The 254,650-nt window shown below is 37.6% G+C and overlaps 4 protein-coding genes, 1 long non-coding RNA gene and 1 other non-coding gene across 12 annotated transcripts; 5 read left to right on the forward strand and 1 right to left on the reverse strand.

The window, feature by feature from the left end:
* The first annotated feature begins 9,705 nt into the window (after window positions 1-9,705).
* On the forward strand, window positions 9,706-63,216 carry BLACAT1 (BLACAT1 overlapping LEMD1 locus). 2 transcript variants are annotated; one of them, XM_087929416.1, is made up of 5 exons: window positions 9,706-9,968; window positions 36,852-37,035; window positions 59,682-59,895; window positions 60,366-62,113; window positions 62,508-63,216. In XM_087929416.1, the coding sequence occupies exon 3, from the start codon at window positions 59,693-59,695 to the stop codon at window positions 59,822-59,824; it is 132 nt and encodes a 43-aa protein (XP_087785542.1). In that variant the 5' UTR covers window positions 9,706-9,968; window positions 36,852-37,035; window positions 59,682-59,692; the 3' UTR covers window positions 59,825-59,895; window positions 60,366-62,113; window positions 62,508-63,216. The 2 variants fall into 2 exon arrangements, with proteins under 2 accessions (XP_087785542.1, XP_087785541.1); XM_087929415.1 differs by lacking the exon at window positions 9,706-9,968 and adding an exon at window positions 33,838-34,040.
* A 13,694-nt stretch (window positions 63,217-76,910) lies between these two features.
* On the forward strand, window positions 76,911-101,019 carry LEMD1 (LEM domain containing 1). Of its 2 annotated transcripts, none has more exons than XM_026715618.2 (8): window positions 76,911-76,959; window positions 86,173-86,346; window positions 87,605-87,724; window positions 88,339-88,412; window positions 92,593-92,679; window positions 93,411-93,506; window positions 99,789-99,847; window positions 100,707-101,019. In XM_026715618.2, the coding sequence occupies exons 2-8, from the start codon at window positions 86,190-86,192 to the stop codon at window positions 100,909-100,911; spliced, it is 798 nt and encodes a 265-aa protein (XP_026571403.2). In that variant the 5' UTR covers window positions 76,911-76,959; window positions 86,173-86,189; the 3' UTR covers window positions 100,912-101,019. The 2 variants fall into 2 exon arrangements, with proteins under 2 accessions (XP_026571403.2, XP_026571401.2); XM_026715616.2 differs by lacking the exon at window positions 76,911-76,959 and adding an exon at window positions 77,430-77,555.
* Window positions 77,206-77,277, forward strand: TRNAW-CCA (transfer RNA tryptophan (anticodon CCA)). Its single transcript has one exon. It is a non-coding gene; the product is annotated as a tRNA-Trp (tRNA).
* An 8,762-nt stretch (window positions 101,020-109,781) lies between the features above and the next one.
* Window positions 109,782-131,708, forward strand: KLHDC8A (kelch domain containing 8A). Of its 4 annotated transcripts, XR_015742816.1 has the most exons (8): window positions 113,834-114,135; window positions 119,282-119,337; window positions 119,862-120,277; window positions 121,366-121,530; window positions 124,373-124,588; window positions 126,640-126,741; window positions 128,109-129,749; window positions 129,781-131,708. XR_015742816.1 is itself a non-coding variant. In XM_087929417.1 (7 exons), the coding sequence occupies exons 3-7, from the start codon at window positions 119,902-119,904 to the stop codon at window positions 128,300-128,302; spliced, it is 1,053 nt and encodes a 350-aa protein (XP_087785543.1). In that variant the 5' UTR covers window positions 109,782-110,028; window positions 119,282-119,337; window positions 119,862-119,901; the 3' UTR covers window positions 128,303-131,708. The 4 variants fall into 4 exon arrangements, 3 of the variants coding, with proteins under 3 accessions (XP_087785543.1, XP_087785545.1, XP_026571394.1); XM_087929417.1 differs by lacking the exon at window positions 113,834-114,135 and adding an exon at window positions 109,782-110,028 and having other exon boundaries at window positions 128,109-131,708; XM_087929419.1 differs by lacking the exon at window positions 113,834-114,135 and adding an exon at window positions 113,141-113,305 and having other exon boundaries at window positions 128,109-131,708.
* A 15,079-nt stretch (window positions 131,709-146,787) lies between these two features.
* On the reverse strand, window positions 146,788-173,459 carry LOC148126094 (uncharacterized). 2 transcript variants are annotated; one of them, XR_015742817.1, is made up of 3 exons: window positions 173,239-173,459; window positions 152,104-152,284; window positions 146,788-148,861 (listed from the first exon to the last, which is right to left on the reverse strand). It is a non-coding gene; the product is annotated as an uncharacterized LOC148126094 (long non-coding RNA). The 2 variants fall into 2 exon arrangements; XR_015742818.1 differs by lacking the exon at window positions 152,104-152,284 and adding an exon at window positions 164,865-165,002 and having other exon boundaries at window positions 147,411-148,861; window positions 173,239-173,457.
* Window positions 173,460-173,497: 38 nt separating this feature from the next.
* NUAK2 (NUAK family kinase 2) lies at window positions 173,498-192,920 on the forward strand. Its single transcript, XM_026715605.2, has 7 exons — window positions 173,498-173,834; window positions 182,147-182,267; window positions 183,816-183,967; window positions 185,879-185,944; window positions 187,139-187,258; window positions 187,652-187,784; window positions 189,689-192,920. The coding sequence occupies exons 1-7, from the start codon at window positions 173,628-173,630 to the stop codon at window positions 190,825-190,827; spliced, it is 1,938 nt and encodes a 645-aa protein (XP_026571390.1). The 5' UTR covers window positions 173,498-173,627; the 3' UTR covers window positions 190,828-192,920.
* The last annotated feature ends 61,730 nt before the right edge of the window (window positions 192,921-254,650 follow it).

The following is a 254,650-nucleotide window of genomic DNA, read 5'->3' on the forward strand; positions in this document are numbered from 1 at the left end:
ATATTTAGATGTTTCAAACAAGAACATGTGTTAGTCTGCGGGGAGTCCTAATAACTCGAGAGTTTCAAGATTCCAAAATCCGAGCAACGTCAATTTATTAGGCTGCATATTAAATGTGTTATTTATGCAAACCAGACAATACATTAGCATACCTATGTTTCTGTAATTTCCTGTCAGCTGGAGGGAATCTGCCCTGTTTTTCACTCATGAATACCCTTGGAATTGCAAAATTTCGATAGGAGAAAGTAGGAAGCCCACTCTCACTCTCAGTTTCTCACTTTCCAAAATATATATTTGTATGTCTGCCTGTTTTTTCTTAAAGATGGGAGAATGACAGCTATCTAGGTTCATGTGGTACTTCATAATGATGCACAATGCCTATAGCAATAACTGCTTCTGTACAAAGACTGCAGAATGAGCCAAGTGCATTTGAACCCACGAAAAGGAATCATTTTCAGATAACTTGAAAATTGGGCTAATTTGGTATTTCTAATGTGCCTATAACCTGGGGTACTTTCCCTTTGTTAGGAGAATCTGACAGGACTGAATTGTGAATTTCATAAGTATAGGAGTATGAATATGAGCAGAAGTATGTTAGATGTAAATTTTTAAAAACTATTTTGCCAGTTCCTGAAGAAGTAAAAATGATATAGGCTAAAAAGCACCTTGCATAATTCTGCACCATTGGAAGGCAATATTTCAAAATACCCTACCCAGGATAGATCTTTGTCAAACTACAGCCAAAACATATTGCTGTGAGAGAGTGTGTTTGTAAGTATGTAGGGAGAGTTAAGTGCAAATAGGAGCTGAGGCCCCTTCCCTGTGAACAGTTCCAGTCAGGTGGGGGCTACTCACTAAAGCATGACAGGCAGCATGCAGGCCGCAAGGGGATATTGATTACTTTTACAGTGTAAATTGACACAGACTATTTGGATGATGTAATGAAGACAGATGATTCTGGTCTCTTCTCAGCTCAGCCTGGAGGAGGGGATGGAAAAGTGGTGGAGAGAGAGATGCATCATCAATCAGATCCTGAAGATGCACTCCATAGCTTTTCCCACCTTTGATCTTCCACCCAATCTCTTTTTCACATCCCATTTCCTCAGGCTCTTTTGTTCACACATCTTGGCTATTCTGTACCTGCCCTTTCCAACTTCCTTTGCTGCAGTGGCTCATTTTCACAGAAATAAGCTAGCCTCCATATTTGACCTACCTCCATCAATGCAACAGGGCTTGCTCATTTCATTCTCATTACTATTTCCTGTCAGGGTTAGGGTTTTTTTTTTCCACTGAGCCAGGGAAAACAATGGGTTTTAAGAAATGAACAACCGAAATAACAAGCCTGTGGGATGAATGGATGAGACCACACAGATCTGAATGTAGATTGACCTTTGTGCTATCTTTGATGATTTCCAGTTTTCATGGATTTTTAATTTATTATGAGATTTTTATCCTGCCTTTATTGTTGGCCAACTCCATGTGGTATAAAAGCTCATATCTTCTATTTTCCCTACAGCAGGGGTTTCAAACTTGTGGCCTGTGGATCAGATGCATCATGTGCTGGCCACGCCCATGCCTGGTTTTAGTAAAGGAGAACAAAGTGATGATGCTATGATGCTGTCAGTTGACACCTCTGCCCTACAGCTACAATGCTGTGAGGTGAGTTGGGTAAGAGAAAGAGTGATTGGCCCAAAGTTACTCAACCTCTGTTCATATTAGACCTCATATTCTCCTGTTTTCTAGCCAGTACCTTTGTCACTACTCCAGAATGACTCTTTTTACTTTTACTTTGTTTTTTACTTCTTTATCCATGACCAGAATTGTATCTTGAAAGTGTCATTTGGGAATTTGTGTGTATTGTATACATATAAATAGAGCAACCCATTTCAAATAATGAATGCTGAATAGATTGTAATGACTGGAGATTGAGATTCAGGAGTGCCAGATATGTTTTTCCCCCAATACATCTTTCAATCTGCCTTTTTCCATGCATAGGAAGAAAACGTATGATCCCAACGTGGTCCTTTTGAGCCTGCAGGTGTATTTCTCTATGCAAGGAAAAAGTGGCTGCTATTTTCTCAGTGTACCATTTCTCAGAGATGACCATGTTTGGCTTTCCTAAGAACGTTGTATCTTTATCTTTACACGTGGTTGGTTTGTTTGTTTTTGTCAGAAGCATCACAATTAAAATAATGCATCCTATATGACAACATTTAAAATATAAAATACAAGACTAAAATATGTACACACGTGGTAGCAATATGTAAAGGAGTATTTAACATCTGGATAGTCCTGACATGCGCCCCCAAGGCTTTCCTCCAGTATCAGTATGGTCCCTCAGGAGACACTATTTCTTATCCTTGATGCAAATTGATGATCTGTCTGAGGAGAAAATTCTTGCCTATAGTAGTTATATGTGACAGAGGGGTCTAGACAGATCTGTTTTGAAGGGTAGCCACCAAGAAGGCCTCTTCTACAACTACTCCAGATGGATGTTAGATGTTTGGAGACATACATGGGAGCCCCTCCCCGATTAATGAGGTTCATACTGTAGAAGAAATAGCTCAAGTAAAAGAAAAATTCAGGAAAGAAGTGAGAACATCTCCCCAGGGATTATTGTATGGAGTGGTGTTCTGAACTTATCTCCCACCTAGATGCAGAATCATTATAGTTAAATGGCCTTATATATTAATCAATTAAGACAGTTTCCTACATGGTGTTGAAAATTATCCTATAGTTCAGGGGTCTCCAACCCTAGTAACTTTAAGCCTGGTGGATTTCAACTCCCAGAATTCTGGGAGTTGAAATCCACCAGGCTTAAAGTTACCAAGGTTGGAGACCCCTGCTATAGTTCTCTCCTTTAGCCGGGGTTAGGTGTGGAAGAGAGACTAGAAGCTCTGCTTTTTACCAATTGGGGCACTATTTCTGGGCCATCTGTGGGTCTGCGTCCTAATTCTCTGTTCAGATTGTTGTAGATTGGAGTTTATCAGAAGGTCTTTTAATGCACTGAAATAGAATTTGCAACAGTTGTTGTTGTTGTAATGTATTATAAAACTTGCGTGGATAGAGATCCTAGCAGGACAAAATAACTACTCCACACAGAGACCAGCAACTTTAAGAATCATGACTACGTCCATAGCTGTAAAAGCTTGGAACTCTGGATGGGGTTGGGATAAGTTTGAGGAAGGCTCGTCTACAGAATGAGAAGTAATACCCTTAGCAATACTGTTTTAATTTCTCTTAAATCAATGTAGGGATTGAAAGAACTGAACCAAGGGGGTAGCAGTTCTGTAGCCAACATAATGTAGAAGAGACAAAACATCCTGAAATTAGATTTCAGGAGCTGTAATTAAATTAATATTTTGGCTAGCCATAGGAGGCTTGCACATTCCTAATAGCAGTTCTACCGCAGAAGTCTCATTAGGAAATCCACAATTATTTTTGGAAAGAAAAGGAAGAGCAGAAAGATTCCCTCTCTTTCCTGACTGAGAGACATTGCCCTAACATCATGTTATGCAGGTAAGTGGATGAATATTTTTGAAGTCAGGTACTGGTGTTCCGGTGCCATAATATGGTATGTGTTGTAACTATATTTACTTATGTATGTATTTACTGGATTTATATCATCCCTTGTGTTCTCTTTAAAGGTTGAGAAAGACCTAGATAAATTTTGATTTATCTACTGCGGATCCTTGATATAAAGTGAAGTGGCATTTTATTCATGTGATGAATTACATTAATATGAAAAAAAGAGTTCTAAAAGGAAGGAAACATAATATGTTCCCAGAATGCAGCCACTATATGAAGGTTTTCTTAGGAGCCTATTTCTTGTTCCACAAGCAGGATGATCCCATAACTGCGATGGTCAATTTAATGCAGAGTTCTGAAATCAGATGGTTGGACATTTCTCCAAAGTAAACTTGCTTCAGCTAGAGTGCTCTATATTCATCAATTGCTTCCAATCTGATTGCTCATTCTGAATTTTCGCAGTATTTCCATCTAAATGGTGAATTTAAATTTACATCACGTATGCTTGTGAATGATGCTTTTGAAAATACCATCATCTTGTAAGTGTTGCTTTGAAGTTCACAGATATGGTGGGTTTTTTGGCTCATTAGTCTTTACAGCATTTGTGAATCTCTAATCTGGCATACTTGAATAGTTAATCCTTGCATGTAGAATTGGGAACATGAAGGATGCTTTCGGATAGGTAAGCTTCTAGTGCTACCAATCAAAAGACAGTGTGCAGTATTCCATCTTTGCTTCTTTAACTGGTTTTTTTTGTAGCACAGAAAGAATAAAGATGGAAAAAACTGGCGGGGGGAACCAAACCATTCGAAGGTCAGACGTGACCTCTGATCTTCTCATAAAATTTTGTGAATGTAAGTCTGGTGGCCCAGCTATTGATGGGAACTTTATGGCTGAAGAACAGGTCAAAGTGCTTCAAACAATTAAACAAATTAAATACTTAGGATGCAGGATGTTTTAGTGTGTTTGATTAAATTCAGGTTCTATTTAGTACTTGCGTTGTGAACTAATTATTCAGCTCTACCCTTACCCTAATTATACTCTACTAATATGTCTAACTAAGCAGACAGGTGTAGGTGCATACACAATGATACCTTTTGGTGTATACCAAGAAATATATAACAAAAGGAAAGTTAGTTGCAGGGCACCTAATAGAAAACATAAAATATGTCAATTGGGATAAAAGTACAAATAACATCCCTTTTTTTGCTAATCATGCATTATTTTGTTGGTACCTGTAATTCAGATCACAATGCATTATAACACAATCTTTTTCTTTCAATTTGTGGACATGCAGAAATTTGGGGGGGAAGACTTCTCTAGTAACAATTATGATAAATTACAAGCAGCCAGTTGTATTTCCTTGCTCCCAACAATCTGGGTCCTCATTTTACCGACCTCGGAAGGATGGAAGGCTGTATCAACCTTAAGCTGAGAGAGAGGGGGAGGGAGAAAAAGAGAGAAAGAGAGTGGGGACAAGAGAGGGAGAGAGAGAGTGGGGGAAACCCAGAAAAAAATTGTAAAGTAGCCTGCTCCGGAATTGCAATAGAGTTATGTTAATCACTGGGTGAGTGAAGAGAAATGTAATAGGAACTAGAAACATGCCACTACTAAAAAGCTATACTGTACATATGTCATGAATGTAAATCCAGCTAGAATGATCCAAAGGATGCTTTGGACCATGATGTTAATAAAGAGCAAGAGAAGGGAACTATGCATAGACATTTATTCCAACAATGATCATCCTCTCATATATCTCTGGCAAGCTCACAAGCAAAACTTCAGAGCAACCATCATGCCTTATTCTTCTTCTTGTAGCTTATCTAGGCACCAAGAGTCCATAGAGCCATAATGGCAGAGGGTTGGGTTTGTTTGTTTGTTTTGTATCTCTTGGCTGTCATTTAGTGGTTGTCTGGATTGTTACAAGTAGATCTGGTACCCATGAGCAATATCAAACTTCCTAGTATTAACTGAAGAAATCTGGATTTCCTAGAATGATATTTTACAAAGCAATAATGCTTCTGGAACATTTGGCAATATAAAACCATTGATTTTGTAACATCTCATCTTTGAGTGGGCTTATTTTCTATTTGTAATGGAACATTGTTACATTAGTTCCTTTCCAAGGGGTGCTAAAACTCTCTTCATTCCCTATAAACCGAGTACTGTCACAATATAACTTTATGGTGAGTTCCATTAGCATTAAATCTATGAAAAATACAACATACATTGACAATAGGTAGTGACAGAAATATTTCCTGACAATTTCTATTTGATTTTCCAGCTAATTAGCGTAGTTAAGCAGTAATTTTGTGCTCACTTGTGTGGGAGCAAGCCTCAGTGAGACATAGTTTTGAATAATTCTATGTGTATGAAAAATATGGATGTGAATGGAATGTTGTGACCCTTTTCACTTGTGGACTTAATCATGCAGACCTGACAACTTTCCTCCAAACTCGTAGCCCATGAAGTAGGTGTAACAATGGTGCTTGGCTCCTACTCTGTAAAAGCTAGCCAACAAAAAAAGCCTCCATTAAAACCAGGGGTGGTATTCAATTTTTTTAACAACCGGTTCTGTGGGCGTGGCTAAGTTGGTGGGCGTGGTTTGGTGGTCATGTTATTGTCTGGGTGTTGCCAACTCAATATCATTCACATCAAGGCATGCATCTCCACACCTGGCCTCTCATAACAATGGGGATGTTGCAACAGTCGTAAGTGTGAAAAATGGTCATAAGTCACTTTTTTCAGTGCCATTGTAACTTTGAATGGTCACCAGTTTTAGACCAAAACTCAAAAAGGGTATATAAACTCACGTTTGAATGTCAATCTTTCTAGCTAGCCAAGAAGCCTTGCTGAATGTCACTCATCTTGGTTCCTTGTCATTAAAAGCTTCTTTCTGACAGCTCAGCTTCATTATTCAATTATTTCTTCAAAGTGCTAACTCCAACAGGGGAGTATTTCCTCCCAACAGCAGTGTAAAAAGCTTAAAACAATCCTTCCCCTTTAAGAAAGCACCATCAAAGAAAAAAACTCCTTTGGAGAGAGTAAGTCTAGGCATACTACCAAGAATGCAAGAAGGGTGGAAAACAAAACAAAAGGAGGTTTCTTCCAACAAGAACTTCTCTGAACTGCTTAGAAAGTTAACAACTGGTTCTAGTAAATAGGTGAGAACCTGTAGAATCCCACCCCTAATTAAAACCAATGCAAGCCTTTCCCTCCTCCCTCAAACATAATTAACTATAACACAGAGTAATTTAGGGATGAGGAGGGGGAAGAAGCCCCAGTAGAGAAAAGAATGGTTAAACCTTACTTCCACAGGTGCTGTGATTCTCCTCAACAAATCCAATCAAGCCAGAAAAACATCTCTAAATACTTCAGAGAAGATGGGATGTCAAGTCCAGAATGATGATCCTATAACCATTCCCTTTGTATAGTGATAAGGTTGAATAAAATGCACTGCTTACATTCATGGGTGGGCTACTTGGGATCCACGGGGGTTTGGGAGAGCCCCTACCTAAGATTCTGTGCAGTTAGGAGGACCCTCAAATCCCACTCCTGGCTGGCCCCGCCCATCCTGCCCCTCCCCTCCCAGGAATCCCCACACAGCCCATTTTGGATGCAGGTAAGTGCAGGATGCGTGTGGAGGCTCAGGGAGGGCAAAAAACGGGCCTCCCGAAAGTTCGGGAAGGCTGGAAATGGGCCTGTTTCTGACTTCCAGAGAGCCTTCAGAACTCGGGGAGGCTGTTTTTGCTCTCCCAGAGTCTTGAGGAAAGCCTCCTGAGGGGCAGGCAAAAATGCCGTGGTGCAGGGGGCCGACTAAGCCATGCTCACCATGGCCATGCCCACCCAGCAACCAGGAAGAGAACTGGTTGCTAAAATTTTTGAAGCCCACCCCTGCTTTCATTGGGCACTCTTTATTGTAGGGGGGGGGGGGTGCACATAAGTGTAGCTCTCCCCAGGCAATGTTCTGTGAAAGTTGGCAGCTGATAAGGTGATGCCCTGTTACCTACTCAACCACTGTCTCACCCATCAGAGCAGGTGATGGTCTGTGCATACTAGTCCTGCAGTCCACTGGGAATTTCTTTGGGGTACATTCTGCCCCTTAGATTATGCTCAGAGGCCCAGAAAGGTAGATTGCCAGAATATGTAAATGTGCAGTTGTGCCTGGGTTCAAATAAATACAAATACAGTTTTCCGTTGGGTCTCCTGACCTAAGAAGCAGAGATACCAAGATGACGTCCTGGTGGCTCTAATACTATAGATAATAATCCTCATATATTATTTGAAAACTGAAAAGAAAGTTTGTGAGTGTGCAATGAGTGTGTGAATGGACCTGTACAATTGGAAAATGAGAAGATGGAGATTTCTGTACAGAAGAGGTCATGTGGTTTTCAATTCTTGGAAGAGAGGCTTTGTCTCCGCCCAGTGTCAGGCATGCAAATCCTACAAAGTTACTTCAAAGGATCTTATCCTTGATTGGAGTTTCTATAGAATTTTAGTAGCCTCTATTGCAAGGCATACATTTAATCATTATGGACGGGACATCCTTTGGAGAGGGCTAGAGCTAGTTTGACTACAGTTATCCAGAGGTGATATTCAGCAGATTCTGACCAGTTCTAGAGAACTGGTAGTGGAAATTTTGCGTAGTTTGGAGAACCGGCAAATACTACCTCTGACTGGCCCCGCCCCATCTATTCTCTGCCTCCTGAATCCCAACTGATCAGCTTCTTTTGTTGCCTTGAACAGGAGAACAGAGCTGGAAAGCAGGTTAGTGGGGTGTGGGGGAAATGGATTTTGCAGTAACCTTCCCCCTGGAGTAGGGTGGGAATGGAGATTTTACAGTATCCTTCCCCTGCCATGCCCACCAAGCCATGCCAAACCCACCAAGCCTCACCCACAGAACCAGTAGTAATGAGTAGTAGGAGTGAGCCAGGGGTAGGATTCAACCGGCATTACTACCGGTTCGGTATTTGCGTTTTGCTGCACATGCGTGCACTACACCATTAGCTGAACCATCGGGACAGCTGATAAGCACTCTGGGCGGGTGCGCAGAATTTCAAAAAGCACTTTCCCCCTGCTTTTTCAACTTCAGCTGTGCCGCGTAAAGCAGCTGAAGTTGAAAAAGCAGGAAATAAAGGTCAGGTAAGAGCCCAGGTGGGCATGTGGGTCAAACAACAGCCGAAATAGAACCAGTTCTGTGTCTGCTGCTTTTCAGAGCTACCGGTTCTATAGAGCTGGACAGAACCGGTAGCATCCCACCCCTGGAGTGAGCATCCTTTTAGAGGAAGGAATTAAAATAGCAAAATGTTTCTTAGTGCCAATTTATTTTACTGGAAAAATGTAAATTGGGCACTGGGATTTGCTCACAAAGGTGACTCTATCGCAATGTTAATGTTTCTAAAATGGAACCCTGAAAAAGATCCTAAATAGGAGTCCTTTTTAAATTCATATCTAAAATATTTTTTTAAAAAAAATAAGACGACCAAATGTTGCATAAAGCTTCCACATATAAGCAGGCTTCCGATGCCTTTTAAACAGCAGCCTATAAATGTAATTGTTATCTCAGAAAGAGCCCTCACAGGGACAATGCAAAAGCATAAAAATACAGAGGGAGGGACTCTGATGAACAATGGATGGCTAAATATATACAGGAATTGCCTGGCTTTGAGAGACAGAATTATTATTTGTGATGTCTTTGCTTCGAATCCAAAAATGGAGAATGGTAACATAAAAATACTCTTAAAACAATATTTCCTCTTTTAAAACCTGGTCTCAGTTAGAGAGACAGACACCCAAAGAATACAGCCTATTCACCAGAGAAGGAGAGACTGCAAATTAATTTGAAGCTTTTTTTTTTCACTTTAGAATTAATTAGGTTCTTAATTGAGGCTTCTCACTGGGTAATAATGCCCAAATCTCTGAGCCTGCCTAAGCAGAAGGTAACAGTGTGGGCCTGTGTGGTGAATGTAAAAACCTCATCATCATAACACCATTGATGCAGAAGTCTTTGCTGGGCCAATGAGAAGAGAGCAACGGATGGAGAATAATTTATTCCGTAACCTCACTTTCAGGTTGCAAAGCTCTCCTCCATTGCTTATGTAGTAGGGGGAGGCCTCTTCTTATACACCCATCCTGCCACTACCCTCCTCCTTTCTTTCTTTCTCTCTCTCTCTTTTTCTTACACACACACACACACACACACACTACACAATTCTCTCACAATTAGGAATATATCTATTCAGCACTGCTATTATTTGCAGCCTTTCTGTCCCCGGGTCCTCTTTCTTTGCTTGTAAGCTATTTCCTGTGTGAAGCTGGGCTCTTTTGCACTCAGCCGTTTGTTTAGTTGCTTTTGTGTAATTGCTGTCCAAAAACCCAGATCTGCTGAAGTCTTGAAATTAAAGCACCAGGGAAGAAGTCATATAAAGGAGGAGGAAAAAGTAAGACAGCATTCTTCTTATTCTTTGTTTAAAGTCTTGGAGGATGAATGAGAGCGTGAGTGGCATTTTTTTTATGCAGATCTGTGAGGGTGCACTGTGGATATATGTTACATACCTATCCTCTTTTGTTTGTACATGTGTATACATTCCTCTTTATTCCCCTTTTCAGTAATTAATCAAATGTTTATTGGTAGGTGACATTTACAGACCTCTGTATGTTAGAAATGCTGTGTTTCTTTAGGCTTGGCAAGCAATGTTTTCATATAAGTAGATCCCCATAGCCAGTGCTTTGATAGCAAGGTGAGATTTATTGTCAAAGAAAAGTCATGTAAGTGCCTGTGATGACAAAATAGCTGCATATGGATAGCATTTTAAACACACCCCTATCTACAGGATAGAGACAGCAGCAAAAAGAGGTACATTTGCACACTCAATTCTACTTCATTTTTACCCTTTAGACTTTATTTAGATTTGATTTAATTATAAGATAGCAGTTTATTGATATATGGAAATATTTGTGTATAATGAGATCTTTTTCTGTCTCCCGTGATATGTTACTATTGTTCATTGTGATCTGCATCCTAAATAAGAGTTTATTAGATATGTCAATAGAGGTGTACATATGAATGGACTGCTGAAATTAACACAAGCCCTTTGTTTAATAAACTTTCAATTGTTTTTGCACTCTTCCCATATCTTTATATGTGTGTTTGTGTGTGTGTGTGTGTGTGTTGTTGATACATATCTTACTGTTCTTCTACTGCATAATAATGTTACATGATTTTATACTCATTTCTTAGAAGTTCTTAAGAAATCAATGCGTTTACTTCAGACTGAGGTGTGACTATGGAAGCAGTCCAACCAGACTTAAGTCCTCAGTTATTGTCAACTGCCATCTGTGTGTATCAGTATGAGCCTTTGTGTTTTCTAATGCCATATGCTGTATGCAACACACAAGTGATACTTATGGCTGTCTATATATTTGTGATCAGATAAAAAGTTCCTTAATCTGATGCAGTCAAGTACTTCTCCTTGACTGCCGACAAGAGAAAAACACACTGTTCATGATTAAATCTCTTCTCAGGATTGTGAACAGCAGGATAAAGGTGGTAGGTGCTTTGTTTTTATTTTTTAAAAATGAGTATTGCTGGATTTGCAGTCAATGGGTCAGACGGAGTGATGGCTAGCTCACAATTTGACACTGTTGCATTGTTACTTTTGTTAGAACAAACTGTAATCTTAAAGAAAGTTGTTTTGACAAAACCTAATTAACAGAGATATCTTGGGAATGTTAGTCATTTTTCAAAAGGGTAAAAACCATGATTTATATCATTTGCTTAGTGCCATGTCTCTAAGAATTGTATATAAGCATACACCCTAGTGTTTCCAATAATTGAACAGAGTCATCAGTCTGGGACAAAGAGAACGGATGAAAGAGTTTCATTAAGTCCCAGTGTTAAGGAAAAAGACACAATGAGATGAATAATACTTTTTCTCTTCCACAGGGAAGGTCTCAAAAAGAAACAATGAGAGAAGGGACAGAGAAAATAAGATAGAGAATCCATAGTCATAATGACATCTCCATAGTGCAGCTGTTAAGGGCTTGAGGAACACAATTCCACATTTGGAAATACATTACTATTAATTTGAATGATTGGGAGTAAAAAAAAAGATATACTAAGATACTGTCTTTTGCTTTAATTTAAGTTCATGTCGCCAAACCTTCTACAACATTCCCATTAAGGATATGGCATTCTAGTTTATAGTCTTGCCCCTGTTATCTGTTCTGGAACTAAGGTGGAGAAACCCCACCCGCCTCCTCTGCAGTGTATGTCACCATGTAAAAACTTAGTTGGGGAGATCCTAACACCTTGATGAATATAATATCACTATACCAGAAAGAAGTCTGCACTTCCTTTGTTTCTGCCTTAATTTTTTTTCAATAAAGAAAAGCTTTTGGTTGCTATAAAGTGAAGATAGTTTTGGTGGATCTGGATGAGGGGAATTTTATTACTCCATGAGAATATTTTCTTTCTGGTCATTGCTGGGGTAAAAAGTATTTAATGTGATTTTCTCACCACATCCAACTTATGATACAAATGACCTTAAATGATTTGTTCTTATGCTCTGAAACTAAGGTTAGCTGTATAGATCATCAGAATGAGCCTAACCATAGTATGGAATCAAATGTTCAGAAATGAAAAGGTAGCTTTGCTGATGCCAAAATTGTCTCATTGGTACAAATGCGAAACAGAAAATGATCTTCGATGCTTCTTTTCTAAAGCTACTTTCTGTTGAGCAATCATTTCAGATCCTTTGGGATTCACTACCCATAATCCCCTAGCCAGTTATGAAAGTTGAGAGTTAAGTCCAATTCATCTGCAGCACACCAGATTAAGAAAGGCTGGTTTAGAACAAAGAAGTTTTTTGATAATCAGCCAGCAACACCAAATGAGCGTGTTCAAAATATTTCCTGTTTTTATCATGAAGAAATATATGTTTAAAGTAGTTTCTGCACCATATTATAATAATCTTTCTTACTGGTACTAAGGTATAGATGAAGTCTCTGAACATGTTCTATGTAAGGGCAAATTAGCCTGACTCATCCAGACAGCTACTGAAGTAAATAAGCAATAGCATAGTTGCCTGCAGCAATTTTACTGAAGACAGTGTATTAGAGAAGTAGAATCCCCCACTCTGTAATGGAAGGTCTTTGATTTTAGGGGCTTTATTATAAAATTGAATCCTGTAGAAGAAGAAGAAGAAGAAGAAGAAGAAGAAGAAGAAGAAGAAGAAGAAGAAGAAGAAGAAGAAGAAGAAGAAGAAGGAGTATTAGGAAATTTCAATCATTTCAGCAAATGTAATTACATTTCCTTAATGACTTGTGAAACTTTAACACAGCATATAACCTAATTAAAAGCAATCCAGTAAATAATAACTCTAGTTTTTGTATCTCTCTCTCTCTCTCTCTCTCTCTCTCTCTCTCTCTCTCTCTCTCTCTCTCTCTCTCTCTTTTGGTGTGACAGGGAGGATAGCACTTCTTTTTATCTAATGAAGTACAGCACAATTCTCATCCTCCCCTGGTTGTAAAATGAGAGAACATAAGGCAACTCTGTTGTGAGAGGTCAGAAAGGCAAAATACAGACTTGATTTTCCACTCAGTCCACTCCTCAGTGAAACAAGTGCCCACTTGTTACCTTTCTGTTGCATACAGTCCAGAGATATTCTCTTAAGAGCCACCTTCTGTACTTGCAACATTGATTGCATTCTATTTTCTCTATCAGGAGATACAGTGATTGTCTCAAATGTATCATTTGTTATTGTGATTGTCATGTGCAATGCCTTATAACCATCAATCTATTCTTGTCTACAAGGTGAATCATGATGACCAGCCCAGTTCTCCTCATTGGCCCAATCTACACATTTATATTTGTGATAAGAGAAGCTCCTTTATTCTGTGATCCTATAACATTGTAGATTGCAGACACAATGCTTATTGTGGTTCATAAGAAGAAGCAGCAAGAAGAATGGCCATGTGCCTTATTTTATAGATAGCAACAACTGTATTTGAAAGCACCCATTTGAGATCTGGCTTAAATAACAAAAGACCCCTTGGAAGGGGAGGGAGGGTTGAAGTTACTTATCAACAGCTAGTAGCTAAAAGCTGATTGAATAAAAACACAAGTTGTACTAGATCATAATTTTATCCTCAGTACATATATTTATATAAATCTGCATCAATAGATAGAAATTAAGATAAGTAAATATTAGCAAATATTAGCATACATTAGCATTTATTTTTAGCTTGCAATCAGAATTTAAAACAGGGACAGGAATTGCCTAAAGATAGAAGAGTCTATTTAGGAGATGAAAGGATGCAAAAACCAACTACTAATCACATACTAATGAATTTGATTTGAGGTTTGCATAATCTATGGACCAGATATTTTTATTTGTAAATGATTGTTTCACATGTATACTGATAGTTTCTGCACTGAAGACAAATTCCTTGTGTGTCTAATCACACTTGGCCAAATAAAGTTCTCTTCCCTTCCCTTCCCTTCCCTTCCCTTCCCTTCCCTTCCCTTCCCTTCTCTTCTCTTCTTTAGTGTAATTTGGAAACCTAGTTGCAGATTCATCTCCTGAAGCAAACTAAATTAATAACTGAACTTTTTGAACTCTTGGGCTATTTATGTAGCAGCTTAGATCAAACAAGTGATATGTTAGGACACTCCTTTATCTACAGACTAGTTTCTTCTGCACTTTTGAGGTTCTTTCTTAGATATAAAAATGGTTAAAAAAATTCATGTTGAGCTGGAACTCCTGCTGATTACATAGGCATGGCCTTGTTTTTTCTTGGAAAAATTAGAGAATAGATTTGCCAAAGTTTTCTACTACATCCCCCGCCCCCCCCAGTTTTTCCAGTAAAAATTTCCTAGGTTTTTCTGGTGATTTTCTATCAAAATATTAATGAAGACTTAGCTTTTGAAAGATCAGCCAAGGGTGGGCATTTTCAGGAAAAGAAAAGGGGAGCAATGTGATGATGCAATTAACATCAGTTAAAGAATCCTCATCACTTGTGTTATGATGCCATGATAAACACAACCTCCTTGTGTCTTTTTATGGATGTCCATGAAGCCAATGTCTCTGTTCCCATTGGAGTTGAGCATCTTTTAGATACATTCTCAGTTTATATTCTCAACCCACTAGCCTGATTGTGTGAATTGTTCTCTAATCTATCTCCTATATCTTTCTGAGCACTTAATAGATGTACCTAAGCTTCTGCTACTCATGGCTTTTAGCCTTTTTTTTTTTTACATGAGTACTATCTCTATAATTATTTCCCATCTATTGGGGCGATAGGGATTGATGGTAGCTAAACATTTTTCTTTTTTCCCTCTACCCCCAGGCACACATAGCATCTCTGCTTCTTAGGGGAATTGCTACTTTAAACAGCAGTAATTGAAAAGGACAGGGAAGCTAAGGAGCCCAGTAAATGTTGAAATGGAGCAAAATGGAACCAATCTAATGTCACTGGGTCTTGCATTCCAGAAGCTGCCTTGACTAATTATTCTCTAACTAGTGTCAACAAAATGCCAGCAAGCAGATGGAATACTCAGGGAATTTCATAGGAGATTCTACTATTTCCCCTTCTCCTTTTCTTGCCTTTAATTTCTTTTCCTTCTTCCCAAAAATTCATTTTAAAGGATAAATAGTCTTGGTGTAGAGAGCATTTATCAATATGGATATGATGGTGATGGAAGTTCATATATTTCCCTGTTTAGATGAGTTTTGCTTTAGAGCTGGGAGATTTTTCCTTTGACTTACTCAATGTAGTTTTGAAATAATTCTAGATGGACCAATACTTTCTAACATTCATGGTCCATTCTACTGTGAGCATCAAGCCAAATCTAAAAACACAAAGGAGTTTTAGAAGCTTGGCATTCAGATAAATCAGCCATCAATAGATACATAAAGATAAACCATATTTACACACCATTCAAAAGAGACAATAGAAAGCTAAGAAAGAAACAAGAAGACCAGAACACTTCCTTTTCAGCAACCAGAAACCAGATTAGCTGGGATTAACACTAGAAGAACTATCAAGCAATAGACAATATTCTAATCAAGGAACTACCAAGAAGAAAACCAAACCTCCACCCAAACTGGAAGGGCTACTGTGTATAAACAGGGAGCAAACTGCACCCTCACTTACTCTGATGATGTTACCTAGTTGGGTAATGAAATATTGGCAAGCAAATAACCAAAGTCAGAAAACACCAAAGATTCTACAGTTCAATCCTGAGTTATATATATTTTCTTCTATTGGAACTATCTACTTAAATTGATTAAATTCTGATGCAAGGTCTTCTTTGCAACAAACAGCCTACCTTTCCAACATGCAGTATGAACGAATTGAAGCACCTCCAAAGACATCGGCAACAGTTGGTCTTCATAACTTACTGATATTAAGAATTTAAGCATGGTACACATACAACAATGTAGCAATATTTCCATCTTTTGTACTTAATAGATATTAAGTTAATTATATTGTTTCAACCAATTATTTTATTACAGATATATCCAGACAATGTAAAAATAGTAGTGCAATAACTGGCCTCTTTTTACATTTTTGACATGTCTAACTTTTTTGTTAGACTCAGGAGGAATCTTCCCCTCTTCCTTTTGCAGGAATTGGATTAGCACCACAATAATAGTTCATGAAAGCATTCCTTGTAACTGGGGGTAGGAGAAATGTGAAAACATTTGATCAAATAAATTCAGCTACCTGGAAGAGGTAAGGGAAAAACTCTCCTATAGACTAAGAGAAAGTTGCCATTCTTTAATTTGTGTATTACTCAACACAATGGATGAAGAAGCAGAATAGTTCTTCTTCTAGCCTTGCAGATAAATGTAAATGTTAATAGGCTATTTCCTAGTTCTGCTTGTTTGTTTCTTGCCAGCTAAAATACTTACCCTAAGCAGGCTAGTAAAAATATTTTCTATCAGGAAGAAGAATCACAAGAGTTGGAGAGCACTTTTGAGACCATCCAGTCCTGCTTAACTCTTAATTGAGTATGGGTGGGCCAAACTGTTCTTTGCCAATGTCTTGCATTTCCACACTAAATATAACTGGAGGGGTTTTCTTTTGACTTTAGTATGATTTTATCTTTATCTTTAGTACAATTGTGTGAGTCAGTTTAGGCTAACTCACTTAGTCAAAGTTTATCCAGAATGATTCTACAACAAAAAATCAGGACTCTGATAGCACCTTTTCAGACTTATACATTTTATTAAAGACATAAATTTTCATCAGCTTGGATTTCCTCAGTCATAGTTGATTAATCAAGGATTCTTATGAAGTGGATATGTAGTCCTTTACTAGAAATGAAGTATATAGATATCTAAAACATTCGTAGGATAGACTGACAATGGAATTTCTGCAGATCAAGTGAATTAATTTGTTTCAATATCTTACTGCTTTTCCTGTCTTTTTACTCTGTGTTTATTTCTTAATATTTCCCTTATTAACAGCCATAATATAATACCAATTCTAAAGTGTTTATAATTTATTTTGTCTGAGTTGCAGACTGTCCCCATTCCTGGAAAAGCTCTCACCTAACAATTGGTCTAGATAATTAGATTACCAAATACTGTATATGTAGACACATTTGAATATATTTTAGAAAAGTCTAGTTAAGGAGTTTCCCTCTACTCAGGGATTTGGGCTATGTAGAAACTGCTACTGCACACCACAGAAAGGAATAGAGATACAAAGATTTTCTTCATCTTTACAAAAAGATGTGAATTTGAGGGGCATGGCAAGATTGTGCTGACATAAGGGTGAGATTAACCTCAATGACTTCTGCTTCTTATTCTTGCATTCAGTGAATTAAGAATTATTTTGTTTGAAAAGAGCTACAATTTTTTTTATTTGATTTGTCAATTGTTTACAAGATAATAAGTATAAGTGTATACATAGTTATGAATACATGAAATGGGTACATATAAGAAAAATAAAATAAAAATAAAAGAAACAATAGGACAGGGACGGTAGGCACGTTGGTGCGCTTATGCACGCCCCCTAGAGACCTCTTAGGAAAGGGGTGAGGTCAATAGTAGACAGTCTAAGGTTAAAGTTTTTGGGGTTTGGAGAAGAAACTACAGAGTTGGGTAGAGTATTCCAGACATTGATCACTCTGTTGCTGAAGTCGTATTTCCTGCAATCAAGCTTGGTGCGGTTAACCTTGAGTTTGTATCTGTTGTGTGCTCTTGTGGTGTTATGGTTGAAGCTGAAGTATTCATTGACAGGTAGGACATTGCAATGTATGATTTTATATACCATGCTTAAATCAGACCGAAGACGGCGTAATTCAAGGTTTTCTAGTTCTAGAATTTCAAGTCTGGAGGCATAAGGTATTCTACAACGAGTAGAGGAGTGGAGAACTCTTCTTGTGAAATATTTCTGGACTTTCCCAATTGTGCTAATATCAGATACGTAATGTGAGTTCCAGACTGATGAGCTGTATTCGAGTATTGGTCTAGCAAATGTTTTTTATGCTCTAGTTAGTAGTGTGATATTACCAGAGAAAAAGCTACGTAAGATTAGGTTAACAACTCTTAATGCCTTTTTGGCTATGTAGTTGCAGTGGGCTCTAGCACTTAGATCATTAGAGGTGAGTATTCCAAGGTCCTTTACAGAGCTTGGATCATCAACAAGATCTTGACTATTCAGCTTGTATTTTACTTTCGGATTTTTTTTGCCAATATGTAAGACAGAGCATTTATTTGTTGAGATTTGAAGTTGCCATTTGTTTGACCATTCTGATACATAGTCAAGATCTTTTTGAAGGGTAGCAGTATTGTCTGTGGTATTGAACAGCTTTACATCATCAGCGAAAAGAACGCAGTTGCTCTTAATATGATCACAGAGGTCATTTATGTAGAGTATGAAGAGAGTTGGTCCTAGAACATTGCCTTGGGGAACACCACTATTGACAGGTACAGAATTTGATAGGACGCTCCCAATTTTGACCATTTGTTGTCTGTTTGACAGAAATGCTTCTATCCAGTTATGCAGTTGTCCAGAGATACCATAGGATTTTATTTTTAGTAGTAGTTTGTCATGTACCACTGAATCAAAGGCTTTACAGAAGTCTATGTAGATTGCATCTATTGTTTTGCCCTGATCAAGTTGTGTAGTCCATATGTTTTTGCAGTGTAAGAGTTGCAGATTACAGGATAGTTTTTTTCTGAAACCAAATTGTTTATTGGAGAGTAGGTTGTTTGTCTCTAAGTGGAGGATCATGGATTGGTTAATACTTGATTCCATGACTTTACAGGTGACGCAGCATAAGGAGATTGGTCTGTAATTTTCAACTAGGCTAGGGTCTCCCTTTTTGAAGATGGGGATGACTGTGGCTTGTGACCATAGGTTAGGCAAGGAACTGGTCCTGAAAGATTTTTCAAAGATTATGCTTAGAGGTTTGGCTATGGCAGTGGATAGCTTTTTAAAGAAATAGGCACATATTCCATCCGGTCCAATAGATAGAGATGGTTTTAGATTGCGAAGTGCTTTTTCAACATTGTCTTCTGTAAAATCGATATGTATTAGATCATTGTAGTTATCTGTGGTTCGGCTAGGAAATACTGGGCATGATCCATTGCTGTTTATAAATACTGAGCCAAAAATGTGTTAAAGATGTTGGCTTTAATGGTGTCGTCGTTGCAGTCTTTACCATTAGGTCCTATCAGGGGTGGGATGGACCTTGAATCTTTTAGTTTGTTGTTTACAAAATTGTAAAAAGCACTGGTGGAATTGGTGCTTAGAAGGTTTTCCTCTTGTTTAATATGATAATTGGTGCATTCGGTCTTTATCTGGTGGCATAAATTTTTGTATCGGCTTTTGAAATTGGCAACGTGACCAGATTTGTTTTTCTGCCAGAGTGATCTCTTTTTGGATTGAAGTTTCCTTATTGTTATGGGCAATCTGTTTTTTGTTTTGTTTTGGGAGTTGTTGTTGGTACATATAGTTTGATGACTCTTTTGACTTCAAGTAAAAATATGTTGTAATGGTCTTCAACAGTATTGCATCCAGTGAATAGAGATTGCCAATCAAGGGATGAGAGATCGTTGTTTATAAGATCATAGTTGCCTTTTTTGAAGTTATAATTGGGGATTACGTCATTGTGGTGGTTTTTGTGTGGACGTATGTTGAGACAAAAGTCAATCATATTGTGGTCACTGCTGGAAAAGGGTTCTTTAGTTTGTATTCCGTAAATTAAATTCAAACTATTGCAGAAGATGAGATCGAGGCAGTTGTTTAGTCTATAGTTGTTGGTTACTAGTTGTTCCAGTCCCAGATTTGTAACAGCATTGTAAAAGGTTGCGTGTATGGTTTCAGTTGTACATTCATTTAGGGTCCAGTCAATATGAGGCAGATTGAAATCACCAAGAAAGATAAAAGGGTATGGGCAGGATGCTGCCCATATTAGTAGTGTATTTAGCTTGTTTACATGTTTGATGTCATAATCAGGTGCTCTGTAACATAGTAAGAATCGAATTGTGATATTTAAGGATAGTTCACAGATAATGGTCTCAGGAAGAGCAAGCTCCTGGGTAACTTGGATATTTTTTAGATGTAAGGACTTTTTATAGAAGATAGCAACACCACCTCCTCTACGAATTTCACAATCTGATTGGTAAACACGATAGTCTCTTACTGTGGTAATGGAGTCAGGGAGAGATGCGTTGAGCCATGTTTCACAGACAAATATAATGTCGAATTTAGCCATATTTAGTAGGAGGAAAAATTCAGGTATTTTATTTACAAGGCTTCTTGCATTGAGTAGCTTGCATTTAATTTTGTATCTCTCTCTCTTATTTTTATGTGACCTAAAGGTGGAGAAGAAATATGGTGTACATTCCTTAGAGGACATGAATAAGAAATCTAGAAAAATTCTGTAAGTGAAAATTTTGCACCCAGTGTTATGATGCAAGACTATTTTTTCCCCTTGCTTTTACCCATGTGACCCTGAAAAATCACTAGACATTGCCTGAAAAATTCTCATTAGTTTATCAGGCACTCTGGAGTTTACAAAAATTATTCTTTATCAATATGATATAAGAATGAAGGCCGGATTGACCTTCCCACCACAGCTGAAATAAAAAGCTCCCAAGGTCTGAAATAATGTATTGTCTCTTCCTAAAATTACTCCTGCTTAGGTATAAAAAAGAGGTCTCTCATTTTTTTAATCTTTCTGAATGATACGTGTATATGCATGTGCATTTCTATACATTAGGAAAAGTTATCCAATTTATTCCTTGTGCATCAAAGATAAAGATGCCCTCAAGTCAGTCTCATTTCTTGATAATTCCATCCATGAAAATATCTTGGCAGGGTTTGCTACTGTTTCCTTCTGAAATGTTTTTTCCACACTTACGTGCAATTATGTGCAGTATAACAGCTATACGGAGGCAATGTGGTATAGTTGCTGAGATGTGTTTATTGTTTGTTTAGAGCTGCTTTGACTCAGTTTCTCCAGTGAGCTCTTATCCCACTACCCATCTGAGCTTCAACAAAATGAGATGATGTGGTCCTTTAGATCAGGGGACTCCAACCTTGGCAACTTTAAGCAAGCTGGCTGAGGAATTCTAGGCGTTGAAGTCCACAAGTCTTAAAGTTGACAAGGTTAGAGTCTCCTGCTTTAGATCATCTACCAGGGATGTGAAACTAGTGGCCCACGGGCCGGATGCGTCATGCACAGGTCACTCCCACCCCAGCTCCACGAAGGGAAAAAACATTGTGAAACATCACGTGACAGCAATGTGATGCCACGAGTTTGACACCCGTGATCTACCCTAACTTCATGTATCAATTTTCCTGACTGGAAATTTGGAGAACTGTCGTCCTAAAACAACAGGCTGGCTGGTTTAAATGAAAGCCCAAAATCTGGACACTTGCTTGAAATTCACATCCTAATCTCAATAGTCTCAAAAAATCAATCCAAACCTATTCTTGAAGATAAAACAAGTTGACAGGCTTTAAAAGTTAATGTATTGATGCTTCACGGTTAGCAATAGCAACCCTGCCCCAGAGAAAAGGAAGTAGGCATAGGGAGCCTTTAATCTTGGAGGGAAACAGCATGGTGTAAGGAATGAAGTGTCAACCCTTGTAGATTACTAAATCACAGAATCTACTAAATAAATTAACATAGTTAGCCTGAGAAAGTTCATATTTCCACACCAAAAGACTGAATTATCCTGGACCAGCTTTAATCTAATCCATTTATCACTATTCATAAAGATAAAGAGTGGGATTAAAGATAAAAAGGCCACCTGGAACCTTTAGAAAAAAAGTGAGAGATAACAGTTGTGCAAAATAAACAGCATTTCTCTCCTCAGAGGCAACTTTGGGACTAATAGCAATAGCACTTAGACTTATATACCTCTTCATAGTGCTTTTACAGCCTTCTCTAAGCGGTTTTACAGAGTCAGCATATTTCCCCCAACAATCTGGCTCCTCACTTTACTGACTTCAGAAGGATGGAAGGCTGATCAACCTTGAGCCTGGTGAGATTCAAACTGCCAAATTGAAGGCAGACGGCAGTCAGCAAAAGTAGCCTGTAGTACTGCACTCTAACCACTGAGCCACCACAGCTCTTTGTGGATAACCACCTCCTTTTCTCCACATCTCAAATAGGTACTATGTTGCAAGTCACTCCTGATAACGCTAGTATCATGTATATTGTTTCTGTGAATGGCACAGCCAGTGTTTCTATTTGGTGACAATTGCTCTACGCTTAGAACATCTGCTCTTAGATGACCCACTAGTTGATTGCAGAGAGCACTAATCAAAGGAGGGATTCTTTTGTTGAACAAATATTGTACGAGGCAGCCTTCTGACTTCCTACTCCTCTCTATTTTGGAGGAGCCGAAAATCTTTAATAGCTCACTGTTGTCATTCTGGGCATTTGAATCCATTACTCATCAGAGCTCTTTTGTGCCGTTCCTGCAGATCTAGGTGAATTCCCCAAAGGTATTGCATTTCCTAACTCGCAGCCTAGATTTAATTACAGCCGGTGCTGCAGGAGATGAAATGTCCAAGAGACAAAGCAGTGCTAAAAGACATAGGCATATCCTGATAGGCTGGATCCGTTCCTCCTCCTTCTGCTTTCAGCCAGCAAGAAACATGACAGTTCACTTTAGGTCTTAAAGTCAAAGATGGCATAGATTGAACAAAATAAGCTGGATGGGGTACCAGTTTGGGGGAGACGTGGATCAGTAACAACAAATGTACACCAATACTTTTCATAGCTATATTAATCCCTTGCAAAAGAAAGTTAAAACAAGCAACCAACAAGCTAGGAAGCATTTTGTTGTTGCCTATTGGACAAAATGGGCAGGAATACATATCTAAGCAGTGCTGACCATTTAACTTCAGAGGAAAAAAATGGCTTTTGAATACTTTTCCAAGGAAAATAATACTGGATAAAATTCTGAAGAGTGGGGATTGGGAGTCTCTGGCATTTGTGTTTAGGTAAGAAGAACCAAAAAGTCCTTGAGCAGGTTCCTATTTTCAGAAGCAGAATTCATTGTCTACTTAGCTTTCTATACTTTGGTTAAACCCCAAGGACCTGTGTGCATGTGAGGGTCAAAAAAGTGAAGATGATGGACACAATGGTGCAATTGAAGTTCGGCCTGTTAGGTAAAACAATCAAAGCTCTGATTCCACCATCTGGCTACCATTTTGACTTTTGGAGTTGACACCTCCATCAAAGGGCATCATAATGGACTTCATGGCCTCTTGGGCTTTTTCAGAGAGATTAGCCAGGAGTATTCAGGTATCAGGACAGCTGTGCCATAAAAACTCCTACATCATTCTCTCTGCCACTTCAAATAACGATGGAAGCTGAAAGATACCACCCAAATAAGTGAAATGCAAAGGGATTTCTAAAGCTCACTGTGCATGAGACAGAAAAGCAGTTACCTTTCTTGAAGAGAAAAGGTTTGAAGAAATTGGAATACAGTTTTTGGCACAGGATTGGTGTATATAGACAAGAAAAGGAACAGAAGACAGTAAACATCAGAGTCAGAGAATTGAAATGTGAACTGGAGACTGGAGTTTCACACAAACATAGCTCAGAACCATATTGCATACTGGGACAGAACAGCAATGGGACATTATAGCTGAATCAATGCTTTAGACTGGAGATAAGAGAAATCCATATTTAAATACATGTTAAATGTTAAAGCCATTCCAATATATCCTTCTTTATATTTATTCCATCAACATTTCACTTCATCTTTGCAGCTTTGTTTTGCTCTGCTCAGCAAAGTTCTTCTGGGCTAAAATGGGAGTGATGTGGTATTTTCTCCTATACCCCACTCCATTTTTCTTTGTTGAGGTAGCCTTAGTAAGGCCGTTGAATTTTTTCATTATCATTGCCAAAACTGACAGCATCAGTTAATATTTTTATAAATATTAAAATACATTATAATAGGGTTTTTTGCGGGGGAATGAAAGGACCTAAAGCCCCTGCCTCAGCCACATATGCCACATATGCAATACAGCTCAGTTTATTTGATTGCCTCCACTTTCCAAGGGTGTATTAGCTGCACTCACTAATGTTGAATTGTCATGACAGAAGAACAGCTTCATTGCAAGGCTTCTATGCTGGAGAGGGGAGGTTTCTGTATTTCATACAGCTGGGATGATGAGCCTTTGTTTGGCCACTTGCCTGAACCTGCCCTGTAGCAAATAGTTAAACACTGTGGGGCAAACACATGCCCCCCGCATCCTTTATCAAAGGGTGTGATATTGTGGTCCCAAAGCGCTGAAATAGTAACACCGTCAGTGAGTATTCCAAGTTTAGAAACACATCTTTGAGGCATGCCTAATTAAAATTAGAATAAATTAACACAGAGTGGCCCAGGTCCCCAGATGCAATACATTAGGTGAGATGCATCTAATTTACACTGGGTTGTTTGTGCCCGGTTTAAGATGGATTGAGTCCTCTTTTATCTCAGACTATGAATGATAATTTTACACTGGTTATCGGGATTCACACGAACTTCCTTTACTTGGTCAACAAATCCCAGGGGATTTGGCATATGTTATTTTGTCCGTTGTTTATACAAGGCTTTTGAAGAGCCAGAGGATTTGGGAGGGAAAATCTCATGGCAAGAGATAAGATGAGTCCATCTACTCAATCAAAGACCATCAAGTCCACCATTCTGTCCCTGGAGGTGCTGAAGGCAGACTTGAGAGCAGGGATAGACTTACTGCTTCTGTACTTGGGGTAATCCATAGCTCTCCTAACACTGGATAACCTTACCAGCACTGCATTACGATGTCTATAACCTTCAGTGAAGAATGTTGCAGTGAGTTGATTTGGTGTTACAGTAATAATGAAGAAAATGTGGACAATTGATGTGGCAATACCAGGAAGTAGAGTATAAGACAAAGGATTGGAGATCACAAAATATCAAGATCTGAAAAGCAAAATTGAAAGATTAAACCTTAAACTGGCCATGTGGTCTTTGTGGTTATTGGCACACTGGGTATCATGCAAAAAAATCTTGGGTAGCACTTAGAAAATCTGTACATTGACAAAATGTATATCTGTCAGTTGTAAAAGGATGCACTGCTTGGATCTGAACATATACATTATGACATCCTTGGTGCTATAAAGACCAACACCCACCAAAGAACTTGTAGTTATTTATCATTTTTGTATACATAATAATAATACAAATAATGTATTACGTGTATCTGAAATCTAGATATAACTCTTTATGAGCTATTGACATAATACGATTCTTTTGTTTTTGGTGCACATGACTTTGAACTTTTTTGCTGCAAGACATCCTATGTAGCCATAACAGGCAGCCAGCGAGAGAATCTTTGGATCAGTTGTTCCTAACTGATCCTTGGCCAAAGGGGGGATGGCTCTACGCCTTGCATCGGCAAACTCATGGAATCAAATATGCCTGTGACAAAATGTGGAAACAGAATGTGATGGATTTATGAATGCAAAATGAATACAGAGTGAAAACAAAACAATTGTGCAAAGGTATGTTTGAGCAGGAAAACTTTGGATAAAGGGAGCTCTGTATGGATATGGCTCAGATTTGGTTTAACCCTTTAGTCAGTTGAATACCAATTGGACCAGTCACATTTTCTCCTCAGTTATTGCAAGGATAAAACAACAAATTGCATTTTTGTTAAACATAGTAAGTTTGTTTTATAAAAGCAGCCACTTTGTTTTATTGTTGCTATCATTAATGTGTCACCTTTCTAGGTGATTATTTTAGCTATCATAGCATGAACACTACAGAAATACCCAACACCTGTTTATTCTCTATCTTCATTAATAAATAGTTTTAAAAGATGTATTCTACATAATCTTTATTTCCAGGAATATTCTCTGGACCCCAATGAAACCTAAACATTTTCTTAGAAAGTAAATGAGTATCTGCAGCCTGATGTGCCTACCAACCTGGAAAAAGGCAAGGCTAAACAGAGTAGCAGAAAGTATCCTGGGGAAATGAGGCTAGATGCTATGGCAGGAAGCATTCTGATAAATTTCTCTAGTTATTTAACCATTTGGTGACAGCATCCCCAATATATTATTCAAATTGGGGACCCATCTTTTAAAATACATATCTCCCAAGGAGGGTATAGTAGTACTTACAGTATATCACAGAAGTGAGTACACTTACTGTATATTTAATGTAAATATATTCAATGACACATTTTGTAGGCTAAGTTTATTTTTATTCGTGCTTGGAGATTCAGAGAGATGTCTAGAGTAATCTGTAGTCAATTTCTGGAATAAAATATCAAGGCCAAGTTCTCACTAGATCCGCCAATGACCAGGCCCAAAATATTTTGGGCACAAAGTAAACAAATATCTAGCTCCCTGGAGAAGAGAAGAGAATGTTGGGAAAGATGAAAAGAAAGAGAAGAGCATGGCCAATAGCAAGATGGATGGACTCATCATCATTACAGTGGTGATGAGCACATTGTTAGGAAACCTGAAAGACCAGGTTAAGGACATGGAGAAAATCTATGTAGTTATCTATAGTTAATAATGACTTAGTGGCATATAATCAATCAGTCAATCAATCAATCAATCAATCAATGTAAGCTTTAAAGTAAAACACACACTTACACACAGAGAGAGACAGAGAATAATACAATAGCAAATCTTTCACATTTTTTGCTAAGAAAGCTACAGTACATGGACAAGTCTACATTGTCATCAGAAGTCAAACTTACTCAAGGGAGATGTTACCTTTTAAATGTTTCTACTAGAGGAAGAGTTGCAACAGTTTGAATAGAGTACAGGCTTTAAATGCAGAACCCCTTTATGTTTCATATTCAGAATCTCCAAGTAGACTAGGAAAGTTTAAAACTTGAAGAATTGCTGCCTGTAAAGTAAATCATGATGACTAGGAAGGGTCGAGGATCTCACCTGGTATAAAGCAGGTTTTTGTGTAGACATTTAGCTTACTGAGGCTGATATTTTACACCCACTTTCTCAGCTAGGTTGAATGCCATAGAAATAGAAGCATCCCATGAAGCTAAAAAATCCTAGTTATTGAGCAAGCCTCACAGAACTTTCTAGATTCCCTTGCCTGTCTATATTTTTGGGGAATTTCGTGAATTAAATGACAGTTTGGTATAGTGGTTAAGTCACCAGACTGAAAACATGAGTTTTAGTCCTGCCTTAAGCATAAAGCCAACAGGATGACCTTGAGCCAGTCATTCTCTTTCAGTCCTAGGAAGAATGCAATGGAAAACCATTCCAAATGGCAAGGACTTGTCCAAGCACATGGCAGGATCATTACCGATTCAAAGACACACAAACACAAATGAATTAGACTGTGATTCTGATAATGATGGGAGACTTTAATGCCTTATTAGTGTCTAATTTCTGAGATACCAGGAATGAAACCATCTCTGAAGCTATACCCTCCAGTGCAGCAACGTCTCTCCCTACGAGCAGAAAATGAGCTGCTTGCATGGAAGGTTTTTTTTGAGGAGAGGAATGTAGAGAGGAATCATCTTTCATGCTTTCAGGCACTGGAAAACAAGTTACACAGCTAAACAGTAGTTAGTATCAAAATGTTCTTCTGTCGGAATACCAAAAAGATGGTGGCGGGAATAAGAGTGGGAGCCTCTGATTACGGTAAGAACTAAACATAGTTTCACGTTGGTCATATTGCCAAGAGTTACCTTCCCTCATCTGTGATGTTCCACTCCCCCACTCACCCCATGGAAACTGTAACAAGCATCTCATCAGAAAGTCAAGAATGTGTGTAGTCATGGGAAACAATGAGCTCTCAGAGGGGGACAGGGCTAAGCAAAGAATAGCCTGTCTGTCCCATCGGAGGGCCTGCTCTGCCATCTCTCAGCTCCTTGGAGACCAGACATAACTGTGGTATGAAAACACCTGAAAGGGCAGTTAATGACAGTAAAGCTGAGCTGGGGGAAGAGAGCGGCAGCTGTGGACTGAATTAACTAACACCTAGCAAATATTTGGGGTGTCCGAGACGTTATCTTCTCCTCCCAGCTCTTGATTTTTAGAAAGTGGAAGTCTACAGTTCCAGCTGTTACCGAGAAGAATTGCTGGAAGATCTCTGCATTTATGCCATGTCTTTGAGATAAAGGGTATTTTCAAGCCTAAAATAATCTGGAAATGTGCCATTCCACTTTCAAAGCTTCCTTTATTATGTCTATGCGTTGGTCTTTTAAGGGAGGAGGGGGAAAGGTTAGCTGGTAGATATCATTACAAAACACACTAAAAGCTTCAAAGGCTTCTGATAATTTTTAAAAAAATATTATTTTCCCCCAGGATTCCGATATTGCAATCCTACAAAAACTTCTGATAATTTAAAAATCTGGATATAACCATTTATTTAAAATTAATAAACATCTACCAGCACAAACCCTGGCATCAATATTAGAGTAACTATATAAAATGCTCATTACAATTCACTGAAATTATTTAAAAGCTCTGCAGGAAAGCTTTACTTGACAGCTTTCCTGAATGTCAAGAGAGAAAGACCATGTAAATCTTTGGGAGTAAATATTTTTAAAGCAGAAATATTTTTAAAGCAAAAATTAATCTTATAAATGTAAGACCAAATTTTTTTGCAATGTGTAAAACAAGATAAATGCTATGCCACATACTTTTCTAAAAGCGAAAATAATTTGGGAGTGGGGATTTTCATAAGAAGTAACATATTTGATTCATCCTAATAGCAAAGTACAATCCCAGAATTGAAACAATCAAAATAGTAAATTATATTAAATTATCATAGCAAATTGTAAAATTGCAGAGTAGTCAATTCTCTTATTTTTTATGTTACTCTTACATTATTGAAACAATTTTACCAAGAGTTGTAAACCAAAATTGATCTAGCATAATTAAAATCTCCTGTGGTGATCCAGCAAGACCTTTGAGTACACTTTGGGGTGGATATTCAGAACATTCATAAGGACTTTTGTACTCCTTTCATTTTATTCACACACATATTAGGAGGAAAGAATGGAAATCACATTTTTTAAAAGAAAGTGCTATAGCTCTTCAGACATGGATTTTATTTTGTTTTTTAAATTGGACAACACACTTTTTCCATCAGGTCCAGTGCCATTTTCTGCCAAATAGTTCTGCTTGAGTTTTGGTGCTGATATTTTGATTAGAGATATACAGGCTCTCTGGTTCATCCTGAAAATGAATCAAGCTTTTTAAATGCTGGAGATGAATGCTTGCAGAAAAGCCTTGAAGTGTTTTAAGCATTCAGCTAAAACACACATCAAAAGCCTAATATCTATCTGTCTTCCTCCTTCATTTTCCCTAGTCTACTTTAATTAAAAGGAAATAGCAATAACCATTTTCTTCAACATAAAAGTCTACAAGCTACTAATGGCACTTACTGACCAAAGGATCATAGAGTTTGGAGTAGACCAATGCTTCAACAAGAGCTCTGCCATAGTGATGGGAGACTTTGGTCAGTTACTACTAGTTGTTCCTTCCCTGAAGTATTTTTATCCTGGATAGATGTGGCAGAAATGGCAGAATAAAGATATAAAAGTCTAAGCTAGACTAAATTCTATGGAAGTTTGATTATGAGATAGGATCAGGTAGAGTTTCTTCTTGAGTTATCATATTATGAAGATCTGGTCTTCTTTTGGTTCTATTTCAAGGTAGGGGGTATCTATTATGGCAGAGTGCTACAAGTTAGTTTTGTAGAAAGAGCCATATGAAAGGAAAGAAGGGAGAAGTAGATGTATCTTGGTTAAATTTCTCACTCTACGGAGCTCCAAAGTATGTTCCGTACTTTGGCTTCTTCTCCAGTTTTCCAACTTTTCCAAATATAAAATACCGTGCAGAAGTATCCATTGTCTAGGGCTGTCATCAGAGACACCTTTATCTGATACCATGTAGTAGTCATTTGTTGGTCAAGAGTGAATCAAGTCTAGTCCATTAAGAAAAGCTAATTCTACTCTTGTTCAATGACCATTGCCTATTAGCCAGTCCACTTGCAGTTATGCATTAGCTATCATGCCCAGTGATGGGAAGATAACCCTTTAAAATTGAAAGCAGCATTTTACAGATCTATTAACACTTGACTGGTTTTACTACCCATTTTCTCTTTTTCAAACAAGCTCAGTGTTTTCTTCCCTCTGAGCATTAAGACTGGAGAAACCCAATGAAGCTAAAAAGCTCTGTTGGTTTTAGTAGGCTTCCTTTGACTTACAGTAGAGGTGAATGGAAAGATTGGTCAATGATGCCATTTTAAGACAAATAAATGAATATCCTAGGTTGATAGGCAGACATGCTGAATTTGACAATTGTTCTTCCATAGCAAGCTTGGCATAGAGAAAATGATTTCTTTTTAATGCCTATGGGGGTGAGGTGGGAATAGACAGATTGAATTTTATACAAATGCCAACAATTTAACTGGCCTTTCTTCTTTTTTCCTCCTAGTTTTGAAAAAAATGCTAAAATTATTTTTGCACTATTTTAAAAAATAGTGCTGTAATTCAAATATAATGCTTTTTTAAAAAAGCAATTAATCTACATGTAAAACAAATGGTTCATTGGTTTCTTGTAAATCCAGGCAAAGTTGGAGAAAATTGTAGGCAAGAAAATTCCTTGAGAATGTTTCATTATACGTCTTTGCAGTAAAATATCCTGGTTATTGCTATGTTCAGGTTTCTGCATTAATTAAAACCAGAGGATTCTGGGTGAAACTTGAGAACATGCCTCACTGAACTTCATAGAGCCTGCTTCTGAGAAAGTATCTGGGGTTACACTACATGTGTTGTAAGCATTGCTGTCGTGGAGGTTCTGCATTTCACATTTATTTAAGAGTCTGTTTTACCCTACTGAACCATGAAGCATTACGCAGGCAGGCAGGCAAGCAGGCAGGCAGGCAGGCAGGCAGGCAGTGGAATGGTGAAAGCTAACTTTGATCTATGAGGTTCATGGAAAACAGTTTGATCCAGCTATTCACAGAATTTGGTATTAAGGCTATAACCCAGATACATGCCCTTTATTTTTAAATCAGCAGTCCCTCAAAATGAGTTTAGATTTATTAATGCTACACATTGCAGCAGCTGTTCTTGACCTCATCAAATTACCTGTTTTTTCTTGTCTCCTGTTATTACTCTTCTTCTACTCTACTGTATTCTACAAAAGAAGGCTTGAGCACATTCATTGTATCCAGTAGGATGTAATAGTACATTACAGAGCAATTCTGCATAGGATTACTTTGAAGTAAGTCACCAATGAGTAGGATTTATATCCATGTAAGTCTCCATAGGATTGGAGTGTGGGTCCCTTATCATAGAAGTAGGGAAAGTACAGATACTTTGGAATTATGCCTTCAATTGTTTTGATAACCAATTCTAATGATAAGTTATAACTAAGGAAATCCTTAGTTTTTCTTTTGAGAGTAATTCATTAATTATCTCTACTCTGAAAATGCCCTAATTCATTTAGTACAACTGTTTTATGTCTGGTAAGGTGGTGAGCTTTGAAATATTCTGACTCTTTAACATAATTCAGTTGGAATAGGAATCACATTTGTGCAAATATTATCTTATGAATATAAGATCTATTGAGCTCAGCATTGGTTGCTATAAGAGTGAACCTATTTTTACAAGCAATGGTGTAAAGCCTGATGTTCTCCATATGCTCTGGACTATAACTGCTCCCATTCCAACAACAAGTTTTATTCTTGTATGTTTCAGTATAAATGTTTACATATTTATGAATTTGTAAATCATTTATTTTACTTCTGATGTTTATTGTTACCTTTCATCCTATTGGATAGGAAGATACAGTAACCATAAAAATAGCTAAAATATTACAGGTTCCTTCCTATTAGGTAGAAGTGAGGATGTTGTGGAAATACTAATTGGTGTATATAAAGTGGATTTTTGCATTATATTTTACTAATCTGAAAAACACTGACTTTATGATTTTTTTTAAAAAAATACACTTGATCATATATAAAACCAAAGACAGAAATTCATATTTTACAATTCATATTTTAATATGTCATGAGTATGTGGATTTGTCTTTTATTTTAGTAATTCTCATTTAAACAGAGTTTGGAGAAATTTGCAGCTTACCAAATGATGAGTGGAAGGAACCATGGTGAAAAAACAAGAACACGATTTCTATATATCAAGGGAATATAGGTATTGAAAAAAAAATAGGTGTGTCTCTCTGTGTATATTATATATATATTAGAGAGGAAAGGAAGCTAGAGTATGTGCAATTGAAATTACCTGCTCTAATAAAAGATCAAACATAATTCATTTCCAGACAGTACACAGATAACTAGAAAGTTATCTTCTAGTCTCCCAGTTAAGTCCATCTTTTCTTTTGACCATGCTGTTTGGGAGTTACAGACTTTACAATTTGGTGGGCAATAGATTGTGAAGGCTAAATTTTAAAAACCAGTAAGGCTAATACTAGTGCATCAAGCTCTGGCAGCAGTGATGAGGAAATGAAGGGAGGCTCAGCAGTTATTAGACATGCCAAGATGCAACCATTTCATTTGACCATTGAGCTCAAGGTAGTCAAATAGGAAAAGCAGTCTTGAGAATGTAGTTTACAATTTTTAAGAGCTGTAGATACTGAGATTTCATAGCCACTTTATTCTAACTCTCAGTTCTTGTTTTGCACCCTGTAAACAAGATAAATGTCCTTAAAATTATGATCCATCAATAGAAAGTACAGATGTATTTTGGATTACAGATGAAGTTATTTTGGTTACTCTGCAGATCAAAGCTTATATGGTGTTTATTACTAGGAGACATTTCTGATGGCTTTAGTAGCTGGTTCCCAATTTGCAAAGTGGGCCCTAGGACTCTTTCTTCATAAGCCTGTTGTCCGGAGAGCTCATCCACACAGCACAGAATATGCCCCTCCTAGCTTCTTGAGATAAAGGAAACCATAGCAGAGGAACTGCACAAGGCAGGAGTTAAAAAGCACGTTCAGTACCAGAAGATCTAGGCATCCAGTCAAATATTTCTTTTGTTTGCCCCTTGTCCAGCTGCCAGTAAAGCCCTTTTGGAGAAAAAGAAAAGCATCTACTGACTTCAATGTTCTCAGGATGCTAAGCCTGGACTGAATGGATTTTGTAAGGTGCTTAGTCACAGCAAGAGAGGGGAAAAGCTCATAATAGAAGAGGGCTCTAAGGCATAGCAGAATATTGATGCTGTCACTTCAATGGTTGGACGACTGATAAAAGGCAAGGATAAGTGTCTGAATCTCATCCCCGAGAATATCAAGGCTGGGAAGGCGCTGGGTTTGGGGTAAGGGGGAGCCAAGTGCAATCAGAGGCTCAAATGCAGAGAAGGAAGCAGCTGTGACCAGACAGGGATGGGTGAGCCCTTTCTGCTGTTTCTTAGCTTAGGGAAAACTTTCCAAAACGGGAGGAGGAGATTTCTCCCCAGGTTCTTGGCTTCAAGAGCTTAGCAGGAGGGACATGACTAATACACATCCCACTGGGGGAGTTAGATCAAAGGTACTGAAGTAGATACAAGGGGTTTCTGCTTCACAGGATCTGGTTAAATACAGCCTTTGTTACTAAGGGCCTCCAGAGTCAGGAATGGAGAAATACCTGATCTCTTCCTGGTTCTTTCTCTCCCCACTACACTGCTCCAACCAAGGGCTTTGATGCAGAATCAGCTCAAGTATGAAACACAACAGTAGCTGCTTGGCTACTTCTGGAAGGGAGGGGCAGGGGGATGGCAGGAAAGGGAGGGGTCAGGGGCTTCAAAAATGAGCCAAGTTTGATTAGATACTACTCACATTTCTAAAGCTAGGAGTGGTAGAATGGGAAGCAGCATCATACACAGGGCTTGCCACCAGCTGGATTCCTTTGGTGTTTACCAGGCAAGCAAAAGAATCTTTACTCTTTGATAGAAGCCGGTGTGTACAGCTGCAGTGGTGCTTGCAGCTGCTGTTCTTAAGGCCTGCATTCAAGCCACTCATCGTGGTGTACAGTAGTTTCTGAGGCCAGGAGGTTTACCTGCTGAAGGTGAGGTCATCTGTCTTGGGTGGGTTGACCTAGACTAGAGTTTTAGTGTTAAACTTAACTTCCATCTGTTTGCAGCTCTTATTAAGAATGTTGCACAGTATGCTAAGAATGAATTAGTAATGATAGCAGGCAGAGAAGGGGTTCTAATTGTCACCTTGGAGGGAGCATGTTTGAGATTACTCAGGATAATTGGGCTTTGATTTGATGAAGCCACACTTACTTTGTGTTCCAAATTGCTTTGTAATCTTTTTGTGTGTCTTGCTATATTCTCTCTGCATGTGGTACATAAAAATCTGATTGCAGTTATTTTGCTAATTCACCTGGAGTACAACATTATAGCATTCCATAAATAATTTTAAGACTTTTTTTAAAAAAATGAATTTATATTGTAGCTTAAGCTTGTAATCATCACATATTATTTACTTGAGAGCGAGACATTCCAAACTTGATGAAACTTGCATCTTGGTAAACTATACACAAGATTGTACTCTGTGACTGGATGTATTATTCTAATGTGCTAATGATAAGAAAGACAAAGATTTAATACATGCTCTAAGTCAATGTGGCAATTTCGTTTGATTCAGAGGTGTAGGAAATAGAAAAACTTCTACTTGTAGATAACTAAGTAGTAGGAAAAATAAATATGTTCATATCTCACTTTGAAATTATTTGGTTAGTATTTAATGTTGCTAACTAAATAAATACTAACTAAAGAATTCCAAAGTGAAATATGTACATATTTACTTTGCTACTTAGTAGATCAGTGAGTCTCAAACTGTGATCCACTAACCATTGAGGTTGACTAGAACTGACCTTACATGCATTGCCAATCATGTAAGTCAGATGGCCAGGCCACTTGTTGCTCATCACCCCATCCATGGTCATTGCCACTCAGCTGGTTTGCAAAGAACTATCGGTGGTGAAATATTGAAGTGTATAAGGAGGCAATATAAGCAATAGCAGAAGTACTAAAATTCAGGAGATTGACAATAATGAACAGGAATGACCACAAATTATTTGCTAACTAGGATCTTGCCTAGCTACTCCAAAAATAAAAACCTAAATAGGGAATATGATAATGGATTTTTTTTAAAAAATGGATTTCAGTCAGTGGGAAAGCCACTTGCATGTAATCATATAATATGGAGAGGTTTCTTTTGGACAAGTTTTTGAGTATTTTTATTTATTTATTAAACTTCTATGCTGTCCATCTTGCCAAGGTGATTCTAGGTGGTGTACAATCATTTAATAAAAATATCATATAAAGCACTAATCAATAGATAAAGATGATAAATTTAAATTTTAGTTAAAATTCAGTTGATCGTGATGAAGAGGAAAGAAGCAAAATGTTTCCGGGGAAATAGGGAAGTTCGTCTAAATAGCAAGTGTGTATGAAGAATGATTTGAATTATGGCATGGGGGATATAAAATAATTGAGGTGGTAAATGTTTATGTTTGGATTCATTTTTTATAATTTTAAATATTAAAAAGCCTTTTCAAATGGAAAGAAGAAGGCATATATAAATGCAACTACTATTTGCCAAAAAAGAAAAAGAACTCCCATGCTCTTAAAAACAAATTTACAGAAAGGAGATATTTGATCAATTGGGGTAGTTTGTGACATTTTCTGAATGTTTATCCAAAATGTTTGAGGAACACAATTCTAGATTTTTGCTATGTAGAAGGACAGCTTGCATGTTTCAGAACAGGGTTCCTTAGGGAGCAGCTGGGCATAAAATACTGTCAAATATCACCATGGATAAAGTTTTTATCACTGGAGAGGCTTGGCAGCTTTTGTGATTTATGTTGAACAGTTCTTGATACAAGTCTTAGATTTTTGTGACACACCATTTCATTTTTTCTTCCTTTTTGTCCAACCATGATTCAGAATCCTATCATTTTAGAATGAACAGGACATTGCGGGGAAAAGAGAAAACAGTATTCATTCTTTATAACTTTATGATTATAAAGTTCTTCCATGTATACAGTACTAGAAATGTTGAAGAAAGAAGTTTGGGCTAGAATTCTTGATCTCTGCTCAAGACAAAGAGAGAAAGAAATCTCAAATGTAGTGTAGATGGATTATTTATTTATTGCAGTACTTCAGTATACAAAGTATATAGCTGATTATCTCAAATAGATTACTTTGGGCAGCTTACAACTGCTAAAAACCAAACGAATCCAAACCAAACCTAAAAGAATGCAATATAAAAATATATTAAATCATATTAAAAATGTATATGCCTCATTCAGAAATAAAAGAAGTAATGTATCTTCCAAAGTCTTCATCTACAAAATAGCATTACTAAAAAGGAAACTCATGTTGAAGAAAGTCTTCTATTTAAGCATATGTGTCTCCTTCAAAAAAAGAAAAAAAATCAGCAAATAATAGTAATAAAATGATAAAACTGAATATTGCAATTTAGACAGTGACCAAATTTAGTAATATTCATATTACATAAAAGCATGGTATATCTCATTATCGTATAACCTATTCATGAGCAATTTCAAGATCTCCACTGTTCCTTCTTTTAAAGTAGACAGCCTTCCAAAACAAAGAGGCCTTCAGATATTTTTCTTGGAAAGTCTTTTAAATGGAGGACTCCTGTTCTCTGTAAAATAAAATATGTTTTATAAGCAAATCCTTGTACATATATACCTGCCTATTTGCCTACATAGCAAATATAAAATTGTTTATGTCACCTAAATAGAGCATAGCTCAATTTTTTTTAGCAATATGGAAGTTGCAATTTTAATATGAAATATTTTGCTTATTTACTGAATTTATATCTTTTTTTTTTTCTTGAAAAGTTTAAGATGGAGTGCAACAGAATCTCCCTAATTTCAATGAAAATCCCGTGAGGTAGATTGAATTGAAATATAAGCACTTCCCCAAAAATCCTTCAGTGAGTTGTGTGATCACCTGGAAATTAGTACCTGGCTCTTCCTCTTCAATACTTTAAGCTCTACTCTGCAACATTACAGCAACACAGCTGTAAGTACATACTTTTTACTGTACTTGTACAGCAAAGCATGTATTTTTCTAGTCTTTGTAAATACAGACAATAATAGCAACAAAAATAAAGTATACATTAAAGTTGGGCAACAGATTTTAATCCCACTTTATGGCTGAATCCTTGGCTTGGAAAATAGCTCACCCTATTTTTTATGTTGCTTCGTAGATTGTAGTTTATCACAACTTTTTCAATATTAGAGCACACTTTATGCTAATGGGAGCTCTACCTTTATATCATCTAGTGCAGGAACAGTGAAAACATGTAACACACAAGAAGTTGTGGTTATTTTTCAAGATTCCTTTGAATTAAGCTTGATTTCTGGTGACTATATAAACATGCTCATGTTGTTTTCTTGGCAGCAGAGTGGAAGAGAATTGCCACTCATTATTTTCAGAACATGTTTCTGACTTATCAAAATAGCTTACAACTCTTTTTTTTTTTTTGCTTTGGCAGAAAATTAGATAATTATGTGGGGATGAGAAATCGTTTTAAGTTCATAGAAATCAGTGCAAGGATCTTCATCTTTATACTCCTTCACAATCTTAAAATTAATGGCCACAAACATTTTGCTTTGTGAATAAAACTTACAATAAAATGAGGGTATTATAATGGGATGAAGCATGTTACACTTATAGACATCAATCTGGAGTGGGTTTCAGGTCACACGGACCTTGGACCATAGAAACTGCTTATTCGGTTCCAGGAAGTGAGGGGAACACTGCTCAGAAGGTTAAAAGGCAAGAAGATAGACCATACACAGGACAATACTTTTAATTATTTACACAGCTCAAAAAAGCAGCTCACAATAAGTAATGAATTATTTGCAGGAGGGATAAATGAACAAGAAAAGAAACCTAAAGTTTTTTTAAAAAGTACGCAAACCCTATTATATTTAAACGAAAGATTAGGAAAGAAAGAGAAAGAAAGAAACAGAATCAGAAAGAAGAAAGGAGCATGGGATAAACAAACTAAACTGAAGAGGAATCAATGGACTGTGGTGATGAAAATGATGAAAGGAAGAAAATCAAGAAAATTGCTCGCAAAAGCAGAACACAGCCATACATTCATGCTCCTGCACTAGAGATTTTCTTGGATGATATTGAGACATGGTTGCAAGTATGGGTATCTCTGTGGTAAGTGGCATGGCATGTATGTCATGACATTATCCCGCAAATGTCAGATGTTACATCATTTGCACAATGTCATCATGAAACATGACGTCTAGCTGACTCCTAATGAGTGAATGTACATAAATCTCTCTCTCTCTACTCTCTACAATTTGTCATAGCCCAAAGGCTACAATTGGTCCAATTTATTACAAGGGTCACTTTGATTTGAGGACAAATTTATCAAGCTGTTAGTCTAATCTCTTGATTTTCACCAAGTTATTATGTGAGCAAGAACACAAAGAAGTGTCGAGCATGTCCCCACCCCCACATACCGTATCTTGTTGGGTGCCATTGGTGGCATGCTGAATACCCCAAACTATGTATCAGCATTCTGTGGAAGCTTTTGCACAGAAGAGAAGACAACTTTGATATCCTGGCTTTCTCTTGAGGGACTTAAAACCCACCCCAAATCTCCTATTCTACTGACATTTGTGTTTCATGTTGAATTTGAGTGCAGTCTTGGAATGTAACTCTCTTAGAATTATGAGGAAAGGAATATTCTGAAAAATTATGGACTGCATAACTGACTTGAGAGGCTTTTCAGAATATAATATCCACAGGGAATGTATGGCCATAAAAGCTCATGCTGAAAAACAAGAAACATCTCTAACAATGCTTCTAATGGTAAGCACAATCAAACAATTTCATCTGCTAATGCAAGCAAACAACCGATCAATGTTTTATAAGAGAAATCGTTTTGTGCTGTGAGTACTTATAGAATATTAAACAATTTTTGTATTGTACCTCAAGTTACTCTGTTCAATTATTGGTGGTCCTTGACTTACGATCACATTTGGGACCAAAGTTGTTAAGTGATTACACCTGATTTTATGACTTTTTCTTTCATAGTTGTTAAATGACTCACTGGAGTTAAATGACTCACACAATCATTAAGCAAATATAGCATCCCCCATTGAGTTTGCTTTGACTTGTTGGAAGCCAACTGGTACGGTTACAAATGTCGACCCCAGGACACTACATATAGTCCTCAACTTACGATCACAACTGAGCCAAAAATTTATGTTGTTAAATGAGAAATTTGTTAAGTGAGCTTTGCCCCACTTTATGACTGTTCTCACCACATTCATTAAGTGAATTACTGCAGTTCTTAACTTAGTAACATGGTTGTTAATTTCCCCATTGACTTTGCTTGTCAAAAGGTCACAAAAGGGGATCACATGAGTCTGGGATACTAACTCCGTCATAAAGGTGAATCAATTGTTAAGCATCTGAATGTAAATCATGTGACTATGGGAATGCTGCAATGGTCATAAGTGTGAAAAATGGTCATAAGTCACCTTTTTCACTGCAATATAATACTGTAGACAGAGAAGTGGTGGTGACTGAGCAAAGTACATATATGACAGCTTTGTGGATGTAAAGTTCTGTAAATTCATGTGTTGAAGGAACTGGGGACACATAGCTCTTCAAAAGTTACTCGATGACAGCTCCCATTATTTCTGACTTATTGGACTGTTCTGATTCTTTGGATTTGTGGTGTGATAGAATGGTTCATATGAACTTGATTAGATTTTGCAGATTATTTATTGTACCCCTTTCTAATTAAATTTGTATTTATTTATTACAGTTATTTATACTTGCCTTTCAAGATGACAATCCTCCCAACATGATTGATGAACTATATTAATAATATATATAAGCAAACATACAATATATTAATAATATATATAAGCAAACAAGAATACTGCTTAAAAGCAAACTTCCTTTCTTCCTACAGGTTTGCTAGTGGTAATATCTCAGTGTGGGAGAAGAAAAATATCCAGCTTTTAGATACGCAGGTATCTAATTTAGATACTGTGCTTTTCAAGATGTAAATCCTTTTTCTTTTGGAAGGGAATTAATGCTTAGATTTCTAGAAATCGCATATTAGGCTAGTAGTCCTTTAGACCCAAGTCAAGCTTCTGAATCCATACTCTAGGATGCTGCTTTCACTGCTTGAAAAGCACATGTTTCTGGGGTTTTTATACAACATTTTCAAAAGTCTAATCCGAAAAGTGGTGAATATAGGGAAGATGCCTCCTATATCATCTGTTCACCTCCTGTCTTGCTAAGTTAGTAAATAAACACTCTTGTTGAGCAAGCATGAGTCAGAGCAATATTTGTAGAGCGAGAGAAGGAAAGGCAGAGGGCCAACTCTTCAGCTGCGCAAACGGATGTAAATTCATTGATTTTCACTGGCGCTGGACAGATTTAGTCCACAAATTCCATCTTGAGCACAAGGTGCAGACACATTCGTTAAAGAGCAGGAAGTGTTCCCATCTGTATGAAGGAGCACTGGGGAGATTTTGTTCTTCTCTAATTAAAGCATTTTCCTTATTCCAAAAGCCCTTATTTCTTTTTGAATTCTCCTTGAGAAGCTTGTTTGAAAAGGCAGCTAAGAAGAGAGACCATCCACTTGAAATACAGGAGGGAGAACTATACACTCAATACAATTCTCTTTATCCCTTTTGTATAGGAGTTACAAAAAAAGTTTTGTTTTGCACACCTTTTAGAGCTCTGCATGCCGGCATTCATTTGTTTCAGACTATTTTCATGAGTAATGCTTTAATCAGGTCTCACATTTCTTGCATTTGTAAACGGAATGAAAACCTACATTGACCAGAAATGTACAGTTAAGGTTTTACTCTCTCCTTTCTGTCTTGCATTACATTCACAGATGACACACATCAGAAGAAAAGGTACTGTAACATATTTGTGGAAACAGTTCTTAATTGTGTGTGTCTAGTATTCAAAACTTTTTAAATGGGCACGACGCACAGTGCCAAGAGATGTTTCAAATCCATGATTCTCAGGAAGGACTGGAAAATAATACATTATAGAAAGAGAATCAAATGGCTTCTCTTTGACAGGCAATTACCTTTCCACTTTGTGCAGGAAATTGCCAGATGCATGCTTTCAGCTATGCCTCAGCATGCATGGCCAGAGTGTTGTACAAAAGAAAACTATGGTTTGGGGTATGATTGCTACCTGTGGAAAATGTCCTAGGTCTTGTTTGATTTACCATGTAATGTTAATGTAGATCAGTTTGTAAATATTCAAACTGAATTGGGCCCTAACACCTAATATCTGCAGTGCTGTGTAGACAATTGCTCCTGGCTTTTGTCAACTTGTCATTCAATACTTCAGTTTTTGGCTTTTCCAGATTCCCAGTACACTGTATAGCTTTTACAGGTTTATGATCATTTGTTTTCATTTCATGACAAGAGTTTTCAAGAAATGTTTATGGGCACTGAAATGGTTGTATTCAACAAATGATATATTTTCTTTATCTGCAGATGCATCAGATAGAAACTTAAATGCATAGAGTACATTGTGCTTTGAAGGTACCATTTTTACAGGGATGACTTCAGTGGATTTCCATGGCAGTCTAACAGTGAAATAGGATTTCAGGGTTCTGCCCCGGACATTTGCACAACATGATCTTGGTTAAGTTTCAGATGGCGTTCAGAAGAACAGAGAATGCATCTTTATTTTTGGAACTTCTCAAAATTTTATTTTGCCCTGTTTTTTGCTGCCAGCCTGCTTTGCTGAACCCTTTAATTAAAGCCACAAGGACTAAAGGTTTTTGCACGGTCTGTGGATTATGCAGTGTATGACTCAATGATTTGCTCAATCAGTCGAAAGTGGCACAATTGTGATCTGTATGGCATTTATCTGTCCTTGTTCCAAGACATGCCTTCCTGTAGGAAACAGGACGGGGCCACTAAAGGCTTATTTCCCAGTGAGTACAAACAGGCGCAAAGTAAATTGCATTAGATATGAGCCCAGACTGTGCTGGAAACAATCAACGTAGGTGAGTTACTAATGAGATGACCAGTCAAGAGAAAATTTCCAGGAAAACTTCCATGGCACAGATTTGGTTAAGGTGGCCTCAGTTTGAAAGATTTATTTTCATTCCTTTTCTATTTTCCAGAAGCTTTCAGCTTACCTTTCTTAAATCCTCTGCTGTGGTCTATGGCTTTTTATTCCTATGTGATTACTTTTTATAATTCATGTAGGGCTAAAAGCCATGGGTTACACAAAGGAATAATCCACTCTCTTGGGTACCTCCAGCAAAGCTGTGTGAAATACAGATTCCTGAACTCTTTCCTCCTCCTTTAAAAAAAGAAACCATCCACATTTATTTCAGATGACTGTGACAGACCCACTCAGCAAGAGAATGTACAGAAGACTAGAACTAATTTCTTTTCTTTTTCTGAGCTGCTTCTCTCCATTCAGAGATGAAAGAAAGACTACTTCAAAGGTGCAAGGTGCAGTTTAATACATGTGAGATGTTTCCCAAAAGAAAGAAAAAGGCACTGCCTTTCAAATATAGGTTCCAAACCTTCCCTTACTTAGAAGATCCCCATAATAAATGCTTTAAACAGAATACAGGGTCATTTCCATAAAAGACCCAGTGAAATAGCTAATGAACCATGGAGAGAACAGCTAGCCACAATTACAAGCTCTTCTTCATAAGTTTAGAAGTGTTGAGGTGAGTTGAGATATTTATTTGGGAACATAATGTGCAAAACCTGAGGAGGTTGGTGTAGAATAAGATTACTTATCTATTTTTGTAACTGTTTCTTTGAAATTCAGGAGTAAGCAGGTGATAATGTTTATCTCTGCATTGCACAAAAAATATCACCGTGGCTCTGCCTACACAACATATGGTTGGTTATCCATAGTTAGTGTATTCATAACCTACTCAATTTTCTGGATTTATATTATACCTTGCCTGAAGCCTACACTATCCACAAAGACGGAGTTTGCAGAACATTTTTGCTAAGATGTTACTGTCTGGTATGTAGCTATATTTGTTAAGTGAACATAGCCATGAGAGCCATAATGTTTAGCTGCTTCATGCCATAACAAATTAATAGTCATCATATTTCTGAGTAGGATATCTGAGATTTCCTTCTATCAAGAGTGCCCCAGAAAGGCTCTCTGAGTTCCTTCAACAGACGCTGTCTTTCTGAGAGCCATTGCCAACTGCAAAGGTCATACCACACACCTGCTTTTCTGATTGTACTTGCTTGCAGTGGTGAATGAGTGGGACTTGGATGGCCAGTGCATAATTAACTAGCAATAATAGGAATGGGGTGGAGGGGATAAAGAACCCATTTAACCAGCTTCTTTATTGCAAACCAAAATGTTTTCTTCTGCTGGGAAAGTAATGAGCAAAATCCCATTTGCCTTTAGCCCAGTCTGAATTGGAACAAAACCCCTATGGAATGTGCAGTCCTGTTTTCACTGTTCCATCTTACCATCAATTGTATCCCTTAATGATCAGGGCAGCTGCACCAGGGGCCCAGGAGCCTTTGAAGGCCAGACTTTTAAATGGTCAGCATTGCTAATAAGGATTGAGGAACCTTTCTTCTCAAACACTGGTCTTTCCTGTATGGTACCTGCTCAGATTTGTTTCTCTCTGATTTCTGAGTACATCTGAAAGAGCCACCGGTGTTGTCTGCTGATTTATTTTATTTTTTTAAAAAAGAAAAGAACCATGGGGACAGCTGTGTAATACCTCTTAGGATCAACCAAGTGTTCACAGAGCTCAGGGAACAAGCTTTTGAATTATATAGAATTCCTTTGTTAGCTAGAATTTTCCAAAAAAAAAAAAAAAACCTGAGAGAGAGAGAAAGAAAAAAAAGTAGAATATGGTAATATATAGGAATATACATATTGAGCTTGCTGTATAGTTGTAAATCTCCAGATTGCTATGTGGCTAAGTGGGACTTGCACGCTAATTAAAGAACTGTGCTGGAAGTTGGATGAAATTCTTAGGTCACAACAGGAGTATGCATCCTTTTTAGGTGAGCCTTTTTTATTTTTGAATAGCTTGCTGAAGTGTTTCAATCATATAAGTGGAGAGCAGGACAAATAAATTGGGAAGCAAGTCAGAGTAAAAATGTAACATCATTAATAGAATTTTGAATTCTATTAATATAAAATATATAGTTAATAAAATTGGTGTCCACCCACGCTGTGCAATGCTTTGGATGTGATTTGTAAGAGGTTCTTTAGAATATACAAGAGCATAGAAGCAGCTCATATGTCTGACACATTAGAGCAGCTACATCTACTGAGGAGCTGTGTTTACATCCCTACACACGCTTCCATACTAAATCCGAAGGCTTGGATGGTCTGTGTGTTTAATAATGTCCTCTTGCTATTTGTTTAAAATGTGCAGCCTAAAATGTAACTTTCTCTCTCTGTGTGTGTGTGTGTGTGTGTGTGTGTGTGTGCGTGCGTGCGCGTGCGCGTGCAGGACTCTGGGTTGCTGAATGTGGCTCGAGGTGTTCTTTAAAGTTATATAGAAGGGTGCTGAGATTAAAGTTACCAGGAAGCCTGGTGGTTATAACAGCAGCACAGATTAGCAGATAAAATCTCTCATACAAGAGATCAAGATAAGAATTGCCAGCTATTAATAATATTCAAAAATACCAGTGGTAAATAAAGAAGGACCTCAGGATCTCCTCTTCATGGATACAAATTCTAGCAGCTGAATGTAGTCTTAAGCAGGACTCAAGATACCTTACAAAATAGAAAACAGAAGAAACAATCTGGTAATCTTTTTATTAATAAAATCAAAAGATACATTGTAGTAGGGACTGAATACTGAGGCAATAGAAGCCAAATGAACAGATTTAATTAGTGGGTAGAGGACTAGAATGCTTTTCCGCCTTACAGAGACAATTCCATCTTTGAGATCACATAAATGGTAAAAAGTCTGGATAGCATATTTTTAATACCACATAATTGTAATGATTCCTCAGGTAATCTAATAGACAGGGACAATTTGTCTCTTTATTTAATTAAATATTAAGCATCCAACATCCTTTATTTATATTCCAGACACAGGAGACTGGCTTAGTCTGTCTTCAGAAACTAGATACGATTGGACTTGGTTAATCCATCGATAGGAAACTAATAGGGCATACTGGGGCTATTAGACTAGACTAGGAAATTGAACAGCAATCTCTGTTGACAAGAATATTGCATAAATATTTCATACTAATTATATATAACTGAAGGTGTACCCATTAATTGGTTTATAACGCTTCAATATGTTTTCGAAATATTCTTGTCTCTTTCAATTTCTTATACTATTGATCTGGGGTTTTTTAAGCAACAGAGGTAAAAAGAAAATAAGTTTTCAACCATCTATGTTTCTGCAAATCATTCGACCGCAAGACAGATGCTGTAAGAGAATGTTCATTTTCTAGGACACTAACAGAATGCTGGATAAATTAGCACTGGAATGGCTTATAGAGAGAAAAATATGGGGCCCTGAATGGATCCCATCTATGACTCTGTTAAAGTCTAGCCAACTGAATTGCTCTAGATTCCCAGGTTTCTCTGCTTTCTATCTTCTGTAATTTGAGTACTGGTTTAGCATTCTTGCACATTCTCATTCATTTGCTCCCTCTCTTCTTGGCAATCAAATGAAATCCAAGTCCTTTTACAGCAGAGGTTTATACCTGATCATTTAGAAATGAATTCCATAACGTTCTGCATGGACTATATTTTTAGTAAGAGAATTGCAGTCTTTATCTGTTCTGCTGCTCTTCTAACAAGCAGATATCCTCAATTTTACATGGATGTGTCTTTGTATATATTCACTGCACTGATTATGGATTTATTACAAAGTATCAGTAGCACAATGCATCCAAGTATTGTAAAATCTATCTTTATATTTCGTCAAGAGATAAAGGTTCCTCAGGAGACATTTAACTTTGAGTAACTAATCCATTGAGGCACTGAAAATATCTGTAGGCTGATTGTTGAAGGGAGAAAATCTGAGCTGCTTTTGGGCTAATTGCAAATTTTACAAAGCAAATTATTAATGAAAGATAGAATGCAGAAAAGAAAGGCAAAGAGCTTTCACAATATAGGTTTCATGAGAGAATGAGATAAATAAAAGTTCATGTAAATATTAGATACTATAAGTGAAAGTTTTCTGGAGGAAGGTGTGTCTAATTGGGAAGAATTGATAAATAGGAACATATTGCAAAATTTTGTCACAATTTGGTGCAGGTTTTTATTTGCTGTTAAAGGTACAAGTGTCCTGTTTCCCTTGCTATTTAATCACTGCAGTGAAACACTTCTGAGCTTGCAGGATATGTTGGATGACAAACTAGCCAACCATATTTTAGCCTCACATATTGTGCAAATCCAGCTCATGGGTTAGTTTATGATTCCTTGTTATATAAACAAAGATTTATTTATTTTATGAAAATTATTTGCTGCCCATCTCTTATCCAATGACAATTAAGTTTTGAAAAACAACTTACTTGTCCATAGTAAGTCACCCATGCAAATACTGAACTTAGCACAAATGTAGCCTTCTGTTAAAATAATTGTACTTTTTTGCATAATATCAGCCATAGACTACTAGAGTAAATTGATGCATATTTTTTTTATAAGTTACTGTGTCAACCCACAGAATAATCTGCATATATTGAGTCACATATTGGCCAACTTCATCTTATCATTGTATGAAGCCAACTGATCTGAGAAGCACATCAAGGTTTGTCTCCATTGGGCTGGCATCCAATAATGGTGCTGGCTATTCACTAAGTTATTCACTAATGATAGTCATTCTCTAGATAGATATTAAACGCTATCTGCCTGTTACAAATTTGTCAGAATTGCTTGTATGCTAGCCTTCATTTGGAAAGCCCTGACATTTCTTTTTACACATTTGGCAAACAGGTGTGTATATAGCTAGAGTGTTCATTACAAATTATTTGTCTCTGCCTCTTTTTGGCAAGAAAGCTCTGGTGGTGTTGAACCATAGAAAAACCCTTTTTCTTTCTGATAGAAAATGGCTTATTAAGTAACAGGCTACCCCACTGGTGCTGACTCAGGCAGAAACTAATGAACACCCTGGCTGGCCATTTGAAATTTATTGCACCTATTAATTACAACCATTAGATGCAGCCAGTGAAATTTTTATAATGAGGACCCTTGCGACTTTGCTTTCCTAGCAGCAAATTAACTGTGTATATGAAGGCTGAGGAGGGGAGAGAGGGTTAGAATCAATGGCATCAGCATACTTTACAGAAGCAATGTTTTAATTAGTGGTTCTCTGCAAACACTGCAGCCTGAAACTCCAGCTGAATATGCATCATTATTTCCCATTAAAGAGACAATGCTTCCCTTTACTAATTGACTTTATTTCCTTTTAAGGTTTTTTTTTAAAAGCAGAAGTTGAATACTTTATGTCTAGGTTTGAATATATTGGGTAAGGGGGATTGTTGTTAATGAAATTCAGAGTTGATAATTAAAATAGAAGTTAAAAATGGGGATAAAACAAAAGGGAAAGTACCTCTATCTGTCTCACATTAGCACTCCACCTTTATTTGGAGGTGCTCAAAGTAGTATCATATGTTGCAATGATTTCATACTTAATAAACCTGTGGGATAAACTTCAACTGAGTGAAAATATATCTTTATTGGTCATGGAATATAAATTGAATCCTAAATAACAGTTAGTGCCCAAGTTACCAATTATTTTCATGGTGATTCTGGAATCAGTTAACGGCCAATCTGACCTCTAATTCAGTACTGGATAGCCATGATCTACCAGCTGGATGCTAAAGTCTAAGAGATTCCCATTCCGGTTGCAAAGTTCCCTAAAGATTTCCAGCAAGCTAAGAGAGTATGAGCGTGACAATATTTTCAGCAAAATTATACAAATCCAACTTCTGCTCTAAGAACACGTTTTGCCACACCACTGTCCATTTCTACTTATTAGCGATCCATGATATTTGCCTTTTCCCCTGCCTTTGCTCCTTGCTGCACTGCCCAACTGCAGATTGTGGCAGCACCTAACTCATCTTGATTGAGCTTAAAAAGATAAATGGTATCACATATGGTTAATATTTGAATGGCAAACCAGAGCTGTAGGCTAACATCCTGGAAGTAGGCAGTGGTAAAACCACTTTGATATTCTTGCCAAGAAATGTAAATGGTCATATCTGTCATTAAATGTCAGGTTTGGTTTGAAGGAAACTTTACCTGCCACAGTAGAAGAAAGGTGTATAGTTATCTAGATACTTACACTTACAAGTTACACCTTTGCAATTCGTTTCTTTTTCATCAAGTCACCCTAAGTTCAAGGACTATTTTATTTATTACATTTCTATGCTACCTATCTCATTGTTACAGCAACTCTGTATGGCTTATGTTAAAAAAGGTAAAAAGATACTAGAATATAACTAAAATTAGTAAAAATTTAATAGAAGAGATTGAATAGAGAATCTAAAAACCAAGATGGGCAACCTGGTCAGCCACCACCACCATAGGAGCCCCCTGTCAGGGCTGCAGGCCAAGTGACAGAGCCTAGTTTCCAGACTCTTCCAGGAGCTGAGGAGTGTGGAGGCAGACCTCACCTCAGATGGAAAAATATTCCAGAGAAACGGACACAGCAGAAAAGAAATATTTAATTAACTATTGACTATGTTATGTGTACCTTATCTTTGCAGTACCCTTTTCAGAAACTAGTCACGATACACCTTTATTAATAAACACCGTCTTAACACTTAGAAAGGGCTGTACCTCTGTACTGCATTGCTTACTGAAGACTCCAGGTTCAATTTTTCCATCTCCAAGTAATATTGGAAAAGTCTCCAGTCTGAAATCCTGGATTGTTACTACCAGTCAGTGCAGACAACCCTGAACTAGATAGATCACAGGTCTGATTTGCTGTAACGCTTTTCTTATATTTCTCTTTAATGCACTGAGACAATTTCATAATTTTCTCTTATCATTATGTAAACATATTAAAAGATCTTTGTTATGTTAAATGGCATCCAGACATGTGGATATATCTATTCATTGTACAGGACATAAATGGGATACCCTTGTCGCAAAATACCAAATTCAATCATTTCAGTGAGGGATCGATTTCATCTGATTTGATGGAAGGACGCTTGTATTACAAGCATTCGAGAGATGCAAATCATCCCAAGATCAAGATTTTTCATGATAGCAGCAACAAAATGCTTAAATATGTGATGACTTTATGATCACTACCTATTTTTTTAGAATGTAGGTTAGAATGATGTCAGTTGTTTACAGAAAGATAATGGCTATCAAAACCATATTCCAGGACCAGAATTCACCCGTAATATTTTGCAAATATTAGTTAATCATCTGCATACATGGATACTATTAAGAAGTAGAAATAAGTCCTTTAGTAATGATGGCTGTGCTTGATATGAGGGCTGAGGGCCACATTACTCATAATGGCAATACTGATTTTAGTGGGGATTTGAGGAGGGTTGTTTGGTAGTGGTTTTTATGTAACTTTAAGATGACCGGTATAGTTTTCACTTGTTTCCTGTTAAAAATGGGAAAAGATTCCAATTGCTTTAAGCCATGATACTGCATATAGCCACAATCATTCCAATTATATTTAAGTATGGTTTATATATCCAACTTTTGTGTCAGAAGTCAAAATAAGAATGCAAAAACTGCCCATCCTTTGTCCCTGCTTTAATGTGTTCTTTTTGCTCCAGTTTCTCACAAAGGGTTTTAACAAATTGGATCCCTTCCTTTCCTCATTGCTGACTGAATGTGTGAAAAGAGTAAAGATTTCCAATTTCAGCAGCAGGGCTTAACTGTTAGGAAGAGCAAAAACCTGGCGAAATCGGTAATTGTTGGTCTAAGGAATTGGTCTGTCCAGCTGGTTCAGAAAGACATTTATTAGGGCTCAGGAAAAGTGACATTATTAAAGTGAGCATGCTGATTTCAGACAGCTCCCAATTCATCACTCTGACAGTGACAAACACAGCCTGAGGTTAAGCAAATGACTACAGAGAATTCTTTGGCTTTACATTTTTAATATTCACTGTGTTTTCTTGGCTGCAGAGAGTCCTATTCAAAGGATCTTCTTCCTTGAATAGAAAGGGCAAAGCAGGGCCATGAAACATGCTTGGATTTTGCAAATCAAGTAGGGCCTCTGTCATTCCCCTCACTCTAGTTCATTTATCTTGCACCTGAATGGAAAGCGGAGGGTCAATTTTTAAAGGCTCCATGTTACAAGCTTTCCTAAATACACTAATAACTCCCTAATGGAATTGGGACTTCTGTCACTCAGACCACCCAGGTCTCCAGGCAAACAAATGGTTTCTGGTACTTTTGAATTCTCCTCAATGCTCCCCTCCTCCATTTCTATTCTCAGGGAGTCTAATACTGCAGTACACAAAGTGCCTTGTCTCTGCTACCATCCTCCTCTCAATGGTAACATGATGTACTGTCAATGGAGCTATCCTTGAAAACAGTTGAGAAGCAAAATTGATAACACAATTTTGTCAATATGCATAGGATCAGAGGCTATCATGAATTTGTAGCAACTGGAGCCTGTGATGCTCTATGAGCTTTCCTGTTTATTTGTAGATATTTCATTTACCTGACTATGTAACATCATCAGTACTAGCTCTGATAAAGTTCGTACTGATGTTACCTAATTAGTTAATTAAAGCAAGCAAAACAGATGAGCTCTGAGAATACCTCAGAATCCACAGTTCAACTCTGAGCTATGTATTCTCTTCTGTTCTAGCACCTATACTCATTATAATTGCACATCCAAATATAATTCTAAATACATGTTTCTTTTGAATTTAAATGCTTTAAATGTCCTACCTATAGCCACTAGTTTGAAAGATCGGCTTAGTTCTTTCACTGCGTTATAGCCTGCTTCTTCCCAGAGCTTAGGTAGATAACCTTGCCTTCTCTGATCATTTTTGTCCTGAGTTATCAGTGAATAGCTGAAGAGAGGTCAAAGGGACTATTTAGGCCCTTGAGTATAATCCTTCTCCAGTTTATGTTTATCCAGCCTCCCTTTTTACTATTGAAATTTTCTTTACCATTAATAGGTTGAGATTAATAAACCAATGAAGGTTTGAACCAATGTTTTCCTAGTCCACCATTAATTACATAACAAAGATCTTTTTATCTACATCTTTTTATCATAGTACCTCAAATCCTCACTTAATACATACAAAATCCAGAACCCATTAATCCCGTGTAACTGAAATTTTAAGAATCTTCATTCTAGCTTTATTAGCAAAATTTTGGCTGTTGCAGCATTGCCACAATTAACCACCATCACATGACTGTGATTTCTGATGCTCCCTGCCAATGTCTCACAAACAAAATCAATGGGGAAGCCAGCAGGGAGTCAGAAATTACTCCTACTGCCTCTGCTTTTTTGCTTTCCCATGGTCATTCAGCTTCTCTGTTTAGATAAGGAAATATCTCTGAAAGGATGACCCAACAGATCATGGCTTGTCTAATACCTTTATTCTTGAATGAAGGCAAATATATGTGTCCCAGGATAATGTCGCAGGATCACATCTGGGTTGATCACTGGGACAAGAGGTTTAGTTTTCTGAGCCCTTGGACTCATGCTGGAGCCCATCTCAATTAGTGGAAGCAGATTGAATACTGTCAGCACCTCTCCAGGAACTAGAACATGGGCTCCAGCACATGGCACAGGACCTCTGGTCCCAGTGACTGACCCAAATTGGAACAACTCCTTCTGTATTTTGTTCTTTATTCTTTACTTTAAGAACCAGCAATTAAGGATCAAACTAAAGGCTCACCCAGTACAGAATTCTGTTTCTGTAATGGCCACTGTATGTCTCTGGGAAGCCAACAAGCAAAAGACAAAGGGAATGCCATACCTTCCACTCAAGCTCCTCAGTTTTTATGTTTTGGCGATTTTTGCTTTGATTCTTAAACTTTGGGTACATATGTTTCTAGAAAAAGAAGAGAGACATGTTTATAATAAATACATGTTTGGCAATGATAGAACTGCATTTCAAATTACAACCAGTCATCTAGAATTGGCAACCAGATTAAGGGCAGATTATCATGTTTATATATACCATCTAATAATAGTTATCTGGCTGACTTATCATAAGAATCATTAAAATTATTATACTTCAAGTATAAGTCACTAAAAATTAACAACAAAGGCATTAACAACAAAGTTTTAAAATTAAGAGAGGATAAGATATTTACAGGGGGAGACAGCAAACAAATAATACATGAATCAAGACATTGTTGTACAAGTAACAGAACGTATGTGATGGACTTCGTGATGAAAATTACACAATCACATCAAAACAAACATGTCAACATTTGAAATCATTGCTGCTTGGAAAAGATATTTATTTTGTTCCTAATGCCTATTTAATATATTTAGATATGATAAGTAGGAACTTATCACTTAAAAAGTTCTCACTTAGATATTCACTTACTGAACCTCATTTAGAAATATCATCTGGAATGACATATCTCTCAACTGTATGATTCATACAGTAAATTACACTAAGATATTATTTTCTCAGCTACAATTTGTTAAGTAAATCACTGTCAAAAACATATATTGTAATACAGATCACAATGGCTGAATTTATACAACCAGATTATGTATGAACAGTTGCAGTGTATCAATCCAGCCAAAGTTCTCAGTGAATATATATGGAATTCTGACATTCAGTAATAAAATAGGAGATACAAAAACCCAACCGTAGAATCCGTATGATTTGGCTAGTTTCCCAACAAGGTAAAATAAAGTTTCATAATGAAACATGGTAATACATGTAGAATATGAAATTAGTCATAGGCATATCAGTAAGACAAATGCAAAATGGGAAGCCTTCTTAATAAAATATCAACTACATATTCTTCTCTGTCAAAGGATTTAAATATCTGTATCATTTTAAATATCTGTATCTGTTATTAGGTATTGACTGAATGTGCATAAGATCACTGCAGCCTACTTCAGGTCTCTTACTTCTTAGAGACTTGGTTGCTATAAGATACTAGGTTAGAAAAAGTTGTACTACTAAATGGCAGGAAGGAAATGGAATCAAAGCAGAAGGTCCTTTTAGGGAACAACACAGGTAGTTCCATTTTACCCACTAAGCTGCTATCCATCCAGCTTATTCTTGACATATCTGACTTATTGACTGAAATCTCTTTGTGCCTTGCCAGGATTTCACATAGAATTTCTCCTTGTCTGGAAGTGCACAGATCTGAAGCTGGGAACTTCTGCAAGCAGAGCCTATGATGCTGCTGTACCACAACTCTTCCTTTTTCCATCCCATTGTAAAACATTACTTATTATATAGAAGCATCAGTAGACCAGTAAACAAAACAATTCATATTTTGTTGATTTACTTAATAGTAGTTATTCTTTTTTTGATTTACTTAATAGTAGTTATTCTTCAACCTTCTTCTGAATGTTTGATTAGCTAACTTTTATTTAACAAGAAACGTTAGCATAAGAAAATAAGGAGAAGAGCAAAAGTCAGATTATATAGTGTAACATTCTCAATTTGTGCAGAGACTCATGTATACAAATGCACATAATATACTTACAAGCTCCTAGGAATGGATATTTACACATTTATATTGAAAGTCTTATAGTTCATATTTAGCTATAATCTGCTTCTCAACAAACTCTACCCATAGGTTCCTCTTTTATATAGACTAGCAGACTACCAGTGCAGCTCTGAATGTGTCTGAATCACCATATAGCTGCATGTTTAGCCCTACAGATGGCAATTTAACTTCCTTATTTTTTGATGGTTGTGAGGCTCTGGGAATGTGTGTATAGTTCATGCATTTTGGATCCTCTCTCTTGCTTGAAAGCTTATGCTTTTAATTAAATTTGTTAGATGGAAAAACTGTTAAGACAGAGTGACCTTTTGCCCAATCGACTAACATGATACTCATCTTACAATGCTGTATCATAGGATTCCACAATCTGAGAACAGAGTCGGTGTGCATGTTTTCTTCTAAACTTAACAGCAAGTTGAGCATCTATTCTGAAAACTTTATTTAAATCTACATTGTTTTAAAATCTTCCATTTGGAACTGGGCCAACACCATCCAGCTGGCTTTCATGCCTAAGGGAGGCCTACAGTCCCAGTCTCTTCCTTTTTAAAAAAGTACCTGTTATTCCAGTGATACATCATTCTGCTGTAGTGAGTTGTGATCTCAGTCTCATGTTGTAGAAATGGGGTATCAAAAAGTTATTATTGTGATTGTGACAGTGCGATCAAACCTCCACTCACTTTTTGCATGCAATATACCTAAAAAGGGTGGGGCTTTGATCCCATGATCACAGCCACCATCTTGAATTTTTTGAAACTTCCCTAAGGATGCCCCTGAATGGATAGTTATGACTGGGTGGATGTATGGAGCAGTAAGAAAGCCTTACATGCTCTATATCAAACTCTTGTGCTGATATTTTTCTACCCTGATCCTTGATGCTGGTATTCTAATCCTAATTGGTGGCAGCAAAATTGTAGGTGAGTAAGAAATGAGCTCATCTTGTAGCTGCCAAACCAACCTTTCAAAAGCTTCATTTGACTGATCTTTGCTCTCTTTCAGCTGCTACATCCAGAAAACCTTTTTTCTATTCGCAGAATAAAAGTGGCAGAGAGATGCAGTAAGATGAGGATTGTCTGTTTGACAAACCTTGCAGACAGGAAGCCTCATTAAACAGCCTCTTGCCATTGTTCTGTGCATTTCAAAGGAAATATCTAGACTTTATTTAAAGCAGGAGCCCAGCAGACAGGTATACAGAGAAATCTGTCAAATAAAGCTGATGGGGGAAGGGTAGTGAGAGGCTGCAGCTGCAGCCATGAATTAAAAGGGCTGGGCTTATCTGTATTGGGACTGCTTTGTGCTGAAGGCAGACTCCTTCTCTGGAAAGACAAGGTCAGGCTGAAGCAGAGAGGATAAAAGTAGTGTCGGTTGGTTCCCAGGTTACTGGATGGAAGGGATGCAATTGTCACTGCTGTGTGGAACGGACTGATCTAAGGTGCTGAAGGGCTCTTTAATTAATGCTGAGCGGTTGTGTTTGAAGCTAGAAGGTCAGTCAAATATTCCCGGTAACCTTGGATGGCTTAATCATGCCCTCAGTACTAGCAGAGCTATTGAAAAGCAACCATCTCAAACAGGATTTTGGCTTTTGCTGCCTCTTTTTTTCTTCTTAATCTGGCTGAGGTAATTCACAGATGTCGAATGCTCCACTTAGGTGGGGGCAGTTTTGGCAGGGATGCAGTCAAGCCATTTAGGCTTGGTATGTTTGGTTTTGCTTCACAACCTTTGTGTGAGCCAAAGAATTATTAGGCCTCTGCTAAATGCTCTGTGACCCTAACAACCAGTTTTGGCTCTATACTTATTTTTAAAACATAAATAAATAAAAATAACTAAAGCTCATTAAGCAGAGGGATTGCTGAGCAACAGTTCACATTGCCTTGTGTTATACCTTGATATTAGACTTGAGGCTAATATTTCTCTGGAGACCAGTAAAAGATCCTGGCCTGCCTGAAGCAAAGAAAGTCCCTTCTCAGCTGCCCAGTTTGGCTGCTGATTGTTCCTTCAGTACTGGTGATAAGCAGTGTAAGACATCTTCTACTGCACCCCTGAGTATCAGATCATCTTAGATGGTCAGAACAGGCCATAGAGCAATTCTATTTTCCTACCTCTGCTGCCACTCTGCCTGGTACTGTTTTTCTGTCCATTCAGACAGACTCGACAAAGCAGTCCACCTGCCCCAAAGGAAGATCACAGATGATCCTCATCAGGTCTGGGCCGTAATAATAGTATGTTTCTTTTTTTTGTTCTTTCTTTTTATGCTTTGTCCTTTGTTCTTTTCTTGTCCCAAAGGTGTTTTTCAAAAAGGAATTAGACTTTGGTTTTTTTTTTCTCCCTTGAAAGTGTTTTGCTTCTCATCTAAGAAGCATCTTCTTCAGAAGAAGAACCAAACTGAAGAAGCTTTTTGGATAAGAAGCAAACATTTTCAAGAAACATGTCAGAAAATTTCTCCTTAGTTCTAGGTTTCTTCTTTCCTTGATTAATTTCCATTCATTGCTTCTTGTCTAGCTTTCAGGTACTTTGGAGAATAGGTTGACCTGTCTTCTTTGTGGCAGCTGTTCAACAATTGGAAAACTGCTCTCAGGTCACCCCTAGTCTAATCTTTTCACTAGATTAGACATACCCAATTTCTACAACCATTCTTCATGTTTTAGCCTCTAGCCCCTAATTATCTTTGTTGCTCTTCTCTGCACTCTTTCTAGATCACTATATTTTTATATTGTGGCCACTAAAACTGAATGCAAGTATACTCTTATCAAGGCATTATAAAGTGGTTCTAACATTTCACATGATCTTGATGCTATCCTTCTGTAATTGCAGCCTAGGACTATGTTAGCTTTTTTGGTGGCTGCAGCACACTACTGGCTCATATTTAAGTGGCTGTCCACTAAGACTCCTAGATCTCTCTTGCAATTACTGCTATTGAGCCAAGTTCTACCTATTCTATACCTGTGCATTTGTTTTTCCTTGCCTAAATGTAAAACCTTACTTTCCTCACAACTGAATTCCATTTTATTAGATAGAGCCCGTTGTTCAAGTCTGTCGAGATGCTTCTGTATATTGAGACTATCTTCTGAGGTGTTGGCTATTAGTAGACAACCTCTTTGCTTAGGGGTTATACTTGGGGTGGGGTAATCCTGGTTTTGCCCTATTTGGGAATTCACTAAGAACATATAAGACTGTACTTTATTATCAGCCCAAATAAATCTACTATGGGGTGGAGGCATTCTTGCTGAAGTTAAAGAGCATAATTTACCATACTGTTGCTATATGCTTTATTGATAAATATATGTTTTTCTCTTTTCAATTCAAGCCCAAAGCCACCTAGCCAGTTTCCATGCCTAAGGAAGGGTTAGAACCAGAGTCTCCCCAACACCAATCTATCATCTTAATTACTACCCCATGTTAGCTCTCACACATCTCTGTATATATAAGTTCCAAAATCTATTATTTGAGTTCCATATGTTTAGGAAACCTGGCTACTTAATATGTGAAAACCAAGAGTAGATTAATAGGGTAGGCTATGTTAGGATTGTTGCTGAGGATAGTGCATATGTGACTGACTTGTGTCCCAGCATAGTTTGAGTTTTTGTCTGCTCTTTTTAATAGAACTTCTTTCCTTTGTTTGAAGAAGGATCCCTTATCAAGTGTCTTAAAGCAATGCTGGCTTAGGGAATTCTGAAAGTGGAAGCCCACATCTTAGAATTGCCAAGGTTGAAAAATATTGCTCTAGAAGAGATATCTTCTCTTCCCACCTTTGATTCAATGAAATGGAAATGCAAGATTTTAACAGTTCTGCTCTGTGTCATGTGAAGTGTTCAATTACACTAACTCCAACAGATTTTGAGGTTATTGAGTAACCCATTCAAAAATTTCTAAAATTTGGGTGCATGAAGGGCAGAATTTATAAAAGCAGCATACAGTTATAATTGAGTGATTCAAACTAAATCTCATCGTAACTCATTCACTTTGTATAAAGATAACAATTGCTGTGCTGGATCTCTGATCAAAGACCACTGGTAATGCTATCACTAAATATAATTTTATTCTTTTCTGCTTTTTACTTCGTAAAGGGCTTTGGCTTGAAAAGTGATACTAAAATATTTTAAGTAAAATATTGCACTGCTAATCATCACAATGGATAATTAACTACAGAGTTCTTTAATACTAATATTCAGCACAGTGTACTATCTTTCAGATCTTTAAGTGTTTTTTATATTATATATTATTCTACTTTTTGGAGAGGTGCTGGTTGTACTCACTCTGCTTGCACTAATTGAGATTAAGTTTGGGGCAATATTGTGTAAGCAGTCACATGGTGATGCAGGATTCTAAATTCAGAACATCATAGCCAAAATTGCTTGGATGTCTGCAAAGTAAAGATAATCACTGCATTACAGAGAAAATAGTCCTCATAAGGAAGATTCAAAAGTATGACATGAGTATTACCATTAGCCTATTATCTCTACAATCTCCTAATCAGAATTTATTGAATAGAGAAGATTGCTTATTAAAGGTTTCTTTCCAAAATACTGCTTAATTGAAGGGGAGAATCTGTCCCCCACCCAGGAAATGCTAATGCACTAAGTTTTTGTGTTCATGTTTAATCTTATAATATTTCAAAGGTAATAAAACATATGTGCTATTCCTATTCCTTACTGAGTCATTGGTAGACGTTCTTGGGATGCTCTACCAGCCACCAGCATATTGATTCTTAGGTTTTTATGTTTTTAACACTAACAATGAAATGTACTTTGTGCTCACTGTGAGACTCAAGTGTACAACTCTAAGGCTAACTACAACAAATTACATTATGGCTTAGTGTATTGAGTAAATATATCAAGTGTGGCTTGTAAAATGTGATTTATGGTATATTTTATTACATAAATCCAGCCAACAAATCATGGTTAAACAAGATATGGGTGAGCAAAATGTGTAATTTCAGCTAGCCAGGTTAATGATATAAGGGAAATGAATACTTACTGTACACAAGTTATATTGAGAACCAGAAATATGTAAAAATGAGACAAAGAAGTAGTGGAAAAGTTTAAGATTACAATTACTGAGTAGAAAAAAGGTGGAAGTCACAATTATATGTTTATTCTTTAAAAAAAAACATTATTGCTTCTCTATTTCTTATTTTCCATGCTTGCTCTTGTTTGTTTTATATATTTTATTAAATTAAAAATTATAATAAAAGAGAGAGTTAGAAATTTATGAAGGCTTTTATAGCAGCCACAAGAAGATAATATATGAGTCACTGGACACTGACTCATTGATAACATGGCATGATAGAGATGGGACTAAATAATGTAGCTTCTAATTCCTAGTATGACATACAGAATAGAATGAACTGTGTTTTTTAAAGTTACATTTTTACAATAATAGTATAGTTTTGAAATTAAGTTGCTGGTTGATGGGGAGGGAGAAATAAATCAAAAAGAGAGGAAGATGGCTTCTTACGTTTGAGCACCGAGTGATGTAACAGCAGCTTGTCTTGTTTCAGAACATATTCTTGTCATTATTAGTTTGTTTTTGCCTCCTGTGGGGACAAAATTGTTTTTCCAATCCTATTTTTGGTTGAATAAAATTCAAAGAAAGTATAACAGCCAATGAACCCTGAAAACAGATTTAGTTATGATTCATGTAATAGTGACTTCCCTTAAAATGTAATTTGTGAATTAATTACCTTTTAAAAAGTTAATTCAAGGGTATAATATCCTTCATATTTATATAAGGAGTAAGTTATATTAAAGTAATAGCTATTTTCAAATCTCATCTCACCTAAACAATATTACTGGAAATTTCAGGGAATGAATCTGGGATTCTCTATGTGTAAAACGTATTCTGCCCACAGACTAAGGTCTCACTCCAGATGCAAAAATGTCAGATGCAAAAAACAAAATCCATTTAAAATAGAATGTTTGTAGTTTCCTATCTGACTAGCAACCGGAAATATTGATCCAAATTTACAGCAAGAGATGTCTTGTTTGATAGAGGGGAAACATCCCAATCCTTTCTCTCTTTTATCTTACTCGGTATAGATTTCCTTTGGATGCTTCTGTCCCCTTGCCTGTTCTGGAGGATGCCCCAATTCACCTTTGCTTGCTTCTGTGGGCTCCATGGCTTCTGCAAAGTGAAGGGGAAACATGAAGAGTCCAGTTCTGAGCGAGAAACTGCTGTTTGAAAAAAGAAGGCTTTCCTTTTCGGGGTTCACTTAAATGTGAATTGGAAAAACATGCTTACTGCAATCACTTGGTATGTTGTTATTGCCCCTTTCTTTGAGGCTTTCTTTCATGGCTTGTTCACCCTTTGGGCTGTTTGTGTCAATGGGTTGGATAGGCAGAAAAAATATTAGTGTGACTGCATAATTTTTTAAAGAGTATCGCTTTATAGATTTAGAAATGTCAATGAACTGATGAGCCAAATAAATAAATAAATAATAAATAAATAATATGTATCCCACTGCATGACTCTCTGTGTGAGTGTGTGCGCGCAAGAGTAATTGGGCTTTGGGTTTTCTACGGAAAAGCTACCCTCCCTCTTTTGGGTCTCCCATGGAGCTTGATGGATTAGCATAGGAAGGTACACCGATAGGAAGAGATGAACCTGCTATGAATGATAGCCTTTTGTATCAGCATCAGGAAAGGGAAGAAAAGAATGTGTGTGAAAGATATTAATCTGCTTTATTACATTTATTTTTCTCTCCTTGTTTTTCTTCTCTACAGATTATGGAGGTGGAGGAAAAATTACTCAATACAAAGGACAAGCATTACAAAGGAACATCCAAAATCTATCTGGGGAAATGACCATTCTACAGTTTCCTAGTTTGAATTATGTTGACCTCTAGAGACTCTAGATATTGATGATTTTTTAACAATTCAATTAATTTATTGAGATACACCAGCCATTCCTAAACTGGAATGTGTTATAAGTATTGGACAACAAGCCAGCTGAGTAACTTTGGGCCAATCACTCTCTTTCAGCCCAAACCACCTCATAGGGTGGTTGTTGTTATAGGGAAAATAGGAGGAGGAAAGAGTATTTAAATATGCCTTAGGTTACCTACAAAGTAGTAAAGGTGAGATAAAAGTCAAACAAACAACAAACAAGGAAACTCCCTTTCTGGTTGGGACTCTGTGGAATGAAGCAGGTTAAAGCAAACTACTGTATAGATTTGTTTAGCTCTTTTGCTAGAGAAGAGCCTTTGACAGAATCAGGCTGTTTTCTTAATTTGGTTTAAACCAAACACACAATATTGCTCACATTTAGAATAATAAAGATGGAATAGATCATTTAGGCTATCTAATTGCCTTCCCTGATATAATCAAATATATTTGAGGTATGGTTAAGAAGAAAGGACTGCCTTAGATTATAAGCAAATCCATTTAAGGCTTGTTTGACAATATTCATATGTTTGTACTGGGTCATTTTAATGACAGTTTTGGCAAACATTTTGATATATAAAATCTGGTAGATGCTCCTTTCACGATCTAAACATGTTCAGCTCATTTCAGTCACTGAATGCAATCAAGAAAGATAAGCTAGTAGTTTTCATTAGAATTAAAATACTATGCAATTCCTCTTATGTGTAAACTATAAATACACTGAACTTCAGCCAATGATAAGTTAATTGTAGGTTTGGATCCATATTTCTCTTTAAAAATGCTGCTTTTGTATTACTTAAAGCATTTTTCTCAAGTCATAGCACAACTGGATGAAAAGGAAGCAAAACCCCCCTCTATTTTTGTAAAGTAAGGAAGGAAAGTAGAAATCAGTCCATTTGTTTTTTAGCAGAAATGAATGAAGAAACATGCAGTTAAGGTATGGGAACAGTTGTCTGTGGGGAGTAGAACCACATTTATGGCATAGTCCTATTTTCTCCATTGCTTGCCATGCATTTCTTGTTGCAGAATCATTTTCTGTCAGTAAAGTAAGCACCTTTTCTTAGGGCTTTTTGAACTTTACAAAGCAGGTAGAAACCCCACTGAATAGAGCTATGTAATACGCATTTCTATATATTTAACTTTGGGGCTATATAGTGGCAAACCTCTTACCGGTATTGATAAATATAATCTGAAATTTTTATTTTGTTGGGACATTCCAAAATAGTTTCCTAGGAGGCAGAACTTAGGAAAGATTTATATTACTTGAATCTATAACTTCAGCTGGTGCAAAATGTGGCAGCATGAGCAGTTATGCGTTCAGGTAGAATACACGCTCCACCTCTGCTTTGGGAGTTCCATTGGTTAATAGTGTTGTTCCAGATCCAATTCAAGATGCTGGTGTTGATCTTTAAAGCCCTTCATGGCATATGACCAGGTTTTTGGAGGGACCGCCTCTTCTGGATTTCATTTGCCTGCCCCAACAGATCCAGCAAGGGAGGTCTCATATGATTTCCATCAGCTAAAGAGCTACATTTGGCAGGTCCTGGCTGTGAGCCTTTGCTGAGGTGTGGAATCTTCTACCTCCTGAGGTAAGTTTAGCTTCATCATTAGAGCTTCCAATGATCCCTTAAAACCTGGTTATGCCAGCAATCCTGGGAAGCCCAAAGGATGGGTGGACTTATGTGGTGGCTTTATTATTAACACTACTTTGTACATTTATTTTTATAGTTTTTAATTTTTATAAGTGGTCTTAACTTAGTATTTATTCATTACTTTTTACCTTTATTGTACACTTCCCAAAGTCACTTTTGGTAAGATATGCAGCTATAAAAATTGGATAAAAAGATATACTATATAAATGTAGGTCTGCTTTGGAGTAAGAATGTGATCAAGTATTTAATTTGCAGAACACTAGCTAGCTACAAGACAGGAATATTTATGACAGAGCTATCTAATTTTTTGTTTGCTTGTTTGTTTTGACAGAGTTGTTTCTGCCAAAAAAAATGTATTGCATTCTTTTAACAAGTTTCTGTGGCTTGATGGAAGTATAGAAGACATGCACAAAGTATGGAAATTAAGACAAGAAAGAAAAGCCATTCAAATTCCTTGTTGCAAACTCTTCTTGAAGATTACACAATGAAAACTATATGAAATTACATGTGACCTTCTCCCTAGTATTCAATATTCTGTTTGCATGACTAATGCAGGAATTTTGAGCTGTGAACCGGAATGAAGTTAATCCAATAATTCTAGTATTTCCAACTTTGTAATTTAAAAATTAATATATATCACACTTATTATAACTTGTATAATTACTGAATTCCACATTTATTCTAGATAGAAAAGATCATTTAACAAAATAATTACCACAGATACATTTGTGGTTTTATTTTTAGGTTTTTGTTTTTTGTTTTGCAATGAAGGTGATATATTACTATAAGAAAAAATATTTCTGCTTAGTAAATATTTCTGGGTTAGTAGTTATCATTTTTGGGGAGAAATGTGTTAAATTGGAATTTAAATGTTTTAATTATATGAGTACTCAGGATGTTGCTCTCAAAACACAAAAATCAAGGAATCATCTATTTTTTGCCGTAATTGTACTGACAAACAACACCATTTAAAATGAAGTGCCTGGGTGGTCAGTTACTATACAAAGTTATTAAAAATTCAAGCTTTCAAAAAAAAAAAAGATTAACATTTACCTGAACATTCAAACTATAACAAATTTTCAATTCTCAAATATTGGAAATTATAAGTTTTTGCTAATACATTGAATAAAATTACATTATCAGGGTTTTTTGTTAATACAAAATAAGACAGCCAAATCTTGCAATACTATAGAAACCAATAGACCTTATATATGCAGTATGCAAAATTATATGCTGTAATGTTTTTACATTTGTAGTTTATGAAATTATTGATAATATAAATCTATTGAATGTATATGCAGTTAGTTTGCACAATGAAGTGTATGGGTAACTAAATGATATACTTATATAGAGACATTACTAATTATTTAATCTATTAACTATTGGTAAATTTTCTAGTTATTTATATATAGCTATAACGTAGTTTAAATTTCACCTGAATTATGCTGATGGTTAGGAATTATGCTAATTATGCTGATGGTTAGGAATTTCATGTTGATTTCAAGATCTGCTATGTCCCCAGAAATAAATAAATGTAACATAGAAATGGCCCCAAGGGGTGTTTGTGCATGTGTGTCTCTGTGTGTGTCTGCGTGTCTGCGTGTGTGTGCGCGTGCAAGCAGGGGTGTTTGTGTGTGTGTATATATATATATATATATACATATATATATATATATGCACGCAGGGGTGTGTGTGTACATATATATACACACACACAAACATGCACACACACACACACACATGCACACAAACATGCACACACATATGTGCACATATAGAGCATGCACATATAACATGCACATATAACATGCCCATTTAGAGCATGCAGGACAAAGTAGTTGTTCTCAGGGAAAGAAATGAGACATATGTTGAAATGCTTTTTTGTCAACCACATGAAAGCAAGCTCTTTCCCCCTCCTGCCTCCCCTTTGAGAAGCTGCTCAGTATGTTTATATACGTTCTATATAATTTCTATACCTCTAACCACATCTTTCTTGTGGGAACAAGAATATTGGCAGCTTTGAAGATAACAGTGATATTGTAGGTATTTGGGACTGAAGATAATACACAAAAAGTAAATGTCACTAAGCACAACTTTAAATCCATTCTTTTTCATACGTAAGTTAAATACATATTTTGTGTCTAGTTTTCATCAATGACCTTTCCAGAAATGTGCCTCCTAGCATTTGCTAGATGAGGGGCTAATTATAATGGTTCATATTTTCTGCTACTGCAATTTAAGAATGCTGTAAATAATTGTTAAATTTGAAGTTGTGTCACATAGGTGTTGCTATTCATTCTGCTGTAGATGAGATACCAAGATTCCATATGTAAACATTTTCAGGGGCTTTTGGATTAATTGACTACGCTGAGCAATTGTCATATGCAATGGTTGTTAGAATTCTTGGAACATTTCACAGTGGTTATTTATTTGTTCAACTTACGTGCCACCCATTTTTCCTAGAGGCGATTCTAGATGGCCTACAGTCATTAAAAATCAATGAAAACATTAAAACAATAACATTAGTTTAAAATTGACAAAGATGAGGAGGAAGGGGAGAAAAATACACATGGGGGATGGGGATGGAATCTTATCAACTCCATTAACTACCTGAATAATAGGACCTTGGGTCCTAGGCCAGTTGACAGAACTAGGTCTTCAGGCCCATTTGGAAGGCCAATTTGCTTTCTAAATCTGCTGGCATAGGTGGGGCAGGCCAATCCCATTGGGGCGAGATGGTTCCTCAGATAGCTTGGACGTGCTATGAATGGCTTTAAAGGTGATAACCAATACCTTGAATTGGACCTGGAAGCAAACTGACAATCAATGTAGCTTGTGAAACCGCGGTGTAGCATAGGCCACCCTATGCCTGCTGTCTGTACAGCTGCTTTCTGTGCCAGCTGAAGCTTCTGAATACTCTTCAAGGATAACACCATGTAAACTGTGTTGCAATAGTCCAAGCATGAGATGACTAGGACTTGAGTGACTGAGTTCAGAGACTCCCAGTCCAGGAAAAGCACACAAAGTTGTGCAAAGACTCTCCTAGCCATGACTTCCACCTGCTCTTCGAGTAGTAATCAAAGGTTAAGAAGAACACCCAAATGGTGCACTGGGTCTGTATGGGGCAGGGCAACCCCATCCAGAATTAAAGATGTTAAAGTCCTGACTCCCAAAGTTCCATGCAGTCAAAGCCACTTGATCTTACCAGGATTCAGCTAAAGTTGAGTTTCATCAGCATACTGATGATACCTCATCCTGTGGTGGTGAATGGTCTCATCCAGCAGTTTCATGTAGGTGTTAAAAAGAGTGGAGAGAGTACTGAGCCCTGGGGCACACCATAAGTGGCCATGGACTGGACCTCTCACTTCCAAGGCAGGTTCCAATACTGATCAGAGTAAGGAGCCAAATACTGTCAGCGGGGCCCAAATCCTGCAGCCAGCCCAAAAGGATACCATGGTCAATGGTACTGAAGGCCTCTGAGAGGTCAAGGAGAATAAGGATGGATGCACTACTCCCATCTTGCTTTCACCAGAGACAAGAAGGGCGACCAATGCTGTTTCTTCAATGCTGTATTTCCTAGATATAAAACAAAATGTTAGATGTTAGTAAAGATAATGAATATCTAATATATATATAAATACAGATATACTTTGTAAATAACAAAAATAGGCAAATTAAACCTATGCAGGGCATCAGAAAGAGAAAAGAAAGCAGCTCAGAGTTACATTGCTTAGAATTTGGTATTTTTGCTAGCAACTCATCTGTTTCTGAAATCTGTTTTCTGACAAAATCAATGAGGATTGGCAAAAGCTCTGCATTAATATATCAGCTGCCTCAATCAATCAATAGTAACTGTCATTCATTTTCACCTGCTCAGTCCTGTTATGCCTCTTTTTAAAACAAATTTTGAAACCACTGGGACCAAATTATAACAACTAGCAAGAAAGGAGTCATTAGTTTATGTCAGGATACATTTCTACATCAGGGAGAAAGAAGCTTTAGCACAGCTTCCTCCAATAAATGTCAAGATCTTATAAATCCCAAACCAAATCTTACGAAACCATCCAGATTTGGTTTCATAAGAAAATCTAAGATGCAATGGCACATGAAAACAGTTGGCAAGTATACTCATTATTCAAAATATTCCTGGCATCTCATCTTGCTTAATCTAATCAGAATTTCTAGCTCTTAACAATAAAAACAAAGCAACAGCTTCATTGGATCTGAAGGCTGAAAGAGAATAATATATTTCTGATAAAAGTTCCACTTTTCCTCTTCTTCCTTTTTGCTCTCTAGATTCCATCATGGATTTAGAAGTGGAGAAATTCCTCAGGAATCTTCTGGTCTTATTAGCCATAGAAACCAGCAGTTTTTACATATTTGCATGATAAATTGCTTTTTTTACAATGGATTATCAGGACAATTTAGTTTTAAACCATCTATATAAATTGTATCTTATATTACTAAGAAGATAAGAATGTGTGTGTGTATGTGTGTGTGTGTGTGTGTGTGTGTGTGTATGTATATGTATGTATGTATGTATGTATGTATGTATGTGTGTGTATATATATATATATATATATATATATATATATATATATATATATATATATATAATCTTGAAGTTAGAACCTCCTATATAGATTATTCACATGCTATTAAATACCCTTTCAGAGAAATAACAAGGATAATTTTTAGTACAGACTCTTTGTAGTTTTGGAATACGCTTTCAAGTATAGTAGTCGTGGTCATGTTTTCTTAATATACAATATTTATACTTTCTTTTAAAATCAGCTGTACAAAAAGGATGAAGTATTATGATAAATGAATGCTATTGTGAATATAACTGTAAACAATAAAGAAAATGGTTAATAGCATATTTATTTTATGGGATTCTGATTTTATCTCCTAAGGTTTTTATAAAATAAAATACATTCACAAATTTATATGGGTAATATCCCTTTATGTTTCTCTCTCTTTATCAAGTGACGATAAAGACAAATATAGCTGTAATGTAGAATTCTTCTCTAAACATTTTTCAAAATTCTTAGAATTGGAGATTTTGATATATTTAGCAATGAATGTAACAAATTTTTATTAGAGTCTTTTACAATAGAGCCTCAGGGTAAAATAATTGTAACATACATGATATATAAGTGGTAGTTATTTCGAACCTATCTGGAACTCTTGATTATTTAAATTCACTACATTGAGGAGCCAGGATTTCGAATTTCTCTATAAATAATACTTTTATTTATGTAATACCCATTTCCAAGATATTTCAAAAGGTTTGATTGGTTGGTTATGATTCCAATAACATTTCTATAAGCTAACTAATTCTGCATTGCATAGTATACAGTATTTGAAAGTTCAAAGGGTAATATGACCTTTAAAAAATCATTGGAATTTTATACACTGAAAAAAATATGCTAAACAAGCTATATGGAAAATTGCATATACTGTAAATTACAACTGGATTTTTTTTTGTTGGTTTAAGATGTTTTTGCTGTTCATCAAGCAGCTTCCATAGTCTGAACAAGTTTGTTAGGTGGAGATGTACCAACTCCTCCTGTCCCAATCTGAGGATTTCTTTCTCTAGAACCCTGAGGTTGGTGCAGGAGGAGTTGGTACATTCCAATGACTCTCTACCTAACAAACTTGCTCAGACTATGGAAGCTACTTGGATGATCAGTGAAACATCTCAAACCAATAAGAAAATTAGCCCAGTTGCCATGATGCAATTTTCCAGACAACTCTTGCTTGGATGACTGAGAATCTTCATTGACATAAACAAACTGTACTTTATGAATTATGTGTAAAACTATGCACATACAAAATAAGAGTCTTGGTGTGTATTATAATGATTTTGTCACTGCACATGGCAGACAGCTTAGTTGAGATAAATACAAGAAATGCCATTTATTTATTTGTATCTTATATTTCTAAGAAGATTTTGATATTCGCTTGAATATGTTCTACACAGCCTAGCATTTCATAACACAAGTATAGCAAACCATCTTGCCATCAGATCAGTAAAACTCTTACAGTCAGCTGACAGTTATTTTGGAGTTACAAACTTGTAAGGACATGGAGCCTAAAGATTTTTGCTGTAACAAGGTGTCTTACAAGGTTGCATTATAAATTATAGATGCTTATCATGTTTGCATCTTTCACTGAAATGGTTGCCTATTGATTGGTCTTCTTGCTGATTAATTCCCTTATCTCTTTGGTGCTTCTCTTGGAACCAGCTAAATTGCCTGACTTGACTTTTTTGCTCTCTGTATGTTCTAAAATCTATGCTCTTGAAATAAACACTTTCTTGCTCTAACTGTGAAAGCATGCTTAGGAGAGCAGATATGGTAATTGCTGTAATAAACAAACTTTATTATTACATCTCTTCTCAGTTCACAAATTATATCTGCCTCCTTGGTGCTGTTCTTTTTCCCCCTTTTTATTGCTGAAACTGATGAACTGAAATATTGGCCACATTCCTAAGCTTGAACAATAGCATAAAGAAGTGATTGGAACACAAAGATAATGCTTGCTGGGTACAATCAGAAATATAATGTAGAAGGATAATTAAAATGAAAGGCAAATTAGATCACTGTGGGATAACTCAGTTGTTCGCTTTCCTTAATATTATTCTATGTAAAGAAAACAACACCGCATTAGTAAGATCATGGTCATGCTTTTGAGTAAAAATTTGGGCCTGTTTGCACAACATTAAAAACAGAAATGACTTAAAAATTCAAAAAATTCTATTCATGGCAACTAGCTACATAGACAAGTGTGCTGTCTATGTGATAGTAATTGTAAAATATTAAATGGATTACATTCCCATCACAAATTATTTATATTTACAGTTTGGGTAAGTTGCTGGTCTTAGCTCTAAATATAAATATTCAGGTAACAGAGACAGCCAGAAATGCTTTTGCAGAGTTACAAGTAGTATACAGATTATGCCCATTCTTAGAGATGATTGAACATACTTCATGACTTGAATATTTACTATCTCCCCTTAGCCATCAAATTGTATGTGTCTTCTGTATGTATATCATTATATAAATTTATTTAATCACATAGAATTCTCTCTGAGGTATTCTAAAGCCACAACAATCTAGATAAATGTTTGTCAGCCTCAGTAGCTTTACAATATGTGAACTTTAACACTCAGAATTCCACAGCATTATGAGAGTTGAAATCTGTTCATTTTAAATTGCTGAGAAACACTAGGCTAGATTACTTCAACCTGGGCTGGCTGTAGGGAAAATATTGCTTCCTTATTAAAATACTATACTATTTCTATTATTTTATTATTTAAACATGTTTAAGCTACTTATCACTGAAATGATTCCTACAAATAAAAATAAAAAATGAAATAATAAGTAATTATTAATACTAAATTTTAGATTAATCAACACTAATTAAAAAGCACTCACTCTTTATGCAAGGAAAAAACCTAGAAAAGAAATAGATATTAAACAAATATCTGGAAACAGCATATTAGGGATTCATGCATAGTAAAGAGAAAAATGAAAAAAGCCTGTGATTCACTGTCATGTGATTATTTGTAAAAAATCTCCCCTAATAATCTTAATTGTCTAATAGGTTTGTATAGAGATTTATTAACCACCAAACCTGTCAGGATGTATCTGAGTGGTTTGAAATTCTCTCAGAAATCTGGTGGTTTAGTGATTGTCAAAATGACATAAAATCTCTTCATAATAACAGTGAGAAATAAACTGGAAAATGAACTTTATAATGGCAATAATTAAAAGCATTCTCAAATGTGAAATTCACTGAAAGTTATGATTTCAGAAGTGTTACGGTCTACAACAAGCTGTAGACAAAACTTTTAGGCCCAAACACCCGCTGATGCCTAACAGTTTCTGTCCCACCTGACTTCTTTTTGAAAACATCTAATTAAAATAAATAAATAAGCAAATAGGAAGCCAACATGTTGCAAAGAAAAGCTCTAGAATGATCTTAATTTCTAAAAAAAATCTGGGCTATAAAAATCATTCAGGCATAATTGGAAATTAAAATAAAATATTAACCAATGTTTCTTTGGTGTGGGGTCCCCACCTGCACCTGTATCCCTTTCAATGGGCTAGGATGATAGAGAACTTGTCTTGCAGAAATACTGAGAAGGGCAGAAAATATTCTTATCAAGTTGCCTTTTAGTGTACATTCATGATCACCAGCAGGAAGTCACTCTATGAATGAGCAAGTCCTCTTTGGCAAACTTCTAAAGGTATTCCACAATAAGGTTAAAAACATCATGCATTTTCATACACTTCTCTCTTCCAAAATCTCAAGACCTTTTCTTAAAGTTGAAAAAAGATTAATCATTGATATGTTTCTTTTTCTTTCAATGTCAGGAGCAATCCTGGGTACTATCCAATAGAAGCACACAACTAGGTAGAGTGCAATTTAATTATGTGGAATTCACTCCCACCTTAAAATTCAGGCTATGAAAACATCATGATTTAAATATTTAATCAGTATCTTATGTGTAATATTGCCTTCATATGTGATGTAATTAATCTATTTTTAATGGTCAACAAGTGTTAATAGTCAAGTCAACCAGGCTTTCTTTGTTGTAAAACATTATCTCCATTGTACCTGTCACAATGACTTATATTTAGCTGCCAAGAAAAATACCTTTTCTAGTGCTCATAGGAGCATCCAATATATAGTTATATCATAGGATCATCCAAAATGTAGTCATATTATAGGATAGTCCAAAATAAATTGAATTCATTTTAAATTATTTTAAAATGCAAGATGCTTACCTGAATGCCAAATACAGGGATATGCCATAGAAACGATGTGAACAGTTTTATGCTCATATAAATGATGTGAAGAGTTTTGCGAAGCCCTTTACATACTGTATGGACTTAGTCTCTTGGGAATTCCCCCCTCCTGAATAAAGATATAATTCTCATTACAGAGAAGGCTCAGATCCTGCAGGGATTAGTGGTACACCTGGAAGCTGTCCTCAACCAACTCTTAGCTATTAATGATGAGGTTGGTTGACAGGGTTTCTCAGGTCAACATAAACACCATGGATGACCCCTAGTAGCAGCTGAAGTCATGGTAACTGTCAGCCAGCTCCCCAATGGAAAAGTTCCAGGGCAGGCACCTTACCAGAAGAGATACACAAATTAAGTGCCATGTATTTATACAGTTCTATACAAAGTCAGTACCCATGTATTTTTAGAGAAACCCACAGGTCAAGCAAGGATCCATCAGGAAATTAAAGATGTATACAATGCATTGTATACATCTACCAGAGGAAGGGCAATTGTCAAGTATGTGACAATCACTGAGGAATCTCACTGTTCTCCATCACAGAAAAAAATCTTGGAAGAGTTTTGGTAAACAATCTGGTCACTCATCTGGAGATGCACCTGTCTCCACAGGGTTGTGGTACTTAGTACCCTTCTGTACACCTGTGAAATGTGGACTGCATCAAAGATGTGCAATATATTCTAACCATTTCCATCCTGGTTTTTAAAGAATATTAGGCATCAGATCACTAGATAGAGTACCCAAACACCGAAGTTCTCTTTAGACCAAATCTACAACGAATCCAAACACTGCTAATAAGAGCTGCCTTAAGAAAGTTCAAAACATTCTCAAAGATCCATCTCATCCTGGTCACCCTATTTTTGAACTATTACCATCTGGCAGACGGTACAGGATAATAAAAACAAAGACAAAAAGGCTGAGAAACAGCTTCTATCCCAGGGCAGTAACTCCATTGAATTCTACTGTATACTGCAATATTAATGCGATATCAGGGGTTTTCAGTTCAATGTGTGGAGTGTGAGGGATGTGTGTGTTTATTTTCATAGTCATAAATTGTACACTGAAGATGGTATTTAATTTTGTTGTACAAGGTGCAATGACAATAAAGTAAACTAAACACAGACAGGTTGGGCATCCGGATGCTGGACAAACATGTACCTAAGCAGCTCCTTTTTACATTTACACTAGACAGAAGAATAAATGTTACAAAGATACATTAAAGGCTTCATTGAGGTTACTTGACATAGAGACTATGTTAATATGAGATTGGAGGCTAAACTGTATGATGAACAGTTGCAGGAACTGGGAATGTCTAATCTAACAAAGAAAAGGACTAGGAGTGACATGATAGCAGTCTTCCAATGTTTGAGGGGTTGTCACAGAGAGGAAGGGGTCAACCTATTCTCCAGAGCACCTGAGGGCAAGACAAGAGATAACACAAGGAAGCTTATCAAAGATAAATCCAACCTAGAATTAAGGAGAAATTTCCTGTCAGTGAGAACAAATAATCAGCTTGTCTGCAGAAATGATGGGTGCTCCATCCGTGGAGCTTTTTCAGAAGTGATTGCTCCAGAATGGTATACAGTCTCCTGATTGAGAAGAATATTGGACTAGAAAACCTCCAAGGTCCCTTCCAACTCTGTTATTCTCTCTGGAAACAGTAATTATGAGATGGATTTTGGAGTCTTAGTAGACAACCAGTTAAATACGAACCAGCAGTGTTTGGTAGCAGCCAAAAAAAGCCAACACAATCCTAAGTTGCATTAATAGAGGGACACAATCAAGATCAAGTGAGGTACTAATACCACTCTATAAAGCCTTAATAAGACCACACCTAGAATACTGCATCCAGTTTTGGTCACCACATTATAAAAAAGATGTCGAGACTAGAAAAAATGCAGAGAAGAGCAACCAGGATGATTAGGGGACTGGAGACTAAACCATATGAAGAATGGTGTGAACAAGGAGAGATTTAACCTGGAAATAAGGAGAAACTTTCTGACAGTGAGAACAATCAACCAATGGAACACCTTGCCCTCATAAGTTGTGGGAGCGCCATCCCTTGAGACTTTCAAGAAGAGATTGGACTGTCATCTGTCAGAAATGGTGTAAGGTCTCCCACTTAGGCGGGGAGTTGGACTAGATGGCCTACAAGGTCCCTTCCAACACTGATTATCTACTAAGTTATATCTATTAAGGGAATCAGGGCCCTTTTCTCCCCTTTAACCCCCATAACTCACATTGCTCCCTTCTCCGTTCTTCCCTGCGTGCCCTAGGATAAGAGGAAGTGGTCCTGGGTCTTCTTCTGAAGGCCCAGCCGGACTGTGCCCTTCCCCAGTTTCTTCCATAGCCATTGGAGCCACACTCCCACTCCCTGTCAGCTGCTCAACCTCCCCCTTGGAATCAGATTCTAACAGGGGCATGACAACGGTTACAGGAACTGGGCGTGGCTAGTCTAGTGAAGAGAAGGACCAGGGAGACATGATAGCAGTGTACCAATATTTGAGAGGAGGGGGTCAAGCTATTTTCCAAGGCACCCAAAGGCCAGACAAGGAATAATTACTGGAAACTGATCAAGGAGAGATTCAACCTAGAAATAAGGAGAAATTTTCTGACAGAGAGAACATCAACCAGTGGAATAGCTTGTCTTCGGGAGTTGTGGGAGCTTCATCACTGGAGGCTTTCAAGAAGAGATCGGACTGCCATTTGTCAGAAATGTATGGTCTCCTGCTTGGGCAGGGGGTTGGACAGGTCCCTTCCAACTCTGTTAATCTGAAATATTTATATTTAACAGTTTATAACTTTTAATGTTGTAAGCTGCCCCAGAGTTGTCTCAAGGAGAGTTGGGTGGCAAAAAAAATGTAACAAATAAAATTCGACCAACTGAGAAATCCTGGTGCAGAATTACTCTACCAGGTGGGACCTCATCCATAAGGGATGTCAAGTTGACAAAGTAAGACTGTGGAAGCACAACATAAGCATGAGTTGCACACGTCTAGAGCCATCAATGCAACAACCACAGTGTTTGCCCAAAATGTGCCAGGACATTCCCTGCTCAAATTGGCTGATCAGTCATTTTCAGACATACCCCATTTAGTTTTAATACAACTAGAGGTGTTGAAGTCCACACTGGACAACACAACAATTTATCTAAACTTTTAATAGTCAAAATAGCTCCATTTATTCTGGGATCAGCAAACCGCCCTCAATTTAAAAATAACTATTTTCGCAGGTTTAGTGCAGACATATGAAAAACATGATTAGCTAGTCTCTTTTTGCATTCCCCACTGCCTGGAATAGCTTGGAGACAGATCCGGCAAGGAAAAAAGGACCAGACAGTGCCATCTGCAGGATATTTTCTTCTTTATACAGAAAGCAGCTGCTGGTGGTGGTGCATCATTTGGAAACTTGTTACATTTCCTGAATGAAATTTTCATTTCTTGATACATGTTAGAGATGATCCCCACGTAGGTGAAAATAAATGTGGCAGGATTTCAAATATGTCCGAAATTAAGGTGTGAACTTTGCTGAGAAAAAATACAGCAGACATTTCATTTGGCACATACACAGAGCTGATTAATACCTGTAGAGTGTATTGCTATTGCTCTTACAACAATTGCTCCAAGGACTGTAGAACAGATTGAGTTCTCCCTCTGAGGTTGGGGACTGATGACAATGATGAAGAAGTTGTAGCAGAGTGTGTTCCTCGATGCCTCTCAAATACTCATCCACCTACCTACTGAAGATGACACTGGTATTCATTTTTTCAGAGGCACAATGCTTTCAATGGATATGTGTGTGTGTGTGTGTGTGTGTGTGTATGTATGTCACGGGACTGTGAATTGTGTTGTGTTTTGCCATTTTCCATTGGATATGCTGAATTAGTTTATTGACCATGAGATTTGCTTAACATCTGCCATATTTTTAAGAAGACTCAGTGACTTACTTTATGACCCTTATAAAATAGCCACAAAACTGAGTCAAGTCATGTGGTGACCTGCTTAATAACCAAACTTCCAATTGTGGTTAACTGTAAGTGGGGAATACCTGTCTATGGTTTCTTCAGTAGCTCATATCTCATAACATTAACTTTAGTTCCTGAAAAATTCCATTGCAAGAACTATTAATCTTTAAGATGACAGAAGATGCTTTATTGCTTCAATGCAATCTCTACTGAAATCAGCAGAATTCATTTGAAGCCTAATTAAATGTGCATATATGCCTTGGCTCATGTTCCAAGTTTTACCTATGCTACTGGCTGTTGCATTTCAAGAGTAGCAATTTGGTGACCCTTTTATATCCATCTTTGTTTTATTCCATCATTATCTCCTGGTGCCTTCTACATGCCATGTGTTACACATGTTCCATTGATCATTAAGCGAGTCCCTTCTTGACCACATCAGCAATGACATAGTCTGGCAGCAGACAACCATTACACCAATAACAGAATAAAAGCAGGAAGAATGCTTTTAGTGGTATTGTCACATCCTACAAGCAGCCACTCACACTATTGTTTGCACTGCCTACTGTTTTAACACTGGTGGCAAATGCCTGCATAGAAGATGCAAAGGTGATAGAATACAACTGACATGGGCATGAAGATCATCCTGTTGGACCTGGTTGCTATATTTGATTGTGTGAAATGACATTTGTTGATCCAAAAAGCAGACCCTTCATCTATGGGAAAATGCTAGGAAGAAGAAGCCTCTTTGCTGGTTTAAAAATTAGACCAGAATATCTGGAAGCAGCAGACAGGACAAGGCTGCATCCTTTTGTCTTATTACATTTATCTCTTTCCTATCAAAATGACAATCCTCCCAAAGGATTCATCATATCATACAACCAACCAAACAAAAATACATTATTTTTTAACAGGGTCATTGAGGGTAACAATCCTATGGAATGGAAAGGAAGGAGCACAAATTACAAGATTTATGTGGAAGTTGTTATCTTCCTTCCTCTCTCTTCAAAATGCTCTTGCCTAATGAAGATTATAAAATTGGAGGGAAGCATCTAGTTTGCTTTTATTGAACTGTAACAAACCAAAGTAGGCTCATGTAGTATTGCCATTAGTCTATAGCAAGGGTCTTCAAACTTGGCAACAAAGGCATAGTTTAATAATGAACTAAAATGCTTATCCGAAAATACGAATAGGAATTCATGTGCTGGATATGAACTGCATGTTATGTCCAGTACATTTAGTGGATACATATCCATCATGGCATTTTCTTTTGCAGTAAGTAATGTAAATGAGCTCTTTTTGTTGAAGAGCAAAAAAAAAAAAAAATCTTATATCTATGTGGTTGCTAAGAGTTGATAATGTTTTGATGGCACATAATCAAATCAATTTCCAGATAGATTCCAATCCCCCTTGATCCATACTCTGCTGGCTAGGGTAGATGCAACCTAAAATCCAGCAATCTGTGGGTCACAGATTTTCTTATTTTATTTATATCCCATCTTTACTATTTTGTATAAACATCAAGGCAGCAAACTTATCTAATATTCCCTCCTCCTATTTCCCCACAACAACCCTGTGAGGTGAATTAAGCTGGAAGTGGAGCCTTCTTTGTCAACAGCATGCCACAATTTGGCGAAAGACACTTATACTTCAAGCAGTTGACCACAAGGACTGTTACCTATTACTATTACCATAATAAACCCGGTAGAAGAATTTGGAGGGGAGGATGGTAGAACAAGCTAGGTATGATGTCCTGAAGGAATGCGACTTTATTGTTGCACTGAAAATTGTTTATAACCTCCTTTTCGAAGTCTGAACCTTAACGCACCTCTCTAAACTTCTAGGGATCCTGAATAAAAACAAAAAGATGTCTCCCGTCTCCCACTCTGCAGCGGCAAATGGTAGCGCCCACCATTACTTCTCTTACCTCACTTTTTTTTCCCAGCGGGAGGCGTGGCCTGCCCGTTGATTGACTGGGTAGTGTCCGACAACGGACTAAGAGTTGGGGGTGAGTGGCATATTCAGGGATTATTTCTGTACCCTCAGAATGGATAAAGCGAAGTTAAACTTGTAGTTTACCTTTTCACAGAGTAAATTCAGTGGTAGAAATAAAGGGAAAACAAAGTATCTTTAATGGTATTTAAATGTGGAACAACGCAGGCGCATGCGTGGAGAAAGGAAACAAACAAATAAAAAAAAAAACCCGGACCAGCCGATCAGTCTCTTGGATGTTTGCTTCCAGCTTGAGCCGCAAGACCTCGTGGCGCAACGGTAGCGCGTCTGACTCCAGATCAGAAGGCTGCGTGTTCGAATCACGTCGGGGTCATGGCATCCCTTTCTAAAAAAGGGATTTGTTTTACCCTAAATACAGGCGGTATCACTTTTCCCGGTGCTCGTAGGTTCTCTCGGGTCGTTTGTGGATTGCAACAAGGGGAAGAACGCTAACACGTGGGAAGGACTGAAGTCAAGAAATACGTAATAAAGGTGTTGTTGGGGTCACCGGGAGGCGGCTCATTGTCCCGATAAAGCACGATGAATGTAATTGAAATAATGGAAAATAGAAGATCAAACGGGAAATCCTGGAAGGAAAAATAAACAAATAAGGTACAGTTGCCCCTCTTCAAAAAGGAGGACAAAGGAGGCGAAATCTTAATAAAATAGAGCAGGAAAATGCACACGTTTACTGTTGAAGGCCGTTTATAAGTATTTTGAAAGATTACAGTAGTTTGGTGAATGTTCTCCAGGAGCACAATGAAAAAAGCACTTTAACTTTAAATCTATTGTGATTAGGGTTGTTCTGAAGAAAACTTTTAATAGTAAAACAGGTGGCAGAGTGGGAAGTGGGTAAGAAAATTAAATAACAGTCTATCTGTTAATGGTTAATAAAATGAAACCCAATGACCCTGAGCAGTTTAAAGGCTTCCCACATTAGAGGATGTAGGGATAGTTTGGGGAGCCAATAAATCCTTCAGTTGCCACATTAACAAACCAGGGAAAACTGGGAATTAATCCCATGGTCTGCTAGGCAATAGTCCAGCAAATCAGGAGCGCCTTAATCTGACACCCCATTGCCCTGAGGATGCCCTCCAAAAAAGTGTTCACGCATCTTAAATAATCTTAAAGCAATATTGAGTATAAAAGAAAAAAAAAAAATAAATGCAGTGTATTCCACTGAAATGAAATATAAGTCTTGTTGGTTCTTAATAGTTTATGTGCATCTTTACAAAACTGTTTACCAGTATTGGATATATATTGAATTAACACAGCTGAGCATTTCTGTGGCTATTATGCATGGCAACATCTGACTTCTATATGACACGTAGAGACTTATAGATTCCCATGTTAGGCTTCCACTACAGTTTGAGTCAGATAAAAACACTGAAAATCATTTTTAAAATCAGTAAGCAAAAACAGTATTACATTTCAGATTAAATAATATTGTGAGTTTCCAGCATTTCAATCAAAGTTCTCTAAAATTTCATCATAAAATCATAGTATAAAATTTTGGCACCACAATCTAAGGCGTGCAAGTTGGTGGTGTGGCTTGTCAACTGATAACAGTGAATTTCGGTCTGTCCCCTGACTGTTTTTTACCACCTCCTCCCATAGATCACCAGTTTCTTGGGGAGGCGGGAATGAATGGAAGACTAAACTGAACCCAGAACATCTGACTTGCAAATGACAGGGGTGTCCCTTTCAAAGATGTGATTGATATACATGGGGATGTTTCAGAAAATGTTATGGGTAAGAAAGAAAAAGTGAGATGTGATTACCAATTTTGGTAGCAATGTGTCACATCCAACTGTCAGGTATATTATAGTTTCCATGTGTGATTCCTCCAGTGTAAATTGTGTACTGTATCTTTTCCTTTAGAATTTGGATTTTTTTCCCTGTTTTTAACTGCCAATGAAATATGCCACTTTATTTGATGTCTGTGTTTTTGTGAATGTTCACAGAGCTGACAAAATGAAATTCAACATAGAAAAAAGTAAAGTCCTACATGTAGGCAAGAAAAACCAAAAGTACACATATAAACTGGGTGAAGCCAGGCTCAATAGCAGTAACTGTGAGAGGGATCTTGGGAGTCCTAGTGGATAATCAATTAAATATGAGTCATCAGTGTGCGGCAGCAGCCCAAAAAGCCAATGCAATCCTAGGCTGCATTAACAGAAGGATTGAATCAAGATCATGTAGTACTGTAATACTGCTCTATAAAGCCTTAGTAAGGCCACAGCTAGCATACTGCATCCAGTTTTGGTCACCACACTATAAAAAAGATGTTGAGACTCTAGAAAGAGTGCAGAGAAGATCAACTAAAATGATTAAGGGCCTGGAGGCTAAAACATATGAAGAACGGTTACAAGAACATGGCTAGTCTAGTGAAGAGAAGGACCAGAGGTGAAATAATAGCAGTTTCCAACTTTTAAGGGGCTGTCACAGAAAACAGGGGGACAAGACAACCTATTTTCCAAAGCACCAATGGCCAAATAAGAAACAATGAATGGAAACTGATCAAGGAGAAATTTAACCTAGAAATAAGGAGAAATTTCCTGAAAGAACAATTAACCAATGGAACAACTTGCCCTCATCACTGGAGGCTTTTTAGAAGAGACTGAACAGGGGACGGAGCTGGCGTCCCAGCGGTTGGACAGGCGATCTTGATTCTCCAAGATCACCATTGATATCTCAGCTGCTGGTCGGTCCCCATGGACCTAAACCATCCCATAGAGACGGTGATTGACAAGGGCATGTCCTGTTGATCCCAGGAACATCGCAAAGTTCCTGGTTGATCCAGGAAAAGCCCTTTTTGCCAGCAGCGAAGATGCAGCCTTCCAAGCTGCTGAAGCTGGGACAGCTCCGGAACGGAAGAGACTGGAAGAAAGTGTGTCAGCTTGGTGAGATGAACTTTTACTTATTATTTCTTGGAGAGAACACCTTGAAAAAATGAAAGTGGACTAAAAGTGAAGAGGAAAGAGATTAATTGTCAAAGTGAAAGTTTTGTTCTTTTCCCCCCTCCCTTTTTATTGGAATTTTGAATTTGGCAAAGCTGTTTTACTTTAAGCTGGACTGGTACTTTTTAATCTTTTTATTTCTGTTTGTATTTCTCTTTTTTTAACAATCCTTTTGAAAATTATTTTTTGATTAAGACTCTTCTGCTTGACTTAAGATTTATTTTTCTGCCTCTTAAAAGGGGGGTGGTGGTGGAGATTTTACTTTTTTTTTTCTTTTAGTTCCTGGTTGTAGATTGAGGAGGGGCAAGTGAAAGTGAAGGAAAGTAAGTAGCACTGCCACCCAAAGGCTTGGATACATTGTTTCTTTTTTCTCTCACTAGTTTGTGTTACAATCAAGGACTCTGAGCTGTGTATTGGAAAAGATAGAGATGAGCATGGCAGTTTGTTTATTCAGGTACTCATTTCTGAACAGATAGCTGGAGTTTGGAGTTGAAGTTGAAAGAAAGAAGATTGAAGTGACCTTGAAAAACTCTGAGTTGACTTATCAAAGAGCCTTGGATATTTGGCGGCAGAGGCTTGTTTTATATTAGAATTGCTTTTTACCTTTTGCCTCCCTTTCTACCCCCCACCACCACCACCACTAGTTGGCCTTTTTTTTTCTCTTTAATTGGATTTTGTCTTTTTAAACCAGGAATTACAATGTAAACCTTTTATTTTGGCTTCCTTTTTGTTTATTAAGAGGAACATATAGAATATTTTTCTTTTTGCCTTTTTATTTTTTACATCTACCATTGCAAATAATTGGATTAAGGTATACAAGTGTCTGAAGAGTTTCTTTTTCCTTTTTTCCTTTGGAGTGGCAACTGTTTGCCTTCATTTTTTTCCTTTTTCCTCTTTCTTTTCTTTTTTCTTTTCTCTCTCTCTTTCTTTACAGATAAGCATTACAAGATGAGTAGAAAGACAACAGCCCCAGCTTCTTCGATACCAACTCCCTCACTATCTGGAGGACAATGATCTATACAGACACTATTACAACAGGAAAAAGAGAAAGAGAAAGAGAAAGAGAAGGAAGTGACATTACAGATGATCATGCAAGGAATTCAGAAAATTGAGCAAAAAATTGAAAAGACAGATGAAAAAAGTGGAAAATATTCAACAGATGATGATGAAATATGAAGTCAGATTTTAAAATATTGAAGAAGATATACAAAGAGATAAGACAATTGGAGACATTGATATTCAATTGAGTGATGTTGAGAAGGGCAGATGTGAACCATTAGGATGGGAAATAGATAAATCAGAATTTGATCTAAGATGTCAAAATATAGAAGGAAAAGGTGAAAACCTTGCTGAAATATTGGCAGAAGTACTGGAAATAACCAAAGAAAAGATGATGGATGGGATGGATGAAGTGTTTCGTGTCTATACAAGATATGCAACAAGGAACAGTCTACCAAGAAAAGTTCACATTAGATTTACTAAGAAGGTTATTAAGACATAGATACTCCAGGTAGTGAGAGATAAAACACTAAAATATAAAGACAAAGAAATTGTGGTGCTGAAACAGATACCAAGAAGAGTAAGAGAGATGAGAAAAGAATATTTATTCTTGACTAAGGAGTTACTTAAAAGAGGAGTAAACTATAGATGGTTGATGCCAGAAGGCCTTTTGTTCACTTGGCAGGAACAAAGACACAGAATTGACACAGTTGGAAAAGCTGAGCTATTCTACTTAGAATACTTTAGAGAAAAGGAGGAAGAAGAAAGAAAAGAGTCACCAACTGAATTCCAAGAGGAGTGTATAGCAGTAATTGAAAAAGAAAAAGAAGGTGCAGTAGGTGGTGAGCCCAGAGAACAACGAGAATTGAGATCTACTAGGGCAATAAAACCCTCTTATAAAGCTTAATATGGATGAAAGAAAACTGATTACGATTAACATAAATGGACTTAATTCGGCTATTAAAAGAAGGAAAGTATTTCACAAATTAGATAAATTAAAATTAGATATAATCTGCTTACAAGAGGTATATATTAAAAAGCAACATGAATATATACTAAAACAAGGAAAATTAGGGAAATTATTTACATTGCTGGCACAATCGAAAAAAAGAAGTATGGCATATATTAAAGAAACAATTTTGGCAGAACTAATTTATACAGATGATGATGGAAGGATTTTGATGGTGGAGATAATGGATAACAGCATTAAAACACCTTTAATTGCAATTTATGCCCCAAATGATAAACAAGAAGAATTCTATAGGAAATTACATACAAAAATAATTGATTTGGACTATGTTAATATCTTTATGATGGGTGATTTTAATGGAATAATTAATGACCTGGACTTATTGGACTATAAAACACAGAAAACAACAAACAAAGTTAGAAAGATACTACCAAAATCATTCCTTCGAATAACAGAAGAATTTAATTTAAAAGATGCATGGAGAGAGAGAAATGCGGAAAGTAAGCAATATACTTCCTATTCAAAAAGACACACATCCTGGTCTAGAATAGATATGATATGGATATCAGCAGAATTATTGACTAATGTACGACAGATTGAAATAGAAACAAGCACATGGGCAGATCATAATCCAGTATCAGTTATTTGGAAGGGATACAAGAGGAGATCTAGATGGACTCTAAATAATATGATTCTGAAAGAAAAAGACTTTAAACAGAAAATAGAGAACTTGTTTTCTTCTTCAAAGAAAATAGAAAAGAGGATACATCTTTACAGAATCTCTGGAACACGATGAAGGCCTACACAAGAGGCTTGATAATAGATTATACTAGGAGAAGAAACAGAAAACAGAAAAAGACATTTAAGACATTAGAGGATGACTATAAAAGACTGGAAAAAGACTTACAGAAGTCCCCACAAAAAAATAAAATGGATATAATTAAACATAACATGGGACTAATGGAAAAAGAGGAATTAGCACAAAAAATTAAAAGTGCAAAACAGAATTACTTTGAAGATACAAATAAACCAGGCAGATGGCTAGCTTATAAATTGAGAAAGGAAAGAGAAGCAAGAAGAATTAGCCAACTGATAAATAAAGAAGGACAGGTATGTTATGGAAATGATGAGAAGAAAAAATTTATACAAGATTACTATGGAAAACTATACTTTCAAGAGAATATTCAAGAAAAAAAATCAAGCAATATCTTCAGAAAGCGAACTTACCTCAGATACCCAAAAATATTGAAACAATGTTAGAAGGAAGTATAACAATGATGGAACTAACAGAAGCCTTAAAAAAACAGAATACTGGGAAAGTTCCAAGTCCAAATGGGTTGCCAGCGGAATTCTATAAGACTTTTCAGGAAATATTGAATTTTCATCTTCTAGAAGTTATGAATGAAGTTATGTTAAAGAAAAGGATACCAAAAACATGGTTGGAAGCATACATTACACTTATACCGAAGGAAGGTACAGACCTGCAGCAAGTTAAAAATTATAGACCTATATCTTTATTGAACTCAGACTATAAAATATTTGCTTCAATTTTGGCAGAAAGACTAAAAAGATACTTATATAATTTTATTCATACTGATCAAAATGGATTTCTGCCAAAGAGACAAATCAAAGACAACGTGAGAATCATTTTGGATACTCTGGAATATTATGAAGCACGTCCCGAGAAGCAAATGGCCTTGATGTTTTTAGATGCTCAAAAAGCCTTTGACAATGTAAGTTGGCAATTTATTTTCCTGCAACTGATACAAATGGGCTTTGGTAAGAAATGTATCCAAGCCATTGAAACAATATATCATGAACAATCTGCAAAGGTGATGGTGAATGGAGAATTAACAGAATCCATAGATATAAGAAAAGGGACAAGGCAAGGCTGTGCATTATTGCCTCTGCTGTTTATGTTAACATTGGAAATGTTGAACAGGAATATCAGAGAAGAAAAAGAAATAAAAGGAATGAAAATTGCAAGCTTTTGCAGATGATCTGGTATTTATATTAGAAGACCCAATGGAAACAACACCCAAATTAATAGAAAAAATAGAAGAATATGGAAAAGTAGTGGCTTTGAGAATAAATAAAAACCAAACAAAGACATTAACAAAGAATATGTTAATGAGACAAAAGAAAGAGTTGGAAGAAACTTTAAAAATACAGGTCATGAACAAGGTTAAATACTTAGGGATTTATATTACACAAGGATGCAGTACCCTGAAGGAAGAAAACTATGTTAAACTCAAACAGCAGATTGTGACAGACTTGATGAAATGGGGAAAGTTGCAACTATCATTGATTGGGAGAATATCCACAATTAAGATGAATATATTGCCTAGAGTTTTATATCTATTCCAGAAGTTATTCCTATTTGATTAGGAAAGTAATTCCTACTCAATTAGGGAAAGAGTTTTTTGAAGATTTAAATAGAATTGTGTTGAAATGTATTTGGCAGGGTAAAAAAGCAAGAATAAAATTAAAGCTGTTACAAGATGCAAGAATAAGAGGATTTGCTTTGCCCAGTTGGGAGCTGTATTACCAGGCGACAAGTTTGATGTGGGTAAAGGAATGGATAACGCTAAGGAACAGTAGATTACTGACTTTAGAAGGTCATGACTTGCTGCTGGGATGGCATGCCTTTCTCTGGTATAAGGGAACTAAAACACGGGTATTTTAGAAGACATATTCGTGAGGCACTGTTTTTGAGTTGGGAGAAGATTAAAAGACAATATTACTTAAAAATTCCAACATGGATATCAACGATTGAAGCTTTTTCTTATCCAATAATATATAAAAAGGAATAAACAGTTAGATATGGGGAGTTATTGAATGAAAAGAGTGAATTTAAATCTATGCAAACGTTGCAAGAACAAGGTGTAAAAATGAATTGGTTTTCTTATTTGCAAATACAATCTAGGTTTGATAAAGACTCCAAGGCAGAAGGTATTTATGATAAGTTGACTGACTTAGATAAAATTTTGATGGGTACTGATGAAAAGGTAATTTAAAAACTTTATGGACATCTATTAGAATTTAAATTGGAGGAGGAGCAAGTTAAACAATGATTGCTTAGGGGAAAAAAATTGGATATGGGTTTGATTTGGAAAAATGGCAAAAATTGTGGTCTCAAAATTATAAAATGACAATTCAACTGCATATAAAAAAAATTCGTATAATTTGTATAAGATGTTTTACAGGTGGCACCTACCCCCGACAAGACTTGTGAGAATGTTTAAGAATAAATCGGATAAATGCTGGAAATGTCATCAGATACCTGGTTCATATTACCATATGTGGTGGACATGTTCAGATGCAAAGAAATATTGGACTAAAATCCACACGGTTGGAAAAAATGATAAAACAACATATAGATTTTAAACCAGAGATCTTTTTATTGGGAGTCATACCAGACATATACAATAAAGAACTGAAATATTTGATTGTAAATGTTTTAACAGTGGCTAGAATTGTATTTGCGAAGAACTGGAAAAATGACAAAATACCTATGTAGGAGGAAGTTATCAAAAAAATTATGGACTGCTGAAATGAGTAAACTGACATTTGAAATTAGATAACAAGAAGATAAGCAATTTTATATGATACGGGATTTGTTTTATCAATGGCTGGATAAAAAGGCATGGTAATATAATAGACTAGATAATTTTGTGCTAGAAATCTAATAGATTGATATAAAACATAATATAGATATATATAACCACTGGTTGAAAGTATAACATAAATTTTAAGATAAAACTTGGAACATCTCATATAAAATGATGGAATAAATAGTTTGGTCATGGATGATTAATAACTGATAAATAAATAAACATATACAATGTGAAGACTGATATAAATTGTGAGAAAATAACTACAAAAGTATAGCACAAAAGATACATAACCAACTGACATACTGTATGTATATAAAATGGAAGAGGATTTTATGTTTTTATGTTTTTGTATGTGCATGTTTGTGTTTAAAAATAAACTTTATTTTTAAAAAAAGAGACTGAACAGCCACTTATCAGAAATGCTTGAGTAGGGGTTGGACTAGATGACCTACAAAGCCCTTCCAACTCTCTTATTCTAAGTCATTCTGATCAACATTGTAATACTGTAGTGTTCATTTGATAATACTAATACATCATTTTGAAATCATTTCAAAATTGACAGGAATCCAGGTGCATTAGTTAAGTAATATGTGTTTATTAAATACAAGAGCAATTAATGAATATTTTTTTCAAAGCATTGAAAGAAAACAAATTCTTAACCAGAATTATGCTTTCTTTCGTAGGCCCACTATTTGGAGACATGGAGAATGTTACTGTAGATGTGCTTATAAAAAACAAGGAACAAGACACAGAAGGAGGACAAAGTGTGAAAGAAGAAGTTGATATTAAAAGTCTGACTGACACTGAACTATGGAAACAGCTTTGCTCATATGGAGTTAACCCTGGGCCAATATTACGTATGTATCAGATGCATGATGATCTTGGGAGATATAAAAGAAAGCTGACTCACTACTTACTACTATAACAAAGAGTTGGTATTTCTACTAGCATTTCCCCACCATTACCACCGCTGCTTAACTTGCAGGAAATGGTTCTTTAAACACATCCAGCTTTGAGGAAAGCTCATTTTGATAAGGGAATGGAAATGCATCTGCTTGGCTATTCCTACTTTTTTGTGACTATATGACACAACAGCAGAAGCAGAATGTGTTTATACTTTAATTTACATTCAGGTATATATTCTGTCTTATCTTGTGGGCTCTGACTATTCTTCTGCATTCTTCGCTTCAAATTTTTCAAATCATGAATGTTGTTTAATTTACTCTTAGTTAAAAAATAAGGACTTTTAGGTCCAAACTAGGCATTCTGAAATGATAAGCATTTACTAAATCCCTAGATTTGTAATATGGTAGTACTTTTTCTGTTCTTCAATCAGAAGGATTCTGTTCTTCTACTAATATTTTTCAGCATTTTTATGATGAATGATTTAGCTGAAGGGTAGAATGAATCCTTATTCAGTTTCCACATGACATTACACAGGAAACACTTCAAAGAGAGGAGTACAATTCAAAATGGATATAAAAGTAGCAAAAAGAGATTGTTTCTCATTTTTTGTATTGTTTCTGAATTTAGGTAAAAACAAATTGCATAATTGCAGGATGAGAGGCACCTGGATTAGTGGAGATAGATGTGAATAGCATTTCAAAGTTGACTAGCTTTTGACAGGCCTTTTATAAGGGTATTATAGATAAATTGGATTCAGTCAATACATGTCATCAGATATAGTGAGATAAGTCCAGTGGATATTTGAAGTTGATGGTTATTTAGCCTACAGAAGAGACAACCAAGGTGGGAACATGATAGTATTCTTCAAGTATTTGAAGAATGCTTAACATAGCAGGTATACTATAATGCTGGACTTGGCACACAGAGATTCAGGTTCAAATTCCCAGTCAGTCATGTAATAACACAGTAGGCAGTTTTAAAATAGGCATTCTCTTTCATCCCAACTTATCTCATAGGATTGTAGGAATAAAATATGGCCTCACATATAAACTGCCTTGAGCTTCCAGAGAAGAAAGTGACGTATAAGTGTGAGACACCCTCTATGATTATCAGATGCTTTGAATATTTAAAATTTGCATTCAGTTATATAATATAAAATAGATTTTAAAAAAATCACAGCAAAGAATCCAGTTGGTTTATTTGTTTTAGCTTCCACAAGAACTGTTTATGAAAACAAGCTTCAGCAATTGATGACGCAATGCCCAGGAGCAGCAGCTGGAGAGAAGAGCCGAAAGGTGGATTGTGAAAGGGAAAATGTTGGAGCAAAAGGTAATGGCTAATGATCATTCGTTGAATGGAATGTTGCTCACTCTGTGTATGAATATAATGATTACTTAGTCTTTGCTACTATCAACAGATAAAATTAACATTAATTGGCTTTATTCATGTCTAGAGTAAGGTAATTTAAGGCCCATTGATTTCAGAGAATATAGCGAGTGAATTATTTTGTACAGCAAACAATTTATGTCTGATGCATAAAGTAGCATGCTTATTGACATTGCTTTGTTCACATCCAAGAAACTTTTTTCAAAAAAATAAAAATAAAAAACAAATCACCATGTGAAACCCTATAATCTTATATTTCAGCTGGAAGCTCTTTTCATAGAAATGCATGGTCCAGTTGCAGGGCAGAATTAATCATACAGATAATATTTGAACAAACGTTAGGAGACGGTCCAATTCTCACTGTGTCTGGAGTAGTCTATTTCGTGAAATGTCAAAATTAATGGCTTTCTTTCACATATAACTGTGAATTATGATCCAAATTTATGCAAATGAATCCTAGCTAATATTGATCAGTTTTAAATATAATGACAAATAAACAAAGCTGCTTCTGAAATAGATAACGGGAGAATTGCTGAAAAGATCTTATTCTACCCTAGTACCACCTGCAGAAGTCGCTCTTCAGAACAGCAACTTCAGAGTATCAGCAGAATGTGCCTGTAGTTCTGATAATGTAAGTTACACCAGTCATGGAAATCTTGTGTCTACAGATAAATGCAAGCAATTACAGGTGAATATAAACTGATGTACTTTGTGTCAGACTGCTGACAAGTGAAGCAATTACTTCATTCACATAATTAGAAAGTATTTCAGTGGATTCTGTTAATGCATTAGGGCCTCAGGAGAACTGGAGCAAAATAGACTATAGTATTCAGGTATTAAAGAATGAGCCAATTTTATAAGATAAAAATGCATCTCAGAAGGAATTATTACTGGAAAAGTGGAAAAACTCCATATATGTTAAAGAAATTAGGGAAAAAAAACAAGCAAAACTATCTTCCACTGTATCATTTTATGCTCTGTTTAAGAAATGCTAATCATGTATGTTAAATGTTGATAGATCCACAGTCTTCTCACTATCTTGTTTCAGTCCCAATAGACCTTTTGTTTTTTCCTTTTGATTCTAGCTCCAGGTTTAGTGGTTTTGCAAACTCATCCCCAGACAATATTCATAGTACTGTACCATTTCCAGACAACTTAATGGTTTAACTGGTCCCTGAGGATTTCTATATAAGTCCTCTCAAGCTTGTGATGTTATAGACTAATAAGGAGATATTCTTTCAGGAGTATTCCAAATAGTTCGTGAGGTGAAAAAATGCTTTGCTTTCAAGTTCGTAAATTCTTTTCCCCTTTCTCTTCTTCCTCCACCTCCATTCTTGGGGCTCACCAGGAGTGGGATTCAGTTTTTTTAATAACCGGTTCTGTGGGCATGGCTTAGTTGGTGGGCATGGCTTGGTAGTCATGTGACTGGGTGGGTGTGGCCAGCTCAACATCACTCATGCCAAGGGGCACTTCTCCTCTCCTGGCCTCTCATGACAGTGGGGATGCAGCAACGGTCATAAGAGTGAACAATGGTCATAAGTCACTTTTTTCAGTGCCATTGTAACTTTGAATGGTCACTAAATGAACTGTTGTAAGCCAAGGATTACCTATACAAAAATACAAAAATATTCTTTGCTTGCAAAAAGCTGCCCTAAATACCAATCATTAGATTAAAAATACCTGCAAGCCAGAGTTACAAATCAGGCAGGGTGCCAGAGCACCTTGAGGAATTAAAATAGTTAAAATGCAATGATAACTATCAGCAGCCAACTCTTGCTCATAAAGTGAAACGCTTTAGCAGAGAGGTCATTTAAGCTCTCCAGAAAGAGCACACCCGGGAGAAGCAATCCTTAGAACCATTTGCACCACTTAAAGATACCAGCTGGTCTCACTCATCTCACAAGATATCCTAAGGAAATCATCCAGATTTAAAGAAAGATCAAATGCCCCTACAAAGACAGTAAAAAAAATCAGTGCCAAGCTTGCATCCTGCCTCTTGGAAGTATACCCCCAAAGGACAGTGCCAGATTAGTACTAAAGCAGTGAGGAAAATCCCCTCACCAGATAGAAAAAGAAACCATAAGGCAGGAAAAAATTCAAACACAATACAAATAATTAAATTACAACAGTAGCTGTTGTTTGTTGAAGCTGAATAGGGAGAACTATCCCATCAATAAACACAGAATTAACCTTCACCAAAAACCAGTTTTAGACCAAAACTCAGAAAGAGTATGTAAACTCATGTTTGAATGTCAATCCTTCTATAGCTAGTCAAGAAGCCTTGCTGAATGTCACTCATCTTGGTTCCCTGTAACTAAAAGCTTTGCTTCATGATTCAGTTATTTCTTCAAAGTGCTGATTGTCCAGGGAAGTATTTCCTCCCAACAGCAGTGTAAAAATCTTAAAACAACCCTTCCCCTTTAAGAAAGCCTCAGAAACTCCGGAGACAGGAAGTCTAGGAGTTCTGGCAAGAATGTAATAAGGGTGGAAAAAAACAAAAGGAGATTGCTTCTAACTACTGGTTCTCCGAACTGCTTAGAAAGTTAACAAATGGTTCTAATAGAACTGGACAGAACCGGTAGAATCCCACCCCTGGGGCTCACTTTCCAATCAAATGACCACAGTTTGAGTGGGTTGCATCAGACCACACTGAGGATACAGTACTGAGCTGCCCCAGTTTAAATTGTAACAATTGCTCCAACACAGGAGACATCTAGATAGACCAGTGTTTCTCAACCTTGGTGAATTTAAGTTATGCGGATTTCAACTCCCAGAATTCCCTAGTCAGTACTGGGAATAATCTGGGAATTGAAGTCCACATATCTTAAAGTTGCCAAGATTTAAAAACACCGCTCTACAGCAGTACTGTAGCATTTTGGAAACTACTGTGATGTCTGCTTGTTGACTTGGTCTACCTCGAAGGGATGACAGCATTCCAACTGATCAACAAATGAGCTGTATTGTGGGAATATTATTTTGGTCTTTCTGTTTCCCTGGCTAATTGTGAGAAAGACACTTTAAGTCTTTTCTTTCCCCGTGGATCCTTTCCACAGATCCTTTGCGTTTCTCCTTTCCATCTACAATTGCTACAGCTCACACAGAATGCAACTGCAGCTCTGGCATAAGCTGCACTGGTTGCCAGTCTCCTTCTAGGTCGAATTCAAGGTGTTGGTTATCACCTTTAAAACCCTTTATAGTATAAGTACAGGATATCTCAGGAACTGTCTCACTTCAATGGGATTGGATCTCTCATTCTGGTAGAAGGAGTGTACTGTGGACCCCATTGGTCTAGGAACTCCAGCTGGCAGGGTCCAGGAAAAGGGGCTTTTCTGCTTGACTCCCACCCTCTAGAACAGGGGTAGGGAAACTTGGCTCTTTTATCACTTATGGACTTCAACTCCCAGAATTCCTGAGTGAGCCATAAAAGGTTCCCCATGCCCGGCCTCCTGGTTTTTCAGTTGTGTGGGAAATCAATTTTTGATTTGAATGGGACTATTTAATATATGTCCTACGTTTGTATATTAAACAGTCCCATTCAAGTCAAAAATTGATTTCCCTACAACTGAAAAACCAGGAGGCCAGGGATAGGGAAACTTTTATGGCTCACTCAGGAATTCTGGGAGTTGAAGTCCATAAGTGATAAAAGAGCCAAGTTTCCCTACCCCTGCTCTAGAACATCATTCCCTTCAAGCTGAGGTCCATCCCCACCTTTTTGACTTTCTGTAAGAGCTTCAAGATGTGGCTCTGCCAACTGGCCTGGAGCCTCAATGGGGAGGTCTTCAATGGGTTAAATAGAAGATTTCATCTCTACCCCATAGTATTCTGCTTTTTTTGCATTTATTTATTGGATTTTTATCCAGCGTTATTATTTTAACTTATTTAATTTCTGCTTATTTAATGTCTAGTGTTTTTATGATGTTTGTAAACCGCCCAGAATCTCTTGACAACAGGATGTGAGGAATATAAACTAAAGAAATAAATCCCAATTTTCTCAAGATTAGAAAATAAATGAAGACTTTTTGCTAAGGAAACGGAGGCTTCATTCTTATCCATCCAGCAGGAGGAACCTGAAAGTTTGTGCACATAATTTCTAATTCAACAATTAGCTCTGCATGTGATCTTTAGCACCAAAAGATTGTTTTGTTCTTGCTATTAACTGGCAAATAAATTCCTTCTTAACAATGATAGGGATCACTTCAGGAGAATAACCTGCCCCAGAGAATCATCTATCTTGAGCATTGAATGGTAGCTGTCTGATTTCATGTTTTCAGCCATTACATTACACCTATCAGAATCTAGACCAATGCAGGCTTTGGGAAAAGTGTTGAACTTTAACAATTTATTCTTGTGACTTCAGCCCATATCAAATGTGTTAGCGCACAAGAGTCCAAACTGTATCCCTTAGAGGCCATAAAAAAGAAGCTATTTATCTGTAATGGATGCTTTTTAAGTGAACGTTGTAGATCACTTTTTAAAGCCCCTCCTTTATAGCGAAAACAAAGAAATGTTTCATCTTCCAAGAATTACTCCTATGTCTAAATAAGTGGGGAATGAGGGAGGTAGAGCATGGTCCATCTCTCAAAATGTGCTCTTAAGACATCCTTCTTTGGGGTTGTAGCACTAAATATACTTTTTGAATTGTGTGGGTAAGCATAGAACCCTTGTGTGCGACTGTATTAGTTAAAATTACTAGTTAAACACATGATTTTTATAGCCTGCTGACATTTAAAAACTTGTACTGTCCTATCACCATACACCTTATACAAGTCTTACCTTTTGCAACCTCAGTTATGCTTTCTCTTCTACCTTAGAAAGAACCTTTAGATGAAATAACAGAACGCCAGAAGAAACTCTTGTCTCCTGATTCTGAGCACAGTTTAGCCAAAATAGTAGCAGAAGTAAGTACTGTAACTGCTTGTTCAGGTTCCCAATAATGTAATGTGTCTTCTGATACATACCTTACCATCTGTGCCATTTTTTCCAAAAACTGAGAAGCTAGTGTATTTAAAAGAAACTGCCACCCTCAAGTAGAATTTTATTTCCAGTAGTGCCAAAAGAAACCAAGTTGACTCCGAATGAATTTTGCGATGGGAGAAAGTGGGTGGCTTGGTACTTTATTTGGAAGATATCAAACTAACAGAAAACAATCGAACAAAAATGAGCTGGCCCTATCTAGAATGGCAGTGATTTTGTGAAATGGTCCATAATATGCACTCAAAATCCCAGAAAGTGCCTCGGCAGTGCTTCAAAGTCAAAGATAAAAAGACTTTTGGGTGAGTATAGGGCATTTACATTGTACTTGTTGGCAACCACTTAAAGCAGCAAGGGCCTTATAGGTAGCACAGTTGCCTTCTACAGCAGTGGCAGCGGTGGCAGCACGATCCCAGGAAAATACGTATATGTTTAATTTAAAGCCTTGCCGGCAGGTCCTGTGTGAGGGCCTTTGCATCTGCTAAAGCCCCTTTGTTTCCTTCAAATTGAAAAGTCAAATGGCCCTAGTGTTTTTTAAAGCAGGTAAATTTTAATTTGACATGCAGTTGTATTCCCAATATTTCTGAAATTTGATCAGAGACCATGGAAGTACCCTATAGATATGTTTCTTCATTACTAACAACTTGTCCATTAACAGCTCCAAGAGATATTACCAGAAGGTAAAATGGCATCACATCGGTCACAAGGATTAAGGAAGAAAGTTGGCAATAGCTCTGAGACGAGCAAACAAAAGGTACCTTTTGAACACTCTGAAACACAAACTGTTTTTATTAAACATATAATTTGTTAAGGTAGAATTTTGGAACAAAACATAAAAGAAATTATTATTTAGGAATAGCACATAGCTCTAAACAGGTCAAATTATACGTTTCTCTTGGAAATGGCCCAGTTGCTAGAACTTTCTTTGAACTCAACTAGACCAAAACTAAAAAAAATCCTACATCAGCAGGAATGTAACATTCAGATCAAAAGAAGTTAAGGGTACTACTTATCTGATTTATTCACACTTGTCTTGGCATATGATAGCCAATTGTAGCTCCCTGAAATTGAAGATTTTGGACAAAAAAAATGGCATTGAGGAGGCATCATTAAAGTACTTCGTTTTTGAATTACATATAATCTGGGCTACTTTCAGATGGGAGGTTCACTATTCTTTTTCCATCTGAAGCATCCTTAGAGTACTGTCCAGGCTTGCAGTGCAGTAGAAGATATTCTGGACTGTGGGGGAGGAAGCCAACCGGGTTCCCAAAGAGCAAACACAGACAAAGGCAGCAGCCCCCACCTTTTAAGGTTTAATAACAAATTCTGTTCTGAAGGCTGCTTTTCATTAATTAGCTCCGACAAGAAAAAGCCTTGCTAAGTTGTTTGTCAAGGCTGCCAAAAACCCAGAGATAAGAACTAATTTACAAAATTCTTTAAACACAAACTAAGGTATCCATCCACCAGTTGAATTTAAGAGCTTCTTTGCTTTCTGCAAAGAATGCGTTTTCAAACCTGGCTTTTATCCTCTTCAGGGAGGGACCATTACCTTGCAGCCTTACTCCCGAGTCGCCTGTGCTGCTGTAATTGTTCTTTCCTCCGAGTAACCCTTTGTGCACATGCACTTGGCACAGGCTCCTCCGGAACCTCCTCGTCACTGCTGCCAACCTCCGCAATCTCTGAAGGCAGCAGTCCACTCCCTGATGGTCCTGGCCCCTCATCAGAGTCATTGCTCTCCTCAGCCATCTGCACCTCCTGCCAGCTAACCACAACAGAATGACTGCATCTTTTTCCCATTCCCACTCTTCAGAAACACACTATATTGCAATAAGCTGCTCAGATCCAGGTCTATACACCAGTCTTGACAGTGTTTATTTTCCAACTGCCTTTTTCTTTTTCATCACTACTCAAAATATTTTCATACACTTTATCATAAAGATGAGTCTTACAAAGAGCTCTAAAGGTGCTTCAAAACAGAAGGCTCCTGATGCTACTTGTTAAGAAGCTTCTCCATCTCACTTGTGGGGAAAACTATAGAAATGTGGAGAAAACAAAAGACGATTACAAATAGAAGATCACAATACCTACAAACAATTTTCACAAGACAGAGAAACCAGGGATGGGATGCAACTGGTTCTGTGACCGCACGCGCATGCAGCATTCAATAAACACCAATTTGAACCTCTCCAGCTCACCTTCTAGCCTTCCCTGGTAAGTAGAACAGCTGAGGCGTGGTAATCCACTTTGCCGCATGAATCAGCTGAGCTGCAAAAGAAGGAAGTGTAAGACAGGATAGCCCAGGGGCAGGTAGGTAGGGCCAACTTACCGTCATTCATGAGGGTTCACTAAAATGGGTCCAAATCTGCAGCAGCCCACTACTAAGAGAAACCATGTGCTAAGAACTTCTGGAAGCCCTCTTAAACCCTAAATTCTTTTTTAAGCTTACAGGAATGACATAGCTAAGAAAACTTTACAAACCATTCAAACTATTTATGGGTCCCTGATTTTCCTCTATGTTAAACCCATTTATTGTATTGCACTCCTTTCTTCAACAAGGAATTAATAATATTCTAGATGCCTTAAATGTGTTTAAAACAGAGTAAGCCACAGGGAGCTAACCTTTTTAGTTATTCTCTAACATCACTTTAAGTGCTTCATTGTTTTTCCCCCCTGACCTCTTTCTTCTTATAAAAAAGGATAAAAATAGTAACATTGCTGAAGGCTTTATTGGCACAAGAGACTTTAGATCATAAGGAATAAGGATGGCTTTCTTTGAAAAGCATTTTCACTTGAAGAAAGCTTTAAAATATGAGATAAAAGTAATCCTTCTTAATGTAGTTGATAATTTCTGAACTATTAGGCAGAAATGTTTTTTAATACATTTTTCTCTATTGGCTTTTGTAACCATGGATAATGATAAAAGATAAAACCCTGGATGATTAATTCCAACCCACTCCCTCCAAAAAGTGAAAAACTGTGGTTGTATCTAAAGACTTTTGTTCTTTTTATGGTTTCCTTTTTCTATCAGGGAGAAATATGCAGCATGCTTATTTTATAGTGTTAATATAGCATCCTTGAAGATTTTTGATGTCTTTGTAGGAGAGTCTTTTTGTGGGTTGTTGCAGATTAATAGTAAATTGGTTGAAAAGTTTGTACACACAATGACGAATCTGCAGACAGTCAATTCTGTAACTACATTGAGTTAGATCCCAAAGCAGAACAACTCTTATCATGCTGGCTGGGGAATTCTGGGAGTTGAAATCCAGGCATCATGCCAAGGTTGAAAAGATAAACAATAGCAGCTCTCCTAGTAATTTTCTTTCATCAGCCACCAAGGTATTCTAGGCAATCTCTTTGAGGCCTTCATTTCATTGTTTATTTTCTTTTCATGCCTGAGGGCTGCAGTTGGTGTTCATCAAGATTGGCATTTCTATTATGTTATTTGAGGGTAGACAAGTATGTATTTCAAAGCTCAAGCTAGAATTTGGAAAGCTTAGTGAGACAAAATACACTGCTCAAAAAATAAAGGGAACACAAAAATAAGACATCCTAGATCTGAATTAATGAAATATTCTTATTAAATACTTTGTTCATTACATAGTTGAATGTGCTGACAACAAAATCACACAAAAATTATCAATGGAAATCAAATTTAGCAACCCAAGGAGGTCTGGATTTGGAGTTACACTCAAAATTAAAGTGGAAAAAAACACTACAGGCTGATCCAACTTTGATGTAATGTCCTTAAAACAAGTCAAAATGAGGCTCAGTAGTGTGTGTGGCCTCCACGTGCCTGTATGACCTCCCTACAATGCCTGGGCATGCTCCTGATGAGGTGGTGGATGGTTTCCTGAGGGATCTCCTCCCACACCTGGACTAAAGCATCCCCCAACTCCTGGACAGTCTGTGGTGCAACGTGGCGTTGGTGGATGGAGCAAGATGTCCCAGATCTGATGTCCCAGATGTGCTCAATTGGATTCAGGTCTGGGGAACAGGTGGGCCAGTCTATAGCATCAATGCCTTTGTCTTGCAAGGAACTGCTGACACATTCCAGTCACATGAAGTCTAGCATTGTCATGCATTAGGAGGAACCCAGGGCCAACCGCACTAGCATATGGTCTCACAAGGGGTCTGAGGATCTCATCTCGGTACCGAATGGCAGTCAGGCTACCTCTGGACCACATGGAGGGCTGTGTGGCCTCCTAAAGAAGTGCCACCCCACACCATTACTGACCCACTGCCAAACCGGTCATGCTGGAGGATGTTGCAGGCAGCAGAACATTCTCCATGGCGTCTCCAGACCCCGTCATGTCTGTCACATGTGCTCAGTATGAACCTGCTTTCATCTGTGAAGAGCACAGGGTGCCAGTGGCGAATTTGCCAATCTTGGTGTTCTCTGGCAAATGCCAAACGTCCTGCACGGTGTTGGGCTGTAAGCACAACCCCCACCTGTGGACATTGGGCCCTCATACCACCCTCATGGAGTCTCTTTCTGACCGTTTGAGCAGTCACATGCACATTTGTGGCCCGCCGGAGGTCATTTTGCAGGGCTCTGGCAGTGCTCCTCCTATTCCTCCTTGCACAAAGGCAGAGGTAGCAGTCCTGATGCTGGGTTGTTGCCCTCCCACGTCTCCTGATGTACTGGCCTGTCTCCTGCTAGTGCCTCCATGCTCTGGACACCATGCTGACAGACACAGCAAACCTTGCCACAGCTCGCATTGATGTGCCATCCTGGATGAGCTGCACTACCTGAGCCACTTGTGTGGGTTGTAGACTCCGTCTCATGCTACCACTAGAGTGAAAGCACCGCCAGCATTCAAAAGTGACCAAACCATCAGCCAGAAAGCATAGGAACTGAGATGTGGTCTGTGGTCACCACCTGCAGAACCACTCCTTTATTGGGGATGTCTTGCTAACTGCCTGTGCTTTCCACCTGTTGTCTATTCCAATTACACAACAACATGTGAAATTGATTGTCAATCAGTGTTGCTACCTAAGTGGACAGTTTGATTTCACAGAAGTGTGACTGACTTGGAGTTACATTGTGTTGTTTAAGTGTTCCCTTTATTTTTTTGAGCAGTGTAGTATACTGAGAACAAGGTACTCAAGAGCAGGAAGAAAAACATGCATCCAGTAATGAGACAAGATTTAGCTCTGAATCTACATCTAAGGACAAACATTAGATAGTGAGTAAGAGATAGGTCCTTGCTTAAGATGAAAGCAATATATTTCCTCCCAGGGAGCAATATCAGATTTGAAAAGTATAGTGAATTCGTCAGTTGGAATAATGGGTGTTAATCAAGAACTGCATTTTATTGACTGGATATATATTTTGCCTTATCCATGGCAGCTAAGGAACTTTCCTTTCATTCATCTCACAATAATAATCCACTTTGGTAAGTTGGACACTGGGAGGGATTCATCCAAAGTCAATGAATAAGCTCTGTTGTAAATGAGTCTTCCCAATGATGGTCTTGTATTGCCACAGTCTTGGTACTGGGCTTCAAATCATTTTTAGAATATATATTTATTGCCTTTGGTATGTTGGACATGCTTTTTTTTAAAAAGAGGATTATACATCTAAGGTTAATTTATTAGGCAGTTAGCTTCATCAATAAGTTTTGGTTTTCTCTATTACTTTTCTGCATTTTTTACAAATTACTTCATTTTCCCATGGCTTTCTGGCACATGATTAATAAACTGGAGGACAATAAGATTGAGTAATTTTGGACAATCCCTCAATGTACTGCACATATGTATTTTTAAAAATATATATTTTTGTAGTGCCAGGCAAGCAATCAGACTGCTTGACATCATAAAAACCAATCAACATTAAAAATAATTAATAAAACCAAGATGAATACCATAATCATATATCTAAGGATATTTACCTCTTTAGTATGGCTGTATTATTATTATCCTTCTCATCTTTTCTACTATCTTCTCCTTTTGGTAGCTTATGATTATATTACTTTGTTGTTTGTATGTATACGGAGAGCTTTTACACCAGAAACAAATTCCTTGGGTATCCTATCACATTTGGCCAATAAATTTATTCTATTCTATTCTATTCTATTCTATTCTATTCTATTCTATTCTATTCTATTCTATTCTATTCTATTCCTATTCTTATTCCATTCCCCATTCCATTCTCCATTCCATTCTCCATTCCATTCTAATACAAAGGCATTAAAATACTATGTTGACTATTCATTCCTCAGATGCTCCTGGCATGGTCTTAAATAGTTTGCCAAAGGATACAATGGGGATGCTAGCCAGACTTTCGCAGAAGAAATGCTTTATAGGTTAACAGAAGGATTTTGAATTGTACCCAGAAACCTGTTGACCAGCATTGCAGCAACCCTAGAACAAGTATTGCTTAACTATGATGATTTTGATTTGCCTGTCTGTAACTTGTTATATTTTGTACTCATTTCAATTTCTGAGAGTTCTTTAAAGGCTGCCCCATATGAAGCACATTGCTGTAATACAAACTGGTAGTGGTAGATGTATGAGTCTCAACAGCTTTCCCTACAAAGGAAAAGTATGATCATTTCCCAGAATTATCGGATCAAATAATGGCTTTTTGAAGAGAAGATGCATCATTTCTTCTTTCAAGTCCAGTGAAAACACATCTCTCTCAGTGAAGAAAACTGTTTCCCAGATCAGAATTGTCATAATCTCCCACTCTCCAAAATAGCCAGGAGAGTCATGGATTATACCCTGAGAGATCAGATTGGCCCCAATCCTGCTGGCTTTTTGTAAGCATCTGAAAATGTGGTTTTACCATCCATCATGGGAACCTGGAAGTAGAGTGGAATCTATATTGAGTGTGGTTGATCTATGTAAGAATATCCTGGCTATGGATTTTATTGTATGGTTTTTATAGTTGTTTATGTTCTGATTGTTCTCAAATTGTGTTGAAGGAATTGTCAGCTCCCTCAAAGAAGATAGTTCCTCTAGTTTACAAGAAAAAGAATGTGCATTTCATGTTTTTATAATCCCATCAATTCATAAATCCATCATTCTTTTTCAGAAAAGTGATAAACTGCACATTGATTATGGTCATCCCGATGCAAACACCGTAGGAACTAGGTAAAGTTCTTGAGAATTATCTTATCAGTGGAGAAAGCCCAAGAAGTTTTTCAATGTCTTTCCAAGTGTCCTCAGCCATAATGAAGAAAAACTGGTGCTTATTAGGCAACCCCTCCCAAACCCAATATGCAAAAGGTCATAATGAAGAAAAACTAGTGCTTATTAGGCAATCCCTCCCAACAAACTATTTTACTGAAACAAGAACATGATTTCCACAGAAATCAGCTGTAGTTAGTTGCTCTGAAAAGTTGAATATATTAAAAACAATTTGTCTAGTTGGTGATTACAAGCTTCCATATGAATTAAAAGAGAGTGTTAAGAAAAGCTTCAAGGAGTGAATTTATAATACTTTAAACTAAAAGTGAATAAGATAGTGGGAATGACTTTCCAATGAGAAAAAGGCAAATGTAGCTATCGGACAGTTGAGATATTCAATGCTTCAGCAATTAGCTTAACAAAGCAATTGCTAGAAAAAAGGCCATAAATGCTGTTAAAAATAGGACCCAAAACTGTCACTTTGCATGATTTTTTTTCTTTTGTTGTATAGGAGTTCCTGTCACTAACTTGTACCTGTTTATACAAGCCTCATTAAAATTCTGCGGCTCCAGTTTCTTTGTATTATGTGCTGTTATGTTAATTTTCAACCCATTGTGAATTACTGAAATATTAGTTATTTGTATTCTTTCGTAAACATGTTCTGATTTGCAACAGCCGAAGTTCTCTAATATGCCTGTTTTCCAAGTTAGGCAAATACTGACCTAGTCAGACACTACATATCTCAAATAGAAAAATATTAGCATTTTTTCCTTTTGGATTTTAGAAGTATAATCAGCTAATATACTGCCTTTTGTGTTTGTAGTTCTCGAAGAAGAACATTAAGAGAGACTCCTCCTTCACTTAAGAAATGTCCTGAAAACAAACCACAGAAAACATGTGAAAAACCAGCTGAAGTACTTATGCCAATGCGGATAAAGATCGCTGTGTTTTGTGTCTGTGTTTTCCTTCTCTTTGCGTATGTAGCTATGGAAACCAGTCCATTCACAACCTTCTTTAGCAGAAAATGAGTGCGACCCTTCTTGAGAGTTGGGTGGAAGACCAAGGAAGGCAATTTGGTTAGTTGTTTAGGAACAAGTGATTTCAGTAGCTCATTAAACAGCAATTGGGATAATCCAGTTTGTGTGTGTGTGTATTTTAAAGCATTTTTAAAAAATGTTTCTTTAAACTATAAAATGGGGCAGCATTTGATTCTTTACTATTCCTGCCTTAACTGCATAATTTGCAGGGAGATTCTTAATTAGTTTTATGAAAGCATCTCATCTGGTATTTTGTCCCTATTTTAATTTAGAAAGTGAACTGCAGAAATTAAAGAAGACATGCTGAGGTTCTTCTAAGCCCGTGATGGCGAACCTATGGCACACGTGCCACAGGTGGCATGCAGAACCATTTGTGCCGGCACGCGAACCACAGGCAAACTTACTTCATTGCACATGCGAGTACCTCACAACTGATTTTTGTCTGGTTTGAGGCCTTTTTTGGCTTTCCAGAGGCTTGAAAAAAGCCTCTGCAGGCCGAATAGGCCCATTTCGTTACTTCCTGTAATACTGGGAGTGACGAAATGGGCCTATTCGTCCTGTAGAGGCTTTTTTCAAGTCTCTAGAAGGCTGAAAAAGGCCTCAAACCAGACAAAAATCAGCTGTGAGGTGCATTGCAGGTAAGGGGGGGGACTGCGCATACATGCGCAAGGGACAGGGGGCACGCATTGCCTTCTGGGTGCTGGCACATGAGCACCAGTGCACACACAATTTATGGCACAGGAGCCTAAAAAGGTTAGCTACCACTGTTCTAAGCAGTTTCCTTTATTGTTCCTTGCCTATAGACAAATATTTCCAAATTAAAGCAGACAACTTGCACCATTAAATACATACTCTGAGAACTCCTAAGAAGGAATCCTCTAAACTCTCTTCCTCCACACATACTACTGGTATCTAAACCTCGCTGTCTTTTGGTCCTCTCGAATGCACTCCCTCCCTCCTGTAAATCCAGACTACATTCCACTACATGAACGATTCTCTTAGTAGTTTCTCCCTTCCCCCATCCTTATCTGTAATATATGAAGAGTCTTCTTGTCCTCCAGTGCAGAGAGCTGTCAAAAAAGGTCACTATTGCAACCAACCAACCAGTTGTCCATCACTCTCTAATGTGTGTGTCATGTAAAAAGGCGGCAGAGATCCAATTGTGTGGTTGGGGCTGACATATTGCCCATTTAGGATGCTCTAGGTTACTCTGCTAGAGAACTGAGGTTTGGTCCAATAAGCTTCAATTAGCTCAATAACAATAGCACTTCCCACTTCACAGTGCTTTACAGCCCTGTCTAAGGAGTTTACAGAGTCAGCATATTGCCCCAACAATCTGGGTCCTCATTTTACCGACCTCAGAAGGCTGGAAACCTGAGTCAACCTTGAACTGATCAGCTGACAGTTGGCAAAATTAGTCGGCAATACTGCATTTTCGCCACTGTGGCACCACAGCTCTTCAAGCTCAAGCAAGAGTATTTTTCACTTTGCATAGGATAAGGGTGCTGGCTACTTCTGGCTGGATCTGAAAGCAAGAAGCCTCCTAGGATAACTCAGAGGGACAAAAACTTACTCTATGAGAAAGCTTTCTTAAGGCTTGTAGGCATTGCTTTATTCACCAAGCTCAACACAGAGTAAGCTTTATTGCTTGCTTGTTTTGTGATTAGTATTCTAAATTTGGAATAAGGATTTAATTTCAGAAAAGTTACTTGTACTATGGTGATATTATCCATTATGATCTCAGATTTTTATCTTGAATACATGAAAAGTGTATTCATAATTGCCTACCAGCTTTACAAACTTATACCTAAGCTTTTTAAAACTACTTTTTTAAATTAAAAACATTACCCTAAGGTTCAATTCATCTTTATTTTAATTGGTAGAAGAAATTGAAATACAAAGTTGAGCATTTGCAACTGCAATAACTTGGTTTTGACAATCACAGGAGCTCATAGATGAGAAGAGCTGAAAAGTTACTCTCTGAAAATGTATTTCCTATAAGTGCCAGGCTCTTTGTGCAATTTCTACAGTATCTAATGAGGTGCTTTATTATGCTTCTCTCCTCCCATCTTTCTAAATTGCACACCTTGTGGTTTTATTCTGTAGCAATAGAAGCACAAGCAGCAATCTAGCTGTCATAGATTTCCAATGAATACTTCCTATGATTACCTCTTGACATAAGATTTAGTGAGAAGGAGAGACTGTTTGACACATCTTCATGTATCCATACAAATGATGATGTACTATTGCACTGTGATAATGTACATATAAGAACAGAGAAAATATAAATGAATTGAAGTCTAATTTTTATTTATTCATCAAAGACCTAGGTAGGTACAACAAAACTGTACAATAGTTAATATATTAAAACACGAAAAAAAAATTAAAAATCTAAATGGCTAAGAAGAAGAGCAGATGTTAATAACAATGGATCTCATCTTTACCTCACCAGTGTCCTGGAGCCCCAGCCCTAATGGCATAACTAGTTTTTGAGGGACTTCCAGAAAATCAATAGGGATGGAGCCAGCCTCATTTTTGTAGAATAGAGTAGGTTACCAGGGAGTAACTAAGTAGAGCACCCCAATGTAGGAATGGGTGCAACTGGTGCATACTTCAAAGTTGTGCAAAGGCCCTCAAAGCCATGACTGCTACCTACTCATGAAGCAGGAGTTGTGAATCTAGAAGGACTTCTAAGTCTTTTAAGATTTTAAGGCAGCAAAGTCCACATTTTGGACAGACGGGACCACTGGTTTGAAAGAGAGGGTTAAAGAGACCATATATGTCAAAATTGAACAGTTCTCTCTCAACAGAAGAGGAGGGATATGACATCATCTATCTTCAGTCTTCAACATAGTCCTTTCAGCAGTTCCAAGAAGGCTCCACACCCATTTGCACCACTCAGGTGACTCTGATGCTACAAATAAACCTCCCTGTGGCCTCAATGACTTTCTAAAAGAATGCATATGACCAGTTTTCTGCAAGGAATATAAATCCTTCCATTCCCCAGCATCCAGTCAGAGCTGAAGAAGCTTCTTGGATGAGAAGTGACACATCTTCAAAGAAAAACAAGATGGTTCAGTTACCTCTTGAAAAAGCACCTTTGAGACAACCATGACTTGAATGACTGAGAGACTCCATAGACATCTCATGTAGATGTTGAATAGGAATGGAGACAGCACCAAAGCCTTCAACCTACAAATGAAGGGCCAAGGATGACCTCCTCCCCCCGTAACCACCGATAGAAAACCAAAAAAGAAGGCGCTTCCGCCCCCCTCTTCTTTCTTTTTCTCTGCTGTAAATGAAAGTGTCTGGTTCTCTGTCTAACTTAATGACTTCAACTGCCAGTTCAGTAATGACCAAAACCAAAACAGCCTAGAACTATTTCTTTTATGTAGCTGCTTAGAATGTCCAATATGTTTCACAGCCTTATTGTAATAACCACAATGGCTCTGTAAGGTAAAACCTGGCTCTGCCAGTCAGCTTGGGGCTGCAGTGGGAGCACACTCTGGTTGATTGAATGAGAGAGAAAAACCTATTCCCATATGGTCTGCACTCTTGGTTTTTAATCTTTATTTAATTGTTGTTAGTTTAAATGTTTCTAATGCTTTTATATTTATGCTTTAATGCCATTGTAAGCTGCTTGGGGTGATTCTGGATAGTGAGATAGGTGGTATATACACTGAATTAATAAATTAATAAGTCCACTTAACCTCTTATTACTAATAACGATAAAAAAGAATGGCATCAAAAATATGTGTACATGATTGCATTTTGGACACTTGGCAACTGGCATGCATTTCTGGCTATTTGTAGCATCCTAAGACCACCTGATTGTCAATGGTTTTTTGCTGGTTTCTGGTGTTTACTTCCAGTTTCTGATTTTTAAAAAAATGCCCATTGGATAAAATGGATTTGCTTAACTACCATGGTGTTCACTTAATAGTCATGGTGTTTGCTCAAAAATATCATAAAACCTCAGGAGACTCTCTAGCATCACTACCGAATTTTAAATGGGTGGGCGGGCATGCTACCAGTCAAACCTTTAGACTGGATTGCACAGCTTGTCACTGTTAACTTTTTAATTCATACATGAGGCCTGTGTGCATGGTCCAGAAACTTTCTTGAAAATAAAAATAATACGGAGGCTGGAAGCTTTGCTGCACACCAACATTCTGTTTACAATTCTTTTTTCCTTTCAATTTGAAACCATATTTTAAAAAGAGGGAGAGTTGGGACAAGGAGTCTGGCAGATGCAAAATATATATGCTGGAGTATTGTTTTGCATACAAGCTAGTTTATGCTATTACGATCACTAACTTTTGACCATACAGATTGTATGTTAGAAGTCAACTATGCTATTAACCCAGTATGATCTCTGGGGAGGGAATATGCAATGTACAACATGCAATTTATGTTTAATTTAAAAATCCAATAAATTCTTTTGCTCCTATTCCCATGGAAACAAATGCTGGTCTTTAAAAAAAAAAATCACAACCCTTTCATTTTTGCACATGGCAAACCCCAGATATTCAGCATAGCTGTAATTTAGCTGTATTTTCACCAATCTGTGAGTTTCTGACAGAGGCGCGCACGCACACACATACACACATATATACCACGTTGCGCAAGAGCTAGTTGCGAAAACCGCAGAGCCTCTTTTGTTCAGCCAATGCATCACATCCCTGTCTCACAGTGAAGCATAAGCTTTCTGTGAGAGCTTCACAGCAGCTGGAGACAATGAAATCTGCCTTCTTAGCTACATGCAACTATCCTGATCGTATTTCAGCTTAATAAGCTGTCATTCAAACATTTCCCTGCCACACACAGTGCACTCTTTCTCTGTCCCTTTTTTCCATTAATAATCTGACTCTTAAATCTTTGGGTTGGAGGTGTTTCCATGGCACTAACTGTTATCCATCCCTACACAAAGCTTCTCCTTTTCCACACCCAGCTACCAGTGAAGGCAAAGGAGGCTCACTTCTGCGTGTCCGTGTTATCTGTTGAAAAGGACCAGCTACCCAAAGTCATTTTCTTTTTTCCCCCTTCCTTTGTGTCAAGTGTCTAATATTATACCGGCATGGCTCTTAAGTGACAGCTCTTGTTTGTCAGTGCCGAGCCAGGCAACGAGAAAACATCAGTCCTGCACTACACACCTTGGATTTTTGTATCGTGACTGAGATGATTGTCTTCCCCCGTGATTCAGCCTTTTATTTGTCCTCATTTTTCCCTCATTTATATTTTGAGCTCTTTCTCTTCATGCTAAGGTAAGCTCATTTAAATAAATTGTTAAGGACCTATTGCCCTCAATTTCAATGGCAATAACATTTAATGATATGTTTTACCTGAAATGTGATAGTTGCTTATAAAGGCAAGGACTAGAATAATCTTTAGCATCGATTCAAACATAGATTTTTTTTTCAAGCAAGGTTCTATGCAAGTTTCTCCCACTTGTGTGGCCTAAATTTCAAGATGCTGCATAATTGGACATTGGGGTCTGACTTCTTTAGGATAGAATGTGATTAAGCAGCTTTCTAATTTTTACAGACCCGGCACAATAAATAAAATGCAATTTAAGGAAGCCATTATGATGCCCTTACTAAGAGTTTCTTTTTATTTTCCATTTCTATGTTTATGTCCATTGTGGGTACCTAGAAATAAGGTTAGACCATTTATACACAATTATAGAAATTTCTTATAGATGAATGCCTAACCATTTCGTTCTGACAATGAGCAAATTCATCACAGAAATTTATTGAAAAGATGCTGGAGCTCATTCCTGTCTGTTAGATCATTCTGTTAGATGTTGAACTATGATGTGTACTTTTATATATGCACATAGGATAAATCAAATTTATACTGTGCATGCTAAATATAATGGAAATACAAATACACTGATATATACCTCCTGATAAATGTTGAACTGTAAAATGGAGGATCTATTAATGCTAATGTGTTCTCTCATCCCCTTTTTTCCTATCAGGGTTCTATGAGGAATAAAGGTTAAAGTCCTGGATTCTATCAATTGTTGGAATTCTAGAGTGGACTCATATAAGGCAAGCTCACTTTTACATCCTGATAGCAATTTAGTGAAACAATTGTTCACGCTACTTAGTAATATGCAAAGCCCTTGTATGACTAATATATTATTTTAAATTGAACACATGTGGAGACTTCAGCAATTTGACATTATCCCTTTTGAAAGCATTTCTATTTGTTGTCCTGTGTTACCCAGCTCACTGGAAACAGTGGTGATTGGTAATGAATTGTTTCTCAGTCATGTGCGTTTCATTGGTGATATCAATACCATTTTAAGGAAAGGAGAACATAAAAGAGAGACCTTATAGTTTTACGAAGTTGTTAAAGCAATACTGTTGCCTGTCTTACAGGGTTAAATACTCATACCCGAGTACTGGATTCAGACTAAAAGAAGAGTTCTGAGTTTCTGAAAGCTTAACATAGAGCCAAAGGATTCTCAAAACAGTATTTTAAATAGATCTTGGTATAGCTTGCAGGAGCTGTCCAGCAGTTCTGTGGTTGCTCTGAAATTGTTCAAAAAAGCCATGTGAAAGTTAAATAGAAACGTTTCTATCACTAACTTAAGATTTCAGTCTTCACTGCCATTTTTATGAATTTTATATAATAGCTACTGATGTTTAATCCAGTTGACTGTTACCTTGGCTGGGGTAGGAGAGATCTAATGTGAACATAGCCTTTGTATTTTCAAAGTCTTCAGTTACAGTGTCAATGTGATAGGCTAAAGCAGGGATCTCCAACCTTGGCAACTTTAAGACTTGTGGACTTCAACTCCCAGAATTCTGGGAGTTGAAGTCCACAAGTCTTAAAGTTGCCAAGGTTGGAGACCCCTAGGCTAAAGCACTCTGGAGTTCACTATATTGTGGGCAATACAATTATTTGCACCAATACCCCTGAATAAGCCTTTGTAGAACAACAGCCTAAGAACACATAGATTTTTGTTGTGTTTTCTATTCCATAATTTTATATTTGCAAATGGGGCTTTAATTAGTATTTTAGTGTTTTAACTTAGATTAGTTCCCAAACATTTCATATATATGCTGTGGGGGAGGGGAACTGGGCCTCACGAGTGGCAGACTGGCACACGTTTGCACATGCAGCCCTTGCACAAGCGGCCAGCCAGCATGCACATGCACAGCTCAACTTACATGAATGTCGGGTTGGTGCACATGCACACGATGGCCTGCCGCTCGCGCAATTTAAGCTGTGTACACTGATGCATGCACACTCTGGCCAGCCACTTGCATGGCCCAATTCCAAATAAACCATGGCCTAGTGGTGAGCTGTGTCCCAGGGGTTGGGGACCTCTGTTTTAAACAGAGATTAGACTATGATTGTGGTGCTGAGACAAAATTATTTCAGTAGCATAGCTATAAATGAAAAATTTCCATTCATCAGTGCATTTCCTTCACCTGTTCAAAGCTGTTACTATAGTTCTACTCCTAGACCCAAAATCCTGTCTGTAAGGAGTTTCACCAACTCTCTAACCGCTATTTGCCTCCCTGAGTTAATGTTTATATCTCCCTCAAGGTAATTCTTTTAAGCAAAAATTTCCTGTGAGCCAGTGTGGCACTTTTTATGCAGTCATGTTTTATATCTGTCACTTAGGAAATGAACAAACTAGTTATGCTTTTTGCACATGTATGTTCCAATTTGGAATAGGTAGGTAATTCTTGATGTCAAAATCAAAGCAAAACATTTCTTCTCAGCTTTATACTGTTGAAACCATAGTTCAGTCTCCAATGCCTGGCATATCATCCTTTTTGAAATGCTACTTTAGAGAATTTAAAGAAAGCTGTTCTTATCTAGCGATGTAATATGTATGATAAAATTTATATGATAACATTGCTATATATATATTCTTATAAAAAGATAAGCTAGACTGGTATCCTGCCATAAGCCATTTAGATCTTAGCGTAGAGGTTAGAATTTTGTTTAAGCAAAAAACCAATATTGATATAAAAGAGAAATCAACTTCTCTAAAACTCCAGTTACAAATCTAAAGTATCCAATGACAAATTTCATAAGTAGATGATCTATAGCCCATAGATTACATGTGATCCTCAAATGCCTCTCTCACAGTCTACTCTGAGTGCCCAGACTGATGATCTCACTATTGATGATTAAACAGCTAAAGAGGGAAAATTAAAATCTGAGACAGCATCTGCCTGACTTCTCAAACAGCAATGTTAAAATTGCCAGGAAGACTATTCACACTCATGCCCAATAGCTTATGAATAATAACAGGTATTGAAAAAGTGAATTGCACATAATACTCTGAATATATTTTGTAAAATATAAGTGATCATTTTCCCATTAACTTTCATCATCTAACTTTTTTGTGAACAATTGAAATTAGTCCTACGAAATCAATCACTTATTGGGCATACATTTTTATTTGGATTCTTCTTGTGAGTACTTCACAATTCCTACCTGCAATCTAGCATTGTGGAAAAGGGTAGAATTGACATACTGGGGAGAGACATGCATTATGCAGTCCCCATTTTTACACTCAAAGATGAAGGTAAGAATGTAGCAAATACATGCCTGCTTTTTAACAATCATAACACCAGGGGGCTCCTGGGTGTTCTTTGTCAATTAATCAGGTTCAGCTGTCATAAAATTGCTTTTCCCAAGGAAGCATGTTTAGGTAATCTGTATCTATCAAAATGCTTCATGAAAAGCACCAATCAAGTATTTGATCATTAAAGAGTATTACTTTTCTCTTTAAAAAAAGAAAGAAAAAGGATTATTCAACTATTGTAATAACATTCTCTGAAATATAAGAGCCAATTTCTCATTTGTTAAACTCTTGATTTTACAGACCTTGATTCCACAAAATCTGGATGTAATGAATTTCAGGGAATATCAGATTTTACCTCAAACAAGAGACCAAGTCTGTGGTTTGATGAGGCAATCAGTACAACATTTGCTTCTCCTAAACTGTGGCCATGTATCTGCATATGCTTCATTTTAAAGTGAAGACTTAACTAAAGCCAGATGCTTTCTTCAAGTTAATAGGTTGTCCAATATCATCATCAATGAAACCAGTACCTCCTCAACAAATAGCTAAAGGTAAGGTTTTTTTTTCATGGATGCACAGGTTTTGCAGCTAAAAAAAGTCCAATTTGCAATTGAATTGACATTTGGAATTAATGGACATTCAATTCCCTGGCTATTCAATTGAGGATTTACTATATTTATAGTATGAGAACTACCGATTCTTCAGATTAATGGAAGACAAAAGAAGCCTCCTGTGTTTTTTAACTAATTCACATTCAATTTGATTTTTCAAAATAGCTTTAAAAAAAGTATTGCAGTAGAGAAGCAAGTAATTGAAATTCTTGTGGATAGAAAGTCATGTACGGTATTTGCATTATATACAGTACCTACACTGACAAGTGTGTATCTCGTTGTCCTGTCCTTCCTTATACAATCATCTCTCCAGTGATATGTAGCCTCCCAGGCTTCCCATCTAAATCTTTATAGAAAACTCCAGAATGAAACTTTCTCCATTGCCTTTTGAGTAGCAGTACCTGTGTCATCAATAAAGGAGAGTCAGCTGGAGTAATATGTTTCTACTCACATATTTCAAAATGCTATTTGTGCTCAGAAGGATAATCTGCTGCAGTCAGCTCACCATGACCAACCTGCCACAGCCAACTCACCACAGGACAACCCTCTGTGGGACAAGAGTTGCATTAATATCAAAGAAATAATGGAATAGAACCATTAAAGAAAGGATGCAAAAGGAGGGACAGAATGAAATATGAATGGCAAAAATTAAAATCATTTTCATTTATTTTAAATAAATAGAATTGTCAAATTGTCCTGCAATGAGTTGTCTTGCAACTAGTTGGCTGTGGCGAGTTGGCCACAGCAAGTTGTCCCATTCCTAGCCCAGATGCTGTGGGTAATTGTAACTCTGAGAATTGTAATTTAGCGACACTTGGAGGGCCACAAATGTCCAGCTCTCATTTAAATGCATAATTTGATGCATGAGTTAAGCTTACTTAGTAGAAATAGATTCTACTAATAGCAGTGAACAGATTGCATACAGTATATATAATGCAGAACATGTATACAGGTAATCATCACTTAATGTCCCTAATTGGGACTGGCAAACCTATTGCTAACTGACAGACTTGTAAAGCAAAAAATTATGACTATGCTGATTTACAACAGCAGTTCCAGCAGATCTGGTTACAGTCATTAACTGAATACCACAAGTCATTATGTGCAATATAACACATATGTGACTTTCAACCTCCTGCTAGCTTTCCCACTGACTTTGGTTGTCAGAAGCCTGCCAGGAAGGTAAAAAAATGGTGATTGATACGTGCTGTGACTATTATAAGTTCTAAGCACCAAAAATCACAAACACATGATTACAAGGACATATATAATATGTCCATATCTTTGATGGTTGGTTGTCAATCTGTTTTTTCAGTGTTATAATTTTGAATGGATGTTAAATAAATGGTCATTTAATGAGAACTGCCTGTATAGGATGAAATCTAAAAATTCCAGTTACCAATTGGCTAAAAAAATATTTGCACTGGGACACTAATGCCTGGTAATTACCAGATATTCCATCCATTGCAACTATTAATCTCTTACAGAAATTAAATATTCGAGTTCCATTTTTTTTAAAAAAATACATGAAAATGGTTCTAGGATGAAAATATAGGATAGCACAAAAGATAATTCTATCTTTTATCAATGCATATGTGCAGATCATTATGTGAGACTGCCTACTGTCTTCAGGAACATATTTTGAATACTGCCACTGTACATTTCATTTTTATAACATTATTTATGATAGAGAAAACAATTATTATTAATGCCATAGCACCAAATATAGCTCTTCGAACTTGGTTATCCATAACTTGCTCTACATCTATTTTTAGCCAAAGACCAAGAGCCTATAGTTTGCTCCATCTTGGCAATTAAGAATCTAACTTTATGATAAGACTTCATTATGGTCTGAGAGCAATGGTGGGATTCAAATAATTTAACAACTGGTTCACCCAGGGTCAGGGTGGCTGTTGTGGGAGGCGTGGACTGACCTGACCCTGGGCAAACTGGTTGTTAAATTACCCCTGCCCCATCAATGTGGATCCTGGGCACTGCACTGCAATGGAGAAATGGGAAATGGAGCAGCTGGCAAGAAGGATGGAAGAGGAGCAGAGAGAAGAAACAGGAAAAGTAGCCCTCTCCTTCCCTTGCGTCAGCCATTCTGTTGCCCGTTTCTCCATTGCAGCACAGTTCAGCACCCAGGATCCACTTGATGGCAGGTGGAGAAATTTAACAACCTGCTCCCCCAAACTGGTGTGACCGGCTGAATCCCACCACTGTCTGAAAGTCTTGCTGGGATGGCTCAAAGGTGTAGAAGAGCCATTCCTCTTAGCATATTAAAGAAATGAAAGAGAACCAGGCAGTCCCCAGGTTGCAACTTTTAGCATACTTTTTCAGGGATCAAAAAATCATGAACTAGGAAAAGAGATGTGGAAGGTAGGTCAGGCAATGCAATAGATTCTCAACCAGTCCTTGAGTATTGAAGATTTGTCCTGAAATGAATACAAATTCCAGCTCCTTTGCAATGGTGGTTTATTCACTAGCTCAGCAAACAACAAATACTCTTCTCTGACAAGAAAGGCTAAAATCCAGGCAAGGTTAGAGTTGGGTTTGAGTTTGCTCCCTATCCTTTTATTACCATTATCATGAAACACACCCCACCACACCCAGGACTATATGCAATTCTAATTCTGGCCACGCCTAACCCATTATCCCTAAATGCTATTAATTCTATAACATGTCTACATCCCTACCCTATTCCGACCCACACTAACTGATCCCCACCTGGTGCCACCTTCACCATGTTTTAACCTAAGGCTTAATTATCACTTATATGTGCCCCAACCCCCTTTAACAATATGCACCACATCAATACATGAAAAGAGCCATTTCCAGCAGCCCAGCACTTGTTTCAGAATCCATCCTCCATCCCTGCAGTTGTTTCAGAATCCATCCTCCATCCCTGCAGTTGTTGCAGAATCCATCCTCAGCTCTGCTGAGTCATTCCAAAGCCATCTGCTAGCACACAAGCAGAAATACAGATCCAGCAGCAGCAGAGATAAGGTGACATGGTCAGCTGATTTGCTGTGAGGCATATTAGGAGTTGACAGGCTTCCGAGTGAACTTGGAGCTTGACATAGGTCTAGTGAGAGTTTGAGAGAAAACTTCCCACTATGATCCAGTCTGTCACTTTTGCACTGCTTAGTATGAAAGTGTAAAAGAGGAAAGAAAGGAAAGGAAGAGATGAAGAATTATAGTACTAGGGGAGCCTCAGGTGAGCTAAGCATTTGTGGTGACCCTGAAAAGTGATTGAAAGGGGCATTTTGGTCACTTCTTGGCAGGCACTGATTAACATGACCAGATAAAGAACTATAGAGCAAAATGGAAGATTACTTGCTCAGAGATATAACTGTGTTTTAGATCTCATATTGTAGATGCTATGTTCTAATAAATCATGCTTTGGGTCCTGGAATATCTGTAACACATTGAGTAATAGTTTCTGTGTAATTTGAATGTACAGTTATAGAACACCACCAGTATAATACATTTTAATCATGGGAACTGATTGAATTGTATACAAGTAATTGGTCTAAGCTGCTATTATTGTTGTAACTGGATTTGTACATATTTATTCTAAGGCTGAACAGAACAGAACTTTGAAAGCTCTTCGCGATTTTGTTCATCAGCATTTCTTCCATTTTCACCCAACCCTGCCTTGCATTCCAAATGGAGTACCCCTCCTCCCTGCAATTTGCCACGCAAGAGCCTGCTGGAAAACTTCCTGTGCACGCATGGGAGCCATAAAAGGCTTATTCTGGCTCTTGTAATTCAGTGGTGGTTTTTTTTCCCCCTTCTCGCTTGCTCCTTCCCTCCCTCTTCTTTAGTTGATTCTAGCTTAGGAACTGAGAAAATACAGGTCATCTTAGTCATTGGGAATACTTTTGCATACGAGTATATTCCAGAGCAAAACTAAAGGGCTCGATTTATTCAGCTGGGGAATTCTTTTCTGCACTTTTTCTTCTACCAGCATATAATCTGCATCACTTTTGGATTTACTTCCCACTTATTAAGGACTGCAGCCTCCAGGGAAAACTGAGCACAGATGTGAGTAACCATCCATAAATGCAGTTGGAGGGATTAAGGGGGCAAATGAGAGAATGACAGAGAGATTTTGGAGTTCAACTTGCTATCTTTTCCTTTTGTGAAAGGTCTCATTTCACAAGAATATATAACAGCTGGCTCTTCATTATAGAGAAAAAAGGCTTTTTGGAAGCAACAAACACAAACTCCCTACTGTTATTTTTGCTTTTTTTTCTGTCTCTCTTTTTCTTTCCATGTGGAGCATCTTTTTTTGGTGCATAACTTTCATGAGATCTTAGATTAATTTAATCATAGAGGTTATCAGTGATTCATCTAATATTCCTCAGTAGTTTCTGAGAAGAAAAAATATGACTCAGTTTGGCAAGCAGTATCCTTGATTTGTCAAAAGTAATTCTGTAATTTTAAACGTTCAGGAATATAGATATGCATGCTATAACTAAGGAAATTACATTTAAGCAGGCGAAGCTGAGTTTACACACCAAGAGAGGTGTGCACTGGATATGCAGTTGGGATGCAGTATCTTATTTTTTGCTACCCAGGGTGAATTTTCTCTAAGGGCAATTTCCAGCAAAGCACAATTCTTGCAGGAAGTGTCACTGCGGTGGTTTCAAGAGATGTGAGAGAAAGAGGCAGAAAACACCAGGCTAGAAATGTTATTGGTGGTCATGAAGGGGGAAAAAAAAGCCAATATTTCTCACAGAAGGAATTGCATCTCTAAGATATTCAAATAAACTATAGGAAGAATTAAATAATCTGATCATATTCGGTATTGAAAGAACAGCAAAATAGGAATAAATGATTCCTAGCGATGGAATCAGATCTGATTGGAAATGGCAGTTGACAGCCAAATCTTATGAGCCTGTGCCTGGCTCATAAGATTTGGCTTCAGATACAAGATAGATTGACCTGAACTGCCATACTATACTGAATATTTTTCTAACTGGCAAGAGCTATCTTTATACCTGGTATTTTAAAACTAAATATAGTTTATGATCTTTTGCATGCAGAATATGTACTTAAATACATTGTTCTATGGTTACTTACTTCCCCATATGTTTACACGACAAAGGAGTTATACTAGAGTGAGATAATATTATATAGTGTGGATAGGTAAATCCTTATGCAAAAGAATAAATGGTAAACAAGTTAGCACCACAAGCAATACCTAAGAGGCAAGCAGGAGAAAATGTCAACCTTCCCATGACATTCTGCTTCAGCCCTTTTTTTAAAAAAAAAAAAGTCAAATTGGAGAAAAGCTGAGTTGTAACTTACCAAGTGTTTAATTCTGTCATTTGAGGCTTCAACCTAGAGACTTATTTTTAATACCACTGTAGGTGTTAATTAATTCAGCAGTGAAAGGTTCCTTATAAATGCACTGTGAATGATCACTGGGTTTGGTTTTTACAGTACAAAATAATGCACTATTTTAAAGTTAATTTTTCCTCTTGTTTTCACTGCCATTATTTTGTTTTCCTTTTATAAATTAAAAAGGAAACTGAGTTTGATTTCAAGTGATTTCATGGATGTATTGATGTATTGATTGACACAATACATCCACCACATCATGGGAACATTTTTGGAATGAATTTTTCCCTACCCTTTAGCTCTGCCCCACATCTAAGTACTAATCTAGCCAAACAATCCCACTAAAGCCAAAGTTGGCTTGTTTAAACCTTTGATCTAATAACAAACACATTGTTATTAACACTTTGTTATTTGATTTTTTTCATTAAGAACAAATGAATTTGATAACTGAACTGGCCTTCTTCCCTAGCCATTTTTTTCCGATTTGGATTGAAAATCCCGATTATTGCATTACAGGCAAATGTATACAGCAAGGGAAAAAAGCCCCACTAATATTTCTAAGTTTAAAACATTGACCATCAAATTCGTATGTATGTATGAATTCATATATATGTATGAATGTATGTACACATAGTCAACCCCTTTAATATCGGCCTTTGCTCTATTCTAGGTTACTCTCTGACTTAATGGTATGTTACTCACGGATTTAATATATTCTAGGTGCTTCTAGGTGCTTGGTTAAGAATGTGAACAAAGCCCTGGATCTTGCTGGCCATTGGGAGGATACTTTGCAGGAAATGCATGGTTAGGAGAGAAGGTTACACATATTCTAGTACTTAAAACTAAGATAATTTGGATCTAGTTAATATTTGGATGGGGAACCCTGGGGAATTTGAGTGCTATTGTTTTACCAGGAAGTTTTTTTAAAAAAATCTCAGAAGAAAATGTTCATAAATTACTTCAATAATGTTGTCAGAAATGATATGGATGTGCCCAAGTGTTAGGGCGTTCCTACTCTGGAGGTTTTAAGATGCGATCGGAGAACCACTTGTTTGAAATGGTATAGCGTTCCTGATTGAGTAGGGGGAGGGACTGGAAGTGCTTTTATATACAGAAAGTATTCAGACTCCCTTAACTTTTGTCAATTTTGTTGTCCTGCAACCTGATTCTACAGATGTTGAAATTCATTTTTTTCTCACTAATCTACACCCATACTGACAATGTGAAAACGGAAGTTTATATCTATAAAGTATGCTGTTAATCTACTCACTTACATTCTAGTTTGCCACATTATCTTTTTTGGAGATGGGAAGAAGGAGAGATGATCTTCCATATGTTGTAAACAATAACCCTAACAATCCCTGCCAACATTGCCAACAAGTTCTTCAGTGTTAATGCATCTTTACTTATTAATTAGTAACCTATGGCTGATGCACATAACTGCTGGAAAACCGGCAATTTATAATAGTCCACCAAGTAAGAATTTACAGAGTCTCCAAATTTGTCTATGGGTACAAATGTGGGCAGGCTTCCATGAAGTCAGACATGCTAATTTATAAAAAAAAATTGTATGCATACTCTAGTATAATTCTTACCTATCAATAATATATAAGCAACTTGGATCAACCTTCAAAGTATTTTTGGAAAAGGCCTTGGAAAAATCTATCTTAAAACATTTTACAAAATCTATCATAAAAACATTTTACATTTAACATGTTACATTTCTATGCCATTTATGGTATTTTCATCAGTTTGCCACTGGCTATCAGTTAAGGATGTTTTGAGTCCTAAAATACTGCATGGCTTAGAACTGGGATTAGAACCCAGTATAAGAGAGATATTTGGAAGAGGCAGCAGTGAGGAAAATATGTGTTTTTATTAATTATATTTTAGGAATTGTCATTTGAAAAGTGATAATATATACAATGTTGTTATACATCTATATTTGTGAGTGTTCTTGAAGATTTTTTCAGGAGGAAGAGGTAGAATAAAAATTCAGAAATCAAATAAGCCAAGCCAAATAGCAGATGATGATATCAACAAAGCCTAATTAATTTATCTATGGATTTTATTTAAATGTTTAGTTATAGATTTTAACATATTAAAATTGTCAAGGTCCCACAGACCAATCGAAATGAATTTTCTTATCAGAAGAAGTTAATATTTAGTAATGCCATCTATTCTATTTGTAAGAAGGATCTCTTCTCCATGTGTGACTATGGTATTGTAGTTAGCAGTATGGTAAATGTCCATTTAAACTGAATAATTGATATTTGCATCAATTTACATAATTTGCATAATGTTGTATTTCACACTATCTGGTTGGCAGAAATTGTTACCTAAATACCATCAATTGTTTGAACTGCTTTGGAAACAACAGGCTTGGTGTGTTATTTGGGGGTGAAATTTCCACTGACATTTTATCCATTGCATCTGAAACGTGCCAAATAGGAGTTTGTAAAATTGAGCTTTTATTGTATAGTAACTGATTTTAAAAAGCAAACAAATGAATCAAGAATGTCATTGTTTTTCTCCCAATCTTATATATACTCTATAAAGAGAATATTACTGCTTAAGACCAGATTTCTGTCCAAGTTGTTAAATCCATTTTAAATAGACAGTTCATCCTAAAACAAGGTCAGATGAGTATTTGGAGCCAAAAGGCACATTAGTTGACACAATAGCACTTGTTGAGATCATATTATGAAAATTCTTGAAAAATGATTGCCTTGGTGGGTGTGGCTAATAGGAAAACACCCTTTTATTGGAAAGTAGTTTGGTTACACTACTATAAATTAAAATGAATTATTCTATTCGTCCTGCAGTTAGTTTTACAGTAATACAACATCCCCTTTGCAAAAAACAAACCAACAAACCAAACAGGAGTAGACTAATTCATTTGTTAGCGTCAACAAAAGCAACCAGTATCAAGCACATAACAATTTATCTTCTCATTTTTGAAAACATGAAAAGTCTGGTGCTTTTTTATAAACCATTGTGTGATCTTTGGATACAGAGCAATATATAAGCTGGGCCAATGCTTATTCTGGTATAAACCAATCTACTTCATTTAATGAAATGAGCTTTGGTTCCAGAGTGTATGGAATAATAAATGTGCTATCTAAGAGGCTGGGGATTAGATATTATTGCCATAGACTAACAAGGCTGTCTTTTTAAAAATACCTCACTGCCATCCTTGTTTTTCCATGATCTATTTAAATTTCTGTTCTAGAGCTTACTCGTTTTTTCTGGATTACATGTATGAAGCTTTTCCTTTATCTTGCCTGCAAGAACAGTTGCATGCCAACTTGGTGGGAACCTCAGTAACACACATGCATTTGCTGATATCTTTAAAGCCACTTAATTTCTTCCATCCCAAAGAAAAAGAAATAGTTTCTGGGAAATAAAGCATTTAGCCTGAGCCTGCTTATGCTCACACGGGGACATTGGAGCAGCTGCTGCTAGCTGTAAGCATAAGCAGCTGGGTCCATTTCTCCCTAACCTCATTTACATATTTGTCAGCTGTTCAGAGCAAGACAGGAAAAATAATCCCTTTGCTTGTCATAGGAGTTTGCAATTTTGACTGTGTCCTAATTAGTGCTCCTGTTTCCTGGTGCTCACAGCTCAGGGCTGTGCTGCATGAGGCAGCCACAATTTATAGGAGATGAAGTAGGTATGAGTGAGCTAGGAAGATAGGAAAAAGGGGCTTCGAAGGACGGGCCCAAGAAAGAAGCAAAGTTGGCTGGAGGGAAATCTTCAAAGCTGGATAGAGGCTCTCTGATCTGCGTGGAATTTTGGGCGTGCAAGAACAAAAGAAATAAATTTAACTTATCTTATTATTTAGGATCAATAACCAGCAGACAAAGAAATGGAGGATTAACTGAGAAGACCCAATAAAAGGTATGAGAGTTATTTGTGTATCTACAGAGCAAAGGAGACAACCTCCTTTTGATTTTAAGACTTCCAGATCCCACAATCAGCATCATACCCAGAGCCAGAGGTTATAGGAGCTGTGGTCTAACATTAGTATTTGATGGGCCCTAGGCTATAGAACCAGTTTGGTGTAGTGGTTAAAGCATTGGCTAGAAATTGGGAGACTAGCTCTACCTTGGGTACAAAGCCAGTGATGTGACCTTGAATCAGTCACTTGTCTGAGCTCTAGGAAGGAGACAATAGCCAACCACTTCTGAAAACAACTTGCCAAGAAAGCTGTTTTTGCCAAGACAGTTTTCTAGGGAGTCTCCAAGAAATGGATATGATTAAATAGAGAGAGAGAGATAAAGAAGCTAGAGATGGTAGAAAAGTCATAGAAAAGTTAGCTGTAGGACAGAGAGATGCATCCATGAAATTCTCAAGCCACTTGAAATCTGCATCCCTGTGTTTGAACATCTTGTTTGCTGAAACTTTCTTATGTTTTGTTGCAGTATACATGGATTACTAAGCAGATGTTTCTCTGTCCCTGAGATGGATGTGCCAAGCATCAAGGACTTTCAGTGGAAAACCCTAGCACCTTTGCCCAGTCCAAGAGTCTATTCTTCCCTGGTAGAGGCTGGTGGACAGGTGTTTGCCATTGGGGGCTGTGATGACAATGGTGTGCCAATGGACAGCTTTGAAGTGTATTCCCCAGAAGCAAACCAATGGAATTCTCTGCCTCCAATGCCTACAGCCAGGGCTGGGGTAGCAGTAGCTACACTGGGCAAGAGGATAATGGTGATTGGAGGTGTGGGAGCCCATCAGATGCCTTTGAAGATTGTGGAGATGTACAACATAGATGAGGGCAAGTGGAAGAAAAGAAACTCTTTGAGAGAAGCCTCAATGGGCATTTCTGTGTCAGTAAAAGGCAAGAAACTTTTTAAAAAATAAAGTGTGTAGTAGAAACAATTTTAACTTTGAAGGCAGTCCCCTGTCCTTGGATATTTTTCTGTTTGTAATTGGCTTTTTTCACATGCAGAGCCCTAGTCTAGTCAGCAAGAAGCTATCAACTTCTTTTATGCAGTCAGTATTCTTTGATTTTGACCCTTTCACCTGAATTGTTGGAATAACCATCAACAAATTGCTCTGGTTGTGTTTATGTGGTTTTCAACCATCTGGCCTAAAACTCACTGTGAATCCTGTCTTGTAATTGGAGTATGGTCTGACCTTTTCTTCTTTTTCTTTTTAAACACACAGCCAGGCAGTTCTGTATTCCTGCCAAATATGGAAGAAGTTGTTTATTCTGTTTGGTTTGGTGAAGTTTTTATAGCTCCCAGAGGACAGATAAATCAGTGCTTTCTAGAGCATGTGACAAGCTGAAGGTTTTTGCAAAGCATGGAGCGCCAAAGTCATTCAGTAGGAATTTATATAGGAAGGTGAATGTGTGCAGTCGAGCGTCAATCTTTTTTCCCTTCAGTATTTTTATCTTCACATTACAACCTGCTTTTGAATGCTTGAATCATTTTAGGTGACTATTTGCAATGAAAAGTATCAAATTGCTGTTATGAAGTAGAAAGCCAGAAGCTTCATTTTACCTGAACAAGTGTTTACCTGCTTAAATGGGAGGTTGACTGCAGGAGAGGAACAGCTCAGAGAAAGAAGCATTTGTTGGAATTTAGCCAAGCGCAATGAATACTCATTTATCATATTGCTATGCATGTGAACAACTCTTATTAGATGGACTAAAGTCATAAATAAATTTATAGCAGAACTTGATGGAAGTTTTTACCCTTAAAGTCCGGCTATATGATCTGTGGAACATGATAAAATGATAACAATGAATGTCTTTCCATTCAGGGATTATTGTGATTTTACATTTAAAATGCATGATTTATAACTCAGGTATATTTCTGCCTGATAACTTTGTTCTTAAATCTCCACATATACAATGGGGTAAACTCTTCTGAAACTCTAACACCAATTTCATATTTTGTTTCCTTTTTTCTTTCTTTCTAGACTACCGAATCTATGCAGCTGGTGGAATGGGAGCAGATCTACGTCCTCACAATTATATGCAACATTATGATATGCTTAAAGACATTTGGGTGTCCTTGGCAACCATGCCTACACCCAGGTATGCTGCCACCTCCTTTCTGCGGGGTACCAAGATCTATGTTCTGGGTAAGATTACACCTCAAAATATATTCCCATTTTGCAGCTAACTCTAACCCAAATTTGTCTCCAAATGCATAGTTCAAGAACCTGTTTCTTCTTTCTCAGACAGCTGCTTAAAATATACAGTGCTGGAAATGTCCTTTGAGTAAATAATGTCTGAGCAGTAACTATCAGGTTTTCACTGAAGCCATGGGTCCATGGCTGCATCTCTCCATCACAATGGAAAGAAATAGTATTTACATAAATGTCATTTTTCCTGTGCAATATTGTGAGATTAAGGAGCAACAACCCACAAATAGGTTCTTGGAAAAAAATACTGAAGTGACATTTCAAAATCATCAGTCACAAAGAAAACAAGAAACTCTTGTGAATAGTGTATCCACCAGTTTCAATCACTGTTGGTGACATCTGTGGCAGAATATTTGTTATGTCCCCCAAAAGGTAAAAAGTATAGAACCAATTATTAATCTTGTTTCTGCTCTTTAACTACTTTCACTACTTATGTAAGATCAAGATTACTATGTTCTTCGGTTCTACCAACCTCAAGAGGAGTTGGAAAGACTTAATTTTTTCACACAGTGTTCAGCTAATATAGGGTTTGCTGTCACATGTTCAGATTTAAACTACCTGTGACCAAACTTCCTGTAACCAAATTACCTGGAGGACCACAGTGGTCCTCCAGGTAATTCCAACACAACTGTCCTTCATTCATTAGCTAAAGTCAGTTTGCTGCCTCTGCCCTACCTTCCTGGGGTCACAAATTAGTCAGGAAGTCGGAGCTTTCACATTATCTAAGTCCCTCTCCCCTCTTCATCACCAATTAGCAACTTTCTTATGGCAGGGTATTTCAGGATTGTTGTTTCTATCAAGAAATCTCTTGAAGGTCAGATATTTTGCTTGCTGGATAGTAGCTAGCATTATAGAGTGAAAAGGACATACAGAGAGAAAAACCTTTGCAAGAAAGAATTCCCGAGTCTAGTACTTGAAATATAATCTTTATTTAGGAAATAACATGGTGATAAGAAACTCTGAGTTACTTTAGTCTTTCTTCAGCTAAAATACTGTCGATTGCTCTTGTCCATTATGGAGTGGTAGCAAATCAGATGAACAATACAGGTCAGAGACAGTATAGAAAGAAGGCAAAACTGAGAGCAAAGTGATGGAAACCTGAGAATAGCAGTTAAGAAGATGTCAAAGCACTTTAGGCAAGGAAATGAAAGTCCCCCTTCATTCTCACTACATCTATTGCCCCGAGGGTCAATCACTTTATCAATACAGAAGGTTGGTACACACAAAATTGAATTTGAACATTGATAATATAGCTAATAAATAGCATTAGGAGACTGCAGTATCTCCCCAATATACCTGTTTTCTATAAAGTTTAAATCAAACGGAGATAAGATCTGAATAGAATGAAATAATAAAAGTCATTTCTATTTTGATCTACTGTGGCTGTTCTCATTCTAAGAGAGAGAGAAAAAATATGTTCTAAAGCTTCCAAAGTTGGGCCACGATATTTTGTGCCCAGCATGGAACAGGAAACCTATCACTGTCCTCATAAGTCATGATTCATAATACTCATCTCTGTCTCATGGCTTTTGATGAGTAAGTAAGTTGTCTTCTTAAGTAATAGAAGCAAATGTTGTCAATTTCTTATACACTTCAGTATAGTCTTAAAATGAGAGTAAATTCTGTTCACATCTACACCAGAGCTAACACGCTGTACTGAGTACTGAGGCATGAGTAGATAAGTGCTGGCTGGGGAAATCTGGGACTTGGTCCACACCTCTTAAAGTTATCCAGTTTGAAAATGGGCAGACAATAGTTATCAAGCTTCCTGCAAGGGGAGAGCAAGAATGATAGGAGAGGAAGTGAGTTAAAAAATTATTTTTACTTAAAGTAATTACATAAACAGAACTTGCAGTAAAGAGCTCTTGTGACTTTCCTTTGTTCATTCTTCCTGCAGCTGGTAATCATGCTTAATCTTTCTTGGATGTTTTTAAAGCAGATGTATTTTCTACAAATCTCAAGATCTCCCAGATGTGCTGACAGCTCCCTCTCATTTCTTACTTTTTATTGCTCCCTTTTGGCTCCAGTTCTGTGTTGAGGGAGTGATTATCCATCATGCCTTGATAATCAGTTTAGTTAAGGACAACTGTAAATATAAAAGTATAACACCACCACTAGCAAAAAAAAAAAAACATCCCAACAGATCAAAAAATAAAATTGGTACATTATCAAAGATTAAAATGTTGCTAATCAAAATATACTATTGTATAAAATGGACAGATAGGTGGAAGCTACCATGACATGCTTAATGATCATAACTGCAACCTTGAAGAAAATATACAATCCTTTTGAAGCGTAATTGATAGGACATCAATGGGATAAATTTATTATCCTACAACATCACATACTTCATGCCAAATATACAGTCAGGGGTTTGTCTGATTTATGAACTTAAAGAATAACAGTTCTAAGAATAATCATAATGATCAGTTGTGTCATGCGATGTTAGCTTTATAACTGAAATGTTGAAGAGTAGCAGAAAAATCTGTTCAGCTGAATGACTATCCAGAGAGAATTGCATAATGAGGCGTAATTTCCCCCCAAAAATATTTCATCGGTAGTCGGATCTTGTTATTTTCTAATAGGATGATGAATAAAAGGACATAAACTGAGTTGGTTTTTCAGTAGCCCAGAGAATCCTTTTCTCCTCACTTCCGATAGCATTTCCTCACCTGATTTTCCTCAGTTCCCATTCCCTGCTGCTTTCAGAATGATGAAAAAATATTGGTATGAAGCCAAACTGATCTTTCAATACAGTATCTGCTTTTCTGTACTGAAGGTGGAAGGCAGTCCAAGTATGCTGTGAATGCCTTTGAAGTCTTTGATATTGAGACCAGATCTTGGACCAAATTCCCCAACATTCCCAGCAAAAGGGCTTTCTCCACCTTTGTTTGCACAGAGAACAATATCTTTAGCCTTGGGGGATTGCGGCAGGGCAGATTGTACCGTCAGCCCAAGTTCATGAAAAATGTGGATGTCTTTGACATTGAGCAAGGTGAGTTCTTCTGTGATTGCCCTCCAAATTCCAATGTAGCTACGGGGAGAACAAACTTTTGATGACACACTTTTTATAACTAATAAAATGATGTCTCTGTTTCATTGTGGTTTGCTATGTATATTCAGCAATACAGTTTGGGAAGATTTTGAAAGCATAGCAAGTGGTTGTATGAACCTAATGAACTTAAGTTGCTTATCCAAGCCTTATAATGGGGTGTACAATGTGTATTCCCTGGTTTGCATTTAACCTCTACAAAGTTTGGGATCTGTCCTATTTATCCTAAATAAGTTACTGCCCAATTGCCATTATTAAATTGTTACATCGAACTAGGTAGATTGGAAAATTACTAAATACATGAAGAATAGCTATATGAAATGTACAGTATTTATCATTAATATGAATTTACTTAGAATAAAATGTACTTTCATTCTGATTCTACCTACTTATCCTTAGCAAAACACACAAAAGTAAAAAGCAGCCCATGCCCCAAAATGTTATGTATCTCTGATGTAATAAAGGAATTAATCTATGTAATATAATGGTAAAAACTCTGGATTGCAGCTTTTGATTTTACAATCCAAGTTGAATCAAGTTGTATACTGATCCCTAAATATTTGAGAAGCCCATCTAAATTACGTTTTCAAACCAAGTGTTCTCCAGGTGCCAGAAAACTCATTGTTCCAATTGTACTGCCAATTGTTGCTAAATTTATATTAAGCTTTAAAGTTCATATGTAAAACCTTTATGTGAAATTCATAAATCCAGAAGTCAGTTTTAACTTAATGGAGGAGATGAGTCGGCGGAGAAATGAAGCAATTTATCATCTTACTGTGAACAGTAACTACACACCAGAGAGAGGGCCCCACATATTATTGAGTTAATGGAGGGTTGCAGCCTTTTATGAGATTCTCTTGAACTTCAGATTGTCATGCTTTTCTAATGCCATGGGCTTCAAATTTGCCGAAACCTAGGAAGAGTTGTATGTGGAATGTTAACTTTTATATGTTAATGAACGTTAATATTTTAGAGCTCTGCATGGAATTTTACTGGGAATTGGATAAGGAGATGTAACTTATTTGGTTTGCCTGTTGTTAAGAAAAAGGGGCAGTGTGATGGCTCAATGATTAAGATGTTGGGTTTGTTGGCTGGAAAGCCAGCAGACCAGGTTCAAAAACTGAGCATCACATGACAGGGTGAGCTCCTGTCCTTGCCCCAGCTCCTGCCAACCCAGCAGTTTCAAAGCATGTAAACGCAAGTAGATAAATAGGTACCATTTTGGTAGGAAAGTAAAAGCACTATGATGTCATGCTGGCCACATGACTGCAGAAATGTCTTTGGACAATGCTGGCTCAATGGCCTTGAAACAGAGATGTGCACTGCCCCACATAGTCGGCAACTAGTGGAGTATAACCTGCAATGACTTCTTTACCTTTTTTTTAATTGCCAAGAGATGGTTATGAGATGAAGAGTTTTATATTTATTAAGAGAAGATGAGATTATGAAATTTTTTTATATTTGTTGTGATGAGGGGGGGAAGCTGCTTTTTTAAAGGGAAGGGTTTTTTTACTTTTTGCCTTCTTACATTTTTTCTTTCTTTTCTTTTTCTAGTTTGCATTATGTTTTGTTGTGGTTTCTAAACCGTTTATTAAAATTATTATTAAAAAAAAGAAACCCAGGATAAGTTGCATATTGGTTCTCCCCATTCCTCAGCAAACTAGTATCTTTACTCAGGCCTGCCTCAAAGAAGTAGAATTTCTCCAGTAATAGTATATATTCAGTGGAGTTGATAATTTTCCCAGAAAGCAATGTCCATATATGTATATCATTGAATTCTGCAGAAGTTATAACAGCAAAGGGAGGGAATATGACTGAAGGACTTGGTGATCATGTCTGTACCAACCACTAAAACAAGTATAAGTGGGGAGGGAAATACAAACACGCAGAATATATCAGTGGGGGGGGGAATCTATTGAGTTATAGACCTCTGACATGCTATTAGCTATGAAAAAAGTCAAGATCATTTAATAATGAATCAGGTTAATTTTCAGGGGGCTGGATGAAGATTGATCGCTCATTTTTTCTGAAGAAACGACGGGCAGATTTTGTTTCTGGCTATTTAAAAGGAAGAATTGTTGTTGCAGGAGGATTAGGTAAGGATTTCCCCCCCCCCCCCATTCCTTCAAAGTGAATTCCAGTTTGAATTACATTTTCCTGAAACAGTTACTTCCAGTTTTCTTTATATTGTGAAAATAGGCCTGTCCATGAGTCTACCTCAAAATGTCTCCAATAAGTCCTGCTCTTATTAATGACCCTCTGCCCATTCCATGTCTATGGAGCCAATAGGGAAACAGTTAGTCTGGAAACACATAAAGCTTTACTATCATGGATCCCCTGGGTTCCTTTCTAAGCATGAACTCAGGTAATGATCTCTGAGTAGAAAGTCACAAACTTCAGATAAATATGTTCAAGGCATATAATAAATATGTCCAGATGATGGACTAGAAAAAAAAAAGATTATTATAGGTAAGGTTGAAGGAAATAGAAAAAGAAAGATGGATGGAATTTCCTTAGAAGAGTGCCTTTGTATTATTATAAAACTCCAGGTGTCAAGCATATCTTTACAATTACCAGGAAACTTGACTTAGTAATGCTGAACTAAAATCCAGTACAGCTAAAATATTCATACTGACAAAATAAACTGAAAAAGTATATTGTATAAAAGTATAAAAATATATTTTTATTGTGTGAAGTTGGGAGCCTGGGAAGAGAGATATACAAGATTTAAAATAGGACAATTAGAAATAGTTAAAATGAAGAAAAAATAAATCAACACAAATCTTTATAAGCTTACACTATGGACAGCTATGGTAGCCAAAATATCTGAAGAAATGTTTAAATTCACAATTATTTGTGCAGCTGTGAATACGATACAGTACAAATCAAACCAATTTCTTCTCTAAAGTGAGAGAGACAAATCTATATTCAGGGATAAGAAGTGTGTGTGTTTGTGTGCTTGTATTTATATCAAAGCAGGGGGATGAAATCACCTTTTTCTGAAACTATTCTCTGCACTCAACATGGCATGTAATCAATTCTGTTTTCTGTCAAGGAGAATAACAGCACTAGAAATCCAGCTGATTTAACTTGTTTTCAGTATTTTGTTAAAGTCAATTAGTTAAGAAACAGCAATAATCTCTCCAAAAATTACAGTTCCTACAACAGTTTTTTTCAAGTTTGGGAACCTGAAGATGTGTGAACTTCAGCTCACAGGATTCCCGAGACAGGCTCAACTATGCTGGCTGAGGAATTCTGGGAGCTGAAATCCATACATCTTAAAGTTTCCAAGCATATATCCTAAAGGATATATTTGCCCCAAATATGCATACATAAGTACACACACAAACACATATACATTTATATCCTTTTTAAAATCAGTGATCAGTAGAATGTTTATTAGTTGGCTTTGGAATTCGGTGAGTTTTTTAAACCATCTGTAATCATATTTTTCTCTAACCAGGAAACCAGCCAACCGTTCTAGAATCTGCTGAGGCCTTTCATCCTGGAAAGAATAAATGGGAAAGTTTGCCATCGATGCCTACTCCACGGTGTGCTTGCTCCTCCATTGTGATTAAAAACTGCCTTCTTGCAGTAGGTGGAGTGAATCAGGGTTTGAGTGACACAGTAGAAGCATTATGTGTCTCTGATTCCTAGCTGGCATGTCATTGGATGCTCACCATTCACAGTGATCTACAGACCAAGAAATAGCTCTGCAACCTTTAAAGCTGGGCCAGTGTCTTCAGTATGTGAAGAGTTGACACTTTTCCTTCACCATCTCTTGCACTGCCTTGCTTTTCTCTAATTCCTTTCATAGTGTCCTTTGGAGGCAACAAATTCTCCATGTAGCTGCACAATTTTGTGGTTCTGTCAGCTGGCAGAAACTCTTTCCTAGGATGATATCATTTCTGCAAACATTATAGAGCATCACTGACTCATGAGTTTATAGGGTACTTCCACTGTCAACTCTGAATGGCTGAAAATCAGGCCAGTTCTGTAATGGAGCAGTCAAGATTCCTAGCCTAACAAGAAGTTTTGTCTAAGGATGAGGAAGCATATCATCTAGGACTGTGAAAAGATTTTGCCTTCCTCTGAAATATCATGTACTAGTAACAGCCACTGAACAAAATCATTAAGATTCTGTGCTTTTCCAAGTACTTTTTGAAGAGTAACAATGGAAACAAGGGAATCTCGCAGAGCTACGGAACAGTGTGCCCCGGCATTCCTGAGCTCTTAAATTCTGCCATTATGATAACGAATTTAATGTTTTTCTGTGGGGAAAAACTTGAAGAATTCATAGTTTTCAAAATTCCCTACTGTGATATTGGACATACAGGGATTCAAAGCATCTTGCATGAATGTCTTCCAATCATGCAGCTTATGATAGTGAAGTCACCTCGATTTTTGTGAGAGCAACAAACATATTAGCAGTATATTCTATCCTTAGAATAGCAGGTTGTTTTGTCCAAGGGTCTGAAAACAAAAGGTTATAGGTTAAGAATCAATTTCAGAAGAAGAATCCCTCTGTCCCAGGAACCAAGGTATTTCTCCCTTCCATGAGTCAGTCTTTCCTTCCTTCCTTCCTTCCTTCCTTCCTTCCTTCCTTCCTTCCTTCCTTCCTTCCTTCCTTCCTTCCTTCCTTCCTTCCTTCCTTCCTCTTTATGTGTGCATATCTCTACCTTTCACATATTCATCAACTTCACTGTTGGTTCCATCCAGGGCACATGAAGTGTGGTTGAGTTTAATATAATTGATGTCTGAGTAGCAGAGAAGTTATGGACTTGGCTCATGCCCCTTTTCACATGTCTCATGGCAACAGTAACACTTGAGTGAAGTCTTGCCTGTCTTTTTTGTTTAAATCTGTTTCATATATTGTTTATCTTACTTAACCTGGAGGGTGAAATTGTCAGTTTGATTATTGATCAGTTCTGGTTACTTATTCAAAAGCAGCACAATTAAAATCTATGTTCATATTGTAACTTGAATAATTCCTATGAGCAGACAGTGTTCTGTTCTTATACAGAGAAAAGATAGAGCCTGAAGAATACTATTCTTAGCATTGATTTGGCAACTATAGAGCAATCATACACACATACGCTAAGGGGTTTTCTGCACTGCAGCCTTAAGCTGCTTAGCTCTTCTGTACATGCTATCTGGAAATGAAAGTTTAAGAAATCTATTTCCAAATTTCAACCTTTCATCCTCTTTGGTTTATAATGATGACCAGGTTTCTTATTTGGATTGTCGTTACCACTGACCCTGATTGGTGGATTCCTACTTTCTTTATCCCTTCTCCCCCACCCCCAGTTCTAGGAACATACTGCAAATTGCTTTCCTTATTGTGAGCAACAGAATTTGAGATTATGTAGTTTTGTGTGAGCCCCGCACCTTCATTTGACTCCTCCTTACTTTCCCATCTGGTACAGCCACCACTTAAAAAGAAAACATATTTTTTGTCATTCCTGCTTCACTTGGTTGCAAGGGAAAACTGGCAGAACTGTTGTCAAATTCACCTGATTAAACAAGAGGAAAAAATGTCACATTTTACCATTCTGCCTGTGAACTAGTAAAACAAATGAAATGAAGAAAAGAAACAGAAGTTTACCATTCTGGTCCTATAGGAGAGGGCAGGAGAGTCAGCAGCCCAGAACAAAACGATACTGAGAGGAAAGAGCATTCCTACCACAGTGCATGGTAGTTGTGTGGAGTGGGCAGGTTTAAGCACATTGAAATCCAGAGTGCAGTTGAACAACATGACACAAGTCAGAAAACACTACTTTTAAGTATTGAGAATGAGACTGTACATTCCTGCTCTGAAGAAACAGGCAGTGGCTTATATTCGTGTTGGGAAAACCTGTATTCTTCTGCAAAGTTGTCTCAGTCACTGCTCCCATTGTGTGACCTGTAAAGAAATCTTAAAGTCATATTTCTAACCCCACAGCGAAGCTTTGGATGAGTTGATACAGTCACTAGGGACTAGCATGACTCAAAGAGAGATTTTGTCTTTTTAACAGGTGTGCATATTGCCCTGGAAGGATGTCCCATCCTCAGATAAGTAAACATGAAGACAGAAATATCAGCATCTTTCAGCCAGCTTTTTTTGGACCTCCTTGGAACACTGGCTTTTTAATTATGATTAGGTAGCTTGGTAGTACTATTTTGCTTTTTGAATTTCATAGGATTTTTAAAAATTCTACATATCAACACAGCTCTCTCCATAGTGGTGCTCTGGAAAGCTCAGTTTCCATCAGGTAACTAAATCAGCTAGACAGTAAAAACAGATGACAACAAAATAGAAAGCACACAGGAATGAAAACAGCAAGCAAAAATTCTTGCATGACATCAGTACTTGTGAAGAGAGTAAGGTTATGAAAAAAGAAAAGATATTTGGCATCAAAAACATAATTGGGATGCTAGGTTAATTTGTCTTAGAAGAACATTCCAACTGAGGGACATAATAGTTGAAAAGCCATAGTGTCTCCATTTATCTCATTTTTACCTCCATTTATCTCATTTCCAGAAATGAGGGGCTTTCAGAAGAGATTATCTTTGTGCCCAGACTGGCTCACTTACCACTCACGTGGGATGATATAATCCTTCAAATACTTGGGTTTGAAGCAATGCAGGTTGCTAAAAATAAGGACCCAGTTTTGAATACTCTGGACTGAAAGCATGATTTTCAAGATTTATGTATTGTTTTGAATGTATGCCCCACATTCTGTTATGGCAACAAAGCAGAAACCTTGGAAAGCACTATTTCCATTAGGTAACTAAATTAACCATTCTAACAATTACCAATTAGCTGCACTGCATATACAAAGCAATTCAGTGGCATAATGTCATCATCCAGGAGACTTCAATTATGTCTGGCTAGTATAAGTGGTCTGTGCTGTTTTTTTGACCCAAGATACTTTCCAGGCATATCATATAAAATTTGCAAATTAGTGAAACATGAGAGCACATCATAATTATTTAAAAATGTGGAAGTTGGTCTTTTTTTGTGTGTGTAACAAAGATGTTCTTTCACAGAGTGTACAGGAAATAAAACTAAATTAAAAGAAAACACATCACAGTCTCACTCTGTTCCAGCAAAACTGGCTTGATTTTATGTGCAAAATTAAATATAAGGTTCAATTTGTTCCTACTGGAATAAATGGGCTTTACTTACTTTTTCAGGTTTGTGTTCAGAGTATAAAGAGGTCACCAGAATTATCCAAAGCACTGAAAGCAAACATGAAAACGAGTGCCCTTTAGTCGGGCTAATTTAAGGGAGATATCCATGCGTTTCACTTTGCAACATCATTGAAGTGAATTGCCACTACCACCTTCTACCTTCTTTCAGCTTCTCAGACTGCTTTAATTTGAAAGTCCTTGATGATTGCCTATCCTAACGCTGCCTTAGACTCAAAGCCCAGAGAGAATTATCAAAGTGCTGCTATATAAGAATAAGCACAGCTTACATCTTTTTAAAAAATCCATTTCTTCTTCTAATTGTAATGCTATCAGAATACCTCTTCTAATTTTCTTATGCAACAGTAGTTGGTCTTATTGCAATTGCACATATAGAAGACGCTCAGCTTGACATAGTTGCAATCTCAGCCTGGATTTAGCAAAACATTGGGAACGAAAGAAGACACAAGAAATTGCATGGCAGCTTTAATATAGTATAAACTTGCTGTTTTGGGACTGCAGCTGGTTTTATTCTTCTTTCAAACTGGCAAGAGCTGTAACAAGAACTCAGGATGCAGTACACAAAGGCAGACTTTCCTCTGGCAAGTGGGTGGAACCATCTGTGATAATCTTCTGCCCATAAAGAGCTGGCAGCATCAGCAGATGACGCAAATACAAGCAAGGAAGCCTCTGAACAGTCTCTTTCCTGCTGGGAATCTTTTGCAACCCACACATCAGAGGAGAGTTAAAAAGATGGATATCCTTAGCTTAAAGAAATATTAAAGGCTGTTAGCACACAAACACATCAGCAGACAAAGTCCATCTGACAACATTTCCAGGCTAGGAATTGCTCTGTGATCATTTTCCAGGTTTTAATTGACAGTGATTTCCATTTATAGCATTCCCATATTTTCCAATGGTTGTCCATCTTTTTTCCCCATACAAAAATCCATTACACAGGAAAGGGCAGAATAATTTTATTTATTTATTTATTTATTTATTTATTTTATTTGGTTTGTCAATTGCTTACAAGATAATAGGTATAAGTAAAAACATAGTTATGAATACATGGATACATATAAGAAAAATAAACAATAGGACAGGGACAGTAGGCACGTTGGTGCGCTTATGCACGCCCCCTACAGACGTCTTAGGAAAGGGGTGAGGTCAATAGTAGAAAGTCTAAGGTTAAAGTTTTTGGGGTTTGGGGAAGAAGCCACAGAGTCAGGTAGAGTATTCCAGACATTGATCACTCTGTTGATGAAGTCGTATTTCCTGCAATCAAGTTTGGTGTGGTTAACCTTGAGTTTGTATCTATTGTTTACTCTTGTATTGTTATGGTTGAAGCTGAAGTATTCATTGACAGGTAGGACATTGCAATGTATGATTTTATATACTATACTTAGATCAGACCGAAGGCAGCGTAGTTCTAGGTTTTCTAAGTCTAGAATTTCAAGTCTGGTGGCATAAGGTATTCTGCAACGAGTAGAGGAGTGGAGAACTCTTCTTGTGAAATATTTCGGGACTTTCTCAACTGTGTTAATATCAGATACGTAATGTGGGTTCCAGACTGATGAGCTGTATTCGAGTATTGGTCTAGCAAATGTTTTGTATGCTCTAGTTAATAGTAATATTACCAGAGAAAAAGCTACGTAAGATTAGGTTAACAACTCTTAATGCCTTTTTGGCTATGTAGTTACAGTGGGCTCTAGCACTTAGATCATTAGATATGAGTATTCCAAGGTCCTTGACAGAGTCTGGATCATCAACAAGGTCTTAACTATTCAAGGTTTTGACTATTCAGAGGTCTTTTTTTTTTTTAAACAAGTTTTATTGATTTTTCAAGACAAACAAACATATATAACCTCCTTTCCAAGAACTACCCATAAACTTCAACAAGACAAACAAAGCATTATTCTTTAAAACATGGTTCCACATTATCACACTTGAAGCAAAACATTGGAGAAAAAAAAAAAACCTCCTTAGTTATCATTTATACATATCTTTTCCCAATTTCTCTCCCTTTAATTTCATTTCTCCAAGATTTTATTAATTTAGAATCAAACATAATCCACACACTAAACATAAAACATAAAACTTCTTTGAAAAGTGACTTGGCCCCAGGTTACATCTTTTTGACAGACCTAAATCAAATTCATGCCCACCTTATATACCCTTCATATCTTATTAACCATTTTGTATTTTCTATATAACTTCTCCCATCTTTTCACTCTCTTAATTATATTTTATTTATTTCATCTTATTTCAAAGTCATTATACTTATGTCTTTTGTCCGTTCTTTAGTAAACATCTATGTATCTCTTCCTTTAACCAAAAATTTCCCTGTAATCGCTTTTGAAGTATGACGCCTTCTCCTAAAATAAAACTTAAAATAATACATAATTTCCATTCTGATTCTGCTTAGTACCTTCTACATATTAAATCTTAAAATGAAAGAATAACAAACTTATAGTATAATTAAATATATAATTTCTATTCTAATTCTAGTTCTAATAAGTACATTGTTTTAGAATAGAAAAATAAAATACTAAAGTTATAATAATATTAAAACACTAACAAATTAAACTTTAACTAAGCATTAATCATTTAACAGATCTCCTAATATTTAATCAAATATCAACATCCATCATTATTAAACATTAATATTTCATTAAATATTCCAATAAACTGTTCCAAATACAAATACTGCAATACTATCTTATGCACTCTTGCAGAATCTTCTTTAATTATAAGCTATCTATCATCCTTCATCTCTAAAGAAAAACTTTTTAAAAAAATCTTGTCCTAACCCGTGGCTTTTTTTTTTTTTTCCCTCCCTTTCTTCTCCAATCTGGTCTTTTTGCCCCCTCCTCTCCTCTCCCCCTTTTTAAGTTTCCTCTCTGTTGTAATTCTCTTTGAATTGCTTTCTAACACTGTACCTTCTTTTCATCCTATTTTTCTTTTTCTTGGTTGTTTTATTAAATCTTAAATTCTCCTTTTCCCTTCCTTCCTTCCCATTTTCTTTCTTAATCAAACTTTTTAGTCCATTAAAGATGGCTTCTTCCTTTTCTTCTTCTTCTTCTCCTTCTCCTTCCTCCAGTGTTTGCTGGTACGTAGAAACCGCCATTTCTAAAAAATGGAAGGCAGCTCCCAAAGAATCCTTGCCACTTTGTTGTCTTTCTTTTAATTTTTCATATTCCATTTTCAGTTCATCAACCGGTGGTACCATTATAAGTTTTTTTTTTAAAAAAACAACAACAACAACAACCCAGATGCTTTCAATCTTGAAGTAATTTCCAAATGTCAGAGTTATCAAACAATCCAAACAAGCAAAACTTTTTCCTCTTCTTCTCTTTACAGTTTTTTCTCCAGAGGCAAAATCCCAGATATATTTTAAAAGCCGTATTTCCATTAATTAATGGTCTTGTAATCTTCAAGGCGTCTCCTCCAGCAAAGTTTAGAAAAAAATTTTTTTTTTTTTTTTTAGTCCTCCCTTCCCACTTATAACAAAGAGCTTATTTTTACCTTTAGAGAGCAGGTTTTTCTGTGCTCCTTTGCTTTCTCCGTAGGGAGGGTAGTGAGCTTTCCTTCAGCACTTTCGCCGATGTTACAAATTCTTTTGGAAACAAATGTATCAATCCAAAGTCAGGTTTCAGGGTGTTTTAAAAGTAACATCATGTCCTGGTTTAGCCAAGAAAACTTCTCCTTCTAAGTCTTCCTCCTGCACAAACTTGTCCGGTTGAAGAATCCTTCATGGCTGCCGAGACAGCCGCTCATCCGTCTCGGAAAAAGGAGTCTAGCCGGCTGGGGGGGGGTGCGTGTCCCCAGACCCCTGCTCAGATCTCCTCTGTCTTCCGCTGCCCCTTCAGGGTAGCGACAACCCCAAATCCAGTTGGATCGGGGTACCTTGACGCGAGCACAGCAGGGACCCGCAGAGAAGCGGATTCCTGCCGTCGCGAAGCCTTACAACCCGGAAGTCACTATTCAGAGGTCTTTTTGAAGGGTAGCAGTATTATCTGTGGTGTTGAATAGCTTTACATCGTCAGTGAAAAGAACGCAGTTGCTCTTAATATCACAGAGGTCATTTATGTAGAGTATGAAGAGAGTTGGTCCTAGAACGCTCACTGCCTTGGGGGACAACACCGTTGACAGGTACAATAATGTATATAATAGTAGTAGTAGTAATAATAATAACAATAACAATAACAACAACAACAACAACAATAATGGTGCAATGTTCTTTGTACTTGTATTCCAGAAGCTATCTAGAAGTGCTGCAGATGCTATGTGTTTCTTGTGGCAAGCATACAGATGTTGGGAAATCCAGTGGTGGAAATTCTCAGTGGCTCAATTAGCTTATGTCTTATTAGGAGACATAGCTGAATCAACATAAAATGTTTCTTATAAGCACAACTGTATCAATGTGTATGTAGTAACCATAAAGAAGAAATGAAACAAAAATCTTCAGATATCTAGGAAACAACAGATTAAAATAAAATTTGAACTGGTGAAAGTAGGAAAAACAACAATTTTTAAAATTATTTTCATATAGGTGAAAGATTTTAGAAGGCTTCAATACAAGGCCGTATCTGATCCCTTTTAAGACTTCTATAAGACCAATCATATTTTCCTATGTTAACATCCATCTTTTTAGAATATAGGTCCATACAACATATTTGAAGTCATATTAATCAAATGTATACAATTTCATAGAAAACAGCACACACTAATCCCTTCTCCAACATCAAAGGCTCTGGTATAAACATTCTTTCTGAAATTTTCTTCTGATAGTCCAACACTGATATATTCAGTGATCTAATTGCAAGGTGGATAATTGTGGATAACTGTGAGAACAGATTTAGGGAGGATATAATAAATGAAAGAATGCTTAGATGACAACAGCATGAGTTGCAAAGATGATTGGAAAACAAAGGGATCAGTTGTGAATAGCATCAATGAAATTCAGAATGAAATGAAACAATATAGATTTTGATGAATTGTGGGTCAAAACACCAAGCACCCTAAATAGTACTAGAGCCCTGCTAAGCAGACCTTTCTTATTCTATTTCAAGCAAAAGTAACTATACATCAAGCAACAATATGTGATATTTCTATACACAGTCCTTTACTGTACAGATCATGGCAAGCAAAATCGGCTTTGCCCCAATGTTATGTATTAGGTATAAAGGCTAGAAATGGGAGGTGTAACTTCTAAGCCCATTGTAGGCATGAAAGCCAGCTAGGTGATTTTGGGCCAATCACTCTCTCACTCAACCAATCTCATGGGGTTGTTGTTTTGGGGGAAATAGGAGGAAGAACAGAGTATTAGCGGTGTATTCTAATTGGGTCAGTCTTCACTATATCTTTTCAATGTGCTAAAGACATACATTTTTAGAAGAATTCAGATACATTTTGTCATTACAATAAGGGAAGAAATTATTGGTGAAAATAGTCAAATTGTGTATAGTCATCTGAGTGGTCTTGAGAGTTTGGCCACACAGGTTAATTTCAAATTAAGGCACATAAGAGTACTATATTGGCACATAGACTGCCAATTCTTCTTTCCTCAACGTAAATTAGAGCTAAGAAGCTTATTAAAGCACTATTCTGCTAGTAACATAAAAATTAGACATTGGAATTAGTTGGTTTGGTCTTGCCATGGAGAATAATAGAATAATAACTAGTATTGCCTGGATGAAATAAAAAATGCTTCCTGGCAGATCAAGGGATACTAATAGCACTTTGGCCAATCTGCTATTTTAATATAGTGGTGGGATTTTGCTGAATTAAAACTTCAGCAATGCCAGCCAGCATGGTGACTGGTCAGGATGTTGGGCTGTAATTCAATTTATGGAAGTTTTCCATTCTGCTGTATAACTTTGTTGTATAAACAGAGTTTCACAGGCATTGAATAATCTATAATAAATATAGTCATAGCTATTCATATCGGTGGCTAAAAAATAAGACAAACTCAAAGAACAAGGTGGTTCTGAGATCGCATTCCTGTGAAACTCTTAGGACATCTTGTGGGTTTTCTTGCTAACAACAGTTGACATTTATCTCAGGGCATTTCCATATCTGTAACAGCAGGTGGCAGCATCTATCCAACCATAGCTGATCTCAAAAAAAATTCAAGTCAGACTTAGTATTTAATATTTGAAGAGGGGGTGACCTTTCCTGGCTTTCGATTAGACTGGGAATTGAAGTAAGCAATCAGAAGAAATTAATGGCCAACTATTTGCATATCAGTGCCTAGAAATCTACATAGGCTTGTCTGTGAAACCATCTGGAATTGTGACTGAAATGAATCTTTGCTTTTTTATTTCTCGTTCAGGAAAGAACAGTTAGCAAACTTTGCATTCCACAGCAACATTTTAACAATAACAAATATCCCTTTTGCATTTATAACAAAAGCTGGAACTCTGCTATCTTATCATTCATATAAGACCAGTTGTATTGTCACTTAGTACAATGTTCAGCATTATAAATGACACGATATATGGGGGAAAGATTTACATATGTCAAAGACCTTGGCATTGTAAGGGACATTTTCCCCTCCCCTGAATTAGATGTTTATATGCCTAAAGTTTATATTTCCCTACTTTATTTATTTAGCAAATTTATATGGCTATCCATCTCACAGAAAGTGACTCTGAACAGCATTTTATTTATATAACATAAAGTATCATAAATATAGACAGGACAAGAGTTTGCTTTCATGTTGACAAAGGATGCAGCAGCAGTAGCTGGAGTTTTGAAACAGAATATTAAAAACTGGTTTGCTCTGTTCTTATTCAAATTTGCTGTTCTAATTTTCACTAGCTCTTCCTGCCATGCTCAACTTCTGCTTAATTTACCTTTACTTGTTAGTCTTCCTTTGGCTAATAATTAAAGAGCCATTTAGTGGAGAGATTCATTCCCAACTGCCCAGATCAAGGTACTATCTGTAATCTAAAGAGAAGGTATAAAATTACAGTAGGCCATTTTTCCTTAAACTGGTGCTTTGCAAAGGGTTCCAGCCATGCACCCGGTGATTATGCTAGCTTGGAATAAAGGCCATTTTAGTTTAGTACTCCTTTAAGCCACAGTTTTGGAATGTCTGAAATGTGCTTGGGAAACCAAGGCTCTGTAGGTTTTAAAAAAATGTGGTTTACTGAAGAGTTAAATCCATGATAATGAATTAACCTTATAGTAAGTGTTCCAGCTCGGTCATTGAAGCTAATTGATTGTGACCCTGAAAAAACTGGTAGATTCCCATCCTTGAAAATCATAGTTCACAGCATGTAGGAGGGGGGAAGCATTCCACTCTATTTGTTTTTGTCACCAAGAAGCCTCTTGATGTGCTGCTGCAGCAACAGCTGTGAAATGGTGTTTCTCTCTGATCTTGACCTGACACTTCACATGGATGAAAGGCACAAGACATTTACTCTGCAGCTGACAACACAATCAGCTCTTATTTACATCCCACCTGCTTGACTTCAGTTAAGCAAACTGACAGCAGATGATTCCTCTGTTTCCACACCTGGGGTACCAAGCTATGTTCTCATCCTTTTAACTTACTGGAAATGATCAGACAATTGTCCCCATAAAATCTTGAAAAGAATTTGGTAGGAACGAAATGGAAATGAGATGTTTGGATAAAGTAGGGATTCAGGTTCTCAAACAGTAGGAAAGTTCCTCTAGCCATAAAATGGAAGGCAATCATGTAGGTGCCAGGCTGGTTCAGGTTAATGGACAAAGTAACCCTTTACTTGGCATTCACACCAGTTCCATCCAAGTTTGTGCCCTTTCCTTATTTGACTATACTTTGGGGATAAATGGGTGTGGGGGTTGGAATAAAGCAAGCAATGAAGAGAAAAAGAGTATATTAGATGAGCTGTAGTGGCGCAGTGGTTAGAATGCAGTATTGCCAGCTAATTCTGTCAACTGCTGGAAGTTCAATCTTGACCAGCTCAAGGTTGACTCCGCTTCCATCCTTTTGAGGTTGATAAAATGAAGACCCAAATTGTTGGGGACAATATGCTGACTCTGGAAACAGCTTAGAGAGGGCTGCAAAGCACTGTGAAGTGGTATAGAAGTCTAAGTACTATTGCTATATTAAAAAATGGAAGCACAGGAGAAAATGTTTTGGGTTTTTAAAAAAATCATAGAATCTTCCATTATATGATAAAATTGTATTGTGGTTTAAATTATGTTTCTTATTAGTCCAGGACAGAAGCATTAATACAACTGAGACCAATAGTTACTCTATAATTTAGATATAATCTTGCTTGGATTAGCGTACCACATATTTCAAAAATAACCAGAAGTTGGAAACATATGTGTATATAGTTGTGTTTTACTGGGTTTATGAGGTGCTCCACTTATGATTGACTCAGAGTGGCATATATCCCAATAAGTATGGGTAATGAAGAGATTAAAAACAGTGCTATTCTTTTTGGCGTTCCTTCCTTGGCATGTATGTGATGCAGAGAAATACTATCAAATTTAAAGTAATTTATTCTGGAGAACTTCAATACATTTGAAGGTGACCAAACTGGTAATAATTATTAAAGGTTAGACTACTTTACTCATTTGGGTTCAATGATATTTTATTTCCATAGAACCATCCATAGGATCAGAAGGCATGCTTTGAATAGACACAATTGCACTACTCCAAAATGATGAGTTCTCCAGCTGTGTCCTGCTCAGACAATATCAAGGGAAGGGGAAAGGGCAGACAAATGTCAACAAATTATTTAAGCTAAAGTGGGGATAGTTTGTAAAGTGGCAAGAAGAACTATGAAAGAACAACTATTTAGGTATAGTTGTGCTGGGAACCTATTATTCTAATTTGCTCCAAAATATGTAAGTCAATCAGATATTCCTTCTCTAAATAAATACTGGAAATTAGTTTTTATAGCAATTTTATTAAGAATTACAACTAAAAAACTAATACAAACTGAAAAAGCAAGAATAAAAATAAAAGTTGCGGAAAAAAGGAAAAGGAAAAAAAAGAATATATTAAAAAGAAAAATATATAAAGAAGTTATTTCCCACCTTCATCAAAATAAACAATTTTAGTAATTTATCTTCTGTTAAAATATAACAAATGATCTCTTATTCCCATATCAATCTCTCATCGATAAATAAATCCATAAAACTACATAATTTCCATCCTGATGTCCCTTAAGGGTCACGAGAAATAACATATGTATTTTAATCTTGATCAAATAAAGTTTCCTTCCTTTTACTTCTAACAATCTTTACTTTTAATCCAGCCAAGTAATGTCCCAGAACTTAATTTCTTCCTGTGTTTTCTTTGTCTCTTCTCATAAAATTCTTCAAAAACTTTAACAAGCTCCTTTTGTAACTTATAGTAATATATGAACCGACATCTATGCAATGTTTTGGATTCAGTTCCCAAAAACTGCTATGGAGACCATGGAAATGTGAATATTGTTCTTGTCTGCAATTCTTAAAGTACATTGCAAGATCACGGGAGAAAGTCATGTCTATTGTAAGAAACAGATGCTATATTCATATCCTCATTCATTTCAAAGGACTTAAAAGCCCTCAAAGCTTTAACACAAGCATGTATTTCTGCATGTCTCCAGGAAGTCCTGAGACAAATTTCCTCTGTATATTTTCTAGGGGTGGGAGGCAGTACTTAAAATTATTCTTCAAATTATAATCTAAGAATCGTGGAAATTTAGTATCTACATCTCTCAAAATTTCAAATCAGATCTGAAATCATATTACCCATTGGGTTTTCCATCTTCCCACCTCTAAAGTTGCAATGTCATTGTCTGAGTCACCCAAGATTTGTTTTGCAAAACACTCTTTGGAATGTCTTCCGGTTGCTAAAAATATACTAACTTTCTTAACAAAAGCTGGACCTCAGGGCAGATATCCAGGGGTTAATGGGAGCCATAAATAACCATGTAGATAAGGTAATGACTGAAATGACAGACAAGTCTGGTATTAATGTCTAAGCTAATATGGGCATATTTATCCCTACCAAAATTGAGGTGCTTGTTACAGAACCCTTCTTCTTACAAAAAAAAAATCATAATTAGGAAATATCTACTAGGCATGTATATAATTAAAGATACAGAAAGATTTTCAATGTTCCATTGGCTTTTTAAGGGAAAGTCTTATAAAGATCAATAAAACTAGATCTTGATCTTGCTGTTTGTTTGATATTTCAGGAGGTGGGATCTCTTCCATAATTTGATTAAAGATCTTCCAACACGTAGTTGCCAATTATAAAGAGATACTTAGAGGCACTTATAATCACCCCTCAGTCATATTAGGACTTGCGTGGTCCCTTCCTGTGCCTCTGAATTAAAATGAGGTGAAAGTAATTACCTTCAAGAACAGACCTGATCATTTTATGGCCCTTTGGCTACCTTGTCCAACCTGAGATAAATCGGAAATTAGAAGTCAAATGTAAATATGTGTACGCCATGCACACAATATAACTGCATTGTTTTTATTTTGAAAGTGATTGCTATAGTTTTCTTTCAATTTACTTATGTGTGTGCCTATGCACCCTTAGTCCCAGTTTCTCATGTAGCTGCTTGGTTCTAGATCTACTTCTAGATCCAGCCCTGTTCTAGATCTACTTGAAAGCTTCTCAGCCACATCTTCTCAACCACATGGGATCTCATTGACAACAAAGGAATTAAAATGAAGTGAATGAATCTTTAGCCTCACCCAGCAAGATGATTTTTATATTTTCATGACAGGGTAAAACAAAAATGTACTGTGTTCATTGTAAGGTTAGATCCCCCTACCATAATTATAAGTAGAAACCTATGCTAAACTTAAGTTTGTCTGTAGATACGAAACTCTCTGAGGAGAAACATGGGAAGATTCACAAGGAACTTTAAATCATAACTCGTTTGTACAGTGATATGCAAATATATTGAGAAAGAAATTTATCCTTTGCAGCCTACAATTTTAAATTATAAATTTGTTTATGTATTGGCAACTTCCATTTGGCGATTTGACAGGAAAAAATGAAAATAGGCATGGGCCGAATATACAAGGATTCATTTGATCACTTAACATTATCTCCGATTTCTAATATTATGTTATCCATGGATTAACCATGAAATCAGAAATAGCGGGATTTACACACTGCAGAGTTACAGTGATTTTCCAATCACAATAAATGGTTTCATACAATACACTAAGTTAAAGCCTAACATATCACTTGATGGTTTAATATGATTTATAAATCTTGTCCATCATTGCTTTGTTTTTTCCCAGTTAAAACTTATCCCATTTTAGCATTATATTTAAGTAGGACAAATAGGCAAAAAGCAATTATAGTTCAGCTAAACAAAGTTTATTTGTTTCCAAATTCTAATGGGCTAAAAATCCCACAATTTATGTCATTAAGCAGAATTTCCCAAGACACTGAGACATATTCATACTACTTGTTTCACTTAATTGAAAGGTAGGAAGTTTCAATGCTGTTAAAAAATAAACAATACCTTTTCCTACAACTTTTAATGACTTACAGAATGTGTATTAGAGTGTCATCAAAAATGTATCAAGCTTCTGGGTTGTTGTTTTTTAAAGTACCCCTGTGCATATGAATGGCTGGACTAGATAAATAACTTTAAAGGGTTAATTCTTCTGTTCATATACATTGTGACTGTAATTATTGAGATTCAGTGAAATCTTTTGTAAGGCAGATTTTCCACATATTTGTATGTCTTGTTTAGTAAAACAACTTCTTACAAAATATCTTGAATTCACTGTTTTTAAAAAGTAAAGATTCCTTGAAGTAAAGGTCATCAGGGGATGGCAATTACTGCTCAGAGAGACATGGTGAGTCTGGACTTGGAAAGGAATCCAGGTCAGGCACAGTTAGAATGTCACTGCAGCCTCCTATGACGGAGTACCACAGTGTCTGTGTGTGTATGCAAGGAGGGAGGGAGGGAAGGAAGGAAGGGGGAGAGAGAGAGAGAGAGAGACAAAGAGATGGAGACAGAGAATGATGCATCTGAGATTGTTTACCACAAACCCCAGGATACCTTTCTAATTCCATCATGCTGATAGAGACAAAACAAAAAAGTGAAAAGGCAGCAGTAACCACTCCTTCCTCATGCCTGGATACTAGAATCAGTGAAGAAAAGAAAAAACAACAACTCAGTTGTGTCATAGTTGATGCATTACATTGCAGTGACCATACTATGTTGGCTAGGCAATAAAGCATCATTAGTCAAAAGAGCTTAATAATAAATCTGCTTAGCCAAAGAATTGCTTTATCTTCTTCTTTTTTTCTTCTCCCAACAGCAAAGCCAGATTCTAAGCTTTTATTCTCTCTTTCAATTTATCTGCACACAATAAAATATTCCCCTTTGTCCTGAAAGGACCTTGTTTGCAGGAGGCTGTGCCTTCTGTACTTGTGCCTTTTCTCATTAGATTTACAATGAGACCTTCTGCTGAATGAAGCACAGAGGCTTCTCTTTTGTTGCTGTTGTTCACTTGCATTTGCCTGTGTGATGTCAGTGTCACCCAAGTTGCCTGCCTCACATTCAGCGAAGGGAACCTGGAAGTCAACTCCCAAGAAGGCAGACTTGGCTCTCCTCTGGAGGGAAAACTACAGCTACCTGCAGATCTACTGACTCACAAGACCTCTTTCCCAGCATTTTCTTGTAGTTGAAAAATTAATCTTCTGATGATTATTTTGTTACGATTTGTTCTTCCAATCTTTTGCATTTTTCAAAGCTGCTTCAGGGATATTGATCAAATTGAATTTAACCTTATTTGATTTTATTTTTAAAGCAGAGTTTTATTATTAACTCAATATAGGAAGATAGTTTTTAGAAATCATTGCTGAGAATAATAGGGTCCAAAGAGGTGTTGCTGCTGAAATATTAGCCATTCCCTGGGAGAGTCTTCTTGCCCACAGAACTGAAGCTCTTTTACAATGCCCAAACAAGTTTCTCCCTCTCCCTCTCTCTCTCTTTTTGTCTTTGCCCTTATCTTTATCTTGAACTGGCATCGCTCTCCCTTTCCTTCTCTTTCAAACAGCTCCCTCTCCCCTTCACTTTATCTTGATCTGTTGGATTTTTGTTTCCTTCTGTTAGCTCTGCTACAAGAAATGAGGATAACCTATGTGTGTATGTAGGTATCCATGTATAGAGAGTGTGTTAACATATTCCTCAGTGTGAGAATGGCTTGTGTATGAAAGAAAGATTGGCCTATGCAGATGAAAGGTCAATTAGTTATCTAAATAGCAAGTTTATTTTATAAGCAATTCATTTTAATTCGTGCTATTAATTTAGTTCATTGTTTTTGTTCTAATCCTATTAAGGGTGGAGACACTTGGGTTTTTGCAGGTACATATAGATATACATATGCCTATATAAATACATACAGCACATATATACAACTGTGTAACACACACATTTCTTGTGTTGAGATTGAGAAGAATATATAGGCCTTAGTTGTTTTTTTGCTATTAAGTCATAGTTTTGCATAGGCAGAAAAAGAGGCTATTAAAGCTCTAATAGCTAAGACTCCTTGTTCATTAAGGCAGTTTTAAACAAAGAATAGTTTAAATTGAATTGCATCCTGAGATTTAATCCTTCCATTCAAAAACTTGTCTGGTTCTATGTTTGTTTGTTTTTTGTGATTGTTTCCCTTATTAGAGATGGTACAGATCCATAGAAAAGAAACTTACATGAAGTTTTATGCTAGGATTACATGTACTTTGAAAATTATTTGGCAGAAAGGATATAGGCCTCAGACATGTGCAATCCCTCTCTGTTACTAATTATAGTAGCCATGTCATTTTTCAGGCTTCTGCACAGGTCTGAAAACTGCTATTATTTTCAGAAATCATGCACTAGTTTATTGCATGAGTTTATTATTAAATTCATGCAGAAGTTGGAAAAAAGATGGGCTGCTTTAATTTCCAGCAGAAACGTGCTATGCTCAAGTAATACTATCACATCATTCTGAAGGGTGAAGAGCTCTATTGTGTACAGAGAACTACAGGGTAGAACCTAATTTCCCAAGTTAAAAATAACAGCACTTGTCAGGTAGCAAAGTCTTGATGCCTCATGAATACTAAATCAGGACAGAGAAATCCAATCTATGATCTGGACAGAAGAATATACATGCGATGCGACAGAAGGCTTACGTACTTATCAATAAATAATAATACTAGGCTGTTCTATTTCTAGTGCTGCATACAGATGGAAACACAAAAGAAATCATAGAGTTTAGCAGTAGCATCTTATTTTCTTTTTGATTAAATTCCAATAGATCATTCAATAGTAACCAACAGAGATATGCTTCCATCTCACTGATCAATTGTTCCCCCCCCGCAACATGATGGAAATCTCCCATTCCATCTCTGAACAGGGACGCCTGCTGTATATCCTTTGGCCTTTCAGGGAAGCCATCCCAGGGTAGATGGAATTATGCTCGAAAGATGTGCTTGAGGACAATTATTGAAATATAATGAATTGAACTGCTATAAAGTTGGAGACTCAGTGAACACCTTTTGATGCATTCCTTCGCATTAGCAAAATCAAAATAAACCAATACATTATTTATTGTGAAAACCTTATGCATATCATCAACTCCCTTATTTTAATTTTTTTGTAATATGCCGGGAGATCTGCAATATTTTTTTGGTCTAAGAAGAGTATATTTTAAGAATGGTTTGGGTGGTTATTCATATGATGGTATGTCTACTAGCAAAACTGTCTTACTTCAGCTTCATTAGATCCTTAGGAACTTTGAAATTACTGTGATGACTTAAAAATTATGATAGCAACTACATAACAAACTGAAAAGGGCTGTTTAGACACTCTTTTTTCAAGCTTCTCCATATACGTGTTTCCCCAAATGTTTCTATGTCATTTTTTTCCAAATAGATCTTCTCTTATGCAATTTTTCCAACATTCATGGAAGCTGAAAAGGGACCAGATCATATTTCATGAATAAATATTCATATTTTTCATTGCTACTTCTCTCTTTACTTATTAAGATAAATTAAGAATAGAAACACAACACAGTCATACAATGTCTTTGCTGGCAATTCTATAGTACAACAGTTCTGGCAAACTTGGTTTTTATTTGGTTCTTCTACAATCAGGCTCTAAACAGCTTCCATTGGTTCTGATGAAGTCCATTTCAAGATCTTTTTATCCTCAGGGAGGGAATCCTTCTGCAGAAATGAATATTATATGTGTATAAGAGTAAGATTAAGTGTATGTGTAAAAATGGTAAAAGTATTCAAAAATTGCATTCATGTATGTGAACATAATAAAAGCAAGAAAGTATGTGTTCAGGATTAAGTGTCAAATTAAACTTCCCAAATGTGCAATGAATAAATCCAACAGATAAACATCTAATAAGATCCAAATTGTTTTTCTAAGAAGGCTTCCTTGTGTTTCAACAGCAGTATGTTATTTCATTCACTAACTCATCTTCTCCATGGAGAAGCATTACCTATTCAACATGTGCAAGTGGTACAAAAATGTTAAAACCACAACATACCCTTCTAGAAACAAAGACATTTTCTTCAGGCATTGTAGGAAGAGAACCATATTAGTCTAAGACAGCAAAAAAACAGGAGACTGGTGGCATCTCTTTTTATTAACTTTTTTAAAGCATTCAGATGTCGCTCATTTCATCAGATGCATCAAGTAGCTTGACTGATGTGGGTTTTACAGTCGGAGGAAGGGAAGATTAGTTATGTGGATATGAGGTACATGTGAGACAGATTACAAGTACTTTATCAATTAACAAATGTAATGTGCTAAAAGCCCATTGTGTTTGTTTATAGTCTGAAACCTTTTGAGGCTTGTGAATTCAGCAATCTCTCACTCAATTTCAGTTTCAATTTATATAATGGCTTTTCTTGGCAAAGTGACTGGAGAATGGTTAATGGTTCTAGCAATCTAATTTTTCCAAAATGTTCACTGTGAAATAGTGCAATAGAGTGTCCTGGGAAATTCAGATGCTCTGATATTATTTTGTCCTTATTTTGAGTCAAACCTCAGTCCATTGTTGTTATTATTATTATTTTGCAAAATTTGATCCATATATCTTAAGTAAAATCTTATGTGGAATCTAGAGGGACAGTACTGTCATATATCATTATAGGAAGAACATGTGAAGGCACCTCTGATTCTATGTGTGAAGTTGTTGGGTGAAAACATGGGGTCAAAATAGAGCCCTGGGTTTGTCTTCCACATTTGTATCATTGCTATGTCTTGCTTCAGGGTAGTTGAGTGGTTCAGTGGTTGCCTGTATGCAAGTATGGACCCATCACTGAGTGCCTTAGAAAGTGTCATTTGCCCAGTCTGATCCATAAATTATTATGGTTTAATGGTTTAATCTGTAAGCTGTAGTTGCAGCCAACAATGTCTTTGATTGTATTTTTGTAGCTTTAATTGGTCTTCCCTGATGCCACTCCATGCATCTTTGTCTCACAAAAGTGTATGCGTTTTTAATAAAATGTGTTAGCCAGAAAAGGTGCTTCAAGATGCTGCTGATTTTTACTCGATGTAGCAAAGCTTAAATTGTGAAAGCACCATTTTAAAAAATGAGATTATCAATAAAAAACAGAAGTAAGCAAGATTGAGTTCTGTGTCATTGCCAGACACAAATAAGTGCAGGCATGAATTCAGCAAGCACCATGGGTGGCAAATAAATTATTCCTTTAAATTTAAGAATGAAAGGAAAGGATCAAAAAGGAGAGAAAAGAAATAAAAGATCAGAGGCTAAAAAAAAACAAACCCTACAGGAATGTTCCTAGATCAAGAGATGTACCAAAATGTTTCCTTCCATTAGCTTTGTGAAGGGCAAGCAATCAACAGCAAATCAACAACAAATTGGTTAAGTGATCAAAAAGTCTTTGAACGGACTCCCCAGAACAAGTCAAGGTCTGAAAGAAATTGCCACATTATATTTGGTAAAGAACAATTCATAATGACAAGAGGCAACCAAATCCTTTCTCTTGCCTTCAAGGTAGATCTGCTTCTTCTTATCACAACAATCTGGTCAATTTGCTCAGCAGCAGGAGACCTATCAGTAAAACATACCAAGAGAGAGAGAGAAATGAAAACTGTCTGATACTGATACGCATTCAACAAAGAAATACAACTGTTGATATCCAAGGCCAAGACACACATCAGAAGAATGTAATCCATTCTCCCAACCGTAATCCTTCAGGAAAGTTGTACCATAATTATAATAATCCCCGGCCAATATCTACTGTCTATCAGGATGCTGAATTGATCTCCTAGGAAAGATACATATTTAAACATCTCATCAGACTACTGCTTACGTTGGTAAAAATGTGGAAAAGGGAAACATTATATTGAGATAAAAAGTGTGGACTAAAATAGGACTAGTAGTGTATGTCTACTATTTCATATTTTTAGCAGTTTTTCAGTATACATCAATTTTCTAGAATTGCACATGTAATTGAATATATATTTATTTAAGGGATGTCTTTCTATTATGATGAATACCAAACTCTGGATTTTGCTTGATCCTGTTCAACTTTTTTTATTTATGAAGGGGAGGAGGATATGAATACTTATAATAGAATATAACGTGTGTGTGTGTGTGTGTGTGTGTGTGTGTGTGTGTGTGTGTATGCTAGTTCTCAACTTACAACCATTCATTTAGTGACCAGAGTTACAAAAAATGACTTATGACAATTTTCACATTTACAACTGTTGCAGTATCGCCATGTTTACATGATCAAAATTTGGGAGTTTTGTAATTAGCATGGATTTATGACCCTTGCACTGTCCTGCAATTATGTTAACACCATAACCTTCCTAACTGGCTTCAACAAGCAACGTCAATGGGGGAAGCCAATTGGGGAAACAACGTCAATGGGGGAAGCTTAACAACTGCATGACTCACTTAACAACTGCACTAATTTGCTTAATAACTGTGGCAAAAAAGGTCACAACTCACTGAAGAACTGTCTTACTTATGAAGAAAATTTTGGGCTCAATTGTGGTAAGTTGAGATGGTACCTGATGTCTGTTTATTATGCGTCATATGCAGAGATCATTTCTTAGAAATAAAGTATTCCATGGGTGTTTTATTACCTTATTCATTTTAAATGACATTTTTAAAATCCAGTTATAAATCATATATAATAATATACATGTACCTCAAAATATCCTACACAAATTGAAATTAGTCTCTGGAATGAAGCATTACTTTTTTTTAAAAAAAATGACTATTTCATATCCAATGTTATATTGGTACAAACATGTTTTAAAATCATCCGAAATATTTAAAATCTTGCAAAATAGAACATGGATTAAAATCCACCCTCCCTCTAAATCCTTGTAGTCTCAGCTCCGATATCACCAGGTTTTTCCCCCCGCTGCCTTTCCATTCACTCATGTCCCGTTCTCAGAGCCCTTGGACAAGCCCCATTTCATTCCCATGACAGGCCTCACCAAATGACTCTTGCTGATTACATGGTTAAACCTCTTACAGTCCTGTTTTCCACAGATAGAGAACTGTGGTTGAGAGATTTAAAAAAAAACAACCTCAACTCAGGTCCAAAATCCATGATACTCATTCTCATTCTGCATCTGATGATTTTCATCCACTTTGCCTTGAGGTGTGCAGCAAATGCAACAGGGAATCTTATGATATATTATTTTATATATTTATATATATATTTATATGTTTTCTTAAGTTTTCGCGGGTACTTACATGTATGGCACACCATGTATCTCCACAACACAAGCCAGGCAAACACCTGGGCACAAACAGATCCCCCGATACCTCCAGCTCAAACACACCCCAACCAGGCACCCAGATGAAACCTAGCTTCCTAACTAATGATAGCCGTCCATTTACCCGGAGCCAAGCTCCACTAAAGGCCTCCAATAAAGTAACACAATGTTGCCAGCCAATCAAGATACAAAAAGAGCCAAAAAACAGACAGAAGATATTAGAAACACCAATCAAGCAGAACACAGCAAACTCCAAGACCAATAAACACAGACCAAGACTCCCAACCAATCAGGATGAAGAAAAAACCATTCTGGCACAGCAATAGGCTGCCCCAAATTTAAATCTGAAACCACTGTAAAAGTCTGACTCACAGATGAACACTATACAGAAGCCTGATGATGGCAGATGAGATTCTGCCGAAATGTTGCTACAACTTTAAAAGCACAACTACAATGACGTGGGAAAATACCTGAACAAAGCTGAATGCCATACATACATGCATGCATACATACATACATACACACATATATATATCACCCCCCAAAAGATAATGTTGAAAGGCAGGCTGAGGTGAAAAGGAATGATTGATCCCAAATCTCCCAAAAACCTTACAGGCAGGTGGTGCCACGAATCTGGGTCTTCCCCATTTTGGTCAGCATCTTCACCACTGTACATTATGTTTTAGTACCGCAGATCTTTGTGGACCTATATTATCATTACACCACATATGATATAAAAATAATTTTATCGCATTAAACATGATGTGTTTTTTAGACTGTGGAGATTTATTCTCCTCTTGGTAAGATCCACTGCCTTTTTAAAAGCTGTGTTACAGTATTAATAATTCTTGCTCAGCGTGGTGGTTTAGAACAAGAAATATAAGAGCGGTGGAAAAGTAGAATCATTCTTCAGAGAAGAGTTATCTAAGTAATGGGAACTGCTTAGAAGAAGACAGGATTGACCTAGAAATCACATACCAGCAATAAATATTATCCAGCATAAGTCCTCAAACAATTATAGTGACATGGTCATGTTGTCTTGAATGGTTTGATGAGACCAATGTCTGTTTTTGAAATACTTTCACAATGCAGGTTATTTTTTTTCTGCAAATCCTATGACATTTCTATGTTTGAAAAAATATCTATGACCTATATAAGACCTACGACCTATAAACAGAATACCTGGGCCATGCCAAACTTCAAAGTTAAATTTTCTTTGATCTTCCATCTATAAATCTGATAATCCATACTCAGGCCAGCACTGAGAAAGTATGTTGCCTAGCAGATAGCGTTGGACTTGGAATTCAAATTCCCTTGAACTCCGTGGGTGGCCTTAAACAAACCATGCCTGTGCAATATCTATTGCCTATCTGCAAAAAAGGAGCCTAGATGAAAAAGAATAAACATTTACCTTCTGTACATTATAAAGAACACAATTTTGCTACACACTTTCTGCCTCCTTTTTAGATAAGACCTCCCAGTTGTATCCTGATTATCCAAAGTGGTATCAGTTTCCTTTGTTCTTATCATTTTCATCAACCAAACTTGAATTACCTTTTACCCCTCTTGTGATTCAGTTTTAGAAGAGCCGATTGTTGTTCTTTGCAATTTATAAAGTCTGTACTTGGCATCAACAGAAATGAATGAAATTCTTGCAGAGGCTCTAAGACTGCTCTCCAGACTAGGTGCTAGGCAGTGGTACTCTCCAGACTAGGAGCTGGACTTCTGTTCCATTCTAATGCATATAGAATATAGGTGTTAACATTCAGGTCAGAGGCAGACTACTTTTACTTCTTGAGATATATATCCAGAAAAAAAAATAGTATAAACAAAATAAGGCACAAGCGTGCAAATGGATGTGCATGCACACATACATATATGTACACACAAAATGGAAAATTGTGTACTTTTAATATTTTAAGTTTTCTTTTAAAAAATATAGGCACTATATAGTTAGGTTTAATTTCTCATGATTTCATAGAGTTGGTTCACTTCTGGTTCTGTCTCTCTAGAAGTTGTAGTTGTAGATCAAATTCCAGTATTTTTTATTTGATCCTGTTCTTCCACATTATTTGTTGTTTTTACTTGCTACTCCCTTCATCTTTACCAAGTGTAATAATTGTTTTCAGGCTATATCACCCACTTGCATCACATACCCAAAATACAGTATGCCTTGATCATAGTATTAGGGAGCTTTAAGTCTCTACTTGACCCAAGACTGACTGACTGGTTTTTCTTGCAGTCATTGGTGTTCCTGGCAACTATCTTGGTCTCATAATTAGAAGGCAGCTTTCTTTTGTTCTTCCTCAGTGTGATACATTATACTAATATGACAAAATATTGCTTTAACTATTCTGATGTTTGTTGTTATAGAAATATCCACATCTTTCATGATCATGTCTAAATTTGTCATTATCTTTTCCTAGGATTAATACCCTCTCTATTTCTTCAGCACACTGTCAATCATGAGCCTAAGAAAGTATCTGTTCTTGAGCCCAAGAAAACAAAACTATCACATTCACTTCTTCACTTTCCATTGTAAGTTCAACAACCATGCAGCATGACATTCCTTTTGCCTTAATAGTTAACATTAACCTGATATTTTCTCTTTCCCTTTTTATTTTCATGAGCTCTTGCATGTCCCTTTTACTTCTGCCAATAGTTTCATCTCCATATCTCCCATTATTAGTGTTTCAGCCCCCAGTTCTGAATCCAGCTATCGTTTCTTCCAACCATGCCATTCTCATAACCTCTTCTTTTGACCCTCTGAAATGCCGCTTCATTGATTACAACAAAATGTTTGAACTATTTAGATCATGCATGATCTACATACTCAAACATTTTGTTGTAATTACTGAAGCAAAGGTTTCATGCAGAGGTTCAAAAGAAGATGTGTTTATAACAGTTCCAATAGTGTTTTTTTCTCTTATTTATCCAGATTTATATATTATATTCACATTGCACCTTTTCTTCAGGAGCTCAAGATTAAAATCTTCCTCCTCCCATATTCTCTGTACAGCTCTGTGAAATAGGTTTGAGCTGAGAGAGAATAATTGATTCAGAATCCCAAGTGATTGCTTGTTTTGAGAGCTGCCTCTAGAAACTTCTTAGAAATTTTAATTCAAATATTTAATTCAGATACATGTAGCACATACCAAAATCTTCTTGAATGAACCCTTCTATCTTCTATCCAATTTTGAGTGGATTGCAAACATTCTGTCCTTCATCCATGTCCACTCCTTCTTCTATACACATATATAGCATGAAGGTAATTTATGGGAATCAAGCAGCTACATATCCAAATATGTGATAATATATAATAATGTGACAGAACTTTTGCATTCTCTTCCTCTCCATTATTCATCTCATGTCCCACTGACTTTACTTAAACAGTATTTTCATTTGGTATTTCTCTTACTGTATATATATATATATATTCTTAAGTTTTCACGGGTACTTACATGTATGGTATTCAGCTTTGTTGGGTATTTTTCCATGTCATTATAGTTCTGCTTTTAAAGTCTGCTTTCTACGTGGAAGTGTGGTTGTAGCATCTTGTGTGGTCCTCATGGGTTATACAAGATGCTACCACCACACTTCCACATAGAAAGCAGATTCACACCCACACAGATGATGAGACACGACCACGGACCAGAAGCCGTACCGCAGCTGCATCACTACCCGCTTCAAACCCCTCCGACCCATACATGAAGCGAACTGACGCCCAACATGAAGATGTGGCATGACCACGAATGCAAAGCCAAACAACAGGATCACAGCTCACCAGCTCAAATCCCCTGACAACTAAGACTAACCTGAGCACAGCCAAGCCCCCACCTGAACAGAACACACTCCCAGCCAATCAGAACACAGCCAATCCCCCACCCAGTCAAGTCGCACTCCCACTGGCAGTTAAAAGGAAGAAGCAGCTGCAAGCTCACATTACTCCAAGAAGCACAAAGCCGAAAAAACAAGCCTGAAGATGACGAATGAGATTTCGTCGAAACGTCACCAAAATACTTCCAATTTTACGCGGGAGAAAACCCGAATAACCAAAGATCCACATACAAATACTCGCAAAAACCTCAGAAAACATATATGTTTTCTTAAGTTTTCGCGGGTACTTACATGTATGGTATTCAGCTTTATTCGAGTATTTTCCCACGTCATTATAGCCTGATGATGGCAGATGAGGGTTGCTACAACTTTAAAAGCACAACTATAATGACATGGGAAAATACCCGAATAAAGCTGAATACCATACATACATACATACATACATACATACATACATACATACACATACATTTGTAGATTTTCACGGGTACAGGTATGTAGGTCTAGGTGTGTTCATGTCTTTTCCCATGTAAGATTAAGAGTACCTTGGCGACGTTTTGGCGAGGTCCCACTCACCATCCTCAGGCTGGTGCTTTCTGCTTTGTGCCAGTGCACAAATTGGTCTTGGAGTTTAATAAACACAGACCAAGACTCCCAACCAATCAGGATGAAGAAAAAACCATTCTGGCACAGCAGTAGGCTAGCACCAAATTTAAAACAGAAACGGCTGTGAAAGTCTGACTCACAGATGAACACAATACAGAAGTCTGATGATGGCAGATGAGATTCTGCGGAAACGTTGCTACAACTTTAAAAGCACAACTGTAATGACATGGGAAAATACCCGAACAAAGCTGAATACCATACATATAGATACCCACGAAAACTTCACACACACACACACACACACACACACACACACACACACACATCCTTTATAAAATCTTAAAATAAACTTTCTGACGTTGTGACTCAGAATCTTAAGACAGCTGTATATACTGTAGCTATTTTTTCTTCTTTCTGTTGGATCATGTCCATTTCTCAGAGACTTCCTGGACAAGCCCTTGCAGTTTTCTTGGCAAGATTTTTCAGAAGTGGTTTGCACTGCCTCCTTTCTAGGGCTAAGAGAAAGTGAATGACCTAAAGTCACCCAGCTGGCTTTGTGCCTAAGGCAGGACTATAACTCAGGGTCCATTTCTAGCCTGATATCTTAACCACTACACCAAACCTTCCTCTCATATATATAATACTATACTAATATTTACCTTCCTCTACAAATTTTGCCCTGTTTCATGAATTTAATATCAGAATGCCTTTCCTTCTTTTTCTGACTTTTTCTGTTCTACAGTCTTTTTTTGTAATAATGTGGTTGATAAAGAAAGCTGAATATCTGGAAAAAATATTCACAGATTGGATGCATTTTCTTTGTTGATATTAATAAAATTATTGTGTGGGCTTGTATTTCACACTGACTTGAATGGACTGTTTTATAAATGTTGATTATTTTTATCAGAGGTTAGGGTTAAACTGATACATTTAATTTACAATTTACAATTTTGCCAATCATGGCTGCCATGTAAAACTTCATTGTAGTAGCAACCATTGATAGCTTGCTTCTCCATGAACTTCTGGTCTCCTTTTAAAATAATAGCTACATCAGTGGTACCATATCTGATAGCAACGATCTCCACATTTGATGCATATGCTTAAGTAGCTCTCTGTGTGTGTGTATGTGTGTGTGTGTGTGTAAGTGGCTATATATAATTCACAAAATTATTGGCAAAATTCACACAATATCACTTCTGGAATTCTCAAAAGTGCTTTTTTTTTTTCCTCTAAAGGAACTGGATTGTTTTTTCCTTGAGAAAGAAGAAGAAAATGTTTCACTTCTCATCAGTTCTGATGGTGTGGGGTGGGGAATGGAAGGATAGGTTCTGACAGTTGAGCCTGGATGGGAGGTGATGAAAGGATAGGTTCTGATAGGATGGTGGGGTGGTGGTGGAAGGATTTTATCTCTTTGCAGTCATCTGGTCATTAGCACTCTCTGAGAGCTCTTTGAGGGCACTTGGGGGGTTATCTGTGCCCTCAGGGTCACCTGAATCAGGGTGCAATCAGTTGTGGAATCTTCTTGGAACTTTTGCAAAGGCTGCGTTGTAAACTGATAGGTGGTGTCTTATTTCTTGGATTTATAATCAAAACCATACAGAAGAAATCAGACTAACAAAATTTTTAAAAGAATCTAATTGTACTTTTGAGTTCCTTCTAACACTGATGCATGTTACATGAATAGAAAAGCTCTATCTAGCATGGACAGCAGAGGGCACCAGATATCCAATAGGAAAATTAGAAGCCTTTACATTAAGTTTTTCATGTCAGCTTCTAGAACTTTTTGACAACTATTTTTAAACCCCATAGTCTCTATGTATTCTCTATGTATTCAAATTACTAAGGATACCAGAACTCAGCTGGAAAAATCTGGATGAACCCCCAACCTTATCTCAATAGAGATACAAAAACCCTATCACCACCACTTCCTCCTCTTTTGTCATTTAGTGATCCTCAAGATTTTGCTGCCTAATTCTCATTGCCCTATAGTTTACAGGGGACTAGATTCTTCCATACTCACCTTGAAAGTATATATCCTCAAACTAAAACACTAAGATTTTCCTTCCTGAAAACTCTCGGGTGTGTATTATAGATTTTTGAAAAGTAGTGGTTCCACTGATTGGAATGCAGCTTGGATATACCAAGTAATATTGTTATATAGGCAGGTGGAGCAGCCATACAAGAAAGTCACATCACATTTTAAAAAATAACAAAGATATTTTTGCTTCCAGACTGATGAAAATTTTTGAAAAATTTTCATTTTTGACTGATGAAAATTTGTATTCAGTTTGAAGGAGTTCATAATCACCAAAAGTTTTTCAGGAAGCAAAACTTTTGGAAAAAAAAAGTTACCCAGTGAATCAGGAGATGAATGTATACGTGAGTATGTGCTAAACTAAATACACAAGGAAATCCCTCAGATTATTTTCAATAAATTGGCTTAAGGATAGTACAAGTATCGCTTGGCAGCATTCTGTTGTTCATTTTTTACAATGAGAAGAGCTTTAAACTAGTCTAACGTGTTTAAACTAGCTGATTCCTTAAATTTAGCAGTATAGGAATGATACTCTGCACATGCTTCGGGGGAGATGGTTTTATTGCTCTTTCACATATTATAGGTTCATGCCAAGTTGAATTAAACCCATTTCAGCAACAGCTTAATTATGCCTGGCCATTGTTTCCAGTTCCTTATCACAAATACAGGTTTACCTATTACAATGTAAACATTTATGTTTCACCTACTACAGTACAGTGAACAGGAAGAACTTGTTATATTCAGATCATTCCATCATAATTGTTTCTCTTTGCACCTACCCTTTATTGAAGGGGAATAAATACCTTAATCCATCACTAAACTGTAAGCCATTGTTTATTTCTGAACAACTGAATATACTCAATGAACTGGGTCACACAGTGTGAAGTCAGAAATCATAACTTGCTAACCACAAAGTCTGGCATCATATGCCATACCTATCCAAATAAATAACATTCTGGTTTAACATGAAGTGAAAACTCAAGCGATTATCAGCCTTCTTCAAACTGATGCTCTCCAGATCTATGATGAAAGCTGATTTTAGATTGCATCACTTGGCAGGAGCTAGAAGAAATTCTACTTTTCCTCCTGAGAGTTATCTTGCTTCATATCTACTCAAGAATGATTGCAAAGAGGAAAAAGGAAGAATGACATTGTTTGAATGAAGGGTGCAGAAAAGGGCCATTAAAATGATCAAGATGTCAGGGTGGCTTTCCTTTGAGTAATGGATAAAGTATACAGATTAGAATAGAACAGAATAGAATAGAATAGAATAGAATTCTTTATTGGCCAAGTATGATTGGACACACAAGGAATTTGTCTTGGTTCAAATGCTTTCAGCGTACATAAAAGATACATTCGTCAAGAGTCAAGAATCATAGGGTATAACACTTAACAATAGTCATAGAGTACAACAAGCAATCAAATCATACTAGGAAACAGTCAATATAAATCGTAAAGATACAAGCGACAAAGTTACAGTCATACAGTCACAAGTAGGAGGGGATGGGTGATAAGGAATGATGAGAAGATTAATAGTAATAGTAGTGCAGACTTTGTAAATAGTTGGACAGTATTGAGGGAATTGTTTAGCAGAGTGATGGTGTTCAAGAAAAAACTGTCCTTGTGTCTAGTTGTTCTGGTGTGCAATGCTCTATAGCAGTGGTGGCTAACGTTTTTCGGCTCCCATGCTGGTAATTGCACACGCACTTGCTTGCGTGCATGCTCGTGTGCCAGCACACAGAAGGCAATGCATGCTGCCCTCTCACACCCACTGCCTATGCTCATGCAGCCCCCCTCGCACAGCGCATGTCTGCACATGTGCATGCAATTCCCCCCTCACACACTGTGCACGTGTGTGTATGATTCCCCCTCGTGCACCATGTGTCTCTGCACATGCATACTTGATTCCCCCCATGCGCCACACATCTTTGGGCACGCACACAAGATTCCTCCTCGTGTGCATGATCCCCTCGCATGCCATGCGTCCCTGTGCATGCATGTGTCTCCTGCACACCCCACCTCCGCCCTCTGCACCCACGCCCAGGTACCTAACAATCATGCACCTATGCACATGCACAGTGGGGCTCTTCCAGGTGACCTCTTGCGTGCCAGGGAAAATGGCTTTACATGCCACTTCTGGCAAGCGAGGCATAGGTTTACAGCTCTATAGCTTGAGGGTAGGAGTTGAAACAGTTTATGTCCAGGATGTGAGGGGTCTGTAAATATTTTCACAGCCCTCTTTTTGACTCATTCAGTATACAGGTCCTCAATTGAAGGCAGTTGGTAGTAATTGGTTTTTTGGTTTTTTTTTGCAGTCCTAATTATCCTCTGAAGTTGTGTCTGTCTTGTTGGGTTGCAGAATCAAACCTGACAGTTATAGAGGTGCAGATGATAGATTCAATAATTCCTCTGTAGAACTGTATCAGCAGCTCCTTGGGCAGTTTGAGCTTTCTGAATTGGCACAGAAAGAACATTCTTTGTTGTGCTTTTTTGATGATGTTTTTGATGTTAGTTGTCCATTTTAGGTCTTGTGATATGATAGAACCTAGAAAGTTGAAGGTCTGTACTGTTGATACTGTGTTGTCTAGTATTGTAGGAGGTGGTAGTATGGGAGCGTTTTTCCTAAAGTCTACCACCATTTCTATGATTTTGAGTGTGTTCAGTTCCAGATTGTTCCGGTTACACCATGAGGCAAGTTGTACCCGTCTATATGCAGATTTGTCGTTGTCCTGAAAGAGACCAATCAGCTCTTAGAGAGCCAGTTTGGCATAGTGGTTAAGGCACTGAATCACTTCCAAGCAAGATGGGTCGCATATAAACTGAATAAAGTGGTGTATAAGTTGAATAAATAAATAAATCCAACTAGAACAGGGCTTTCAAACTCACGGCCCACGGGCCAGATGCATCATACACTGGCCATGCCCACGTCCAGTTTAGCAAAAGGAGAAAAAGTCATGATACATCACATGACAGCGCCGTGATGACACAAGTTTGACACCCCTTAACTAGGACCTGAAGATAGTGAATTCTACTCCCACTTTAGGCATAAAGCTACCTGTAGATTTGTTCAGGCAGGCAGTCTCTGAAAATCAGACACAATTAAACAAAGGAAAAAATATATAGCTACTAAGCTTGGAAAATGATTAAGGATTAGTGTGTTATATAAAATTATACATGAGATAGAAAGAGTTGGTAAGAGAGGTAGATATTAAATAAAAGCAATTCCACATGCTGTTATAAACCAGTCTAGTTTTATAGATCTTCATGCACTGAAATTGATGTATTGACGTTTATAGGGTAGAATTGATACTATCTTTGATAGTTTTTCTCCCAGTCTCATTTTATGAGCAGAATTTTATCTTTTATCAGAAAGTAAAAATATGACAAAGTAGGGATCCTGGAGAGGAGTAGTAAAACAGAGGCTCAACTAGCCTTTCTCCAGGAAGGAACTTGATATAAATGATTGTCAATGCCAACAATACAACCTCGTACTGGTGAAGTCTAAGACAAATTATAGGAGTCTTTTTTGCAAGTCCACAAGGAAAATTAAGTCTATTTTTCAACAGTGGGATCAGAGAAATTTCCTATCTTTGAAAATGATACTTGATGGATCTCACCAGGCCCAAGGCGACAGGAGAAAACATAAACCAGGCAATTTAAGCTGGTGATCAAACCAGCTCTATTGCATAGGGTCTTTGATCGTAATTACTAATTGTGGCAGAGTTAGTTATCTTTGCTGAGGTTGATGGGAAACTGCTTGTCAGGATAAAACATTAAAATAAAAACCTTCTGTCTGCCAAAAGTATAGATATAAGCATATCCAGTTGCTTCTGAAGTCTCACCCATAAAGACCTGGGATACGATGGTTTGATAGATTGTAGTCTAATTGTGCTTCTGCGAAATCTCTGGACTTCATGTATTGACAGAATGTATTTACACATAAATATGGAATGGCCTTTGTGCTTGAGTGTGCTTCCATGCTTGTGCTTGTATTTAATATATTTAGTGTACCTATTTTTACAGTATTTACTTCTTATAGTTTGATTTCTAAATAACTGCATTTCTTAATCACCTTAGTGATCAGTTTATGACTGCTGTGTTTGCTTAATGACCACCACAAAAATGGTCCTAAAATCAGGCACAGTCACATAATGACCCAATTAACAACTGACACAACCCTCAACCATAATTGTGGGTTCTGTTACAGTTGTAAGTCAAGGATTCTTGTAACCAAAAGTAGCATATGTAAATGGACTCTGGCTTTGTCAGCCTGGATTAAGACAGAGCATGAAGGCATTGAAAATGAACAGTGGGCTCATTCTCTAATTTTACAGTGTCAGATGATACAAAAGTCCTACTTTGGTATCTTATGCTAGCCCTAGCTAAAGAATCATAGGCAGTGTCAATAGGTGTGAGAAAGTTTATTAGCACAATGTCACTAAACGTGACCAATGGTATAGTATTTTTTTAAAAAAATTAAGAAATGAGAAACCTCTATTTTTTCTGGGAAAGGAGAAAGACTGTCAGTATTAACTGGAAGCAACTCTCTGGGATTGTAGATTTGTAAAACTTTTTTTTTCAAGAAAGCAATAGAAACATGGCTTCTCCACAACAAACATTATCAAGGTCCCAATCAAAAATCTGGTATGAAGACTCCTGCTATCCTGGTGCATCCTGATAGCTCCTGCTTACACAGGAAGTTGCTGGATATATGATGAGTTTGGGAACAGGCAGCATTGGCTGGATATGCAGATGAACGTGCATGGCTAATTGCGATTCATGGACTGAATTTAACAATTATGGGTCTCTATAGGTTTGTTCATTCCAGCGGACTGTAGCTATAATACATAGGGTTACACACAAAACCTGTCTTTTATTTCAACTTTTATAGAAACAGAGATTAGCTTTGGAACAGGCAAACACAATTAGAGCCCAAACAGAGTTCAGATAGAATCCTTAATATTGCCAAATCAAGATGCAACTTGCAGTTACTGCATTCAGAGATTTCAAGAGCTGGTTTGTCATTCTGTCTCCAATAGCTCACAGTGAGCCTAGGAGCAGATGGTACCAGCTGGGATGTTTGTTTGTTTTTCTACCACAATCTGCCAGTGTAATCTGTTCCTAATGGGACCCCGGTGCTGCCCCTTTGAAGTTCCCTTTTATATAACTCCTAGCATTCAATATTTAATTTTTAGCTTAGTGGCTTGAAAGGAGAAGAATTTTGTTGGTGAATTCAATCAAACAGTTTCTGTTTTGGAAAGAACATTCTTAGAGGTGAAAGTCCTTAGTTTTTCAATCCAGAAGAAGTGGGCACAAACACTGAAATACAAGAAACATGGCCTTGTCTCTTTTAAAAATAAAAGACTGTCAGTGGAACTGAAGCAGATATTTTTAACATATGACTTCAAATTTTGTACCAGAAATATACCGCAGACTTATTTTGCATTAGAATCTTCAAGGAATCCTGATTAAGACTAACTTTATGTTACTGCAGGTAGAGAAGAAGGATTATTCTTAAGTTTATAAGCATAGCAAAGAGCTACGTTTGGCTTAATCACATATGGCACATTGTGGGGTTTCAATGCCATAGGAAGAAAACTGTAAGTTTTAGTCCCACCTTGGACAGGAGTCACCTGGGTGACCTTGGACTAGTTCTTCCTCCCAGCCATAGGAAAGAGACAATGGCAAACCACTTCTGAAAAACCTTGCCAAGAAAACTATAGCAATTAGTGGCCTGGTTATACTTGTCTTCAATATGATATAATTACTGTACTGTACTGTACTATTTGTGCCAGCCTAACAAATTTCCCTACAAGATTTTCTAAACAATTGTTATTCAATTTGATGAAAGAGAACTTACTTTTGAAATTCTTTCAAAGAAGAACCTTGGTGAAATAACCACGTCTGGTGGTGCACTCCTGTATTTATTTAATTATCAGGTGGCCAAAGGATTCGAGCGCTTTGTCTTTCCAATTTTCTCTCGGCCATCTGCAGCCTCCTTGAATTCCTACATTTCCATTTAATCCTAAAAGGGAAAAATCATACCAGACCTTCTCCCATCAGGATTTTCCTATTGCTACTATAATAACTAAGGATAGTGGTAGGCAATTAATTTTCCCAAGGGGCCACATGAGAAACGGACTATTGTGGAGGGCTGCCTTTGCCACCTCTGCCTCACCACCGTAGGCCAGAGAGGGACAGTCAAAGGACCAGATATGGCCTACAGACCATAAAATGCCCAAATTTGACTAAGGAGAACCCTTGCTCTTGAAAAATATTCGGAGCATTCACCTTCCCCTGGAGAATTTCAAAGAAATTATTCCCCCAATTTTTCTTACTACAAATTTGCTGCAGAAAGCTACTTTTTGTCTACATTTGCATCTATACAAATAATTCAGCATAAGCTCACATCAGTCAAACTTCTATCCTCACTTGTTAACTTGTTGTTTTTTGTCAAAGTCTGTTTTCTGACTAATGGAAAAATTCTATTAACTTTCCCGAACAGCTGGTTGTCTAGATGAAACACCTGAGTCACAATTTGCTTTAATTAGGTTTTCTTTTTACCAACCAGTAACTTCTCTTTACCTAAATCAGACATAAAGCAGGTGTGAAATTCACCCTCCTCTGAAGAACAACCAAGCTCTAATCTAATCTTGCCAGTTTCAGTGCCAAATAAGGCAAACCCATTAACACTACTAGGGAGAAATATTTGGGGAATAATTTATAGCTCTCCAATTTAATTATTGCTATTTGGTTACTGCAACAACAGAATTTCTCTGCCAGTGATACAAAGCATGTTTCATCCTGCTAAGCCCTTTTCATCCAATTCCATAGTATAAAGGATCTGGGGAGAACTGGGCAAGTGGAATTCAACTTACTATGCCCTGGCTTAGCTATTTATAAAATTATCTAAATAGTGGGTATTGTTGACGGTTTTCTTCCGCTTAGCTCATCAGCTTTTTCAGTCAGATAAGCCAGGGAGACTCTTTATTCTGTAAAATTATAGCATTTCTTCTCCAGAGACTTGTTCAGTCATGGAAGTGAATGATTGCCATTAGGCAAGTGATTGCCTTGAGAGGATAAACCATGAAACCATGTGTAGGCTGAAAATCTGATAAAGAAATGAAGAAATGGGCAAGTTGGTTGAAAGTAGCCAGACACTAATTCTAAGGAAGTTTTAAACTGAGTATGTTTAAATGTTAGGACTAAAGTTATATAATGTCAGAGAGGAGTATATATCTGAGACTAGGATTCAGTGTGCATATTCATATTTATGAGCACAATGCATTTCACTCTAGTTGTTTCAAATTCATCATAAAGTTGTTTCAAATTCACCATAGTACAGATAATTTTTCTAAAATGAAATGAGTCCTACATGTATGACATACCCATATAATCAATCCATCCCTTTAGGTCACATAAGCAGAGACTATTCATGTACAATTATATCTTTTCCTCTTTCTCCTAGTCTTATCCAAACTCAGAGCTTCCAGATATTTTGGAATTAAGCTCTCACAATTCCTAGCCAGCCTTCCCATAATAAAAGACATTAGCCTGAGGAAAGGTGTTGTATGCACTGTCTTGAAAATAAATCTTAGGGATTTCAAAAAGCTTTGGTGTGGTTTGTGAAAAGCATTATGATTTAAGGATGGTGGAACTGTTCTATCATCTAGTCAATCCGCTGAGTTACTTGTAAACTAGCTGTCCTTCATCTGGTCATAATTTTTTACAATGGAGATATTTTTACTGATAACAATGGCGCACGGAATCCTGTATTAGATAGGGTTACATATGTGCCATGGACTTCCCAGTAACTTCAGCTAGATTGGATGACTACCTTTGACAGTCTTCAGCTTGTGCCATGTTGAAGCACTTGTCCCACTGTCAGATGAGGATATGTTCCAGAAAACACTGCTGCTCAATGTTCTCCGCGAACATAATTTGGATCCCTGTTATGTCCTCTTAAATTCCATGACTGAAAAAAAAAACGAGTTACAAATGTGCACATGGAAAAATATCCAATGTTAGGTTTATTTTTCTTGTTCTAACTTAAGATGGATATGCAAGGTTTTCCAATTAGTGCACAAAATAACACTGGTGATTCTCATCCAGTACGATTTACAGTTGTGGAACATGGTCCCTAAAATCTACTCTAGGATATTGTGTTATTTTCAGTTGGCAGAGTTAATCAAAGTCATGAGGACAATGGGAAGGATGGAAATAGATGGGGTTAAACACTTCTAATACATGATATCCATCTTATATTTCAAATAGTATACATATTTCAGATGTATACAGTACACAATACACATGCCCACAACCCAATTTAAAAATTCCCCATGATCCAATTTACAAGTGGAGACCACAGGATCTGCTTGAGCCAGGTTTGTCTGAATAGCACTAAGGACAGACCACAAAGGGCTGCCCACTGGCGGGGGACACAAGCAACCTTTATATAATTGTACAATAAATGCTGATCGGTAATGACAGCTAATACAAACAATATGCTTCTAGTGAGATAACCAGAATAATAAAGTGGAGGTCAGCACCACAGTAGTCAATTTTTATGATTGTTTTCTTTCTAATTCTCATTTAAAAATACAAGTGCTAATTTAATATAACTTGTGAGCCAGCATCTGCAAATGGCCAAGCAACTGTTAAGGAGGTTTAGTTGCGTTAAGGAGCCTTTGAATGTATGGAGGTTTTTGTTTTACTGCTTCAATACTCCAAATCTTCTTTAATAAGAGGGATAATATAAACCATATTTCCACTGAATACTCGGCAAATAGAGACAAACTGATCTGGTTCAGAATGTTCAAGCTCTGAGATTTGTTTACACTGAGGTTGCCTGGTGGCTTAAAGGTTGGCAGCAAATATGAGTTCATATTATGTTCTCATGTTTCAAAAAATGTAACCAGATTATATATCAAATTAGTTTGATCCAACATTATCATAATCCCACTGATTTAGAGCACAAACTCTTATGTCAAAATATATCCGTTATCTTTCAAGTATTACAACACACCAAAGAAGAACTAGGGGGTGACATGATAGTAGTGTTCCAATATCTAAGGGAGTACAATAAAGAAAAGGACATCAACCTATTCTCCAAAGAACCTGAAGGCAAGACAAGAAGCAATGGATGGAAACGAATCAAGAAGAGAAGCAGCAAGAAGTAAGGAGAAAATTAAAACAATTAATCAGTGGAACAGTTTGCCTTCAGATTGTGGGGGCTCCAACACTGGAGGTTTTTAAGAAGAGATTAGACAACCATTTATCTGAAATGCTACAGGATTTCCTGCTTGAAAAGAGGGTTGAAGACCCCAAACTCTCTTCCAATTCTTGTTATTCTGTTTTTCTGTTTATGAAAAAAAAAGTTGACAGTAATCTCATCAGTCTCCACTTTTTCACACAATTTAAGTATTTTGAAATTTTTGATAGAATTACTGCTGCTATAGCTTTCCATCATTGTCTACAGCTCAGTGATCATATGGAGTAAAAAAAAATGCACCTCTAACAAAATATTGGATGTGGCCAGCAGCAATTTCCCTTGTGACTCAGATAAAAGGAACTTCAGTTGTGCCTCCAAAAATGGGCAGCAATAAATACTTTTAAGCACAAAGGAGATAACAAAGCTGTGTTTATTTTTAACATAATGCAACCAGAAAAATCAGAGAAACCTTGACATTTTTTTGCAAACAGGAAGCTGAGGAAACACCTCCACTAAACTATTATCCACTCATCCTTTTTCTTCATTTATCAGATAAGTTCCAGCAAACAGTCTCTGTCTGGGCTAGATTATTTTGAGAATGAGTTCGCAAAGCAATGCTAACAACTATACTGTATAATTTCTCACTGATATATACATGTCAGGATGCAATTGGTATTACTTTTATTCATGGCTGGTTTATCTTAAAGTCTCTATATTTTTCTAACTTCAATTTATGACAGGGAAATTTGTTTTAATTTTAAAAATGTGTCTCCCTTTAGTATAAACACCCCAAGTCTTATGTTCAATTGGGTTTTCAGCTATTCCATTAAGTAAGAACTGAAAAGAACTTTTAAGAAAACACAATGGTCTATATACTTTCTTTCTGGACCTTTGCAAGTTTTGAACACAATAAATTAAAATGTGGCTGGTAATTTAAGACACAAGTGCCTGTGTGAATGTGTTTAGATAGTGATTCAATGTTTGTACAAAATTTGAAAACTGAGTTTATTGGGAAAACACTGGTAAATTAACCATGGGCTAGCATATTATATGAATACATATTATCTGTACTTCAGGTGTTGTTGGAATTAAACCACTCTTTGAATTTCTTATAGTGTCCAGAATAACATTAGGTAGGAAACATTGTGAAAAATAAAAAGATAAGTGCAGTGTATCTAGCTCCCTATAATGCTTGAAGTACTACGCAGGAAAAAAGGATTGTTGGAGGTAGAAACAAAGTGACATGGACCAGGATTGAAGGGGATAGGCATCAGTTGCTCAAGAATGACAGTACTATACTATATGTTGATGAATACATGGTATTCCAATATATATAATATGTGGAGTGTTATATAAGATATTGTGAGCTGCAAGTCTGTTCAATAATTTAATCTGTGAACTGGGAAGACCCAGCATGTGTGCACATATAGTATATAGTCAAATTTACTTTTCATTAAAAGTAAACTAAATCATTTTCTTCTGGCTTTGAGATTTGTTCCTGTTGGTTGCTTTCTGAACAATAACATATCTTCAGATACAAAAATTGAACACCGTACAATGAGAAAAAGAACCTCTGCTGTCAATTTTTTAATGTTTTGAAACCAAGGTAATGGACATTTTTGTCAAAAGAGGTATAGCTGTTTAACACACAGTAGAGAAGCTAATACATTGACGTAACTGCACGATCAATCATTTATTAGCTAGTTAAGATATAAACAATGAAAACACAGAGCAGCCTGCTTTAAGACTAGGAGAAGTCATTAGAAATGGAGGGAGAGGAGGCCAATATAAGACAGTGTTAAAACAGGCTATATTAAGAGTTAAACAAAAAGTACCGTTCTTCATTGCTTGCATTACATTCTTCTTGGGAAATTGCCTGATAGAAATCAAGGCTTGTTGAATAAGATTATATATTCCTTATTGTCTGACATTCCTCAATCTTGTGTGAGTTTGAAGTAAGTTCTGAAGAGTCTATTTCTTCACAGTGAAAGTATGCAATTTCCCATAATGGAGGAGTCTGTATGTATTATCAGTAGAAACAAAATCGCCTGGGGGAAGATCTAAACATTAAGAAAATCTAAGCCTCTGGTTTCTTTTTCACCTTATGTCCTTCTGCTCTACATTTCCTATTTGGATTTTTTTTTTAATCTAATGGGCTCCTGCAAAAGATCAAATTCAACTATACAACTATACAATACAACATGGAATGTTTTGAAGCCACATCAAATAAAATAATTAAAGAATTATGGTGAAGGTTTAGGAGCCCATAATAATAATATAGGTGCTTCTTGAAGGACAGGCATTTATCAAACATAAGCATTAGGCATAGGTTAGACCAGGGATGTTAAACTTAAGACCCACAGCCTGAATCCAGTCTGCAGCATACTTAGATCTGGCCTGTGGGGTCACCCTGCAAACAGTGAAGGACTGGCCCACAGTGCCTCTGCCAGTGAAAACAGAGCTTGCGGGGGCCGTACGTGGCCCTTCTGAGCTCCGTTTTCGGCTGCTATGGCCTCCTGCAGCACTCTGCCAGCTAAAAGAAGCTCCGTTTTCGCAAAGCACTGGAGAAGGCCACAGCAGCCAAAAACAGAGCCTGGGAGGGGTGCCCTCGACACGAGTGACATCGAGCTGGCCATGCCCACCCCTGCCACATGCACCCGGTCCCCAAGGTCAAACACAACCCTGACATGGCCCTCAATGAAATTGAGTTTGACAGCCCTGGGTTAGAAATTTCATTGCATAGCAAAGAGTTTTGGTATATTATAGCAATGATTTAGTGGGTTGGAGCTGAGAGGCTGATTCAGTGATCCCAGCGTAATGTATGTAGAAAGTATGAAAATGATGAGCATGTACTAAAATGTGGTATATCAGACCAAGTTTCAAATAAGATTCATCCAATTGCTCCTGTGACTCTCACAAGCAAAACATAAAAGTCAAAAGTCTGCTAATGTTGTATGTCAGCCTTTCTCAACCAGAAAGCCTTTCTCTTTCCAAACTGTAAGAATTTAGTTCCAGCACATCTCAACGAAGACTGCTGTATAACCTAACTTCAGATTCATTGTGCTGGAGATGGACATTGTATTCTTCAACAGTCATTGTTATTCCTTAAAAACTATTTCTTTATGTTAGTCAAATGTAAGAGGACCCAATACAGAAAATTGCCATTTTCATGCACAACAGCATTATGGTAGATACCTTGGCAATACTGCAAGCATAATAGTAGATAAATTCTTCCCTGGAGGACATGGAAGCTTATACTTTTTTAATGTCTGTCTCCCAATGAACCTCATTTATTAACCATATTTCTCAACGATAACAATATAATTTTTACCCATTAGTTTAAACAGCATTGTAAAGTCAGAAAGTGGGTTCTGCAATAAAAATAATAAAATATTACATACTCTCTATATGAAGATCAATAAACTAGCCTTCATTTGTTTCTTTTAAATCAAAACAGATTTGAATTTATATTCTGCTTTCTGAATATACACACCCTTTGCTTTCTCCATAAAGAGATTCTTGAAGTGTCTTGAAATACTTTATCTATTGTTGTGATTGGGTTTTATGTCTTGAATTCTAACAGAATTTGATGTATCACTTCATGTTTCTTAAGATATCTGACTTTTTTCCTTTATAGTTTAACACAAAGCATTCCTAATATCAACTTAACAAGGACTTGATCACATTACCTCCTAATCAACTATGAGTTACATGATTCTGCAATTTTTGCAAATGTTTACGCTGATGTATTTCCACAACTGTATAGTTCACAATGCCTTGAACCTTCAGGATGGGCATTAAATTGTATTACCACATTTTTTTCTTATTCTGCAGCACAATTAGTATTTCCTATAAAGGAAAGCCTATCTGGTTCCTTTCATGGGGGAAAGTGGCACCAATCAGGTAAAAAAGCATCTTTCTCTGAATGCTTCTTTTTGTAGCACAGATGCTCAACAGAAGAAGCCACAATGATCTCATGTCGTCATGCAAATGACATTAATTTTGACAGTCGTGTAAGTTCCATCATAATATATCTTTGGTGTCAATTGTGTCCCTAAGTCATAACATATGTTACTTCACTTGTCTACTTTCAGCCCCAATGGGGATATTTATGATTTTTCTTCTCTTTCTAAAAACGAGCCATTGGAAAAATTTTGAATTAAATATACAAATTATTCCAGTTTTTTTTTAAAAAAGCAGTTTGTTTGGGTAACTCAAATTAAGATTTTAGCCGATGATGATGATGATGGATTCATATACACTATTATGTAGAAATCCTAAATCCTAAATTTATTCTAAAAAAACTTTTATGACATTTGTGAATATCTGTCAAGTGCTATACTAATAACACTAATTTTGATTGCTATCCTGTAACCAGATAAGTTTGATTAGCCTTGATTGTGTTCGCATATTGCCCTTTTATATACCGTTTCTGGCTGAATCTTTGAAGTTCTGGGAAAATCCAGGTCTGGGTGACTAACTCTGGAGTTATCTTTCTCTTCAATCAGTGAATGGCTTCACATGCCAAAGTCATGCTGAAACTTTTGTTTTGACTGCTATTGGAACTTTCCTCTTTAAGATCCGAAATCACAATGTAGCAATTATTCCAGCTATTCTTATGTTCCATATAGGAAAGGGGAATGTGGGGAAAAGGATAAAAATAGATTTATATAAGTTTTTACTATATACATTTTTAAGAATGTATCCAGTGCAAGAAAACTCCCAGGTGTATACTTAATATATTGTTTAAATTCTCATAAAGTTAATTATATTAAAGATCAATAATAAATTATAGAAAAAGAAGACTACAGAAAGGATCCTTACAAGCATTTAAAGTCGAGCATGAAATTGTGTTATTAAAAAAAGAGAATGACTTAGATGTATAATATTTTTATATTAACTATATGCCATATGGCAAAATTTCTTAAATGGCTATTTCTATATGAGAACAGTTTAAAGTTACATTTCAATTATGTATTTACATCTTCTATTTAGCTTTAATTTGGTCACGGCCAAATACATGGTTTCCTTGGTTCCATTTTGCCTTCACAATAAACCTTTGTGATAGATTATAATGAGAGATTTTGGCTTGGTATATACATTGTGCTATGATGGTTTATTTTTCCATGATTTAATAAACAGTATGAATGGACTCCATATGTTGAACCAGAAACCATGGATTATAAATCACAGTATCCCGATTAAAGAACACTTCATGTAAAAAAATAAAGAAATATAAGGTGGCTTATGATGGGTTAATGTGAATTTAGATATGGTAAAAGTCACTAAACTAGGTCTGACTTATTTCCAAGGTAGACATTATAGGAAACAATAAATTTCTCTTTAAATAAAGAGTGTAGTTCATTATGGCAAACCTCATATGTTGCTTTCACACCTCTTGTTATTGGTTATTGTATCTATGTGTTGTTCTTGTAAATCAGGGATGAACAGAAAACAGATCTGAATTAGTGGATAGAGATCTTGGTGTTCTTGCAGTTCAGAACTGTTTTCTGAAATCCAATTTCTTAACAATAATATGAACAAAATGACTCACACATACACATGCACATGAAAAAAACTTATAATAAATTGGAGTGGATTTTAATTGGGAAAGCTTAATTCAGTGGAGTATCTATTATTTTTAATTGTACTGTATTGGAAGCCACCGAGTTGTTTCAAAGTTGGGCAGCCTCAAAATTGGAATATTAAATTCTTACAAAAATCAGAAGACTTTCTATATTTAATACACTAGATCAAACTGAATGGTAAATTCAATAATGTGGAGGGGTGTAGCAGAGGCTAGATGTAACAAAATTTCTCAGAATTGAATCATCCCCAAAACCATTGGTATGGGGTTGTGTATTGAGGCATGAGAAAATCAGTTGACATTGGATGGATCATCTGTTTTAGATTTATGTATTCTGGTGGGTTCAAAACTTAGAATCCAAGCCAAAACCAACAGATTGTTCTACAACTGTTACAATTCCAGTATAAAAAAATATTTTACCAGTAGATCAATATAGTCTTCCATTAACCTTTTTTTGTTCTTCTGCTTGTTAATTTCTTATATTAATGAATGCAAATAGAGTCATGGGAACCTCAGTCTGATACAAAAATAACGACTCCATTATCACACTTTGGGATATATCCTACCTCACAGAAAGATTCATTGAGAGAATGAATTAGACAGCCTGCTCAACATCCTGGGCTTTTGGGAAGGTTACATTAAAAACTCACAAATAAATCATTTCTTTTTTTTAAAGTTCAAGAAAGATTACTGCTGTGTGTGTGTGTGCATTTAGTTTTATGAATATATTTTGCGTGGCTCGATTCTTCCAGGAGTAATATTTCCATCTTTGTACATTGGACAGTATGTTCTATTGTTAAACTTCCTTGGGAATAAGTATGCCATATGCAGAATACATATGTTGCAGAATACCTTATGCCACTAGATTTGAAATTCTAGACCTAGAAAATCTACACCATCTTCGGTCCGATCTAAGTATAGCATATAAAATCACACATTGCAATGTCCTACATGTCAATGAATACTTCAGCTTCAACCATAACAATACAAGAGCAAACAATAGATACAAACTCAAGGTTAAGGGCACCAAACTTGATTGCAGGAAATACAACTTCAGAAACAGAGTGGTCAATGTCTGGAATTCTCTACCTGACTCTGTGGTTTCTTCCCCAAACCCAAAAACTTTAACCTTAGACTGTCTACTATTGACCTCACCCCCTTCCTAAGAGGGTGGCGTGCATAAGTGCATCAATCCTGCCTACCTTCCTTGTCCTTTTGTTTCTTTTTATTTTTCTTATATGTATCCGTTTCATTTATTCATAACTATGTTTATTCTTATACCTGTTATCTTATAATTACTTGACTAACTAACTAACTAACTAAATAAATATGCTGAAGTTGGCTTTTATTCTTTTCCTGCAGCTTTGATCATATTCTCCTCTTTCTTTTTACGTCTTGCTCGCATGAACATACCTGATGATATGCGTGCCCGGAAATAGGCCTCACTGAATTCCATTGGGGGAGGTGTTCTCCCCCCCCCCCTTTCTCACGTGGATGGGTCTAGAAAAGAATGCGATTTTTGCCCCCATTGTCTCCTGTGCAAAGCTACCCCCAACCGCCTTACCACCTCCGCTCCCCCTCTCCCCCGCCGCCTCCGCCTCGCCAGGCGCGCGCGGCGACACCTTGCGAAACAGACGGGCGCCCACGTGGGGCCGCGTAGCCAATAGCTGCCGGAGGGAGGGTCCGAAGCGGGCAGGTTTGTAGCATTTATTGGCACTGTGTTGGCCGGCCGGCTCTAGGATTCTAGTCGGCCGGCGGTCGTTGAAGTGGCGCGTCGGTTCCGCGGAGTGGCGGGGGCGGCAATGGAACGTGTCCCGCCCTCCGAGGCTCCGGCGGTCTCCCTGTTCAAAGATGGGCTATTCCAGTTCCCAAAGGCGCCGGTGAAAAAGCAAGCGGTAAAGCGGCACTATCACAAGCATAACCTGCGGCACCGCTACGAGTTCCTGGAGACGTTGGGCAAAGGCACCTACGGCAAAGTGAAGAAGGCGAGGGAGCGATCCGGCAAGCTGGTAAGGAGAAGCGCCCGGGGGGTTTCCTTCCAACTTGCTCTCTTCGGCTGGGTTATTGGTCCGGCTTCCCCGTCCGGGGGCGCGGGGAGGGGGGCGTCGTGGTGGCAGGGGATGGTGGGTGGTGAAGTCCCAGCCTAGCTTTATTCTGTGCGCCAGGTCAGAGAAGGCGACCGGCTTTATTGGACTACACAGTCTATTGATTGGGGTGCCTGCCTGACGGGGAGGCAGCTGGCAATTGAAACTCCGAAGCGACCTGTGCCTGCATGCATGAGGATTTAGCCTTTTGTTCCAAGAACCTGACTGCACGGTTGGCTGCTGCTCGACTCGTTTGCAGCGCTGAGAAACTTAGCACGACTTGATGCGGGTTTATTGAAAAGCAAACAATATAGCAACCAGAAAAATAGGCTATCGCGCGTGTTTCCATTTTAATTTCCCCCCGTTCTGAGCCCAGTCAAAATCCTTTCCTCTTACGGTTTTGGTGGGGTGGGGTGGGGTGGATAACCTGAAGGAAATCCGTCGATCCAAGTGGTCTTTTGAATTTTCCCGCTATTAGTTTCCCTGCGTGTGTACTTGTAAGTGAAGGAAAGCCCTCTCTGTCTTTTTACCTTTAGCTTGCAGGCTTTTTCTTTTCTTTTTGATCCTCCAGCTTGTTTAGCCCGTGAAACGGCAATCTCCCCACCACCACCACCACCAACACACACACACACACACACACACACACACACACACTTTTCCCTTAGCATTATAGAGAATGCTGTGATTTCGCAGCCGTGGCTGATGATCCCTTGCAGCTGATGTAATGAGGGTTGTTCATCTCTCTTCCTTCCTTCCGTTCTTCTTTTTTTCCCCCTTCCCCGGTAAATAGCGCAGGGCTGACTGGCTGCTGGAGCTCAACTGGCAAAGCTATTGACTGCGGAGGGCTTTTGGCTGGAGAGGGGAGGTGTTTTGCAGTGAAAGTAATTAGGAACCTACACCCTGCAGGGTTTGCTGATTGGGGGGGGGGGAGAGATTAGCAGTCTTGCAAGAAAAAAAAATCGCAAAGCCGTTGAGAGAAGTGGGATTGCATAATGGTTCATTATTTTAATTATATTTCACACTAATTGTTATACTATTTGCAGAAGAAGAAAAAAAGCTAAATTTAGGATACATTTAAAACACTAGGAGTCAACACTGATTTAAAGATGTACACACACACATTAGCTTTTGTTAAGTTGGATCGCAATGGGCTTTACAGCATTTGTTATGTAAGTAGCCCAGCTTGTTTGGCTAAGGAGTTGGATTCTAAATTAATGCAGTAGTGCAAAAAATAGTGCAAAAATGGCATAGTGTGTCAAATCAAAATATACTTTAACAATGAGAATTAACATGCAGCGAGACAGGCCCATGCAAATGAGAGGCAGTCTTGCAAGACTTCTCATGCCTCTTTTAAATCATTCTCGCTAGTGAGGAAGAGTGATAGGATTAAGGGCAATTACATCAGAGCAAGGGTGATAAGTTTAGAGAGCTCTTGCAAAGCTCCCTCCCTGGCTTTTCTTTTTCATGATAGTGGCAAGCTGTTTGTGAGCCAGTGGCCTTTGGTGGACTGAGGTTATTCTATGGGTGGCTTTGGCAGAGTTGTAGGTGCTACCCCTTTAAAAGAATTGTGTGTGTGTGGGGGGAGATGGCCATCTTATGCTTCTATGTTTATGCCTTCCCCACACTTCAACTTTTTAATATCATTGATTTTGGCATGAATTGCCTGCCTGTGTAATGTTTGCATCACTTGAAATATTGAAAGCTAGTCTTATTGGCTGGAAGTTAAGGGGTGGGGAAAGTACAGTATCCAGAAGAGCAAGATCCAAAGGTCTCTGATATCTTCCTTTTAACCTTGTTTTTCCTGTGTAAATTAGCATTGCTACAAGAATGTGCATTGGGCAGTTATGTAAGCACAGTGTAAATTTGCCCTAAAGCCTATGTCTTGGCTTTCATTCAGTAGAATACTGTAGTTTGTTGAAAGCACTCATCATGATGGTATTGTTTGTCTCTCCATAAACCCCTACATAAGATATATTGCTTAAGCAGCATTGGCAAAAGCCTAAAGTTTGGAAATAAATTATCCGTGGCAGCACCATTGGCTTGGAGCATTAGTAAGTTGGGCCGATGTGGGAAGGAAACAGCTCGAGTCATGCTGACTGAAGTCACCAGTCTTGTTTCCCTGTGGAAGAAGAGATTACATGTTTATACTAGCCTGAAAGAATAAATATTATAAGCATACCAACAAAAATAGCAAGTAGTACAACTTTACCTCTTTTTTGCACCATGCCCAGGTTAGTCAAACTTAAATCCACATACTTAATTTCATTCTAGTAAGCTACTTTTATCTCTCTTTTTTCATGTAATAAATATAATCTGAGAAATCAAACATTTTTGAAGCAGGCAATGACAAATCAATTCTGTGTCATTGCCAAGAAAACTAGATGGAGGTACTCAGTAATCCACAGAAGCTTAGCTTGACTTGACTAAGTCTTTACCTTTTTATTCCAAAGCCAGCAACTTGGGAAATATTCATATTGCAGTACTGTATAAGTCCTGCTAATCTAATCATGCATCTCCTATCTTAATTTAAATCATAGCTTTGAATATCACTGTTGCTTCTGCTTTCAGATGAACAAGGTGTATATGATAATTGATACCTCTGTTCAGAGGATACATCTTGTTATTGTATGGATCAGCTTTCCCCAACCTACGCATGGCAGCTCTGGCCAGGAGGGCCTTTGTACAGCTTCATCTGATGAGCCAGTTGTGCCCCTCCTGGATCAGGCAGCCTTTCAGTTACTCACGCCATTGTCATCTTAGGGTTCAACTGTTGCAGTGTGCTCTCCATGAAGACCACTCAGAAGCATCAACTGGTCAAGAATGCAATAACGCAAGGAGTGGGGGCCTGCCTATGCATGCTTGCATGACACACATACTTCATGAGCTGCACTGGTTGCCAATATGCTTTTGAGTGTGATTCAAGGTGCTGGTTATCACCTGTAAAGTTCTACATGGCATGGAGAGCTGAGGTTATCTGAAGGACCTCCAGTCTCCAATGGTGTCTGCCTGACTGGTAAGAGTCATTAGACTGGGCATTCTCTAGGTCTTCTTGATTAAATTGTGTCATCTTTCAGGACCCAGAAAGTAGATTCTTTGACACAGCACCTGAAATCTTGTCCCTGCAAAATCCTACCATAATGACATTCCAGAAAGCCTTGAAGAACTGTCTGTTTTCTCAGATTTTGGAGTAGGGTAGATGAAGCCCTTATTAGATGTATTTGTTCCACCATCACATTTTATCTTTTTGTATTTATTTTTTATATAGTCAGACACCCCAGAGTTGATATGGAGATGGGTAGTCCTGAAATCTAATCAGGAGGTATGGGAACTGCCATTCCCAGAATTCTCTATCTTGATTCAGTTAATTTAACCTTAGTGAATGGTCCCTTAGATCTAGTTAGACTTCAGATATATATTTAAAAAAAGTTTGCTCACCAAACCAGTGTAGGAATCAAGACTTGAAATCAACATAGAATGTGGTGTCGCTTAAACATTTAACCAACTTATATATATTTAATGTTCTACTTCTTTCCATTGCTTTTTAAAACTATTAACTATTGTAATCACCCTGAATTGCTTATGTAAAGAAATTTGAGTGCCTTGTTTTTTCTGTTAGACAGTGCATCTATGGTGAAGCCCATTGGCTTCTATTTCAGTTTGTTATTTTGTATCTATAAGCTAGGGAAAGTAGCTTTTAATCCTTGGCTCTCTGCCAAATCAAACTGTAGGTCTGGATTTCTATAGTTTTATTAACAATATAGTACTTATAATCAAGGGGTTGGAAGAAAGAGGAGGGTGATTTTCCTAAAAAAATTAATCCACTTCATTTCACCCCACCAAAACCCAGCATAGCAGCAAATACGGGGGATTTTGACAACCAGATTTAAGCCATGATTTGTTAGGAAGAAGGCAATGTATAGAATTTGGAACTCATTCTAACACATCTGGCAAACATTTATTACCTTTTGAAGATCTCTTTCTTATTAAAACCATAATTAAAGTCAGATTTGAAATGAGCACTCAGACCAAATTGTAACCCCCCCCAAAAAAAGCTGCAATCATAATTTGCGGTTGTCTAGTCTTTAACTAGAATATGGGGCTGGTTGTCTTAAAGCCATTTTCCAAAGATCTACCTGTGCATAGTTGCACCTTGCATCTAGATTCAGATGGAGTAGATGCAGTAAAAACCAGTAAAGGTATATAATATTGATTATTCTTGCATATCATCAAACATCATATAATGCTTTACGCTCAACATTGCAAGTTTTTCTAATAACATGTTTAATTTAGAGTTTAAAAGGAGCCTAAGTTGGGCAGGGAAAGGACAAAACATACAATTTGAATCTTAACAGCATATTGTAGGTAACAATGAAATTTCATGGGAAGATATAATTATTATGTAATTTGTAGCAGGACAAGTACAAAAAAGTCTGTTAAACTGTTGTCTTTTATATGTGGGATTACAGGTCTCACAACGTGCAACCAGTACAGCTTATAGCTGTGTTGGCTCAGGATGACAAAAGCTGTGTCCCAACACATGTTGAAGATATCAGAATAGGCAATAAATATGAACAACTAGCTTTGCATATTGTAGTTTTTAGGATTGCCCTGATAAGACATGGAGCATAGGTCAAGTGTACTTGTCCCTTAATTCTGGGCAGTTTTCATAGATGTGTCTCTTTTCTGAACAGACTCTGAGGGATGCATCTTGGACAATGTACTGAAAATGAAGGAATGGTGGTACTTCAGCATTAACAGCTCTGACCACATTAGGCAATCTTTCTAAACTTCTAGGGCGATTCTGCCTAGCTTTGAAGGAACATTTCGGACCTCTTGGTCAGTTAGGAGTGTAGTTGGGGCTTAGATTTAAGAAATGGATGGGACAAGGACTTTTATAGGTTAGGGAAGGCAACTACTAGTTTACCAGGAAAGGCTTTGCCCACCAGCGACGCACATTCCAGAAACTTATCCAAATGATGAGGCAGTGAAGTGGGAAGAACTGGAGATTGAAACTTGAACCTAGCACAAAGTCCATTTAATGAAAGAAGCTTATACTTATATTGTACAATATCAACCACAGAGAGGAGAGCTGCTTATATAAGATATTTTGGACCACATTCTCAGAATCTCTGACACTGGAGATACTACAATGATGCAGTTCATTGCATATGTGCTTATTGATGTTGTGAATCAAAACCTTTAAAGGATATTTATATTTCCCTTGCACTAGTTGTCCATTTGTGTCTCTCCCTGCCCCATTCCCCTGGGAAATAAACTAATTGGCTCCTGTAGTTTTTAAAACATTTTTTTAATTAAGATGTATTAATTGGGTAGAACATTTTAATCTAGAAAAGATAGGGAAAGGCTGACAAATGTGAATGAAACAAAATCTATAAGTGAGAAAGCTCTTTCTTCAGTTTCTTTTCTCTCTTTTCATTATCTTTTGTGAGTTGCCCACATTTTTTTTTCTTCCAAAGCACCCGAGTTCTTTCAAATGTTTTGCTGGCAGATTGTCCATTCATCGATTATCTATCTATCTATCTGTCTATCTATCATTTGGAACTCCCTCACAGTGTGTACAATATTACATTTTTTATGTAAGGAAGAAAATAAATTATGATATAGACCCAAACTCATGCTCTTAAATTATTATAGAATTTATATTACTTAATTCATATGTTGGGGAGCGTTCATCTCAGTTCTTGAAAGTATGGATCCTTGCATACCACTCACAGTAGGTGTGGTTCTCAGTTTGCAGAAAAAAAGTTTATTCCTTGCACAGGCAGGCCTGTTACTTTCCTTTTATCTTTTTGTTGCAAGACATGATTCATGACAGATAAATATATCTCTTGAGTTCATATAATTGGTTTATATTTTGGAGTTATATCCTTCCCTTTAAAAAACAACAGCGCATCATAAAGAAGAAGGAAATGGTGTGGATGCAATGAGGGATCAGGCAGTTCAAGGCTGTAGCCACAATCCCAGTGTGACAATGCATGTGTGCCAAGTGGCCAACTTCTTTTTTAGTTTATTATATTTATAAAAAAAACTGGAAAGTGTATAAAAGATATAAAAAAAGATATAAAACATATTGGGAAATAGCATACCAATCTTTACTGAATTTTCAAGTGAACATACTCTGTTAAAGCAATTCGAATCAGTAAAAAAGCTATAAAACAGTAAAGACATAATTTTATCTGTAACAGAAGCTGAATTTTGGACACAGCACAAATCCATATATAACATTATGACCCAACAATATTTTTCAGTTAGGATTAAATTCTTTATCAGAGTAACTTAACATGTTATTCCTAAATCAGACCAATATTCCTATTATCTAATTAGCCATTCTTCCAAAGAAGGAATCAAAGATTCCACCCCACACCCACCCCCCAAAAGTGGCTAACATTAATGTGTAAGTATTAAATGAATATCTCCTGATTGCTTAGTATTTTCTGAAAATAGCTTCACGTGAAATGAAGAATAATGTTCATATTAGTACTAGGGCAAAGTCATATACCTCTGTTTTGCTTGTAACCCATTGAAACAAAATTAAATTATATCTGCATAAACTGAATCTCAGGTGACTGATAAAACTATTTTTTTTTTTTAGCAAGAAGGGGAAATGAATTTGCTTTTTAGAATTCCAAGTTGAGATTCAACCTAGCAGGTTAACCATCTCTTCGTTCTACCACTAGTTGGGAGTCCAGATGACTTTGTTGCTGAGGTCTGGAGTGTATGCCTTAAAATACACCATCTTTGGGAAGAGTTGAATGCTCTCTGCCTCTCTCTCCCTTTATAGCAAAGAAGGAATTTGAGTTCATTGTGGCTAGATAGGAGAGCTCTAACATTTCAGGCCTCCCTTTCCTTGTTGCCAGGAGACTTAGTATTATGTGTCTTCCAGGATCTTTTTACAGGATTAATGCTGTTCCGCATTCTTGTCTGAGGGAGGATATGGAGGTTGTGCCGGATTCTGTTGAAAATTCAACCCAAGACATGCATTGTCTTCACAATCTCTTTGAAAGAGGATTAACTACATCTATTCTTTAGCTTGCTCACTTTCCCTCTCCTCTCCTTCTTTTACTTGGAAAAGAATTTTCATAATAAAGCAATCCTTAGCAGTCTTTTATAAAGTTTGCTTCTGCTATTTCAGATTTGCAGCATTTTGACTAGCTGGCTATGTTGGAGGAACTTCTATGTTCCATTTTTTTTAAAAAATGTATTTGTTCAGAAGAGAAAATAGTACCTGGAACTTTATGGCCTTATTTCAGTGCCAAACTGTTGTTGTTGTTTTTTGTTTTAAATCTGACCAAGTGACTTATTTTCAGCCATAATGGATGGCTGAGAATAACAGAATGTTTTCATTTGCAGCAAATAAAACAGTTAGAGTCATGTGCTCTGCTCACTTTCTATTCACTAGCTATGTTTTATTACAAGAACTTTACCAAAACACCAAACTCCTGCTCTGTATTAAGCCTGTGCAAAGTTGCTGCTTTGAAAAGAACCAAGCAGATATTTTGTTTAAAGAAAAACAAAAGGTGTTTAATTTAAAAATGAAAAGTCCTTTTCTTAAGAAGATCTATAGCCAAAATGTTTTAAGTGCCAGTGTGCTGACATCTTTGTGGCTAACAGATAAATTCTTGCTTTTCTTAATCCTTAAAAAAAAAACTTAAAACATAAACCCAGAAATTTTTAAGCACTGAACTAATTCAATAAAAAATGACCTAGATGACCTTCAGATTGAGGAAGGGATAAATCACATAAATATTTTTTTAAAAAAATTAAAATCATAGAATTTTCAAAATGTATGTTTCCAAATGGGGGGTGTTAGGTCTAGGGGCCAGGAGTATGAATATTAAAATACACAATTAGTTATTCTGATAATGCTACTAACATTACGTTTTTAAACTTAATGGTAGGTCTCAAAATAAAAGCAAAGTAAGAAGCAATTTTTGGGTAGTGCTGGACTAGAAACAGAGAGAGCATGACTTCTAGTCTTCCTTTGGGCATGAAAGCCTGCTGAGTAAATTTGGGCCAATCACTCTTTCTCAGCCCAATTTACCTCACAGAATTATAGGAAAAATAGGAGGGAAAAGCATTACAATATGCACTACTTGAAGCGGTACACAAGGTGGAATACAAATTAATATTTTTTTAAAAAATCAAGAAGTGCATTGATAAGTTTTACATTCAGAAAGATTGCTTCGCTGTTAATTGGAGGAAAACTGCATTTCCAGGTTGCTATCAAGTCCATCCGGAAAGATAAAATCAAGGATGAGCAGGATCTTCTCCATATCCGAAGGGAAATTGAAATCATGTCTTCTCTCAATCATCCCCACATCATCGCTGTTCATGAAGGTAAGAATTGTTTGTTTAAATTGAATTTAAATTTATCTACTTTTTTCAGGCCTATCACTCTTCAGAAAGGGAGGAAACAGAATTCTAGAAATTGTAGCTGTTTTTAGGACAGGGAACTGTTTTTATCTCTATGTTTCAAAGCTGCTTAATGCAGCATTTGTAGAAAATGAACAGGTAGCTAAATCAAGATATTTTAGTGGAATGATTTATTTATACATGTTGTACTTTGAATAGGCTCAATTGCCAAACTTTCAAGGCAGATTATAATTTATTGAAACAGAGCGTTAAAGATTGACTCATCTGATCTGTGGCTTAATAAGACTGCCATGGCCTTTTGCATTTATGAGGGTAGAAATTTCTAAAAGAGACACTTGTTCAAAGAACTTTTTTCTTTTTCCTGTTGCATATTGGCACAAGCTGGAAATGTGGCAGTATAAAGTATAAAAACATCTCAGGGCAATGCCCAGGAAGAGTTTAAACTGGTTTGGTCAGTCTTGATTAGGAGGCCAATTACATAGTATGGAGAAAAGAGATATCAAGATTTTCTCTTCAAACAGAGTTGGCCATGTTTACAGTTTTTACACATAAATAAATGCTGTTCTTCATCCTTTAAACACAAGAGAAGGAGGTTCATAAAATTCTGCTTGAAATGCAGCTGAATATATGAAACACAGCAACACTGAAAATTTCCCGTTGTACTTTTCAGTACTGTTCATATTTTCTCCTTGTTTTTTCTTCCTTTCTTTTTCTTTTTGGTGTTTGTGTGTTTGTGTACAAAACAACTTGTACATGTTCTGAACACCAGTTGATTGTTATGATTTTAAGACTGAGAATAAAGAACTTTGAGTCTGGGTAACTTCTTTGTTCTTTGTTTAGGTTCTATGTACAATATCATGAAGGCACGACTAGGTGAAAGATCTTAAAGTGTTGTATTCTTAAACAAGAAATAAAAAGTTAACACTTCAAAAATACCATTCTGATTATTGCAGGGGTACTGAGGATGTGGTCAAAAACATCATGATGTGTGGCCATGATTCTGCCATCAAAGCTTCACTCATTTTTTAACTGCATTCCATGTGTCAGACATGAAATCTGGGCGAGCCTTGGTCATACCATCTTAACTTTTTATTATTGCTAGTGTTGTAATCCAGAATCAAGAAAGACAACAAAAGAATTGGTAAAAGAAATAATCTGGTCCTGGGCTAAAGTTAAACCATTATTATATTCAGTGATGAAAAGAGCTTGTATCCATGTATTGATCCCTGCAATTCTTTGGCAGGTGGTATAGTCCACAACTAACATTTTGTTTTAGTTACAGCTCCTAATGGGAAATTCATTAAACTTAAATCTAATTTACCTGCTATAGTACATACCACAGCAGTTAAAACTGTTAAACTATTTGGCCATACATTTGCACAAATATATAAATTTGCAGGTCAGGACAGGAACTAAAGTGACAGCTTTATTATTAGAAGAATTTGGCATTAAGATATATAGAATTTTTCTTTACAGTCATTCCTAACCTTTTCTCTGTTCTTGTTTGTATAGTATTTGAAAACAGTAGCAAGATTGTCATTGTGATGGAATATGCCAGCAAAGGAGATCTGTATGATTACATTAGTGAGCGCCAGAGATTGACGGAGCAGGAAGCTCGGCACTTCTTCAGGCAAGTGGTGTCGGCAATCTATTATTGTCATAAGGTTAGTGAAAATGAAAAAAACAAAACCCAAAATATTTCAATTTATGTTTTCATATCCATGTTTTACATCTAGTTATTTAAGATGGTTGAAAGCTGAAACACAATTACCCTATTTAAATATTATCACAATGGGGATGCATGAGTTTCCTACAATCTATCAAAAGTACAATAGGTTTTTTCTTTCAGTTTTCCCTTATAGCAGTGTAATGCTATGTTAGTTTAATATGGAACACATCCATGCATACTAATTAATAACGTTGTTGGCTGGTGTCCTTAGCTTTTTATATATATAGGCAACGTAATTGAACTTTTTTCCTCATTCCTAGCTTTCATAGGAGTTTTCTCCTTCCATTGTGGAAGATGTAAACATTAGAAGGTGAACGTCTTCCTCAAAGTGTGTGGTGCGGGGGAAAGGATTGTGTATTAAGATTCCTGTTACATATAACATCTGCACAAACTAGTTGATTGTGGTGTTAGCTGAAATATCCCATCTGGCCCTAGGGATGCAACTGTGAGAAGCTGCATTAGGAAACACACATCTACTGTGAAAAACTATGCTAGCAAGTCAAAATGATTAGGCTGGGTGATTTTGGCCTGCTGGATTTTGGGTACTACTTAAAGTAGTAGACGTTCCCAATAAGGATAATTAGAGTAGTATGAATTTCAGGTTTACCGTCAGGAAAGTCTTATTGGCATGACATTATAGTGGATTAAAAACTTGATTATGTAAATCTTAGTTTTTCATTTACTTACGAAAGAGCACTGGGGAAACCTATATTGTGCTGTTGTATAAAGGAAATATAGCAAACCCTACCTCCCCACGCTTCCTATTTTGTTTGGGTGTTTAATGGAAAAGAGAACAGATAACAAACTTTTTCATCATTGAGATTGAGCTCTCTTCAAGGTAATGGAGCATGAGCAAACTTCCTTAAAAAGAGTAACCTTGCAACAATCACATTAATTTGTCCAGAGCTTTCAAATTACATGCCAAAAATAAGTCACTTGTTATATTGGAAAGCACCTGCTTCCATTCATTTGTATTCAAAGCTAATGGCACTTGAAAGTCAAGGGGAAAGCTTAATGTAACAGACTAAGGTATAATTTGGACAACCTGCTTCAAATACAACTGGTCAGTCTGGAATTCTAGACGTTTACTGGTCTTATTTTGAAAGCTTTTTTCTTGGAAGGGGGTGGGAATGGAAGTAACTCAGGAAGTAATGCTGGGGTTTAGGAATGTTAAGGGCTATAGATGAGCATGGACAGTTGGTGGGAACATACTGCATTCATTTGCAACAAATTCTATTGTCTTAGGATACAGAAACTGATAACAACTTGCTCTTTGCAAAGAAATGTACTAGTTAGGAAATCTGCATTTTGCCACATCACCCTATTAGGGGAATTCTCAGTAGCAAAAGGAAATATGTCACCAAAACATCCTGCAGGCGTTATAGGGAGTGTTTTCCTTCATTGTGATTTCATCTGTGTTACCTAGTAACAATTGTGCAAGAGATTCTACTACTACTATTCCCACACAATTGCACATTCAACATATATTTATTGCATAGAAAACCATAGATTTGAATGCAAGCATTTTTATTAAGTGGTACAAAACAGTTCTTAGCAGAGGCTTCTGGGGCTTTAGTTCTCATGTATGGGTTGCGCTGGTAAGACTGCAGGAATTCCATATTATTACTCTGCCTATACTTAGTATGCATACGACGTGTCTATGTTTCACTTACATCTGTGCCTCTATTTGGTGGCTTAGTGTTTTGCTTCATAGAAAAATAAATATTTAAGCAAAATACTAATATATGATACACAGTTAGATGGGATGAACTGAGGTAGCCTTCTTTTGTTTTGTCTTCTAACAGGAAAAAAAATAATCAGACTTCTGTTTTTTTTTCCCTAACAGAATGGAATTGTTCATAGAGATCTGAAGTTAGAAAATATTCTTTTGGATGCAAATGGAAACATTAAGGTAAGTTGGAATTGGCATGAAATTGCATTTGAGTACTTTTTTCCTATGGTACTTATTGAAGAATTTAAAATACGATGAAGGTCCATTTAAAATAGCAATTTTGAAATGTTTGGATAGTATGTGATGAATTCCCCACTTCTCAATCCTCCTCCACAAATGCAGACATTTATATTGTCAGGATGGATTTTAGTGGAGATGCTGGTATGTTAAGCCTTCCAGTGTGAAAATGTTCTAAATAATCTTAGAGATTGCACAATGTCATTGCAGACTAAGATTCACAAGCAGTCAGCTTTAAAATTGGTTACTTTTAGCAAGGTTGCTACATTCTGTGCCTTCAAGCTTCAGGCATTGATGACTCCACTTTACCTACTAACATCTAATAGATTTCAGAGTTTCAGAAGAAATATGAGTCCTGCCTTTTTTAATACCTTCAAAAACCTCAAAAGATGCTGTTATCCAAACCCTTGATTTTGATTATTTGTGCGTGGATTACTTGGCTCCTTTAAACAAGAAAAAGATTAAAAACTAGTCGCCAAGAAGTTTAGCTTATCTTCTGTTCTGCAAAACAGGCAGATTGATAATGAAGATTAAAGTACAAGGTGACTCTTGGTGAAATCGAATACCAAAAGATGTGGTTTGTTTAAGAAAAAGAAAAGAAGACATTTGTGGGGCAGCGAAAGAGACTTTGAAACATTTTTAGACAAAATATTCAGTTGTGTATCTGAGAATAATTCATTATCTTATCACAATTAACCAAGACGGCAAGTGGGACATTGGGTATAAAGGATTTGTAATTAAGCACAGATTGAGGGCACTAGATTATGTCAACATTACACACACATAACAGTAGGGTTTCCATTGTGATTCTGTGGTTGCCATCTTGATCATTTTGATCCTTCTCTAACATGTTGCTGGGCCTAGGCCCCAATTTATATTACATAAACAATAAGCTGTTGTCAAATTTGCAAACTTTGATTATATATGCTGTACTATCTGGATGATCTGACAACTCTAAATCTAGGGCCAGATTGCTTGTTTATGTGGACAATGCAGGAACTAAAAGGCTTTCTGTAAAAATACAATTCTAGCTGATTTGGGGTTGGAAAGTAAAACTTGTTCTAAAGGAAGTCTTTTCTATTTGTTTTCTGATAGTATTAAACAGCATTAATCTGAAATTATTGTTCCTCATTATAGATTGCAGATTTTGGCCTTTCCAATGTTTTCCAACAAGATAGGCTTCTTCAAACCTTCTGTGGCAGTCCCCTCTATGCATCTCCTGAGATAGTTAACGGAAGGCCTTACAAAGGACCTGAGGTAAGGAAACTGATAAAATAAAATTTCCCCAATACTGGAGAAGTATTTGGACTATTAATACTATTCAGGCTGCAAAACACATAGCAGAAATTCCTGGCTTTTCCCACTGAATACTTAATATTGTTGCAAGATTATGCACCTGGTCATGCATATGACATTTAATAAACCCATTGGGTGCTTAAGAGCAAACTGATGGCCATAAACTACTGTGCAGTTTACAGACAAGGTACACTCTGACAGAATGACATTGTTGTTTTATTGGCAATGATCGGGGCAAGATGTTCTTATTTGCACTTCCTGATGGTAATAGCAGTTAACAACATAAAGATCAAAGAAGAGTTTTATTCCTTGGGTAGACTGATTGCAAGTTAACAGTTGGTTTTATATCTGCAGGTTGATAGCTGGTCTCTTGGTGTTCTTCTCTATATTTTGATCCATGGCACAATGCCATTTGATAGCCATGATTACAAGACACTGGTAAAACAGATTACAAGAGGAGATTACAAAGAGCCCACCAAACTTTCAGGTAAGTTGAAACCGGATGAGGGGTTTTCTGCCTAGGGAATAATTCCACTCTATTTTTATTAATCACACACTACTTTGAGTACTGTTTTTATTGCAGTAATAAAAATTAGTATTTTTCCCAAGGCTTACATTTCTATTTCATGTGATTCCAGGAAGAACTGAAGACAAGATATTAAAATAGGGGCAGACCAAGCTTTATAATTCAAAAAGGCCAAGGATTAAGTGTAATAAAAGCAGGAAATAGATTGGCCGTACTGCATTTCAAACTCTATTACCAAGCCAGCTGCTTAATTTACAGATTAGTTTATGTCATTACAGATTAGTCTATGTCATTTTATGGCTGGATTGCTTCTGTGGAAGGGTAGCTGTTCAGATGCTTTGCATAAATAATAATCTAGAGGAACTACAAAAACAAAATGGAATACTCACAGACTTGACTGGATTTGAAAACTCAAAACTCAAAACATTTGTTAGGACTTATTTGCAAACTTCTGGTGAAATACAGAATGATTGAATGGGTACAGAATTTAAATAGAACTACTGACATGCTGCTAAGGAGATCACAGTGACAAATAAATACTAAATTCATCAACAATATTAGAGTTAGTGAAAATTAGCACAAGATATGATGATGATGATGTAGTACTGATTGCTGAAATGTTAATTTATTTTCTAAAAATTATTGTAAATGTAGTAATTAGATCAGTTTCATATTTGATGCCAACATTGTAAAAACCTGGAAGCCGATTTTATGTACACTGATAAAAATGTAAAAATTGAAATCATTTTCCAATCATTTATTTCTTTGTTAAACATTAGCAAACCATATAGTCGCATAAAATATATCAAATCGGCTTTATATAAGATAACAACTACCAGGATATTTTATGCTTTCCATTGGAAATCAGGTGTAATTCCTTCCATAGAACTGGCAAAGTTATGGCAAATTAAGTAGTAGGAATAGGCATTAGGCTAAAAAATAATCTCATATTTGAGAAACAGATATTTCTGAACTGTAATTCTATATATAGGCTTATATAACATTCAGAGTTTGAGTTTCTCTTAACAAAGGCTTTAATATCTAAGTTTTATTTTGATGAATAAGGGGAGAGTTTTTAAACAAAAATCTTTGAATTCTTTTTTTTTTACTTATAATTAACAATTGGGCAAACTGATTATCACTTTTTCTTAAACTACAAAAATGATTTTATGTCCTATCTCTTATCTAGAAACAAGTCATTAAAACTTCACCATTTAGTTGTGATCAGCAAAAGTTGATTGAAGGATACCAGAGATAACATACCTATTTTAACCTTGATCAAACAAATCAACTGACAACTATAAAACATGTATAGACAATGTTTTCTGCCGGAATCCTGACACCAACATTATATTCCTTCCTTTTAATAATCTTGATTTTTAGCCCCTTCAAATTATATTCTAGAACTTGATTTGTTTCCATTTGTATTGTTCCTTCTAACAAAATTCTTCGAAGCTTTAGCAAGCTTCCTTTGAAAATATATCATTTCACCATAATCACCAGCTCTGCTTTAACTCAGAGCGATTTTCGATTTGCCATTTCTTCTAGGAAAAATATTTCATAGTTAAGTTAACAGTAAAACTGTTTTAAGGAAGGCTTGGGCTGGATAGCTCTTCATATGGGAGGCTTTACTTCGAATTGTTGACTGAGAAGAAGCTAGACTTGATGTCCTAAATTACCCCTTTCTGGGAATGTGAGGTCTATAAAAATATATTCTTATATTTGCAGTTTTGGAGTTTCTGATGGATATCAGATCTAGGTCATTAGCTGAAATAGGATCTTCTTGTATTAAAATTTGAAAAGAGTTCTGTGATGTGAAGCATGTCCCTTCTCTGTACATCTCATATGATTTCTTTGATTTGTAGATGCCTGTGGCTTGATCCGGTGGATGCTAATGGTGAATCCAGAACGCCGAGCTACCATTGAGGACATAGCCAGCCATTGGTGGATCAACTGGGGTTACAAAGTGCCAGTTGGGGAACAGGAGTCTTTGCGAGAGGATGAATCTCCATTGGCTACTGTTGCAGATTGGCTTCGTCGCTCCTCCAGGCCTCTGTTTGAAAATGGGTCCAAGATGCGCTGCTTTTTTAAACAGCACATCCCTGGTGTCACGTTGGAGAAGCAGCGTTCACTCAAGAAGTCAAAAAAGGAGAATGACGTGTCTCATGCTGTGCAAGAAACAGGCCTGGCACCAGAGAACCAATCCAAATCAATCCTAAAGAGACCTAAAGGCATATTGAAAAAGAGAAACTCTTGTGAGAAGTCCCAGGGTCCTTCTTCAACTGTGGTAGCTCCTCTTGATACACAAAAAGAAGACAATACTAGACCTACAGTTGAGCTAGCTTGTGTCCTATCCTCCAGATCCTTGGCCTGCCATACAGAGGATGTAGTAGCTGTCCTTCCAGTGCCCAAGAAAGGAATTCTGAAAAAGCCACCAAAAAGAGAGTCTGGTTATTACTCATCTTCAGAGCGTAGTGAATTTGCAGATGTTTTAGACTCTGAAAACATAGACCTTAATGCCAGTGTCTTTGTGGGCACACCCTCTTCCACTCACAACTCCAGTGACAATCAGGCCAGGCGGAAAGGTATTTTGAAATATAATGGCAAGTATTCCTCCAGCAGCACTGAGTCTGATGGTGTGCCCGACAAAGTCCTCCCAACGTTCCCTGAGGTGATCTTGCCCAAGCTGCCCCTCGCCTCTCGCATTTGCCCATCCAGCGCTGTGAGTGAAGACAGCATCCTTTCCACAGAGTCCTTTGACCAGCTTGATTTGCCTGATCGAATGCCAGGAAGTGGAGGGGTCTCCATGCGTGGCTCTGTCTCTGCAGATGACCTCTTGCAGCTGGAGGAGGGAGATGTGGAAACCAAGGGTCGCCGACTCCGACGCTGGACAGTGACTCAGTGCCAAAAACCCCTTGCAGACAGTTGTTTCTCTCTGGCAGACTGTGATAATGTTACTGAAGTCTACAAACGGGCTGTGACTATTAGCATGAAACTAAGCTGATGCACTCATTGCCAACAAGGACCACTGACACACGTTTGCTAATAGTGGCAAACATGTTTTACAGCCCAGATTCTGGCATTCTCCAAACAATTTGCACTTCCCATTCAGATGGATAAAGAACTAAAGAAGCAGAGTCTTTGTCTTCACCCTGACAGGGCTGGGAGGCTATTTATTTTTACATACTCCTTGTTTCTTTGAGAATGTAAAAGGACATTTACATTCTTATCATTGCCTGTAAAATGGTACAACAGGGTATGGCTGTGTGTTTGGAGAGAGAAAAAAACATGTTGATAGAAGGGCATTGGCTGTGGGGCCTGGAGTACTGGGGGTTGGGGTCAGGGTGGAAGAGAATGAGAAAGCATCTGTTCTGTATAGAGTAATGGATTAAAAGGGATGCCCTTTTTCTTCTCCTAATACCATCAACAAAGAAATACTGAACTGGAATCATGGGTAACTCATTCCATCAGATTCTCCCGAACAGCTTTGATCTCTCCAAACAGACCCTGATTATCATCTCTAATCTTAGTGACTGGAGTGATGATTTTATTTGCACTGTGTTTCTTTAATTGCACAAAGAAGAGAATGTGTTAAAAATGCCTCTGAAGGGAAAAAGATTAAAGCAAGGTACTTAGAAAGGAACACTAAAGTTCTGGTTCATTGGAGGGTATCTGCATTATTTAGTATTATTTAGAATTCCAATTATCCCAATATACTTGGATTGAAAAGGCAGAGAAAACTGGGCTCACTAAAAAGATTCAGTTAAGCAGCAAAATGGTTGATAAAATTTAGAATATCCCCACCCCCGTGGGCTTCCTTCTGTTAGACTACAATTCCCATAATCTTCAATTGATATAGGCATGCTGTCTGAGATTAATAGAAGTGAAGGCCCAACAGATATGGAGGGAATCATGCAGGAAATACTGACTTGTTAGAAGTTAGATGCTCTGGTAAAATCTGAAAATAGTAAAGGCACAGAAAAGTTCTAAATCTTCTATTCTCATTTCTATTTTGTTTTACTTTTTAGAATACTAGAAGAACACTTGAACTTGATTTAAAAAGTGACTAAAATATGGTGCATTTTTCGCTCCTGCCAAAAAAGAATGCAAAATATAATTGCTGTAACCCAACTCTGTTGTAAAGTAAATTTTCCTGTAGCTTTCAAATAGGCACTTGTGTTTCCAGAAATGTGTCCGTTTATAACTAGCTAGGTCTGAACTAGAATATGCAGTCTAAAAGGTTGAGGTAATGAGGGCCAGATGAAAATTGTTTAATGGAGAAACAGATGTTTGTGAATAGTAAGGCATAGCAAATTTTTAAAGTGAGCATCAAGTCCTTCCAAAATACAGTATAGTTGCCTTTGGAAAAATGTTAGGCTATGACTTGAAACCCAAAAGATGTTTACTTAACATAGGAAGATACCTTTCTTTGAACTTCCTGATGTTCTCCACATGTTCCAAAGGGTCTCTTTGTAGTTCAAGTGACCCTCCTGAAAGTTACTGGAAGGAAGGAAAGGGCAGAAAGCCTCATTCTGGGGTGTCCTAAAATTAACCTGTTTTAGGAATCCAGTCATTATATTTTCTCCAGATGCCTGTGCCTTCTATATCTGGGTTACAAATAACCAATATGTTTGCTAAATGACACTGGAAAAACAGGAAAGCAAATGTCTTTAATTATTTCTGGATTTTTGTGGAAAGATAAATCTGGTTCTGTTGTCAAAGTAGTGAATCGTTGCTTTTGTGTGTGTGTGTGTTTTTTCCAAAAAATATACTGTCTTTTTGACCAATATGAACTTGACAGAATTTTTTTAAAAAATAAAGAAGGTATTCTTTAAAAAAAAGGCAATATAGTGCATTCATAATCAGAAGAAGGCAATCTGCAAAACATGTCCATATTGTAGCATCTGGATTCTAAGTACCAGATGCAGTATCTTGCCATGTATTTTCTGGGTTAACCTTCAAAAGTACTATGTTATAAAGTATTTTTTTTCCTTCCGAAGAAGATAAATTTCCAGAAAAGTGGGACCAGAATTTTTTGTCTGCGCATAAATTGATGCAATGCTTATGCAAGAAATGATAATAAATAAATAATAAGAATTGTGTGTTGATGTTGACATTCCTGTTTCTATAGTTTCCTGCCCAGGCCAGTCGTTTTGGACTCCCTGTCTCTGAAGGGGAGGGCAGGATCCAAAGAGGAGAGATAGCAAATAGAATATTATAGTACAATCCCCCCCTCCTTCTGAATACTCATGCTTTTATGACTGACTCAGCCTTCCGTCCTTCTGAGGTGGGTAAAATGAGGACCCAGATTGTTGGGGAGCAATATGCTGACTGTAAACCACAGAAAGGGCTGTAAAGTACTATGAAGCAGTATATAAATCTAAATACTATTTCTAAGTGCTTCTTCTTTTGTGCCATATCTGTCATCAGATGTTGGATCATGGTGGCAATCCTATTTTTATCAACAGCCACACAAAAAAAGTACTGTTTTGTCCAAACCAATCCCTTAGATTTTGAAGCCATGATGTTCTTCTACCTGGGCCTCATTTGCCTTCAATCTTTCCTTGGAGGATTAAGTGAAATATAGCATGTTTTTCTGGGTGTGGCATCACATGTCCAAAAGATTCTAACTTTTGCTTTTTTATGGTGTTGATGATTTTCCTTGGCTTTCCCTGAGATATTAAAACCAGAGATAACAGTCCTGCTGATCATACCAAAGGCCCATCTACAGTTTATTTTCCACATGGTGCCAATCTGATTTCCCTGAAAAGTGTAAAAAGAGGCATCTTATCTTTGATACGGTCTCATCATAAACTTACCTGCTCTCTTTTTGAAGCTGTTCAGGCTGGTGACTGTTACTGCATATGAAGGAAGTTAATACCACTATTGTAACTGCATTTAGAAAATGAAATGCAACCTTTGTTCTCCGTCAGCTTCATTAGATGAATCCAGGGTTGACATATGAAAATGAGGGGAAAACCTGGCTTTATCCACTTCGCTTTCAACAAACACAACTCTCCACGTTTCTGTCAGGTGTCTCTTTGTTTACTAAACTAGAAAGATGCAAATACCATACATAACCTTTTGACATAAAGGCATTCAAGCTCCATAATATTTTCAAGCACTCTTCTGAACTTTCCCTGAAATTACAGTATTTTATAATCTGAGGTACAGCAACCACAGGTATGGAATGGCATGCCAACTGTGGTTGCATTACAAACTTTTATTTAGGCAATTCACAAGAAGAATTTTTAAAAATGTCTGTAACATGAACTTTTTCTAAAATGCCATATAAATACTGTAAACCAAAGTGTTCAGACACTAAAGTATTCCACCTGCCATTTTAATGTTTACTAATTTAACTTTTGAGAGCTTCTGTCGCCTCATTGCTCACTCCCCAAACTGGGGAGGCATATATTCTATGTCAGGCTAAAACAGCAACAACAACAAAAAGCAGAACCATACTGCTTTTTCTCCAAATTACAACTTTAACTAAACTTTGCCACTTGAGCTACCAAGGAAAAGATTTATTAGTAATATCACAGAAAAGAATAATAAATTTTTAACAAACTGCTTGGAGGAGAAACATGGAAAAGATAGTGGTAACCCTGTTCTAAACCATAAGTAATGGCCTCTGAATAACTGCTCCACAACAACAACAAAAAATGAAATAATCCTCAACTTTTTTCAGTAACATCTGAAGTGCTGATTTATAGAAACTCATGAACCCACTATGTGGAACTCTGAAATAAAATCAATCCCAAATCTGCAAAAATCAATACAAGAGATATTGGTATAGCCATTTGTTCGGCCCTCTTCATCAAATTAGATGCTGTGTCTTCAAATTCCCAAGTATTTACATGAGGGAGGGAAGCCACAATCACAATTAATTATCCTCCCTAGCTTTTTCCAACTGCAAAACATCATTTCTTAATCATATACAGCATGGATTTCATTTTATTCTCTATAGCAGGAGTGTCAAACTCGTGTCATCATGTGACGTATTGGGACTTTTTCCCCCTTCACCAAACCGGGCATGGGTGTGGCCAGTGTGTGACACATCTGGCCCATGGGCCAGAAGTTTGACAGCTCTGCTCCATAGTCGTCTTTCCTGGATTTTCTCACAGTTATGTTTGGAATATTTCATAATAATGCATAATATTCTTGTCAAGTCAACTTGGGAACATCAAACTAATGGAATAATACTTTGCAATATTCCACATGCAATAATTATTATAATTTGAAATATCTTTTGACATTTACCACATATATTCATTTTCTCTGTCTCCCACTCTCACACAAATACATGCATCCACACAACTCCAGCATTTTAGATATTTTGATATAATGAGCTATAGCTCATTTCGATAACATTTCTTAGTTGGAGAAAAGGAACTATCAGATTCCATCTGATTTTAATGACTCCAACAATTGCTGCATTTTTCTGGTAATTCTTGATCCTAATTATGCAAAGATTTGATTTTTCTGGAGTGTTTCATTTGTGCACTAGTGCATAGAAATGAGGCAAAGATGTACAATAAATCCTGCATCAAAATCTATTCTGCTTCATGATCCAAATATTTGTCAGTGGGAATCCAAACCAGAATCAACTCTGCTGCTAATCAGAATGAGGAAATACCCTTAGAGAGCAACCCTCTGTTGTTGGAATGTATGATTGTATGTTTCTGTGATACATGTGCCATGAAGCCTGTCTTACAACCCTAAAGTGGCCAACTGATCGAGAAATGATTTCAGCACTACCTTGAAATAGGAGTCAACTTCTGAGGGGAGATAATGCCATCTTTGCCATCTCCCAGGGCAACAGAATGACTCGATTCAGATTAAGAATGATTACATGGCTACCTATTAAGTCTGCAGGTCATACATTTGGCAAGTTATAGGAGAATGAGAATGAGTTTGTAACAGTCTGTGAAGGTCAACATTTAGCCCTTTAGAAGGATGTGATTTCCACATTTGCTTCTGTGGTATTGTTGTTTTTTTAAGGCGGGGGAGGGGATGTTGTATCTTAAGCGTAATAAAAGCCAAGACTAGCCAGACTTTTAAAAATGCTGATATGCGCAACAAAGGTGATTAGAGGACTTGAGGCTACACTATTCAAGGAATAGTCACAAGAACTGGGATGTTCAGTGAAGAAAAAGAGTAGACATGATAGCAGTCTTCAAATATTTGAGGGGCTGTCACAGAAAAGAGGAAGTCAATCTATTTTCCAAAGCACCTGAAGGCAGGACAAGAAGTAATGGGTAGAAATTTGTCAAGGAGGGATCCAACCCAAAACTAAGAAGAAGTTTCCTGACAGTGAGAAAAATTAATCAGCTTGCTTCCAGGAGTTGTGGGTGTTCCATCACTGAAGATTTTAAGAAGAGATTGGACAGTTATTTATCCAGGATGGTATAGGGTCATTTGCTTGAGCAGGGAGTCCCTTCTAAGGTCCCTTCCAACTCTGTTATTCTGTACTCTGTATTCTGACCAATTTATGAACGGTGAAGAAATGAATTATTTCCTCTCTCTAGGCCAGTCTTCTTGTGCTTACTTATGCTTCTGAAATTGTCCCCAAATGCTGTAATATTTTCTTCTATTTCCATTTGGTTAATACTAATTCTTTTTAAATGCCTTGACAAAATCATCTACCTTTAACCTACTGGTAGCTGTTAAACTGAGCCTGAAATGAAAAGAATGCAGGCCTGGAATTCACCCCCTCCAGTCCACTTTCAGATTCAGATGAAATTAACAAGGTCATTGTGCAATTTGCCCCCCTGCAGAGAATTCCCCACATGCTTCCAAATCCATTAAGAAAACCATTTTGGGAGAACAAGATGATTGGTCAGTGCAAAGTCCTAAGAATCTCAAGGTAGGAAGAACACAGAAATACTGTTCACTGCCAAATCAGCAGACACCATCCGACAGAAGAGAGGTGAACGTCAAAGTTGTTCTCCAAGTGAGCTTTCCACCAGAGTGATCTTTTCACCATCTTATGTCCTTTGCCCCTCAATGACAACACATCTTGTTGACTGGGGATAATTATACAGAGAATAGAAAATGTCTTGAAGGACAGTGGGAAGAACTGTTTCTGAGGGAATGATTAGACAAATACATTTTGAGCCCATACCAAGAAACAAATGTCAGAAAACACCTCACCTTCCTAATTTGCACGAAGAGAAAATATGAGAAGATGGAAATTTAAACTTGCTAGATGTCTTAATGCAAGTAGTTTTAGACCAGTATGGCACTTGTTTCTGATCTGGTCTGGTCTGGTCTGCCTTATAGTGCTGACAATGGCATTAGTTGTAATCAAGTCTATCTGAATGATCTAAATTTGAGAATGTTACTACTTCCTGTAGCCCATGCTGAGAGGTTTTTTTTTTTAACAAGTAACGATACTGATAGAATAGAAATCAAATTGTTTTGCCGACTCTTTGTATCATCCTCCAACTCAAAAAGATTTAGGTAATGGTTGTTCATGAAAAAGAACATTGTGTACATTGAAGAAGAATAGACATGACTCTAGAATGTCAGCTTCATTCTTCCTTAGTGGTTCTTCCTTAGGTTGGAGAAACAGAAAAGAGGCCACAATGCTGATCCAGGTATTTTACAAAGGAATGAAATTCTCCTAATAATCTATAAGAATCCCCCTCCCAATCCAGTGTTTCTATTTTGCAAAGCAGACCAAACACACACACTGGCTTTTCTGCTCCCAGACCTTATATATCTATTGCTTTCATCTGGGACAGGAATGTTAATAGGATGGAGTCCTGGCCTCAGTAGAGTATCAATGTTCAAGGGAGAAAATGTGTTTGCACTGTGTGCACCAAGGATTAGGGGAGTGTCCTTTCAAAGCAAAAAGATTTTCTGATCTTCCCCATTTACCTTTGAACTTTCCCCACAACTGAGATCCTACCACCTCCCCCTTTACTCTAACTTTATCCCCTAGGTCTGGGGTGTCAAACTGGTGGCCTGCGGGCCAGATGTGTCACACGCAGGCCACCCCTACCCCAGCTCTGCAAAGGGAAAAAACATTGTGAAACATCATGTGACGGCAATGTGATGCCGTGGGTTTGATACCCCTACCCTAGATGATACTGCACAAGGATTTCTTGTTGCAAGAAATGAGGAAAGCTTGAGACAGGAAAATAGGCCAGCATTATTATTCTGCTTAGTGGTGAACTCCCCAGTAAAAGCTCCAAAGTTTTCTTCTTTCCATTTAACTTTATCCTCCAAATTTCTTTCCTTCCTTCCTTCCATCTATGGGATCATCTAATGATCATGATCATCTAATGATCATCTAATCATCTAATGGGATCCATTGGAAGCATTCTGTTTGAGGAAAGTGAAAGTATGGGAATCTTCCTGGTTTACTCTTTCCTCTGTGGTTTCTTGAGTTTCCTCTCATACAGATGGTACCATCCTTTATGTAGGTATACAATACTGAAGGTAGGAAGATGTCTCCATAAATCTCCAGCAGATCATTATCATTACATCTTGGCATCCTTTAATCAAAGTTTGCAGACACCAAGTCTCCCTCTTGATTTCCTGCCCAATAAAAACTTAGGTACATTTTTGCTCTCAGCATTTAGCATTTAGGACATGATATTAATTTATCTGGAGAAAGGATAAGAATGGAAACAAAAGAAAGAAACAGGTTCATTAAATATGGGCAAATGGATGCTTAATGAAGTGCATGTTCCTTTTAATATATTTTAAATTATATACAGTATGTTCCTTTTTAATAGCTCTATTACTTTTTAAGAGCTCTGTCCCTTTGGTGTTCAGGATCTGATGCAGTCTCGAGTTCAATGTAAGAATACATCTGCATTTTCTCTTCTATGAGCTTATATATAATGTGTGTGCAAACCTCAAAGAATCCTAATAAAATAGATGATAGCAGAAGTGTATTTATACATTCCTATTTAAGGATACTCAGCCATATATAAGATTCTGTACATGACCAATAACACTAGGGAAATAACAATTAATAATATTGCTGGCTGTGTTTTCATTAGCTTTCCTTAAATTTATTCCCTCCAGATGTGTTGACTTCCATCCTATTCTGTCATATGGTGTGGGGTTGTTACCATTATTGCCCCAAAGAAAATACTACATTTATAAAATGAAAAAGATACCAAGAACAGTCACACAAAAATTATGCAATTAATACAGGTACTCTGAGTCTTCAGTGAATTGCTTAGAAGCCAGAAAAGTAGAGGTGAAAAAGTCAGTTAACAGAATAGTGCCAATGATGTTCAGAGTATGCATACCAGACGATTATGGGTACAAATAAAAACACAACAAAAGACTATGCTTAACTTGTACAACAGAAATTACAAAGCACAGCATGTAGCAAGACTGGTTCGGGAGAGGAAATGACAAAGCAGAGACAATTTCTAGACATGCCTTTTTCTTGACCTCAGTACACTGTTTCAGAGCCAGGTAAGATTTTGATCCTTATGTTATTGATAACCTTTTAACCTTACATTTCCTCCAAGAAGCTTAGAGGAAACCCATTTCATCTTCCCAGCAATCCTATAAATATATTTTAATTAGTCAAGGGCTCTCTGTAACTTCATGGCTACATGCACAATCAAAACCATTCAGTCTCCACAAAACATAGCATTTGTCAAAAAAACTACTCTGATTCTCTATAAACAAAAGCTGATACATGCTACAGTGATGCATAGGTACAAAAGTGATCATGTAAGCCCAAACTCTGCAGTCTTTCCAAAAAGTCTTTAAAACATGACTGTCTTTCTGGGCATGAGAATTGAGAAGTGAAGTGGGCAGGTGCCATTGCAAAGCTGGTGTTATCCTTGACCATCATTCTCTGTCTATTATTATAGTTCCTGATTGTTGTTGTTGGTTTGTTGTTTATATTGATTCTTTAAAAATATGTTAGCCTCCCAGAATTGTTGTTGCAAGATAGGCAGCCATATAATTTGATTAAATCATTACTTAAATAAAAGCCTGATCAGCAAAAGGATTGTATTGATGCCTATTCAATGTCATATAAGATTTTTATGCCACTAAACAAAGGGTAAAAACAATGAAGAATGGGATCTAACATTAATATCATTATTTAGAAGCAGGTTTTGATTTTGGGTTTCATTCATGCATTTAAATTTGGCCAGTGGATGCAACTCTGCTGTCTGGCAATTTTAAATAACTCACCTATTAGTACATTTTACTATAATCTCCCCTTCTCTCTTATGCATAATAGGTAAAAGCTGAAAAATCTCAGGCCAGCCCATTAACCTTGCTCTATTTGGGTTCACAGGTCAATTCTGTGTCACAGAGAAGGTGTTTCCTGGTCAGCCCTAGGTGATTTCCAATGAACTGGTACTGACCTCTATGGTAGGTCTGTAGCCAAAGGAGTGTGGCTGATCTAGCAGCTGGAAACAAAGGACTGTGGTTTCTTCTTATTTTCTGAAGGAAGGAACAGAGGGAAGGGAGGAATGTTGTGGTTGAGGCCTTGCTGCTCCATTCTGCTCACTCCTAGAAAATTCTACATTGCACTGTTGATCGACTGCTAAACCACCATGACATGACTCTGAAACCAAAGGGAATTTCCCCCCCCTTCTTCTAACACAAGTTGTTTGTGGCTGGCTCAGAAATGGGTAATAAAATACAAGCCAGGCCCCAATTCTCTGGAGTTGCTGGGTAGAGAGGCCTTTCTTAGGAGCTGCCTTTGTCTATCATGAAATTCTTCTCCCTGGTTTTTTAGATGTAAGCAAGCAATGATACAGCCAAGTTCTCTTTCTAATTATATACCCTAGCCAGTAGCGTAATTCTAGAGTCATTCTTCAGATAGATTACACAAACACGACCTTCATTTGTGGTTTGGAAATTTAGTGCAAGGCTTATTCTTTGGAGAAGTAGTAACCTGAAAAGGAAGTTCACCAAGGCAATGAGAATCCTGTTCTAACGTCATACTTGAGTTTTGTGCAAACAACAGAGATAGCATTGATCTCACAGTTGTCTCCTAAATGAATAGCTGGTGGCTAAGGTTGCCTAGTCAACAGCACCCTGTCACCAGAACTTCACCATAGGACTGGTGGTTACAGGTTGCCAATTCTTAAAAAAAAACAACAACTATGTATCAAGGCACAACCCAGTATTAAAAAATGTGTATCAATTACTAAATCATCCACTCCCACCTTTTGAAGATTGTAATATAACACCCCAAATTCGGTACCTATGATTACTGCTCAACATTCACAACATACATACTTATATACTCTTGCAAGAGTTTTCCCCACTTCATTTTTAAATTTCATAACTCCTGTCATCCAGAAGCCACTCTATCAAAAAAAAAAATGACAAAGGAGAAGGCCACCATTGTGTTTCATCAAATGTTGTGTCTCTGCCAACTATAAGTCTTTTCAGAAGCTATTCCATATCAGAAGGGAAACATACCTTTTTCAATTTGATTTACAAACCACTGCCATGTGTCTGTGAGGAAGTATTTACTTTTATCTCTTATGGAAAGTAATGCAATATTTAAAATTTATTTTGGGTCCAAATCAGAGTTGATTCCAAGCTGATTTTAAGAAAGAAATTAATCTTATCTTTTGTGTCATTGCCTCCTCATAAATGAATGGTACATGCTCCTGTAGTTCAAAGAGGCATCCATTAGAGTTTCAATCTTCTCACCAGAACAAACTCTGAAATGTCAGAGATAAGTGACTAGTCCAAACTCACTAAGTTTTCATGGTTATGGATGGGCTTGAACTGTGTCTTTCTGGTCCAGTAATATAAGCAGAGTACAACATAAGTCATCATAGGTTTTAATATTTATCCCATTTTGAAGTCCAAATATCCTTTTCTCCAAGATATTTATTTTTATACATAAAATGATATCATCACTACAGGACTATCATAATTGTTTCCTTAAGCTTGTTTCTAATTCTTGTAGTGATTTCTTCTCTGGAATCCAAAAAGTGCTGGGTCCCTTGACTTCCCACAATATGTTCTTAGTAAAACCACAAGACAATGAAAAGTATATGTGTACCAGAACAACTGCCTGGTCAACAAAAACTGATTTCTTTCCAATAGCACAATAGCAGCTTACCCAGAAAAAATCCAGATTTTTTTAAACAATCCTGTTTCAATCATGTACCAGTAAAGGCTATATTTATAGATAATAAAATAGATATTTTCTTTATGTTAACCAATAAAAGAAAACAAATTAGCATTAAAGAAAAAATATAATTTTAAGCTAACAACTACCATGAATAAATCCCTTTTTATAATTTTAATCACTTAATTTGGAGTAGAGTCTGGGTGACTGGATGGAGCTGAGCATTTACTAGCTGGATGCCCTTCCTGATGCCTACATGCAGCAGAAGTTTTTTTCTTTGTGCCCTAGGAGAGAAACAACCGCTGCTACCTAGAATTGAACTCTCAACTTTCTGAGTGGGAGGCAACAGTCTTTATCACAAGGCCACCATGCTTCTTGACAACTACCATGAATCTACCTATATTTCATTCTGAAGTCTTATCCACTGCCAAAGCTATCACATATCCAGTGTATTTGTTGCTTGAAGCAAATGTTGGATTCCATATACAATTCCTAGTTTCCCCTATTTTTTTTAGTTACTGACTTATTCTATCAGACCTCTAAAATTTCCTATCAATGTACAGTAAGATATGAACCATACATACAAAAGATATTAAAAAATATCTCCTCTTACTAAATATGGCTAAATTCGACATCATATTTGTCTGTGAAACATGGCTCAACGCATCTCTCTCTGACTCCATTACCACAATAAGAGACTATCATGTTTACCGATCAGATCATGAAATTCGTAGAGGAGGTGGTGTTGCTATCTTCTCTAAAAAGTCCTTACATCTAAAAAACATCCAAGTTACCCAGGAGCTTGATCTTCCTGAGACCATCATCTGTGAACTATCTTTAAATATCACATTTCGATTCTTACTATGTTACAGAGCACCTGATTATGACATTGAACATGTAAACAAGCTAAATTCACTACTAACATGGGCAACATCCTGCCCACACGCTTTTATCTTTCTTGGTGACTTCAATCTACCTCATATTAACTGGACCCTAAACGAATGTACAACTGAACCCATACATGCAAACTTCTGCAATGCTGTTACAAATCTGGGACTGGAACAACTAGTAACCAACAATACTAGGCTTAACAACTGCCTCGATCTCATCTTCTGCAATAGTTTGAATTTAATTTATGGAATACAAATTAAAGAACCCTTTTCCAACAGTAACCACAATATGATTGACTTTTGTCTCAACATGCGCCCACACAAAAATCATCACAATGATGTAATCCCCAATTATAACTTCAAAACAGGCAACTATGATCTTATAGACAATGATCCCTCATCCCTTGATTGGCAATCTCTATTCACTGGATGCAATACTGTTGAAGACCATTACAACATATTGTAACATATTGTAACATATTGTAATTGAGAAGCGGGATCTTCGTAGTTGACAACTTTGGGGTGTGGGACTCAATACATCCAATGTGAAAGGCCAAGTCAGATAAGAATAAATTAAACAAAAGAGGAGCCAGAACACAACCCCGCCTTACTCTGTTCTTAATCAGGATAGGATTTGAAAGTTCTCCCTGCAGACCACACCTGACCTGACTAGAGGTCTGGTTGTACAAGGATCTAATTAGGAACAGAAGACGTCTATCGATAGAACTTTTGAGCAGTTTTGACCACAACAGTCCCCTAGGGACTGAGTCAAACGCTGACTTTAGGTCGATAAAAGCAGTAAAAAGTTTGCCACCTGGTATGGTAGTATATTTATCGACCAGGTGTGCTAAGACAAAGCAGTGGTCCAGTGTGGCACAGCCCAGTTAAACCCAGTCTGTTCAGCACCAATAATATTGGATTCCTCAACCCAGGTGAGGAGTCTACGTTGGAGATATTTAGCATACAGTTTCCCAATGATGGAGAGCAGGCTTATGGGGCGATAGTCGGCTGGATTGTTCCTATTTCCTCGTTTAAAAACTGGAACAATAATTGCTAAAATCCAGGAGGTAGGGATCCTGCCAGAGGTATTGATATGCGTGAAGAGTCTTGCTAAGAGAGGAATCCACCACTCGGGATTGGATTTTAGCAGATCAGGGGGTATAGTATCAGGGCCAGGGGCTTTGCCTGACAAGTTCAGAGATAAGCTCAGTAATCTCAGCATGAGTCATGGGTTGCCAGTCAGGAACTGCAGGAGGCAGCTGTGGCCCAAGCATGGTCAAACTTGTTGACTCCTGGAAAATTGCCAAGAAATGGTTTTCCCAATCTCTTTTGGAAATACACAGAGAGGGAGTTCTTGATGACCCGGCAAGGAGCTGGCAACAATTTGCCAAAATAATCAAGTGTTCTTCTGCTGGATGGAGAGGAGAAGTAGATCCCACTTCTCTCTTTCTTTAGCTTTCTAGACTGAACTTTGTAAGACAGTGGAAGCAAACCTTTCACCATTCACATTCCTATACCTCACCAAGTATCATTCTTCTTGCCTAAGTATCATTTCAACTAAATATGCCTTTGGGGCCAAAGCATGCTAAGACTTAAGCTAGTCCCCAATAATGTTTATAGTTGCCTGAATTCTTCCATTATTTGTTACTGACTTGACCATAAAGTGATGTGTGCAACAAGTGCCACAATATATGCTATTTCCTGCCAGGGTACGATAAAAGTGCATGCTATCACCATCAGTCCATCTTTCATCAATTCTTTTGTGGTTTGTTGTTATAGATAAGTGAATAAATGTAGCTCTATTGCTAGCAGATGGAGAGACAACATCAAAAACTCACTACAACAGCATCAATTAACAATGGTTGAGGCTGTCAGAAGAATAAGAACCAAAACTTTGTATCTCCCTCAACACCTGAAGTAGTAAAAGAGGAAGAGGAAGAAGAGAAGGAGGAAGAGGAAGAGGAGGAGGAGGAGGAGGAAGAAAGGGAAGTTTGCTAGCATTAGTAATGGTGATCAAACTACCGTACATAGTTTTCTATCTTGTCTTCCATTTGCTATCTTCAAATGGATTAATTTCCTCCTTTATTTCTAGGTAAAATGGCAAAAGGAATGAAGTAATAGCCTATTTTTCTGTACATCATCTAGCTAACACATGGTAAAAACAATCTTAAAAAAAATTTAAACAGGTAGGAGTCAATGAGGCTAATTATGCTTAAAGTGGCATCATGTAACCAGGACCTTAATTATGTAGGGGACTCTGATATTTTGTTAGAAAGATCTGGAATGCATAGAATTGTAACAGCCCTTTCTGTGAGTGGATTCTTGAGTTCTTAGAATACAAATTCAGCATTTCTGTAAAGCTGCCCAAAGTAGCTTAGATTCAGTGAACTCAGTAAGGATATAGGGACGGAAGAATTCAGCTTAAAAATCCAGCTTGAAATCCAGCTTTTTTTTAAATAATGAAACTGTTGGCTTGAATCAAGAGATGAAAGACTAATGCCCACCTAATGCCAACATATTTGAATAAATTACACTGAAATAACCAGAACAAGCTTATGTATAAGAATATATAGAACTGGGCTGTATTCAATGTAAAAGTATTAATTAAGATAACATTTTATTGTTATGAACTACGCAGAATCTCTCTTCTTGAGATCGGTAGTTATATACATTTAATAAACAAACATGCAGAAATTTGTTTATTGATAGATGGGCTACTATTAATTCTTTCCTAATGCCAGGATGGTTGAGGTCTTGGTACATTCCCAGTCTGATCCAATAATTCTGTAAATTTATGGCAATAATTTTAAAGAAAATCTACATAGTGGATCCTGGTTTTCTTACTGCTGCCCAACCTAATTGCTGCAATTATTCCAAAACCATTAAACTTCTTAAATTTCCTAGCATAAGTTTTTTTTTTTAAGTGAGATATAAGCAAATGCAGTTAAAGGTGTTATCCCAGCATTGTCTATTTTGTCCTAGAAAACGCTCTTTCATTCAAGGGTGATAGCTTCTGGTACTGCTCTTTCTTCCAATGCTCTCTCATCTCTGCCAACAGCATCTCTACAGTAGAGATGATGACTTATTGAGAAATTGATGTATTCATGAATTGACTGGATCTACTCAAGGACTTCTTTCAGAACTAGATCACTTTCTTTCAGACATATTCTGATAATAGCTTCTACTCTAGTCATTCATCCTAGAACAGATCTATGAGTCAATGTAAATCACTTCACACTTCAAACTGTTTGTGACATTTGAAGTACAATGATGCAATATAGAATTCCGCCTTTGCCTGCCTATCAATTATGTCAACGCTTCATGCCATCATCTCTTCTCTGAATTGTCTATCCTTCCTGTTCCGATAGCCAGGATTTCATAGGCACTGTGTGGGTTTAGTTTTCATTTTTGATTTGGAAATATACCTTCCTCCTCCTCCTCCTCCTCCTCCTCCTCCAATCCCTTTTTTTTTCTTTAGCATATCCAAAAGTTGGGCCTTCCTTGCATATGCTGATTTATTTTGGTTTATGAGATCTGAATTCATAGAATGAGTTTACAAATGGGGTGACATATTTCTGGTTGTGACTGAGTGGGTCTGCTGGGGAAATTTTAACTTATTGTATTAAATGGAAAATTGAATTTTCCAGACCTGATAGATAAAACAGGTCAGAGAGAGAGAGAGAGAAAAGAAGACCTGATCAGAAGGACAAAGATAAAATAGCATGAACTTTGTACTCCTGGAGACATTTGACCTCATGTGCAGAAGTATAAACACAGGGATATATATATATATATATATATATATATATATATATATATATATATATATATGCCAGTGACTAATCAAAAATACAGCTGTGACACTTCCCCAGCATCTCCACTGTTTGTATAATAACAAAGATTTTCCTTTTGATTTGCATTCTTTTGTGGTATAACCCCTGGGCCAATAGCCACTATACACAAACACACACACACACAAATGATTGCAAAAAACACCACTAGAAAGGGTACATGCATCTATGAGCTATGGCTGGAATATTTCATGTAGACAGTTCTATTCAATGCATGTCATTATCAGGGTTTCTGGAAAAGAAGGAATGACTGAGCTTTTCCTTTTCAAACAGCACACAAAGAAAAAATGATCATCAGGCAGGATGAAAAAAAATAACAGTGTGTTCCTACATTATATATTTTAGTCATTCCACTAACTGGGGTGAAATACAGCTTAAATGGATTTCTCCCAAAGTTTATCCTCAAGCAATCTTATTCTGACAATAAAAAAAATTATTTTTGCTCCATATGGGTTAATAATGGACAGATGGTATTATTATTAATGGAATTTCCTTATTGTATAAATATAGGAATAAAAGCTTTCTTGCATATTATTCTGCCCTGGCAAACAGTTCCTACCTGAGATACATTGAGCAATTGATTAATTCATTTTAATATTTTTATTAAACTTATCAAAATATAAATTGCAAATAACATTGAAAATAATGGGAGAAGGGGGAGAGAGAAGTGTAGATTAAAGGACAAAAAAAACCCCACACACATTGACTTCCACTCTTTTCAGCACAGTAGAATAAAATGATAACATTACAGCCACAACATTTTAGTTTACATATATACTAGCCATTTCTGTAACATTGGCATCCTTCAGTCTCAAAAGATTATGGTATCGTGCTCTGAAAAGAGGTCTTAAAACAACATTTAGTGTGGCTAAAAAGGCAAATTTGAGAGTGGCAATCCCTTCCACACTGAGGACAGATACAGTCTGTCCCCTGTCCAGCCCCCAGATATTGCTGGCTCTGGGACTGCCTCTTTGCCTCAGCCTGCCGGACGAGTGTCTCTTCGAATTGGAGAAGGCCATGCTGTGTCTTTAGCCTCCAAGCTGAACGATCAGAGATCAAGATTTCCCAGCTGTTAATGTCCATTCCCAAGGCCTTTAGATCCCTCTTGCAGATATCCTTATATCGCAGCTGTGGTCTCCCTCTAGGGCGCTTATAACAGTAAACTTATATAATCAGCAAAACCCAAAGTCAAATTTTCAACTTTTTCTATCTGAAGCACAAAATCCAGGAGAGGTTTCCAAATAGAAATAAAGTTGGATGTTGGCATATTGACTAAGTCTCTGAATAATCTTTTGTGGACTTTTTGAGAGAAAAAAAAGAGTTAGACATCTACAAAAATATTGTTATTTGAGAAAAGGACAATAATTTATCTTTTCATCAATGTGATGAGCTATATCCTAGGATGATGTATTATCTATTGATAACAGACTTTTTAAGTCTTCACCCCAGTCCGACTGGTTAAACTAGATCAGGGATTTTGTCTGCAAAAACTGGGTGGGGGAGCATCACATGGTGGGATGATGATTCATTTTTACAGCTTGACACATGAAGAACAGGAAACAAATTATTTCATCATTGCTACCACACCACTGTTTTTTTAAAACAATTCAACCTGCAGTCACTAAGACACAGTATTAATAAAGGAGCTCTACCTCATCACCTGTGGTCTTCTCCAAACATAGGAAATATATGTCATATTCTCATAGAATCATCAAATTATATATTTGGAAGGAGTCATTTAGGCCACTGAGTCTAACAGCTCTCAGTACAGAAATCCAAATTAAAACATCCTGAGCAAATGAATGGCTGCTGAACACTTTGAGAAAAGGAGAATTCACTATTTGAATAAGACCCTGGTTTCTTCTGTTATCCAGTATTATCTATTATTAAAGAAACATGTTCTAATATTGAATTGAATCTGTTTTGCTATAATCTAAATCCACTATGAATAAAGATGAATATAAAATGTCCCAGGATAATGTTGCAGGATCCAACCTGGGTCTCTCACCAGGCCCAGAGGTTTTGTTTTCCAGGCTTTCAGATTCCCCATCTTCATGGAAGTTCTTTCTAGAAGAGTGTGTGCTGTTCTGTGTGTGGTATTTATAATGCCTGTTGTAAGTGGCTTTTTGATGTTGATTGGGGTGTGTTGATGGCTGGCTTTTAAGTCATTAGCTGTCGTTTGCTTGTGCTGCCCAGCCCTCATCTTCTAAGCACTTGATAGGCTGATGGTAAATCACCATTCCTGTTGACTGTCGAAGGGCCTGTTTCCCAGGCTTCAATCACTTCCCTGGTTGTTTTTGTGCCTACTCATCCAATAATCTTAGTAGCTGCACAATTGAATGTGTGTCCTTGTTCATTGCAGTCGAGGCTACCAATGAGTTTGGGTCTCCTTGTCTGACCGCTCGCTTGGGTTCTTGCAATCTGGCGGTTAGCTGTTTATCCTACATAGTCCCAGGGCAATCCATGCAGAGGATTCGGTAGACTACATTGGAAGTATCTCCCTCCTCCAAGCAATCTTTATAATGCATAATTGGTCCTCGTATGGTTTGTAAATCCATTATTTCATGGGACCCTATAGAACAGTCTTTTTTTTCTTTTGTGAATCTTCCTTTTCCAGTATTTGAACTATGTTTTCATGCACATGCACACATTGCCAGATATCTTTTTGAAAGATTACATGTTTCCATAGACTTCCATCTCTTAATATATCCCTTGGTTTCTTGTCCGCAATCTTCTTTGTTGCCCTTCTCTGAACTTGTTCCAATGCTCTTAAAAGAGGAATGCCCAGAAATGACTCAAAGAAGAGACTGAGTAGTGTAGAAGACAGAGGAAGTGCCACTTCCTATATTTTAGAATGTTTTTCTGTTAAAAGCAATAGCACTTACTTATATACCGCTTCACAGTGCTTTTTACAGTCCTCTCTAAGCAGTTTACAGAGTCAGCATATTGCCCCCAACAATCTGCATCCTCATTTTACCAACCTCAGAAGGTTGGAAGGCTGAGTCAACCTTGAACCTGGTGAGATTCAAACTGCCAAATTGCAGACAGCTGGCAGTAAGCAGAGGTAGCCTATAGTACTGCATTCTAACCACTGCTCCACTGTGGCCTAAAAGTGCATTTAACTGTTATTGTAGCAATATGAGTTATTTTGTGGACTCATACAGGTAGTCCTCTACTTACAACAGTTCATTTAGTGACTGTTAAAAGTTACATGATTGAAAAAAATGACTTGTGATTGTTTTTCAGTCTTGTGCCCATTGCAGCATCTCCATGGTCACCTGATCAAAATTCAGATGCTATGGGACTGACTCATATTTATAATGGTTGTAATGATCAGGAGTCATATGATCACCTTCTGTGACCTTCTGACAAGCTAATGGGGAAGCCAGATTCACTTAAGTGTTAAGTGTTATTAACTTAACAACTTCAGTGATTCACTTAACAACTATGGCAAGAAAACAAAATTAATGACTAAAAATTTAACAGAAAAACAGAAAATAGAACTAGAAGAAGTTATGGGAATGCAAGTGATAAAGATACTTAAGAATATGGTTGACAGCACATTGTAAGACACTTAAGGAAAATAATTATGATAAATTGATGCAACAGGTAAAGAAGGATTTAGAAACATGGGGCAAGCTGCAACTTTCATTATTAGGCAGGATTGCTGCCATTAAAATGAATATTCTTCCAAAATTCCTATATATATTTCAGACGATCCCAATCAAAGTACACAATTTTTTTTTTGAAGAACTTAATAAAATAACTGTAAAATTTATCTGGCAAGGGAAAAAACCTAGAATAAATTTAAAGGCAATGCAGGATATGAAGAGCAGGGGAGGGCTGGCACTTCCAAATTGGGAGTTGTATTATAGTGCAGCCTCTTTAGTATGGTTGAAGGAATGGGTGAATTTAACCAATAAGAGAATATTATTCTTAGAAGGCCATGTCTTGCAGAGGGGGTGGCATGCTTTTTTATGGGATGTAGGGAAAACTAGCCAGAAATATTTTCACAGACACCTAATCAGAGACTCATTATTAACTAATTGGGAGAAAATATGGAAAAAACACTATTTAAAAATACCAATTTGGATTTCAACAATGGAGGCAACGATTCACCCAAATAATCTGGATATCACTAAAATGATTAAATATAAGGACCTATATACAAGGAAATTTGAAATCGTGGCAAGAACTTCAAGAGCGGGGACTAAAAATTGATCAGTGGGCATATCTTCAAATTCAAAGTAGATATAAACAGGACAAGAAAGAATTTGGAATTAACAATAAACTCCAGCAATTAGATAAAATTTTATTAAGATCAGGCAAAAAAAACAACAACAAAATTTTATCATTATTTATTAGAAGTAGAATTAGAAGAAGAAATTGTAAAAGGGAACATGATAGCCTGGAGTAGGAATATAGGATGTAGCATCACCATAACAGAATGGGAAAAGGTCTGGGGTAGAAATAATAAAATTACAAATTCAGTAGCATACAAAGAAAACGCCTATAAAATGTTTTATGTATGGTACCTTCCTCCTTTGAGATTAGTGAAGATGCACCCCAATATGAGTCCGAATTGCTGGAAATGCAAAAAAAAAGAGGGAACTTTTTTCCATATGTGGTAGTCCTGTACAGAAGCTCAAAAATATTGGCAGAAAATTAGAAATTGGCTGGAAGAAATGACAAGAGAACAGATCGAATTCAAACCAGAGTCTTTTCTGTTAGGGATCTTTGATAAATAAATATCAAAAAAAGTGAAATATATAATAATACACATTTTGACTTTGGCCAGATTGGCTTTTGCACAATGTTGGAAGCAGCCTCATGTTCCATCAGAGGAGATGATCATTCAGAAAATTTCAAGTTGTGCAGAAATGGACAAATTAACTTTGGCATTAAAAAATAAAGATACTTCAATATACTACAACAGCTGGAAATGCTGGCACAAATGGATAGACCAAAGATAGACTTCACACTAAAAGGCAAAAGAGGATAGGATAAATCCATAGTAGTGATACACAGATATATGTAAGGATTAGGTGTGTGTATATGGCATAAAATAAGGATAAAAAGACGTCTTACAAACTGTTGAAGATGAGAATGTTTTTGTTTTCTATTTTTTTCTTTCTATTTTCTTCTCCCTTTCTTCTTTTTCTCTTTCATTTATGTATGTGTTGTTGGTTTGTTTTAATTGTAAAATCAATAAAATTTATTTTTAAAAAAACAACTATGGCAAGGAAAGTTGCAAAATGGGGCAAAACTCACTTAAAATGTTTCATTTAACAACACGAATGTTGACCTCAATTGTGGTCGTAAATTGAGGACTACCTGTATTTATATATATGGATTATATATACATTTATAATCATTACACATTATATATTTATAATCATTCCTAATCCAAATCCATCTTATAATGTTTGTTGCCAATCTAGCAGTATTCCATTGTTTTGTATCTGATTTCTCTTTCCTAACTAAAGAAACACATAACTATTAAATTTTAGACTGTTGCTTTCAATTTACTATAATCTATCAATTCCATTTGGATTATATTTCTGCCTTTTTTAGTTATAACAAATCCCATTCAATTTTGTTTCTTATCTGAGTTGGTAAATACTGTATTTTACCCTACCTCCTCATCCAAGTCGTTAATAAAAATGCTGAAGAGTTTAATATCTCAGGTCAAATCTTCTTCCTATTTAGTACTTTTTTTCTAGTTTGATGAGCTCCATTTGAGTATAATTGTTGAACATACTATGGCTTTATTAATTGTTATGCAATCTAGCTCACACTTAACTAGCTTGCTAATCAAAATCTCATGGATACTTTATCAAATGCTTTTCTTGAATCCAAATATGCAAACATTATCCGATAATATACCTAAGTTACCATATTTGAAAAAAAAAGTAAGAATAGTCTGATAAGACTTATTTCGGACCTATTCATCCTGAAGTCTGGCAATCACATTGTTTTTAAAGGACTTAAAATCAGTAGCTTTATGATTTGTTCAAGCATCTTTCCAAGTAGTGATGCCAGACGAGTTTGTAGTCCCCCTTTTGAAAATGAGCGCTCTTAATCTATTCTCCAGGATTGCTTAAAGAAAATAGATAAAAGTGCAGTTAGCTCATCAACCAGTTCCTTCAGCACCCTAAGTGAAAAGACATCTTTCCATTTGTTATTCCAAAGTTCAGTCCACTCTGGCAAAGTAGCCTTTGAAGTCAGTCAGAGGATTTTGCTTTTATTTACAAAGGCCTAAATCGTCCATGATACAATTAAGCCTTCTTCAGCTTTTGCTGTCCTTCAGATATGTTGGAATGATAACCCCTAGAATTGAGTCAGTAGGACTCATTTCTGAATAACTTTAATTAAAATTGTGCTGTAGAGCTGCCATTCCATCAACACTTACCTAGAAATAAGGAGTACTATGGCCCCTCCTTTGTTGAACAGTTTATTATCATTTTTCCTTACCCAATCATAATGGCTCTTGCTGATAGCAAATTCAGGTGAGAAATGTCAACAGGATTGTAGCTAAAAATAGGATTACCAAGATACACGAGCAATTTGTATCAACACACTCAGAAGAATTCAAGGTTACAGAAGTACATGCTGTAATTTCTCGAACATAACTGCCTTCTTCAAGGAAATGAAAAGCAAAAGCCAAAATGCAGAAAATGCCAAACATCTCTAGGAATCAAATATTTTTATTTGTCCCAACATTTTAAATCATTATATTTAGAGCAGGTTAAAATTCCAAGAAAAAAACAAACCTCTGCTTGTTTTGTACCAGTGTTCACGATCAACTTCTTTTGCATTTACCACCAAAATCAAACATGAAAAGGCATAAACTTTCTGTATAGTGCGAACACTATAAGACCTTTTTGATATCTTTCCCTCCCTCTTGAACATGGATGCACCAGTCCTTTCTCTTACCCCTTGGTTTTTGACATCTGTATTTACTCTCTGCACAGCCTGCATGACTGCCAGAACACCTGGACATTATGGCATTATGACACTGGTATAACTTAAAATAAAGGCTACAGCTAGCACTTCTCTTTGGCGCTGAAGAAAATTTAATTGGCCATAGTGTCTGAGGGTTGTACAACCTTACAATTTGATGGGGGCAGGAAATTAGAGAAAAGAAAAGAAAGAGATGAAAGAGAGCTTCATCTGCCTTCTTCAGATACTCCTGCCAATTACTCTGTTTGTTTGAATCAGAAAGGGAATTTCCAGTCTGGAGGGTTGAAAGAGAATAACCTTCAACTGCTCTGAGCAAACAACTGGAAGGTGAATCACATACCTTTGATAAAATAGAGGCCGGATCCAATGTTGACTTCAGGTATTTGTGGCTTCTGTCACCTCCCCCCACCCCCCGCATGTATATTGAAGATATAGAAACAGATTTTATTGAAAGTCAATAAATGCTTTTGTCATTTCTGCATGTGGCATTAAACACAGTAAAAGAATCAAGGTACAATGTGTGTGCTTGTATTCATTTATTCATTCAAATATTTATATTTCATCTTTTGGATGGGAGCTCAACACGAGAGAGATCTATATAGAGTCGCTTTCTTGTTTTATTCCCACTACAACAGTTCCCTGAACTAGGCTGGGCTGAAAGAATGATTTACCCAAAGCCACCATTTATGGTGCAGTTAACTTGGACTTTCTCAGTCTAACATCTTGTCTTTTGCAAGGGAGACCAATCCATTGAAAACATGTCAACCATGTGGATCTGCTTGCCTGGAAGAAGTGTGAAGTAAAATTATGGGTAGGTAAATGAATTCCACTGATAAAGAAAATACCCCTGAAGAAAGGCCAGTTCATGTAAGAAAGGAATAAGTAAAAGTTGGTATCAACTATCCAGAGAGAAAGTGAAGGAATATTCTGTCACCTGATACTGACTACTATGATTTCATTCACTTTGATCTCTAAAAGAAGAGTATATAATTACAAACATGCTTCTTGAACTTTGTTTTGTGTTGGTGGACGTGCTAAGTCAAGGTGAGTCACATTTCACATTGTTCTTTGTTTATTTATATTGATAATTTCTACATTGTGTTGGCAGATCCATACTGTTTTTGTACGTTTCAGGTTTCAGTTTAATCCACATGAAAAAGAAGAAACTTCATAGTTGTTTGGAAGTTTAAAACCCATAGCAACAAAAATCATACCATGAAGCTCAAAGTCACTCATTCCTCACCTAGTAACTATCATCTCCAGTCATAGTCATTAAAAATCATAGGAGCTGTATTTTATTCCTTACAGGGAGCATCCTGGAGTTTGGGAGAAACTATTCTAATGTAAAATGCCACATTAAGAATAAATAGCAAAACATGGATTGTTGTGTTATAGATTTTATAAAATCCTGTCAGATTTTTGTTTTCTTGTGCTTCTTGTTCTGCAGCTCAATAGATTAGCCAAATCAAGGATTTTAGGGAGAAGAGAAGAGAAGAGAAGAGAAGAGAAGAGAAGAGAAGAGAAGAGAAGAGAAGAGAAGAGAAGAGTTGGAAGGGACCTTGAAGGTCTTCTAGCCCAACCCCTTGCCTAAGCAGGAAACCCTAACCTCTTCAGACAAATGATTATCCAACATCTTTTTAAAAATTTCCAGTGTTGGAGCATTCACAACTTCTGGAGGCAAGTTGTTCCACTGATGTTGTAACTGTCAGGAAATTTCTCCTTAGTTCCAAGTTGCTTCTCTCCTTAATTAGTTTCCACCCATTGCTTCTTGTCCTGCCATGAGGTGCTTTGGAGAATAGCTTGACTCTAGGGGTGGGATTCAAATTTTTAACAACCAGTTCTGTGGGCATGGCTTATGTGATGGGCATGGCTTGGTGGTCATGTTACTGGCTGGGCATGGCCAACTCAACATCACTCACATTGAGGCACACATCTCCTTGCCTGGCCTCTCATGACTGTGGGGATGTTGCAACAGTCGTAAGTGTGAAAAATGGTCATGTCACTTTTTTCAGTGCCATTGTAACTTTGAATGGTCACTCCACACAAGCAAAGTACCAGCAAAGGAGGGGAAAAAAACTCCAGATATGTTCTTGAGACAGGAAGTCTAGTCCTGCCAAGAATATAATAAAGGTTAATGGAGAGGCAGTTTCTGTAAGGAACACCAGCATGTTTCCTTCCTGCCTTCCTTACAGGATTAGGCCAGTAATTTCTTCTAACAACAGGTTCTCTGAACTGCTTAGAATGTTAGCAACCAGTTCTAGCGAATAGGTGCGAACTGGTAGAATCCCACCCCTGCTTGACTCCCTCTTCTTTGTGGCAGCCCCTGAGAAACACTGCTTTCATATAGAATAGTTTGTATGTGTGTGTGTGTGTGTGTAGTAAAAGGGGGACACCAAGATTTGTCACTGCTTAAGGCTCCAGTGAGCCTTAATCCACCACTGATTAGGCCAGATGCTTCTAAAGACATAATGAACTAAAATCAGGATATAAAAGTTATTTCTGCCTCTCTGATACTTATACAGCTTGGAATCATCAAATTAAATTGAATAGTAATTCAAGACCTTATTTCTTCATGCGGCATATAGTTCACTCTGGAGTTTGCTAACCTAAAAAGATAACCTGAAACTTGTTAAACAGAAGCAGATTGCCAAATGTACGGCAATAGCCACCCATTGTAAACACATTTAACAATGTCTACCTTCCAGCATCAGTGACAGTACATCCCTGTACCAGTTGTGAGGAATATAATGGCCTTGTATTATTGACAGGACTTTAATCTGACCCAAATTAAATAATTTAGATTGCTTAGATTTTACATGTGTTGGGGAAACAGGTCCTTTGTTTCACTCTGTCCCTGCCTATTGCAGACAGCTATCTTTTTCAGCGTATCCGTCTCAATTCCATCTTATGTCTACAGATTGTTCAGGATGTACAAATATTTGTCACAGAGGCAGAACAGCTGTTTTTATGTCAATTGTGCTGCTTCCTTAGCTTCAGACTGCCAGATGCTTTCTCCAGGTAAAAGGTACCATACATTGTCTTAACTATTGGTTCGTATACACCATAGCTTTATACAATTGCTTGCAAAAGTATTTCCACCCACCTCAGTTCAAGGAAAATTCATGTACTAACTGCAAAAGCATTTTTTTTTTTGCCATTCAGAAAGAGTTGAAGGATACAAAGTGGTATTAGTGATGTTTTATTTACAAGAATAGCTTTTGCAGCATGCAGTGAGTCACTCTCCTGAGCTGTCTTTTTCTGTATGAGAATCTATGAGCACATTAACCCACCAGACTTGTCATGCAATATACCCTTCCTTGAAAACTCACAGTGAGCTCCATGAATTTGTTAAGATACTTAACTAAGATATAGCCACAAACTGCCCTGATGTCCAAAGAATTAAACCGAAATACAATTTGAGAGACTCCCAACACAAAAGGGACAAAAAGTGCCTCTTCTACATTGCATTGCATCTTCAGAGAGGAAGATATTAAAAACATGTCCATAAAAAAGACTAGGCAGTGAATGTATACTTAACCTGGAAGATAGATAGATGGGTGTTATCACAGTAATTTGTTACTAAAATAATGCTATCTTTATTTTCATTGCAACCAAGTCTTTTGTAAGAATAAATATCCTATTTCAAATTTCTGTTTCTTTTAAATAAAATTGTACAATTAGCTTTCTAGTATGTTTCAGAACCCTGTGAAGGATATGTTTTGGAAGAATAAATGGAAATAATTGAAAGGAAACCTCAAATGGCATATAAGAGCAGCAGGGAATGGCAAAGTGAAATTACAACTGTAATTCAATGCATACCCGAGCACAAAGGCAGTACAGTCAAATTAATTTCATAAATCAAATTTCCTGGTAGGGATAATTGAGATATTTAACCCTCATGCACTCTGATAAAAGCTAAAGAGTTTGATACACTCCATGTAAATAATGGATTGGAAAATAACTGTTCATTCTGTTTTTATTTAAGATATTGGTACAGTTTTCTATTCAAAATGACCTTAACATTGTACATATATTTTGAGGGAAAAATATATATTTAACTATGATTTTGTTTGTGTGAATTTTTTTTTAAAATATAAGAATAGGTGTTTTAAACAAGGGAACATCTGGAGGAACAATTGGATAAATTGGAATTGTCTTCATTGAGAAAGAGTGTGAACTGTATTATCAACTGGTCAGAAAAAGCAGGTTGGCCTATGTTTATATTTTATTTTCATTAAAGTGGTAAAGGCTGTGACTAGGAGGCTCCCAGCTCAGTCTACCATTTAATTAATTACTGGTGGGGGATACCAAGGCATTTTTGTTTTTCCTTCTTATGATTCTTTAATATTAATTTGGACTGAATAGTCACGCAGAGCAGAGTTCTAGCAATACAAACTGTCACCCTTCATAACACTTCTTATTCTTTACAATGATTAAGCAAAAGTCTTTTAAATTGTCTGTTATGTTTCTAAATCCAGAATTTTCTCATCAGTTGTTTTGACTGAATAGAGGCTACCAACTTTCATCATTATGCTTACAACAGTAACTCTTGTTATTTTACAGATCATTTCTAAAAAGCCACCAACACAGGGTCTGATAACATTCTTACTCATTCCAGTTTTAAAATCAGTGTTATACTAGCATAGTTGATCTTGATTAAATGGGAGAATCACTCTGCAAGAATGTTGGCTAACTAAATAGAAAAGAAAAGTTTCAGAAAGAGAATGAGATGAGGCAATATAGCTTGAGAGTCTTAAAAAGCAAATATTGCGTGCAGCTGTCTGAGTCATTATCTATTATCATCCCCTTAATCTCCAGACTGGTCATTATCATTCCCTAATCTCCAGACTGGTCACCTGAGCACCAAAGAAGTTATAATCCCCCCCCCCCCAATTGCTCAATGATGGAATTTCAGGACTTCCTAGTTCATATGTTTGCGTGTATCAGCCTTAGCTGACTTGTTTCCTGTGACCCATCAGTGAGTTATAAGCAAACCTACGAGATACAAATGGTGTTTCTGTAATTTCTTTTAAAGGACATCTATTTGATTTGCTGCTTGCTGATTTTCAGAGATGCAAAGCAAGAGAAAAGAGAGATCAGTGACAGATTAAAACATGCTTTTAAAATGACCAGAACAAATAGATACACAAAACTTCAAGAGGAGGGAGAGAAGGAGAAAAGGTATTATAAAAATGTTGAAATGTCTGGACTAAAAAATAAAGAAGCACTATTTATCTTTCCACAAGCATATCCTTCATTTCTATGAGTTCTGAATGGGCAGACTGAAGACTATTTTTTTTTAACCCCATACATTTTTTTAAAATGTACAATAGAGATTTACAACCAGCAGTGGACTACATGCTTCTACAACATATCGGGTATTATTTTGCTGGAATTCTGCTGCTTAAGGATGCAACTCCATGAAGTCAGTTTGTGGTTTTTATTATTATCATAATACATTGCTGCTGCCTTGTTGTACCCCATTTTCTCCATATTTACCGCTCAATCTTATCAGCCACTTTGCTGAGGCAATGACTAATCAGATGTGTCATAATGGACATGCGCAAGCATGTATCTTGTTCCTCTTTTGTGGTGTTTTAGTCACCTTCAGATTTGCCAGATCAAATGGGAGCAATTACGCCTTCGTCTTGGGAAAAAGGAAGGAGCAAAGCCAAGTCTACTTCAGATGGAGTGCAGGAAAGCCTCTGTATGAATTGAAGTCACGGAAACAAGTACAGAAATAAGTACCAATCATATGCAATCATTTATTTTATTTAACTCTTCCTAATTAAAATATTCAAAAGTGTTTCCACAACAGTATGAAGCCAAGATCAAACTTCAGTAAGTAAACATTGCTTTCTCCCCAGCTAAGTATATGTGAGGTATTAGGCATACATATTATGGGGACTGTTGACATTGTTAGGGAATGTGAAAGTTAGTTTGAGACTCTGGTAGCTTTTTAACAGCAGAACATTGTACCAGTATCATTATTCTCAGCTACTTAGAACACACATCTTTATGGAGGAAAAAAAACATACATTTTTTTCTGGAATTGTGCACATATGTGTAGAATTGGTTATGCAAAGCCTGCTTTATGTTACAGACTTAATGGTAAGCATCTGAGGATTAAATTACATATTTCCTTTTGGCTCTGAAGATTGTGCTAATGTTGTAAATGTATGAGAGGATGCATGAAAAAGCCACAGAAAGTGCTCACATTCATCTCAGGTTATTAAATAACAGGCCTTGATATTACAGCATAGTGGTTAGAGCACTGGATGCAGCTCAAACAGATCAGAATTTAGAGCTAGAATCTTACACCCACCACAATGGATTTACATATATTAAGCCATAATGAATGGAATTGAAATAAACTGAATACTTTATTTGGCCAAGTGTGATTATACACACAAGAAATTTGTCTTTGGTGCAAAAGCTCTCAGTGTACATGCAAAGCAACAGAGTAATAATAATTATAATAATACCAATAAGAAGGGGGGAGTAGGAAAGATTGTAAGAAAGATAAACAACAACATGGCCATACTACATGTAAATACACATAAACATTAGACAGAACTGTGAGAATGAGGTGCTCAGCAGATTGATGGCTCAAGGGAAAAAACTGTCCCTGAGTCTAGTTTTTTTGGGGCTGCAATGCTCTGTAGTACTGGAATGTGCTATGTTGTTCTTCAATGAATTGGGACTCAAGTAAATAATAATTTAGCACTTAGTATAATTAGAGAAACATTTATTGTCCAGTCCTTGAAGATGAGGAGGCCGACATTTAAATCCCATTTAGTCATGGAATTCACTGGATGATCTTTAGTTGGTCATTTCAATACTACTCAGCCTAATTTAGCACATAGATTGGGATAAGCATACAAAGAAAAAGCAGGCAAGATAGCCACCTATGCTATTTGGATTCCTAAATGTAATAGATAAATAAGTAACAATCCTAAAAATAACAGATAATAATTAATAAAAGTTCTAATTGTTCTGGGAGTCCTTTTACAGTAAATAAAAATAACATTATTGAGGGGTTTCTGTACAGGTCACCATTTATCTAAACTCATGACATCTTCATCATGAGTGTTACACATTCTCCTAAAATAGCAATGTCCTCAAGGTGGGTTGGGTTGTGTAGGCTGAGTATCATCCACACATTCTTCTGCATCCACTCTTCTTCTGTATCTAAGGAGACTTATATATTCATGATCTGTCTATGTGAATCTTGCTTTCTGAGCCCTGTTTTGAAGAAACCAAAAGCAGATGTAGGTATAATATTATAGAGGTTTGTAGAAAGCTTCCAAAGAGGGTTTCATTTTTGCATGGCTCTGAATGAAGCCCATCCTCAAAGCAGCTTGCCAAATAACACAACTGCTTTTTAGTGGTTGAAAGTGAAATAAAATGAGGGAAGTGACTAGGCTGAGTCTGCATGATTATCTCCCCATCACTTCCAATCGCCAGCAGAGATTTCTGCATACAGGCACCGAAACCACCTCTGTCTACCCAGACATACCCAGGATGTCTGTAGAGAATTAAAAAAATCAAAACGTTGGCTGTGATTGGATAATCAAAGCTCTATCATTGATGTAACACATTTAAAAGAGGGTAGAGCTTTGAACATGGAGTTAGGGTCACTAACTTGACTTTTTTGCCCTCCCCTGCAGACACTTGACTTCTGCTAACTAACAGAAGATTGCTGAAGGAGACTCTCAGTTGAGATGAACAGCCTGGCAAATTCTCTTAGCCTGAAGTCATTGCTATAGGAGATGACCAAACTGAGCCTGAGGGCGGGCGAGGTCAAAGGCGTCATGAGTCATGAGCCACAATCGATCTAAGTCCAGCCCACCATGAATGCCTTATTTACTGCCAAATTGCTTTAACCATTAGTTCAGATGCTTGTAGAGAGCTTAAGCTTGCAATAAATCTTTATACCTATACAAACTTCCTGAATCTCCTGATTTCCCCGTGCTTGACAATTACACGGCTAATCACGCTGCTTTGAGATGGGAGCAAAACTTGCACCCCCTTATGCTTTTTATCTTCATTGGAGTTCTTTCAACATAATCACTTTATATTGATTTCTGACTTTAATGCGCAGCAAACAAGGAAAGTTCCTCATAAAAGAAGGAGCATGTAAGGAAACTACCACTTGCCAAACTGAATGTCATAAAAACCATATCATAAAAATATAAAGTGGTTGTAATAAAAGAGGTTTAGGAAAAATATAGTAAAACGCCAAGACAATGATTAGAAGTGACATGGAAAAAAACAAGCTTAACCAACTCAAATTTACGATTGAAACAATTTAATGAGTTTCTACTAGCAAGAAACTTTAAATTCACTCATACACACTATACATTCAGTGACTCCTATCAATTTTTGCTTCATATTTGTAGAAATTAACTCCTGAGGGTGTCTTCTCCAATAAGTCAACTCTGATCAGTTATCTGGTAAGAACCAGATTGTTGACTTTTAACAGTAAACTGAAATCAATTTATTTATTAGGAGCAAAGACAAAACTTCATTGATTTCTCTGTCTTCTCAGCAACCTAATTGTTTATTGATAAAAGAACAAATATCCTTAAAATTAGGAATTCACCAGTGCAGGAAGCCAGAGAATTAAAAGGAAGTGCGATAAGAATGCTTCATCACTTTTATCTGCACAGGTGTTTGGAAAAGGGGAAATGCAAATATTGTTAATACTAACTAAAAATGTATTTGTAAGAATCCCAAAGGTGCTTTTTTCCATAGATGTGTTTGTAAGAGGAACACAGTGGTGAATGTGTATAATGAATGGGGAGAGGAGAGAAATGCTGAAAAGGAAGTATATGAATACTTCAGATTCCATCTATCCCATAATAGACTTCATATTGTTCCCATATTTTCCTCTAAAACTATGTTTTTGAGACTTGGTAAGGTGTGGATCTCAGCTCCAAGAATTCTCAGAATTGTGGCTGGGGAATACTGAGAGTTGAAGTCCACATATCTCAAAGTTGTCAAGTTTGAAAATGGATTTCATAGCTTCAGTGCAACAACTGAATACTATAACCCTCTCGTTTTCCTGATAGGCAGTCTTAATTCGCTTTCACTTGTTTATTCTTTCGTGCCAGCATGTTATTTGCACCTGCCCAATAAGCATAGCCATGACCTTTAATCTGTCTCTCTTTTGATCACAAGGAGAAACAGTTGATAATCTTATCTTGTTGAGAAAGAACCATTCTTAGCAATATGCTTCCTTATTCTGGTATTATTGCAGTGTGTTATGAAAAAACTGCATTTGATTTCACAAATAGAAATTGCAGAGATATTTCTATAAAATATACCTGAAGAGTCCTGGTTTATTTGTATCACATATTAGTGTGTTATTAAGATAAGACTTTTAACCCTTATCTTTTAACTTATAGTGACCTGTTATTTGCAATAGGTTGCAAGCAAATTGCAGATAGATAAGCATACTTGAGTTGCCTGCTCTATTAAATCTGTCTATCTCCAAGTGAATAATTTTTATTTTCTTACACATTTAAGGAAATAATTTTACATCTGCTGAATATTAAAATCGAGAACTGTTATTTGCATAATGCTGTTGCTTTTTATTGTAGCAGCTTATTTCATACTGTATGCTTTTCAGAGATTTGTTCATTATCCAACTGAACTACGGTTGCAGGCATTTTCAAATATAACAAAGAACAAATAAATAGGCTATGCTTTTAATTTGAAAAATAAAATATTTTTTAAAATATTTTAACATGCCATTCTTTGCACTTCCTTCTTAAGCAAGTCTAAATCAATTGGGAAAGAAAGAAAGAATGAACAAATGAAAAAGATGTGTGTTAAATTTGGATGTTTACTACACAAAAAGTATAGTGAAAGAATTAGTTTTCCCATCTCCACCCCAAAATTCCTAATCCAGAATGGACCACTATATGTTCCGACTTAAATATAAAGAAAATGAAATAATTAGATATATGATTTTATGTACTGTGGTATTACGTTCCAGAATGTTTGAATTCACACAACACACAAAATGACATTGGCCTCAAATAAGGAAAATGGGGAAGAGATGGATGCATGCTTTTATTTGAATGAAAAGTGGATCAGCCATAATATCATGGATCTCTAGCTTTATATAGAACCACCATAATACAGTGGGTAAAGAAATCCAAGTTCAGACCACCATCACAGCTGGAAGCTGTGATTCCAGCTTCCAGCTGTGATTTGATGGTGATTTGAACTATTCATAATATCTCAGCCACCCCTGCTTAGGAATTTTTTTGTTGGGGTAGGGAGCAAAAATGTCTGCAATAGCATCATGATACTGATTTAAGCACTGCCTTAGAGGAAGGGAAGAAGTGTCCAACAATTTATTGAGCAAAATTAATTAAAATATAAGCAGACTGACAGTATGTTCTAGTTATTTCTATCTGCCCACTTCTCCCAGCATCTTCCGTCTGAACTCAACCTGCTTCAAAAGGCACCTTTAATAAACCAGTTTGCTGCTTGATCACTTCAAGTAATTATTAAAAATTAAAGTATTTATATTGATTCATAACAATAAAGAGTAAACTATAGTTGGCAACCCCATCAAGGGGATTATTCAGAAACCGGTGTGTTTGTCCTCCAAAAAGAAGTTTAAGGAACTGGTGGTAGGAGGAATAAAAAAAAAGAATAGGAAAAAAAAGAGAAGGCCAAATATTTAAAAAAAAAGAGTTTGAAGTCATTTTTGAGGAGAACGCAGAGACGGAATACACCTGTAATTTGTAGGTGTTGCAAGTATCAGGTTACAACTAGCCTGCAATTTCTCATCGCCTGGGGTCCGCGACACACACAAACACACACCTCTGAAATAAAGGTGGGGACAGGCTGATTTAGTAGCTAACTACAGAGTAGGCGGGAGACTGCCGCTTCGGGGCCCTGGGTTCCCCTTGCCTGCCACTCCTTGCTTCATTGACTTCGATCAATCTGATCGCAACCTTGAAGGCCTCCCTATTTCTGGGCTGCAGACATGCGGGCAGCCGCTTTGTCGTCCGAGTTTTCTACGCCTCTTTGCCGCTAGGTTGTGAGATCTGGGATTGGCTTGCTTTGTTTTTGTTTTTGCTGCTTAGGCGCTCTCACCCGAGCGCAAATACGCGAAACGGGGCGCGGGGAGGAAGGTCGCTCTTGCTGCTGGCTCGGGAGCGGCTGGAAGAGCGAGCAGCCAAGAGACTAAGGAAGCTTTGCTGCCCCATGCGGTCGTCTGGATTTTCGCAGTCTGGTTCTGCGACGCCTGAAAGAGGTTTTCGGGCGATCAGCTTTTGGAAGGGAGGCTTCTAAGTAAGAAAGAGAAAAAGGCCACCCCCACCCCCCGGGGTATGCTGTATTTTAAAGGAGATGCTGAGGGGGAAGAAAGAAGCCGCTGCGGAACTCCTCCCTTTTCACCTGCTCGACTCAGTTGCTGAAACGGGGGAGGAAGGGATGATGTCCCCGTTCCTCGCCACTTGAGGGGCCCCTCTAAGAGGATACTGGAAGGTCCCTGAGAGCTGCGCTTGTGCCCTTGGTGGGTGTGGATTTGGGATCTTTTACCCTTCTGGACGACCACACTCTGTAGTTCACATTTCGGATGTCCAATGTTGGTGGCGGTTTCCTCCTCCTGTTAGGAAAGGGTTAACCCTTTCTTGAAAGTGAAACCATCATATTGGTACAGTAGGGTATCTGGTCGGTAAACTGAATTACAGAAAGAAGGTCCGTACTTCATCTCCGTTAAACCTTCTTGGTTCTCCGTCAAAGTTCTCAGATTTAGCTGATCTCCTTTTACCTCAGTTAATTAAAAAAAAAAAAAGAACCAGGCAAAACATTTCAGCTATTTTGGCGTGGGAGTCTCCTCCAGGATGTTTAAGATAGTGATACTTTTACAATTACAGTCTGTTGGGAATGTGACTAATGCAACCCAGAAGGCTCTTAAAAGAAAGTCAAGATAGTTATTGTGACATGAATGAAGCTCCACTTCTTATGTGTTGCACTGATTAAAAAGGGGAGGGGCTTCTATTACAAGATATGGCTACTCTTTTGACTTTTTTTTACCCCCGCCCCCATCCCACCAGACCAGTGGTGGTATTCAGCAGGTTCTGACCAGTTCTGGAGAACCGGTAGCAGAAATTTTCAGTGTTTTGGAGAACTCGCAAATCCCACCTCTGACTGGAGATTTTACAGTATCCTTCCCCTGCCATGCCCACTAAGCCACGCCCACAGAACTGGTAGTAAAAAAAAATTGAATCCCACCCCTGCACCAGACATGTCTGGGATATGTCGAACGCAAAGTGCAGAAATGGATTTCAGAGCAGGTCTTTCTTGACTCTTGTGTTTTAAAATCTGCCTAGGGCCTGCTGCTGAAATGTTCCCAGGTTTGCAATTAGCAGAGTCCTCTAGATACATGACTAAACAAGCAGGGCCACCACCTGCTTGGCTGGAGCTGGTTTGCCAGGCAACAGCCTTCAACTTGCTGTAGCAGGAAAGAGGATGCTCCTTATCTTGATTTCGTCTCTTAGCAGGGCAAGTTGAGACTCCACATTTGCCTAGACTGCATTGGCAACACCAGTCACTTTGTTCTGAGTCAGACCATTCATTTACTAGCCCAGCAGTCTGTGTGCGAGCAGCTCCAAGGCCTCAAGCAGAGGTTTTCACCATGACTGCAACCTTCTGGCAAGATGGTGGTGACTGAATCTGGGGTGTTGAGTTGCATCAGGCTTTCTGGTATGAAATTGATGTCTTCTAGATAAGTTGAATTACACCTCCCATTGTCTCTGGCTAAGTCATGCTGTATCATTTTAACTTCCAATTTCCCCTTAATTTATATTATTAAATGAATATTTCCATTTGAATTAAAGGAGGGAAGAAAGAGAGGCCGTCCCACAGAATGAATTTGTGATTACTTGAAAACCCCAGAATACCAGTTCAAAAGAAATCAAAGATTATAATGCAGTTGCTTATTGAAGTTAAGCAAATCTGGTGAGTATGTGATTGAGAGGTCATGTGCCTAACCAGTAGCTACACTCATAAAAAACTTTAACTCGACTTTTTACTTTTTTCTGGTTTAGTGTGATAATGTATAAAACCAACATTTTTCATTGGTGTGTTATTATTATTTTGTCTGTTATTGAGACATTGTTGACTCCTGGCAATTCGCCTGGACTTAATACCTGCAGTTTTCCTGGCATGATTTCTGAAATGATTTGCCATTGTCTCCTTTTTAGGGCTGAGAGACAGTGACCGGCCCAAGGTCACCAAGGCTTTGCTTGATGCATGACTAGAGCACACAGTATCCTGGTTTTTAACTTGGTGCCTTAGCCACTACCCCAAATAGGCACTCTATGATTCAACATATTATGTGAATTTATACATTAAAAACATTAATATAACAACCAAGTTAAAGAAGTAGTTCAGAAACAGGTAATTAGTAATGTATGATCTTGTCCTCTTGCTGAAGCAAAGCCAGGATTTTTTAAAGGTAGTAAATACTGTAGATATTCAAACTATCTATTGGTTAAAATGAGTTATTAGAAATTACTGTTCACATCCTCAGTTGGAAAGTTATTTGCTGATGGAAGGGAGGAACTCTCCCTTATCTGATATCCTGCTCCTCTTGTGTTTATGTTTCTGCAGAACCTACCAAGTAAAGGCATAAACAGCTAACACGTAATCTTAGATGAGAGGCACAAACCACTTGCAACTTTACTAAGATTTTGTGGCTGTTTAGCTTAAATAGAATAAGCTGTGTCTCCCTTCCTTCATTTAATTCGGCCCTGATTCACGCACAAAGGAACTGTTGCATGCATGCACTGAGTCATCCTAAGGAAAGTTTGCTCCATTTCCCTTTTACCACTTTGACATCTAGTGGGCAAGTTGGGAATTATGCAAAACACTTCCCTGGTGTTACTAGTGATTTTTGCATGTGTCACAGAGACCAATCAAGATTTTTTTTTTTAACCTTCCTGCTTTAGTGATGTAATGCAAACATTTTTGATCAGGAAGCATCTTGAATAAAAAAGGCAGGTAGGTTAAAGTACATAGAAGGTTAAGACAGCCACTCAGGGTTGGGGTTTGTTTGGTTTTTTTTGCATGTGGTTTGAGACATATTAAATGGTGGCTTTTACGGAATATGAAATAACTGGCAGAAAACTCAGGGCAGAATAGTACTCAACCTCCCTGCACATCCACATACACGTAGTTCCCTGAAAATAAGACTAGGTCTCTCAAAATTTATATAAAATTGCAACAGCCTTTCTCTTTTCCTCTTCATCTTTTTTGGCTATTACTTCTAAACCAGCCTTCCTGTCAGGTGCAAACAATGAGATCCAGATGGGAAGAGTTCTATTAGCTTTTTTATTGCTTAAATCTATACACAGGTTTTCTGACTATTTGTATCTGAGTCAGACTAGATAAGGTTCAATGGCATTCAAGGGGGAATCAGACTTCACCCACTTGTACCTATGTAGGAATTCTAGACAAATTCCCCATTTGACTCCTCCCCTGGCTTGGTCAGACTCTCTCCAATACTTCTTCCATCTATCATTCTTAGTTGTGTTAAATTTAATTTCCACAATTCTAATCAATATGTTAAAAGGGCACTAATTTGGCAAGTAAGGCAATTGGGTCAGCTACATCTGAGAAGCACTTTGGTCCATTTCTTTGACACATGATACAGCATGACCTTCTTCCTCCTTACCACAACCTAGGCCTGCTGTAGAAAGGTCTTTCATTCTGTTCTCACCAAACCCACCCCAAGAAGACAAAGCCTTCACTGCTGACCTCGGGAAGGAATGCAAGCTCTTGTATTAAAAACTAGTGAATTGTAGCAGCCTCCCAAGGTCTCTTGGAATGTCGTTGCTTTCTCCTTTTGTGCGGTTTTTCTTTCTCCCTTTGCTGATTTTGCAGGTGTGAACATGAGGTGTAGGCAAACAGACAGATTTTTTTTTAAAAAAATCTCAATCTTCACAGAATGGGAATGCAAAGCATGGGCACTGTTTGGATTATTTTGGTTATTGTGACTACTCTTTCCTCAGTGAAATAATATTGGGGGAATTTCACTGAAGTGAGACCTGAGCATACTCAACAATGAACACTTAAGGAAAGGAAGAAGGCCTTCCCAGAGCTGGATAAGATCAACAAAATGTTATAAAAGAGCGTGGGCATTTTCAAGTTCTTCCAAATCTTCATCTGATGAGGTGTTCTAAAAATACAGAATAGGTGGGGATGGGGAAAGCAAATTCCCTAAATTAGAGAAGGCACATCAGTCGGGAGATTTGTGGTTCAATGGCTGTCCCAAGATGGAATTAGTGAACTGAATTTAATATTTATTAGGAGCACAAAAGTCACTCATTGTTAGCTTATGCTTAGCTTTTGGAGGCAAAGAAAACGTTTGCTATTCCTAACAATTCAACACAGAGCCTTTAATCTTGCATCAATTGCTTGCTATAGCTGCCATGCACAGAAACTTGAACCTCTGGATTTCCCCTGCCCATTTAAAAAAAAAGATCTTTAGGTACAGCCATCTCATGTAGCAGGTGCTGGGAGGCAACTACAGGAGACAGCTATGTATCATCTAATTGCCGTGCATTCCTTAAACTAGCCTGCTGCCTTCCAGCACAGTGGAGAATGTTTTTATTACCTCTAGGTAATGAAGTTAGACTACAGTCCAATTAGTTTCTGAAGCAGAATTGTGCTTCCCTCAGGCCAGTCTGAGGCCAGTTACCAACCTGTAATGAGAGTATATTTGTGCTTTGGTGTGACCTAGCCACACCCTTAGATTTTCCTGGGTAGGAAGGAATATAAGAGGATATACTTTTACTCCATAAAGCGATGGAATATGTATGTATGTATGCATGTATGTATGATCATTGATTATGATTATTGTCTTGCTCTTGGATTCTGTCTCCTGATCTAATCCCAGCTTCCTCTCTAATACATTCTGTCAAGGGACTGGGGTTCTGGGTTACAATCGTAGCTCTTCTTGAAGTGCTACCATTATCTATAATGCTATTTTGTCAGCCTATGACAGCGTGCTGTTTCCAGTACTGGGTTTTATTGACTGCATAATATGATCTGACAAGGTTTTCAGATCTTGTTACAAGAACAGAATGGCAGCAACAACCAAAAAACAATAAAGCACAGGTTAATAATGTGTAGTAAAGGACAAAAGGAACATTTTCTGTGCACTATAAATAGAACTGGTTTTTAAAATGATCTCATAAGAACACAAGACATAATTGTGAACTTGGAGAACTATCTATATGATAGAGTAGAGAGAAAACCAAGTGTTTCAATCAAAAGTAAGCCATGGGAGGAAAATAACAATGGACATGAAAAATTGCTCATTTGCCAAATTAGTAGGCTTTTTAAATTACTTTCATAACATAGACTAAACTTCATAAAAACATAGTGCAGCACTAATTATTGTAAGATCCTGAATTATCATAAGGGAAAAATTACACAGTCAGCAATTACAGGAAGATTTGAGTTAGCATAACGTAAGTATCACTAGGATGCTAATAGCAATGGAGAACATTTTCATCTCATTTAAATTTCTATAATTATTCTCCTAAAGGCTGGTTAATGTAACTAATTAATCAAATAATAATTTGAATAATTTCTCAAAATGCTCCCAACACCGTACCTACATGTTATTTTGTTGTGTGGTAAATTTTCAGATGAATGAACTTATTCAAGACAAATGGAAACATACAGAATGTAGTTTTGTACAGTTTTTATCAAAATATTCCCATGCCAACCCCTGAATCTCAAGATGTCAGTGTTTCTTCTCACTAAGACCATTGTTCTCTTTAGATAACAGACGAGCAGAAAGTAACCTGAGATATATTACATTACTACCGGTGCCTATGAATATGTATGCGTACATTATCTACTACTTACGTATATGTACATGTCTGCATCATTTTCTCCTTCTTTCTGGAATGTATAAATATCATGGCATCTCTTTGTTTGCAGTTCACTGTTCTTTTGCTGGTGCATATTGTCTAATAAACATTGCCATGAGTCTTAATTATTTGCTTTGGGTCCTGGCATTGATTCCTGGCATTGATTCCATAGTGGGGTTGTCCAGCTTTGTTCATAAAACTGGTTGTCAGCTACTGCATCTATCACAGAACAGTTTGATCCTTCCTTTTTTCCATGCTTGATGGCCTAGCAACTCAGTATTTTTATGTTAAAAGAGATTACCTGTATTTATGCACTGCTTAATCTTAGGTAAAAATGCAAGTAACAATAGGAGCAACTAAGGAGTTACCAACCTACAAGGTTCTTCCAAAATCAGTGAAAGATTATAATCCTGAAAAGAGGGTCTGGTCTGTCTTATTGCTGATTTTTTTTATAAAATACTCAGAGAATGGGTATAAAGAATGAGGCAGGAATACCAAATAGAACATTTATATCAAAACAGCTCTATTCCATATTTAAATAGCTTAAAAGGAAAATATTATTTCTGATTTGACCCTTCATAGCTTAAAAGCTCAAACAAGTTTGTTCCTGAGCTACTCCTTGCTAATCTATTATTATATAAAGTCTAGTAATACCCTGATTCTAGAAAAAAAAAAGAATGCAGGAGCCTTGAATGTGTCATAGAAAAACTAGTGAACATTTTTCCTAAAAACTGCAGCAGGTAACTTTTCTGCTCAATAGGCATGAAGACTCCAATCACATAGTTATTGAAATCAGTTTCTAGTTTTAATATAAGCTCTGACACATCTCTTAAACTAATTCATGGAACTGAAGTATTTGCCACCATCAAGCAATATTAGTAAAGCTAACGAACTTTGCCTATTGCATCTTACTTGCAAAACCATCTTAAATTAGATTTGCTTTTCCTTCCGCAATCCTATCCCCATCCCAAGCTATAGAACAACCATCCCTAAATTGCTGCTGTCCCATCATCCAAACTACATAGAATGTAGTTATGAACTAAATAGTTAGAACTAAATAGAATGCTGGATGGGGGAAGACTAGTATAATCAGACAAGGACATCTATAAAGTAATTGTCTTAATTAGTTAATTGCCTACTTTTCCATTACTTAAACCACTCTTGGTCATGCTAATTAAAAGTTCAAGTGGTAGTCCAACATATTTGGGTAGCATCTGTATGGGGAGCCGGGTCTGGAGAAGAGAGTAACAATAAATTAAATGGCTTTTCCCCATGTAAAACATTATGAGCATGATACTGCCGTACAAAAATAAATGATGTGTCTGTTTTGTCAGCTCCATCTCATAGGAGTTGTTAAGTTGCTCGGCCACTGAATATAGTGCTGCATTTATTTTTCCACTGAAGCATATTTCCTGGGGACTCTGACCTGGAGACAGGTTGGATAGTTGTCGTATAGGTCAGTTTCATTTTCCCCTAAAAATAGTCATGGAATGCGAAGTATTCATGGAATCCCCAAATCCAACATTCTTTTAATACATTAAATTAACCCCAAAGAAGGTTGCTTGTAGAGGGAAGAAAAAAAAGGTAAAATAATTGTTGGCACTGGTTATCTGCACAATCACATCTGAATTACAACTGTAACCTGTTCCAAATAAAAGCCTCTACTTATTAACAAAAAGTTTTTTATACCAATAGAAGAGAATATTTGTGGCTCAGGATTGAACTGTTTTTCATCCTTGTCTCCAAGGTTTTCAAGAGCTCCTTTAAAAATATACTGGGTTCACTTTTTGTGAACTATCACCAAAACAATTGGAGAAAAAAAAAAGATGTATGTTCCTTAAGTCTAACAGTAGCTTTAGTGATGGTACTGGGACAGGGATCCAAATTTGTAAACATTGAAAAATTTAACTGCTCTTGCAAGAGCTTGTTATAATCAGAGCCCCTGTAGCTGTTTTTAAAGTTGAAAGACAAAGTGGAAATCCAGACAGGGACCTCCCACATCCCACATATTACAGAGCTGTGGGGATTCCCTCCTATTCAGTCTTAGCCCCATTTGAAGTATGATGGTGGTAATAATCAGAACACCCTCAATGAAGGATTCTGAACACAAGATAAATGCTTTGTTCATTTTCATTCATTCATTCATTCATTCATTCATTCATTCATTCATTCATTCATTCATTCTTTCTTTGTTCATTTATATTGATTCACTCCACAAATTCAGAAGTTCATACAATGTACTAAGCCACAATAAAGATCTCCCCCCCCCACCCCCACCCCAGTTCAGTTGTGTCTGATTCTCAGAGAGAATCAGCCTGGAATCTGCCTGGACAAGTCCTTGCAGTTTTCTTGGCAAAATTTCTGAAATGGTTTTCCATTACCTACTTTCTAGGGCTGAGAGAAAGTGACTGGGCCAAGGTCATCAAGCTAGCTTTGTGCCTAAAGTGGTACTAGAAGTCATGGTCTTCCAGTTTGTAGTCTGATGATTAACCACTACACCAAATTGGCTCTCAATGCAGTTTACTGCACTACTGATAACTCTGGTTTATGCAACCAATAAATTGCTTCAAACAAACTATGGCTTAACATGCAATATGAAGCCAACCACTGCATCCCACACATATCAATCTAGTAATGGCCTTGCCTACCCAGTCACATGCCAACCAGTGACACCTACTCAGCCAGTTCAGCCCCCAACAATCTGAGGGACCATGAATTGGCCCCCTGTTTAAAAAGTTTGAGGACCCCTGATCTAATTCCTGAATATAGATGCTAACAGAAAACATAAATAATATTGCCAGATAAAAGCAGCCAAACAAAGTAGAGTATTTTTGAGAAGTGAATAAACTAAGAAACATACCAAAATATGCAAATAAAGTTGGAAACCAAAGTTTTAAATTAAAAAAAAACATTTTCTTTCAGCATTAAAATACATAATTTATGCGCCTCAAAAGTTCAAAATTACCAAACTTTACTTCCATTTTCGTTCCCAAGCTATTCTCTTTTTATTTTCTAAGTTGCAGCTACCTATAGCCAAGAATAACAGGTTGGATATTAGATGTACATAACCAGGCCAAAATTCAGAACACTCCATTCTAACAAGGAAGTGGCTATAATTTTGGGAGTCAGTTCAATACAATTAGAAAACATGTTGGAAAAGTCTTCTTAAAGTCTGAAGTATCTATCATTTTATTTATCAGATTTAGTAGCTGCCCATCTCGTGGTTCAGGTGACTGCAATATAGTCAAGAGCTGTTTGAGATGGTATATGCTGAATTTTTTCATAAAAACAGTTGGAAATAACCATAGAGGCCATCTAGTTGAGAGGTCCCCAGTCCCCAGTCTGCAGACTGGTACCAGTCCATGGCCTGTTAGAATTGGGACTGGCCTGTTAGGATCAGAACGTGCAAGCAGCAGGCGATCAAGCAAAGCTTCATCTTCACATACATGGGATCTAGGTTGCATGCAAAACCATCATCCTCGGTCCATGGAAGACATTTTTTCTTTTTCCTGAAACTGATCCCTGGTGCCAGAAAGGTTGGGGACCACTCATCTAGTCTAACTCCAGCTCACAGCAGGATCCTCTAGTGTAAATGCTTCTCACCCTTGGTAGCTTTAAGATGTGTAGGCTAAAACTACCAGAATTCCCCACGCAGCATTTTGCTGACTTAGAAATTTTGGATGTTGAAGTCCACACATCTTAATGTTGCCAAGGTTGAGAAGCATTTGCACTGGAAGATCCTGGTCTTCTGAATCACTCTCCACTATTTGATTATATATACTGCTATGCCCTATCTATAAGAATCAGACTTCTATCCATACATTTTTATTTTTTTTGCAGTGAGTTAAGCATCTTATGTTGTGAACAATTGAAAGTGCAATCTTGCTTCAGAAAACACTGCTCCCTACAGATCTCAGTTTTGCCTTGCTGAAATTATGGGAGCGACTCAGCTGCCTATGAGAAGACAACTCCCCAACTTTAGAATAGAATATTTAGCTAATATTGTCTTGTAATTTACAGGCTCATGTAATGAGCCATCTGGGTCATGACAATGTTATTGCTAACTAGCTCTATAGCAGCCAACTAATAAGACATGAAAACAAATGTCTCCCTTTCCAACTGATGACTGACTCTGATAGCCACAACTATGAGGATCTGTCATAGGTATCCCTTGTTCAGCACCACCATCATTTTAAACAGCTACTGAAAGAGTGGACTTTAAATGAAAACTATCTGTTTTAGTTATACATTTATCCATAAACGTATTATATTAAACGATCAAGGGGGCATTAGTTATCCTTATGTTGTTATCCTGCTTAGTATTGAACCACTACTTAAATATTTCATCTTATCCATGCTTTACTTCTATCATTTTTTATTTATTTGTATCCTGCCTTTATTATTTTTACAAATAATTCAAAGTGGTGAACGTATCCAACACATCTTCCTTCTCCTATTTTCCTCACAATATCCCTGTGGTGTGTGTTAGACTGAAAGAGAGACAGACTGCCCAAAGTTACCTAGCTGGCTTTCATAGGTAAGGCAGGACTTGAACTCATAGTCTCCCACTTTCTAGCCTGGTGCCTTAATCACTAAAACAAACTGGCTCTCATATACTTCTCTTGCTGAATTCAATAACACACTTTCATATGTGCAAAACATTCTACACTTCACTTAATCCTACACAAATTGTCTAAATCAACAAGCATACAATAATCTTTGTTTTTCACATATGTTTTTGACAGGCTTCCTGAAAAGCAAATATCTGCTTTCTCTACACCCATCACCCAGCATAAAATTACATGGTACTTCCTATATTTTACTCATTGTCATAGCCTTTCGGTCACAGTTCTGCCAAATACCTTCACCTGTCTACCAAATCCCCCTTATTTTTTGCATTCACTCCTGTTACTTTTACCTTTGTACAGGGGAACAATAATGGTATTGTTCCAATCATCAGGCAGGAATGCAGACTTCATACATATTAAACAACTTCCTCAGCCTCTCTGTGAGCAAACCCTATGCATATTTTAAGACTGTCTGCAGTTCCCGTTCAATTTTACAGAAGACTATTCACTTCAGAAAATATTGGAAGAATTTTCATAGCTGGACTGCTTTCAGACTTTCAATTTTTGGCTTTACTTAATCAATGTATAAGGCTGCCTCTTCTTCGAACAACACTGGGAGAGCAACAAGGGTTAAAAACATTCAGTACAAAGGCTGTAATAAAATATGCAGGTAAATCTTATTTAGCTACTACTTCTTTTAATGACTTTTGCACTTATGACGATGAGGTAAATGTAACTTTATTTCTAACCCTAACCCTCCTACTTACAATCTTCACAAGTCTGTAAAGGAAAGCTGGCTTGAGATCATAAGCAGAGTCATGGTTTCACCTAGTGCGCACTTTGCTCAACAACCAAGTTGTGAACTGGATTACTAAATGAGAACTGCCTGCCATAAAACAAAACTGTGGGAAGAGCCAGACACACAACTCATGCTGTATGGCCGCCTTATCCAATTTCCTGGGCTGGGACCTGGGGAAAAAACAGGTCTTCAGAACCATCTTAAAGGCTGACAGAGGTGTGGGGTCAACTAAATTTTGTTTGGGAGGTTTTTCCATGGGGTAAGCACTGCAACAGACCAAGCATGTTACAAATAATAAGGTACCATTGTTTGATTGATGCCAGCCCTTTTGTGGCACGAGATGGGCAAAAACAACTGAAGAAAGACATGGTCCTGCAGCTAACAGTCATTGTGCCGTGAATGGCTTTATAGATGACCACCAAATTTAATTCAAACCACACAAAGAGGGGCACATGTATAATTTCTTTCAAGAGTACCTCAAATCAAACCTGTCCTTCTCCTGATCATGTATGCTTTCTGTAAATTCCACCCACAAGTGCACTATAATGTTTATCATCTCTGGAACAATGAATCTATTTCCAAAAGACACCAGCTTGAGAAAAAACAGACTCTCCTGGATAGCTGAGCATAAACTTGGGTTGCATAGTTGAAAACGGTGGCTGGTCTAGAAAGGTTACAACACAGCACCACAGGCTCCAAGTGCAACTCCGAGAGGTGTCCACGGACATTAACAAATTGTTAAATGTGACACAAGATTAACATTACAGTATTAAAGATGTGTCCAAATCACCATCCTATGAACCATATGCAATTTTAAATGCATGTGATGGATTATATTATTTAACTGTGATGGGATTATTTATTTGTTTGTTTGTTTAAGTACAGTCCAGTATGGAAGAAATCGTCCATCACTTTCCTAAACTAAGCGAGATAGAAATACACCAACAACTGAATATAAAGTGACCTGTTCGCTAGTCCTTGTGGCTGATATAACCAAATATTAAATAAGGCACGGAGTGGTGGTGTGGAAAAGGGTGGTAGGAAGTCCTTCTTTTGACAAACGGACCGTGACAGAAGTTGGGACGCCTTTGTTGCGCTGGGCATCTGGCCGTTCTTCCCCCGTTACCGTCTCCCACCGGAGAAGCAAGCAGATGGCGCACAGGAGACAGACGGGCATCTGCCTGTACCAACAATGAGGCGCGCGGAGAGGACCGCGGGGGCGTTGAAAGCGGCAGCGGCCAGTCCTTGTTTCCTCCCCACTCGGGAGCCAGGACAATGGCTCCTGCGCCGGCCCCTCGGGCCTTCTTAAGGCTTTGCGCTCCCTCGGGCTGAAGCTGGCTCAGCTGGGGGAGGGGGAGGCGGGGGGCCCCTCGTACGTCCCCTTTTGTCTGTGCGGCACGAGGCGCTTACGTCATTCCAGGAGAAATTCCTGAATGCCATTCAGTTCTTGGCCGCTAATTGCCCTTTATGTAAGCTGCAGCTGGGTGCCCGGGTCTCTATTCAAAGCAAGCGAAGTCAAAGGGCGGGGGGAGGGGGGGCAGGCTCTGGGGTAGCGTCAGAGGCTTCCTGGCCCGCAGCTCTCGGATGAGAGGAAGGTTGGCTAAGACGCGGGTCTGCGGGGCAGCCAATGGAGTCTTGGGGAGCCTTCACCCGCCTCTCCTGTCGCCGTTGAGCATTTGCCCTCAAGGCTCCCAAGATGGCTGCAAAGGCCTGGAAGGGGCAGATTCGCTAACCCGCGGCGGCGGTTAGCAGATGGCGATAATAATAGCCCAGTTGGTTAAGAATGCAAATCCGTCTCAGGGAAAAGGTCGGGAGGGCGGGTTTATGCTTCTCACCTGCCGAGTGCAAGTTTGCACCAGGGGAAGGAACGGATCCCACGGTTCCCAGGAGGTTCGTGGGAATGGCAAGTGTGGAGAAGCCACATTCTCAGCACAGCGGGACCACCCTTGGGGGGAACATAACTAGAACATAACAAGAAAGCCAAAGAAGAGGGCAGGGTCTCTCAAGAAATGGACTGTTGGCATTCCCTGGACTGTGTCTGGATTCATAGGTCCTTCGGAAAGGGACAATAAGAGTACTACTTCACAAATTCCTTAATTCAGTCTCTTTTATTAAAAGTTTTGATACCTCTTCACATCTTCTGCAGAAAGTCTTGCATGTCATTTTATATGTACCTATTTGTTTGAAAGTCTTACGTAGCCACTCGTTTTATATGGCATACCTGGGAGGGGCAGAAAATGGCAATAAAAGCAATAAAACTATAACAATCACTCCCAGTGCCCCCAAGGCAACACACACATGCACACAACATTCAGATGTACGTGGTTCCTGGCTCATCCTCTACCCCAATGGTTGCGGGAAGACCCAGCTCTTCAAGGCTTTTTCAGAGGGTAGGGGCTACTATGGAGATCTGGGTTTCATCACATGACAATCATTAGGGAAAGAGACCTGGAGCACCCCCTAATTATATGAAGATAGATAACATTAATAGGGTTGGATATCGATTATCAAATTTGATTTTGTGTAGTCAAGGCTTTTTCTGATTTGGGGGGGCTTGGTAGATAAACATTCTGCCAAAGTTGTGTCACTAATCAGTTCTCTGACTTCTTTGAAACCCACCTGGACTTCTTTTGGCCTTCTTTTCAATTGATGAGGGTCTTGCCTTCACATTGATGTCTCCAGCTTCATTATTAGTGCTTCCAGTAACAGCTTAGTTTTATTTTATTTAATATTTAATGATTTGTTCTTCTTATGGCCCAAGTATTGGATATTCTCAAGAACTATACCAAACTGAAAAACAGGCTTAAAAACAGCTTCTATCCCAGGGCAGTAGCTCTTTTGAATTCTGCTTTATAGTGCAGTGTTGATGTGGTGTCAGGGGTTTCCGGTTCAATGTGTGAAGGGTGAAGGATGTGTGTTTGTATTTATGGTCATGGTCATGATGTGCTCTGAAGATGGTGTTTGATTTCATTGTATGAGGTGCAATGACAATAAAGTAAACAGCACAAGCATCCATTTAAATTCACTCAGATTTTCTTATGCTTTAGCTTTTATATGACCATATGTTGCAACATGGAATACCAATTTGGACAATCTAATATTATCCAAAATGGTGTAATGACAACACTATTAGTATCCCAGAAGTAATTGTAGATGGAAATCTTCCAGGCTTCTACTTTTCTATACAACCTTTCAAAGAAAGGGGCCTTTCTTTCACTAGGCTCCTAATGTGTTGATATATCCTCAAACTATCTGATTGGACATTATGATGGCAAGGACATACAAAATATGTGTGGCAACAATAGGGAACAATTCAGGGATGGGATTCAAATTTCTTAACAACCGTGTCTGTGAGTGTGGCCTAGTTTGTGGGTGTGGCTTGGTAGTCATGTGACTGGGTGGGCATGGCTTGCTGACTAGGCATGGCTTGGTGGTCATGTGACTGGATGGACATGGCTTGTATGTAAATATTATAAATATTTATGTAAATATTGAATTTTTTACTAAAAAAGAGCAACTTTTACCCCAAATCAGGCAAAGCAAGCAGGCAGATTGGGTTGCTCACAGAATCACAGATTCACTTAAAGATCTATCTATCTGCCATCAGCTAGCTCAGTCTGTCATATAAAATTTGCTTGCAAGCAAACTCATAAAATTTGCTAACAAGCAAGCTCACAAAATTAACTCACAAAACACTATGTATGTAAATATTGGGTTTTTTTTATAAAAAAGAGCAACTTTTACCCAAAATCAGGCAAAGCTGGCAGGCAGATTGAGTTGCTCACAGAATCACAGATTCACTTAAAGATCTATCTATCTGCCATCGGCTAGCTGAGTCTCCATTGAAAAATAGAAGCTTCAGTCCTAAGGAACCTTCAGCTCTGCTGTTAGATTAGCTAGAAGGCAAGAAATGCAATGATTTCCTGCTTTCTAGATAATGTAAATCTCCCAACACAGCAGAACAGCTGATGGTCAGAGAAAAAAAAAGGAAAAATAGCAACTTAGCAGGCAAGTTTGATGGCGTGCATGCCAGGTAAGGAGTGAGTGGGCAGGGCAGGGCGGAGCCAGCCAGTGGCGTGATTTTCTGGTTCTCCGGCAGGTAGAATCCCACCCCTGGTGAGAGTATGTTTTGTGCGCATGTGTAAACCATTTCCAAAAAAACTCAGCCATGCCACCTGGACAGTTGACAAGCGCTACACGCATTTCAAACTCCTCCTCTTTCCTGGTTTTTCAATCTCAGCTGTGCCATGCAAAGCAGCTGAGGTTGAAAAAGCAGGAAATAAAGGACAGCCAAGAGTCTGGGCAAGCGGGTGGCCAAACAGAGCAGCAGACACGGAACCAGTTCAGTGTCTGCTGCTCTTCAGAGTTACTGGTTCTATAGAACCGGGCCGAACTGGTAGCATCCCACCCCTGGAACAATTGATTGCCACCACGGGGATGGGAGCGGGTAGTCTGCAGGGTAATGTAATGTGAACTTCTAATTTTATAAGCTGCCCCAAGTCACAGTGAGTTGGGCAGCTGAATACATTTTTTAAACAAATAAATAGTACAAATAAACCAAAGCTAAAAAAAATTAAGGAAATAAAACATCAAAGATATAAAAATCCAAACAGTTAAATGGAACTGCCAAATTGTCTACACTGGAACATTAAATTGATATCGCCATAACAGCAGTTGCTTATGAGCAAAACTAGTAATTTTTATAGAGTCTTTTAAAAGGAAAACTGCATTTTCTTTATCTCAAGAGAGTGCAAAGTTGGTACATAAGGTAATGCAACAAAACATGGGGAGCTCACTCAGGTGACTCTTCTAAGCAAAGGCACAAGCAATCTCGCACAAAACTCATTGATGTTCTGTGGCTAAGACAAAGAGCTATCAACTTGCCATTGTGCCTTTTTCTAACCAGGCTTGGAGGCTGAATCTTGGCCGATCTACTTACTCAGTAGTTATTGCTGAATTTAGCATTTTGCCACACGGTGAGCAAATGCAGAGGAGAAATGTGTGCCAACATTTTGTATTGCTTTTAAACCAAACGGTAACCTCTGGCTTACCTGAAGGAAAAAAAATCACAAGCCAAAGTCCTTTGTGTAATGCCACTAAGAACAAAACATTCAGCACTGATCTATCTAGAAGAAAGCTGGGTGTGAAGCAAGACATTTTATCCTTTCCATGTCATAAATTTTCTCAGTAAGAAAAGTAGTAGGGAAAAAAGGGACAAAATAGTATTGAAAAATATGTTCCTTTTTCCAAAGAATTAGCTTTTATGTAATAAGTTAAAAACCCTAAAATATTTCCCTTGAAAAAGGAAAGTTGGGATATAATCATAGGGCTCTCCGGTGAATGGCAACATCTGAGTAGGAGATGGCTGCTAAAACCGTCTTTTACTTCCTTCATTTACACCTTTCTTTTCTACTAGTTTTTAATGGACATAGATATTATCTACTGGCAGAGAAAGGGATGACACACCAGTAGGATTTATTCCAGCTAAGCATGCCTAGGATAAATCCCAGGGATTCCAGTCTCTAGAGAGAGATTTCCTTCGCTGGAGCAGAAACCTCTTCTTTTTTTGTTATGGCCTATAAATGTGATATTGTTAAAACTAAGAGGGCATATCCAACTCAGATGAAGCCCAGGCCTTAAAACTGAGTAGAATGAATTTGAAACAGATTTTCTTTTCCTAGAATCAGAGTAGACAAGCTGAACTTGTTCCATTCTGAATTGGACATTCTAATTCTGCTTTAATTCTAATTTATTTCTCCAAAGTGCCAATGTGTTTCCATGAAATACCATTGATTTTTCCAAATCATCATCATAATTAGGCTACTCATGCAAGCCCTCTCTAACTTTGTTAGAATCACTGCAGTTACAGTATTACAGCTCTTGAGTACTTGGGTGCACAGCATATTTTGCCATGTTATTTTCCTTCTGTTCTAAGGATGCACCTCATTTGGGATTAATGCAGTGATGGGATTCAAATGTTTTTGCTACTGGTTCTGTGGGCGTGGCTTAGTGGGCATGGCAGGGGAAGGATACTGCAAAATTTCCAGTCAGAGGTGGTATTTTCCAGTTCTCTGAACTACTCAAAATTTTCGCTACCAGTTCCAGAACTGGTCAGAACTTGTGAATACCACCTCTAGATTAATGTAGCTTGATACTCACCCAACCTGTGCTACAAGAATACAGGGGATAGAGGCTCCATTATATCTCAAGGCATCCAGCTCCCAGAGTATTTCTAATTCATGGGCTCTAAGCAGACATAAAATTCACTGGAAGCTGCTTTATTGAAAAAGATCATTGGTTCATAGCCAGCCCATAGTATTCCAGATGTTGCTGAACCACATTTCCCTGCATCTTTAGGAAATACAGGTAGTCCTTGACTTAGAACAGTTCATTTAGTGACCATTCAAAGTTACCACAGCACTGAAAAAAGTAACTTGCGACTGTTTTTTATAGTTATGACCTTTGCAGCATGATGTGATCAAAATTCAGAATGCTTGGCAACTGGTTCATATTTATGACCGTTGCTGTGTCCTAAGGTTATGTGATCACTTGTGTGATCTTCTGACAAGCAAAGTCAATGGGGAAGCCAGATTCACTTAGCAACCGAGGTACTAACTTACCAACCGGAGTGATTCACTTAACAACTGAGGCAAGAAAGATTGTAAAATGGGGCAAAATTCACTTAACAAATGTCTGACTTAACAACAGAAAATTGGGGCCCAGTTGTGGTCGTAAGTTGAGGATTACCTGTACAGTCCATGGTGAAAGAGGTTGGGAATTGTGATTTATCAATATCTTGAGGTGCTAGTATTACCTGCCCAATTGTCAGTTACCAGGCCTCCAGCCAGGGCTTCAGAGAGAAAAAATTCCCAACCCTTCCTAAAAATGTCAGACTCAAACCTGGAGCTTTTTCAATGTGACGTGTCTAAAACCTGAACAGCATGGGGAGATGAAGGGTATGACTACTGTACTTGCTAGTGCTTAGCATTGCACGAAACCTATTATTTCCACCATTTTGTTTTCCACAATAGATTTTTTTTTTTGCTTGAAACTAGTATCTTCAAGGAATATATAGCTATCAAAGGATGCTTACAGGAGTTTCTTCATTACATAATAAAATATAGTCATGCAAGTTATGAGAAATTGTGGGCAATTAAAATAAGGGGAAGGTATGGAAACTGGAAACAGATGAGAACCTTCAAATTCTGGGAATAAATATAAAATGACTGTCCTACAGAAGCCAGGTATTTTCTGGAATGATTTCACTGATTTTATAACAGTTCTATAGAAACATAGATGGTCATATTAAATAAAAAAGGTCAATTAAAAATGTCCTTCCACATGCAATGTCTATGTTGAACAGCTGTTAAATTTCCACTAGAGAGAGCCTCACACCCATAAAATAACATTTAGTATACTCATGTGAGGAATAGAACTTGGTCCTCAAAATCTATTGCATTACTCCCAGATAGAAACATTTAAGTGATGTTTTAAAGCAAAGCTGGTACAACTATTACTGCAATTTGTCTATCACATCTTTCAACTTGATACGAATACTTTCAATATGCAACTGGTGCTAATATTCCCACAGGTATATATAATATAATAATATATACCTGTGGGAGGGTAGCATATCCTGTAATGTTAATTTTCATTGTGCCAATCAGTAAGGCGACATGGAGAGAATTTATCTGAAACATAAATTTGAGACCACTGAACTCATGGGAACAAGCATTTAATCATCTGGGGTAACAGAAATCTTCTGTCTTCCTACAGTCCTAGGAAAGAGGAGAACCTAGTTTCTGGCCTGTTCTTAGAAAAATCATAGCTGACTGATGCTGTCTAACAGGATTATAAATTATAAAGGATTATTTTAATGAATCATCAAATCGTGGAGTTATAAAAAGGGCAAGTCTTCTTTTTTCTCCCTGTAATGTAATGTAATCCCTGTACAGCATTGACGATCCATTCCATGTGTTTGCATACTAGCTCTCTGTCATGCCCCTGTCGGAATCTGATTCCAAGGGGGAGGCTGAGCAGCTGACAGGGAGTGGGAGTGTGGCTCTGTTGGCTATGGAATAAACTGGGAAAGGGCACAGTTCAGCTGGACAGAACAGGGGAGAGGTAGAGCAAGGCAGAGAGAATTCAGAGGAAGTTGCAGGCCCACCCTCTCTTCATCCTAGGGCATGTGGGAGGAATGAAGAAGGGAGCAATGTGAATTGCGTGGCTTATGGGGAAGAAAAGGGCCCTGATTCCCTTCATTAGCTGCAGCTGGGAACACAGTGTTTAAAAAGGGAGTTTGTGCACAGCAACTTGTTGGAAACAAATCGTGTATTATCTTGTGTTGTCGTGGCTTATCTGGGTTCCTGGCATCTTCCCAACTGTGTGTATTTTGTGGCCTTTGAAGTCTGCAATTCCTATCCTGCCCTGTCCAGTTAATTGCTGCAGCATGGTTTGTGTGGATTTTTATTTACAGTTTATATGTACTTGGTTTTTGGACTGAATTTCCTCCACTTAAAGATTGTTCTTGGGAGAGTTTTTTCTCCAGCCAAAGGTAGCTGGACATTGGGAGCAAAGTTTTTTATTTTGTTTGGTTTGTCGATTACTTACAAGATAATAGGTATAAGTAAAAACATACTTATGAATACATGGATACATATAAGAAAAATAAAAGAAACAATAGGACAGGGACAGTAGGCACGTTGGTGCTCTTATGCACGCCCCCTACAGACCTCTTAGGAAAGGGGTGAGGTCAATAGTAGAAAGTCTAAGGTTAAAGTTTTTGGGGTTTGGGGAAGAAACCACAGTGTCAGGTAGAGTATTCCAGACATCGACCACTCTGTTGCTGAAGTTGTAATTCCTGCAATCAAGTTTGGTGTGATTAACCTTGTGTTTGTATCTATTGTTTGCTCTTGTATTGTTATGGTTGAAGCTGAAGTATTTATTGACAGGTAGGACATTGCAATGTATGATTTTATATACTATACTTAGATTGGACCGAAGGTGGCGTAGTTCTAGGTTTTCTAGGTCTAGAATTTCAAGTCTGGTGGCATAAGGTATTCTGCAATGACTAGTGGAGTGGAGAACTCTTCTTGTGAAATATTTCTGGACTTTCTTAACGGTGTTAATATCAGATACGTAATGTGGGTTGGAGTTGGAGGTATTAAAGTTGGAGTTGGAGGTATTAAGTTGGAGTTGGAGGTATTAAAGTTGGAGTTGGAGGTATTAAGTTGGAGGTATTAAAGGGACTTTACTTACTTATGTGACTGTGTTGCCTTTGTGCCATACCCTGGGTCATCACACTCTCATTCTTTAATCATTCCAAGAATAGCCAGGGGTCAAAATGCGGTTTTAGAAAGGTGAATTGTTTAACTAAATCTGAAGATCCAGGCTGGAGCGACAACATTTGCCTGGCTACCAATCCCAATAGCAATAGCTCTATAGGAAGGCCATCTAACTGTTTGTTGATTCCCTAACCAGTTAGAAAGAAACAGGATCACCTTGGCCCAGAACTGTGCATATGTTTATGCATGTTGGAGTGAAAGGAAAAGCTAATGCAAAAGAAGACACGGAATCCTCATATTTTGTTTGTTCGTTCATTCATTCCTTTGTTTTCCCATGATGTGATGACATGCAACCGAAGCAGAAATAAAATCCAGGATTCTATCTATATAATTTAAAACCAAATGCTGCATTATAATAGACAAGCCATGCAAAAGGCTTTAAACACACAGTAGGCATCAACCAAATAATTCTTATCCTCAGCTTTTCAGTTTGCCCATTGGAGGGATGCCTGCGGTGGGAGAAAGGGGGTCTGTGTTTTTATAGCTGAGCAGAGAAAGGAATTTTATGTATGGAACAAGCTTTGTTTACGGGACAAAGTATTAAGTAGCTATATTTAAACCTAATGGGTTGCATAACCCAGCCTGCCTATGGTTCAGGGGGGGTTGTACAAAAAAAAATCATTGATAAAATCATGGTAGTTAATCATGGATAAATCATGTTGCACCAATTGAGTGAGACAACCTAATAAAATGTCCTCTGTTGAATCACAAATGTTAAGGCATATGAAAGTCTTCCTTTTGACTCTTTTTTTGTCAATATTGCCATGCTGGCTCTGAAAGATGGCCCCTGTAGTCTAACACACGAGTTAGAGGATGCATACATGAGCCTTCCTTTTCCCTCATTGCCAAAGACAAAGAACGGTTTTATCTCCTTTTGCAAAAATGGGAGGAATGAATGATACAAGTCATTAGCAGTTCTGTAACTGGGTTTCCTGTTTATTTGTTGGGTGGCTTGTTTTCTGCTAAGGGTAAAAGCTACTTGCTGGAGGTTAATTTGGTGAACCCTAGAAGGAGGGAGAAGGAAGAGGAGAAATATACAGTATTGCCTTATGCTCATCATATGTATGCTGAGATGGGAGAGAAGAGAAGAGAAACCCCAATGACTCCAGGTGTCATTGAATATTGAGAAGGTGAAACACAGTATATCGTAAAAAAAAATTAAAATTAAAGCTATAATGTCTTATTATGTCTCAAACAAAAGAAATCAACGCTTCCTTTTTTTAAAGGTTGCTGTCTGCTTTTCTCAGTTGCTTCTTGTTGAAAATTGGAATCATATCGCCCTCTAGTGGATGAATGTGAACATTTTGCTTTTGGGGGCGATTCAGCCATAAAGTAGTGCAACTCCAGAAAAGTTGTAAAGAATGGTTGTGTTGCTTCACTTCACTTGCTGACAACAGTTTTTGCACGTGGACAGAAGTGGGGTAAATTGCCCCTGCCTCAATTTTTCTTTGAAATGCACAGAATAACATGGCTTCATGAGGTGAAACTGATCATCCATATTCTGGACTCTCTCACTAAAAAATGGAGTTTACAACCATATTCCAAGTTATAACCGACCTTTTCCTGTTATATATCCACCAGGCTGCAGTCTTATACAATTTCAAGTCTGCAGAGTTAACCTATGCAGCAGACATCAGAGAAAGGGAAAGTGATCTATTGGAACAAGATCTATACCATTGATGCAATTCATAGTGATCCACAAAGTTTTTAATTTTACTTTTTTAAAAATATATATTTTAGAACTATTTTTTTATTGGTATGGTGCCAGAAGATTCCTTTTCACTATGAAAACACCTGTATTTGCAATGAACTGCTTTAAAATTCTCCCAGTAGTAGGTCTTTATGATCAGAGTATGCCCTCTGGAGTTTGAAGCTTGGATCTTTTCCCCAGAGCTGATAGTGGAAGCTATCGCCTCAACCTCATTTATTGTGGGTGTCTTTACAGTATGCCAAAGAACTACACCATTTCTTCCAGTTACAAGGGTCACCATGTTTGCTCCTCCTCACCCAACTTCCTGACTTTGCTGCTGCCGCACCCCATTGACATTTGGAATTTTTTTTTCTTTAATTGTATCATCTGGCTCACTCACAGGCTGCAAAAGTGATTAGTGTATTATGGAGGAAGACTGTAGTATGACAATGGCATTGCTGTGTGTGGGGGCCATGCAAAGCATTTGAAATGAGCAGTTTGTAAAACATGTTTGTACAAAGAAATCTCTCCTTCTCCAAGTGTTGAAGCAGACAGGTACTCTGGCAAGGCTGGCACAGCTGGTTTGAAGGTTTGCCTGGCTGTCTGTACATGTAGGCATATATTCCCAGCCTCTTCTGTTGGAACCACCACCTGAAGGAAGCAGCTAGGCTAACCCTCCAGAGTATGGAAACATGTCAATGCTTTCAGGAGGGATCATTGGTCTGAACTAACCTCTCCTAAATGTTTTGCATACTCTTTTTTTTTTTAATCCTCAACAGGAATTCTCTTTTGGAACCTACTCCAAAGCGACAGGAAACATAAGTAATTGAAAGCTGAATTCTCCTTTTCCCTGTCTGTCTTTGGCTCAGTTCCTTCACTAAAAATGTCCTTAGATATCTAAAGTCAAGTGAATAACTGATGGCAGAAGGACATACTCATCAGTGGTTCTCTTATTTACAGTTATTAGAAAGACAAAAAATAAAAATATTATCTATCCCTAAAAACATATTTTTGTACCTGCACATCAAGAAGTCTCACAGGACTTCTAAACAGGTTCAGTCTCAGGTTCTCTACCATCAGAAATGAAACATGAATGGCTGTCCATAACTTCCCTATTTGTATCCCTTGTCTCCCCAGAATTGTAACCTGAAACTAACTTCATCATTTGCTATAGTAAGAGAAAAGCATTGTCAGAATCAGGACAAAGTGTTTATCTTCTCTGTTTTTATTGTAGGAGAGCCAGTAGCTAAGAATTTGTATCGGATAGTCCCAATAAATTGTATTTTGCTTATAGTATATTATTTTCTTCCAACAAGAACAATAATTCTCTTCCCTAAATTCCAAATGTTATCCTCATAATAACCCTGTTAGTTAGGTTAAACTAAGGATAACTGTTATGTCCCTGGAACTTGCTGAAGTCCCCACCCAGGTCCGTTCATGCTGCGGGGGCGTTTGCTGCCCCTCATTGGCTGGCTTCCCTCGACAGCCAGCTATAAAAACCAGCTTCAGGGTTCGGTCAGCCACTGTTCGCTGTGAGCCTGCTCCAGGCAGGGCTAACACGTTCAGTCCTTTATTGCTTTAATAAAGTCTTGTTGCATCCATGCCCTGGTCTAGCCTCTCATTGCTCAATCTACAACACTGGCAACGAGGGTGGGATGGCTACCAGAGGCAATCCACAACAGCTGAAGTCACTCAATTGCTGAGCCGCAGCCGCGCCGCTGGAGAGCTCGGTCAGCAAAAGCGAAAGGAAGAGCGTCTGTAGCCGCTCGGTTAGCAAGCTACAGGGAAAGTGAAGCGCTGCGAGCCGCAGCCGCTCAGCTCAAAAGGGCGCGAAAATTCAAACGGCTGTCGTTTGAATTCGAGTCGGAGTACAGCGCGGTGCTGTCATTCCGGGAGTCTCTGACGCCAGCACAGGGCGCGAGATTCAAATCACTGTCAGCGGCGGTCAGCCATTACCGCCTACGCTCTCCAGGAGCGCGAAATTCAAATAACGCTGCCAACGACCGTTGCAGCCTGAGCCATAGCATAACCCAGAGAGAACAGAGAGATTCTGTGGAACCTCTCAAGAGCTGTAGTCACTAGCCTGACAAGAGCACAAAGGGCCATTTTGTCGTCCCAGAGAGATCTCACAGCGGTGTAACCTGCAGAAGTTCACAACATGAACTCCAACCCAGCCTTCCCACCGTTCAAGCCTGATGAAGAAAAGTGGGAGTCATACAAAAATCGTTTTAACCACTACATCGATGCCATTGGTCTGGTTGATGCTGGGGAGCACAGAAAGAAGTCATTCTTCCTCAGTTATTGCGGAGCCATCGTTTTTGATACCGCCACAGCACTCGTTGCTCCACGTGAGTTAAAGAATGTTCCCTGGGCAGAATTGCTGGAGATCCTCACCAATCATTACTCCCCCAGGCCCTCACAGATCGCGAGGCGTTTCACCTTCCGGATGAGGAAGCAAGCTGAAAAGGAAACCGTCAACCAGTACATGGCCGCCTTGAGGACTGCAGCTCTCCACTGCGGGTTTGGGAACTACTTAGATGACATGCTCCTCGACCAGCTCGTCTGCGGGGTCAAGGACCTTCACCTCCAAAGGCAACTGCTTGCCAGGAAGGATCTCAACCTCTCCCAGGCCGTCGAGGAAGCCTTGGCTGCAGAACTGGCAACCCAGTCAGCCACCGAGATTCAAGGTCCCGTTCCCAAACAAAGCTGTGCCACCATCCACTCAGAAGAGGTGGTCAACGAAGATGATCCCAACGATCAAACAGACATCCACCGCCTCACTCATGCCAAACAACCAAAGGTAGGAACTAGGCAAGAAAGCAACAGTGCACCCAAACACATCATCCTGTGCCTATCCTGTGGCGGACCTCACTCGAGAGCTTCGTGCAAATTCAAAGGTGCCACCTGCAACAATTGCCACAAAAAAGGCCACATCGCCAGAGTCTGCCAGGCCACACACAACTCAGCACAAAAGGTTCCTTCCTTTTCCCATTCTGGGCCCCAAAGGCAAGTACTAAATTGTCACACTTGCTACCATGCTAACCACACCTGTCATTCTATTAGTAAAATCACACTCTCCATTTTATTAGAAGGTAAACCTTGTCGTATGGAGGTTGACACGGGGTCAGCGCTCTCAATCATCTCTTGGAGCACTCTCAAGAAAATCCAGCCCAGACTATCCAGAAACCAGCTCCAGAAGTGCCAGCTCACCTTGAGGGACTATCAAGGGAAGGACATTCCAGTACTCGGCAAAGGCAAGTTCCTTGTTAATTTTAAAGCTTTCAAAGGCCACCTGCCTCTAGTGGTAGTTAACGGCAACCTCCCTAGTCTCTTGGGGCTTGATTGGTTCCTCTACCTCGGCCTAGGGTTAACAGGAGTCCATGCTGTCTCAGCTTCTGACACTGACTCCTTATTCACTGACTACTCAGACGTATTCAGCGATGAGTTGGGGTGTTATAACGGTACTCCCATCTCATTTGCAGTTGACCCCCAAGCAGTTCCAGTCCGGCTGAAACCTCGTAGAGTCCCATTCGCCATTCGGCCTAAACTGGACGCGGAACTGGATAAATTATTAAAGCAAGGGGTCATTGAGCCGACAGACTTCGCCAAATGGGAGACGCCAATTGTCACACCCCTTAAAAAGGATGGCAGTCTGAGAATTTGTTCGGATTACAAAACAACAATTAACCGCTTTCTACAAGTTAGCGCTTACCCAGTCCCGGTCATTCAACATTTATTGCACACTTTTGAGCCTGGCAACATTTTTGCCAAATTGGACATGTCACAAGCGTATCAACAGTTCCTTGTTGACAACCAAACAGCTGAATTACAAACTATTGTGACCCACAGGGGTGCCTTCCGGTGCAGGCGTCTCCAGTTTGGCGTAAGTGTTGCCCCTGGCATCTTCCAATCCCTCATGGAGCGTATACTTCAGGGCCTCCCTGGCGTAGTACCCTACTTCGACGACATATTGGTCTCGGCCAGGGACAGGCCCCAACTCTTCCAGAGAGTCAGAGCAGTGTTAGATAGGTTCAGACAGCATGGCCTCAAATTAAAAAGGGAGAAATGTGCCATTGCCACTAGACAGGTGGACTTTCTGGGCTATAGAATTGACGCCTCAGGCATTCACCCCCTAGAATCCAAAGTCAAGGCAATCCATGAGGCACCCACACCAACCACTAAAGCCGAGCTACAAGCCTTTTTGGGATTATTGAACTTCTATGCGTCATTCCTACCTCACAAAGCATCAGTAGCAGAGCCCTTACACAGGCTCTTAGATAAAAAATCACCTTGGCACTGGGGACACAAGGAAGACACCGCTTTTCGCGCAGTCAAATCACTGCTCACATCAGACGCGGTCCTTATTCAATTTGACCCACATCTCCCATTAGTACTAGCAGCGGATGCATCCCCTTTTGGGATTGGAGCTGTCTTAAGCCACAGACTACCCAACGGCTCCGAGGCACCAATCGCTTTCTTTTCCAGAACGCTCTCAGCAACAGAGCGTAACTATAGTCAAATTGACAAGGAGGCTTTAGCCGCAGTGGCAGCGGTAAAGAAATTTCATGAATTCCTTTTTGGCCACAACTTCGAACTAATCACGGACCACAAGCCTCTCCTGGGTCTTCTATCCGGAGACAAGCAGACCCCCCAAGTGTTGTCTCCCAGGATGACGAGATGGACCTTGTTCCTGGCGGCATACTCGTACAAGCTCATCCACCGCCCAGGAAAAACGTTAAGCCACGCAGACGCCCTCAGCCGCTGCCCCCTGCCAGCTCCAGCTGAGGACCCGGCCCCGGTCCATGCCATCTTCGATGTCACCGAGCTCGACCTTCCTGTCACCGCCCTCGACATCACCACCAAATCCAAGACGGACAAAACAATCGCCCAGGTACTGGACTGGGTGAGGAGGGGGTGGCCGGGCACTAACCTCGCAACCGAATTCACACCTTTTAAGACCCGTCAACAGGAACTATCTAGCTTACAGGGCTGCCTGTTGTGGGGCACCAGAGTTGTCATTCTGGCCTCGCTTCGCACACCAGTCTTAGAGGCACTACACGAGGGCCACCTGGGCATCGTCCGGATGAAGGCGTTGGCTCGGAGTTACGTCTGGTGGCCTGGCTTGGACGACGACATCGTCAAGTGGGTAAGCTCTTGCCAACCCTGTCAGGAATCCAGACCATCCCCTCCAGTCACCACCCCCACAAAGTGGGAGAGCGCCAACGCGCCTTGGTCAAGGCTTCACATTGACTTAGCGGGTCCAATACACGGCAAAACCTTCTTGGTGGTCGTGGATTCATACTCTAAATGGATCGATGTGGCCCAACTATCCACGACCACCACGCAAGCGGTTACCAAGGCCTTGACCCGCCTATTCGTGACACACGGGCTACCAGATACTATAGTTTTGGATAATGGCCCCCAGTTTGCCTCAACAGAATTCAGCCGCTTTGCCACCAATCTTGGCATCCGACACATCTTCACGGCCCCCTTTCATCCTGCCAGCAACAGATTGGCGGAGAGAGCCATTAGGTCCACAAAAGAAGCGTTAGCCAGATTCAGCAAAGAAGACTGGCATCACAGACTCTCCCGCTTCTTACTAAGCCAACACTCAACCCCTTGCATGGTCACCAACAAATCCCCAGCTGAACTTCTGATGGGTAGACGCCTAAGAACTGTGTTGGATAGGCTCCACCCGCACTATTGCCCTGACACCCCTCTTGCTTCAATGACGGGGGTCAGAGATTTTGTCTTGCAGGAACATGTCTTTGCAAGGAACTATGCCGGAGACCCACTTTGGATTCCAGGAGAGATTGTAGCCATCACCGGTCCCAGGTCGTACCGAGTCCAGCTGGAAGACGGCCGCATCTGGAGAAGGCACCTGGACCAGCTAAGGAAGCGACAGGGTACCCTCGCCAGTGCCGGATCGTGGGCACAGGTCAGCCCCCAGGTGCCTCACCAAACTCTCATCGAAGACCGTTCCAGAGGCTCTTCGCCACCATCACCCGAGCCGAGGGAGCAGGCAGTAGACCGGGACTGCCCGATGGGTCCTCTGCCTGAACCATCTGATGGGGCCACGACATCGCCGGCCAGAAGCACTTCACCGGTACCAGCGCAGACCTCCAAGCGAGTTTGCACCCCATCACCAACCCTACCTGTTTTCTCGAACTCTGAGACATTTGGTAACTTGCCGGAGTTACGACGCTCGGGGCGCCAGCACAGACCACCCGCTTATTTAAATGACTATGCGTGTTCGCATCTGGGGGGAAGGGGTGTTATGTCCCTGGAACTTGCCGAAGTCCCCACCCAGGTCCGTTCATGCTGCGGGGGCGTTTGCTGCCCCTCATTGGCTGGCTTCCCTCGACAGCCGGCTATAAAAGCCAGCTGCAGGGTTCGGTCAGCCGCTGTTCGCTGTGAGCCTGCTCCAGGCAGGGCTAACACGTTCAGTCCTTTATTGTTTTAATAAAGTCTTGTTGCATCCATGCCCTGGTCTAGCCTCTCATTGCTCAATCTACAACAATAACCAATTCAAAATCAATTGTAATCATCATTTCTGAATGAGGACTTGAATCTGAGAAGCCCCAGCTTGACCCAAAGTCTCATCATGATGCATATTTGCTTACCAATACATATTATGACCTGAATTGATGATATTTGGAAGATATACGAACTACATAGATAGAGATATGAACTGGGATTATTTCTGAACTGAATTTAGGAGTATATCTCAAAGGGATGAAGCACATCTGAACTCCCAGATTTAGCACTGGAATTGTCTACATCAATGTTTTTCAATTTTAGCAATTTTAAGATGTGTCAATTAATTTTTGGAATGTAGACTGGGGAATTCTGGGAGTTAAAGTCCACACATTACAAAAGTTGCCAAAAGTTGAAAAAACAATGCCCCTGCATTCCAGGAATTTTATTCACCCAAGAAAGCTCTAGGATATAGCACAAGAAGTTAGGACAGAAAGGAAAATGGCATCAGTTCTAGTTATGCTGCCTAGGACTGTCTAATAAAGTAATCTCATTGTAGTGGGTATTTATCCTACAGCAGGGGTGCCAAACTCACATCGTCATGGTAGCATCCCGTGAAATTTTGGGACTTTTTCCCCCTTCACCAAACTGGGTGTGGGTGTGGCCAGTGCATGATGCATCCGCCCGCTGGCCAGGAGTTTGACAACTCTGTCCTACAGGATTAAAGGGTACAATACTACTGCCCCTTGGGTTTTTGGTCATAAATCAACCAATCCATCCATTCATCCTATCTATAATGTTCTACGATTATCTATTACATCTGTCTGTCTGTCTGTCTGTCTATCTAATCCATCCATCCATCTATCCTATTGATAAAGTTCAGCTGTAATTCCTAGCAAAATTAATGTGTCATAGTGGTTTTATTGAATGTACTTCATTTTTACATATTGAATGGCATAAAATGGAGCTCCATCTCATGCTTTCTATGGAACTGATAAAACATAATAAATAAAAATGGTTTTGGTTTTTGCTCAGAAATCTTGGCAGCTATAATTGGCCATGGAACTAGGTTAAAGCTGCACCTGCAGCTGTCTATCAAAGTACTAAATTTTGCTACCTATCATCATTCAGGTTAAGGGTCCAATACTTCCCAAAATGCATTTGAAACTTTGAGTGAAACCTTTTAGTCAGCACTGGCAAATTCATTCATAAAACTTAGGTAGCTTTATTTGCCGGTTATGTA

Source organism: Pseudonaja textilis, chromosome 3, assembly GCF_049901715.1.
Source record: "Pseudonaja textilis isolate UNSWEBS1 chromosome 3, rPseTex1.2, whole genome shotgun sequence".
NCBI lineage: Eukaryota > Metazoa > Chordata > Lepidosauria > Squamata > Elapidae > Pseudonaja > Pseudonaja textilis.

What these genes read in the sequence shown, in the direction of transcription:
- BLACAT1 (XM_087929416.1), top strand. Translation starts at nt 59,693, where the DNA reads ATGCTTCTGTCCCCTTGCCTGTTCTGGAGGATGCCCCAATTCACCTTT.
- LEMD1 (XM_026715618.2), top strand. Translation starts at nt 86,190, where the DNA reads ATGGAGAATGTTACTGTAGATGTGCTTATAAAAAACAAGGAACAAGAC. An exon ending in TAGCCAAAATAGTAGCAGAA is followed by an intron (nt 92,680 to 93,410) that starts GTAAGTACTGTA and finishes GTCCATTAACAG; the next exon opens with CTCCAAGAGATATTACCAGA. An exon ending in GCAAACACCGTAGGAACTAG is followed by an intron (nt 99,848 to 100,706) that starts GTAAAGTTCTTG and finishes TTGTGTTTGTAG; the next exon opens with TTCTCGAAGAAGAACATTAA.
- KLHDC8A (XM_087929417.1), top strand. Translation starts at nt 119,902, where the DNA reads ATGGATGTGCCAAGCATCAAGGACTTTCAGTGGAAAACCCTAGCACCT. An exon ending in TACCAAGATCTATGTTCTGG is followed by an intron (nt 121,531 to 124,372) that starts GTAAGATTACAC and finishes TCTGTACTGAAG; the next exon opens with GTGGAAGGCAGTCCAAGTAT. An exon ending in TGTCTTTGACATTGAGCAAG is followed by an intron (nt 124,589 to 126,639) that starts GTGAGTTCTTCT and finishes GTTAATTTTCAG; the next exon opens with GGGGCTGGATGAAGATTGAT.
- NUAK2 (XM_026715605.2), top strand. Translation starts at nt 173,628, where the DNA reads ATGGAACGTGTCCCGCCCTCCGAGGCTCCGGCGGTCTCCCTGTTCAAA. An exon ending in GGGAGCGATCCGGCAAGCTG is followed by an intron (nt 173,835 to 182,146) that starts GTAAGGAGAAGC and finishes CTGCATTTCCAG; the next exon opens with GTTGCTATCAAGTCCATCCG. An exon ending in CAATCTATTATTGTCATAAG is followed by an intron (nt 183,968 to 185,878) that starts GTTAGTGAAAAT and finishes TTTCCCTAACAG; the next exon opens with AATGGAATTGTTCATAGAGA.